The following is a 288,358-nucleotide window of genomic DNA, read 5'->3' as shown; positions in this document are numbered from 1 at the left end:
CTCCTTTCTTATCCCTCTTGCAAATCTCAAGCTATTCAACGTCTTGAGGCTCGCCGATTTGTATTATAAAACGCTGAAAATGTCTCCATATATGTCTCTATGGATGATGTTTGTATGAATTCGCCTTGTATAAATGCTTGTATTGATGTATTGTATAAATGCTTGTAATGCTACTTTGCAATGTTTCACCAAAGATGTCGTCTGTAATGTAATGTGTCTTGGAGTTCAGTTCTAGTTTAGGCCTTGAACTTAATTTAAACAAATGTGCAATTATGAGCTATGGACGTGCACATTCACTCTATTGTCACGGATATTCCATTAGATCCGTCTTGTTGAAGCGTGTGGAATCTATTGTCGATTTGGGTATCACTTTTGATCCTCAGCTCACCTTTCACAACCATATCAAAAAAGTCGCTGACGTTTCCTTTCGTCGACTTGGATTTGTTTTGAGATATGCAAGATTATTCTCCAATCCTTTGTCTTCTCGCTTGCTTTTCAATTCGCTTGTGAGAAGTAAGCTAGAGTATAATGCGATTGTGTGGAATCCGCATGAAGCAAATTACTCTCTGATGATTGAGAAAGTGCAAAAAGCATTTCTTCGTTTCCTATATAGGAAAGAATATGGGTATTACCCATATCTCTACCCCACTCCTTTCCTTTTGGGCATGCTTGGGTATAATTCCCTTGAACTTCGGAGAAACTTCTCATTAATTCGTTTCGTTCTCCTGCTCTTACGTGGTAATACGTCATGCCCGTTGTTGCTGGAGCAGTTGGGGCTTTATGTCCCTATTCACTATGTGCGTGGTAGACATCATCATTTGCTGGCTGTACCTCCTGCCCGCACAGTCCTTTTTCGAATGGCTCCTATTCCAAGAGCTATCCGACTTCTTAATGAAATCGTTGCTGCCGAGACTGAATGTGATATTTTCCACCTTAGTGAGCGTAAATTGTCGGAAATTACTCTAACCCATTTATCTGGTAGTCTGCGCTCATCATTGTTTTCATGATTGATTGTGATTTATGAGTGAAATTTTGATTAACTCTCTTCCATTTGGGCCTTACAGGGATGTTTTGTATTTGTAGTTGTTTCTTACATATTTATTGAAACTGGCTGTAGGTGCAAGGCATTCCTTATGCTATATTTTATTTGATATTTTTACTTTATCTGTTATTATAAATGCTATTTTTTATGTATGTATGGATGTATTTATGTTTATGTTTAATTGTTATTTTGTTTTTTTTCTTTTTTGTGTTATATTTTTTGACCATTGTGGCGCTTTAGGAATTCCTGTTATGCCACAATGGTCTGTTTAAAATAAATAAATAAATAAATAATATAAATAATATAATAATAATTATATATAATTGAGTTTTTTTATCTGTATTAGTACATTTGTCGCTTTGGAGTGATATTTAAAGACGAGTGTACCTATAATATTATATTTACATTTTCGATTGAATAAATAATAAAAAAATACATATAATGTATATAAATTTTATATTATAATTATTTTAAATTTTTCTCAAAAGTACATACAATTACTATTCATTATTTATATACGGGTTGTTAATTTATATTTAAAATTAAAATAATTCAAAACTATCACTTTCGGGTGTGCAGATTTATATCAAAATATGAAGAAAAAAAATGTATCGAAAGATGGGTGGATGAAATATAAAAACGTGTGGGATGAGATAGATGAGAGTTCTTCAAAACAGACATAAATGGAAGTGTTTTAGAGAGGCTGTCATCCAGAGGTGGAGGACGAATGGCTGTGTAATGATGATGATTATACAATGTACTCTATATGGGAGTTCACCGGTTTCCGACTCCAAGCCATAAACTCCAAACTTTGTATCCAAAAGTATCCAAAAATTGTATACAGAATTCGCCATGACTTAAACAACTACTCAAATGTGCGCTTAAAATTAGACACGCATACATATGTACATATGTATATCCATATTTTCCATAAACATCTTATGTTATATTAGTCCAAAAACATCTTATCCCATCATATATTAGTCCATAAACATCTTGTGACTTATCGGATTCAAGCATCATAGAATAATCCTGCGAATTTCATAAATTACAACCAAGAATATTATTCTTTAAGCTACTTACCATAAACCTATCATCATTACGTATGGAATTACACATATAATATAATACGCACATATAATATAATGCACATATACCTGGCGATTAATATTTAGAATATGAACATACATACATTGTATCTATGTATGTATGTACATACATATGTATATGCCAAAACTTGTTGAGTTTGATTCGTTACGAGATAATCCAAATTCCTCGAAAAAATCAAAACAAATTTAAATACACGTACAAAATAAATCATTTTTTTTCACCAAAATGAGGACCACACCAATGCAAAAATTCCATATAATGTATATAATCTTATCGTGGCAATTAATTAACATTAACGCGTGCTCGCATTTCAAATTAGCACACATCGATCAAGGCAAACAGCTCTACGACTTTTTTTTCTACAACTTTAGGCTTCGATAAGAACTTCGGTAAATGATTAATTTGCTAAAACAAATAGAAAATTACACCCACGCACGCACAAAAAATGAATGAATAATTCAATAACAAAAAAAAACCAGAATTCGTAAAATATTATACGACACAACTCCATATCGGAACAATCAATAATAAAAATACACAGGGACAATTTCATACCTATGTATGTATGTACATATATGGCTAGTTCTAATTTCGCATACGCAAATATGACCTCGGCAAGGTCGCGCCGGTCGAATCGATCGTTTTGCATTTCGCCGAGTTCCAATTTAAGATGTAAATGATTTTATAATATTATATTATATGTGCGGCCGCGAGCGCACGACGGCAAAAACTAGAATTTCTACTTTGCTGTGCAAACATTTGGAGAATCACGTCAAATATTTACCCTCGCACAGAATCCGAAGCACCAATTCCGGACGAAGACGAATATACCCATCTATCGTCGTGAAAAGTGGCGTAATTTTCGTGTTTGTTCGGCGACACTGCGTACGTGTGAAAAATAGACGAGAAAAAAATAATAATCGAAACACACCCAAAGCAGTGATCATTTTAAAACAATCCAAGCTTAAAAAAATATATGAATTCCAATACACGACAAAGCTGTTTATTTATAATATCGTTAGAAACTGGATGTGAATGTTCTTTCAACCGAATATTTTTACCTCTTAATGAATCGTACATGTTTTTCAATACAGCAAAACTATGACGTAATAAATTTACAAAGCGTGCATTGCACTTCTTCGTGCTACCGCTTTTAAATAATTAGCGTATACATGTAATAAAGGATACAAAGTTTCATTGAATTACCCACCTATCGCAAAATTGCCAAATACTGTCGATCCAAAAATCAATTGAAAGCTTAATTAATTGTTTTTTGCGGTCAATTTAAATATTAAAGCTTTTATTCGCCAATGAAATTGTACTTGAATTCTATTAAATAACAGTACATACACACCGCTAATATCGACAACTTTTGTATAGCGTCTAATTGATATGAACGAAAAACATTTTTTTTAATAATAAACTACCGAAAACGTGATCTACCGTCTTCTATACAAAATATTAGCATTCCAAATGAAAATAAACATACACATATCATACGTAATACAGTAAAACAGGTGAATTTAAATTGAATATTAGTGAAAATTATTGTATGCGAATTCGGGTTTCGACACTAACCGTGCGCTGAAGTCTCTGAAGTGATTTCAAAAATATGTATGTACATATTAGTGCTTCCAATCCCGGAAGGTTACTTCAGCACCGGGATTGCGGTGCTGGGAATTTCCGATCCCGGGATCCCGGTGCTAGCACCGGGATTTCAAATGTGTAAGAAAAAAAGTTCAATTGCATGTTTTCATATTTCAAAAACGTTCAATTGCATTTTGTAAACTCTCCCAATGTTTCACGCAAAAAATACTGGCATATTGGCGTACTAATTTTGAGAGTTTGGCTACATTCTTTAAATTTTCGGTTTGCATCCATAAATTTCTAAGATTAAATAAAACGCATCCGAAAATGTAATAAAATAAAGTAAAAAACATCGCTTTGATTCATTGATTTGTTTTTTACAAATAGTTAAAATAATCCACCCAATATAAAAAAAACTCCAATTACATTTACTTTATGTAAAAAATTCGGATGTGACCAACGTCCGACTTTATCTATGTATTTGAGTAATATAAGAAGTATAAAAAACAAAATTCGATAATCGAACATATGTGCATATGTACATACACACACGTTCACACATACCGGCTATGAGCATTTTAAATACAAATTAAGCACAAATGTAGGAAAACTTACACAGACTAAAGTTCTACTTCAGTCCGATTTGATGAGTGGTTTGGGAGATAATTTAAGTCAAAAACTATTTCAAAACTATACCATTTCGTGGAAACGACAAGCCAGCGTCGAAACGGGTGGCAAACAAATGGACTATGATTGTCATTGCTCATCCCACCATTGTTCATTATATAATATTGCTTTATGTTTTTTACATATAATTTTTGTAAAAATAATATTTTTAAAGAAATTTCTGCCAGCACCGTAATCCCGGAATTCAGACTAGTTTCAGCACCGGGATTCACGGTGCCGGAAAACACCGGGATCCCGGGATTCCGGTGCTCGGGATCCCGGGATTTGAAGCCTTAGTACATACATATGTACATATATTCAAATACATTTTAACTTGTAAGAATTTTTTAATAAGAAACATTAATTTAAATTGAAATTTTTAATTTAAAATAAATATTATGCATTATACTATTTAGCGTAACCTTCACGCAATGAAATTTTCAAATTTTACTCTTAATTAAACTGGCACGAAAAACTTTAAATTACAAAAGAACATCGATTAATAGATATCTCGAGTATTTTTTTTATTTCACGTGAAACGTTTCAAATTCTTTTCGATGATATCATCATAATTTATTTAGGTACATACATATGTATATACATTTGTACATACATATATATGTACATATGAACAATATACATACATATTATTATACCTATAGATAAAATTAGAACGCTAAAAATCCTAGTTTGATCATAAAATCTCACATTCCGCACAAAACTGTAAAAACAGATTAAAAGTTACACAAAATAACCCAATCAATGAATAAAATTAAAATAAAAAAACCCGATTTTTCAACCACGTTGATCCACATTCTAAATACCTAAAAGCCGACTAAACACTCACTCTGATTATAATTTATACACTCATAACAGGAGAACTAATTGTCCCACCACCTATTTGTATTGAGATATAAATTTCCGTATTTTTAAGCCGACAACCATTCAAATATCGACAGTGTATAAACCACAATCAACGATATTTCGCCTTTACACGATATTCGACGATTTACACGCATATAGAATTCGTAAACTGTAATTTTAACGTTTTCATTATCGTTTATCTTATTCAATAGCACACGAAGCTTGTTTATTGAATACATCCGCGTAAACAGATATGCATTGGAAACGATTTTTTTTCATTTTCATCTGGTGATTGCACAACACAAAGAAGTTTTCAATCAAACGAGACGTATCAGATGAGAAAATATCAAAAATATTCCAATCAAACACAAAATCTACGCAATCTATATGAACTATTCCTATATAAAAGAATTACTTGGAAGTAATAACAGAACAAGATTCACAATGAGAAAATTTATCATTCTGCATATCATACGTAGGTATCTATTTAATTAGAATGAGATGTTTTCACAAAAGATGGAGATTAAACCGAACGTATCAATTCATGCATCGTTTGGCGTGACTAATATTCGACTCCATATACATACATATGGTATTTTGGTGTATGTATTGTTATTTTTGAAAAATAGTCTATTTACACATTCATACCTCCTCATTCTTAAATATACGCTACAAATCAAACATGTGAATGTGAAACTGTTTACATTCGGTTCATCCATTTTAAAGATTCTATCTACATATGTATGTATAACTATTATAAATATATTTTGATGTGAATAGCACGCTTGATATTGCAATTATATCAATGTATGTTGAATATTTACTGTGCAAAACCAATTCATATTTGTACTTACATACATATGTATGTATGTCCATACTTTTAATAGGAATGAATTGTCACATTCAAATATCATTTTTTATCAAATAGGTACAAAAAACTATTATTATCGCGTACCTGAATTTAAATTTAAATGTTGAAAATAATCACAAAATATGAATAGATATGTATTGTATATTACAAATTAAATCGAGAAAGAACCATAACCGAAAAAATTTTTATCAATCATCAACTGCGACTTGTCAAATATCTAATTAAAATATAGAATAATTGATCTTGTTGCAGGATCATTGCTGTCTACGTTTATTTAATAAACATACATACATATGTACATATAACATACACATTAAAATTAAAATAAATTTAATCTGAACGTAGTTTTTATTAATGGAATCTAAAACATATGCGCAGTTTTTTTACGCACACAATTCATTATTCATATTTATTTTTTACTAGCTGTATTACCCGGCTTCGCTCAGTGTTTATAATATAAACCGCTTAAACATGACTAAGCTAATTTAATTAAAAAAAAAAAAAAAATTAAAAAATTAAAAAAAAAAATAAAAAAAAAAATAAAAAAAAAATCAAAAAAAAAATCAAAAAAAAAATAAAAAAAAAATCAAAAAAAAAATTTAAAAAAATCAAAAAAAAAAATCATTTTTTTTTTTTTGCCTTCTAGGGCTTCGCCCTCGGCACCCCCCTGAGCCTTTGCCTTCTAGGGCTTCGCCCCTCCACGCCCCATGAGCAATTGCCGTTTAGGGCTTCGCCCCCCATGATCAGTTGCCTTTTAGGGCTTCGCCCCTCCGCGCCCCCATGATTCAAAGCCGTCTAGGGCTTCGCCCCCCTTAGTTAATGCCTTTTAGGGCTTCGCCCCCCGCGCCCCCAAGATTAATTGCCGTTTAGGGCTTCGCCCCCCTTAGTTAATGCCTATTAGGGCTTGCGCCCCATGAGGCTGGGCCCCCCGGGCCCCCTTCGGGGCCCCACGGGGCTGCGCCCCTTGTGGCGCCCCCTTTTGAGCCCCATGGGGCTGCGCCCCATGAGGCTGGGCCCCCCGCGCCCCCTTCGGGGCTTCACGGGGCTGCGCCCCTTGTGGCGCCCCCTTTTGAGCCCCATGGGGCTGCGCCCCATGAGGCTAGGCCCCCCGGGCCCCCACGGGGCTGCGCCCCTTGTGGCGCCCCCTTTTGAGCCCCATGGGGCTGCGCCCCATGAGGCTGGGCCCCCCGGGCCCCCTTCGGGGCCCCACGGGGCTGCGCCCCTTGTGGCGCCCCCTTTTGAGCCCCATGGGGCTGCGCCCCATGAGGCTGGGCCCCCCGGGCCCCCTTCGGGGCCCCACGGGGCTGCGCCCCTTGTGGCGCCCCCTTTTGAGCCTCATGGGGCTGCGCCCCATGAGGCTGGGCCCCCCGGGCCCCCTTCGGGGCCCCACGGGGCTGCGCCCCTTGTGGCGCCCCCTTTTGAGCCCCATGGGGCTGCGCCCCATGAGGCTCGGCCCCCCGGGCCCCCTTCGGGGCTCCACGGGGCTGTGCCCCTGTTGGCGCCCCCTTTTGAGCCCCATGGGGCTGCGCCCCATGAGGCTGGGGCCCCACGGGGCTGTGCCCCTTGTGGCGCCCCCTTTTGAGCCCCATGGGGCTGCGCCCCATGAGGCTGGGCCTCCCGGGCCCCCTTCGGGGCCCCACGGGGCTGCGCCCCTTGTGGCGCCCCCTTTTGAGCCCCATGAAGCTACTCGCCTTGCGCCCCCGCGGGGGTGAATCCATTGAAACGAAAAAAAAAATCGGCGCCCATGGATCGAAAAAAAAAAAAAATCGAATCACGTGTTCGATGACGTCACCGATCTACGGACGACGAAGACGACGACGAAGACGACGACGACGACCAAGGATATTTACATACATACAAAGTCTCTTTCCAAATTATAGATTAGACTAGCTGTATTACCCGGCTTCGCTCAGTGTTTATAATATAAACCGCTTAAACATGACTAAGCTAATTTAATTAAAAAAAAAAAAAAAATTAAAAAATTAAAAAAAAAAATAAAAAAAAAAATTAAAAAAAATCAAAAAAAAAATCAAAAAAAAAATAAAAAAAAAATCAAAAAAAAAATTTAAAAAAATCAAAAAAAAAATCATTTTTTTTTTGCCTTCTAGGGCTTCGCCCTCGGCACCCCCCTGAGCCTTTGCCTTCTAGGGCTTCGCCCCTCCACGCCCCATGAGCAATTGCCGTTTAGGGCTTCGCCCCCATGATCAGTTGCCTTTTAGGGCTTCGCCCCTCCGCGCCCCCATGATTCAAAGCCGTCTAGGGCTTCGCCCCCCTTAGTTAATGCCTTTTAGGGCTTCGTCCCCCGCGCCCCCAAGATTAATTGCCGTTTCGGGCTTCGCCCCCCTTAGTTAATGCCTTTTAGGGCTTCGCCCCTCCGCACCCCCATGATTAAATGCCGTCTAGGGCTTCGCCCCCCCTAGTTAATGCCTTTTAGGGCTTCGCCCCCCGCGCCCCCAAGATTAATTGCCGTTTCGGGCTTCGCCCCCCTTAGTTAATGCCTTTTAGGGCTTCGCCCCTCCGCACCCCCATGATTAAATGCCGTCTAGGGCTTCGCCCCCCCTAGTTAATGCCTTTTAGGGCTTCGCCCATGGATCGAAAAAAAAAAAAAATCGAATCACGTGTTCGATTAGTGACCTATGTGCACATACTTTTGCACTCGGTAAAATATCGCAATTCGGACCAAAGGAAGCCACCATTTAATCGGCCGACATAAACAAAAGAATAAATTAAAAATAAGAATTTTTTTATACAAAATATTTATATGTATACGAATTTTTTTATACAACAATATGAAATTTTAGACGCTTTTAAGTAGTGGTCCACGTTCATATGTATTTCATTGAAAAATAAGCAATATACGGAATATCAATTTACAGCCAATTTTTCAGGATCGTATTTATACACTGTATGTATGTATATAATATTTTTCTAAAAATCAAAGTATCTGCCAATTAAGTTACATCCAACATATTCGAGAGAGTTACATCATACGGTACTATTACTCGAGACGAACTATAAAAAAACACACACAAACGACACGTTTCTAAGTACATATGTACGATCAAATTTATCTCCAAAATAATAATAAAAAAAATTCTGCGGTAAAAGATTTTAACAAAGGAACAGCAGCAGCAGTGGCTGCTCGAGACAGAGAGACGACAGATGTGGCCATCGAGAGAGGTCACGGTGGCCTGTTAGGAGGTAATTGCTGTTATCTTGGCCGACGCGTTTATGCAAAATTACCGGGCGGGGTACCGTTTCCACGGCCTAGGGCCCCGGAGACCCCAGGAGGACCTTGCAAGGACAAGAAATTCACATTCTTAGAAGAGACTCTCACATACATATGTATGTATATACATTAGGCCGGAGTGAAAAACGAAAATGTTAGCTTATTTAATTTGTTTTTCTCTTTTACGTACATTCATATATCATAAAACCATGATACGTCATCATGGTTTTATCAAATATTTTGATGCTTGGGCTATATAGGCCTGAAAAAAAATTTTGATCAATGTGTTTTGCCAGGGATGTAGTATGGATGTGAAACTTGTATGTGAATTTTACACAAAATAAAATACACTCAAATAATTATGTAACCCTGCTCGGCATAACTAGGAGATATAAGGAACAGAATTTATAGGTGAAAAGTATGATAAGAGTAGTTGATATAGTGGAGAGAGCAAAGAGGTGCTCGAATTGTACCCGAGAGAACGTATAAGGGTGCGAGAAAGATAGGTGGATGAAATTCGAAAAATTTGTGATGTGAGATGGATGAGAATTAAGCATAACAGATAAAATGGAAGCGTGTTTTAGAGTCTTTCATCCAGCAGTGGTTGGTGAATGGCTGTAAATTATGATGATGATGATGATACAATGTACATATGTATACAGATATTAATTACGAACCGCACGTACATATGTATATGTATGCTTGCAACAATCAACGAACTCTAACTAGCCAAATTTTCAAAATAAGGGATGGGGAGGGGGATACATATTTCATTGGAACCGTCACAATAATAATAAAGTTAGACAAATTGGCAAATTCTAACAAGAGACAATTCTAACATTCTGGATTTAATAACCATCCAGATCTCGCCAACAGTGTATTTCATCTATTTGTCATCGTTTGACAGCCAAAGTGTTAAGGTGACGAAATACGACGTAACTTTTCTACTATAGATCCATGGCGGGAAAATTTGTAATTTTTGCTCCGGTCTAACGCATTATAAATATATACTACGAACATACATATATACATATATGTACTTATGTGTGTATGTACTTGTATCACGCTGCATCTCAGACAGCATCGAACGACGCGACACGGATATACATACATTAAATGTTTAAATAAATAAATACATTGTAGGTACAGTCTCCAACGGAACAGGCGATAAAACAGCGGGCAGTCCTGTCTAAATCCTCGGAGACATCTGCGCAAAAGTGACACCTGAATTCTAACACATACATACATACATATAGTGTCCTTCTTGGCGATCCTCGGGTCGCCGACGCATTGTCGCATTTGCGAATAATAATATTTTGTCCGAGTGCAGTTTTGCGCATTTGCATTTTCGCATCGAGGTGACCGTTACGTTTCGCTGTCAAATGCATGCTTCGATGATCGCTGTGAATCTTTACAATCTTTACAAGATAAGGATTTGTGAAAAATTCGCACGGCGATCGAACCGTGTGAATCGAATATTGTATCGTAGAATCGACCACGATAATTGTCAAGTGTCTGTAAAAGTATACAGACGAGCTCTTCTTGATATTTCATTACCAAATTTTAAATACAAATTAAATAGATATTTCATTACCAAATTATAAACTATACAACGTTTATGAAAGTAGCGACAGGTCTAAAATACGACCGAATAACTATGTGACAAAAAGATTGGAACAACACGTCAACAGCTTTCATACATACATATATGTATATTTCATAAACTAATTTGAACTAAAATAGGTGTAAATTTCAACCTTTATATTAGCGGCTCGCTGGCAATAATGATGATGATGATGATTAGAGATATAAAAAAACGTATTATACCAATACAGATCTTCAAAAAGGATCGCTGCAACTTTACGAGTTCTTGATGATTTCAAGAAACACAATATGAATATTCATACATGAGAAGCAGGCCGTCATGATGACAGATAGACAGGCTAGATTGTAGATGCGATAAATTGAATTCATTATTCAAATCGGATGATAACCAAAAACGCCGTAAGCATGAAGAGAAAATTCGATTAGGGCCAATTTGAATGCCTTTTAATCACCATATGATTTGACAAATGGACTCAATTTACCATGCGATTGCCAACCTGACACCTCCAAGACCAGGCCTGTTTAACCATCGTCATATTCGATCAGGACCCCCAGCCTAGCGCAATTAATCTAATGTAATGAAAGTAGAAAGATCAAACATATTTACATATAATTTTCAATCATCATATCTCTATAGAATCAATTGGTAACAGTAAAATACACCTACAGGGTTAGACTTAACTTGGATCGGGCGTAACTACCTACAACAAAATCGACTAGTTAAAATCTACCTTGCGTTAATTTTAAACAAACACACCTGGCGATCGAATCGACATTATCGACAAATGAATACGTCGTACGATATCCCTCGAGTGGGTGTTCGAATGGGAATGTTGCGTTCACGAATTGTCGATAAATCTCAACCCTTGCACTGACTGGCTTCTGGCCGAGCTTTCGCAGATAAGCGAGCTCTCGAGAGCTTTTGTTCGATAATAGTTGCAAATTGAATGAATGTAACCTAACCGTCCACGCGATCGAGCAATTGGAAACGCAAACAAATAAAATTATAACTGTTAGAAAATTAGATAGGTAGGTGCAAATCTCACGAACTCTTTTGTAACGTCATACAATAAACATGTTAAGAGGTTTGAAGCATTACAGTACTTTAACAGAAAATCACCCTAACGGTTAATTGTCTTAGCTAAAGCACAAAAAACACACAAATAAGTATGGAACGCTGTATGCTCAGCATAACGAGAAGAGAAATAAAACGGAATACGTGGGTGAGAATTATGACAAAAGTGGTTGATGTAATGTTGAGAGTAAAGAAATTGAAATAGGTGGGTCACGCAAACTATGTAGAAGAATGGACGATATATGGACGAAATAAGTTCTCGAATGGTATCCGAGAGAATGTTAAAGGTTGCACCCTGAAATTGAAATAGGTGGGTCACGCAGTTATGTAGAAGAACGGACGATATATGGACGAAATAAGTTCTCGAATGGTATCCGAGAGAATGTTAAATGGTGCAAAGAAGATGCGTGGATGAATTTAGAACAAAATATGAGAGTTGCTCAAACAGAGACGAATGAAAACGGGTTGGAAAAGAACAAGAAAAAGCAAAAACGATTAAATAACAAATGAAAAATATATGTAGTGCTTAAATTGTGCTCATGGAGATGAACTCAATTAAATTTTATTCATGGGGATGACAAATATGTATATGTAGTGAATGACGTCGGGTGGATGAAATAAAAAAAATGCACGCATTATATTGAAAAACGTAAAGGAGGTTTGTAAAAAGAATAAGATTGCAATAAATAGTTCAAGAATGGTGATGATTGATATACATGTTTTATGAAGAGCATAATGAATTTCGGGAATTTAAATGTACATACATACATACACATTATACATACATTAAAGACCAATAAGCTTCCCAGGAGGCTGTGAGAGAAACAAATAAGCTCAAGCTGCGAAAGGATGTAACTCCAGTGGAAGCAGGTTCCAGTAGCTTAAGAAAGGTCTTCCTTAAGAATATATGTATTTAAGTTGTTGAACTTTCGACCCAATCTCGAATTGCACAAGAAATACCCATGTACATACTACACGAGTGAACGATCTGAATTTACTCGATTGGAAACACAGTGATTTGGTACGTGTCAGTCAGAATATACACAACATTTTAACAGACTACTTGTCCAAGTTAAAAAGTTTCATACTTCAAACCATTTCGTATTGGCAAAACCATCAGTTAGTCTACATAAATAGTCGAAGAAAACCCTAGAGCCTTTGGGTGCAACGGCCAGAATCCGTACAAGCCAAAGCAGTGCACAAACCACCCATTGAATCATTACTAACGACATCATCGGCCTTTCAGGTCGATAGTTTGTACAATTTACTCGATACAACACCACGACGATAGCTTGCGTTTGAATTGCGACAATTTAAAACCACCCACAGACAAACTAGGAAGAACCCCTTTGAATAATAGATATACACACATGCATATATATATAATTATCATAGAAAGAGGTTGTGACAGGGGATCGACGGGGTGTTGTTGGGCTCTATCTCAAACTAACCACAAGCGGTCCCATAACCCTGACATGATTATGGGCATTCGAGCCGACCGCAAAACCGCAACCTAAACACAAACCGAGTCCATTGCAATGGTGTGTTGGCATAGTTTATTAAAACGACTCTGTAAACATATACGTACAGTGCATATATATATATATATATATATATATATATATATATATATATATATATATATATATATATATATATATATATATATATATATATATATATATATATATATATATATATATATATATATATATATAAAATATAATAAATGAATTTCACCGCCCTCGGGAGCAATTCCAGAAATTTGCATTCCGGCAATTAAAATGTTGAATGCGCATTTGCATCCTAACGGCGCTGGACCGACAGACGCGAGCCGGTTCGATCGAAATGTTGTCAGATTCAAATTTTATTTATATCTACACATTATGTATGTATCTATGTGTGATACAAGTAGGTACACCATTCTATTTTTTGGCTATGCTATTGTTCAAATTGTGTTCTCGTGTGATTAATGGTCGCCATTTCGTGCAGGTTTTTTATATCCTTCTAAAACACATAATAGAATATAAACTGGGTGTCGTTAAATTTTAAGCCCAATTCGCGATAAAATTGATTCCTAATAAAAATTTACATAATCGTTTCTGACTGATTGAAAAACGAATTTATGATTATTTTGCGTTATATTATATAGCTGCGTACATCTTGTATGATCTGGTCATAAAACTCGCGTAAATATAACATAAGAGAATAGTCCAAAATGTCATGCATAATGCATAATTTGAAAATAGAATCTATCTATGTACATTTTCAATAGGTATTTATGTATGTATGTATTTAAACTTTTCTTAACCAATTAAACAATCAAATATAAAGATGATGGGGGTGAATTGACTGTTTCAAATTATTAGTAAGCCTTCTACTCATACATATTAGACATAAATGGCTTCTAGATATAGAAGCCATTTATGTCACAGCTAAGAGTCGAGAACCACATTAATCTGAGTGATGCGCTCAAAGTGCAATTGTCGGTACATTAATTGATCATTAGTGATGACAGATGGCGACATCAATGGGTGAGGAATAGCATTATTGGACAGTTTAGCTCACAGATATTCATTCATATGTACTGCAATCCGTATATTTTATCATTATCTATCAATTTTAGAAGACGTCAATGGGCTTCAAATTTTGAAATCTAGAGGAAAAATTTAAGTCCAATGTTCGGTTAAAATAAGCAGTCCAAATTAACTAGTACATGAATGATCATATAACAAAAAGAACGACCATCATTATGTATATATTGTTGCGTAGGGGTAGGTTAAGGATCCAAATGACAGGCCAAAGTCGCAGAGACGCTTCATGTATTGTAGAAAGCAGTAGTCAAGTGCATCTTGTGCATCAATCGGATGCACAAGTTTTCTTTGACAGGCGAGTTCAAGTCGAACTTCGAACCATTATTATACGGTTTTTGGAATGCAGGTTTGTTGGATAAACACATATTGCAAGGCTTAGTATTGCTTTTTATATTGATTAAGAATATACAATGTAAAGGAAAGACATCATGTTTAAATTTATAACGTCATTACAATCTGCTGTGGATTTCATTGGGTTGGTCCATTTATTATTTATACCACAATAAATATAGTAATATTTTATGTACATAAATCAGTTTATGGTTGCTATTTATTTTCAATTTACATGCATTATAAATATCTCTAAAGTTAGAATAGGATAATAGTCGTACGTACATACTTGTAGTTGGAATAGGATTTTGAAAATATCTGAGAGATAGGAAATGTTTTCAATTGGTTATATGATAGAGATAAGTGTGTGATTGTCCAAATAACAAGCAGTGTCTTAAGGGATTTTAAAAGTTCCAAAACAAAGTTCCAAGACTAAGAAAAATATTTGATGGGTGATGATCGGAACAGTGAAATGTTTTCATCCATCAGTGGATGGTGAATTATTGTTCTTATGATGGTGGTTTTATTTTTATTTTTAAAAACTATTCTATTCTAATTACTAGGTATTGATCCAGTGATCAATATCTATTTTACATTTTTTGTTTTTGTTAGTATTGTTGCATAGGGGTGGGTTCAGGATTGAAATGAAAGACCAAAGTCGCTTCACGGCATTTATTTAACGATTCCAAAGGTCCACACGAGATCACCGCTCACTCCAGAATACTTTATCTACGGTGTGTACCTCCTTATAAAGGACAAGCTGCCCAGCATAGCTTCCCCGACCCGATAGCGTGTCTATTGTGTAGGCACGTAGGTCTAACCGCACTCGCTCCATTCTGTATAGAACTAAATCACTTACTACCTTTATAAGGAGGTACCTTTAGCTTAATCCGGGGTTTCTATTGTTCACCCACGAATGCACTTAGACAATGGATACTCTCTCCCATGATCCCACGTTACAATATGTATGCATTATATATCCCAATATGCAAATTAGTCGGATTAGATTAAAAAAAATGTATCAATTTACATTAAAAACTACCCAAGTTACTTAAATTGAGTGGTTTATAAGAGTATAATTTCATACAAACATTCATCATAAGAGAATGAAGCGAGTGAGCTAAAAATAAATGACAGTTTTAAAAGTACAAACTTGCATACATATACATATGTATAATATTATATATACAAAGAAAATTAAACATTTTTTCATTTGACGAATTTAAATATTAGATGGCAGGTTCTTGGCAGAACAAAATTTAGCATTGTCCAACCAAAAAGCGCAAACATCTACAATATATCTTATAAAATCATTTCAACTGTTAAATTAATTGAAGTTTACATTTAAAAAGTACCGTTATTAAAAAAAACACACACACAAGTGATTGAATCAATGCGATAAACATTACACTAGAGGTGATAAATTCAATCGAAACAATTGTCACATGACTCGTTTCACCGCCGTACCACCTAAGTCTATTATTACTCCATTAAATATAATAATAAATCAATGTGCTGTTTTTTTTTCAATATTTTTACTATCGAAATTAAATCTCGTTGCCGAGAGGAAAGTCCGAACCAGACAATGTAAAATAGCATACGTCAGATGCGAGTACCTGGGGGGGGGGGAGGGAGGAAAAAAATAAGTATGAAACTGCACCACACATTATCATAATTTTATACTGGCTGGCAAAACGAAACCCGCTTATTTTGACCGCCGACATTGATTAATTCGAAATCGACGCAAAAAAAATACATATGTTATATCTAGGCGAAATAAAAAAATTGAAAATGCACTAGATATCGCGGTTTTATTTCTCCCTGTCATCGTGGCAGACACACTACTTAAAAGCTATAAAGCTTTCAAACTATGTATTACTTTGTGATACTAAATGCGGGTATTTTACGACCGCCGTAGAACAATGGTGGATCAAAGAGAGCACACGCGTTATTAGTTTAATTATAAAGCGAAAAAAATCTATTTACGATCAATGCAATAGTCGTTCCATTTTAACGGAACATTGACGCCATGTAGCCAAGTAGCCAACTCTGATATACATATAAATATGTACAAATCACTGCCCAATTGAATTTTTACGATAATTACTTTTAAAATATAATAAAAAATGGATCGACTTGTAAGCATGTACGTATTCCTATGAGCCGTTATGTTTGAAAGTCTAATTTTCATTTGCAGAAACACTTTTTCTGTTCGACTTATGTAATTCATAAATTGCTATCACCTCTTTTAATTTGATATGTCCAGGATCTCGGAAAAGCAGAATAAACGGATTACAGACCACCATTATTTTAAAATATTGTTAAACCCAAAACATCATAATTAATATTTTACGAGATATTTCTCGAAATAAGGAAAGTGGATTTATGCCGCTTTCAATTATAACGGCTCATATGTTGAATTCTCAAAAATCCTACTATGTTCAACTGGACGAAGTTTTTATAGTACAACCAACACAATATGGTACTTTTTGACACATACAAAACATAGTTGGTTCCATTAGACAAATTGAATTTCAATCATTACCAGGAAGAAAAAATTCTAGAACATACACAAGATTCTCGGATCCAATCCCTCCCCTCCTCCTCCCTTCAAACATTTAAATGAAAAACCTACAAGAAGTGTTACAAAAGGTTGCATCCCCCACGTCTCTGCACTGTGTGGAGTGCCGAGAAAGCAGAAGAATTACATCACGAATCTAACTTATTTTTTATACGAAAATTTTTATGTAAGCAATTCTCACTTTTATACTTAATTAATGTGACGGTTCCTATAATATCTGCAACCCCTCCCTCTCTCGCAAATTGGGCTAAACTGAATTTGTTGATTGTTGCTAATAAATATAATTTTTATTCCATATTTATTTATTTATTTAAGAATAATTGAGAAAAGCGGAAAATCTGCTAGACCCAAGAGGTTTGTTAATATATAAAGAAGTAAATAAATATTTATTACTAGTGGTTTTACCTATATTTACATATGTTCAAATATATAGGCATAAACTCACTTAAAGGTCAATGAAGTCCTCAACAAGAATTCTAAGAGAAACTCTTTCGTCAGAGAACGAGACGGTTTCCCATCTTACACTTTATAAATGTATAGAGATTATAAATTTGAAACTATATTCAAATATTGGTGACAAATAGGATTAGCTGCCAATTTGGTGAGAAACCGTTTCAACAATTAAATCAGGATAGGAAACGATCGACTTATAGTCACAAATATTCAAGTCTGACCAGTAGTCTTGAAGAAATACTCGGAATAAATTATTTTAAGCCCAGGTCAAACCAGGGCTCGAACTCGGGACCTCTCGGTGGTTAAAATTAACTCAACAACTACATACATATGTAGTACACACGATTATCCGTGGTGTCGTATAGGGTTTGGCGGATAAATATTTGATTGCTAATCAAAGATTTATCCGTCAAACTTGACGGCAACTCTCAGACACTACATATAAACAATCGCGACAAAACAACGCCATCTGGCACGTATGTCAAATAGCAACGGACGGAGGAAAACTCCATTTTATTAACAAAACGAAATGGTTGAACCAGTTCGCCACCGCCATCCACCATATCGCTGTCCATCTTAGGACCCGTGTAATGTCTCGCAATAAATTGTTGACAATTTCTGCTAAGCTCGCATACGGCGGTTAGTTAGTAAGTCAGTCGCCTGAAAACCGGATTACAGTTTACATTTGAGTTAACAACCCGCCGGTATAGGATTCCCGCGAACCACCTTTTTGGAACAACTGTACAACGCGTGTCCGCCTGTTCCGCTACTTGTCCCTGCGCGTACACTAATTACCCCCAACGTGCATATTATTACCGACCATGACCAATTAACTTTTCTATGCAACGTGTATTAGGAAGCATGTGCCCTTTTTTTAGAACCTTCCCCCCCCCTCCCCCCTCCCGTCCCTCCCTCAGACTCTCGTGCCCTTTATAATTGTAATTATTCGCATAAATTGCGAGAGTCGTGCAAAATTCCGAGATACCGATCTACGGTATGGTAGGAATAGAATGTATGAGAAATCTGATAGACTTGGAGTATTCAAAGTAAGCACCAATTACATTATTTGAATAGCGCAACAATTTGGCGTGTTGAACAGATTAGGGGTTGTACATAATATGCCTGATGCAATTTTTGGATTTACGACGATCGATATTTCAGTCGAGATAAATCGGTTGGTTGAAGGCAAATGACATTGCTTACAATCGATGATTTTTTTTTTATTTCACGTCTTCTGATAGATTTCCACTCGGTTCTATTTGTGGGAAATCCAAAATTTGCATTTCGTAAAAAAGAGTCGCTTGGTATTTGCGTGTGTTAAAAAATACAACGTTGTTTTCAATCGAAAGTGGTTTCTATAAAATAGGACTAAATTTAAAGAAATTAAAAATTCCGTTTCATTGAAATCAGGTGTAAGATTTGGATACGGTAAAAAAAGGCAAAAATGCACGATTAAAATAATTGAAATAGAAATTAAATCAAAAATATGTACATATGTATCTGTGACGTGCCGTGACTATTAAAATAGGGGATTAGGTATGGACAAAAATATATATTTAATTATTAAATTATAATAATCTGTCTAATAAGTGCTTATATGTATATGTGTGTAACAAATAATATATATACAAATATCCTAAGTAGCCTATCTTTTTTAATAACATCTTGTTGGTCTTTAAAACTTAATCTTCTGAACGATTTGTCGAAAAATTGATCGAGAATAGGCCTCGTTATTTGCATCCGCATTGATTTGTTCTGAGGGAATCGTTTCGTGAGCTGAGTCCCTTGCCACATTTGTACCCAAGATGTTTTGTGTAAATGTATTAGTAAACAAAAAAAACGGTCAGAATGTTGTTTGATAGACACAAATCAGAATATTCTTTGTGAAAATTCCATAAATGCTTGAAGAGACGAGTAAAATAAAAAGTTTTGTCTTCGATGGAACGCCTATACATATACATAAAATTTCTCTAGTACCGCGAAAGGAACAGAATTGAGACGGCGAGTCCGTGCAAGTGAACGACACGGCGGACCATACCATAACAATCCACTTGCACAACACAATTACCTCAGGTAGGGCCAATTCCGGTTTCTGAACTTCACAAATCCGAGTGAATCAATCAATGAATTATATGGACAAAGATTTAAATTTATTGTAATTGAATTTGTGATATTTTTCAATTTTAGGTAAGAGACTTTAGTCTAGTCTCTCTAGTCCAATGACGGCACGCCACTGGTATGTATTGGCAAGTGTAGTTGACGACAAAATAATATATTGCTATCAGTTAGTAGTGAACATTAGCACAGTTGCGGACACAAAAGTTTCTCAGTGATGTATTTAGATGTAATCAGATGGCATGGACTTGGGCAAACATCTAATATTTATCTTATTGTATGATTTAAAAAAAATGATCAATAGCTGTACTGTCTCTCCTACTAACTGAAGAAGAGTATTTATTTGGTTGCCTACAATTTTTAAACATTACGTATGTATTAAAATCAAGTATGCTTCATTTTTATAATAAAAATTGCTGCCAATTAACTTACATATAATATAAGAAACAAAAAATCGATAAAATGTACGGAAACATACCTGAGTCGATCGGCTCTTTCCAGTTTACGAATTTAAATGTCGAATCTTCTCAAAAATAATGTCAACTGTCTTCAATATAACATTTTATATGAATGTGAAAAATTCAATTGTTTTTTTATAATGTTTATTCTTTTTGTTTTTTTTTTATTTGAATATATCCATATATACGTACGATTTAAAAAAATATGATTACTATATTTATATTTATTTTCCTCTGAATTTGTAGCATTTACGTTGATATAAATATGTATATAATTCAAAATATTGATAACACTAAATAAAACAGTTCAAATTGAATAATAGAAAATAACCTACAAACGTACTAACATTTTGCCAGATTCATTTGAGAGAGCTAATTACAATGTTTTTTCTTTAATGATCATCTCGCAGAATACCGAATTGATACAAGAAAGAAATACATCCAGCTCGGTCTGGTACATACACATATGTACTATATATTCTGATATACATACATATATGTACCTATATATTTAAGGGTCATAGGGTGGGGGGGGGGAATGACCTGGATCGATGAGTCATCCCTTTATTAATCTCAAAGGATAATAATATTGCTCGTCGGACTATCATTTTGTTCATCTGGATCTTATCTAAGTTATAAAACACTGCTTGTGTTGCATAAATATAATTGGATTGGAAAGTGTATATGTATGTATATGTATGTATATAGACAACTTATCGGTAATATAGGCCCCATAAAGTCATAACTATTTCCATTTATTTTTCTTAGGGTAAACACACACGCATGCTTTTTTTAGATACCACATATGCCATCGTGATCCTTGAAAAAAATCCCCCCTGGAGTGTTTTCGATGTTATTTTATCCTTGTATTGACATAGGTTTGACAGTGATCGATAACGGTGGTTCCTATATTTGAAGAAATGTAGGAAAAATAACAAGATCATGCGAATTACACGAAGATACGCCTATCACAGCTGGAAACCACGAGCACGTCTCATGCCACACTTTTCTCAATAATATTTGAGATTTGTCTGCAGCCTTATTAATTGGTAAACTAGCATGTAGCAATCTATGTACATATGAATCTCGAATAATACGTATTAATTTCTCAGAGAAACAAATCTTATTTGCAAACAGATGTTTATTTTCTTTAACAGTACAATACAATCAATCAGGTGATCCTTGTTTTATGCATCAAATCTTTCAAGGACCTATAATATTATGACTGCAATACCTTTCAACAATGATTTCTACATTTCATTCGTATACATGTATGTACCTATTTATAATATATGAGCCGTTATATTTCAAAGTGGCATAAGTCCACCTTTCTTCATTTCGCGAAACATATAGCAAAATATTAAATATAATGTTTTGCGTTAAACAATATTAAAAAATCCTGGTGGCCTGTAATGCGTTTACTCTGCTTTTACGAGATTCTGGACATATCGAATTAAAATAAGTGATGACAATTCGTGAATTAAGTCATAGTCAGAAATATTGTTTTTGTGACTGAAAATTGAACTTCCGCCATTTTCAAATATAACGGCTCATATCTAGGTATAGTATTTTTCTATTGAATTGTCTTTCGTAGCATTTCAAATAACGACGAATTTATTCAGAGACTCTACATACATATGTATATATGAGAGATTTATCTGCACGATAAGGTTCCCACTTTAAGATTTCATTGACTCGGTTCCACAGTTTTCATTTTCCTTTCTAATTTCAGATACCACTATGCAAATTTTGCACATCCGCAAAATTCTCCATCTTAAAATACTTAAAATACTTCCTCGAAGACACCTTAACGGCGATAACAAGGCGGTCAGAATAAGCTGTCAAGTCATTAGGAGTCGGCTGAATCGTCATTTATGACGGCAATAAATTACGACGGTAAACAGCAGCAACGACTTTTTACCAAACAGGAAGATACGTACGTATGTACTATAATGCATAATGTAATAATAATATAATAGTTGTTGAGCCACAATCTTGCGGCAAATTACCCGCTCTAATGTTGCATACGAACTTCTTGCGCGGAATAAGCATGTCCGTTTGACACGTCTGACATGTAGGAATGTCATTGTATGCTTGATATATATGCTAAATTGAGCTATTCATTTTTTTATTTTTCAGCACAAATTCTAAAATTTTGACCCCACATATAATAGCTCCACAGTTCTGTTTCCATACCAGGTTGAATTAGTCTGGAATGCAATTGCTCGAAAATCAATTACTAGATTGTCGCATTGCTTGAAATACGACTTTATCGGAGGTCAATTTTTCAATTAACAATTAACGTGTACATGTAAAGGTCTATTCATATTATCTAGCATTGCACGGCAACAGTCCCGCACAGCTTCGAACGGACAGCATTACTTACATATATTCACACTGTTGCATAGGGGTTAGTTCAGGATTCAAATTAAAGGCCAAAGTCGCTTCATAGTATTTATTCAACGAACCTACAGGTCCAGACGGAACCACCACTCACTCCAGAATAATTTTATCTACCGTGTGAACCTACTTATAAAGGACAAGCTGCACATCACAGCTTCCCCGATCCAGTAATGTGTGTATTGTCTAGTCACTTAAGAGGGCTGTACACCCGAAACCTTAATTTTGTTACCGTTCCTTTCTTCGATATATATATTGAGTGTATGTATATATTGAGTGAATGCGACAATATATATCAATATACATATATATTGAGTGAATGCGACAGTTGCGCTTCGACCAGATAAAACGTATTTTAAATTGACAACATCGAGGTTTCGTATTCTCCTATTTTCTCCTCCAAAACTGGACCAATTTTTAAAAAAATGTCATCATCGTTATGAGAAAGATACTTTCTGTGCATCTATTGGCGTATTTTTTTTTAAATCGACCTTTAAATAAGCACGCTGGACTCGTTTCGTGGGTGTAAAAAAGAGGCGATTTTATAGATGTTTGGCGGCTCCTAGCTCCTATGAAAAATAATTAATCAAAAAAATAAAACGATAGATGCACCCCAATGGTGGATATCCATAGCATATTAAAAAATAATTTCTCTAGTGCCATAATTGAGGAAGGGAGAAGTATAGTACGTTTGTATGGACAAGGCGCTGCTGTCCAGCCCTCTTAATGGTCTACCATGGTGATTATATTATTTGCACTTACTCGCCCAGGTCTGTGAGAACTCCAGCATATCCTTTGTTCGGGCACTTACCGAGTCATGTTAGACTAATCCACAGTCTCTGTTTTTCACCCACAAATGCACATTCACTTGTATGGCAAATTTTTGGCACATTCATTTGTATGGGACAAGTGCAAGGCAAACTTTTGCTTGCGCCGTATCGTCAAGTTAATATTGTCATAATATAAAGTTTCTGAAAATATTTATATGCGCATGCGCACTTTAGTCAGTACGCATGCACTCCCCACTATGACTTCACGTCATGTGTGAATATTCTGCAGTTGTCAAAGAAAACCGGTTTCGCTTGATACGATACTGTGACATGTGCTGCTGTATAATATAAATAGATTTTATCGGCTGTTGCTGTTACGTTCATGCCACGTGAATATGAATGTGTCCATATAGAATATACCAAAGAATAAAGTATTTTAACGAAATTAAAAAAAAACACAATCAATAAAAAAAGCTTCCGACTATCAATTTCAATACTCACTTTTTATAAAGATTGAAATTTAATAAAGATTGATATTTGCGTTCCGATATTATATTTATATTATAGAAAAAGTGCAAAAAGCATTTCTTCGTTTTCTTTATAAGAAAGAGTACGGGTACTACCCATATCTCTATCCTACTCCTTTCCTTTTGGGCATGCTTGGGTATAATTCCCTTGAACTTCGGAGAAACTTCTCGTTAATTCGTTTCGTTCTCCAGCTATTGCGTGGTAATACGTCATGCCCGTTGTTGCTGGAACAGTTGGGACTTTATGTTCCTAATAATTATGTGCGTGGTAGACATCATCATTTGATGGTTGTACCTGCTGCTCGCACAGTTCTTTTTTGAATGGCTCCTATTCCAAGAGCTATTCGACTTCTCAATGAAATCGTTGCTGCTGTCCCTGAATGTGATATTTTCCACCTTGGGGAGCGTAGATTATCGGATATTATTTTAACATATTTATCTGGTAACCTGCGCTCATCATTACTTTCTTAATTTGAATGTGATGAATGAGTGGAATCTTAATCTACTCTCTTCCATTTGGGCCTCGCTGTGATTTTATTTTTATTTATATTTTGTTTTATTTTATTTTACTTTTTCTTCCTCTTTTGTATATTTTTATATACTATTTTAACTTTGTTCAGTGTAAACAAAGAATGGGATTTATGGATTTTATTTTTAATTTTTACACTTTTGTTATTTTTTTCTCTCTGAATGATGTATTATTTTCCTTTTGTTACCTTTTTTTTTATTATTTTATTTTACCATGTTTTCTGCTTTTGCTTTTTTCCTTTATTTACAGTTTACTTGTTTTTATATCATGTTTTTATATCTTTTTCAAATGTAGGCCATTGTGGCGCATTAGGTTCTTCCTGTAATGCCACAATGGTCCAAAACTATTAAATAGATAAATAAATAAATAAATATTTTTTGCTGCTCAACTTTGAAGGTTGACTTTGAAAGGCAGCACACAGTCTAGGGACATCACTGACTGCATGCAATGGTGAGAAAGAGGCGAGGAAAAAGATCGACTTCATTGGTAAAGGATCAGTTAATGATTTCACTTAACTGTAACTTTTAAATACGCTTAGCCAAACGGATCTCATATTATTTAACGTCTTTTAGGCGCTTCTTCTTTTGCAGCGCCCGTGTGCATCACACGCTTCGCACACACCGCGTGTCAGCCCTGCATGCATGCATACATATGTATGTAGATGCGTACGTGTATGTTATAACATTAACATGGTCTCAATTACACCGTGAGTGTTGTTTTGTGCGATTTCCGATTCCGTTTTATTCTTCGACTCCGGAAAATTGCAAATTACTGGCATGGTAATAATAACATCCGCTCTACAACGTGCTGATAAATCACACCCGATAATTTGCAATTGCTTGGTTTATCTTCGAATTCGAATCCACCCAGACGGTGGACAATGTTGATAAATGAGAGGGAGCCGTGCTTTATTTCACTGGTGGTTTGGTCCACTCGGTTTTTTTCATTTTAACGAAGTGTCGAGATTATTTATTGGGTAAGTTACATATGTTACGTTGTAATGTAACATTACTGTTAAGATTTCGTTGCGACCCCAAGGGAAATGTAATGAATTATTTTGAAATTTATGTTCTGTGTTATTTCACGAATTCTCAAGAGGTCGAGAAGTTCATTTGCAGTGACCGATATTTTATCATTTTATTCCCAGAGGATCAAAATAGCGGGTCTCATTCTAATTATAAGAAAATATCAGCACGCCGGCTGATATTTTTGCACATTTTGATCGTATTTATTTAACATGTTGCCGAACGATTTATCCCCAAATGCGTTTGAAAATTCCAAGTATTCCCTGTACTTATATAATCATAACGATCAATTTGCATGTTCATAAAATTGTCCGTCTTTTATGAGCAAGGGTAAAACAATCCAGTTTCGACAATTATCATCAATTACTTTAACAGTATACAATACTGATGAAAGTTTATTTTGCGTATGCATATTTTTACTTAGGTTTTTTTATTCGAGTGAGATTGGCATTGTTAGTGGATATTTCCTTAAAGAGGGTATTTATGAAGAGACTCGACAAATAAAATCGATAGTTTTTAGCGCGGTTTCTTAGAAATCAACAGCTTGTCGAGAAGTATACAGTGCGTGTTTTTTTTTTTAGATAGTGTAGCGCAGGGGTGGGTTCGGGGTCCAAATTAAAGGCCAAAGTCTTGTGCCAAAGGGCCTCCTTTTAAAGGATAAGTTGCACACCACAGCTTCCCCGATTCATTTATGTATCTATTTTCTAGGCACGTAAAGGTCTACCGTGGTGAGTCCATTGCTCTGTGAGAACTCCAGCGTATCATTTGTTCGGGCACTTACTAAGTCCCTTTAACCTAATCCGGGGTCTTTATTGTTCAGTCACGTACGCACTTAGACAGTAGATACTCTCTTTCATGTTCCCGCGTTACACTCTTATAAACATTTCTAACAATATGGCTTAGTGGTTGCGTTTATGTTTAGCACCAAGGGATTATTGGATTCGATCCCGGGCTAATCTTTAATACAGCTGGTTAGACTTGGATATTTGTGACTCCAAGTCGATCATTGTTGAAATGGTTCCTCAAAATTGGCAAAAAAAATCATCCTACTTGCTGTCACAAATCTTCTGTATTTAATGTACATATGTACAATTTTTGAAAATGTATGTATAAGTCTAAATCCATAGATGTTTCAATGGATTAATTAATTGTTAATTTCGTATTCTTCAGCTTTTCGAAATACAGTGATTTATTTAATAAAAATGGTGCATTGTTTGTAAGTAATTGTCTAGGAAGGCGCATTGGGGTCTTCCTCTCAAGCTTTCCTGGTATATATCTATGTAAAATAAATAATAATATTAAATAATTTAATCCCGATTGCTCGAAGAGATGAAATTGTATAATAAATAATTAATTATACATATATAAACACAAACTTTATCAATTAGTATAAATTTCAAGAGCTATCACAGACAAATTGCTATGAGCAAATCTTTCAAAGCCAGAGATTTATCAGTGGACTTGACTGCCGAAAAAAATCTTCGTATAAAGCATTAACAAATAGTATGAACGGCAAAGTTTTATTTATTTTTTTTAGCAATATAATTCCAATAATTACACGGACAAAAATTTCTGAAAATATCTTAGCTAGAGATCTTGATCGCCGACAAATCTCATTGTGAATCTATGTATACCTTAATACGGCTCGACTAGTTTTACAAACAAATATTTCCTTGACAAACCGTTCATGATATTTTGGACCGTCACAATGTTAATTCCGAATTTGGCCTGGTCATTGTGCACACTCGCCGACATTATTCTCACTGACAGGCCACGTTTAAAACCGCTATAACAAACTGTACGTGAAAAAAATTGGAACGGCGCAAAGGATTCATACCGTTCAAAAGAGTATGCATGCAAGCATACACGTGCATATGTATGCAATTCGTTTCGATCGGATGGGATTTAAATTCATCGGAATTCGCAAACGTCCAACATGGCAAGGTTGGGTTTATAAACGTGGAAAAAGTAGATCTATCAGGAATACCTAGGATGGTGCAAGTTGCGTGTAACAGGTTCCTCTCGGCAAGTGCATGTGCAATGCGTTCATCTATATGCGCAACGGCTACCGACTGCAATTCATCGTACACCAACAAAGCGACATCGAAAAATAATTGCATAATTTAAAATGCAATGTAAACTTTGTACATTTCAGGTAAAGTTTATTTTTTTAATAATAAATTCGAAGCTATTAGCTATAGCTTTAATGTCGATTCATTTATGTACATATATATCTACTAGTGGTGCTACCTGGCTTCGCTTGGTGAATGGAAATAAAATGAAAACCATGAAAAAAATAATATTATTTAATGCCCGACCAATCACAAACGACTTTGACGACTGCCAAACAGAAACTAATATTACATACGCCGTTTCGGTTTTCTCTATTTTTTATTTATTTTTAAATGCTTTTTATTATTACGAAATTGTGTTCACAATACATCTTATATCTATTTTAATAGCTACTGATCTACTGATCATTTTCTATTTTACAATTTAATTTAATTTGGTTAGTAATCATAGTAATATATTATTCTAATGTTAATCTACAGCATAATAGGAAAAAGAGCTCAAAAACCTATAGGTTTTATCTATAAGATTAGTATAATGGTTCAAGATATATGGATTCATATTCATCTCTAATTTTTTATTTTATTTTCATTTTATACCAAGAAGGCCTGACAGGTAAGCCCCAATGCACCTTCCTGGTCAATTACAAACAATACAGCATTTTTATTTATTATACAAGTCGCTGAATTACGATACACTGACTTAAACTCGCAATTTAACGAGACATCTATGAATTGTACATAAATTTTATTGTACATTAATCATACTCAAATAGTGGTGATATAGTAGGTAGGAAGGATTTTTAGCCAGTTTTTAATCGGGAACCGTTTCAACAATGAAATCAGAGAAAATTTGCAAACTCTGATAGGAAACGATCGACCAGGAGTCACAAATATCCAGGTCTGACCAGCAGCAGTTATACTCTTTCAATCGAGGTCAGCTCATGGGATCGAACCCGGCGCCTCTCGGTTTTAAGCAGAAGCTTAACGACCGAGCTATGCTGCTGGCTAATGATTGAGAAAGTGCAAAAATCATTTCTTCGTTGGAAAGAGAATGGGTATTACTCATATCTCTACCCTAATCCTTTCCTTTTGAGCATGCTTGGGTATAATTCTCTTGAACTTTGGAGAAACTTCTCATTAATTCGTTTTGTTCTCCATATTGAACGAGGTAATACGCCATGCCCGTCGTTGCTGGGACAGTTGGGACTTTATGTCCCTAATAATAATGTGCGTGGTAGACATCATCATTTGATGGTTGTACCTCCTGCCCGCCCAGTTCTTTGTCGAATGACTCTTATTCCAAGAGCTGTCCGACTTCTCAATAAAATCGTTGCTGCTGAGTCTGGATGTAATATTTTCAACCTTAGTGAGGGTAGATTATCGGAGAATATTTTAACTTATCTGTCTGGTAGCCTGCGCCCATCCTTATTTTCGTAATTTAATGTGAAGTATGAGTGGAATTTCGATCTTCTCTCTTCCATTTGGGCCTCTCAGGGATGTTTTATATTTGCAGCTGGTTCTTATTTATTGGAACTGGCTGTAGGTGCAATATATTCCCTACTTTGTATTTTATTACTTGAAATTTTTATTTTATCTGCTATCATTAAAATGCTTTAGTTTTTACTTACCTCTTCTTATTTATGATTGTTTATAAATGTATTTTTGTCTGTGTATATGTACCTATATATAATATATTATTATTTTTCTCATCTGTCTTTCTCTCATTTTTTTTTTCGACCATTGTGGTGCATTAGGGATTTCTGTAATGCCACAATGGTCCAAACTTTGAGAAAGAGACTTTGTAACTGTGTATGTATGTATGTAAGTCTGTAAGGTTTGTAGGTAACATTGAAAACAAATAAAAGTTTCTATGACGACGATTCGACATGGTTTCGATTCGATATATGTATATATTTTTTTCGATTCAAATAAATTTAATAAAAAAAAAATGAATATTTTAATTAAAAAATGAAAGCTTTTAAGAAATAATTTGTAAATAAATAGGTAATGGATCAGTAGCTATCGGAATACACCTAAGATTAATTGTGATGTGAACTTTTTCAGCCAGTACTGTCTTGCCTTACAGCGTTAAAATCATGCATTATAGCCTCCGAAAATCATCTGAACGTCTCTGTTTGTAAACATTGATAAACTGATGGCATGGTAATCAACAACAAATCTCTACGAATGTGTGTGTAGCTAAGTTTTGAAATTCATTTGTGCAACCGGGCGATTTACGGCTTCACCGGTCATCTTCTTTATCGCATTGTGTTGTGGTACTTGACTTAGCTTCGGATTGGAATACAATCACAAATACCAGGAACTGTCGAAGAGCTGGCCGATCTAAATCTGACGTTTGACCATACATGAGGTATATTATTGCGACAATATTCCATCGGCGTATCGTCCATCGAGTTTGAAGAATATGCACTTCGCGTTCCTCGAGCTCTTGTATCTGTAAGTGGATAATATGAAAGTGTATGGTGCGGCATAATAAGCTGATGGATGCGCGTCGACGATTTATCAATGTTGTATCGATAATGTGAGACATATTTTAGAATCAGTGTATCGTAAATATTGTTTAAAAGTATAATGGTATTAATTAAACGTATTTGCCATAAAATTTTGTAACAATTTTGGAGATTTATGATGCGTATACGCGACGACTGGAATTCGAATTGTACTAAGTTTGAAAGCGCTTGCGATTTTTATAATATTTCGTCGAAATGTTTTGTATTCAAATTAGACTATTTTTTTTATGTTTTGTTTTTATATATAACAATATAGTATTAATTGTTATATTATGTACAATTTATTTTATTTCGTTTTATTTAATTCAGTTCTATTTCAATATAAAGTTCGTCAGATTATTATGCCGCGTATTATTCATATGCCGCATAGTTTATTGAAGTTACATTATAAACAGATTTTCATACCTTTTAGATACTAAAAGAGCTCAATAAGTTTTCTTAAAAAAATATATTATTTATTGACACATTTAATAATACTTTAATTTAATTTTATGAATATTGGTTGGACACTTAACGATACCCTCGTTAAACATTTTATACGGACTCCTTGTTTTTTAATGAAATTTTTATATTATAAATCGTTACGACAACATAAATATAAAAACGCATAAACAAGCAAGCAATTCAGAGACCTCTTTAGTCCAGTATAAACAAAAAAAAAAAGAAAACTTTGCGGCATACTGATTTTAACGGTCACTCATTCCGTTAACCCGACGAATGCATAATTTTCACGTTGTAAATCGTCGAGGCATGATTTCGACCATTAATTTTTTAATCCGACCGTTTATTGAACAATGAAGTTCGCAATTTTGACCCCACGTAAGATGAACTCTGTAAAGTCAAATGTCACGATGAATATCATCAAAAAACCGGACAAGGGGCTGTTCAATCATAAACTTTCACCCATCCGAATTGAAAGGCAAACATTATTTATCTTCTTCATATTATAAAAACGATGCCACAAGCACTCGGAACATGTTCGTTGTAAATCAACTATTGTTTAATACGTCGTATATATGATACATAAAATATTCGGTCACCTTCTGATTTCAGCTTCGTAATCGATTTTTATTGATTTTCTTATCTGAAACGAGTTTCGGTGTTGACTTTGCTAACGTAGGGTTCCCATTGATATAATATTAAAAAAATATTGTATATAAAATTTACTTTGTATTATATTTATAAATATGCAATACAAATAAATTTCGATTTAGAATATAATTAATATATTATAATCACAGTATAATAAGCAATTTGGTATAAAAATACATACATAGCAATAGGACTAATCTTTTAGTACCGTCTATATAACTATTTTCTTCTATTTTCTTAACTTATGATTTACAAATGCATTGCATTTTCAGCCTATTTCCTATAAAACTGCATACGTTAATATAATAATAAAATAATATAATAAAATAATAATAAAATTTATACAGATATCATATCTCTAAAATGATATACATATTACAATATGAAATCAAAGATACATGAAGATATTGAATTATATAGGTAAAAATTTAAATGGTCAGTTTTTTTCAATAAATGGTCAGTAACTTATATGTAAATATAGTAATAATAGTGAACTATATAGATAAAAATGAACGGTCAGTAAACCATTTAATGTTTTAAGTATTTTTATATATACATACATATGGACAATAGTTAAGCAGTCAATGATCCGTTTACTGACCAAATCAAACGATGTTGCTGACCAAATAAATACAGACCATTGATATATAGGTTTATGAAGATTACCCCCGATATAAATTAAATATGTGCTCGCAAAAATAAGTGGTATAAAATAATATGATCATCTTTTTAAAGCATCTATTTTAAAAACAATGATTTGAGACCAAGAAAGAAGGTCGAAAATTACTTTGATTCTATGGCCAAAATGGTTTTATGTTTTACATATCATAAAATATGTTTTGATACTAGGAGTACTCCAGATGATCATTGCAAGAATCATTCTAGATACTTGTAAAAGCGATCATCACCAAGTTACTATTAAACATATACGTAGCATATTATTTACTATCATAATTTTGTTGAATAAATTAAAAAAAAAGATACAAATTCTCCGATTCTTAAATTATATGTACAGTGAACAAAAATTTGGGGATGTAGATACAAATATTTTTAAAAATTGCATACACGGGATGAAGCCATTGAAGAGTAATGACGGCCTCATCACAGCCTTTTATTTTGTAGATCCGATCGATTGTTCAACAATGGTGTTCATATTTTCGACCCTACAGATAACGAATACCGCGTGTTATACACATAATATCATGTTATAATAATCATCATCAAGGAACTAAGGAAGAGTTCGTCCAATCGTAAATTTTCATCCGTCCAAATATAATATATTAAAAAAGGTGAATATATAAATTCATATTCTTCGTAACGATGCCACACGTATCGAAAACGTGTTTGTTGTAAGTCAGAGATTGTTAAATATGATTCATAAAATATTTGGTCGCCTCCAGATTTCAGCGCGGTAATAATTTTTTATTGATACTCTGCTTGGAACGAGTTTCGGTGTTGATTTTTCAAAGGTAGAGCTTTCAGCAATAATACGATATATTTTTTTTAATTTACAATATTTATTTTCTATATAAAATGATATATTTTTGCATAGGACACAACAAAATTTCTATACACATCCAATTAAAACACCGTTTAAATGTTGAGAAAAATATTTTACATAAATATATGAACTAATAAAATCTGGCCTTTAAGGGTAAAAACAGATTCCGTACAAAAAAATACATCTATGGCAATAGAAAGGTTTCATTTTACAATTAGTTTACTTTATACATTACTTAGCAGACAACTATTGACTCCCTGTTATGGGAAAATAGATCTTACTTTATGATTTACAAATGGATTGCACTTCCGGCCTTATTGTTATAATTTTAAATATAATAAAATTAACAGACATATAATGTATACAACGATATTTAGCAATGGAAACAATAACTGTAACAAAATTCGCATTTTTTAATATTAAATTTAATCATTCTTACAATTATATGTACACAATGTTTAAATATTTTATATAAATTTATATAATATAATATTTACAAGTAAATCAAATTTAGTACACAATTAAATTAATAGATGTCTCTATAATATTTTAATACAACAGATATATAAAGTTTTTTTAAAATTTACATAGATGTCTCAAACTAAGTTTAATATGTATTTATAATACAATATTTTCACGATACATTTACAACTGAAAATTTATCCCTGTATGCAGTTAGACCTACTTTTGTTGAGCGATCTCTCGTCATCCGTCTTACAGAAATCTCCTTGAAATCCAGAATCGATACCTTTCTGGTCCAAATCTACACCCAAATTACCTTTGGCCATAGACAAACGTCTGAAACTGCCGAAAAATACAGAATTCGTTTCTACACTCTCACCCCCAGACTCACTCCTGGCATCTTCGACCGAGTCCAAATCGTCAGTATCGCTCACCATCTCCTTCAAAGTATCATCTTTGTCGCGGACCTGAAGTATAAATTTACCTTTGTGTCTAGATTCGTTCGAATCCGAACTGAGATATCCAGAATCTTCAGTTTTAGTCAGTTTATTCTGTTCTATGCGTTTGTACCTCTGTCGACTAGATCTCCTAACGGACCTTTTGAGATTCGGTTGACTTTTCACGACTATCTTTTCATACGATTCATCTTTGTGTCTGTCGTTTGACTTATTAAAATATTTCTGATCTGGTTCGACTTCGTCATAACTATTTTCGAAAGTTGCTTCTAAGGAATGAAATGTATTGCTGTTGTTATTAGAAGGGTCTACGTTCATAGTACCGAATGTGGTAAATCGCTTCTTCTCATTAACTTCTACTTTTGGGTACTGGATGCGATTGGAAATGGATTCATTATTTTTTATATACGGCTCTGATCGTGTAATTCTAAAATTAATCCCAGGATTTGGAAGTACGGATTCCCTCTCAGGACTCTTCTTAACTCTATCAGCTATCCTAAAAGTGCTTTGATTCTCCCAAGATGTATCGTGAGCTATTTTCCCATTGCGCTTCTTAGGTGGAAGAGGTGGTCTGTATTCTTCAGAAGAATTTTGTACTACAATATTGCTAACATCTGATCCTTTTGACATATTTTTCTCTAGACTATTCTTATTTTTATTCTTAGCTTCGAATATTTCAAGCAAACTTCCAATCTTTAATTTGGGCAAACTATCTTTACTCGAATCCTCAGATTCGCTACTTCTATTGAAGAGCTTGTCTATATTTTTGTTCGGGGATATCGGAGGACTTATACAAATATCCTTATGCAATTTAAGCCTGCCTGGTTTCCTATCTAACGTATCTGGATCAAAGTCTTCATAATCCGGTACTTTTACCTTTTTCGCTGGGCCTTCGACTTCTATAACCAACTGTCCTGGTCTCGTCAAAGGTTCTTTGTACTTGACTTTAAGCGTTGTGCTTGAGTTGGATAGTTCAGATTCACTGGCAGAGATCGTAGTATTAACATAATCATCTATATATACTTCGCTGACTAAACTAGTTGGATGATTCTTATACGCATCATCGTCCTGAAGACTAAAAAGCTCATCTTTCCAAGCTGAACTGGTAGCACTCAATTCCTGAAAGCTCCTACTCAATCTAGAATTCATTTCGTAGATTTTTTTCATAGGCTCCAACTCCTCCATGGCTATGATAGAAGATCGTCTCTTGCAAGACCTATCGTTCCCCAATGATTGTAACCAATTCGAATCAACATTAGAAATAGATGCACGCCTCTTAGCAGTACTTCTTTCAAGACTGTCCATTTCGAATTCCCTAATCGGCTTAGTATTAACATGATGCTGATCTTCTCTAGACGACATTACTTTAGGCTTCACTTTCTTTGCATATTTGGGAGGTGTTGGAATTACTAGTCTAGGTGTTACTGCTATTACTGAGTCTTGAATGAATGGCGTCACCACTTCAGTAACTGGAGATGGAGCTCTAGGTTGTATCGCTTCAACTTTTCTAAACTTGCTCAGTTCGTTTATTACAGCATTCATTTTTTGTTTCAACTCTGGAGGTATTGCACGAGCATCGTCTTCATTTTTCTTAGCTTCCAGAGTTGTTGATTCAAAAGATTCCGGCTTTTTGTGTGGAGGAGGAGGTGGTGGTGGCGGAGGCAACTTCTTCCTTCTGACAACAGGTTGGCTCGGCACTTTAATTAAAATTTTGTCTTGAGATTGCTTAGGACTTTTCACTACTTCCTTGATCGACTCCTCCTCTTTATTCACCATCATGTTAGGCTTGATAGAAGTAGGCGTTCCCTGTACCTTAGATATAGACTTCCTGTATTGTTTCAAAGTATCAGCATCTCCTTCAGAAGAAACTGGAACTTCTTCTAACCACTTGCGAACAATATCTTGCTTGAATTCGTTCGTAACGCAAGTTTTGCAAAATTCTTTTTCAGATAGAGTTTTCAAATATTTCTTTTTGAATTTCATGTCCGTGCAACCAGGACAACCACTACAGTCGTTTTTCCTTCTACTGTTTTCCCGTTTGAGACTGTGTGCCGTATGATATCTGCTCAAGGATTCGTAAGGGAATGACAGTTCGAAATCCAAAGACTGGAAAGATTCTTCTTCAGGAATAGATGAAAGCAAAGGTATGAAACGTTTAGCCAGCATTTTTTCTTTAGCTATTGAAATTACTTCTCGGATTTTAGTCAAAAATTCAATAGCAGCCGGTGGAGGGGACTAAAAATTTAAATAAAAAATATTACAATACATTTTAAGAAGTCAACCTTCATGAGATAAAAATAGTGTGTATTTCAACGAATAAAATGTCAAATATAAATCTCATATAATGTATAATAGAAAAATGATACTACCTTCAAGAATTGTATTTCAAAATACGACGGATTGAAATAGAGCTTTTTCCTTTGCGATCCAATAACAGCAGGGTTCATTTCATTTCCATAAAATTCCGATTTCGAAATACAGTTTCCCATTTCCTCAGGAGCTTCCACAATAGCAACATGTTGCTCAGGAATCTTTTCACCACACATCTGAGAGCAAGTCATAAACGATCTTTCATCGCGTATGTTGACATTATCACTTTTTTGCGCGTGAATCGTCGCATTGGTCACCATCACCGTATCCTGCAATTCAATATTCACATCTTAATACAAAATTTATTCAAATTATACACACAAATATTTCAATGAGTATAAACCGACCGTTCGTAATACTTTTACCGGCCGATACTTTCGAATGCACTTTATATCAGATTCTTTAGTATCCAATGAATTCTCTGAAGATTGCCTATCTGACGTGTTCGAAGACGTGCTTATAGAATCGCTTTTCGTGTTCAATCCGTCGAAAGATGCACCCTGAGTTTCCTTCAAAAACGATTCAATCGATACTAAAGGATTCGTTTTAGTATTAGGCTAAAATTACATACAATCATTAAACGCATTCTATAGATTATACGACAAAAAGTAATACGCTTATAAACAGTACCATTGAGTCATCTTTGAACGATGGATTTTCAACGTCAACAAGCAAAGGTCGTTTATTCCTGTTTCGGAAATGAAATACCAATAAAGATCCGTACAGAAGAAGTGCCAAAAATGAACAAAACACGATTGAAACTCCAGCTGCTCCACCCATGACACTTATCTCGCCACTTTCCTCGTGTTTTTCAGCAGAAAGTTCTCCGTGCGCAAACCACACTTCGCTCATGTCTAAATAGTTTAAAATCACATTAAATACGATCTTGATTACATTGATTGACTGCCATTTATTTGAAATTACCATGGTTTAAATCTGGCGGTGATCCGGGAACTCTAAAGCCAACACACGGAGTGAACATGCGCAAACCAACTCGGCACGAGAGCTTCGCCAGAAGCGCACGACCGGTGGCTCTACTACGTGTACCTTCGCTTCCGCGCCACTGAAAATTACAAAAAAAATTAGACAAAACACTCAAGGATGCGATACATCAAATGGTAAAAAAAATTAAAAAAATTCATAACGAAAACATCTCAAAAAAAAAAATCCAAATTGAGAATAAAAACGTGCTGGTTCTATTCGTCATATCTTGTAATAGAGATTTCGTTTAAAATTTGGGTTTATAATTTGAAAATACAGTAATAAAACCGTAATGATTTCACGCTTAAAGATTACATAATTCGACGCAATAAAATTTATGTACAAAAAATAAAAATAAAAAAAACAATACAGTCAAAAGTTTTATATTGCCTAATAATGATAGGAATTCTTCAATTTTTATTGCACCATATAACTGATGCCTCATTTTTATTTTGCAAATTACCATACCACACTCATTTTTTATATAATCTTATTATTCCATTACCTGCAAGAACGTTTTGCCCTCATCCCTGTACAGACCGAATGGTACATCGCTGTCAGCTTCGTTTTTGAGACTACTCCAACCAGTCCTGGTGAGGAATTGGGCACCGGAAACTGCACACACTGCATTTTCAGAATCTGCAACGTTTAATAAAATCATCTTAACGATAAGTGATCACGTTTTTACTGGTCATATATTTGTTGGTAAAAGGTGATATTCATCACCCGATTTCATTTATACCCGATTTAAACCCGTCAAACTAGTACTTGAATTATTACCCTCAATTTCTTTTAATTGTTCAACCAAGTATGGTGTTAAGCAATTCTTCAAAACAGAAATAAAATTGTATCACTTTCTTAACATTATAAAGAACTCACCTTCAAAGTTGATTTCTTTTGATGGATGTACGATTTGTCCACTGAGAGGAATGAAAACAAATGGAACTTTACTTGCAGCAGCACCAGTGCCAAATTCAACCAAAGGACATTCTATAAAAAAATATATATACACTTAATCACATTCTTCAAATAAATCACACACACACACACGTCAAAATTAGACATATGTATGCAACAATATATTATATCAGTTTCGTTCAATTAGAGTTAAATCACACTTCTCACAATTAAATCAATGACGATCCACACACATGGATCATGCGTATAATTGCAACGCCAGTATTATATTCTAGATATATATTATTTTGCCAAAATTCACATGACCCTCAAATAATTACACACTATGTAATTCCCATGGGATTGTTACGGCGAAATGTTCACATAATGAATGAACGAATGGATTTTTTGACGATGCACTGAAAGCGTTTGAATTTTTTTTACTCATTCATTTTATTTTGCGATTAATTTGTACTAAAGGAATGTCAATAGAATGCGAATAAAATATTCAGCATGTTTTAGTAATTAATCAAAGTTCTTTTATTTTTATTATAATGATAATAAATTTAATTTTGGTTTAACAGCTCGTGCGCGTTTAAATCACCGATGTTATGTTTTTTTTTTAAGTATTTCATTAATTTATTGAACGTCGTGGTGTTTTATACAATCTCTTCATTGACTTCAATGTAATTCAATACAATTATAATAAGCTGAAAATCTGGTTCGGAAACCCTACAAGGATGTCAATTACAAAGAAAATTCAAAATGAGCCGACATTTCAGTGTGTGCGTTAACGAACCGTGAATCCTGAGCTAAAATAATACGATGATAATCATGTGTTTTATCATAAAATTATAAATATGTGTTTTCGTAATATAAAAGGAAAAAACATCACGGAAACTTTTACTTTTTTTCCGCATTAAGAGAGTTTTTTAGACGATGAAAACTTTTTTGACAAATTAGCACGTCGCAGACGCAGACTGACCATTAACAATTCACAACGCTAATTTGTTATATACTGCGGCTCGTTTCTTATGAGTTTATTTATTGCGAAAGCAGTATTCTTTTGATGTATTAAATTTAATATGACATGGGTGAAAAATTCAACAAAATTTACGGCGAACATAATTGAATTTTCTATACATGTGTACATTATATTACGTGCTTCAGAAAATTGATTATATATAATATTATTAAATTAGAGCTTACATATAATTGAAAACCATTAGAAATATTTGCATACATTTAAGTAATGTTATCAACGTGTAATTGTAAGAAAAGGTCAAGAAACTTATAAAGTTCGAATGGAGCGTATTAGTACTAATGAATTCAGCTTAAGTCAAATGGAAGAAATCTTTTGATCAATGCCTTTTCTCAGTTATGAGTAGAATTCAAAAGTTAGGCATTAAATTCCGAAATGTTGCATAAAATTCAACGCACTGAAAATGGAACGTTGTTTACTTAACATAATGAGTAAAGACAACAAGCGAAACACGTGGCTGAGATGTATCACTGAATCAAAAGGAGAAATTGAAATGGAAATGTGGTTAGAAGATTGGACAAAAGTTGGATAAGATAAATGCTCGGTGGTACCCAAGAGAATTTAAATGAACTCAAGAAGGCCACAATTGAGATGAGAGGATGGAGTAAGGTAGACTTGTTAAGTTACTCAAAATAGATAAGAAGTTTATCAGAGAAGCTTTCATCTAGCAATGGTGAACCTCTCCAAATGATACTGACGATATATAAAAATTAAAAAGGTTTTTTAACTATTAATTTGATGAAATACAGTTTTTTCACTCCACATTCAATATTTTACAAATCAAATTCAATATTTTTCATTCCATATTAATAATATAATAAATAGTAATATACATACATATATTTAATGTTCTGTTTTTCCTGTTTTATCTATTTTCCAGTCACCAAATTTCATAATAATGATTACATGTAAACATGAAAATATATTCATTAAAAAACTATCCAATTGTTTGTTTCAATTTTTGAAATATTTAATTTGAAATTTTATAATATTATTTTTATTTTTATTTTACAAATATACCAGGAAGGCTTAACAGGTAAACCCCAAATGCGTCTTCCTGGTCCACATAATTATTACATAGATACATGTCAATCTTAATAATATCTGACATCTATGGTCAGTATACATATATTACAAACATCGTATTAATACGATAAATAACGATGAATAACTTTCATGTAACAATACGAATTTTATATTCGATAAACAACCACAGAGACATCTATGGTGAGCAATATGGCGAAACCTAAGATATAACAATAACTAAAGGTCCGCAACAGAAAATTGGGAAGGAAACGCCAATTTTACAGGAATCGTTTCAATGAAAATCAGAAAAATTGGCAAATTCTGATAAGAAACGATCGACCTAGACAAATCAAGGTCTGGCCAACAGCGAGACTTAGCGGGGAATCGAACTCGTAACATCAAGTACGAAATAATTCAACATTCACCACTAGACCACGCTGCTGGTTAATGAAAATGAAAATGAAAAATATTGAGTTTAATTTGAAATATATTGAATTTGGAGTGAAAAACCTGTAGCATATAAATACAAATGGAAATTTGTCACCATATTAGTAACCACTACACTATATATATATAGCTTCATCATAATACATATAATTAACATAATTATATTAAAACCAAAGCTTTCGATTACTAACTCGTAATAGTAAAAAAAAAACAGTAAGATTATATCATTTATCATTTTCTACCATCAAATTTTATGATTGTACTTTTATATTGTACAAAAAATATTAACAGAGTTGTAAATTTGAGAATACATTCATAAGAGTAAATTATCAAATACATGCTGAATATTTTGCAACCGATTTTCTCTGAAAACTGAATAGGAAATATCAATAATACTTTCCTTAAACGGTACCAAATTAAAACGATAAACTTTCTGTGTCTAAATTTAACACCGTTCATTATTTAATCAAATACCATTTGACGTAATACGGTTGAATGAAAATAGTACAAAATCACGCAGGAAGTCATTCCATACATACATATGTATGTATATTGAATTACACAACACTTTCGACTTTTTAACACTGAATAATTTTTGACGGACAAAACTTTCGCCGACGACCGTCAAAAACGTGTCTGCGGTCAAAATTTATCGGTGTAATTGAACTTGGTGCGGTTTTTAACAAGAGACTTTTATTTACAACCGGACTTTTTATCGCTGTCGTCCATCAATGTCTTTATGACTCCCACTGCAATATAATATGTAACTATTTTTTTGTCAAATAAACCTGAAGAAAGTCAAAAATTCACCCGCGGTGTTTGAACCTCCATAGATCTCTACCTAGCTTAGTAACTCATTTTTGTCACCAATGTCATATACATTAAATTTATTAACAGTATCGTAATCTGACTATATGTAAGTCACAAATCCAACTTATTATTACTGACACAAAGCGGCACTGTTACTCCATTAAACGATATAAATATTATTGCAATATCACAGCTATTATCAGATTTATAGCTACATTATATTAGAAGTGATATTTTTTCAATACGAAATTCCATACATTTTCAACATAACTTACAGACGCTATACTGCGGAATAACTGTAAGTCATCCACCCAATTATTATTTTTGCAAAGAATCATATCTAGATCTAATAAAAAATATATATAATATTTCACTGCATAAGATAATTTTGAATTTGTTACAATGTTAAAGGTGACACTTTTTAATACAAAATTCCATACAATTTACTTATGTACTTACTTACTGCATACTAACTGTAATCCACCAAGCCAAATGATAATTACTTTTGGAAAGCATAATTCTTGCTTTATTTCAAAATATAAGTATTATTGCAATACCAGATATAATATCAAATTTATAGTTACAAGTTAGTAGAGGTGGCATTTTTTCAATACAAAAATTTAAATCAATCTTTGACGCTATGCTGCAGAATAACTGTAAGTCACCAAACCAACTTGTTAATACATTTTAAAAAGAATCATACTCATTCTATTAAAAAATGAAAATATTTTTGCAATGTTAGAAATAATTTCGAATTTATGGCGATTTCTAAATATAACACTTTTTTATACAAAATTCCATACGTTTAAACCATACATTTGATGTAGTACTGCATACTAATTGTAAGCCCTAATAATTTCAAAATACAAGTACTATTGCAATATCAGACATAATATCAAATTCATAGTTACAATATATTAGAGGAGACATTTTTTCAATACAAAATTCCATACAATCTTTGACGCTATGCTGCAGAATGACTGTAAGTCACCAAACTAACTAATTACTATTTTTTACAAAAATCATACTCGTTCTATTCAAAAATGCAAATATTATTGCAATATTAGAAAAAAATTTGAATTTATGGCGATTTTTAAAGATGACACTTTTGTATAACAAATTCCTTACATTTTAACCATATATGTATGTACATATTTGACGTAGTACTGCATATTGACTGTAGGCCACCAAGCAAATAATTATTATTTTTAGAAAGGATAACGCTTGCTATATTTCAAAATACAAATATTATTGCAATACCAGATATAATATCAAATTTATAGTTACAAGATAGTAGAGGTGGCATTTTTTTCAATACAAAATTCCACACAATCTTTGACACTATACTGCATAATGACTATAAGTCACCAAACCAACTTATTATTATTTTTTTCAAAGAATCATACTGGTTCTATTCAAAAATGCAAATATTATTGCAATATAACAAATAATTTCGAATTTATGGCAAGTTTTAAAGATAACACTTTTGTATATTATTCCATACATTGTAAAATTCCATACATTTCAAGCACAAATTTGATGTAATACTGCAGACTAACTGTAGGCCACCAATCCAAATAATAGTAATTTTTAAAAAGCATCATTCTCACTTTATTTAAAAATATAAGTATTATTGCAATATCGGATTTACTATCAATTATACGTATATGTAGCTATTAAATATGACACTTATATGTCAATGCGAAATTCCATACATGTGTAGCACAAGTTTCACACAACACTACGAACTGACTGTTAATCACCAGGTCAGCTGATTATTAATTTTAAAAAGCCACAATCTCACTCTTTTCAAAAATATAAGTGCCATTACAATGCGAGATATAATCTCAAATAAATACAGCGAATTTTCCCTGTCACAAATGTATACAGTTCAACACCAAAAATCGAACTTAAAAAGTGCTCTGATATCACGTGCGCGAAAAAGAACCGTTAACCGTTTGTTTGCCGACGAAATTCATACGCTGAATATTAAATACGGCATTTAATACCACCGACGACAGATGATATAAAAAAAAACCGGACGGACCACCACCGGTCGAAAATGTTTTCAAACCGAGAGTAATAACCCTGAGGACTTGAAATTGTTTAATGCACATATCATATACATACATAATAGACGAGTGTTATTCACCTTTCATATACATATCTGTTTTGTTTCATTCGCGTGTAATGAAAATTGAGTGTAGATATGTACGTATTCATGACCGGAAGTAAAATTGTTTTAATCGGCTCTCATTGACTTGGTAAACGTCAGTGTGATTGATGATCATTAAATAGACAATTCCGAAAATTTCTTTCACTTTTTTATTATTTTTGTTACGAAACATGTCGAATTTGACGAACGTAATGCCGATGCACTTTATCACCATACGTACATCTACATATATCATGTTTTGTAATATAATAGAATATTTTTAATAAATACATACATACATACATAGGATCAGGATGCAAGGGGTTCCAAATAATGCACGTGGATTAGATAAACTGTGTTTTAAATTAGTAAAGAGTGTTGTATTGCACATATTTATTACATTGGGCAAGTGCTTCATCTATGCCCTACTACGGTTAAAAACAAGGTACATCGCTGGTCGCCACGCGAGCCTTTTAATGGGCGTAGTTCATTTTTCCAGTATTATCCTATTGGTCTATTTTTTATCTATAGATGCAGTAGACAGTGGTTTTCGATATAAAATATAATATGTATTTTAAAAAAATAAACAAACAAATACTATATATTGTAATAAAATAATAATAAAATAAATAAGATCCATCGTTTTCTTTTTATCTTTGTCGGGGAGGTTTATACCAAATTTTGTATTTAGGCTTGCGTTTACATTTAACGACATCGGTCCATTCGTACGGAATAAACATTATTTCCTTTTTTAAACTATTCGGCTCCTTTGAGAGTATTATTAGCTAAATAATGACTTGCTTACAGAAAAAAGTATTCACTAAAAATAGTAATTTCATACAAAAATAGTCTAAATGAACGAGTATAGTAGGTACTAATATATCATTATTCATTGCAGTTATTTCTTTTCAACAACAATAACAATATCAGTTTCTTGGTTGATATTCGTTCTTTATTAGTCGAAAAAAAAGGTTCCATAAACACTCCACCCATACACGCTCTGTACTATGCACCTTACACGTTCAAAATCAAATCCTACATAAAAATATATACTGATTGTGTTAACAGTTAACTAGAATTGTTTCAATTCTCTAGGGCCTTTATGTAACGTTTCCGGATAAGATTGGAAATTTCATAGCGTGAATAATTCATTGAACAATCACATTATCATTATGTTTGTTTTAATTATAACTTATGGTCTGTTTGTTTTTTCTGTAATGAGTATATACACACATATGTATATAAATACATGTATTATATTATATATTAAGTGATTGGATAAGTTCGTGCCTGTTTACCGCTAACAAACGTTTCTAGTGTATGAAAATCGGGCATGAACTTATGCAATAATCTAATATTTGACTACTTTTTAAAACATATAGTATATGTACCTAAAATCAAGCTCGTAAATTAGGAACAAGATTATATTGTGATTGATTTTGCATCTATTATAACAAAAATTTAAACTGCAAACTTGGCTTTTACGAGACTCAAAGTATCGATAATTGTTCAAAGTATAACAATATCAGTAATGTAGTAAATTTACTTGAAAAATTTACCTACATTAGAATTATACTAATCAAGAGTGTTTTTTTTTCTAATAAAAAAAATTATTTACAAATGGTTTCATACCAAAAACTACATACATATCTACTTGCATTTCATAATCCATGAACAAAACGATTAAACGTTATTTGCAAGAGAGCTAAAAAGCGCAAATGCTTTTTTTTTCAACGTAACTTCAACAGTATATTCTGACAAAGGCCTTCTTTTATAAACCCATTTTAAAATAAATAAAAAATAATATCTATCAACAACAGCTAGTGATTTTGTTGAAGATAATGATGTTTTTCACTTAAAATTATTTCTAGAATTTACTTAGAAGTTTCAATTAACTTTTTATTACATTTTTGCGTATTTTGGTATATCCAAATAACGACCTCGTTATATAGTTGAGCGATTGTATAAAAAACGCTTGAAATAAATTAATAGTGGCTATCTCTCGTAGCACCCAATATTTCGTTGCAGTCATGTTCGTAAAAATGTTCGTATTTTACTGCAATTAGCTTTTATATTGAACAAAAGACATCCATGAAGTTGTAAATACATACATACATACATACATACATATTCCATTAAATCATCATCTTAACCAGTACGTGTCATTTTATTGAACAATATAGTCGTTGATATATGTGTGAAAATTTCGTTTTCTTTTCTTCCTTAGATGTAACCGCGAATTCTCATGGTAGGATTTATGAGGTTCGATGTTAGGAGAGAGAGAATGCTTATGCAAATCGAAGTGTGAACAATAAAACAATATACCGCAGACAATAGTGTCATATCAGAGACAATGCGAACGTCATAAGAGTCATAAAAAGAGATCGCTTTCTATCCGCACAAAATTCACTTTCGTTCATAGTCGAAAACGCGGCACAAACCAATTAACTGCACCATTATAATACGTACATATCGAATTTCGCTCCGAGAACGATGACCCTCACGATAACAAGACCTTTCTATGATATTTATTATGAATCAGTAGTCATCCGTATAAAATAATATTCCAAAACCGGTATCCTAAATGGGGGGAAAATCGCTTAACAAATCAAGTAGAAAATATGCGAAAACTTGTATCAGATTAGTGTTCCGAAATAATATGAGCGATTATAAAATATTCATAATTATTTACATATATGTTAAAATTATGTAAATAATAACCCGAAACTAATAAATTAGCGTGTGCTTTATTATGTATATTTTATCTTGTTTAATTAAGGCTCAAAAATAAACACAAATTAGCTCTAACGCAATTTAGGAAGAAATGTCCTTGAACTTTGATCATCTTTACGGTTTAATTTGTTTTCATATAAATAAATATTTTAATTTTAATTTTACTAATGAATTAAACATGAATATTTATTATAGGAGTATATGTATGAATATTTGTTGTACAATTATTTAGAATTACCGTAATATTTTAATAGATTAAGTCACCCATATCTTTGCCGCAACTCCTTATATGTACATATTAATACATATATTATAGCTTATATTTTACTTATCAAATTACTCGGCGTTGCTTGGGTTGATGAAAGTTGAGAAAAAAAATTGAAAAACAGAAGTTTTTCACAATTTTTAGTCTACACTCTACACAGGAGTTAGAATACATTTGTAGTGTACTAAAATTGACGGTTTTAATTTGAAGACTGTAGATTTACATAGTGGACAAGCAAAAATTAACGTTTTCTAGTGTTGCCCGGCAATTCTCAGGTGGATTAAAATTGAAAAAAAAAACATCCATGATATATGTAAGTACCGTAAGATAGTATACCAAATATGTATACTATATATAAATTGAAAACTGTAGAATTATTTTTTACATACATACATACATACATATATTTATATACCAGGAAGGCCTAAAAGGTAAACCCCAATGCGCCTTCCTGGCCAATTAAAAACATCGATGTAAAATTTTTAGAATAATTTTAACAAAGCATCACAGAGACATATTTACATATATAGATAAATCTAGATATATTTTTGAAAAGCTTACATTTTCAGAGCATTTTTTATATAGAACGTCAAATTTCGAGCTGTTTATTTGCGAGACTTTTATGGACACATTTACAACATTTTTATACGAATCGGCGAAATTCGAGATGCTGAAAACACCAAAATTGCGAGAAATTGGTAAAAGTTGCCAATTTGTTGGAACCGTTTCAATGAAAATCAGAAAAATTGACAAACTCTGACGAGAAACAATCGGCCTGGAGCACAGACCAAGGTCTGCCCAGCAGTGGGACTCTAGTGAGACTCGAACCCGTGACCACCCTCCTCGAAAACATAATATACTAACCACTAGTCCACGCCGCTGGTTAATTTATGTAATATGTACATATGTATGTATGTATGTGCATATATAAATTAGAGTACTAAAAGATTGGTAGTAACTGTAGATTCATCTTCATATGATAAAAAAATATACATTAAACGATAGGTAGGTAGTTTTCATTAAACAAATTATAAATATTCAAATGCATATGTATGTATATAAAAAAAACTAAACACGAATGCATTAGAAATTTGACTGCTTAAATGCCGACATTTTTTTTAATTAATCAATTACCTGTTACGTCATTGACACAGTGCAACAGATCTTCTCTGAAAAGCGGCAAATTACGGGGGCACCGACAGCTGCAAGGGGGCGCAGCCCCCGGGGGCCGATCGCTCAAAGCAGTCCCTCCAGAAACTTCCGTACAACGAGTCACACCGCATTCTCCACCTGTAAAATATAATAAATTTAATTTAAAAAAAAAAAAAAAAAACAAATACATACATATTTCAATCGATGATCGAATCGAAACGAGAAACTTTCCAATAAAAAAAACTAATTATCCCTGTTTCAAAATCCGTTGTTCGTGAATTTGTAATATCTAGGATATTGTTGGCGTATAAATTGATTTTTTAACATAAACTTTCTTCGGGATTATCATAAGAAATCGCCGACCGTCTCTTTTTGCGCGAGAAATTCGCACGTCAAATACATACGTCTTTTTTCCTTACAAGTGTGAAGGGTATCGTAAAAACTTCATATTAAAATAATGGGACCTCGTAAAATGTGGTCAAATTACAATATGCCGTCGTTTTCGATCGATTTTTGCACGTTTCTCGGTATTGGCGATCGATTCAAAATGATGCCGTCGCACAGTCGAGTAAATCAGCAATAAATGATTATTTATTATTTTATTATTATACTGCAGCGTAATGGAATAAATTGAGCTTTTATCGCCTCGTCGCGTCTGAACGTTCAAACCTTGCGCGAAAACAACGAGATATATGTAGTTTTGAACGCAAAGTGAAATTTAAACTTCTGCGAAATAGAAAATGTGATTCTGTTTTGCTCTTATAAAACGCAATAGTCTACATAATAAGTCTAAAAAACTTACGATGCATTTTCTAGCATACTATGAAAGTGCGTCGAATTCCGTTTTAATTCACGTGGATTTTATAGCTTTAATATAATTTATTGATAATTTGGAATCGTATTGACAAGTTTCACCTTTCTTGGCAATTAAATTTCATAGCTGTAAACTACGTCTTCAATAAATCCATTCGCTAATTTATATACATACATTTAACCTATGTAAATACATAAAATCTTATACCAAGTATTATATGTTGGTTCTTTTTATATTCCCACATTATTTTAATCAATTAGGTTCACACCTTCGAATCTCAATAGTGTAATTTAATAAATTATTGAATTTGAATAAAATATCTTATTTAATTTACAGAAACTTCTCTTCTAGGTTTGGATATTTAACTTTGCACTAGCTTGACGACTACATATGTATATTAAAGTAGTAAGCTTTAGCTTTTTCCATCAATTATGTTGACCTGATCTTACATTTACATTTCATGAATATTATTTGTGCAATACTATTTATTAAAATTCTCTCGTGATTTGTCTATCGTAGTGGTTTCTCAAAGAACAACAACTCTTTTATCAAGAGATGTGAAATTTTCTTCACAACATTATACGAAAGGTTTGAGTGATCCTATTCGTGTTCATCGCCATATTTCAAGGACTCAAAATATTATTAAATAATTGACAGAACATTGTAATCACAAAACTTTTCTTAATAAAGAGCTTTACCACTTTTTATATAGGCTTTGTTCTCACACATCTTGCTAAAGTAACCATTTTAGATTTATTATCATTTAAGCTTATTGTTCGAATTGTATTTTTAATCGCCGAATGCAAATTTTAATTATTATGTATATATGTATACATATATGTATAATATTATGTAGTCCTCTAGGGTGGTGGCCATTGACCTCGTGCCACCACTATGGATCCGCCAGTGGTCGGAATTAATTATTTGGCAAAGTGATATGTTCCACTGGCGAAATATGATGTTTTTTCAAGGATGCTTCACCATGAGTACCCGAATGGGAGGGTACCAGATGAACCCAATTCGCTTTCTATTGACACAGTGAAAAGCATAATTCAATGTTTTAAATTATAAAATTATATGCATTGAATTGTCTAATTATATAGAAGTGGAAAAAGTGCTGCTCCAAAAAACGAAAACATCGGAAAAGTATAATAGGGCAAAGAAGAGCGATGATAATGAAGTCGCCGAAGTCAGGAAAGAGTGAAGGCGAGAGAAGAATAGATGAAATAAAATGTTTAGGTAAGGTTCTGTATGGTTTTATTCAGTGGCGTAGCTACCACGCCCGCAGACCCCGCAATGCGGGGGGGGCGCCGAGACTTGGAAGACGCCACAAAGCGGCGCGCCTTTTTCACTGATTTTTTTATTTGTTCTGTAATTTCTTTGTAATATTTTTTTTTAAAACCTCTTTTATATTTCAATCTATTTGCATCTCATTTTATTGTATGTACTTAATGTACATATGTCAAAATATAATAATGTAAATACATTGTTATATTTTGAATTCATCCTCATTGTGTTTAGTATTTGTTTATTTTTTTAATACACAAGTATACCACAGTGTCTTCACAGGTCACCCCAATATGACACTATGGCCAGAAAATGTAATTGATCTATGCCAATAGGGCTGGCAGACTGCCGTCTTTTTCCATCTTTTGAGCGTCAGTGCCATTTTTCAACTTATTTGCTGAGAATTCTCTCTTATTCTTGTATATATTTTTTCACGGTCTCCGTGACGAGACAGAATGTTAAACGACAGAAAACGCAAATATCGGAAGGCTTTTCCTCCCGTAATAATGTGCGCGCGCAGAATACGGGAGGAAAAGCATGTTCCTCTTGTTCCTGTTGTATCCTGCTCGTGCAAATTAAGTGAGTATGTACCGTTTACCATGCACCATTTTTTTTTTGATCTTTCGACTTAAGATCTTTCGATTTTCGATATTTGCCTTCCGATATTTGCGTTTTCTGTCGTTTAAGATTCTGTCTCGTCACGTAGACCCATTTTTTCAATGTGTTAAAACAGTAAAACAAAATTATATGAGACGAGAAAACCAATAAAATTTACAAATTTATAAATTTTTCGCGGGGGGGCGCCTGGAATTCACGCTACGCCACTGGTTTTATTTTAGATTTGGTACTGACGAATTGTATTAAAAGATTGCGCAATTTTTGGGTGTGTCCCCGTCGGTTGTCCAACAATTATGGCAGCCCTAATCTACTACCACTTTTACATCTATTGGGCAAGACACTGCTATAAACTGTCATTAAAATTTATAAGTCCGTTATAAGAAACAAAACATAGAGTTGAAGTGTGAATAAAACCACATCCATATAGCAAATTAAAATGCATCACGGGCATGATTGAAAAAATGTATAGACAGTCGGATTTGGTTTCCAAAGGAATGTCAGTATATGTACATACAGGTAATCTGAGCCTCACCTGTTATGTAGAATATATCTCCATTTTCCAATCTGGTGATGTTTAGAACGGACACTTCAGACGTCGGCAGACGATTTGCGATCGTCGAATGTAGAACTATCGTCAACAACAGTTCAACAATGCTGGTCCTCCTCAATGGCATTATGTACTTGTCTTGGACAGCCAAAGCTCGTTTTGTCGCTTCCTTTGTGCATGATCCAGTGGCGACGACGTGGAAAAAACTCGTAGCATTTTGATATTGTCATTTAAAACCTGCAACGACAAAAGAAAAAAGGTCACACATGCATACATATGTACATGCATATTACGTATCTCGAATAGGAATCAGACAGGGATCGCGATAAGACCACAAGAGAGTACCGTTAGTATCGAGAAATCAATTAAGATATTCAAATATAAAAACGTTCATCAAGCATCATCGCGAAATTTATACACGCGATTTTTTTATTTTTTTGCTAAACATCGTAAATTGACGAAGGCGTCCTATTTTAATAAAATAATATACCGGTGAGCATATGTCGTAAATCACGTAACCCCGGCCGTTCAAAGGGTTAAATGTGCTTTCCAAAAAATCGACATAAATATTTATAAACGCCAATTTTATTTGTTCCTGACGAGCGCTTAATGCTATCTTTAAAATCTCAAACTTAATTTTAAATTATTGAAATGAAGCAATTCCTATTCAAATTCTTATCCTTCTGACAAATCTGTGCCGTTCCCATTTTTTTGCTTTATTTTTTTTGTAATTATTTATTTTAAATAAGAATGCATTTTTATGTCATAAACTATCGTAATAGTCATTTTTGCTAAACTTTTAACCCACTGAACTCCAAAAATTAGCATTAATTTAAATTCAAACTAAACGACTGAATTTTTCCAGAAAGAAAATACACATTATTATAAACGACATATTTCATCATCAAAAATATCAAAAAAATACACCAAAAATTGTCTTTTAATGCCCTTAAAAATCGGCACATAAAACCTTTTTTAAAACATGTATTTAAAAATTCAAACATATTTTGATCGAAAATAATTACATTTTAGAATGATTCTGCACATCGCAACAATCATATATGTATATAATAGCGCTATTCTGTGTGTATCTGTGTGTGATAACGCTCGCCGTATTATAATAGTCGTTTCGATTCGACATATGTACGTCACAGCTAAAACACTGTCAGCAAAACATACGAACATAATAATATATCAACAAAAAACTTCTATATATACTGTTTACTACCAATGTTTCCTCTAGGGCAATAAGTCTCTGAGCATTCAGCGCCATCTATTGAAAATGTATTTAATCAATTAATTAATTAATTATTTTTTCTATTGGTATTTTATATTGTTTATATGTTTATATGTAATTTGTTTTTACCATTTTTTTCATATTAAACAATTAAATATAAAAATTAAATTAAATATATTTAAAAGGCATTTGAATACGGCGCGTGCGGATCAAACACAGGACAGACACATTTCTTTTATTTATTTATTTTTAATTAATATCTTCTAATGCCATAACCCATGCGATGATATTTCATCGGGCACAACACTAGTATTAGTATATTATTCAACCGCCTATATGTTAATTCATTTTTATAATAAAAAGTACGTGCTTTGAGTTGTATGGTGTTTATCTGAGATTGAAAAGTATCCAATCCTGATTTTTTTTAATAAAGTAATAAAATCATGAAATTTGTTATTCTTCACTAATACTATTTCGCACACCAATAATTACATATTAAACACGCACGAGTGCAATAGGTTAATGAGAATCGATAAAGGCGTTAAATTCAACCTAATCCGTTACTAAGCTTTTAAATAAAATTTTAAAAGTGTTACAAATCGCGTAACAATATAATATAATCAAACGACAAAATTTGGCATTGAAATTTATTCCTTCGTCACTATTGATGATATTGCACAGATCGGGTTTTGCCGAATTCAGTATTAACCACTAATTAACACACTGAGAATATACCAATAAATTAATAACAATAACAGTAAACGTTGCTTGGAAAATGTAACCTTTAAACTTGCATTTCTATTTTGATTTATTTACTAACGTCTTTTTTCAGATAATAAAAACAACATCTGCAGATGCGAAAAAAAATTGAATCGTAAATATTTTACTAGCTTTCAACCTCATAAATGACTCATCGTATCAATCACTTTGAAACGTTCAATTTCAATAAGTATTTAATATTAAGTACGAACACATACGGGGGTTAAAATTCAACACGCGTACTTTCTCCATTTGAAATACTTTCTTTCTGAAATTTCGCACACGCTATATTGAAAAAAGACCCATTAAAAAATCGTACATACATCTCCGAACGTTATCAATCATGCTTCGAATCATAGCTATCGAAAATTTATACCGGAGATGTGTATAAAAAATATTTGAATGATTGAGTCTACCGTTTTCTTGTTGCAATTTTGAAATATCGGACATTCATCAAGCGAATCTACATACGTACGCATGTACATATGTAAATAGTTTGTACACTTTAATTGATCCATTTGCGATTATCTATTTCGTGCTATCATTTATCATGAGATAGGTGACAGACTTGATTAAACATCGATTTGAATTGACTTCCGTGTGAGGTGCAAAAGTTGGCCAAAATTAAAGATATACATATATTACAACCAATAGCGCATCCGCTTATGGTTTTATAGGTACTATAAAATATACATGGATTAATTTTGAGTATAAGACGAATTTTACAAAAGCTTAAATAGCACAATAGATTCAATATATCGATAATTTATCTATGCTGTAAACCTACATAGTGTATATGTATTATTATTATTGTGAAGAGTCGTACCTGGTTCTCATAAGCGTGTTTTTGAAAACATGCATTTCTTCTAGCCATCTTCTCATTTATATATAATGACAGCTAGACGTTTTTCACATCGTTTAAATAATTTATGAAATAAAGGGGACACTCAGTTCTCAGACTTGTTTATAATTTCGCAAAATTAAAGGAAGATGCGTGCCAGTCGTGATTTCAAATAATATTTTTCGCAATCTTATGAAAATTTGTCGACACGTTTTCCTCGCGAATGCCAATTTTAGTCATATTTTCTTTATAATATCATTTACGTTGTATGAAATTTGTTTTTAAAAATTATACATGCTTTAATAAAATGAAATCATTAAATAATTTTTTTATTCATTTGTTAAACTACATCCTATTTCATTGTCCTTTCAGATATACATTTCCCTAACATTTCTTAACTCCACCGTAATTTTAATTTTACATAGATTTACCAGGCCTAACAGGTAAACCCCGACGAGCCTTCCTAGCCAGTTTAAAACATTGCAGAATTTTTATTACATAAATCTCTGAATTTCAAGATGCTGAAGAACACGAAATTAGTTATTAATTAATTTATGAATTAATCCATAGAGACATCTATGGATTTAGACTTGTACATAATTTTTTACATATTGTACATAAATCAAATTCAGATATTGGTGACATAGTGGGTAGGAAGGTTTTAGCCAATTTTGATAGAATAACCGTTTCAGCAATGAAATCAGATTAATTGGAAAACTCTGATCTAGGAATCGATCGACATGGAGTCACAAATATCGAAGTCTGACCAGCAGCATTAAAGATGAGCACGAGATCTCAACCGGTAACCTCTAAGAACTTAACATAAACCGAACCACCGAGCCATACTGCTGGCTAATATTTTTAAAGCTAACTATTTTTGTACCATTTTCCTGTACGGCATTTTGGCTAGGACTTTTGCTGCACATGGGGACCATACGATTGAATCGTCAAAGTGATTATTGGAAAAAAACATTATTTATTCAATCTCACCACATTCTCCCAATTTATGTCTCATGATAGATTTTTTTGATTCAGAGGGCTTTGCATTTTAATAATAATGAAGAAGATGATACTAGCGAAAATAATGAATAAATATAGGTACTGTATAGCGTGTTTTATGCAAGATGCAGGTAGACGCGCCCTCCAAGAACTGTCTAGACCTCCACACTGTCAAAACATTTGTGAGACAGAGCTATTTTATAAAATATCAGCATAGCACGGATTCTAGCTCAGCATTGAAAGTGTTAATGCATTCTAACCCAAGTTCCTCTTAGTTCCCTATTTTTTTTTTTTTTGAATTTTTAAATGCTTTTCATTATTACTAAATTATGTTCACAAAACATTTTATATCTATTTTAATAGCTACTGATCTACTGATCATTTTCTATTTTACAATTTTAATCTAATTTTGTTAGTAATATATATATATATATATATATATATATATATATATATATATATATATATATATATATATATATATATATATATATATATATATATATATATATATATATATATATATATATATATATATTATTATATATATAGTATTATATTATTCTAACGTTAATTTACAGAATAATAGAAAAAAGAGCTCAAAAACCTATTTCCAATTCTTATAAATGCTCATAATACATCTAATACATAATAATAATTAAAGACGATCTAAAGCAGATTGTGTTTAGGTAATCTGTGTTTACACCTGAAGGGTATAGACATTTTGTTGTAATCACCGACTCTTCACAAGTGTGTTAGTATGGTTATTAGTGATTTTGTCATATAATCTACTGGTTAGTTTGTTAGTAATGTCTGTAACAAACGGAATATTATTTATGGCATGCAGTTTTTTCAAGTTAGTAAATATATGGGTGTACTATAAATTATTTTTAACGATTTATTTTGTATTACTTGGAGCTTGGAAAGGTAGTATTCGAGGCGTTATTCCACACAGGTGAAGTTCCCCATTTAAAACATTGACATACGAGTATAAACTTATTTTTCCTCCCAACTCTTGAAACCCCGTTCATCTATTTCCGTGTTTTTAAAACTACTTTAAAAAAATAAAATTCCTACTATACATATATGTACATAATAGTTAGGTAAAATTTCAGCACATATATACGTATAACATCATCCAAAGTCAACATAAACTAAACTATGTATGTAGAAGCTTCTTAAGCGATTCATTGCCGTTTGACTCGAGCCAATATTGGTCGTACGCATGCTTTCTAAATATGTACTACAACGAGCTTTTTACACGCAAATGTGTACACACATTTTTTATCAATTTTATATTCCAAATAGCGCAAGCTTTACGGCGGACGATCATCATCAATTGATTAACAGCTGAAGACCTTCAGGGGCAACAGTCGAGAGCGTGACTGATGATAAACACTGATTCACATTTGCCATATTGACTTATTTCCTATGTGTGTCATGACCCCGGTACATCCTCCTCTTGACCCTTGATATCATTATGTTAGTATCTTCGTGAAACCCCATCACCGTACCATCGGTATTGTTGTACCTATGTATTTACGATTCACAAACTATTGATCAATTCGTGCGGCAATTTATTAAACGGTTGTATTCATCCTACTTATGTAAATATGTATACCTGATACTACGATTTATGAAACTGTATGAGATTTTCAAAACGATATCAATTAAGTTTCGTTTCTATCGATTAATGATACGACAACACCCCCAACTACACGCTAAATAAATTAAATAAGTCGTGCAGTTTTTTATTTAAGTATAATTTATATACATATGTAGGTGGAGTTCACGAAGGTTGATTTCGATTTTAAAATGTAATATATAGCTCAGAGCGTGACAGTGAAATTAGTTATTTTAATTACTAATTTAAAACTTAAATTCATCATACGTACACAGGTTGTAGTAGCAGGTTGCTTTTGAACTTGGATACGTTCTGAACATTCATAAATCTAAAATGTAAATATACATATATGGATGTATGTAGGTTAAGATGATTATATTTTTAGCTCCCACTAAAACGATTTCATACTAATATAAATATAAAAAATATAGTTAGATATACACATTGAAATTCAAAACATCTACTCTCTATAATATATATAAATATTCAAATATATAAAATAAAATTTCGAAAGAGACTTTGTATGTATGTAAGGTTTAATGGTTTGTTGGAAGCATCGAAAAGGAATCAAAGTTTCTATGACGACGACATCGATATCGTCGAATATTATTTTTTTTCGATTCTAATAAATTTAATCAAAAAACAAATTAATGTTTACTATTGGATTGTTTTGCCATGTTTAAGCTGTTTATATTACAAATACCGAGCGAAGCCGGGTAAAACCACTAGTTATCTGTATTTCACTCATAATATAATTTAATAAATTGCATTCAGTTCAAAAATGGTATTAAATATACAATACATGTAGTTTTTAAGATAACATCTTGTATATGAAAGTTGAATAAGTCATATCGATGAAAAAATCTTATGACTTAATTTAAAAAAATACTTCTATTATTATCTACCACCTTCGTGCAATAATAATTGTATTTAAAAATTTATTTTTTATTTAAGGAGGTTTTAAAAAATAATAGTAGTTACGTTTTTAAAATTATTTATTATAGTTGTATTATAACCAGTAAACAGATTTTATTTATTATTTTTTCAAAATTTTCTTCAATATTTCAATATTGGATGATTGCATAAGTTTGTGCTAGATTTTCATACACAGAGTAAGATTTTTTAAACCGAAAATTTTCAGGAAGTAATAATCCAACCTTTTACATCATTGTAAATAGGTTTTCGAATTTTTTTTCCTATTATGCTGTAAATTAACATTAGAATAATATAATACTATGATTACTAACCAAATTAAATTAAATTGTAAAATAGAAAATGATCAGTAGATCAGTAGCTATTAAAATATATATAAGATGTGAACATAATTTAGTAATAATAAAAAGCATTTAAAAATCAAAAAAAACTTGGGATAGAATGCATTAAGGAAAAGTAGGATCCGTAATAATAAAAAGCATTTAAAAATCAAAATCAACCTTTTACATCCTATCAAAACAAAATTTTCCTCTATACTAAATTACAAAAGTCCCAAAAGGCAAGACATAGTAATTCAAAATTATATATCGCGTAAGGATAAAGATAATTTTAAATTTTAAATGATTAGCTTTATCACGAAATGTTAATATCAACTTATACTCAAAATATATAAAAATATGGGTTTCAATACACGCTCGTTCAGCTTTCTGCGCATACATAAGGAAACCAGGCAATAGATATGTAAACTAGCACTGTTAATTAACTAAGCATTTATGACAATTTCTTAAAGTGAGCCATCCTAAGAATTGATGGGTGTAACATCTTAAGAATTGATGGGTGTAACATCTTAAGAATTGATGAGTGTAACTGTCTACATAAAACGAGCTTTTTTCACAAATTTCAATAATAATTTATAACGATAAAAATATTTACAATTACCAAATTAGAATTTTTAATACATTTCTTTGGCTAAATTTATCCATACAAACGATCATTAATGCCTACACATTTTTTTCTATGTACACTCCACGTGTATCAATCAAGCGCACGTTGAAAATCATAAGTGGCACTAACGAGTTGGCGCTCGTTATACCACGAGAGGGACATCCCATTTTATGTCAGCCTAAAAAATGTGGGCTAATAGTGCGATCAACCTCGTTTTATTCGTTTTTAATAACCATACACCACAAACGGAAATCGTATGAAACGCTCGCACACAAACGAATCAATTTTCAGTCTGCGATCACCCATTAGCATATATGAGTAGAACCGTGAAAATTTTACGATCATCGCATCAAATTAAAGTAAATGGCGATTATGTTTACAACGTAACGTATCGTTTTAATTGTTCATTGTTTTTACGTACTATGTATTTACAATATGGCATGTTTATTTTGGACACTTATGATGCATTGAAATGTGAATGCAAATCATCGCCAAACTAAAACGTGAGATCTCAACTGTATTTAGCATTACAAACTCGTAAATATCGACCGCGCATTTTCGTACCCGAATTTGAATACATATACATATCTTTTAAATTAGCAATACTACCGTAATGAAAAAAATAAAAAATAAATCTTACACATCGTTCTTTCTCATAATTTAATAAAATTTCCCAAATATATAATTATCAATGACACAAATAGCATTTGAAAAAAAAAACCTTGAACGTATACATATAAAACACATGTATGTATATGTATATATATTTCATTAAATAATATATTAAAAACAATAATATATTAAAAATACATTATCCAAAATTGCTCGGGTGGGTGAAAATATGAAATAAAACTTTTCCCAGAAAATTTCAATAGTATACGGTCTAAGTAAGGTTATCATTAGATAATTTGCAAAAAATTTTGGATTTACATTTAAAACTGTAGATTTGCATAGCAAACAAACAATATTTAAAATAACATACACATATAGAGGACCTTGAGATTGCTAAAATTCCTAAATCAAAAGTGTATTTACTATTCATTGAACCTTGACTAATTATATTACTATTAACAATTGCCGCACTGTGATGGATAGTGAGTGACCAGGACTTGTACTTTATTTAATTTCTCCAAATACGCTAAGTGCAGGGTCTTCATATTTTATGTATTCCTCATCAAAACCATTATGATTCAAATTATATCATTACAAAATATAAATAATGAATCAATATCAACAGAAATAATTATTTTCCTCGCAGTTGCGAATGAGGGAGGGGAAATTCAGTACATGCCGCACTCAACGGCCATGTTGTATTAATGATATCAACCTTGGAATGATGACATTGCTTCAGCTGTTATATTTATCATTTCTTACACTTATTTTATAATATTTGACTAATTTATTTGAATTTTATAGCTAATTACAATAATAAACCTCGCAAATTTTGAATCATTTTAACTTAAAACACACATTTTTAACTGGACACTTGGCGTCCAGTTAAGGCAAAAGTAAACTCTCGATCGATTCTAGAGATGGTCTGGATCTACTGAACCACTTCCTTGTTAAATATATACATTTCGGTTGGAGGAATCATGGATTTTGAGGCTCTAGGCCCTTGAACACTTTGATGCAATAAAGCTAAAAATTTACAAAACTTTTTCAAAATAGATCAAATGTATCAAAAAGCTCGTTATTTTGAGCATTTATAACATTTATTCTCAATGGGTTTACATTATTGTAGTATTTTTTTTTAGTACGGCAAGGCGTGTTAAAAACAATACAAAAGTAAAAACTATTTTAACTGTATTTAACTATGTATATGTAGATAAGATGAACTTGATTGTACATTTTATTTGATTGCCATACCATTCATTGCTTGAAGTACATATATATATAAGATCATTCCAAAACTGAATTATAATTTTATATTGCCCACAGGATATACATATAATACATACATAGGTACATATGTACTTACAAAAACAGGCCTTGAAAGGAACCATTATATTTAACGACTCTATAATAGCGGAGACATATCATTCATAAATACAAAATATTCTCACATATTCAGAGTACGCAATAATATGCGATCCAATTAATTAGGGTGACCATAAGACGACCGTTACGAGTTTTTACCACCGTGGCGGATGTTGAGTAAACGCGTTCGGAATTTCTCGCATCGAATTCGACCACCTCGTGAACATTGGATGCAATTAAAGCTTCCGAAAGGCACTTCTTAATATCAACTTGTTCGTACATTCGGAAAAGAATTTGCTCTTGTTAGTGACGAGGAGATATGTCGCGTATCATTATATGGTTTAATCGACGTAATTACGATATTGCTATTTCCAGACTGACGCATTTCAGGACACTCTCGAGTAAAAGGAAAACGCACTGACGATTTTGGTGGAACAGTTCAACAATGAAATCATAAATTGGCAAACTCTGGTAGGAAAAGATCTACCTGGAATTACATACATACATACATATATCCAAGGTCTGGCCAGGCCAGGAATTGAACCAAGACCTCTCATTATACCCTAACCACTATGCTATGTTGCTGGTTCTTTTAATTAGCCATTCTCAGTCAAAATGATAAATGAATAAAAGTGAAGTGTGATCTATCATAGATTAGTCAAACTCTGTTTTATTCCAATTCTTTTTGAAATATAAATTTCTTTCATTCTTTCATTTCAAACCTTATTTAAGGAGTCAAAAGATCTTATTTTCATTCTGTAAATATTCACGCCTTCTATGATGAATCTTGTACGTATTTTTTTTTAATGCACAAATAAACATCAACCAAATTAAAGTAATAACTTAAACTAAACATGAACCAATAATTAAACATGAACGCAAAATACTCTCAAAGTAAGTACAATTCTATAACGCACTTAATCTGTTTCTCATGAAAACAAAAAAAAAACTAAGAAAGGAAAAGTCTAAAAATTAAATTGTCAGAAAACATGATGCAGAATATAACGTCTTCTTACATTTTCACTTATTTTTAAAATTTTCTTTCCTTTTCTTACATTTCCTATGCTTTTTTGCTGAGCAGATCTATACGAGGCTTGACTCTATACAATTTCGTAAAGTAAAAAACAAAATATGTATGTATGTATATACATATATGTATATGTAGGTATGTATTTAAGATTCTAAAATTGATATTAATCTTTGCTTATAAGCCGAAAGACTTACACTATGACAAGAAGTTGATATATAAACATTCATTGTTGTTATTTGTTTTCAAATACACATATTTACTTAAGATTTGTATAATCATCATGAATAAAATTTCAATATGTGTCATCATAAAATAATCGTCATCATGTCTAATATTATATTCATCATGCTCATTTCCTCTTTCTTTCATTAATTTTAAGCCCTTCTAAATTTAACAAAATACCATCATAAAGAAACATCCATTCCTTTACACTTCAATGCTTAACAGTCTATAAACCCATATGGGTCATTAAACCGTGTGATTTGTTTACCAAATGATCATTGAATGAATACCCGCAATAAAGTAAGAATCATCTTTCCAATTATATGTACACGCATAGAATTATGCATAGAGTGCACTTTCAAGGGTACGACAAAAAATTTACAACTACTACCAGTAGGTATACATATAGTGAGTTGAATGGCAATAACCAGAGAAGGCTTAATGACATATCTTGCATTGTGATTCTTGGATATAGAAAGTCTCGTTTTGCGAAAGTAGAACCGTCGGTTCTGCCACAAAGTACACACGTACTTATTTACCCGCAAAACGAATCAATATTACTCAACGCACTTTAATGCGTCGTAATTGTGCATCTTGTGAGACGGACGCATCTGGAGATGCACTTTACGACACGCTCAAAAACGAAAGTGATCTCCCGAAGAGGCACTTTGCTTTCGTCGAAGAATCGGCCGTCGTATTGTAAATCGTCGACTCATTTGCAATTAATTAAACTAACGATGATTTCGATCGTAGATACATATACTACAAATATAGTTCCGTTTGGTTCGAAGTCTAATAAATTGGTTTTATTATGTCCATCCGATAGAAGCTTTTGAAATGCACTATTTCAATCGAACTTAATGCATTTTGAGATGGAAATTCATATTTTATCGGTAATAAATTTAAATACATAAAGATTTTCTACAATAATTTCAATATCGTATATTGGCAATAAAGAGCTAGAATGAAACTAAGTCGAAGCTCTGTTATTCATTACATTTTTAATGCAATGTTTTTATAATGTTTCAGTACATATGAATAAACATATAAAGTTAATTTAAATACTATTTAATGTATCGATATTATTATTAGTATAATCTTTTATTAATTAAGATTTTTTGCATATTTGAATACATAATACGATTACCTTTTTCTTTAATAAATATTTCACATTTATATTTTATTTAAATCAATGTTATTATGACCATTTGTACAAAATTTAGAACATGTAAAGAAATACAATTTGAATGCTTTTAATATTTAAAAAATGTCTCGTATTTTTCGGGTCAGAATTCTTATATGTTTTATATCAAACGGTCGGAATACATTGGTCAGATTATAGATGGCCAGAATAAATATTAGACAGACAAAAGCTATACTTATTGGTCAGAATTTATATTCAATGGTCAGAATTTAAACTGGATTATAATAATTGGCTAGAATGGCCTCTGACCATTTATTATTTTCATTATGACCATTCATTATTTTTACAAAACTCTTTTATGTTTCATTACTATGACCATTCATTTCTTTTATTCTGACCATATGCTATTTTTATTCTAGCGATTTGATTAGAATTCTGACCAAATGTGGATTCAAATTCGGACCATTGAATTTGTTGTCTAAAACAATCATTGTACATATATAGAAAATTCACTTCAAATACTACCAATTTATTTTATGCGAAATAAAATAACAATGAAAAATTCATAAGTAATTAAAATACTATTATTAAGAATAGCACTCGGTATTAAAAAACATATGCAAAAAATGCATAATAAAACAAAATATATTTTTTTCCGATAAACGGTAAAACATTATATTATATTATACTCACATTGTGCTTCGGATTAACACATTTCCATAAATATTATACATACATAACCCAACCCACGCCAGTTAATACAAATCATCCAAACGATCATGGCGCAAATTTATTACACACAATATTAAATTATAAATAAAAAAATCCTATTTTTTTAATCCAAACTTTTTTCCGTGCCATATTATCGATTCGGCGCTCAACCTGAATTCAAAATTGCGTCGAATATATAATATAACCCAAAACGAGCTGAAAATTTCAGGTTTTCGCAATTGAGAACGATATGCAAAGTTTCGAGTTAAGCCACTCATTATGTATACATACAAGTCCTGCAAAGCTATCGATAGTCATCGAAGATCTTTTCATTATATATATATATATATATATATATATATATATATATATATATATATATATATATATATATATATATATATATATATATATATATATATATATATATATATATATAAAGAAATAGCGGTAAAACACGCATGCATGTACATACATACACACATATGTATGTATGTATACAATATTCTTGTGATGCATTTACCATAAACAGTTACAGAGTCACACAAATGGTCATTCAGACTTCAAACTTGGCAAATCTATCACACGTTGTGACTCGTCTTCTTCCATATCCATACTTGGTGTCGGAATTTTCATTTTTTCTTCATCTTTCACATGTTTTGTCTCAAGAACAGAATAGGTACATGCGTACATGTATATTTTATAAGAAGATGTTAGCAACTACGAATTATTTACGAATTCGCTTTTAATTGAATTGAATAAGGCTGTGTAATTGCTTCCGCATTTCGTTCGAATTAAAATATTTTAATTCAAATGCAACGTTAAATTGAATTTTTACTTTCGATCGGTCTCGAAATTTTTACGCAATCGTAATTGATCATTGATATTACTCACTTGCTGCGTAATTATGATGGAATATTTCGATAATTTTATACGTTATTGTTTTTCTTATGCAACAGTGTGATTTGGAATTATTATAATTGCGCAGCTAACACCTTATTATTTCATCGTAATATTATAATTGCAAATAATAGATATTTACAGCGTAAAACTATATTTATCTTGGACCATACGCATTTATTCGATATTTCAAAACACAAATATTTAATTTCTTCATTAAATTCTAACGTTTCCTACTTTTTAAAAAACGCATATATTTTCATCATTACTCAATTCAAATGAATAAACAAACTACATACATACAACATAACTGGTTGTAAATTACATCATTCAAACATAAAGAACGTTTCCAAAAGCTCATATAAAAGGATCTTTAATCGCCTGATTTCTAACTTTTCCATATTTTACACCTTCAAAAGAATAAAATTATAAAATAACACGTACACATGTACATATGTATATAAAAATGTTTCTTAAAATATGTGGATTCTCATGAAACCAAAAATTTGATTCAAAATTAAGACTGTTTTAATCTTTCAACTTAAATAAATATAAGATATACTTTTTGAGCTTTTCTTAAAAGCTTTTATTCCTATTATATATGTACATCTGTAGCAAAAATAAGATACTGTAACGTGGGAACATGAGAGAGAGATAGTATTCACTGTCTAAGTGCATTCGTGGGTGAACAACAGAGACCCCGGAATAGGCTAACGGAACTCCTAAGTAAGTTCCCGAACAAAGAATACGCTGGAGTTCTTACAGACTCACCACTATAGACCTGTACGTGCCTAGATAATATGTACATAAATGTATCGGGGAAGCTATGGTGGGCAACTTTATAAGGAGCTATACACGGTGGATCAGATCATTCTGGAGTGAGTGGAGGATCCGTGTGGACCTCTTGAATCGTTGAATAAATGCTGTGAAGTGACTTTGGCCTTCAATCCTGAACTCACCCCTACGCAACAATACTAACAAAAACAAAAATTGTAAAATTGATTTAAATTAATTGAACCAGTGATCATTAGATCACCGGATCAGTACCTAATAATTATAATATAACTAGAATAGAATAGTTTTTAAAAATAAAAATAAAACCACCATCATAATTACATTAATTCACCATCCACTGATGGATGAAAACATTTCACTGTTCCGATCATCACCCATCAAACATTTTTCATAGTCTCGGAACTTGAGACACTGCTTTTTATTTGGACAATCACACAGCTATCTCTATTATTGAACCAATTGAAAACATTTCCTATCTCTCAGATATTTTCTAAATCCTATTCCAACTACAAGTATGTACGTACGACTATTATCCTATTCCAACTGTAGAGATATTTATAATGCATGTAAATTGAAAATAAATAGCAACCATAAACTAATCTATGTACTTAAAATATTACTATATTTATTGAGGTGTGAATAATAAATAGACCAACCCAATGAAATCCACAGAAGATTTTAATCACGTTGTAAATTTAAACATGATGTATTTCCTTTGCATTATATATTCTTAATCAACATAAAAAGCAGTACTAAACCTTGCAATATGTGTACATATATACAACAAACCTGCATTCCAAAAACCGTATAAAAATGGTTCGAAGTTCGACTTGAACTCACCTGTCAAAGACAACTTGTGCATCCGATTGATGCACAAGATGCACTCGCCCACTGCTTTCTACAATACATGAAGCGTGTCCGCAATTGCAAGACCACTCGGAAGGTCACAGACTCACTCTCCGACATTCAGAAGTCATTCGAATCATTCAGAAAATGCCGCTAGTGCGGGTCATCCGTTCAAAAAAATTTTATTTATCGCCCATCACCGGACGACACGTTAATTGCTCATTTTTCAAATGCTTTCTAATGGCGATCCGTCGAGAAAGTCAATCGGTATTTTTCGTTTTATTTTATTTTTTCACGATAGGGAATGGCACGGATCACCTGGCAGGAGCTGATACCGATTTGGTCCACTTTGATTGATGGACGTTACTGTTCGTCACTTCTACATACTACATACATACAAGTACCACTTGACGATGAAGAACGTCTTGTTAGCAAATGAGAAGAAAAAAAATGCAGTCGTTGAAAATGCAGCAAGTGTGTATGTATTTAATAATTGCTGTCTTCCGTCGTTTTAATTGATGGATGTAATAGATTCGCCATTATTTTATTATCATATGTTGAATTCAATCGCATCGGCTTAGACATGAACTTATGGTAAATAAATCACAGCGTGCATAGAATACTGACCGACTTTTCGCTTATAATAAATGATCGTTTTTAATTAACATTTTCTATGCACACGTACATATTGAAATCGATGAATTTCAGAAGTTCATAATAGCCTGTTAAAATATACATAGACTTTTTTGTTTTATTTGTTAATTGAGTACAACATAATGACTGTAAAAATCTTGTAATAAAATCGGGTTGATAGCCGTATTAAATTATATTAATTACTACTATGTATTGTAAACAATCTGAGTAAGATTTGAAGTACAAATGGAGCCAGTCTATTATTTCAAATTCATAAAACATTCATCAGTCTAATATTTGAATAATTGATAAAATATGTCCAAGCTTTTAAAACTCAGATCACTATCATATCAAGATACAAGATATTAATAAAAAAAATCTCTCCACGTCTGAGGCGAGTAGATATATTTTTGAAGAGAGGGGATTTATTCGAAGTGTACAATTTTTTTATCGTTATTTAAAAACCTTTTAACGTTAAATGAAAACGTACATCTAAGAGGTCATACTATTCAAATTCAAAATAAAAAAAAATACGACATGGTTAGAGAGTAGATTTAAAATGGAACAAATATCTAGATCACGCTTTGATTTTGTCAAAGCGATTCTTTCTATTTGACCCAAAATATACCTAACCTTAACAGTATATACATATGTACATATGTATGTATGTATAATAAAAATCTATACCTAATCTAAATAATTTAGAGTAGATATCATTAAAATGTATTTTACCTGATTCGAGTTAAGATACGTTCACAATTTTATTGGTTAATGAATTGGAAAAAATTATGTTTGGATTAAACATTATACCCGGATTAAATACAAAATGGAACAATTTCGATTTTACATCATGATACAAGATACAATTTGTATATGAAAAAACAATAAAATATTTTAAATATAATAAAGTCAGCATCATGGAATATCATGTATGGTATGAATATGTTTAAAAAACACCAGGAAATCATTCCATATTTTAAGAAATACAATTTAATAGGAGACTTCAAGGCGTACCATAATTAGGTCAGAACGACTTTACGCATGTATAGCAAAACTTATCTAAGGAGAAGAAAAACACCAGCTGATGGACCCAAAATTATTATTATATTATATCTATCCAATATTTCGAACATTAAAATCCTTATCCATTAAAAACGTAGATATACAAAGCTTTCATACAATAAAAAGCTCTTTTTTGAGCTTTTTTTCCTATTATGCTGTTCATTAACTCTAGAATAATATAATACTATAATTACTAACAAAAATAAAATAAAATTGTAAAATAGAAAATGATCGGTATATTAGTTGCTATTAATATATATATAAGATGCGTTGTGAACATAATTTAGTAATAATAAAAAGCATTTAAAACGATCGGATAAAAACCCAAACTTTGTCACACGACCAAATCGTTTCTGAACTAAAAAAAGAGGTTTGTAAAAATCAAATACGATAAAAACCACCACTGAAAAAATCGTCCTAATTTCTATTACAAAAATGTAGCCCCAACAAATACACACACGCATATTCGATCCAAATTTTACTTTCGTAACGGTTTCTACATTCGATACAATTAAAGCGACATGTCGCAGTCTACAAAGAAATATCTCTGTAGCCAATAATTGGCGCGTCATAGCCGCGATTTTAACTTCGCCCATAAATAAATCTCAATAGCCGATGAAACTCGATTATTATAATGGACGTTTATATTCTAACCGCTGAGGAGCGAATATTAATTAAATCGGCCATTAGAAATGGCAAAACTGTTCAAACGGACAACTTTTACAACATTCGACGCATATACACCCGTACGTAATACGAAAGTAACTATTTTTTTTGCAACATTGAAATATAATACGTACTAGGTGCCTATTAATTTAAGTATTTAAACGATCATTGTGCATTATTGAAGTCGTATCGTATTTATGAATCTTTGGAGAGAGTACACATGAACGAAGATGATCCAAAGACGATGATTATGATGGAGATGATTAAGATTAAGCACATCATTTTTTGTGTTAGAAACATTTCTTTCATATCGGCTTTCTTACGCTACAACAAGAGAGCAATTAGAATTGACCTTTCATATTACAAAGATACAATTTCTTTCAATCAAATTTTATTATATTATAACATATCGAGAAATATATGTAATTAAATTGGATATAAGATTTCAATTGAAAAATATTATTATATTATTCTGAAAATCAAAATTAAATCTAATTATATCCAAAGTCAAAAATTATACTAACATGGAGCCTTTAGAATACTTGCCTTATTAACTGACGGCTATCTTTAAAGTATTGTCCCAAATAAACGGACCTGATTAACCGGAATCTAATATAATATATGTATATATATATGCTACTTGTAAATAAACAACGAACGAAAACAGAAATAAATATAAACGGATATCGTATTTTAAACTGAAAAAAATCTCGTACAAATCTAAGATAAACCGAACAGAAGTTCAAAACTAAATTAAATAAGTATCAAACGTATAAAACATATAAAATGTATAGTATTATATTACATATATATATATATATATATATATATATATATATATATATATATATATATATATATATATATATATATATATATATATATATATATATATATATATATGTACATATGTATGTTACTTGCAAAAATGGAATAGTATCACACATTCGCACTAATCTCGACATTACGATTGACGTATGTACGCTCTATTACTCAGCCAAAATTCGCCAATTCATCCTTCAAACACACACTCGTAATTACTACAAAAAATAAACACTTTCACCGAAAAATCAAGAATAAAAAATCAAACAACAACAACAATCATAATAAATACGGCAAAGTAGGCTTTTAATGTAATGATCAACGTGCTAACAACGTATAATTACATTGTTACAACTTGCACATCCATCACGTAACGTCAACGTAAATAACACGCTCCGAGACCTTAAACACCGTAAATTGTGATTCGTATCATCAAAAGAGATAAGAAGATGTTTTTGTGAAAATTCGAATAAAATACCGAAGATGTTCTACGATTTTTTTACTAACGGAATGAACACATAATACGGAAATCTCTCGTAAGGTTTCTGGATAAGGCATTTGCTGTAGCTAGAAATTCTACGAGAGACCATATGAGAGACAAATATCCCGATATTGATTCTGAGAATCTTTCATCGGACAAAAAATCGTCTTAATGAATGCAATTTTGGTATCATATTGACAAAAAACTAAACTTTATGGTTATGTGTATAATAAATGAATGTAAAAATAATTGAGCCATTTTTTGCAATATTAAAAAGCTTAGAAATATATTGAATATCGATGCGGTGCAAATTATCGAAAAGCGCCAGACAGACTGAACCACAGATTAACGACACTTGTACCTTATGCGTGCGCACTGTTCGCACTTACACTAAGCGAAATCTACCCAAAGTACCGACATACCTACCCTGTATACGTTATGTGCTTCTGATACTTAAGTTCCGAATTTTTCCTTATTAAATTATTAAAAACTCGCCAGAAAGATCCAACTCAATTTTAATAATTACCATTTTAATAATTGCATCTGTGCACATCGAAAGGTTACTCGTCATCTGATGTGCAATTTTTCATTCGTGAAGTCGAGAATTGCGTTTAAAGCAGCCATCCAGTTAATCTGTGGTTCAATCTGTCTGGCGCTTTTCGATCGTTTGCACCAAACCCATTGAATATACATATATAACTACATAGGATCAGACTCGGTCCGATAGTATATGGCGAGAGTATAAAAACCATCAAGAAATATTTCAAATAAAAGTTTTTCTAGCTTCTGTTGATGCGAAATTTCTAATCGATTCTTCCATATCGAGTTGTTTTAAAAGACCTCGTTCAAAAGATATCATAACCAAACCGTCATATCGCTCCTGATTTAGTCCAGAAAAGCTCATTTCCCCGCTCGCCACAGAAACTTGTGAATACATTCGGCAATGAAGACATTAATTGATATTCAACAATGAATTAAAGAATTTGATGGACTGACATTTGAATACGATTGGTTAAAATATTTAATTTAATGAAGCAAATCCATCCCCGATATAATATTCATATCTATATTACGTTAAACGTCACGTTTCAGTGGTGTTTTATTAAAATAAGTAACCATTTGTACCGAAGACAGTTTATTGTTTGACAAGTTTCATTCGTGAGTCTTTGATATTTAACAGTCGACTTCCTGCGTTCCTCATAAATTACAATATTTTGCAGTCAGTATTGCTACTTCGAGTAGGAAAATTGAGTTGAATATAAAAGCCAGTTGTTTTTTACAATGTATAATCAAAACTGAAAAAATGAGGGCGCTCCTACATACATACTAGAAGCCTTCTAGATACGTACCTAGTCTGCTGCCTCGATGTGCCAGCCCTGACTAGGATCACCCGATTGTGTTGTGAAAAAAAATCTCATCTGTTGCAAACAAGTTGTTAGTCTCTAAAAAAATTGCTACGAGAGACTAGTATGCTGATTCGTCTATGCATGCAAATTTAAAGCAAACATATATACACTGACATGCATAGGACATTTGATTTATCACTCAAAAGGAACCAGAAAACAGTCACGACCGTAAGTCAGCTTGCATAGACTACCGACAGACAAATCGCTAGAGACTTATCTGCGGACAAATCTCTAGGTGGATGACCACCTTAACAAAAGTTATTCATACATCGCTTAAGAACCCTCAAGTAGCTACCAAAAAGCATCCGATCGAAAACCACCCATCATTAAAAGTCCTGTTCTCGAATAAAGACCAGTTCTCGTCGTACACGAGAGCGTCGCGCGTAAATCATGTCGCACTCGCATCCCGATAAATCATCGAACGAAATACCAACACATAATCATTATAATCGCAAACGAAACCTTTAACACTCGAATTATCATACATCATCGAAAACCCGAAAGATTCGCAGCACATCGCCCGTCAGTGATAACATTGCGCAACGCGTGAAAACTTATTCAGGTGCGAACGATTATTAATATCAAATTTGATGATTAAATCCGATGACGTTCAAAATCGGCAATATCAATTATCGAGACATTTACGGAGAGCTAATGTACTCATGCACGTAATTGTGTAACGAATGACATTTAAATCGGATCGATAGATCGAAAGGTGATATAATGAATTGCGATACACACATGGTGCACAATCGAGCGTAATTTTGATGTGTTTCAATTAAGACATATGTACATATGTATCTTTCAGAATGACCGAGGAACGTCAACGAGATGCTCCTGATTGGACCGAAACGCCGAAATGTCTCAATTACCGGTAATGAGATGAACTGTTCATATTTTTTCATCAGATTCTATCCGATCGGTTAATTGACAGCGGCGGAGATTTCTCCTTGGCGGTGTGTTGAAGTACTTAATATAATAATGACGGCCGGGAAAAGGAATCGAGATTACTCGAATGTAACGCGAAAGTGGTCCAGATGAAGGGTGCATCTGCATCGTCATCAATTATATTGGCCGGAACACTCGCTCGTTCGTTGCACTTTTTCGTTGCAAAATGTAGGCGTGGTGCATTGAATCTTCTTTGCGGTGTATTTAATAGGGTTCGGTACGTATAATAAAACGAAGTTGAAATTGTCGGTTTTGGTTTAAACTTCATGGAAATTTACAAAACACGAGAAATTGAGAAAATGCATTACTTTTTAAACTGTTACATGTATATACTAAGCATCTGAATTACGCGAACGACTTTCAAGGATACCTCTTTGAAATGATCCGATTTTTAATACATAATTTTAATTATAATGGATTCCATTTTTTAAACTTAAAATTGTCTTGTAATTTATGTGAAGTTCATAAAAATAATCATAGATATACAGATTGTTTTCAATTCATCATAATGCACAAATCAACTTATTTCCACTTAAAAATAAAATATATGTACGTCAAACATTCGAATCTTAAATATAGTCCAACATCTAAACTACATATTGAATCATGTAATTACATATATTGAAATATATAATTATTATTATTAAATGACAGCTTTTACACTTTCGCAAAGCTTTCGCCAGCCCTACGTATACAGTACGATCAACATTGCATTGAATAAAAAAAATAATTTTGTATTGTCGTATTTTTTTTCCTTTTCAATGATACGCATCTCTTTAATTCACGGCTTTATCTCAAGTTCAATCGCACTCGTAATTACTCTCAACGATTAAAATTAAACCCGATTCAAAATGAAATAACGTTTTGCGCAAAATGTGCATCTATAACAGTCTCCTTTGATGAAAATTTTGCACCTCACGAAATTTCCACTACGTGTAGTCGCACCATAAATAAATCGCTGCGTTTCATTCATTGTATGCATTTTCTTTCGCTAAATTTATTGGTTGATAAATTTATCGTTCGAATAAATTAGAAATCAAATCCGAACAGGTTCAAGAACAGATCAGATCGTTGACTATGAGCCACACAACCAGTAGATGGAATTTTTACCATTTTCATTTGGAAAAAGTGAAAATGTTGATTGTGAATGAGTCAATAATTAAAAGTGTTGTGTATCCTAGTGAGATTTCTCTCGACATTGCTCGACTGACATACGTGTATTTGCAAATGTAAACAAATAAAATTTACAGCCAGTTTACACCGTATGAATGTTTGCACGTTTGTCTATTTGCAAATCTACAATACTTCATACTATGTTTAAAAGTAACTGAATTATTTAAGAGATCAAAATCTTCACTAGATTCCATTAAAACTGAATACAATAATATTTCCATAGATATAGTATGTACATAAAGTTGAATGTTTGCTACGGTTTTCAATTAAAAACTACCAGATTTAGCATACAATTTTTTCACATTTTAACTTAGACTATAGATTACATACAAAATTTCTGAAAAAATTAACTTTCTCTTGCTTGAGCAATGCCGGGCAATTCCACCTAGTATATTCAATATAAAATAACAAATATTTATAATCTAAATGTATTGTAGAATCGCACCGAACATACATACATACATACATATATGCTATTTTAAAAATAAGTTTATCAATATAAATGAATCTTTATATACATATGTACGTAAATATATTCTTCAACATGCATAGCTTTATATTGTTATAAATAAACCAGTTCAAATTAAAGATAGAGATGAAAAAAATATATGCATAATTATGTCAATCGTATTCAGCGACACAGTATCTACTTAAAATTTAAATTAAATTAATATAAAATGTATCTTTAAGGATGCTATCGAATTAAAATTTATAGCTTACTGTTTTTTTGTTAATGTGACATACATTCATGATGTGAAATATGTATACTCAACCTAACGGCAAAAAATCAATAATTCAAACAAACAAACAAAATAATCAAGAAATGCTACTAAATTGCTAAGCGATATTTAATACTTTATTTAGACACTCTATAATTGTAATTTATTATTCCAAATGTCACTCGTTAGCTGCATGTGTACAATATATTGGTCATTACAAACTAAATTCATCACCATATAAACAATTCTCGACAGTTGCAGACATATAATCTTACATGTACTAAAATCAATTTATAATTAATTCCGAAACATAACCCATCATCATCGTAAAGGAACATTGCATATCTAATACAAATTTTCCGAGACTTCCAATTTCGATTGTTTCAATTTCAAGACACTACTTCCTGAACGCATCGCCATTTCATAAAATTCATAAACGTTCATAACATCTATACACACACACAGACAATTAAAAAAACGGTAATCGATTTCACATCGGTGTGTGAGAAAATATACAAAAAAACCGAACACAATCGTCAATTAACAATTACCGAATCCGCAGAATGTTACACAATTCTATCCGAGAATGCTCATCTCGGCCGGATCGTCTCCGAAATCATCGTCGTCATCATCATCAACAACAATAATTAAAAACTATGCATAATGCGATACAACACTACGAAAATAGGGTAACAACGGTCAGGTCAAAGCAACAATGGTCCCTTCGTAAACGTTTTGCACCAAAGTGTGTATTATATCGTAAAGCGTAACCGTAATGCGAATTATGTTTTTAATGTGAAATTCTACATAATGACATCAGTCTCTTTTAACTTCATATTGGATTTTTTTCCTTGACGTTTGCGAAATAACGTTTCTATAAAATTTGCTTCTAAATTCGATACAGCTATGACCAATTATGTACTACACAACGTTAATAACTACGAAATATTTTTAAAAAAACAACATTATACATACGTTCAAGATTATAAAATTGATTAGCACTTACAACTGAAAAGAATATCATAAAAATAATCAAGTGGAATTTGCAACTACATACATAACTGCGAAAATAAAAATAATTATTACTTGTTATAATTAATTATATTTTTTGTAATAATAGCAAAAACTATTGGATAATAAAATATTTTATCCTGAAAATCATCTGCAATATAAACGAGTTTTATATTAAAAAAAAAGCTTTTTAAAAACACAGACTTTTTTACCATATTTATTTGCATAAAGTTACGGTACGATTCATCACATTTTTTTTCATGCAAACTGTTTGTTTTCAACTTTTATTTAAAATGATATCAAATAATTATAAATCTTTTTTAAAATTTATTAATGTTTGTAAACCACCTACAGATATAATAGGAATAATCGGCATTTTAAATACAAATTATGAGGCATCATAGTTTTTGCAATGCAATAATTATCAAATCAAGAAAACGGATAGTAAATTAAGTGGTCAGTTTTGTTCGATAAATGGTCAGTACCTTTTACGAAAATTTTGTAATAATTTTCTATCATATAGATACAAATGAACGGTCACTAAACCGCTTATTGTTTCTGAGAAACAAATAGTAGTAAAGCAGTCATCGACCGATAATATATTTATTATTTACTAGTTGTTTTACCCGGCTTCGCTCAGTATTTGTAATATAAACAGTTTAAACATGGCGAATCTAATAGTAAATATTCATTTGTTTTTTTATTAAATTTATTTGAATCGAAAAAAAAATATTCAACCAATCGAATCGTCATAGAAACTGACTTGTTTTCGATTTCCAACCAACTATAGTTACAAACTTACAAAGTCTCTTTCGAAATTATGTATTAGATGTATTATATATTTTATCAGAATACCACATTCGCCCCCACCGCCCCGGGGGTCTTCGCCCCCGGCGTCACCCATCCCCCATCCCCATGTCGTCATGGAAATTTTGACTTGTTTTCGAAGTTCCCATCCATTTTCCAAACAACAGTATTTACTTACATACAAAGTCTTTTTCGAAATTATATGTGAGATTTAAGTTTGGACCATTATGGCATTACAGCATGGCATCACTGTGAATGATGATTGTATGAATCGGCATTGCTTGTATTGATTGTATTATTGTATTTTATCTGTATTAGTACACTTTTAGCTTTGGAGCGATCTGTATAGGCGACTGTACATATTCGATTAAAATAAAATATTAAATGTACCAAATAATACTTTTCGTACTTGCTGGTTACGCGCAGTTGTGCTATGCTAATATGAATAGACCTTTAAGCAACCAGCACTTTCACGAATTACGCACTTTTTGCCTATTTCACGCAATAGCCACATCTTGACAGACCTTCAACAGAAATTTTCCGAGGAAACCTCACTAACTAATAAGCTTACTTTCTCTGAAATTCTTCAAATAATAATAACAAGGAAGTCTCAGAAGCACTCACTGATCATACGACCCATACAAGTACTTGCAGATTTCGTTCGCAACACATTCGCAATTGCACCAAAAGCAAACCGACTATACCGATTTTAATTAAAAACCACACAATTTCTAATGCGAAAAAATGCCATTTCTTTTCAAATTCAACGCATTACTTTAATACGATCAGACACTTTCACTAGCGGCTAAATAGCCAGCAACGCATCGAGAGGAAAACTCTCATAAATCACTTTATATAGTACATACACACATACACACGTCAGAACGCACTCTCGAACGAACATGTGTTATTGTTTTATAATAGCATCGTTTTGAATTATAAACAGACCGCTAATTCAGATAATAACAAAACAGACGTATGTACTAAATGAGACGCAAAACGAAAATGTTACGTACATATAGTACAATTGCGACAACAGTGACGTAAATAAATATGCATTAGATTCAAATTCAAAGAACGCTAAATCACAAGACGAAAGACTCTCGTAAAGATCCATTATTAATTACATACATACGTATGCAGTCTCAAAATAAAACATCGGAGAAAGTGCAACGCGGAAAATTTCATACAGAAGCATTTCACAAGCTCTAATGTTACATATATGTATGTATGTATATTGTATAATTTTCCACGTACCCAATTAGGCAATCCGTTCGATGGTTTGTACACCAATGTGCATTTTTCAACCCGAATCTATCTAAACTTACATAAATTGGCATTATTTATGCACAATGAATCGAACCCGTACTTAGGCCGTACTAAATATTAAACCGGTGGATTGTATCATTACGTTTCAAAGTATACCTACGACCGAACACACCATTTTCCGAGAGGATGAAGATCTTATCCCAAGAATGAAGGTATGCACCGACGGAAATTGGCATAATCGCGGTCGGCTTACCATAATTTAGCAATGGACAATGGACGATGGCACGCAATAAGGTCATCTCTGGCAAAGTCAACGATAATCACGCAAATAACGATATTCAATCAACTGTGCTCTGTTTACTTTCCAGTTCGATAATTCAATTCGATATGTGATTTTTATTTTTTATTTATCATACATATTGTGATATAAGTTTTGAGCGCTAAGGTTTAAATTGTTCGTTAGCCTGTGACGCTCGTTAGCGTTTTAGGAAAATAATATTTAATTTACTTACACGGATGGAAAAATCGCTTTGCATAATAATGCGATTTAAATTCGAGCGCACGTTACACAATAATATATGAGTTTCAGCGCGTTTATTATTACGTTAAAATTTTTTACGAAATGTTCTATTTATAATACGTATGTTAATTCAATTAAAACAACGCCGACTCTCTTTCTCGGTAATGATTTAGATTCTATTGTTGTGTTGAGAATATGAATATTGAATCTGTAATATAGAGCATTTTCAACTCGCTATGATCAACTCAGAATATTGTTTCATCATTATATTATTAGATTTTACATATACATACATATGTATGCACATAAATACTGCATATAATCTGTTTTCAATACAATTCCAATCTTAATTAAATTTGCTTACTTTGAAGACAATTTAAGTATTACACACTTAGCACAAGCAATCATCCATGCATGTGTATCTTCTAACTGAAAAATGAAGAGTGAAAAAAGTTACGTTTTACCACTGTTGAATTGTGAAGGGGTGGTAGAAAGCCGCGTATTGAGGGCTAAGGATTTAAATATAATTTTAAATGAGTTCGTTAATGATTAAACTCCTCTAACTTCATGTCAGACACATTAACTTACTTCAAGGTTAACTAAACCCCGTATGTCAGTAAAATATCAAAGCAATCCAAAAAGTGGAAGTGGTTCAAAATCAGATCACAAATCAGATCAACGGGCAGGAATTTCATGGAACTAAGAGAGTGAAGCCAATAATAAAAAATAATTATAAAATAAAATAAAAAGGAAATTTAAACAATATTTCAATTACAAATGTACGACAATATAAACTATAAATATATAAAATGTGTAGGATTTCTTGATTAGGATTTCAATCAAAAAGATTTCAATGATTGGGATTTAAATCAAAATTGTGATCCCGGCTTATACTAATGTAATTAAATGTATTACTAAGAGGCTTGGGCCACGTAAGTACGTGTGTAACTATATAAAGGCGGCCCAAACCTCTTAGTAATATATTTAATCATGAAATCCCATACATTTTATATATTTATAGTTTATATTATCGTACATTTGCTATTGAAATATTGTTTAAATTGCCTATATATCTATTTTTTTATTTTAACCATAGTGATGTATTAAGGCTACCTGTTGAGTAACTGTGGTATTGATTGAAATAAACAAATATTTTTGACAGTGATCGATAACGCTGATTCCCATCTTTGAAGAAATGTCAAAATAATAATATCTTACGAATATAATAATGACATGACGGTACGCCCATCACATCTGTAAACTACGAGCACATCCCGTGCCACATTTTTTTTTACCATTACGTTTGATATGTTATTCGGTTTTGTTTGAATAGTATTTAAATTTATTCATATAATATATGTATATGTATGTAATATTAATTATTCATATTTCACTAAGAAAACTTATCAACAATTGAAATAATTTTGCTTAAAACGTATTTTTAAATAAAAAAAATATTATTTGATTGCAAAGCTTCGTGTTCGACGTTTACAGATTGCAGTCCCGTTGATCGATTCGATTTATTTATAATATTTAAATTCCAAAAAATTAAGCTGCAGCGCATTTTTAATTTTTTATACATACATGTATGTAAATACATAATGAGCCTTATGATTCATTAAAATCAAGCATCTATCTATATATGTATGTATATAATATTCCGAATTTTCTAAACTATTTTCATCTAATATACATATGTACATATTATGTATAAAAATAATATTTAAACAAATTTTATTACACAATAAAAAATTATGACTATGAAATATGTGTACATATGTTCATATTAGATAAATTTGAAGATATCTAGTATTTATTTGCTTACAGCTTTGTTCAATTCCGATTTGTTATTGCCATTTTTTGCAATTTGCACTGACTGTAGAGCTATTGAATCCTGATATTTTATATATATATATATATATATATATATATATATATATATATATATATATATATATATATATATATATATTAAGTGCAATCCCTTTCAAATAAAACCACCGTTGAAATACCAAATGGCAAAACATTGGTTACTAAGCAATATTATATGGAAGTGAAATAGGTTTCAATCAAACGCACATTCTTGTGTGGTTCGCCAATTTTTCGCCAACGATCTGTAAGATCACAGAATATTGCATTCGAAAGACATTACATTGGCAATTTGAACGGATCCTCTATCGCGTTATAATAAAATACAATGTACAAGACCGAATTCCAATGCAGCAATAGTAAGAGTAGGTGTAACGTTATCCGACAGCAATTGCCGTTCGGATTGTTTTCGTTACCTTCCGATGCACTTTTTTTCCTACTATTTTCGCAACGAAAACCGCAATCTAATCCGAATTCGAATCCGCAACTGCGCTTTCCGTGCCATCGGCGAAAATCGATGGGAAAAACCCATCATCCCACCGTGTCGCATCTTCGTAACTTGTCATTACGACGATTAGATGCACCGTCATCTTCAATTATTATGCACCGGCGGCCATTGTTGGGGGGCCGAGATGCAACAACAACCGCAAAACACAGCCTTCAAGTTTGAATTACAAGCTACTGAAGCCTTCGAGCTACGATGTGGGTATTGAAGGTAAGGCCTGAATGATTCGCGGTTTGATCTTGAGGGGTTATTGCATTTTTTTCTGAGATTTTTGAGTCTTTGCTACTAATCGATTTGTTCGATTTAAATTTCAATACTTATTGTAAGTTATTATGAAGTAAATTTATGTGAATATATACGGAAACATACCTGAGAATTCCGTTCTTGTTCGGCTTATAAATTGAGTAGAAAATTTTGTTTGAAAAATGAACTGTTGTTGAAGGAAAATATTGCATACATAAGAAAAAAAATGAATTTTGTTTTTAAAAATATATCATTTTATTTTGTTTCTTTTTGAATAAAAGTTTTTCATACATAAAAACATTAGCAGTTATATTTGAAGTCCAATTTAAAGTTTCAAAATCACTATTTCTGTTTGACTTCATTCACAAATTGTTATCGCTCATTTTAATTTGATATGTCCTGAATCTCGAAAAAGCAGAATAAACGTATTACAGGCCACTAGTATGTTTTAAATATTGTTAAAGGCAAATCATTATATTTAACTTTTTGCGAGGTATTTCTCGAAATGAAGAAAAGTGGACCTATTTCACTTTCAAATATATGTAACTGCTCATATTATATATTGAATTCAAAATTTCTTCAAACTGAAAATTATTGTATTATAAAAATCATAGATAAAGTAAAAATATTCATTGAAAAATACATATGTATTTATGTATTAACAACCAGAAGCATAGACTAGTGGTTATCATATAATGCTATCAATCAAAATGGTCACGGGTTCAATCCCACTGGATGCTGCTAGCCAGACCTTGGATATGTGACTCCAGGTCGATCGTTTCCTATAATTGTCAATTTATCTGATTTTCTTTTAAACGGTTCAAACAAACTGGCAACCTTTACCCATTTTCTGGCAAAATTTCGGGTTTTTCAGCATTTCGAATTTCACTGATTTGTATACATGCTACAAATTTGTTCCTAGATGTCTCTATGGATCGATGTTTGTATTTGCCTTCTATAATACTCGCAATGATTTTGTACAATATTTGACCATAGATGTCGTGTGTAATGTAAATACATATATGGGTGTATAGCTGTATATAAATGATAGCTCTTAATCTGTATACAACTTTCATCGCTTTGGAGTAATCTATTAAGACGAGTGTGCATGATTGATTGAAATAAAATAAAATGTAGCAATAAACTAAAAAGTCATCTTTGATCTTAAAAATATATATTGGTTAAAAATATAATTATATTTATGTTTTGTTGCAGTTTTCCTTTCTTTTCATTTCTTTATAATCCAATTATAAATCATGAAATAATATATTTATTTCATCAAATTCTCAATTATGTGGTAACAAACAAGGAAACAACAAATCACAATATGTCTCAGATGTCTATATAAAAATATACAGCCAGCAGTATAGCTCGGTGATTGTATTAATGCTAACTACTAAGAAGTCCCGGGTTTAAGCCCTGGTTTGACCTCGATTGAAAAGAGGTCATTGAAGTCTGTATTTATACGGTGCTGCTAGTCAGACTTGGATATTTATGACCCTAAGTCGATCGTTTTCTACCAGAGTTTGACAATTTATCTGATTTCATTATTGAAACGGTTCCTCATCAAATTGGCTAAAAACACCCTGCCTACTATATGTCACCACTGTTTGAATATGGTTTCAAATTTTCAATCTATAAATTTAAAATTTAATATCATAGGTGTCACTCAGGTGTAAAATCAGTAATGGCATCATAGTAAAATATAAATATGTACCCACATTAGCATTTTATATTTTAAATACTTCCCAGAAATATACATGATAAAACTCTTAAGCTTAAAAACCGTTAAGTCATTATATCATCCAACCTTTCCATCGTAATCAGAATTGAACGAAAACCCAACGCTTTCGTATCTCCAGGACACCAATTCTCAACAATTAATCAAAAAGACAAACGCGCATCATTTAAAAATAAAAATTTAAAACATTTTAAACCTCAAAACCCGTTATCTTCGAGTTCACGATCTGACCCACTGTTGCGACCAACACCTTGAACTCAGGATATAATTTACATACCACTGATTGTACGATATCCTTAACCTGTAACGGGACTGCAATTGCAATCTCGTTAATGTCTTTTTTATGACATTTTCCAAAAACGTCACTTTTGTCATGTACATTTATCCAATTTGTGGGTGAATCCAATGACCGCACTGTTATTATGGTCATTCCGCGTGCTGATTTTCCCTTGAGCACGTACTACGTAAGTACATATATTATAATGTTGCAGGTATGTATTGGAAAATTGAGAAAATTCATGGGCTAGTAATAAAATTAACGATTTCTCATTCTACTTACGATCTGATAGCGTACCTTTTTAGACGTCCTTAATATTTTTTATGCGTGTAAATTAATTTTTAAATTAAAAAGTGATTCTAAAACTGTGTATATTGAATTTTGAAATGTGTATCCAAAAATAATGGTACGTAAAAAATAAATAATTTTAAGACAAATGAGGTTCAAGAGTGACACAAAACAGTTTATGTAAATACTTTATAATATTTGGATATTTAAAATGATGAAATTTGTAAGTCTGTACATATGAAAGCAATAACATGAATGATTTTAATTAAAATAAAATGATATTGAATCTTAAAATAAATACTTTTCAATGTAAATCATAGCTATTTACACTATCATTTACATTTTTATAATTTGATTGAAAAAACTTTTTTTAATTATCCATTAATAATATAAAAAAAAATTTGTAGCTCTGCAAAGAACACTATATATGTATTTTAAAATAATAAATCAGTATAAGCAACAAGAAATGCTTTTGAATTAGATTTAAATCAACCGTAAATATTACATACAATATAATGTCCTAGTACATATGTATGTACATACATATGTACGCGTTTCCATACAAATTTTTAACTTTTAAATCAAATAACTAATAATAAATATCATAGTTTTACTATATAATATAAACGAATCATCATCATCTTCTACAACCACTCACTACCCACTGCAGGATGAAGGCCTCTCCAACACGCTCCCACTCGTCTCTGTTTTGCGCAACTCTCGTCCATCACACCCCACAAATTTTCCTAATTTCGTCTACCCATCTTCCCTGGGGTCTTCCCTATACCCTTTTACATTCTCTCGGGTGCTGTTCTAGCACTTCTTTTGACCACCTTTCATCCATTCTTCTAGCCACGTGGTCCGCTCATTGTAATTTCAATCTCTTTACTCTATCCACTATGTCCACTACCCTTGTCATACTTCTCACCCACTTATTCCGCTTCTTGGCGTTCCTCGTTATGCCAAGAATACAGCGTTCAATACTTCTTTGAGTACATTGAACTTTATGTAGCAACCTGGCATTCAATGACCAAGTTTCACATTCATACGTCATCACTGGAAAACGCATTGATCGAAGATCTTTTTCTTCAGGCAGAGTGGCATTTTTGATTTTAAAACAACATTCATTCATCCAATTGCACTCCATCCCAATTTCATACGTATCTTTATATATTCTTCTTTACTATCGGACACAAAGTAAATTTTCGTAGCATTGAATGAACGATTCTTAATAAATAGTATGATCGCATAAGTTCGTGCCCGATTTTGATACACACCATGAACATTTTTCAATGATTGACGGGCACTAATTTATGCAATCATTTAATATAATCAACTTAATGCGTATAAATTATAAGCCTACATGGAAACTTTTCTAGTTTTATCCGTTTTTAATAATACAGCATACAAATTAGCACCCATAATAATCACCAAGCGAAAAATATATCACGTTTAAGAATATGTAAGAAGCTCCCTAAGCACACTCGCACGAGTAAGCACACGAATTAGCCCATAAATCGAACAATAAACAAATACATGTGTAGTAAAAGAAAAGAAAATGGCGGAAATTGAACGTGACGATTGTCACTATAATTTCTATTATGCCTAGATGAGTTCGTACGTATTACACCACATCGTACGAGATAATATACATAATACAAATACAGTGCATCTCCCTCCAACACGCAGAAGCAGATTGGAGCCGAAGCGAGACGGAGAAAGACGCTTTGCGGATGAATTCTCCATAGTCGATAAATAAAAATCTGAAGCAAAAATGAAAGTGCACACACCAGAAGTACACATACGTATACTTCGATTGTTTAACATCGTTACGGTGTGTTACGACGTGTTGTTGTATCGATGAAACATTGTGGGAAGTGTCGGTGACCGTTCAAACGTTTTGCCTACCACTAGTATGTGTAATGAATAAAAGTATCTATGTACTTATAAATAATAGCCAGTGTGGGAAAACTTGTCCCTAAGAACGTGGGGGACCCTTTGAACGTGACCAGAAGATGCACATGACCAAGTTCATAGCCATCGGGTGTTCACAAACCGTGCGAAAAATGTATGTCTATGTCCAAAACTGCTCACAAACAGGTTCATATTTAACAATTAAGTCAACTGAATTTTTTTTATATAATAGTTAGCGTCTAGCTTCAATCGACCCTAAATTTAGTAGGCATTTTTATTTAGATTTTAATTTTAAATATCTCTTTTTTTATCTCAACAAATTTTCCAACATTGTATGATTGCCGCATCATTTTTTTTATCGAATTATTCATTATAATTTATTCGCAATAGCTTTGAATGCTTGGCGATAAAACGCACTATTTGAAATGTGCGTACATTTTATGTATAAAAATATGGTAATAAGGAAAAATCCTGACTAATGTTCTTAGATAAGAAGTATGGCGTTTTAAGTGATTTAATGGTAGAAAAACATCAAAAAACACAAATGAATTTCTTTACTTTTGATTTGGCCTAAAAAGATTTTTATAAATTTAAAAAAAACAATAGTATTTTCATTTAGATTTGATTAAATACCGTGACTGAAAGATATAGGCGTAATTCGTCAAAATAGTTTCCAGTATTTGAAACGTATTGATTGTTTTTTTCAATATATTATATTACTTATTTAATTATTTGAGTATTTTAAATATATTATATATTTACAGGGCCATACCTATGGGGTATTGGGGGGTAAAAACTCTATATTTTCAGGAATGAACTTGAACAGATTCAGTCTCTCTGATCGTCTGATCCTGTTCAGAACTAAACGTTTTGGTTTTCTGTCTGTTTTTCTGGTTAATTTTTATTGTGATTTTCAACACTAATCACAATAAAAATGGCGGCCGAACACCTAGGCACGGCCCTGTATTGATTGCTTCACCTATACAAAAATTTATTTTGTCTTAGCATCGAGTTTTGAATCATTTCGTTTATGTTTATAGTCCGTAGCTGTATCGAATCGTATGTAAAAAGTGGCGCAAATCAAAACGCAACCAATTAACTCGATGATAATTGTATCTCGACGTGTCTCTTTGAAATTCGAATTTAATTCTAAAAAATGAAAAAAATAGCCGACATGCAGTGTACGTCGGTTGAATCTCGGCAGTTGTACAAATTGGTCAAATTATCGTCCGAAGGTAGGTATAATTCGATGTCGCGAAAAACCGGTGTGAAAGGGTCAGTGCGATGATTCGAAATAAAAATGTCAAAGATGAGGACAAAATACGGTGAAATTTCACTTTGTTGACATTAAAATCGCGGCAATGTGACGTTAATTTGGCAACTCGGTGTCATCGGTGAAATCAATATCCAAAAAAATGGCTCATACTTGCTTGGGTTCGGATTTCTTCTCTTTGCATATTTGAAGGGAGATTTTATAGAACTGAAAGTTGTTCAAAACGCGCTTATGTAAGTACGAGTAATATGAATTCAAGTCGATAAATTTTATATACTATTCTTAATGTATTCAAAAGTGAGTAATACCGATAAGACTTTTTATATGAGATGAAAGATTACTTACAGCTCGTTTGAGATTTGATCAAACTTCGACGCTTTCATTTATTTTTTCAATTAAATTTTAGCTTAGATTCTTTGATAATATTATGTGTATTTAATTATGTAGAAATTAATTCAAATATAATTTTTAGCGGTCTCCGTGACGAGCCAGAATGTTAAATTACAGAAAACACAAATATCGGAAGGCAAAGATCGAAAATCGAAAGATCTTAAGTCGAAAGTTAAAAAAAAGGGTGCATGGTAAACGGTACATACTCACTTAATTTTCGCGAGCAGGGTACAACAGGAACAAGAGGAACAGGCTTTTCCTCCCGTATTCTGCGCGCGCACATTAATACGGGAGGAAAAGCCTGTTCCTCTTGTTCCTGTTGTATCCTGCTCGCGCAAATTAAGTGAGTATGTACGATTATATACTCTATATTACTATTCCGATATTTGTGTTTTCTGTAATTTAACATTCTGGCTCGTCACGTAGACCCAATTATTAGATATTTATATAAAGTGATACAATAAAGTAGCTTAAATATCACGTAAATAAGAATATTTGGACGTTCTTGTTATTCTACAATTGTTTATTCTGGAGTATTTGAATGTAAATAAATTATTTTAATTTGTGAATTTTATATTCAATTACAAATAACATAATCTGTACGTACATATAAAAGTAAGGCGAATAAAAATATAATGGTCTGTATGTTGAACAAATCATAAAATAGATCAAGAAAAATTCAAAACACCGAAAAACTGATATTAAATTGAACTATTTAGATTTTTTTTTTACATTTTTACTTTCTATTATTATAAAACATATTCCAATAAGCAATATTCATTCAATATGCTATAAAAATTAAGCAGAATATAATAAAAAAAACTTTATCAAATCCAGATACAAAATAGTTCGCACACATAATTTAATTCTTTCGCATATAAAAATTGACACTTTTTAATACAAAATCTTAATTATTTTTTTAATTAATTTTTCATACCTACTTCTATGCACCATGATCAAGATAAATTATTCATAGCCGCCAAAGAAAACAAGGGGAAACTGTTACATGGAATGTAAGTGGCGTCAAATCTACATTATTTTTTTCCCATACACTTGTCTGCCATAACGTTATGACTTGATAGAATATTATATGTACAGTTCGATTGTCTTCAAGCGAACACAAAACAAGTTCATATCCACATGTCATATAGATATGCAATATTTATATACAGGTACATTGAAAAAAGCAATCGATCGACACTTTCTATCAATAAAAGAAATGCGTATCCACACGTATTAGAGATTTTTGTTGAAATCGCTCAGTTCGGAGCGAAAGTGAAGTCGCTCGGATGTCAAGCGAAAATAATAATTATCGAATCTTCACTATTACGAGTGTCGCACAGGTGTTGATGACCGGTTAACTAAATAAAAAATGGACATTGCTAACGGATGGACTGGCGATTGGTGAAACGTAAAAGAACACTCGTTAGACGAGATTCGATATATGCGTTTTATTCATTATAATGTATTCAACGTCCGATTGAATATTAATTAAGAAAAAAAGTGGTGGGTAATGTGTTAAAGTGCCTTTTATTCGATTTATGTAAAATCAACGTGTGGTGAAAACGAACGCCATTCAATTAACGCAATGAATGATTTATATGTACATATATTGATTATACAAGAAAAATATTGGACAAAAAGTGACTCAATATTTTTTTAGACAAGCTTTTATGCCCTATAAAGTTTTATATAAGAAGCATGATAGCATGATAACCAACTTTTTTATGAAATAGAAATCGCGTGTTTTTTTAACATTTATAAGAAGAAAGCATTATTTTGTTTATACATAGTATAATAATATCACATTTTCATTGAGTTATCTTTGAACGTGATTTATTTATAAATAAGAAGAAAGTTAAAACATTATTATTTTAATGTAGTTTACAATTAATGATTTATATTGAATTTTATACATATATATACTGGTTATATTTTTTAGTTTCTAATTCCAAATATAAAATAATTACATATGAATATATCATTATCAAGTAATGAAAATCACAGCAATGAACAAGTTACGCATAAGTCATAAATTGGTTTGAAAAATTCATAACTTTTTTATTTTCAAATCTTTTCTTTTCTTCTTTTTGAAACTTCTAAAGGATACATATGTAGATAATTTATCATGGGAAAATTTAGAATCGAACAGCGCACCAAAAGCCCTGAATTTTAATTTGAAAATCATCAGTCAAATACCTTGACTGATCGAGCTTATCGTCGGCTATACAATGTTAGACAATCCTCTATTCAAACCACGATTTATCGTCTTGTAGCACTTTGACGGTAACAAGATATACAGTCAGTGATCTTTCATGAGCTATCATACCACATTTAGTTCAAACAACCGACAATATTTTATTTTATTTTATTTATTTGGAAAATTTACAGTTTACAGTTTATTAGATTGATAGTAAAAAAAATATAATTATGTTAAGTAAACCATTAATAATTTTCACATATAGGTAAAAAAAGAAAAGCTCAAACATTTAAAATAAGAAACAAAAATGATAATAGAGTAAGATAGTTAAAGAAAACAAAAAAAGAAAAAAAATAGAAATAACAGTATAATAAAAATATCAGAATAATAAGAATAATAATATGATAAAAATTATGAAATAATATAAAAAATATAATATATAACAAAAAACAAAAAGACAAAATAAATACATCAAAATAAAAATTCATAATCATAATCATAAACTTTCATTAAAATTAATCATCGAAAAACAAATTTGCAATAGTTACTCTAGCTTGTATAGCATTAATATTAAATAAGTCAAACATAGAAATTGTTAAGATTAGTGTGTTGACGATGGAGCTTGCACGCCAGATGAATGAGCTTCTTCCATAATTAGAAAAAGTATTAGGTATGTAAAGGAGCTCATTACATCTAGTCATTCTATTTGGTACACGCAATGATAGTCTGCTCAATAATTGAGGACAGTCAATCGAGCCGTTAAGGATGTTCAAAATTGTTGAGATGTCAGCTATCTCCCTTCTTTTGACAAGAGGAAGTAGATGCTGACACCTACAAGCATCTTCATAGGAAGTATAGGTTAATCCAAAACGGCTACTGACGTACCTCAGGAATCTCTTCTGAATGCGCTCCAATCTGTCTCTTGCACCAGAGTAATCTGGGTTCCAAACTTGGGATGCAAACTCAACAATACTTCTTACGTATGCACAATATAGTATTTTGTATGATTTTATAGAAGTAAAGTATTTGGAGGACCGGATGACGAACCCGAGGGCCTTCGACGCTCGAGCTACAACATTGTCAATATGTTTACTAAAGGATAGATCAGAGTTTAAAAAGACTCCCAAATCCCTAATTTCCGATACCCTTGTGAGTCTATGTCCGTTAATTGAATGAGGAAAGTCAACTGGACATAGTTTTCTGGTGAAGGTTATGCAGGAGCATTTTGCTACATTAATTTCCAACTTATTTATGCTGCAATAAGCCTCTAGTCTGAACAAATCATCTTGTAGGGCCAAAGCATCATTTCGGTTGTCTATTCTCTTGAAAATCTTCATATCATCAGCATTTTTCAATATCGAAGATGAAAATATTGAATAATAGAGGTCCCAAGAGGGAGCCTTGTGGCTATAATATTGTACTCATACAGGACCGCATTGATGAAAGCCCCAAAATCAAACTCAAAGACACTCATATTGGGATGTTCTAAACTTCAAACGATTCTAGTGAATGAATTGCACTTGTTTCCATTCTAAGTGCAATGAATACCGGCACTATAGCCCAGAGATTCGCTTTTGAGGAATATTTTTCACCGAATTTAATAGCTTTACTTCCTTACGGGGCTTTGCCTCAAAGAAAGGGTTTACGAAAACAAGCAAGCAACTATAATTTTTTATCAACGATCAGCGATATTTTTCAGAAAGGAAATATTAAATTTATTCGTAAATAAAAAAGTAATTAATTAATTAAACCAATAATGCACTTCATACATAGATCTATTTCACGCAAACATAAAATACAACGAAATCTTATATCAAATTAAAATCGCTCTTTTTTTGATGACATAAAACTCGACCGTATATTCGACGCATTATAATAGTCCAAATGTATATGTGAAATCATCGTTAGTTTGCAATATTCGAAAACGAAATGATTCAGAGCTTTCTCATTTCGTACGATTGGATACGCACAAAAGTTCGTTCGTATCACAAGTTCGTGAAAGTTTCACAGAACGTTTTTCGTAATTTCGAACGCTTGTGTAACAATTTTTCAAAACATTTATTTCGCATCGATCAATAAACATAAAGCATTACTTTCCATTCGTCCATTCAGAGTGCCGGCTCCTTTGTTCCGCAGTCAATAACTTCGACACGTCTTCGCACATGTCTCATCTCTAATTCGTAGAACGATTACATGTACGTATTCGGCTATCGTATGATACAATCGACGAAACGATAATGATAATGATAATAACACCAAGAACTATCGCATACGATTGTGCAATTATATTTTGATACAGATAGGTAGATGGATAACCGTTCGATGAATTATTCACGGGAAATTTTCGTTGTTGAATAATTGCGTGCTCGTAATACGCGACAGAGCGGTCGTTCGACCTGTCGAAAAGACGTAGAACAAGTTTGAAATACACCGATTGAACCAACCGAAATCATAATTAAAACGACGGCAAAGCAAGTCTGATCTATACATCATCTTTTCGTCATACATATTCAATGCCTATTATCAGGTGTTACCAAAATCTAACCTTAAAATACAAAAAACAATTTAGTAAAATTATTTTACCATTAAAATTTTTATAGAACAATACATAATATTAAATAATGTTTGATTAAAAATAAAATTAAAATGAATTAAATTAATTTTAATACAATAAATTGTCATTTAAAAGTCGTCCGTTATTTGTGCCGCACTTATGCTTATAATTTCCATGAACAAAAACGATATGGTGCAATAAGTTGATGTTGATCCAGTATCAAAAAACAATATAAGAAATGTTTTAATATGACAATTTGTTTCATTGTTGTATACAACATAAAATAAAGTTTTTTTTTAATAAGAAATTAAATTAAATATGATTTATTGTATTGTAAGAAATTATCATTCGAAAGTCGTCAGTTAGCTGTGCCGCACCTATGCATATAATTTTCACCTATACATATAATCGTTGAATAACCCTGACAACGTATTAAATGTAGATCGAAAAAAAGATACACATTACAAGAATAATAACAGAACGTCAACGCCTCTGTAAAAATGTAACCTATAATTACAACCAAGGAATTGATAAAGATTTGCACGACGGACGCTCTTCGTTGAAGTTTGCAGAAAAAAGTGCACTTTCTTTGTCGATATTTGACTTTCACTGAAATGCAAACCTGCCATTAAAAAAATAAGTATCCGACTGTTGAGAAATATATAAGTATTCGACTTAAATAAAAACCAGCTTTTTGAAGTAATTTTTTTTTATTTAATTAAAAAGCTATGTATATCCGCCCGTACGCTCTTTGATTTTGATTAAGATATGTAAATGCATTTAATTTTTTGATGTTACGTACAACTCTTAATTTTGCAAAATTATGAACTGAATCATGTTTATAATTATACATAGTTTAATGTTCAAAACTTAAAACGTAGACATTAATCAAACCTGATCTATGCATATTCAATGGTTTGAATCAGTGGGTTGAGTCATATTACATATGTATCATTATCTCTACTTAATAACATAAATTGAGTATAGTTTAATACTAGAATCGACTTGTATTTTTAAATATATTTAAGTATTATAGTTGAAATTCAATTCAAATTCCTGGAAAAGTTTTGGGTTTGAATCTTACTCGCGCGTTCAAATCTTTAACGTAAAACATACACTATTGCACACGTTGTCAAACTTTTGTACATCTTTCCATTGAAATATAATTGCTCAACAATATTTACAACACAAAAAATGAATTCAACACTGTCGACCAAAATTTTGTCGCAGTCACCGTCTTCGAAATGTACAGCGGCCCCTGAACAAACTTCATTGTTGCTAATTACTCGTCGCCGAGCTCCTGTGGTCGCACACGTCTCTGAAAAAACAGGGTCACACAGTTCACATCGGCTCTAATGTGCGAATTTTAATTGAATAACACGTCGACCATTAATGCCGGCAGAGGTGCACGCGCAAGCTTAATCGGACGCGCGTAACAGACGATGATTGATGACGCGGACCTTATCAAAGATAAGACCAGTACTTCCTACCAAGCAATCAGTCGACTAAGTAACTAATCACACACCGGGAAGCATCACTATACATCGCTGCATGGTTTCTAAATGACCTAAGTTTTCCAAGAGACCCTAATTTTTTCCACCATCATTATGGACGTATTGTTTGGTACATATTCGTTTAATATAATTTTATAATATTCTACCTAGAGTGTGCTCAATTTATAAAGACCCATCTCCACTACACAAAAGATGCCCATACAAGGATCATTGTATTTTTATTTCTATTATTTCTATTCCATAAGGTTATATTTAATAATAGGTTATATTTACTACAATTACAATTTGATTTTTCTTATGATGATTATATGTATGTATATATGTATGTACGTATATACATATTTACATATAATAATCATTTTATATGCACAAGATTTAAGTCTATTATAACGTATTGATAAACGAGTCATGATAATTTATTTCACTCTCATTTTACATGCATTTGAAAGCACGTTTATCGAGACATAAAATTACAACTTTCCAGCAAAATATGAATGTAAATTATCAAATGCGTATTTTTTCGTATCTAAAAACGCTACAACAGATCCAATGACAGACAAAATCTCTTAACTGTGCTTCTGAAAATGTTTTATTGGACAAAAAATTATTGTATGAAATATAATATCTGCATCATGTTGACAAAAAATACACATACAGGCAAGCGGCACGTGTTTTTTAAAATTGTTTTGCACGTGCAAAAAACCAGCTGGTCCAACAAATCTGTATCGTCGCATCCCTTTGTAAACCTCATCCCTGAAGTGCTTTAGGTGATATTTTATCTTTGTAGTGACATACATAGGTGTGAGAATGATCGATGAAACTTGTCGAAATAATAAGATTTTACGAATTAGCAATATCACATAATGAAGATACGCCTATCACAGCTAGAGTCTACGACCGCGTCCCGTACCGCACTTTAAAGTGTGTTTTTACCATAAGCCACATATTGTTAAATTCATAAATTCGCTAAATCTACTTATATGTAAACATTTAAAGCCATAATTGTATTAATAAGGCCAAAAAATACGATATAATTTTATTTTCTGATTCAGGCAATAAATTAAATGGTCGGCTTTTTCAAATAAATGGTCAGTAACTTTTACAAAAATTAAGTTATAATAGTGTACTATGCAGATAAAAATGAACGGTCATTGAAACTGCGTATTTTTTTTTTTTTGGTATTTTTTAACAAACAGACATAAGACGAGCAATCAGTGACCGACAATAAAACCAATCATTTAATTACTGACCAAATAAATACAATAATTATTAATTATATCTGTCATTTATTTTGAGTCCTTGAAAGACAACGACGGACAAAACTAGAATTACCCGATTGATTTCATTATGTTTTTGATAGAGGCCTTATCTTTCAGCAGACAAGTTGCTAGTCTCCAAGAAACTGCTACTCCAGACAAACTGCTAGAAACTCATCTGCCAAATTGTCTGCATACAAATTGCATCATCCAAACAAAGTTCGTACTGTGACTTTCAACTATAGGTACACGTATTGAACTCGACTTTATTTCAATTGTATCATAAAGAATCAATTCTAAACACTTACACCAACAGTTAAAGTACCTTAAAAGTGCAATTTTATTAGCAAAAAAGGTCTCACGATCAAACGGAGAATAAAAAAACGGGATATGGCATGCGGCGATCCAATAGGATCCTATACAAAAGCCATATTGTTTTCGTTCGCAATACGTACGCATTAATTAGATATTATAACGAGAAAAATGCGGCTCGCAACATCATCCACTTCACAGAAATTAAAGTGCTAGAAGAGACGAGTGTAATTAAAATCGAGATAATCGAGAACGGTGGATTGTCTTCAAATTGCACGTTTGCCATCGACGTGCCACACTTTTCGCGTATACAAACAAAAATTTTGTCGAAATAATTAGGTACATCCAAACACGGATCCCACATCTCGTTTCGTACCGTCTGCATAGTACTATCGAAATAAAAATGAACATAAAATAAATATCTGGGTTCAACTGCAATGGGAAAAATTCAAAAGTGATACTTTCGTTTTAACGAGGCTCTCTTTAATCGCGTCGTAAAAATGCGAATTTAATCCGAAATTGTTGTGTTCGCCTCGGGTTCAAAATATTTGTACGAAATGGCTATGTTGTTTCGGAAGAAGGTGCGATAATACGGTATTTGTTTAAACAGAGCATAACGATTGTATCATGCATTAATTAAATAATAACTATTGCGTAAGTTTCGAGCGAATTCTTTTTTTTTTTTGACTAATTGCTCGTTATAACGCTACGCTAGATTTATTTATTTTTTCGGTGTTGTTTTCGAGGAGATTGAGAGTTCAAAAACATGACAGATGCTACAATTGTGTTGTTTTAATTGTTGAAAAATAATTCGGCGAAAACCTTACGCTTTATATAAGGAGGAATATAACAATCCGTCATAACAATTGTTGTTAGTAAAAGAATATTTGTTTCAATAATTACCCACGTCATTTGAAATTGAATCAAATATTCTATTGTTTGTGATTCGTTTATTTTAATGTTTTAAAGTCTTTGTTTGAAATATTTCAACTATTTAATAGTAATATAATAAAATATTACTCAAATATGTTTTTTTATGCAACAACTTTTCATAACAATATTTTAAATGAAACATTTGAAAACAGCTTCATGCAATAATTTTTAACTTCTGCTCAACTTTGATTACTTTTTTAATGGAAAAGGTATTCAAAAAAAATATACAATATTGCCAAAAGCTATTTATATATATAAGAAATCATATTATTTGGAATAAAATTTTTATAGGGAAAGTCTTCATAAAAATTTATTTATGTAGGCAATAAATCCAGCATTTCTTAACTCTCGTCGCTGAAAATTTTAATTATGTAGTATTTCAAGTATAATATTATTATATTTAAGTAAGTAAAATTTGCATAGACATTTTAAGCCCAAAAAGAGCGCAAATTTATAATATTATATATATATATATATATATATATATATATATATATATATATATATATATATATATATATTTTATGTATTTTGAGAGAAATACATATTTTATGTTCAGTTTAAGTATCATATAATTTTAATGTATACAATGACTCGTTATTGTACACGCTAGCTAGAATTTTTCGTCAAAGTATACGTCGCTATATTCCATGTCGATGGCTTGGTGCACACATATTGTATGTCCATTTTTGAATTTTTATCGAATTTCTAGTTTGTATCGAATTTTAAGATTTTAGATGCTGGAATTATTCAGGTTTTTTCCTTTCAAGGTGATTTATATATACCACATAAATTACCTTGAAAGGAAAAACTTGAATTATTCCAGCATCTACATAGGTACAAACTTGAAATTCGATAAAAATTCAAAAATGGACATACAATATCTGTGCACCAAGCAATTGATGTGTACTTTTTCGAGATAGTGTATAGAATAATAATATATAATTTCTAAAGAATATGTTTTGATTATATTTTTAATTATTAATGAATACATGTACACCTATCTATGTATATATGTATAATTACTTATATATTTTCATTTAATTTAAAAGACAATTATATTTTTTGTAATTTTAGATGTTCTCTAGGATTGTCATGTCCTATTCAAGTATTTGGATTTTTGAAATATTGATTGCGGATAATTATCTAAGTTAACTAGTAATTTTTCTACATTATATGTATAGTATATACATATATATATATATATATATATATATATATATATATATATATATATATATATATATATATATATATATATATATAATATTCCCATCGACTTACTAAAATGTGGCGGCCCCCCCCTAATTAATATCTTAGCTAGGCTTTTCAGCAAATGCATCCAGAACCAAGCTATACCAGAAGGATGGAATAACGCAACTATCATTTTAATACACAAAAAAGGCGACAAAAGCGATATCAAGAACTACCGACCCATTAGTCTACTTTCAGCGGTCTACAAGCTCTTCACGAAGGTTATTACAGAAAGGCTGAAGAATATCCTCGACGAGAACCAACCTATAGAGCAGGCAGGGTTTAGGGCAAATTTCAGCACAATGGACCACCTCCAAGTAGTTGGCGAACTAATCGAGCGCGCCAACGAATATCAACGGCCACTGTGCCTAGGTTTCGTCGATTATGAGAAAGCCTTCGATACAGTTAGTCATAATGCAGTACTTAACGCTCTAAAAACACAGGGAGTGCCGGAACCCTATGTGGGACTGTTAGCTACAATATATAAGAATGCCACAGCTTCAGTTAAAATTTTTTCAGGTACAGATAGATTTAGCATAGGAAAAGGAGTAAGACAAGGAGATACAATCTCGCCCAAGTTATTCAATGCGGTGCTTGAGGGAGTTTTCAGGAAATTGGATTGGGATACAGCCGGAGTAAGCATCAATGGTCGCTTTTTGAGTCACCTTCGGTTCGCAGACGATATAGTTTTAGTAGCTCGTGATTCAGCTGACCTACTTATCAGACTAACACAGCTGGACAGGGAAAGTAGAAAAGTAGGATTAAAAATTAACGTAGATAAGACTAAACTAATGTTCAATAGTTATTGCATGCCTGATAGCATCCCCTTAGATGATAAACCAGTAGAAGTAGTAAATAATTATTTATATTTAGGTCAAATAATTGACATGTCTGGTAGTAAAAATGAAGAGATAAAGAGACGTATGAAATTGGGGTGGAGTGCATTTGGACGGATGAATGCTGTTTTTAAATCAAAAATGCCACTCTGCCTGAAGAAAAGGATCTTTGATCAATGCGTTTTGCCAGTGATGACGTATGGATGTGAAACTTGGACACTGAACGCCAAGATGCAAAATAAAATCCAATGCACTCAAAGAAGTATGGAACGCTGTATGCTTGGCATAACGAGGAAAGACAGGAAGCGGAACACGTGGGTGAGAAATATGACAAGGGTAGTGGACATAGTGGATAGAGTGAAGAGATTGAAATGGCAATGGGCGGGTCACGTAGCTAGGAGGATGGACGAAAGGTGGACAAAAGAAGTGCTTGAATGGTACCCGAGAGAAGGCAAAAGAGTAAAAGGAAGACCGCAAGGAAGATGGGTGAACGAAATTAGGAAAATGTGCGGAATGAGATGGATGAGTGTTGCGCAAAACAGAGACGAGTGGAAGCGTGTTGGAGAGGCCTTCATCCAGCAGTGGATGGCGAATGGCTGTAAATGATGATGATGATGATATATATTTCGATTAGATTTATAAATAGGTTTTTGAGCTCTTTTTCCTATTATGCTGTACATTAACATTAGAATAATATAATACTATGATTACTAACAAAATTAAATTGAAATTGTAAAATAGAAAATGATCAGTAGATCAGTAGCTATTAAAATATTTATAAGATGTATTGTGAACATAATTTAGTAATAATAAAAAGCATTTAAAAATCCAAATATATTTCGTTTATACGGTAACTGACCAGATTTGACATGGTATTTGACATTGACTAGTTAGTTTATGCACCATTCTAGTTCACACTGTGTGTGTAACATGTGTATACATATGTATATCTACAATAATTTAAAAAAACGAGACTTTTATTACAACCCTTATATGTATGTATATAGTACAATATAACAAATATCTACAAAAAACATATTTTTTTCTCCGATAAAGTAAGGATCGCTCAAATTATTTAATAAAAGCTCAAACAAGACTCACCGTATTCGATCCATCCGGATTGTTTTCATTGAACTTTTTAAAAAAAAAAATACAAATAAACTAGCACTGACAATTCAAAAAAATTAAGAAAATTCGGCACACCGAAACTACACTGACGCTTGGGCAGACGTACGTTTAAAAAATTCAGCGATAATAGCACACGTCAATTACTCGAAATTTACATCGAAACTGTCGTCGAAATATGTGTTAGTATATCATCGACATTCGAAGAGAATCCCCTTCGGCGAGAAAACGCGTGCTTCGAGCTTTGCGACCACAACGCGAATAAAAGCGTGTGTGGAGTCTTGACTCGTCGATAACGATGATGGTAGAGAGGGTAGTGGTGGTATTTCGCTGAGATAATGCCAAGTAGTAGTGCTTGTTTACAGCTGGGTGCTTATCATAATACTACTTTGGCTCTTAATGATATACATACATACCAGTGGCGGGCGGTGACTTTTCAAACAAGGGATGCTGTCCCTTGTTTGAAAAAAAAAACCGACCAATTTATTTTTTAAAATTTAATTTTATTCTTCGTTCCTTTTTACAAAATTCATCGATAACCGCATCATAGAATTTTTTATTGTTTTTTAAATTTGACATTATTTTCTTTTCGATTGCAATTAAAGCAAGACCAGAGAGTCTTTCTTCACTTTGACTACTTCTGGTGAACGTTTTAATTCTTTTCATAGTCGAAAATGATCGTTCAGCCGATGCGCTCGTGGAAGGTATCGTACAAATTAATTGTATTAAACTAAATACTTGTTCCAAAACGTCTATTAGATCATCTTTCACAATTAATTCCTTTACGTCATTTATAGATTTCAAATGAAAATCTTGCGTTGAGTACATGTAAATTAATTCGCTTTTTAATTTCATAAAATCAAAGTATTTTCCATAAGTTAGGTGGAGTGATTTAAATAGGAAATCTGGAAAATTATTTTCATATTCTTTAAATTTTTTGACGTTAAAAAATTCGAGAAATTTTAAATTTTTGATATCTCGAAATCGATTGGTTGTATTTACTGAAAGAGTTTCTAAAATTTCAGAATAGTGAAGTTTATACGTTGTTTTCACATCTTCTTCACATTCAGCATATTTTCTTTTTCTATTAAAATTTTTAGTTATTACTTTGTTCCACAATGAATCAAAATCGTCTTTTTTGTTATCTAAATATTTTACAAATTTTTTAATTTCACTTACGCAATACGATATGTCAAAGGTTTTTTTTTGTAAAATTTCAAATAAAAAATCTGCCGAATTAAATATTGCAGAAAATAAATGCAAATTGAAATTGAATTCAAACTCTTTTAAATAACGATGAAGGACTTCAGCATTTATGACAGCATCAGTATCCCATTCGTCTTCATCATTAATTATTTGATTAAATATTTCCATTAATTCTGTTTGATATTCTAATATCATATTTAAAATTTTGCTATTGTAGTTCCATCGTGTAGGGGCAGCAGTGGGAAATCGTTTTTTTATTTGACAATCGAGAAGGGAAATTCTTCTTGAAGACTTACAAAAAAAAGTTGAAAATGACAACATACGGCTGAAAAAACGTTTGCATCCGGATATATGTTTAACAGATTGCGACAAAACTAAATTCAATCTGTGAGCGTAACAATGGACAAATAAAGAATTAGGACAAATATCTCGAATTTTTCGTTGCACTCCATTATGCTCCCCGGACATTACAGCCGCTCCATCGTACGTTTGTGCAATTAATTTGTCCAAACAACCAAATTCTTCCAAGGTCTCACGTATGTGCTGAAAAAGAGCATTAGCTGTTCTATTGGGACTAACATCGACAAATCCAACAAATCTCTCCTGAATTTCATTGTTTTCATCTACATATCTAAAAATAGTAGATAGCTGAGCTTTGCGACTGATATCTGTAGATTCGTCCACAATTATGGAAACAAATTTTGATGCACGTATTTCAGTTTTAATCTCATCTAGCAAGACTTTTGATATTGCGGATACCAAGTCATTTTGTATATGGTTCGATAGTCCAGTAAACACCGTAGAGTTATCTAAATGAGTTTTCAATTTTATGTCTGATTCACTCAACAGATACAGCAACTCAATATAATTCCCTCTATTTTCCGATTCCTGGTGTTCAAAATGTCCTCGTAAAGGTTGTTCTTGTTTTGCTAAAAAACAGATCGCGCTTATTAATTTCGACAAAATGTATCTATTTGCTGTAACTTCTTTGTTGTGCATTTCAATATTTGCTTTAAATTGAGCACTTAAAAAATTTTCTATACGAGGTCCCTTTCCAAATTTTTTAAATTGAGCAGCAGAACATATGTGAGCTTGAGAACATTCATGTCTCTTGCGCGATTTACTTAAATTGTTTAGGTCAGAAAATCCAAATTTACTCCAGACATTCACTTCTTGAGAAAATAAAATACATGGCCAACAGAATAATTTCGTTAAGTGAGCACATCCACAAATCCATGAAATTTTTTCGTATGTTTCTGTGTTAAAATACCTTTTAAATGTTTTTGTTTTAGACTGAATATTTAATATTGGTGTGGGTTTGGGGCTCTTAACAATAATCTCCTTTTCATTAAATGGGAGAGAAGCAAATCTTCTTTTCAGCACATTTTCAATTAAACAATTGCAATTATTATTGATCTCGACGACAAGTCCACTCTCATTGTTATTTTCGATATCCATATTAAAGGCAATAATGAAAACTCGTAAGTAGTGGAACAGTAAACTAAAAATAAAGTTAGACGAAACTAATTTAAATGAAAACTTAATTCAAAAGTAAAAAATAACCAACTTACAGTATAAATGATTAACTTCGTCTAAAGAAATGAATCGGCTAGCTTTTTGATAAATAACTTGGGGCGTAGCGTGCGGAAATATCGATCAACAGCGGCTTCCAAGTGAAACTCAATAGATAAGCAAACAGAGAAACCGAATCCACCGTAGAGGTTAAACAAGTGTCAACGCGTCCGCGCGAATATGACAGCCTCATAGTGCGCATGCGCAAATGGGATCGGTCCGAACTCCGAATCCATGACGCGCGCGCACTTCAGTCGCGCGCGCGTCTACTCGCCAGCGTCACTCGCCTGTGGCCGGCCTATGCGAATGCGGCCTATGCGAATCCTTAATAAAAATTATCAAAAGATCCTATATAATGCATCATGTAACAAAAAACACGTGATATGTGAAATATATATATATACTCATATACTACATCATAATCACGTACATCACTAAGAATACATCGAAGCGAAATTCAAATATTTATTAAAAATACTCTTGGCTTTTTAAAGTTATAGGGGATGCGCCGCATCCACCGCATCCATGGACCGCACGCCACTGATACATACGTTGCTTTAAAATTTGTGATGAATTTTCAGATATTGTCGATGGGTTTCCCATATATAATACTTCAAGTTTTTTAAAAGCAATACGTTTACCTAAACACAATCTGCTTTAGGTCATTAATTATTATTAGTCTTTAATTAATATTATGTATTAGATGTACATATTATGAGCATTTATAAGAATTGTAAATAGGTTTTTGAGCTATTTTTCCTATTACGCTGTGCATATTAACATTATAATAACATAATACTATGATTACTAACAAAATTAATTTAAAATTGTAAAATAGAAAATGATCAGTAGATCAGTAGCTATTAAAATAGATATAAGATGTATTGTGAACATAATTTAGTAATAATAAAAAGCATTTAAAAATCAAAATCAAAAAGCAATACTGATCAGTAGACACCGGATAGTCACTAAAGCCCGGACCCTGAGAGGGCTGTCTATTGTTCAAATGTTGTAAATGCATTGTTAAAGGTTTGCCGAACTAAAAAAGATAAACAAACAAAGGATTTACAAAGTAATAAATAAACAATGGATTTACAACAATTGAACAATAAACGGCACGCTTCCGGTCCTACCTCTAATAGTCACAGTGCTATCCATAGTTCCATTGCTGTAAATCCTTTGTAAAAAAGGTTCGGCAAACCTTTACAACCTTTGAACAATACGCGGCACCTTCTGGGTCCGGTGATCAGAAATATCTTATTGTTCAAAGGAAGTGTTATAAATGGTCACCGGAGCCTGAGGGGGCCGTGTATTGTTCAAAGGTTGTAAATGCATTGTTAAAGGTTTGCCGAACAATGGATAGCACTGTGACTATCCTACCTCTAGTTATAAATATTGTACTAAATCAGGGGCGCTAAATTAGGATGTTGATAGCTGGTGACATTGTGGGTAGGATGGTTTTTGCCAATTTGGTGGAGTAACCAGTGGTGTCACCCCGATTTTGGAACTACGGGTTTCCAATTTATATTTTTTTATTTTATTTTATATACGAGGAAAGCTTAACAGGAAGACCCTAATACGCCTTCCTGGATAATTAATTACAAACAAAGCATGCAGCCTTTTATTATTACATAAATCACTGTATTTCCAGAAGCTGAAGAACACAAAATATCAATTGATTAATTAATTACAGAATTAATCCATTGAGACATCTATGGATTTCAATTTTTGTACATAATTTTTAAAAATTATACACACAATAAATACAGAAGATTTGTGACAATAGGAAAGATGATTTTTGCCAATTTTGAGGAACCGTTTTAACAATTATCAGATAAAATTGGCAAACTCTGATAAGAAACGATCGACTTGGAGTCACAAATATCCAAGTCTCACCAGCAATATTAAAGATTAGCGACTGCGTGGGACTGTGAGTGTCGTGGGAATACATATCCGGGTACATGCCTAAACAATAGGGAAGTAACCGGACGTCGAAGATGCCCTGACCGATCTGTCCTTTATAAGGAGGTACTTAGACCATATCAAGACATTCTGGACGGAGCACTGGCAGTGTGTGTATCTCCTTAATCACCAATAAAAGCTGTGAAACGACTTTGGCCTTTTACTTGGATCCTCCACCCACTTCAACGCAACAATACTATGATTACTGAAAAAATTTAATTAAAACTGTAAAATAGAAAATGATCAGTAGATCAGTAGCTATTAAAATAGATATAAAATATATTGTAAACATAATTTCGTAATAATAAAAAGCATTTAAAAATAACAAAAAACGTCTGTTTGCAGTAGGAAGTCCGCGATTCCTATTGGTAAACTAAAATGTTCCAACCAATAGGAATCGCGTATTATAAAGTTTATGTATGTTAGATGTTCATAACAAAGCTTTTCGACCAATCGAAATTGAAACTAGGTTTGCCTTCTGCAAATACTACTGAAATTTTAATTTTACAAACATTAAATTGTATTTATATTTTTAATAAAGGATTGTAAATAGGTTTTTGAGCTCTTTTTCCTATAATGCTGTAGATTAACATTAGAATAATATAATACTATGATTACTAACCAAATTAAATTAAATTGTAAAATAGAAAATGATCAGTAGATCAGTAGCTATTAAAATGGATATAAGATGTATTGTGAACATAATTTCGTTATAATAAAAAGCATTTAAAAATCAAAAAATATTTTTAGTTACATATGTATGCTAGGTCAGGTGCATGTCCGGGTTGGGTCAAGCAAATGTAAATTCCGCATGCACTTTGCGGCAGTTCAATATTTTTAAAAGCGATGACGCCACGAGATTTCGGTCACTTCTCAGAACTTCGCCTTTACGAGATTTAAACTGCCCAAATTATGATATCATAATTTCAGAATGAATTTACTTATTATGAGTCACCATTTCACTTAACCACTTTCGAACAATTAAAACCGATAGATCATCGATGTGCCAGTGCACCATTTCTGCGAACATCATCAAACGTATGTAATTTTGGGTCACGGGTCAATACCTCAATGAAAAAAATACATTTTTTCGTAGGAGAGTGAAATGAGCAGATTCGTGCAAGCCCACGAGATCAAATACAGTGTTATAAATAAAAATAAAAAATACATACGATGAGCATTTTCGATAGTCGACACGGAGATCCGCTCATCAATTTTGTTCTGTAGATAAAAAAAAATGGGTGAAGTGCTGTCACTTGCGATGATGAATGTGCAGTAGCCTCATTTCGGATTCAAAATTTGGGCTTACACTGTCGGTAAGAGTTTAAATCATTCTAACACGCAATTTACCCGTTTTGGTTATACAATTGTACGGCTATAAAGCTTGATTGTAAATCCTGATTTGCTACCTATAAATTTTGCGAAGGCCTAGCAGAAAATATAACACTATTTAGCTTATCGATAAATTAAATGTATAAATATACCTATTTGGATACTGTATTGAAGAGCGGTAAAGAAAATGGCACAGACCTATTAAAATGTTTTGCATATTTTTATATTACTATAAAAATCATCAGTTCAAACTTTTGAAGTTCGTTTGTGAATTATATTTTGTATAACAAATCAAATAAGCAATATCTTTGTGTATTTATATTAAAATTAAATAAATATGTATAGACAACTAACGTGCCTCTTAAACCAAAGAAATGTTATAATAATAAAAGTGGTTTTAGGCATCATATCGTTGTCAAGTGAGGAATGTCCACGGACAATTTCAAATAATTACAATATTTGATGCTTGGTGCTCGACGTATGTCCGATTAAAATTTCTCTGTTTGTTTATATTACTTGCAAGATGGGCAAGTGTATCGTTAAAAATTGCACAATACATTCAAAAACACACAATAAACAACATGGGATACATTTTTATAAGTAAATTGATCATTTAAGTAACATATTATTAAATTAACATCGTAGTTTGACTGTTTTTAAAAGTGTCATGGCGATCGCCCGCATTCTACATAAAATTTCAGGGGTGGCACCAGAGTAATGTAAAAATTATTTTAAAATAAATGTAAAAACTTTTCTCTTGGTGGCGCCGAATACTCAATAATATTGTAACGTAGAGATTAGGTGGGTGGCGCTCGTGGACCAATGGTTTACGATCGCTACTCACCTGATCTCTCGTTCGCGCCAAAATGTCCTCGCCGAATGAATCAGCCGTATTTAACGGCCAATAGGATCGCCTGACTCATTGACCAATAGTTTATTACATGTGTATGTATGTGTGTTGTGCCCAACGGGTATAAATTTGGGGCGCTCTCGGCCTGGAAACCATTCCGACCTGGAGCGCCGACGAGAGCAGACTAATAAACCGCTTCTACAACTCTCCTGCGTCTTTCTCTCCGATCCTGGAAGCCCCCTCTTCACGTCCACGCAACAATATTAATAACTAATTATTTAAGTTTAATTAATATAAACATCTTCATTTTATATGTATTATACATATTTTTGTTGAAACTATATATTACACGTTAATTTAAGAGTTCCCAAGGACAGACAAATACAAAAAAAGGGGATAAAAATAATCCGCCAAATGCGAAAACAAACGGATTGTCCACCAACACCCAATACCACCATATACTCAAATTGTAAATAAATCTATACAGAAAAAACTTTAATTTCTGTAGTGAATATGTGATGACTTTAATTATATTCCGTGCATTTTAGTGTAGTTATGGAGACGTACCGCGTATTATTGACACAATTTATTTATTCGTAAAGACACTTCTATTATTATAACATTTTTCTCTCTTAAACACTTATGTACAAAGAAAAGCAGACAATTTTTGATATTTTTTTTTATAAAAATGAATTTATTTTTATTCATATATATATATATATGTATGTATATTATCATATATTTTGTGATATTGGGTTAGGTTTAGATTTAAGAATTTGCCGTTCCGTCAAAAATAAGGAAAGTAAATTAGTACATTCTTTGACTACCTCTCTTGTACCAAAATATAATATGTGCCTATATAATAAACTGAAAACATTTCCACCGTTTAGGTATAATTAAGAGCATTCTGCTTAATTGTTCGAATTTTAAATAATTTTTGGGAAAAAAATCCAAAACCAAAGATTCTCCCATTTTTTATCAAAAGCAAAGTTCATAATAACGATTTGCGAACCTTAGTTTAGTAACCCTGCATACGTAAAAGTTTGGATAGCTAAAAAACTATTTGAAAAAAAATTGCTGCCCGGTTTAGAAACCCTGCTTAAAAATAAATTTTTGCGGCCTTAGTACAGAAACCCTGCTTGCGTAATATTTCAAGGCACAAAGAGTATCAAATAAATTTATTCGAATTTATGAAATTATCATGTAGTTATGGCTGACAATTTCAATACAGTTATTATTTTCGAAAACGCATTTAAAACTTATTGAAAAAATTGATTTTGCGCTGAATTGTCGTTGCCCTGAATAGTTGTCTGCGCCGAAAGGTCGGCGCCAAGTTGGTTTGCGCTGATTTGTCGTGCCACCGTCTATTACTAATTCGCGCTGTTTCTTTGAAATTGATCTTCATTTTTAAATAAAAGTTATAATAATGAAAAGTTTGAGAGTCGTTGATTAAAATTATTCATAAATTAACGGAAAAGTTGAGAATTCGATGGAAAGTATTATTTAATCGACGAAACGTGTTAAAAATATTTGACAGCCGCTGTTTGATTTTCATGTGATAAAATTTAAAGAAATATACAAAATTTATTTTCTATTTAAGTCAATTTCGAATTAATTTTAGGAATTTAAAGTTTTATTATTTAAACAAGAAAAATTATAAGATATGAAATATACCATTTCTGGATTGAATTGAATTGAATTCATTGTTATATACATATGTATATGTTTTTGACTTCGGCCACTCTTATTTTTCGGCTCGTTTAGATCATGTTATTTATTTATGTAAATAAACATTAAATATTCACAGAAAAATGAAATATATTGTTGCATATTATGTATTTATTCAAATAATTAGATACATTAAAAATTCAAATATTACAAAAAGTACATTTAATGATTATTTTATGTTACATTTTTTTCAAATAAACAAAAAAAACTGCAGTCGATCAAATAATCGAATTTGATGGACTGCGACGAATTTGGACGAAAGATTTATCATTCTTGTTTTTAATTGCTTGTCTAAGAGAGGTCATGCACTCTGCACACGAATGACAGAACGTTAATATTTCGTCGATGAAAAACTGAAAATATAACACATTATTCAAATGGATTTTTTTCAATAAACTGTACCATTCAATTAATCTCAACTACCTCCATCGAGACTAAGGATAACCTCACGGATCTCATCAGCTGTGCCAATTCTTTTCTACGGTTCGTATTATCATAAATTACCCACAATTTCACAGCATTAAATACGCTTTCTTCGGAAGGTACGTTCATATAATTCGATTTCAAGATTTCGATTACGTTGGAGGCAGGCAGATTGAGAAAATCTTGAGTTTTGTGCAGCTGAAACAGAAGTGGAATTGAAAAATATGTAAGTGATATATTTTTTTATATAATCAACACTCACCGTCTCAAAATTTTCCAAAGTCAAATCCATTGCCTTCGTCTTCAATTCGGAATCTTCCGTTGATTTCAAAACTTCCAGACAATTAGAAAGATCGACTGTTTCATATCGCGGTGGAATTTTAACTTCGAGTCGATTGGCTAGCTCCATTAATTTGTTGTAGTGACGGTCATGTATGCCTAAAATTATATTTCAATTATAAAATTTAATGACGATAACACCTATTTTGAATTGTTTATTTTAGATAATAATGAACTCGTACTTATTTCCCCAGTGTAACAATACTTCAGAATTGCTTCGATTACTTCGAAGTCAAAAGGGGAAAAAGTCTCACTCAATTTATTTATGTTTCTCTCAAAGAATTGGCTGCACGCCGATAACACGACCAAGTGCACGTAGAAGCTGCAATTATGAAAAATGATAATTAAACTGACAAAACAATTTGGATTTTAAATAATTTTGGATTCGAATTATGATACCTTCGGTCTCGAACAGTAAAATTAGCATCGCATTTCTTATCCTGTAGCATGGCATCATACAAATACTCCACCCGTTTTGCAGCAAAATCGGACTTTGACTTCACTACGAACATCTTGTTGCTGATTTTCTCTTAGATTGCTCCTGAAAAACAAGATTGAAAATTAGACAATATTACTATAAGTGCTGAGCATAATAAAGTTAGACTTACCAATTGGAAAGAACAGCAGCGAATGATTTGGAGCACTGTCGTTCTACGGTTTTATCACGATAGATAAGGATATCTCAACCCTGCTGTTGCATTGAAACGTACATACATGTGTACATACATATATTAACTATTTACTGAAATCAAGAAATCAATTGCTTATACGGATATGACATAATACCACAGAAAAACATGTTTTTACAATAATATGTTTACAATAATAATGAAAAACCGCATGGAAATATAACAACTCATCCGATATTAAAGTAATGGTCTTCTCACAGATGAAACACAATTTGGAATTAAAAATAAGATCATCGATAATAGAATTCGACAAACTACTCAAACCCGCCCTGCATCTTTTGCACTCAAAAGGAATAAAATTAAAAAAATCAATTAATAAGAATTGATTAATAACCGCAAAAATGTATTTTCTTCGAGATAATTTCAATGTCAGTGGAAAAACCACATAAAAAAACAACTGACATTGAAAACAAAAGCAGAATTGTTGATACTGGTTTTAACTTTTATCTATAATATTATATTATACTAAATGCATTGTTTTAATACTCGCTCATTTTATTTTCGTTTTTAAAAACACGAAAATTCGAACTCGAGATTTTGAATTGATCTATGGTTTTTAAATAATGTGTAGGTTTTGGATTAAATTGTCTCATAAGCCGCTCAACGGATTGGGATGAATGCTAGGGGTTCCAAAAAACCGCCCGAAATAAAAAGCCGGTTTTCGGTTTTTTTACAAATAAAAAGCCGGTTGGCCGGCTTTCACCGGTTTTAGAAAAATACGATATTTTTCAGTTTAAAATTTTTATATCGAAAAAAAAAATGTAAATTTATATATATATTTGCATAATATATATCTATATTATGCAAAAAAAATAGTTTTTTATAAATTAAATTAAGTTATAAACATTATGAGCTTTTATAAGATCATTACTTTATATTATTATTACAAATATTACAAATAATAAAATTTGTATTATATGTACATACATATATCACAGTAACCCTAATCATTGAAATCTTTTTGATTGAAACCCCATCATTGAAATCATTTTGATTGAAATTTTAATCCCACACATTTGCATTTGTTGTTGAAATATTGTTTAAATTGTCTTTTTATTTTAATAAATTAATTTTATTTAATTTATTATTTATTTATTTAATTATTTTATTTTATAATTATTTATTATATTTTAGTACATTATTTTTTTATATATGTACATTTGTTTTACTTGATATTTTTTAATATATTTTTTTGGTGCTTGAGTTTTTTTACTAAAGCTTTTTATATAAATTTATTTTTTTACTAGAGGTTTTTTTTGGTTAAGTTTTTTATTGTTTACTATACTTTTTTATTATATACGTATATATTTACCATTATATGACAAATTTTTGTTGAAATCAGAAATTTTAAATTTTATTATTTGTAGTTGTGGTTTAAGTTACATTTGAGTCTCTAAGTTACATCAGAATCTACAGAGTTCTTTCATACTTTGCCATATGGCCAGGAAGAATATGGAGTCTGGTAGTCACCGGAACGCTGGAGGAAAGGCGAGCGAGAGGACTGTCTCCCAAGAGATGATCTGACCAAATCAAGGAACTGGGGGGATCGTTCCTTAACGCTGCCTTTAACTTGGCACAGAACCGGGAGGAGTGGAGACTGATCGTCAATCATATCCAAGATGACACCAATGACCACGACGCTCAGCAATGAGCAAACCAGAGAAAAAAAGTTATGTTTCTATGAAGTCTGTACCTGGTTCTATGAATAGAACTGGCAAATAAATATTATTGGACTATCCAGCGAAGTCTAACAAAAATAACAAATGAAGTCAAATTTGGAAGTTTGTATCCAGTTGTAATGATTTAATTTAAATTTGTTCTGTAGATTTCGATTACTCGTAATTCAATAATTTGAATGAAATAAAAAAAACGCATTCTTTCTTACAAAATATATATTTATTTATAAAACAACTTCAGCAAACTAATCTATATGAAATGTATCTTCCGGCGGTTTCCGATGATCGAATAATCTTGACGACCTAAAATCATGGAAATGTTGTTAATATACATATGTATGTGTGATAGTTGAACTCATTCCAATTATAATAATCAATGTTATCAACCTGTCCTCTTTTAAGTCCAAAATATCTCGCTACTGGATCTCCAGCTTGAATTCTCATCAACATGTTTTCTTTTAATTTGCTGAAAATATGTTAAGAAAACTACTTTCGAAAGTAAATCTTATAAATACATATTTAGACTGACTTGTAAGCCTCGAAAATCCAAAATTATATTTTAATCGGGAAAGAATGAAATTTGATATATTTTTACTATACATATTACTGTATTTAAAATACATATTACTAAAAAATAATATTTAAGTATTGCTTTGATGAAAAATGGATATACAATGCCTTACAAGACCGGATATGTATTTTTTTGTTAAAAGGATACTATCTGCATAGCAATTCTTGCTTTTCGTCGGGAGTGAGTACTATATGTTCCGGTACGAGCTCATGCTCGGTAATATTAATTAATAATTCAGATTCTAAAAATTGTTCCAGTATATATTTAGGAGCCATGTCGACTAACGACTGTTTTGCAGATGGAGTCATACCTTAAAATAAAACAAACATTAAAATACTTGAAAAATACATTTAAAATCAAAATCAAAAACTATACTAACCTCCCTGTACAACGACACATGCTCTGTGAATATTTTCTTCTTGCATTCTAGTACAATATGTTTTAATAGTCTTGATTCCTATTTTGGGCTCATCGGGAAAGAATACGAACATTTGATCTGTAGGATCGTCATTGTGGGCAACTAATACTATAAGATCACTTCGCGCTGGTCGCTTTTCACTGAAAATGAAAATTTATAATACAGTGCATTTTTTTGTTCATCAAAGTTGGTAATTATTAGATAAACGCTTCGGCTCACCTAGGTTTATCTCCAAACTGTTCTTTGAACTGATCTAACGTTTGATCCAACTCATCTTGGGTTACTAGATATCCTCGGTCGTGGCAAAGCTGCAAAATAAACACAATTAAATAATAGTACCATAATATGATCAAACGGTGTGTACAAATTGAGGTTATGTGATTGTGGAATACCTGCATGACCGTTTTCCTGATGCGCCACATCTTGTAAGTCTCCGCATCATCATCCATATTGATATATATTTATTATAAGATTTTTAAACGAGTATTCACAACTTCTAGCACCCGCTAAACGACAAAACTAAACGTCGAAATCTGACACAAAATGACAAGACGCCGCGAGTATTTTCGATGTTGCCATGCCAAAATATTAGATGCATGCGTCGAAGCCAGCCTTTTCAATATTATTTATATAATTCGAATGAAACTAAAAAATGTATGTATTGCTGCATATATCCTTGATAGTTACTCGTTAAAATCATTTAATTAAATTATTTTAGATTAAATATATTTTTTCTCTTGCAACTGAATTGAATTGAAAATGAAAACTTTTTATTTTGTTTACGTGGCTAGATAAAAATAGTCATGATAATGTACATGAAATTATTTAAAATGCTGTTACTGTTTAAAACAAAAAAAGCCTGTTAATCAGCGTCTGAAAAATGATGGAATTGTTGCTTTGAGATGACAAGGATATAATGATATGAATTCACAAAGAAATCAATTTCAACTCGTAGTGGGCGAGATTTTACTGAAATATTCATATAGTGTGGAAGCTTTTGTTTCTAAGCGGGGGAATTTCTTTCATTCTACATGTTCTTTCTTGATTATGAATGTATGATTTCAGTGAAAATTTTCTTGAAACTTATATCGTAATTGCTCCTTGTTAAGCCAACCTCATGATATAAACTTTGTACACAAAAAAGTGGGTGTATGAAAACTTTTTTGGGTACAAACAAGTGGGTGTAGGAAATCAGTGCAAATGGAATAGTGAGAACAAGGTGCATAAAGCCTACACGTTTTGGATGGATAATGGCTGGACAAAAATTAAAAGGGAACGTAAGACAGTATATAAGGATCAAATAGGCACCCGAAAATTCCATCCATCATAATAACGAAAACTCAACGATTGTTGTGTGCGTGATCGTAATGTGAGAAATAATCCATTTAATATACGACATATGTATGTACATATGTACAAACGGGTGACCATAAATAAATAAAGACAAAGATACGAATTTAGAAAATATACATAAACCTACTAAAATATGCATAAAACTCTAGGCGGAGAAAACCTAACGATGTGAGATCATAAATACATACATATTCGTATGTACTGAATTTCCAGTGAATGCCTGGTTTTTGTATTAACTTCACTTCATATTATGATAAATGCTTCGCACAGAAAAAGACGCGTGTGTAGGAGCAGTGTGGTTGCGTGTGTAAGAGTAAAAATGCAATACAATAAACGTGAATAGCAGGCGTAATGCATAATGAAGTTAGACTGAACGAAAAAAGTCACTGGCTACGTCCACACTACCGATATCTACACCAGTGGCGGCTTGTGAGAATTCATAGAGGGGGGGGCTGCAGAGATTAATCGGGATGTAATAGCTCGTTGACCATACCGGTGATCAAATGCAGACAAAAATACAATGCATATGTACATACTATACTGGGAGGTCTTCAGCCCTGCAGCCCATATGGACGGCAAAAATAGCATGCATTTGTACTATACTGGGAGGTCTGTAGCCCCGCAGCCCATATAAACGAGCCGCCACTGATCTACACCCGATATTTTCGAATTTTCCATATCCAGAACTGGTTATGGAAAATTCGAAAATATCGGGTGTAGATATCGGTAGTATGGACGTAGCCACTAGATCACAACGGTCTTAATAATAATAATAATAATAATAGCTTTTATTCCAGACGATGAGGAGAATAGTGCAATCCCCAACGCCCATATAAATAATATATAGATAATAAAAAAAAAGTATTGAAAAATAGTAAACAAAAAATAAATAAATAAATACATAAGTAAATATATAAATATTACTGATAATAAATAATAATAATAATAAATAATAATAATAATAATAAATAATAATAATAATAATTATAATAAATAAATAATAATAAATAAGTCTAATAATAATAAATAATAATAATTTTATGTCTATTCAAGGCGGTCGGTGTAGCAGTTCCATCCATCGAACATACAATGAAGAATGCAAATGAGAAGATGCAGCAGCAAGAAGATAATTAGGCGATAAAAATATACGAAGACGTAGAGAGGCCGCTCTCATCCTGAGAATGGCTTCAAAATGAGGCACATGCCCTTCTACAAACATTTGCGACGCGCTACAGCTCCTAGGTAACCCGAAAAGAGCACGGTAACAGTTGTTGTATTGTACCTTTATCTTCCTCATCGTCTCCCGCTTGTATCTGGTCCATAATTCACCAGTATAGAGGCTAGTACAAAAGGACATAAATAATTGTCTCTTAACCTCTACACTGGAGTGGAAAAATGCCCATCTAAAATAATGTTGGGGACGAAATGAGGACCTCGACCTCGGTAAACAGATTATTTCACCAAAAGCGATCTCGCGCTGGTCAGTAAAATCTCGATCACGGAATATCTGGCACAATATGATTGATGATTCGCAAGATTGATGAAGATTTTGAGTGCCAGCTGTTCTGTGATCGAGATTTTAGTGACGTGCGCGAGATCGCTTTTTGCGGAATAATCACCGAACACATTGAAAATTAAAGCTTCAAACTAAATTAAAATCTAATAATACACATTCGTCGTCATCATTACACAAATAAACAAACAATTTTCAAAAACAAAACATAAAAACTGAATAGATTGCCACACGCAAAAACAAAACTATGCCAGTGTTGCTATATCGCGCGCGTACCTGCAAAGTTTGAAGCGCCTCTTTCGACAGTTGCGCTCGGCGTGTCGGAGCGTTGCGTCGTGGTGTGTGTCACTGACAGTTCGTCGACCGCGTAGCGAGTGATGTCCAACTAATCAGCGGAGCCCTAGGGTCTAGACCGCGGCTGCGCCCCCAACATGTTCCGCGGACAGCCCCAGTGACCCCAGCGACCCCAGCGACCAGCTCACTGGCCAGTGATCACCCGCGGCCGCTCATTCGCAACCGACAAACAACCGCCAACAGGTAAACTAATGGGCGTTAACCTGCCCGACAACACAACACTACTACCTTCACACCTCACACGCCTCGAAACACCTCAAAACACCTCAAAACTGCCTCAAACTCCATCCGATCGCCAAATATCGTGGATGAGAACAGACATGGACAAGTTGGTATTGTTTGTTGGTGCATAATTAAGTTTTGGGCGTAACTTTCGAAGAGGGGCGTAGCAGCCAGTGCCGGCAGGTGAGTCGTTTGCGTATTGTCGATAACGTCACTTTCGAACAATGCCGATCTCGATTTCACGTCTTTTCTACTCTTGATATCGTATTTTTATCAACTTGTAATATATGTATGTAGTATGTCCTTGTGGTATGACTCAAATCGGCAATTGATGATGCCCACGCGTTGACGTATACCCTGCGTCATGAAATTTTCAAATTGTTAATTGATTGTATGTTTCGGTTGTGCGTTTTGGTCCTGACGTTGCACTTTTTAGCCATGTTTTTTTTTAGCGCATGTGCAATATTTTTATCGTGTTTTTATTCTTTTGTGGAATTCTGTTGGAATCCAATTAGGGTATGGTTTGAGGAATTTTCCAATAGGTTGCATTTAAAAAGTTGCAAAAGTTTTATTTAAGTTCGTATTCAGAATGGAATGAAATTATATATGAAATAATTAATATGATAGTAGAAGGAAAAATATGCCATTCTAATTGGTAGAGACTTGTATTATTTCAATTTTTATGTTTCATTTTCCCAAATAGAATGTTAAGTTTTAGTAACTTTTTTTTAGACAAATTTTCAAAATAAATATCAATGTCAATACTAGATGACATTTATTTGACAGCGGCGTTGACTAGTGGCTTCGCTCGGTATTTGTAATATAAACCGCTTAAAAATGACTAATATTTAGAGGTAGGATAGCCAAGGTGCCGCTCATTGCTCCATTGTTGTAAATCCTTTGTAAAAAAGGTTCGGCAAACCTTTAACAATGCATTTACAACATTTGAACAATACGCGGCACCCTCTGGGTCCGGGCTTTACTAATCTTATAATAAACATTTTACATAAATTTATTTGAATATTCATTTGCTTTTTTTATTAAATTGACTGTCACGAACAAACAAACATATATACTAAGTCTCTTTCGAAATTATATGTATACCAGAATGGCGCCCCCCCGGGACCGGAGGCGAATTTATTTCTCGTCATGGAAACTTTGACTTGTTTTCGTTTCCCACCCAACTATAGTTACAAAGTCTCTTTTGAAATTATATATTAGATTATGCTTTCGAGCAGAGTGGTCACGGGCGCGAGTCCCACTAGAGTCCCGCTGCTGGCCAGATCTTGCTTTGTGACTCCAGTTTGTACCAATAATAAAAAGAATTGTTAACAAAGTAAAATCGTATCGCTCAAAAATGCAGCTTTATCTAATATAAGGCATCTGCTACAGTATGTATTAATTTTTAACATTCTTGTGCGGTATAGATAACTCCACAATTGAGTGACCAAAGCAGTTGTATATTTGTTTTTTATTATATTCTTTACATCAAAGCACATTTGTAACTATTCAAAATGATACAAAAGTTTAAAATTTTAACTTCAATTTTAATCTCAAATCAATTCCTTTCCACAACCAATCGTTAAAACGATAGAAACTGTAAATACATACATATATAGCCAGCGGCGTAGACTAGTGGTTAGAATACTATGGTCACGGGTTCGAGTCCCGCTGATGGCCAGACCTTGCTTTGTGACTCCAGATCGATCGTTTCTTATCAGATTTTGCCAATTTTTGTGATTTTCATTGAAACGGTTGCTGTAAACTTGGCATCTCCTTCCTATCGTTCTTGCTAATATCAAGTTATTCAACGTCTTGAGGTTCGCTAATCTGATTATAAAATGCTGCAAAGATTTTGCCATGTATGTATGTCACTGTGGATGTTTGTATAAATTCTTATGTTTATTGATTGTATTGTATCTGTTTAAGTGCACTCGTCGCTTTGGAGCGATCTGTAAAGGCGAGTGTTCTATGAAATAAAATAAAAATCGTATTGGCAATGGGCGGGTCCTGTAGCTAGAAGAATGGACGATAGATGGACGCAAGGAGTGCTCGAATGGTACCCGAGCGAATGTAAGTAAGGCCATAGAGGAGGTGGGCAGATGATGGATGAGACTTGCACAAAACAGAGACGAATAGAAGCATGTTGGAGCATGTTGGCGAATGTCTGTAAATTATTATATTGATGTTACGATTTAAAGCGATCGTAAGAATGTAGAATTTCAAACCCAAAATTTTGTCAGTCGAAAGAGCCAAGTGTAGAAGAGGCTTGGGAGATAGTAGTATAAAAAATACATTTAAAATACGTAAATAGATAAAGTAAAAATGCCTTAAATACTGGTTTCTAGACATTTTATAGAAGTTTTATCTATGAAATAACTCATTTCAGTTAATTTGGTATTTGAAAGAAAAATACGCGATTCTAATTTGGTCAACTTAGATGCTCTGACTGAAATTTATAAAGTAAAAAATTCTTGTGGTTTTACCTGACCGTGAATATTTGCGATAAGGTGTGAAGTATTTTCCAAAATTTTAGACTTTTCTAATTACAATTTTCTTATTCTTAATATTTTTCTTTCATTTTCCTTTATTTGTTGGTTGTAAATAATATGTTCAAATTTTGTTTACACAATTTTTCAATTTCAAATGCATCCATTAATTAGGCCAGGTAAAAGTCTCGAAAGCCTATACTATTTGTGTTTCTGAAAATTATCGCGTAACTTAAGTTGAGAATCACTGTATTTAGTTCATGGCGTTTGAATTTGAACAATACAATTTTTATACATGACTGTCAAATTAAAAACATATCCCCTTCCTCGTTTTGCTAGTAAATTATATGTATGTGCATACAGATAGACCTAGTTGTATATGTATATAGAAAAATATCAAATCATTTTCTTTTCCTGCACAAGATGTCGAAAGTTTACTCAATGAAATTTTTTTTTTAATTTGTACTTTGGGAAAAGCGGCATAGCCGATGGACCCAATTATGTATTTTCCCATGATGCCGTATTCGGGTTATTAATCTTGTATGTATAAAAATTTATAAGTTTGAAATCTTATTCAAATAGTGGTGATATAGTGGGAAGGATGGCTTTTACCAATCTGATGAGGAACCGTTTCAACAATGAAATCAGATAAATTGGCAGACTATAATAGGAATCGGTCGAATTGGAGTCATAAATATCCAAGTCTGACCAGTAGCACTACAGATAATACTCGGAATAAATTATTTTCAATCGAGATTAACTCACGGGATCGAACTCGGCAACCTCTCGGTGGTTAGCACTAACGCAACTAACAAGCTATGCTGTTGGCTATGTATGTTAAAATTAACACTATGCATGAAGTAAAAATATATATGAGAGATAATGAGAGCCTACGATGCAAATTTTATAAAATATAGTGTGAAAAAGTTAAAGACGTTTAAACAATTAATCTGACAAAACGAGAGGATGGCGGAAAGGCAAATATATACATATACTTACCACAAACGTCAAGATGGTCAAAATTGTTGTATTTTTAAACGTGTCCATTACGATTATTTTTCACCATCGTATTGGTTGATTTGTTTTGAATATCTATTGTTGACCAAACCGCGCAAAATGGCAAAGTTTCAAAATTATCGGAAGCATTTAGGATATAATATACATACGTATGTTGTCAGAACAATGAGCGAAGTGAAATATAATTATTTGATATTGAACTATGATTTTAATGAAATGATCATAAACAAATTTCAAAGCGAAAGTGTCTACTGAAAATGCACGGTCATTGTATATTATAACTGACCCAGAACTTGTACGAATCGATCAACAAAGATATGCATAGCATCTCATCTCGACGATGATGAAAATCATCACTGACTTTAGACACGCGTTACAGCTCGTTGCTCAATTGTACATAATCGACGCATTGTATACTATGCAGCTGTAAAACAGCATGCCACAGTAGATACATACAACATACTTCAATTCGTCCCGTGTAAACTTAGAATACCAAAGTTAGAGAACTCGTCAACCTTTTTTACATAAATCTTCTGCCGACGTGTTTACACTGTGTCACGTCAACCGACCCAAAATGAAAAACAACCCGTTGCATAATTACTTAAGAACGACTCTCGAAATAACCACCAAAACTTGTACCAATCTCGGCAACGGCAGACAGTACTGGCGAGGAAAGTTCAGCAATTTGGCACAAGTCTGCGCTAAGTTCACAGCCGGTCGAAACAGAGCGAAAAAAATGAAGCAAATGCTACTTGAAATAGATCAAAAGTGAAGACGTGCTCAAAGTTGAGTACTAATTGCCCTTGCCAGTTGCTTTCGTTAGGGACCTGTCTCATCAATCATCGACTCTTACGGAAGTCTAACTTTTTTGTCTTGGGACTTCCGTCTCTATATGAAGAACAGGAAGAAGAACCGCGTCTGTTAAACAAAGCTCGATTTCACATTGTGTGCGATCAATAAAAGTTCAGCTGTTCAAATATGCATCGCGGTAGTTGCATTGACGGTGTTGTACTGCTGGAGTGTGTCGATACTTTTCCTATTCGAAACTCTCCCCTTTGTGCGAGTGTGTGTAGCTTGGGTCGGTTCGTTTTATATAATCTGTAGTAAAGTGTGCAAAATCTCCCTCTGTGTTGAATTAGTATGCAAATAATGTTCGATCGAACGTGGTTCTGGGTCTGGGTGGTGGAATTGTCTGCCTGCGATAAGGGATCCTAATGAAGTGTCGATGGTAGTTGTGGATAGCATTGTGGGTATTGATTGGATCGGTTTGTTTGGGCTGTGGAGTATTAAGGATATTGTTAATGCTCGATTTAGAGCAAGGAATTGGTTATACATAGCAATGAGTGTCATTCAAGTTTATGTATATATAATTGAGATTTGGAAAATTTAAATTTACCACATTGTTAAGTTTGGTTTGTCGTCCAATTAGTCGATACAATTCGCGTGGGACCAACTACTAGATACTAGTTGAAATATATTTATGGACTATGAAAATATTATTGAATAGTGTATGAGTGCCTTTTACCTCTGTGTGAGTGCCTTTTATCTTATACTAGTGTTGTGCCCGTTGATTTCAGCGAATAACAGGCACAATAGATTTGAATGAATAACATTTCATTATTTTCTTTGATGAACCGTACGTTTGATAAATAGTCCGTATATTTATTTATTTATTTAAAGTTTGGACCATTATAGCATTATTACAGGAATTCCTAATGCGCCACAATGGTCAAAAATATAACAGAAAAGAAAAGAAACAAAATAATAACTAAATAAATTAGACATAACAAAAAAAAAACATATATAATAAACAAACAAACAACTAATAATAATAATAATTACAAATTATAAAAAACAACAAAGAAGGGAATGTCTTATAGAAGAAAAGAGAGAAAGAAAAATAAATAATACATTTATACATAATCATAAAAAACAATATTAATTATAATAGCAGATACGTAAAAATATCAAATATAAAATATAACATAACATAAGGAATGCCTTGCACCTACAGCCTGTTCCAATCAATAAGAACCAACTGCAAATACAAAACATCGCTGTGAGGCCCAAATGGAAGAGAGTAAATCAAAATTCCACTCATAAATCACAATCAATCATGAAAACAACAATGAGCGCAGACTACCAGATAAATGGGTTAGAGTAATATCCGACAATTTACACTCAATAATGTGGAAAATATCACATTCAGTCTCGGCAGCAACGATTTCATTAAGAAGTCGAATAGCTTTTGGAATAGGAGCCATTCGAAAAAGAGCTGTGCGGGCAGGAGGTACAGCTATCAAATGATGATGTCTACCACCCCATAATGAGCCGTACATATATGAGCCGTCCTTTCAAGAAAAGTCCCCAAACCAACGCAAGTATCGGAAATTCATCACAAGTCATCAATGATGACTTGCTGACAGTTAGGCGTGATGACTCATCATACCTAACACAACATACATATATAAATTAATCGGGTCTACGTGACGAGCCGGAATGTTAAATTACCGAAAACGCAAATATCGGAAGGCAAAGATCGAAAGTCGAAAGATCTTAAGTCGAAAGATCAAAAAAAAAGGGTGCATGGTAAACGGTACATCATATCACTTAATTTGCGCGAGCAGGATACATCAGGAACAAGAGGAACAGGCTTTTCCTCCCGTATTAATGTGCGCGCGCAGAATACGGGAGGAAAAGCCTGCTCCTCTTGTTCCTGTTGTATCCTGCTCGCGCTAAATAAGTGAGTATGTACCGTTTACGATGCACCCTTTTTTTATCTTTCGACTTAAGATCTTTCGATTTTCGATCTTTGCCTTCCGATATTTGCGTTTTCGGTAATTTAACATTCCGGCTCGTCACGGAGACCGAAATTAATCATGCTCAAAACTTTACTATATGTACTATACATGTATGTATATATGTGGAACCCTTTTTAAGAGACTTGTCATTTCAAAATATCCCACGTGTTCTTTCAATACTTTCCATCAGCAAATCACACTTCATCTCCTGACCTTGCGGTATAACACCACTTTACCGAAGCAAACACGAACCATTCCCAATTAAACCACTTTCAATGGGAGACCACATGTGTCCTCAGGCTCGAACGCCCATTTCGTACCCAGCGCTAAAATTAATTAACTTCATTTCGGAACCCTCAGTATTGTGAGAGCGAACAGATTGGCAAAGTTCACATCTGCCAAAATCCTCACCCCAATCAATCCGGCGATCATTGCTCCATAAATGGCATTTTTTTTCCTAAGGGGACTTTACTCTTTGGCTTGAGAAATTTCGATTGTAAATCACCCGGGGACTCTCGAGTCGGCTATTGTTTAACGAATTGAAAAAATGCCTACCTTTTCTCGTTCTCCTATTGAGAGCTCGTTAATTGAGTGAGCCTTCGAATTTCGAATAATTTAACGAGGACGTATCATCTCACCGAGATCTACATTTTTATTTTTTGTATCCTAATCTGATCGGGTACTTATACCATTTTTTTTTTAATCGTACGATTTGAATATTTATCGGCATTTAATGCACGCATAAGCAGACTTAATATGTACTTACATATATGTATGTATTCTTTCATTCGAATTTGTTCGGTTAATTTAACCGGTTTTTCACAAATTGAACTTCGTAATATTCGAACGCGATGGTAATTTTATCGCCGTTATGCAATATGATGATTTTTTCAAGCGATATTCCTAATATTTATTATTTTCGGAATGAGATTTAACCGAAGTGGGATTATAAATTTTTATTATTTTCGGTATGAAATTCCTCTTATTATTTGGTGTATTAAAAGTAACGCAACCCATGATGCAATAGTGACATTCAATGCCATAACGTTGAAATTGAGTCAATACCTGAAATGGACCGAAATGGCTTAGATCTAATGTGTCCCAATTCACTGGATAATAGTAATTTTTAAACAGGCGTCTATCACTATATTGCATTGCATTCTAAATATATGAGGCTATCGACCGCCCCTATTATTATTATTCCTCTCTGATTTGTTGTAATGTAATAGAAACATTTCCACCTAGCAGCGTGGGCGGTCCTACCAACTTCCTCACTGCTTTTTCTGTTCAAGTCAAAGCAATCCAAATGTTCGCATTGAGGCGCAAACACACAGAATCATACCGCACGGCATACGTAGGTGGACTCCAGCTGTGAATGGGCGTGTCTTCATGCCATTGTTAATTCGTACGATCTTATTATTTCGACAAGTTTTGCCTACATTTATTCAACTATGACCATCACCATTATCGATCACTGTCAAACCTATGTTAATACAAGGGTAAAATATCACCGAAAACAATCTATGGGGTGAGTTTTGGCATGGATTGCGATGGCATATATTGGGCGTGCTGAAGTTTTTTTAGGTGTGCAAAATTATTTTAAAAAAATACTCGTGCTGCATATCACCGTGTGTCTGCGCCTTTATGATTATAGATATATATGTATGCACATATGTACGTATTCTAATTTCCATATGAAGGTCATCGTGACAGCCTCAATTCATATTCGTATTTTTGCGTAGACGTGTAGAGGAGTTTCCGAGATCTGAGTGAAAGACGCAGCAGTGTGGTAGAGGTAGTGTATTGTTTTCGATCCGTCAGCCTGCCAGCTCTAAATGAAGCACGCACCAACACCGCCTAATATTTATACCCAATGTGTACTCTCAATACAGAGACGTCATTGGTCGATGGGTCGCGAGACCTTATTGGCTGTTGTATACAGCTTGTTCATACGGCGAGGTCTTTTTGGCGCGAACTCAATATCAGGCGATCGGCGCTAATAAACTAGTGGTCGACGAGCACCAATCCTCTAATCGCTACGTTACAGTATATTTCATATTCTATATCAATAGCTCATTTTTTGACATTAACCATACTTATCACTTTCCTGTATAATTTTTGCAATTTATTGTATACTAGCTGTATTACCCGGCTTCGCTCGGTATTTGTAATATAAACCGCTTAAACATGACTAATCTAATAGTAAACATTTTAATAAATTTATTTGAATAGTTTTATATAAATTTATTTGATATAAACTCATTTGTTTTTTTTTTTATTAAATTGACTGTCACGAACAAACAAACATATATAGTAAGTCTCTTATTAAAAAATATATGTATACGAAATTATATGTATACCAGAATCCGGCGCCTGCGCCCCCGGCGCGAGGGCGGCTTCGCCCTCGGCACCTTTGCCCCCGGGGACTTCGAATCCTTTGAATCGAAAAAAATCGAATTATTTGTTCGATGACGTTACGGATTTACGACCCAACGAACGAAAGTTACATACATACATACAAAGTCTCTTTCCAAATTATATATTAGATATATGTATATGGAGCGCGATTGGACGCAAACGGGCTGATTACCTAAAAGGTATTCACGTCCTTATAATGAAGCATCGATGTAAACGCGCCATTATTTTGTCAATAAATATACGTAATATGTATATTAACCGCAAACAGATAATACTCACCATCCCCAAACACACTCGATCCATATTAGAGTGGGCTTCGGCACGTTTCCGCAAGGTAAACAAAGCTTAGTTAGATATATATATATATATATATATATATATATATATATATATATATATATATATATATATATATCTAAATAATACCTGTATGATCTCTGCGTGTGGCGGTAACGGGTTAAATCCAACTCATTAATCAATTAATAAAACCCGCCCGATACAATGAGAACACGCCGGGCCCGTAAATTCCGTTTGTCAAATAAATACGCGTTTTGTTATATTGACGTGTGTATGTATGTACATACATACATATATAATATTCACAAATAGCGAGGGTAGCCATGATTCATCGCGATGAAAAGAAAACGTAAGGATTCATTTCACTTTTGTGCAACGAAATATTACAATACATAAAACGATTTTATGAAACGTAATACCGGGGGAAAATATGTCAACTTGGCTATTAGTGTATATGAATTCTTTGTTGTTTTATTTTATTTTTTTTATTATTTTAGAAGGGTGACTTTTCTATATTTGATACGTAATGTTTTTATGACGTATAAAAGGTATTTATAGCTTCAATTTGAAATACTATAATATTATCTACAGCCGTTCAAGATCCACTATTATATGAAAGCCTCTCAAACACGCTTCCATTCGTCTCTGGTTTGAACAACTTTTTTTTTATTTCATCCAACCATTTCCTTTGTAGCCTTCTTTGCACCTTTTACATTTTTATCTCAAGTACCATTCGAGTACTTCTTTCGTCCATTCTTCATACTATTGCCATTTAAATCTTTTCACTCTTCACTACATCAAATATGTACCTTTGTCATACTTCTCATCAACGTATTCCATCTCGTTATTCCGAGCATACAGCGTTGCATACTGCTTTGATACACTATTATATAGTTGTAAATAAATTGCAACTCGACCAATTGGCGCATGCGTATTTTACAACTTAAAAAGGAAAAGTGAAAGCTTGCACAGTCAATGTTTTTCAGTAGAGAAAATGATCAGTAATTTACATAAGTTGAGTATTCACGTTAAGGTTTGTCTGCAAATAAAATTCTAGCTATGACGTTTATCATAAAGATGCTAAGATAGACTACGAAGTGATTTTGAGATCATACCAACGGCGTGGATTAGTGGTTAGCATATTATGCTTTCGAGCAGAGTGGTCACGGGTTCGAGTTCCACTAGAGTTCCGCTGCTGGCCAGACTTTGGTTTATGACTCCAGTCCGATCGTCCCCTATCAGGTTTTGCCAATCTTTTTGATTTTCTTTGAAACTGTTCCTGTAAAATTGGCATCTCCTTTCATATCTGCTTATCTCAAGTTATTCAGCGTCTTGAGATTCGCTAATTTGATTATATAATACTGCAAAAAATTCTCCATATACTTATGTCACTGTGGATGTTTGTATAAATTCTCATTGCATAAAATGCTTATGTATGTATATTGACGTCGCTTTGGAGCGATCTGTAAAGGCGAGTGTGTGTGTTCTATGAAATTAAATACTTAAAAAAGTAAATAAAATACAATATTGACAATTCGACCAGCAGCACTACAGATAAATTATTTTCAATCAAGGTCAACTTTATCTGAAGGCATTAAAGTTTCTGATCTCTAAGAGAACAATAAGATCTACAGTTCATGATCATAAACTGAGTAGTTCAGTGACAAAAGATTAGCGATCTTTGTCGCTGCTTCACACGAAGGTGGAGTTCAAATCTTATACCCAAAATAACATGTAGTACATAGAGGTTTTGCATCATCTAATATTTAGCATAAATTTCATGTAACCCACCGCCTTTGGAAATCAACCCTCTCCAAGCCAAAGGGGAGAATATACGATTATTATTTTGTCGACTGGCATTTTTTTTTTATAATCGTTTTAGAACAACACGAAATTCCCTTTTAAAATATCCCATGCCTTTGTTTCGGGATATCGTATTACAATCGTCGATACGGCATATGTATGCATAAGCGATTACACCTTTTTAGGTGTTTAGCCCTAGGGCTTACCAGGGCGACACTACTTACCAAAGCAGAACCCATAATTGAGTATAGCAATATCCATAAACACTTCATCACAGATCGGAACGACGACCGTCTATTATATATAACGCGGCCTCATACCGCAAAGGTGATAACTCTACAGCATCCGATTGTTCAGGGAAACGTTTTTATTAAACAATAATATGTTTTAATAAATAAAAAGACTTACGAAAGCCAAACTTCCTTACGCAAAACTATTAAATATTAAACCAAATTGAAGACTATTAAACCAAATTGAAAACAGGCTAGGTTTGTGATGTAATTCTTAAAAGGACGAGTGCACTTATACAGATACAATACAATCAATCAATATACATAAGCATTTTATAAAATCCTAATTCGTACAAACATCCACAGTGACATATGTGGAGAATTTTTTGCAGCATTTTATAATCGAATTGGCGAACCTCAAGACGCTGAATAACTTGAGATTAGCAAGAACGATAGGAAGAGATGCCAATTTTATAGGAACCGTTTCATTGAAAATCACAAAAAATGGCAAACTCTGATAAGAAACGATTGACCTGGACTCACAAACTAAGGTCTGGCCAGCGGTGGAATTCTAGTGGGACTCGAACCCGTGACCACTCTGCTCGAATGCATAGTATGCTAACCACAAGTCTACGCCGCTGGCTATATATGTATCTACAGTTTCTACCATTTCATCGAGTGGTTTTGGAAAGGAATTGATTTAAGAGTGAAGTTAAAATTCAAAACTTTTTTATTATTTTGAATAGTTACTAATTTCTTTTGATGTAAAGAATATAAAAAACAAAAATAAAACTGCTTTAGTCACTCAACTGTGGAGTTATCACCTTTGCTTTCTAAAGGCGCCATATATACCACACAAGAATGTTAAAAATCAATACATTATGTAGCAGATGCCTTATATTAGATAAAGCTGCATTTTTGAGCGATACGATTTTACTTTGTAAACAATTCTTTTTATTATTGGTTCAAACTGCTGATTTTAAAAGCGCTCATTCTACTCAAAGAAACAGATGCCTTATGTGCTAGTTTTTCAGTTATGGAATTTTCTTCGTAAATATTGGTTTAGTATACTTACGAAGCGCTTAGTATATTGTGGGAAGTTATGTCGGAATTTTTCTGATTCTTCACTGATATTCCGTTCTGCTGTCAAATCGGATTAAGATAGGAACTTGCAGCTTCGAATTAATTTTATTTAATTAAGCGGATACGATCGCCTTTATGTATTATATTATTTAAATCCGGTTCTATCGATCGTGAACTTGAATTTTTTCTAATTCGGTCTGCAATTCGTATGACCTGTAATATTGTATGTATGTATGTAAAAAAATTTAATCGATTCGGTCGTTCAACCGAAAGCTATCATGGTTTATTATTTATTTTCGTAAAAATATGTACATAAAATTATGTACAGTCCGTTCCGTACTTAATTTAGGTAGTCTCTTGTGTAATGTAAAATAAAATGACACAAAACTTGCTTTGAATGAACTCATCGTACATGTTTATTTTTATTATATTCTATACATAATGCCCTATAAATTTTTAATCAAAAAGTGTATGAGCTTTCAGTTTGTAAACTGTTGAGGCGTGGGAAATGATATTTTTCATATGATTAATTAGACATGGAAATTTAATCTGGTGTACGAAAATAAAACCATGTATGTATGTGTGTAATGTACGATTTTTTTTTAAATCCAAGTTGCAAGCATATGTTCAGATTGTAATGGGACGAATGTAAAACGGGCTTTTTTGCTTCTAGTCCACGATTATATGATGTTTTTTCTATTAGTCGATTCATTTCTGGTTTTTTTCCTGTCTGTCTTCTTTTGAAGGGAACGGGAAACCATCGTAAATTATACGTTCCTATGCACTTAACTATGATTGTGAAAAATATTGTTTTTATTGATTGTAAAAAATGCTGTCAGAAGGTGAAGCTCAACTTTGAAGTACATTTGTATATATTTTTCTTCCTTTTCTTTCCTATTTAGAATATATGTATGTATGTAATTTCTGTATATACATAGAGTAGTTGCTATAGATGGAAATAGTGATTGATAAAGCAATAGGCAGAATAATGGACCAAAGATTGACAAAAGAAGTGCTGGAATGTTACCCGAGAGAATGTAAAAGGAAGGCCGCAAGATGGGTGAAATTTGTGCAAATTTGAAACGAGTGGAAGCGTGTTGGAGGGTCCTTCATCCAGTAGTGGATGGCGAATGGCTGTAAATGATGATTAACTGTGTCTGATGATAAAAACTAGCTTTAAAAATGAAAGTAAATAAAACAAATCTAAAAAAATATGAGAGAAACTTTAATAATAAGATCGTATGAACTAACAATGACATGAAGACACGCCCATTCACAGCTGGAATCTACTATAGGCATGCCGTACTGTACGATTCTGTGTGTCTGTGCCTTTATGTGCTTAAATCCAGTGTTTCTACTGTAGAAAGCAACTGGAAGTCTTCAGTGAGTATGTATATTTTCTTAGATATTTAAAACTGTAAGAGGTTTTCTAAATGTGAAGCAGCAACCTTTGATATTGAGTATCTATTAGTGTGTTACTTTAGAAGTGAACTAAAAGAACCCACTTGTTTTTTTTTTCTTCTTTTTTTATCTTTAACCAGCTGATCATGAACATAGTGATCACGGGTTCGAGTCCCATAGTGGTTACTGCTGGCCATACCTTGCTTTGTGACTCCAGGTCGATCGTTTCTTATCAGAGTTTATCTGATTTTTATTGAAACGGTTCCAACAAATTGGCAACCTTTACCCGTTACTGGCAATTTTCGAGTTTTCAACATCTCGAATTTCGCTGATTCGTATAACGATGCTGTATGTTCATAAATGTCGAAATTTGACGATTTATATTTAAGTTGATCAAGAATTTATCCATAGATGTCTCTATGATGGTTTGTTAAAATTATTCTAAAAATTGTATATCGATGTCTGTAATTGGCCAGGAAGGCGCATTGGGGTTTACCTGTCAGGCCTTCCTGGTATACATATATGCATATGTATGTATGTATTTAAAATTAAAAAAAAAGTAAAATCTCTTAAAGAAGACAGAGGGAAACCATTAAACTTCACCGTGACGCTTATTTTAGACTTAAAAGACAATTTTTTGATATCAAAACACCACTTGAAAAAAATAACCATTTTATATACACTTTTTCTATTCTGCTTTTGCTTTCTGCGTTCTTTAAAAGACAACAATTTTGGGTGTAAAAGAGAAAGATTTTGCATTTGGCACTACTTATTTATTTATTTATTTTTTGTATGAAACACAAATACATACGTATACATATACGCAGCCTCAATCATTAAGCTCAATTATTATATATGTAATAATTGGCAAAAGCAAACTTCAATAATAATTTCAATTCAGCTTCAAACTGGCCATATCGATTACATTTAAAATCCCAAATTCTGTGAAACTGAAGCCGAGAATGTAACATCTCTTTACATCGCGTCGCGTCACTTCACCGTGTACGCCACCTTATACACTCGCTCATAATTCCCAGAATACGACTCGATGATTATCAATTTATACGGTCGATTAGACAATTACAAAACATTATCATATCACGAGTCCGATCGAATTCGTACACACGAAGGGTCTATTCATAATTAATTAAGGACCCACGTCAAAAGAGAGAACTCATCAACCCAATAAACTCTCTCTCTCTCTCGATCGGTATCTCAACAAAGTGAATTTTTGAAATACCCAACATCCGCAGATTCGACAGCTGAGTCTGCTCTAATCACCGCACATTTATTACCATTCAATTTTGTTAATGCATTTTGGGGTGGATAATTCTAACTTCCGTCGCACACGCGCTTAGGATTCCCTATAAATATGTGTATATGTACGTAGTCCCTTTTTGGCACGAGTGCAGGGTGCACTATGTGTGCATAAATCTGCACCCCATACATTTATGTATATATACGTGAGTGCAGCACGTGCCCACCACCTAGCTGCATGCATCCCTCATCCCCCTCTTAAATTGTGTATTTTTTCTTTTACAATACGTTGTAGGGTTGTTGATGTGTTGCAACACCGTTCCACGTGCTCATAGCTTATGCAAACTGTAATAAATTTCATATTATACATATATGTATTCTGTATGTCATCGCCCGTACTTTTGTACCACCTGTACATATGTATATCATCACCTATACATAATTTATTTTTTTGATTTTTAAATGGTTTTTATTATTACGAAATTATGTTCACAATACATCTTATATCTATTTTAATAGCTACTGATCTACTGATCATTTTCTATTTTACAATTTAATTTAATTTGGTTAGTAATCATAGTATTATATTATTATAATGTTAATCTACAGCATAATAGGAAAAAGAGCTCAAAAACCTATTTACAATACATAATGTATAATCACCTATACATCCTATACATAATGTATAATCACCTATACATCCTATACATAATTTGTAAGGTAGACTATCAGCTATTTATATAATACTGCAGCGTGGGCGTGTAGAGAGGTTTCCGAAATCGGAGTGAAAGCTAGGGCAGTAGTGGTAGAGGTAGTTTATTGTTTTTGATCCGTCCGCCTTCCAGCTCCGAATGAAGCACGGCCAAAACTGTTTTATATTTATACCCAGCAGTGATCATTGATCGATGGGTCGCAAATCCTTATTGGATGTTATATGCAGCATTTTCACTTTTTGGAGCGAACGCAAGATCAGGTGATCTGCTCTGGTGAACCAGTGGTCGACGAGCACCAATCACCTAATTACTACGTAATAATACTACATGGTTAGCTCTGTATCAAAAACTTATGAAACGCTTGCCATCACAAGTGTTTATTTTTTTTAACATTAGCGAAATTGCTAGTTACTAGAATATTTAGAAAAATTCATACCAGAAGTATAAGGCCCCGTGTTGAGAAGGTATAGCCATATTTTCGCTCATGAGAGGCTTAAAATGTTGGGTTATACTATTGATATTCTGTCTATTTGTCCTTCGAAATCCTGACACTCTCGTCAGTCCCTTTTAATATATTATATTTCATATCCTATGTACTTCCTCATTCTCTTTCACTCTAACCTGTCATCCCTTTCCAACACACTTCAACTGAAACACAATAGATTGAAACACACCCTCATTTATTATTATACACCGTATTATTATTATCTAGTAGGCCTTTGGTTTCCACAGTTGATACTTCAATAGCTAATTTTCCTCACATTTATCCCGGTTTGTAAATCCCTCAGTGCGGATTTTATCGCGGAATGCAGCGACCCACTACCATCTCGGCGGGGGTGGTTTAACTCACCCCTAGTCTCCCCGATTCAAACAATGTTTGTACGGGTGTGTGTGTGTGTCCGACAAAAAGCGTCACATTCATATCGGAAAATCTCCGTTTTTCATGAAAAACTCGACGGTTTTCCCCCTCACTGCTTGTCGCTTATCCCACCATAACGAGTTATAAACGACGACACATCTGAGGTTTCACATAAAATTTGAATTGTAGGCAATAACGTCGCTTTTACGTGATCGAAATCGTGTCATAGGTCTTGCGGTGTAAACTAGGCATGAATTGTTGAGTTTGGAAATATAGTAGTCCTACTTTTGCTACTTTCAAATATAATAGCTATCTCAAATGCCTTATTTCTGTATGATAATTCAATTTGTGTGACTCGTATGACTCATATAACGATGTTAAGTAAAATCGTGCAAGTATTTTAATGAATCCCATTAATGATTGTCATCTATTTACAAAAATTACAAAATTACATCTATTACAAAACTACGACCAGCAGCATAGATCAATGGTTAGCATGTAATGCTTTCCATTTTTTGGTCACGGGTTCTATCCCTGTTGTGTGCTGCTGGCCAGACCGTGGATATGTGACCCCAAGATCGATCGTTTCGTCATCAGCATAGCTTGGTGGTTGCATTAATTCTAGCCACTGAAAGGTGGCCGGTTGAAATCCTGTGGGTTTACCTCGATTCGAAAGAGTTTATTCCGAGTGTTTATGTAGTGCTGCTGGTCAGACTTGGATATTTGTGACTCCAAGTCGATCGTTTCCTATCAGAGTTTGCCTAGCTTATCAGATTTCATTGAAACGGTTCCAACAAATTAGCAACATTTACTCATCTCTCGCAATTTTCGAGTTTTTATCATTTCGAATACGCTGATTCGTATAAAAACCAGCAGCAACCAGTGGGAGTCCAACTCATGACCACTATGTTTTTGAAAACATATACACTAACTATGTATGCTAACCACTAACTAGTCCACACTGTTGGTTGAAAGTCATACACATATTATAGGACGATTCGTGTCGAACGCACATAGTACTTACAGATTGGTTCATAAATTCACGATTGGCGGCTCACAAATCAACCTAAAAGTCTCAATTTACACCTTTCCCAAAATTTAATACATCGTTAAAATCGCGTGACCCGTCGTATCCAATTTTCTCATTCCACGATCAAAAATCTGCACCGTCAGGGGAGTCTGCGCGAACACTCCCACCCCATATCCGTCAAGGGGGACCAAAGTAAACCAGGGTCTATCCAAGACTAGGACAATGACCAAAATCCTAGTGAGGTAATAAATCAATTTCACCAGAAAAAAAACGTATTTTATTCAACATGAAAGGGTCAAGAGGGCATCGCATCGTTGACATAACAGGAAGTTGCATTTGCATCAGAGTGCACGCCATACTTTCGGCCGGCGCTGTATACCAGCCAGAACTTAATCATGGTATGTGCGTTATTTACGACACACTCTCCGCGTGGTATTAAATTTGTTCGATAGGCGGCAAGTTATTTATAATCAATTTTCAATTCTCGAACTTACTATGTGTATTTATGTAGACGCGTGCATTATTGATTTTAATAATAAAGATTATTTAATTGAACCGAGTTGATGACCCTGTTGTTTCGTTTGAATTCGTAACGAGGGGGATGCACCCGTCGGGTAATCTTCTCATTGTGTGCAGTTTCGAAATTGCATTCGCTGTGTAAAGAACGGTCAAAATTTAATGTCGCAAGTTGCCATAAACGATTTTAATACGGGGTTGTTTCAGCGGGTGAACGGATTATAAACCGAACATGAAAATTTCATTTTTATTTAAAAATCAAAACGGTATTCTAAAAAAAAATGCGGTTATTTAATTAAAAATGTTATTGTATGTATGATGATTTTCTATGCGAAAATTTGGTCATAATCACTCATAATAATACTCGCGAATGACACTACATGTAAGGTGTGTTTACAAGATAGTTATTGTTTTATAAAAAGCCGTTTAATCGGGTCAAAATATTTACGTTTATCTTTTAAAAGTTCTTCGCAAATGTCTCCTTATCTTGAACGAGTGTCGGCGTTGCTTAGCAATTTTTAATTTAATTTTTTGACTCAAGATTCTGTCCTTTTAGATTGTATCCACTTGAAACTTCACAAACTTTCTGCGTAACTCATTTGACGACAACGAGAAAGATGTTTCTTCAATTATTTTTTAACCATTTCACGAACTACATACATACGTAGGAACATGTGGCAAGTGTGGTTAATGATTAGCGCTTACATCTTATTTATTTGCAACTTAAATAATTATTTTTACCACGGTTTCACTACAGGATTGCCCCTAAGGCGTCAACCATGGCCAACTTTGTACATATACATATATGCATGAAGTTTATAATATATTTTTTTATTATATACATACATACATAGGTAGATCCGGTGGCCGTCACCGCATCGAAAGTCGAAAAATCGAAATCTTTATGACGATGTTCGTTTACCATGCATACATATGAAGAGCGGGTAGTATATACATATAATATATCAGTGACGTGCGGTAAAATTCTCCCTCTTTTTAGGATACAAGAGGAACAGGCTGTTCCTCTTGTATCCTATCCTACCCGTGCACATTAAGTAAGGCTGTACGGCAAAAAGAAAGAAAATTCAATCGCACGCCACTGATACATATTATATATAACCCTTCGATTTTATTTGCATAAAATTTTTCGGCGCCTGAATGCGGTAGAGCTTTGCGTCATTTACTTTTTCAACATATTCCTGTGAAAACGTCTGCTTTCAATAACTCGTCTCTTGTAAAGGCTATCCGGTTCCTTAATGTGATTGATGAGCATTTGGACCTGTTCAATTGTCATGTTGATGAGCTGGTTAGTTTCTTGAGATTCAATACGAGACTATTATTGTTATAGACTTTTTTTTGTTTTTATTTTGTTATTTTCTTTCTTTTGTTTTGTAAAATTGGTGTGACGCTTTGGGGCAACCTGTCAGGTCACATTGGTCATTTTATTGTTATTATTATTATAAATAATAAATTAAATAAATAAATATACATATGTATATACATCGTACCGTTTACCATGCATACATTCTTTTTGATCTTTAGACTTAAGATCTTTCGATTTTCGATATTTGCTTTTCGATCTTTCGACAAACGATGCAGTGAACCAGACCCTTATACATACACTCTTCTGGGTTTGAAAACTTAATCCTACATATGAATAATCGAACCTGCTTAATTAGTCATAATATCAACAATGTATTAAATGTATTTTTAATCAGCAGATATGTACACTTGTATAAATAACAATGAAGGCACTCAATACTAGGCATAATACATATATATTTTATACATACAACCAAACTTCGACTTTTTGAAGTGAAACTTTCTTCCAATTCACGGTATTGAATTGTATTTATGGTTTTGATGAATTTTATTTATGTTTAGATTCTGCGCGAGTAAATTTCACTTATGTAGTGTGTATTTGCAAATCGATATCATTTATTAAAAGGTTATTTTTTTATATTTTGTATGATTTAACTTTTAAAAAATCTTGTCTACAAGCTGAAATTCGCAAGTATGATTTTATCAACTATCATACTAAATGAGCTAAACGAGCTCGTTATATATGTAGCATGAATGACTATTCGTACTAAGTTCTTCTATATACATATGTTTGAGTCGCATCAGAATTTGAAAGCACCAAAAATCGTCACGTCTACAACAAGAGTTATTGCGACAGAGTATACGATTCGGTTCAAAGACTTCTGTCACTACAGACCGTTATCCGTCTGTTAATCGTCTGTTTGTGATCTAATTCACTCTAACAGCCTCCAGATGATGGAAATTCGATCATCGATGCACCGCCGACGTGTCCCCAATATTTATAAGGCATTTTCACACTATTTATGACTGCTTCAGAGCCGAGCGAACAAATCACAGAAATTGCCTCGCGAGACGGACGCGTCTCCTCTTTATCCCCCTCGGATGAAAAATAGGTCTCCTTTCAGAGTCTAAAAGGAATTTAATTGTTTTAGTGAGCCTGGGGGGGGACTAAACGCTTTTTTAATAGGACCCTTCGTTCTAAAACATTCAACACATAAGAAAACACGGGAAAAAATAAAATGGAAATGAACGTAAACGCATTCGTCTCACATATTCTCGGATGCGTGTCTCGAAAGAGTAGGATTACCCACGACTTGTCAACGTATCGCATCCGACTTGTCAATCTCGGATTTTATCTTGATGTGATGTGACGTTTTAGAGCTCCTGCTTTGAAATTATACAGTGCTTGTTTTTTTGGGCTGTGGAATTTGGAAATGTAAAATTTAGTTGGGTTAGTTTTGTGTCGCATATTGTATTAACTAATAAAATATGCGGATTTATCGTAACGGATTTGTCAAATATCAGACCCCTCTTCAATTTGAAATAAACATGAGAAAAGCCTACATAAATCTACATATGTACATTGGGTATTGATGAATCACTCTTAGTTCTTCTTTCTCGCTTCCTCAATGCTGAGCGTCGTAGTCTTTGTTGTCATCTTGGAATTTATTGACGATCCGCCTCCACTCCTCCCGATTATGTGCCAAGTTAAGGATGATCACGCCAGTTCCTTGATTTGATCAGACCATCTCTTGGGAGACCGTCCTCTCGCTCGCCTTTCCTCCAGCGTTCCAGTGACTACCAGTTTCTCTAGACTCTCTATGTAAATTATTTCTGGTCATATTGCCAAAGTATGAAAAAACATTTTTCCTAGATATTGTGAAGAGTTTCTGAGAGGGCCAGATCTTCGAGGATGCAGATGTTCGTGCGTCTTCCACTCTTAGTTAGTAATTCAATATTCATATATGTACATACATCTACTCGCTCATTTCTTTGCTGACTCCAAATGTGACTCTAATCAAAACATCACGACTCTGATTCTACATCCCTGGTTTTAATCGATACTTCTTTGAAATCTCCCAGTGAGTATGAAACTGTGAGTTGATTCTCAACGGGTTGTGTGTCAATACACTGTTCACGAGTTGTGTTCGCCAAAATGACTATACAACTCCTATATGATTTAAGGCAAGACTTGCGCGATGACTCATTCTGAATTTAATATAAAACTGTTCTCGGGGCTGTGTGGGGATGCTATGTGGAAGGCCGCAAGACTACCTGCATTTCTATGTGCCAATGTTACTTTACTTCAAAAAATGGGCGAGAAACATATGCCTATTAGATGAGTGGACGTTAAGGGGGTGTGAATTGGGCGGTCATGAGGCCTCCACATCAACATTTTGAGCTAAAATGAAAGAATTAGTCATCCCGTACTGCTATGCTAGGAATATATCAGTTGCCACATACACCAACTGTAATCAAAAGATGGACACCTTAAGAACGCCCAAGCTGTTGTGTGCTTATTCGAAAATATATGACTACGCTTCTTCATATGTAACAAAATTTTCATTCGCTCACTAGGATGGAAATATTTCTTCTGCCTCATAATAAGTAACGATATAGAAATATTTCTGGACCGCCCACGGCGCTAGGTAATTACGCCAATATGAAATAGGAGGTATTCAACCGTTTGAACTCTACTATTTAGAAGCATATCATTGCGACGGCGTCATTTAGTAATATTCTAAAGAATTTATACTAAAATTTTATGTAAACATCTTGAACGTCTATTAACAACACAGACAGACATAAAAATCTAATACAAATCTAAACATCGACTGAAGACATTCATTCGCACCTTCAAATATACCCACACTTCACACCTGCGAAATGAACTCGACGTAGAGAAAAATTGAAAGGACACGCAGTTTGAGAAGCGAGGCAATCTTTAAAATCGAAACAGTTGAATGAACCCTCCGACCAAACCCATTATGTACAATACAAAATACAGTAAGTATACTATACTAAACTGAACGATGCACGCGATAATTTCATTTGCATACCAAAAACGCATCAGATATTGCACCATAGGTGACCCCTGATCCCATTGCTCTTCGTTTCGAGAGTGAGCGATCTGTATCTGGCACTCGAACCTATTCACATATTCAAATATATACAGATTCGAGAGTGCAGATTAGCTCGGAATCCGTAGTAATAGATGTGTAGCCAGCTGGGTCTAAACGTCAGTGTGTTACTGGGTCTGTAATCGATTTTGTTCTTATATCGATTTTACAGCTGAAAGCCGCAGTGTAGTTATAATATTGTGGGTATGTGGAACCCATAGCGTGACTTTGGCTATGTCAGTCTATTATACGTACTTTCGTTTGTCGCTTGAGCTCTTTTAGTTTCGAACGGTGGTAGTTCCTAATCTTTTAAAAGCTCCTTTGTAGCGCGGTTAAGAGGATGAATGTATTTGGAGCACATATAATACTAGTTACTTTGTTTTGTGCTCGTTACGGTAGTAATGTATTTCGCCTATGGGTGTCTACTTGCATAATTCGAAGTGGAGGTTTGTTTTTGTGAAATCACGGTGTAGGAAAGATGGATAAGGTTAGTGCTCCTCAACATTGATGGCGCCAAAATCGATCCTAATTTTGGGGGCTCAGTACTCCATAAGATTTATTGTCCTCAATCGTACGTACGAATATAAAAGTAGTATGACATTGTAGAGCAATTGAAAATGCTGTTTGATGGAAGATGGCAAGTGGTACCCAAGAGAATCTATAATAGAAAGTTATCTAAAATTTTATCCTAGGATAGTGTGCATATTGGTAATACTTCAATGTTTAATGAATAAAGGTACACTTTGAATCGATCCGACTGATTGTATGGGCAGTTTCCAGAGCAGTTGTTTATTATTTTCCAGCCGCTCTGTCAATATTCCACGCCCGCAGTCGCTTTCATCCAAATTATATTTTAAATATGTTAGTCCGATAGCTTTCTGACAAGGATGAGAAAAAGAGATAAGCCATAAAATGTGTCACACTCCAGGAGCAAAACTTCTTTAATGACACAGACACACACACATAGTTTTGCACACATAAAAAAAACCGCTAGCAAGTATAATCTATGTCATGGCATCTAGGCCTAAAATCCTTATATAGACAGTGATCGATAACGGTGATTCCCATGTTTAAAGAAATTTAGGAGGAACTTGATGAAATTTGCGGATTTTTCACCACAGGAGGCCAAGAACACGCCCGTGTCGTTCGATTCAGTGTGTTTGCGACTTAGCGATGGGGCTCCTTTCGATACCATTAAAACAATTCACCGAAATGTCACCAGTTTCAAATGCTCTTAAAGAGATTTTACAAGTTGAGACCAATTCCATTATGATTTTTCGGTCAGAATTGGGGGATGTAAAAGGATGTAAATACAATTATACATAATTAGGGCTGCCAGATTTATTGATATCCAAACCGGGACATTTTAATTGTATTACCCCCCCCCCCCCAGGCACAGATATTACAAGAAAAAAACGTAAACTTAACAAATTAAATTTAAGATCATTTCTTTTATAAACTAGTATTTCCTTTATCTTTTCTAGTTTATTTAATTATTTTAATATTAAATGAAAATTATTACATATTGCCAAAGAAGATTGAAAAAAAAATAGATTTTCTCAATCTCGCTTTTCTTGCTTTATTAACCATGGATGTGAGATTGAGATACGTGCATATTTTTGCAGTCTCATAACTGCGGCGAGTCGGCATTTCTGAACAATGAAAGGTCAATAAGGGCCGGGCCGCACCGCTCAACTCGCGAACAACTTGGTTGAGGGCGACCAGACCAATGCATGCAGGTAGATGGGATATGCCACACCCGTCAACTTGTTTGTCGCAAATATTTCCATACATTTTTTCGTGTCGCGTGACTAGTCGGCCGACAAAGTTGCACGGTGCGGCCCGGCCCTAAGCATTTATCGAAAATCGGTACATTTGGCTGTCCCGAAAGGTCCTTTCGGGACAGCCAAATGATCAGAGGCGTGAAACCGGGACAGTCCCGGAATACCGGGACAGTCCCGGAATACCGGGACGCCTGACAGCCCTATACATAACATAACATTATAGGATGTAATCTCAGACTATTATCCAAACACATAATATTGAGTTATATCAATAGTTGCTTATCTACTCAAATTGCATACAATGCCACTGGAGCGATACGCAGAGCACAAAAACGGCATTGTCAGTAGCGGCTCGTGTCATAAATGACGTAAGAGACCTGCCATGAACAGTTGCTCGGTGAGGTGTGTGTATGTACCAATATTAGTAACCAACAACCGGTGAATCAACAGTGACGCGGTGCCCCACCCCTGTCACGTGGTCACGTACTGTCACTGACGAACGGACAATGATGCCCATTTTTGGCACACGAATTTTACTTTCCGTTTCGAATAGTCAATTTATACATAATAAATACCCAGTACTTCCTTGTGTAATTTGTGTCTGGGAGATTGCGTGCCGGAAGTTCGCCTAATTTACTGGGTCTAGGTCGGCCAATTTGACCCATTGATGGGCAGTGGGGTGCATTGAACTTCTTGTTATGTAAGAAATTTTGTGTAGTGGAGTAGATTTCGCTGTTTATAAACGTACATAGAACTACTTATTTTAGCTTAGGGTCTTTTGCGGTAATGGAAGTATCCAAGTTGTCGTTTCGTAATAATTAATTTATTTTACCATTGTCTTGTACGTTTGCTTTGTGACTCATTACTGTAGAGCCCGGATAACCAAGGTGCCGTTTATTGTTCAAATGTTGTAAATGCATTGTTAAAGGTTTGCCGAACCTTTTTTACAAAGCATTTACAACAATTGAACAATACGCAGCACCTTGGCTATCCGTACTCATTAGTAGCGATGGATGCATTTCAAATAACAATAGACCGCTCCATTAGTGTTCAAAGCAAAAGAGCAGAATAGCATGGTTTTTCTAATGGTTTTTAATAATTGACGATAGTGAACTATTTTTTGTGCGAAATGCATTCATCTAACGCCGATCTTTGATCATTACAATTCACAATAAATTAGTTTGTTACAGTATTTAACAGGACTTCATATAAAATGATTGCATTTTTTTTTGTATTTGAAAAGAGATCACAGACTTTGAAAGAGATCACATACAATGCGATTTTTCAAGCGATAAATTGTATGCTACGATAAATATCGTGGCAGACAAAGCTGCAAGCGACCCTAATAAAGGGGCAGAAACACACGAGTGGTAGGCGGCACGTGTTTTTTTGTTAAGATAGTTTTGCACATGCAAAAAACCGCTAGCAGGCCTGATCCATGCCACAACTCACCCCCTGGAGTGTTTCGGTGATGTTTCATCCTTGTATTGACAGTTTTGACAGTGATCGACAACGGTGATTCCCATATTTTAAGAAATGTAGGAGAAATTTGTCGAATTAGTAAGATCGTATGAATTAGCAATGACATGGGGATACTCCCATCACAGCTGGATTCAGTGTTTCAGACCACAGACTTGGTAATCTATCACCCAGCAGATTAGGCTGAATGATGGACTGCCGTAGAGTCTACGTAGGTTCCACGACGTAGACCATTTTTAACGGTCTACACAATATAATCGGTCAAATGATCCAAGCGCTAAATTTTCAGTAAGTGGTCGGTCGGTCCCTTTGGTAACAAAAAAATGTTATAAAGAGTTTTGCTCGGTAAAGAGGTAATTAGGGAGAGGGTGACTTTTTAACAACATGCAACATACGGGCGAGTTTTATTATCTTAAGGGCCAAAACGGTTTTTTTTAGATCACCGCAAAAATCACCCCCTGGAGTATTTTTGGTGATATTTTATCATTGTATTGACATACGTTTGACAGTGATCGATAACAGTGATTCCCATATTTGAAGGGATGTAGAAGAAACTTATCGAAATAATAAGATCGTACGAATTAACAATGAACTGGGAACACCCTTCCTTGGCTGGAAGCCACGAAGACGTTCCGTGCCGTTCCCTTCAGTGTGTTCGCCTTAAGACCAACAGGGCTCTTGTGCTAACATGAGTGTCGCTTCCATCTTGCATCCTTCTCGTACACACGCAATTAAGCTATTCAGCTAGTTGCGTGCTTGCGAGCAGGACACAATTTTACTGCCACGTGATATCGAAACATTACAAGTTTCAAAGGTAAAAGTTAACCCATTCCATCGTGATTTCTGGGCGAGAATTTGGGAATGTGAATCAGATAATTCGTATAAATATTATATACAATAGAAGCAAAAAATATATAAAAAAATAAATGAACCCCAGCTTGAACACGTTCTGGTTGTATCTTCTTTCAAAAAATAAATAAAAATAGAATAAATCTAGATTTTGATTAGATTTTTGACTAGATTTTTGATTAGATGATTGATAGAATAAATCTACATAGATCTTTGATTTAGAGGAATAAGAGAAATAAATTAAGGAATTTATTCAATAAATAATTAAAGAAAAAAAAATTAATAGAGATAATCAGTTGAAGGTATAATTTGTGGGATTTAAAGAATATTTATGAATAAAAAATTAATTAAATTTGTGCCAGCAATTGCGGTTAAACAATATGTATATTCAAACATTTTTTTTTAAGTAGAATTTCATATTATGCAGTAAATTCAGCATTTTCATGCATTTTGCATCATCATTGCACAACATCGTGCATTTTGGCTCAATTGTGCAAAGTTTTAATTGAATAACTTCGGAAATTGACTTGAAATGTTTAATGGCTTCCCCGATTAATGGATATTAATGACTCATTTGCATTTAGAAACGGAATTATTTGACGTTCTGCTGTCGCTTCCAATCTGGGTTTTTTTGGTAATATTGATGAATTTATTTTTGTCATTTATTTAAGATCATCCAATATTTTCAGAACGATTTAATTTTTCCCTTCCAACTTTCAGACATATTTTAATAAAATTGTATATAATATTTTTTTGATATTTGCCTTGTAGTCTATAGTAGAAGGTTATTGTAATAACTTAGACGTAAAATTTATTACCCAATAAAATTCAATCGATAGTAAAAATTATAGTCACATTTTCATGCTGGCTCATATTTAAATGGGCGCGCCATTATTATAAATCAAAAAAAAATTTAAAATAATATCAAACTTATCATTATTACCTATTTAGGTACAAGCTCTTCTTATCTAATCTTTATTTACACACAATTGTGTATTATTATTATAAAAACTAATAATTTTGAATTTATTTAACTGCCAATAAAAAGTCAAGTTGTTCCACAGCGGGCCATCATGAATTGAAAAAAAAATCTTAACTCAAAAAATAGAAGCATAGCACAATTATATCATACAATTGTAACAATTTGTACAGTCGGCATATTACTTTGACGCTATTCAATTGCCTCTTCAATTGCATAATTATGACCGTCATAAATAACCACAAAAAATGATGACAATCAACCTCATATGCATCGTGTGAACGATCTCACCAATTGCACCAAACGAATCATCCCCGTAGTTTATCTAACCGAAATCAAGCTGTGCTAATGTTTACGATCAACGTCCATTATAAAGTCATAAAATATGTAGGACTCCAACGAAGTAGTGGAATAATAATAGACCCATCATAAATCTCGACCGGCATAATCGTAAGCTCGTAATTAGTTTCCGGTCGTGTGCACTCACTTATGCATCAACGTTTATTTACAGATAGTCGGAAAAATAAAAGCTCATCTCTGCTTTATTGCCGAGGCGTGTTTCTACTCTTGGAATTGGTGAGCTCTAAACCAAGGGCTCGTTTAAAGCTTTGTAGACGGTTTGAAGAATGAAAGTGCTTGTGTGTGGTTTTGAGAGCAAGATTCCATAAAAGTTCTGGGTCATGCGATAATGCATCGTTCCTTTGGGTAGTTTTGGATTCACAGAAGATCCTTGTTTAAAGTTTTGTAAGTGGCTCGGGGAATATAAAATGCTGGTATGTAGCTATTAGAGCAAGATTCCATAAAAGTTCTGGGTCATGTGATAATGCATTGTTCTTTTGGGTCGTTTTTAATTCATAGAATATCCTCATTAAAAGTTTCGTAGGTTGTTTGGAGAACCGAAAGTGCTCGAGAAATAAATTGACAGACGTTGCTCGTTTGCTAGGTAATTCGGAAAATCAAAATTGTGGGCTTTCAAAAGTAGAATTCAGTAGGAGTTCTGAGTCAATCAATGAGACCTTCTATTGAGTAATGTTAGATTAATGGAAGAAGCTTGCTTGGTACATACATATAGTACTGAGCAAATGTTTGTTGGGCTTTAAGTTGTAAAGAAAACTACGCAGATGGAAGCTTCTCAACAATATGAAAAACGTAGCAACATATTGTCGTGGTTCAAAGGAAACTCTCATATTTCACCCAATAGGCAAAATACTTGCCGATTTTATGAATTCGGCTAAATTTTCATCTAAATTTACAAATTTTTGTACATATTTCATGGTATCTAAAAAATCACTGGTATTTGTCTGTCATGACTGCTGTTTGACTTGTGATGTTGTCATTTGAATTCATCAAAAATTTTCGTTGCATTGGATGTGAATTAAATTTGTCCTTATCTAGATCGTTATTACGCTTTAAAAAAAAGTTGTAAAGTCTCTTCGAAGTGGTACTATTGGGTATCTTGCAACATCCAAGAGATATATGCATACAAAAAAAGAAAGGAGAAATGTTGAGTTTGATCAATTTATACATAGCACCGTCTCAACATTTAACAGTAGGTGCATAAGTACAGGTCCAACTTGAGAATCAAAAGATTTTCACGATTTCTACAAGACTAAACTGAAGCCTTCAGTCTTTCCAACAACCAGGACCCGGAGTTTGACATTTCTAACCAAAATTATCATCATTATTGTTGACTAAACTTAAGATCACTCGCTAATTAGATTATTCACGGGCGACAGCCCCTAGCCCTCGTATCCACAATCTGAATGAAGACCGCCAACTTCAAAAGTGCACTCTCGAGTTAACAGCGATGATTTTATACATATTTTTAGTACCGCGTCTGGCAAAGGAGTTTATACGGCCATAAATAAAGCCTACAATGCAAAATAAGCACCACTTTGTACAAGTACGCTTAATCTGCTCGACTATATTGGGTATGCCTACTTAATTGATAGAGCTTTACGGCCCTGACTAAAAGCTCTGCGGTTTCGTAATCCGGCTTTTGACAAATTTAGTCAATTTCAGTTTTGAACTTGATGAATGCCTCCACTAGATTATCCTATCTCATTTTTCGTCGGTGTCGATTTCCAACGAGCAAAAGTTTCAGCTGTAGTATGAACTCCCTGTATATGACTACCACTAGTGCTGTGATTGTTTCGTTAATTATGATATGTGATGTCTCAACAATACCCTTACATTCTTGTCCGACAACTTAATGAGCATAGCTGCAGGCTGTACGTTGATTTAGCTTCTGTTACCCAAAATGGACCCACCGCAGCTTTGTCACAGAACATTGTTCAATTATAAAATGTATTTATGTATGTTTGTAGTACTAACTTGATGTTTATTCAATTTTCTCGCTTTGATTGATCAACACTTGTTGTTCTTATTAATTGTTTTAATATTTCCGCTTTGCTTTTCGTTCATGGAACCTTATTTTTGTTTTTGCCGAAAGTTTGATTGCGATGGGATGCTTTGCTATTTCGAATCGGGTATATAAATGTATTAGAAAGTTCGGAAATGGGTTGATAAATCTAATTTATAAACCGAACTTGTATATCCACAGTATTGGACTCGTGACTTGCGTATTTCCATTATTTTCCTTTTAGGTCCATGTACATTTATTTATTTATATATTTACTTACATATTAGCCACAGTGACATTACAGAATACTCTCACGCGTCACTGTGACCAGACATATTAAAATAATACAAATACTATATATAAGAAAATAAGCGAGACATGTATGTTATAGATAATTAGTTTTTGAAATCAAATTCAAATAGTGGTGACATAGTGGGTAGGATGGTTTTTACCAATTTGATGGAGGAACAGCTTCAACTATGAAATCAGATAAATTGGCAAACTCTGATAGGAAACGATGGACTTGGAGTCACAAATATCTAAGTATGACCAGTAGCATTGAAGATTACACTCAGAATAAGTTCTTTTCAATCGCGGTTAGCTCACGGGATCGAACCAGGTGACCTCTCGATGCTTAATGTCAATGCAACCACCGAGTCATGCTCCTTTTGAACCATTATATTATAGTATGTGGAATCACAGAAGAGCATCTTTAACTTTGTGTATTAATAAATAAACAAATGTTTTATAATACACGCTACAAAAGTAAAACTTTCGTATGCAAAATCTACACACACAGAAACTAGTTAGGTTTGTAAAGTAATTATCAAGAAAGGGTGAGAGGACATTCCGCTTTGAAAGACAGCAATACTGTCACAATATGGTATTTCCGAAAATATTAATATGCGCATGCGCACTTTTGTTAGTGCGGGTGCACTCGCCATTATGACGTCACGTCATGCGATAATATCCCCACAGTGGGCAAAGGAAGCCGAATTCTGCTTGTTTCTGCTGTATAATATGAATGATCATGTCGGTTACTGCTGTAACAGTTATGTCACATACACGTTACGGAACACATGAATGTGTCCATATATGTAGAATGTACTAAAGAATATTTTTCATACTACTGTTGCGTACGGGTGGGTGGAGGATCCAAGTAAAAGGCCAACAGTCGTTTCACAGCATTTATTGATGATTAAGGAGTTACACGCACTATTACCGCTCAGTCCAGAATGACATGATATCGCCTACGTACCGCCTTATAAAGGGTAGATCTCTCAGGACGCCTAATCTGTTTACCTTTTGTATAGTCACGTATTCGGATATGTATTTCCACGACATTGGGTCTCCCCGTACCGATTCTGAGAAAAGCCTAATAACGGTCATTGTTTAGCCTAAATGCACTTAGAGTCCAGATATAATCCTTGAAAGTAAGTGCATGCACTTAGTTAACCCGATAACAGATATCCGTTGGTCTAAGTACAATTCGCTCAATCCACGGCATACGTAACACTACTATGATTCCTAGATTCAAGGTATTATTTAGTTGAGTTTTAGTAGCAGAACTCGACTTAAGGGTAGTTCTTGGCAAGTCACACTTAAGTCGAATAGATTTTGGAATCTCGCTAATTATTTTACTAGAGGCGCCTTCCATTCCAGTAGTTTAGTCGAGTGGTTGGAGAAGTGCGCTCTAAAATTTAGTATCACTCGACTAATCGACTGCCAGACCGCATACCAGTCGTAATGAAAATCCCATTTTAACGTGAGCGGTTTGTTTTATTCGAAATTTATTCAAATTGAATCCGAACCCGTCAAAATACGGCCAGATCCGTGCGACTAATTCCGCTAATTCGAGATTAATTTCGACGTCAAGTTTGCGACCGGCAATTACGCACAATCCGACCCCTCCCTAGAGGCCCTTTCGGATTTAATTGCGAATTCACATCAAGGTCTCGGGCGTATGTCCTCGCGAGAACGGACAGGATGATGAGGCGCGCATGCGCATAAATTCGCATACTCAAGGTCAAACTTTACCCCCTTCACCCCCCTCCCGAGTTTATGAAGGGTGGTAGATAAAAGGATTAAAACAAATGCGTGCATGTGTGTAGGTGTATGAGGTAATCGTTATCCGACATTTGAAACTGGGACACCAGTGTAGGCCAACCTTCATTTCTTTTGCGTTAATTAGTTGTAATATGAGGGGGAGGGGGAGGGTTCTTGTACAGTGGAAAAATCTATATGATTTCCTGTTTCATTATTATTGATTTCTGAATGGTTCATTCGTATCGCGTCAATTTGTGAACTATGTATGTAGACTCGTGTAAACATGCTAATTTAGTCGAGTGGGCTAGTTAGCTATAAGCTCGTATGAATTAGTCTCGTTTTTTGTTTTCATGCTTTTGGTCTGGTGAGCTTTCTTATGCTATATTTGCACATTAACTGGAAATCTGATGTACATATAGTCAGTCGTTTAGTTGAGTAGAGTCAGTGAATTCAAGAATTAATTACGTTTTGAAAAAAATATACATATATAGAAGAAGAAAGATTTTCCTGGTATTTATATATAGGTAGAACTTTTATATATATATATAATATTATATATATATATATATATATATATATATATATATATATATATATATATATATATATATATATATATATATATATATATATATATATATATATATATATATATATATATATATATATAGTAAAAGTCGGGTTTCTAGACGAGTTGGATCCGCTAGGCTCGGTCGACCCGCTCCTTCCTGTGATTGGCTGCTTTTTGCGAGTACTCAAGTATTGAAGTGCCGTGAATAAACTCGACTTTTACCTGATGAAATACTCCAACATATACTGCCTGGTTCGCATACAATGTCAGAGGGATGGGCAGCGTACGGAAATATTCTGAATTCCGGTACACAGTGGTTCACCGGGATAATTTCGTGGGTCCAAATGATTGTGAAATACATACGCAAAATGTGGAAAAAATGTGGATGCGTGTGAAAAGAAAGATGAAGCGTCAATTTGGCACAAAGCGTGCCCGTTTTGATTCATATTTATATGAATTTGTATTGAACCACAAACGAATGCGTGTATATTCCATTCGCAATATGTGGAATATTTCCGTACGCTGCCCAACAGTCTGAAATTATATGCGAACCAGGCAGTATATGTCTGAGTAATCAGACATCAGGTAAAAGTCGAGTTTATTCACGGCACGGCAATACTCGAGTACTCACAAAAAGCAGCCAATCACAGGAAGGAACGGGTCGACCGAGCCTAACGTTGTAATGTGGTTTCCATGGAATTTCCCATTTCAACTACATCTGGTGAGACTATTTAAAGATAACTGTTGACAGTTAGCACTTAAACTGAAACCAATAGTTCATGTATGAACAAAATAATATGTTCATGAACTGACCAGAGTGAAAACTTGGACTGAAACTGTATGTACATATTTACATAAGTTCAAGTTCAGTACATTGCGTTCGTTCGTGAACATACTAGTCTGTTCATATACAAAACGATCTGGCCAGTTATTTTATACACAAAAGAACATATTAACTATTAGACATACATACATACATACATAAGTCAAGTATTAACAAACGCTTGCCACATCCTCCATTATTTTGTATGCGTACCCTGAGTTGCAATATTTTGAAAAACAGCGGCAACGAGAGTTATACCATCGTTGTAATGCGGTTCCATAGGATTACCTATTTTAAATATTTGGCATTTTGACATATCAAATGCTAATACGTCTACATATAAGTATATTCAGTTGCTTTTCTCAACTTTGATTTTATAATTGAGTGCTTCAAATATTGAGAAAGAGGAAGATGTGGATGAGGAGCCTAATTTTTTAAATCGTTTAAGTTAAATTTTATTTTGTCGGAGGTCATAGTTGTGTTAATTGTATCGCCTTTACTCCCGTGGGTAAATTGAATTAATTAGATTGTATAATATATAGGGGAGGGTTTTCCTTCCGGGTCGTTTCCTTTTATTGTTTCGCCTAATGTCCTTTCGGTCTGAATTTAAATGTGAAGTCGTTCATTTCACTTTTAATTGTTTTCGAGTGCTTATATTATAACTTTGTTTGTGCTTTTATAATAGTATTGTTTATTTATTGATTTTCGGTGAATGTGGGTATTTTAAAATGTACATACTATAAGCTTTATAAGAAACGATAATTAGTATTCACGTTTAGTATTAGATAAATGTTAAAAAAAATTATTATGCAAATGTAATTTTTACTGTAATGGTCGAAACGTGCTTTGACCAAATTTGCTATGCAATTCTATTTAGTTGTGGAATATCCAAGGGGGTATTTTATACGGATGATTTATTTTTCATTTAATCATTCGTACATGTTTTTATTTAATTGCTTCGCGAAATGTTTGCACTCATAAATGCCTTCGTTTCAGTGGTGCCCAAACTTTATTTTTATAATCAGATTAGTATCAAATAAGTGAAATTACTGAACGAGGAGTGTTTTTGAACACATGTGCAGAACGAAATCCGGTCACGAATGTACATATTTTAGGGACCCTATAACATGATCGACTTTGGGTCGCCATTCTGTGAGTCGATTTGATGTTGGTGGCTACTACTTTACTTCCTTCCTTCGTCATATTAGTCAGTCGTGTATTAAACCACACTTCATTGCTTTCGCCCCTTTATTATCTACATAGAATCCTTGTATTATTATTTTCAAGTCACGAAAGCAACTGCATATATCGTCGCCACAACCATGAGTACACTTAAATGTTTGCAGTATGAAATCGGGTCACGAAATTGACTAAAATGTATTTACGCCTTGTAGTATACTTGAAAGTAGACATACAGTACGAAATCGAGTCACAGAAGCAACTAATACGTATTTACATCGATATCTTCCATGATTAACCCACCAATTAGTACTACGAAGTATACATTTGCACTTCCCAACCAAATATGTACTATCTAAGTCCTAAGAGACAAATTCAAAACACAAAATCGAAACTTGCACGTCAGTAGAACAAAATCGGATCACGTCTTGTACGTATGGATGTAATATATATGTACGAAATTGGGTCACGAAAGTAATTAAAATGCATTTACTTATAAAATTATTGCACTAATTTGCGCCTCTTAGTTTAATTGAAAGTATGCATACAGTACGAAATCGAGTCACGGAAACATCTAATACATACATATTTAAAATCGATATCTTCCATGATTAACCCATCAATGTATTAAACATTTCCAGCCAAGTATGTACTCCCTAAGAGCTTAATTCGAAATACAAAATCGAAACTTGCACGTCAGTAGTACAAAATCGGATCACGCTTTTCACGTTTAAAAGTACGAAATTGAGTAATATACATTACTAAAATAATGTAAATCAAGTTACGAAAACACAATCATCATCTTTTAAAGATTTATTTTTAGATATTTTTGCACATTTAAAAAAAAACACTAGCACGTTTGATCCACGCCATGCCAAATTTCACCCATTGTAGTGTTTTCGTTATATTGACATGTTTTTGACAGTGATCGATAACGGTGATTCCCATATTTGAAGAAATATAGGAGAAACTCGTCGAAATTATAAGATCGTACGAATTAGCAATGACATGAGGATACGCCCATCACAGCTGGAGTCTACCTCGGCGTGCCGTACGATTCTGTGTGTCTGCGATCTAAAGCTCCAAAAGTAAGATAAATCAAAGTCTAAGGGTGCAGATACAAAGAGTTGCACGCTGCACGTGGTTATTTTTAGATAGTTTTGCACATGTAAAATAAACCGCTAGCACGCCTGATCTACGCCAGGCCAAAATTCACCCCCTGGAGTGTTTTCGTCATATATTTTTCTTGTATTGACATATTTTTGACAGTGATCGATAACGGTGATTCACACATTTGAAGAAATGTAGGAGAAACTCGTCGAAATTATAAGATCGTACGAATTAGCAATGACATGAGGATACGCCCATCACAGCTGGAGTCTACTTAGGCGTGTCGTACCGTACGATTCAGTATATCGGCGCCAAGTCTTAGCTTGATAATAAATATGTATTTATTTTATTTATTTAATAAACAGAGAGAAACTTACAGCTAAAACCAAGATAATAAAATAAATAGTTAAACATTTACTTTCGTATATAGTGATTTAGCAAACCAAAATCGTAATTCTACTGACATTTTGACACTAATAGTCTAATTGCATACATACGACGGAACAATTTGAGAACTTTCGCACTAACTCATTCCCCAGGAGTAATTTATCGTAGTGTACATTTATGTTGTTTTGGGGTCACGAGTTTAAAACTCACCCTATTGTTACCCCGGAGAATCTAGGGGACACATTTAAATTAAAACGCATACCCATACACACCACGACACCTCAAGCTTAACACCAAAAGTTATGTAAATCTGCCACTATATATATTATATTTCTACTTTCAGATACACAGCCCCGTCATGAAGCCTCGATGGAGTCAACAAATCTTCACAGTGCTGGTCTTCGCCGCCGTCTGCCACAGTCAGAGCTTCGAATATCCCCGCAGCGACAGGCCATACACATCGGACCAGAACTACCCTAACTATCCCCTTAACCCGGACCCGAACAACCCGAACTACAACCGAGACCCGAACAATCCCAACTACAACCGAGACTATGCCCGGAACAATCAGAATGATCCGAACATCACTCCCGATCCCAGCTTCCCGTACAACGATCTCAATTATCCGAATAGGAATCCGGACTTTTCGGACAATCCAAGGAATCCGAACTCCAACCGGGACGATATCTACAATAAGGATAATCCGTACAATAGGAATGATTATCCGGAGAGTAATGACGGGTTCAACAGAGACTTGCCGGGGAATAGGAACGAGTTTGATCCGAGGCCGACTTGGGTCGATAGTCGATCCGGTGTATTCGTACCACCTGTGGAGTCCAATAGTGTTATCATTAATGAAGCGTGAGTATTTCGTTTGTTGATTTGGATCATTTTTATGTGTATTAGAATCATTGTAAATCATTTTTATTCTATTTATGATGCCGCTAGTTACGGGTGAGTGTGATCTTTCGGGTATTGTTCAGCAACGATAAGCTTCATATATTTTCCATCACAATAGTATTTGCCATATTAGCTTCGATATTTCATAATAATGTATTGCATTCATTTGTTATTGAATGAAAAATGTATTTAAAATCATAAATACAAGGTCAAATTTTAACAAAAACGTATGGTATATTGGACTCAAATTACCAGTTGATAATGGCATTGTAATACATCACATTCATAACTCTCAAATTAAGTGTATTAATTTTCATTTAATCGAGAAATTAACTAGAGGTTTGAGTCTGATTTACCATACATTTCCTAAGTTGACACCTTTATGACGACCGAGGTGTAAGAATTGTATTCTATTTCATTTATGATAATTATTCATTGACGGCACTATGGAGCTTCAGATTATTGGTTAGTATTTCATTAACAATCCTTAACTACATATATAAATTTATAGGTTATAAATTTTAAAATCATATTCAAATAGTGATGACAAATAGTGGGTAGGTTGGTTTTTGGCAATTTGATGAGAGACCGTTTCAACAATTATATCAGATAAATTGACAAACTCTGATAGGAAACGATCTACTTGGAGTCACAAATATCCAAGTATAACCAATAGCACTATAGATAATACTCGGAATAAATTCTTTTCAATCGAGATCAACCCACGGAATCGAACCCAACAATCTCTCGGTGGTTAGTATTAACGCAACCACCAAGCTTTGCTGCTGGCTATTAAATACAAATCTATTGTAATTTTCTATAAAATGTATGTGTTGTAGTCCAATTCAGTATATTTTGTTCGTTCATGAACATACTAGTTTGTTCATACACGAACCAGTTATAATGTACGCAAAATAACAAATTGACAATCGAAGTAGTTTATTAATGCACAAGTATTCTCAATTGTTTGTCCCATCCTCTATGTAGGTATATATGCTCACTCTGGGTTGCAATGGTTTGAAAAATTAGCGTAAACAGGAATTATAGTAACGTTGTAATGCGGATTCCATGGGATTTCCCTTGTAAATAAAATTGCGTTTTGACAGCTAATAGTTTCTTCCCTGTTGAGTTTATTTGAAGATGGCTTGTGACTATTAGCACTTAAATTGAATCCAATAGTTCGTGTATGAACAAACTAGTATGTTCATGAACGAACTAGAATGAACACTTGGACTGTAATGTATGCATATATTTTATCCAAAGATTCTTCACATACCCTAATGGTAAGAACACACTCAAAAGTACGACACTAGATAGACTCCAGCTGTGGTAGACGTGTTTTCATGTCATTGTTGATTTATAGGATCTTATTATTTTGAAAAGCTTCTCCTACATTTCTTAAAATATGGGAATCACCATTATTGATCACTGTCAAACCTATGTCAATACAATGATAAAAATATCACTGAAAACACTCCAGGAAGTGAGTTTTGTCAAGGATCGTGATGGCATAGATAAGGCGTGCTAGCTTTTTTTTTTTGCTTGTGCAAAACTATATTGAAACACTATCATATGGTTCTCCATAGTGCTTTGGTAAATAAAATGAATTCTTCAACACAGTTATGCTTACATGCATCCTTTTCACTTTTAAATACCCGTATTTAATCACGCACTGTATTATTAATTAGAATGTAATGCTTTTGCTTCCAAAACTCCCTTCAAAAAACTGATTTTTAATATTGCTCCATCTTATAATTTCAGCACCTACTTCATTGTAGCCTCTCGAATGGTACGTCCTGGACAAATCTACAAAATGTCCGTCAACATACTGAAGGCTCGGCTCAAGATGACCGTCAGGGCTTCTATATCGAACAACGGAGTCGAGATGACTCACGTCAACGAAGACATTAAACAGGGCATTCCAGCTACACTCATAATGAGGGTAAGATTCTAACCGTAAACCGTTTGGTATAATTGCTTGATATCATTTTAATCTTTGAAATACAATAATAGGTCCCGGAAACGTCGGTGCCTGGAGATTATAAGCTCCGCGTTGAAGGTCTCTACGATGATCCGTTTGATGGTAAAGCGTTTTTGAATGAAACTCAACTCACATTCTCCAGAAGATTCATGACTATATTTATACAAATGGATAAGCCTGTATATATGCAAGGACAAACTGGTATGAAACTTTAATTTCATTATATTCCTTTTTTTCTATGTAAGATCTAATCAAAATTTAATATTCTTTTCAGTTCGCTTCCGTACAATTCCAATCAACACCGAATTGAAAGCTTTCAATAATGCAATTGACGTATATGTATTAGATCCTCGTCGGCATATTATGAAAAGATGGCTGTCAAGACAGGTACGCTACATTTTTCACTGCTTCAAAGTTATTGATTAATTACTAGATTTATTTTTACATAGATATATACCAGGAAGGCTTGACTGGAAGACCCCAATGCGCCTTCCTGGACAATTAATTACAAACAATACAGCATTTTATTATTATATAAATCATTTTTGTCAATTTTGAAGAACCATTTCAACAATGATCAGATAAAATTGGCAAACTCTGATAAGAAACGATCGATTTGGGGTCACAAATACCCCCAAATCTAACCAGCAATATGGGGGATCGAACCCACTGATCACTTGGTGCTAAACATACACACTACCATTGAGTCATACTGCTGGCTATATGAATTTATAAATAGCAGCATGTCAATCCTAACCACCGAGAGGTTAACGAGTTCGATCCCATGGATTGACCTCGATTGAAAATAATTTATTCCGAGTATTATCTGTAGTGCTGCTGCTCAGACTTGGATAATTGTGACTCCAGGTAGATCGTTTCCTATCAGAGTTTGCCAATTTATCTGATTTCATTGTCTGAACGGTCTCTCATCAAATTGGCAAAACCATCCTACCTACTATTTGATTACAAAATTTATATATGTATGTACAAGCTTAATACCATAGATGACACTCAGGGGCAACCCTAATCAGCATCTTGGGAAAATATTGACTATGCCGCCTTTCCCATATATTAATTTTTTATTTATTATAATTCCAGTCTAATTTGGGGACGGTGAGCTTGGACTACAGACTATCAGATCAACCGGTCTTCGGTGAGTGGATCATACAAGTGTGGGCTTTGGGACAAGTTGAAGAATCTGCTTTCTTAGTTGAAGAATACTATCAGACTAGATTTGAAGTAATGCAAATTTTTATCATTATGTATTATTTTACGAATTTACTTTATTTTATTTAATAAATCAATCATATGTTTAGGTTAACGTAACAATGCCTGCCTTCTTCTTCAATACGGATCCGTATATTTACGGTCGTATCATGGCCAATTACACGTCAGGGGCTCCCGTGCGGGGAAACCTCACTCTGAAGGCTACGATCAGGCCGATACCCCAGTTCCGGCCTCAATATTACGAGCAAGGACAGTTCAATAATCAAGGACAGTTCGGAATACCCGGACAGTACGAAAGAGAGCAGCAGTTTGAGAAAGGTCAGTCTAATTGTGTGTGTGTGTGTGTAGTATTAAAAGTATCGGTGAATTTGTTCTTATTTGACTTATCGTTTCAGATCAGAATATAAGGAATCAGTATTATCCGGGTGCTAATCTGTATCCGAATACAAATAATATGAATTACAATACGCAGCTTGACGAGAGAGGTAATCCGATCACGTTGCAGAGTGGAGCTGTTCCGAGCTCTACGAATATACTAAATCAACCCGGATACGTTTATGATTATTCAAAAGTCGTTGAAAGACATTTCAATTTTGTATGCCTCTTTTGTAATTTAAATATTTAAAATGCTTTTCTAATTTTTTTAGTATTTTAATATGTATTGTGTATTTTTAGGATGAAGAATATCCATTCTGGATGACAAAACCAGATCCTTACAATACTTATCAGTATGGTGGTGCTAACAATTTGCCGTATTTAAGATTTGTAAGTAATTGTTTGACCTTATTCTAAGTAATAAATACATATATAAACAATTTATAATTGGTTCAGAACCTTATTTGATTTAGTAGTATATATTTTGTTTGTACAACTTTGAGGTTATGTCTCATTTCTATACATATTACAGTTCAACGGCACTTACGAATTCCGCTATTCAATGAGAGAGCTAGAACAATTCGTACCGTCATTAGACGGAATGGAAGTAATCATCACGGCGACAGTCGGCGAGCGTTTCTTAGACGAGATCATTGAAGGGTATTCCGTCTCTCGCATATACAACTCTTCGATAAACGTCGCTTTCCTCGGAGGTACTCCTCAAGTCTTCAAACCGGCCATGCCGTTCGACATCCACGTAAGTGCGCCAACTCACACTCGTCTCAATCGTCATAACACCAATTTAACACCCGATGATTTTTTTTAGATTGCAGCCTCGTTCCACGACGGCTCACCACTAAGACCGCTACAACTCGGAGTCAGTGTCATGGAAGTTCATAGCTTTGTAGAGATGCGATCTGGAGGACGACGCGACATTGCATCGCAGCAATTACGAATGGATGATAACCATGCTGGAATATGGCATATGAAGATTGATTTGAAAACACTTTTAGGTACTATTATATATATGTACTTTTTGATATATTTTACTGTCTATTTATATTGTATATCAAATGTGTTAACTTTATATCATACTATAGGTCTTGATGATGTTCCGAATGCTAAGGAGACTCTGAACGATGTTAAACAAATGCGTTTGACGGCATATTTCCGAGACGCAACAGGACGTCAAGCTCAAGGAGAGCTTTTGCTTTTGAGTCAATTCTCACCGTTGAATCATCATATTAAAGTTGTTACCAGTACTCAAGATGCTAAAGTACGTATACATATAACGCAGATACGTTAAACTATTGTTCAATTTTATAATACTGTATTATTTGATTCAGGTCGGAGAATATATCATATTGCACGTCCATACAAACTTCTACATGCAGTTTTTCAATTATATTGTGATGTCGAAAGGAATCATCCTGACGACTGGACAAGAAAATATGCAGGTAAATACATATTAGATAATATAATAGTCCATTGATTTCATTTAAAACACTCGTTTAACATCGAGAAATGCTGCTTTCTAAGCTTAACCAGATCGAGAAACCAATTTTATTACTCTTACCATTTAAATGGAATTAGGCTAGATTCGGTTGTGAGTTTCAGTGATCTGGGAATCCTGTTCTGCGCGAATCTTGATTTCGGACCTCACATTGATATTATTTGTTTGAGAGCTATAAAAATGTTGGGTTTCATACTGCATGCAAGTAAACCTTTCCAGAGTGTCTTGGTACTCCGTATCCTATATAATTCACTAGTACGAAGCATTCTCGAGTTCTCATCTATCATATGGAACCCTAGTGAGAGGGTCCATTGTCTGAGAATCGAGAGAGTGCAGAGAAGGTTTGTCAGATATACCTACATGGTTGTTTACGGTCGCTATCCCTGGCTCTATCCAAGTGCGTATCTATTGGGAGCGGTGACCGGAAAGGTTGCTCGAAAGCGGTACCCACACGGGAAAATTTGGCTATTGTCGCAACCCACTATGGACAACTCGCCACTGCGATACGCACACAAACCGGGTTGACTTCTCGCCCGTTCCCACAAACTCTCGTACGCGCAGGTAGCAAATTTGACTGAAATACTATTGTCCCAATCGCCCATCCCCACCTATCGCCATATACACACCATTGAAAGTTCAACTGAAATACTTTTCGCACTCGCCGAAATTTTTCCCTAAGGCATACATAAAAAATATAAAAATGAGTTTGTGGGAACGGGCGAGAAGTCAACCCGGTTTGTGTGCGTATCGCAGTGGCGAGTTGTCCATAGTGGGTTGCGACAATAGCCAAATTTTCCCGTGTGGGTACCGCTTTCGAGCAACCTTTCCGGGAACCATTGGGAGCATTAGGTTATAATTCCCTCCAGTCACGGCATAGAGTATATCTGGGGAAGCATTTTTATAAACTACTGATTGGATTGGTATGCAATCCTCAAATTCTTGCCGAAATGAACTTCAATGTTCCCAGCAAACTCAGATATATTAGATACCGCTATTTATCCTCATCACCTAAGGCACGTACCAATTTGATGGTTTCGTCGCCTATCGCCAGGGGCGTCAAGCTCTTCAACCGGATTTCTATTGGTTTGGATTTGTTTAATCTAAAATATACTGATCTGGTTGAGGGATTGTTTAGTTTGGGATCGTAGCATGTTCTATTTTTATTACAAACCTCCTTTACGTTTCACTTACGATTACAATTCAGGAAAAAATTTGCCTCTTATCCGATCGTTTTCATACTTTGCTCATTTTGGTCATCAATATAAGTAAATGGATCCTCCGCCATTACGATAGAGATAAAATATCGTTTAAGACGCGTTTGAAGTTAGCAAATTTGAAATCTGGGTGACGTCTATGTAGTCTTAAGTTTTATACATAGATGGCGGTAGTAAAATAAAATTATTGGTATTTTTATTCAAAATAATAATTTATATATCTTATTGTATATTTATTTATTTTTGTGTAGCCATAGTGCGAATTGGAGCTAATCTGTAATGTCACTGGCGAAATTGTAAATAAATATATACTACATTTGTTTATAGGAAAGCATTCGTACATTCGCCGTAACGCTATCTGCCGAGATGGCACCAGCTGTTACGATCGTCGTGTGGAGCACCGGAAGACGAGGAGACGTAGTCGCCGATTCAATTACAGTTCCCGTCAATGGAATATCAAGAAACAATGTAAAAAGCTCATCATATTTATAATACTATATCACCACGGTGACGGGCTTAAATGATTAGGTTTTAATGTATCATTTTTCTTTTTAGTTCACCGTATTCATCAACGATCGGAAGTCACGTACAGGAGAAAAGGTCGAAGTTGCAATCTACGGCGAGCCGGGATCGTACGTTGGTTTGTCCGGAATAGACAACGCTTTCTATACTATGCAAGCTGGCAACGAACTCACCTATGCTCAGGTGTGTTTTACATGTTTTTTTCAGTGACAGTATACGTGTCTAATATATTTCCGTGCGATACTAACATTGTATTTTTTTTGTTTTGATTTTGTATTTGATTTTTTGGGTAAGGATTATGTATGCTCTATATAAGTATCTACGCACAAGCATGGTTTTGTTGTTGAGTATTGAAAGCTAAATCACACTCGTAGATAGCTTTCGGCGATTTCATACGTACATATATCAGTGGATCATTTTTTAACATCTTCATTTATAATTAGTGTATATAATATTAAGCTTGAATTTTTGAAGCATAGTAAGGTTGTTTTCATGTAGATTTTACTTTTCATTCATAACGTTTTTTATTTATAAATATCATATTTGTAATATTAGCATCATCTTTAATAACATCAACATTGCATCGCATTAAGCTTTGATCTGAATAAATTTGGTCGGTACAAAATTTCGATTCGTATATATATACGTCAGTCTTGTATAGTAATAAGAAAATCAAACTCCAAAAATTGTTTACAGTTCAGATCTATTAAGCACTAGTGTGATATTGAAATTTGTCCAATGGCAATTTTTAATGTTATATTCATACTCATTGTCCACTATTATATTTAGAAAACGGCAAACCCTTAAAAGTCTATTCATACTACAGCACAGCAGTGCACGGAAAAGACTACTTCTATTCATACTATACAGCAGCGCACGATCAGACAAGTTTTGGTCGATTGCAAGGCAAAATCGGCTCACATATACATTAGAGAGCACGACGATACGGCACAATATTGCTTGCGTCGTTACCGAAAATATTCATATGCGCATGCGCACTTTCATCAGCACGCGTTACGTCTATGTCATGTATACATTGCGGAACATATAAATGTGTCCATATAGAAAGTAAACATATGCTGTGCCAGTATGAATAGACCTTAAAATATAAATTTTTAAAAGTAATTAGCTATGTTAAAAAGGTGAATATCAAAATTTTACACACTTATGGAATGAAGATATCAAGAAAGCAACTAATAATTTATATAAATCAAACATCAGCCATAACAGGTAAGCGTATCACAGTTGATGAAAAAGTACAGTTGACACTACCGCTAACTCCTATCTAGATATAATAGTAGAACTATACTAGATATTATATAATGGCCATGCTTCTTATAAAGGTAGTGCATAAGTACAGGCTAAAATGTTCTAGGAATCAAAAAAGCCTAAGTTTAATATTGCTTCAACCATCAACTAACATATAAAGGCGCAGACACACATAATTGTACGGCACGGCATGCCTCCAGCTGTGAATGGGCGGGTCTTCGTGTCATTGTTAATTCGTATGATCTTATTTCTGATCCATTTTTTCGAATATGGAAATCACTGTCAATACAAAGATAAAATATCACCGAAAACATTCCAGGTGGTGAGTTTTGCCAAGGATCGCGATGGTATTGATCAGGCGTACTAGCATTTTTTTTTACACGTGCAAAACTATCTAACAAAAAAACACATGCCGTGTACCACTCTGTGTGTCTGTTCCCTAAGAGTCTAAAATGTATAGATCAATTGAATTGGAATCACATCATATACTTTTTATTATGCTTTTTTATATACATATGCTAAAGCTTACTTTTATTGAAATGTGAAAACTATAATTCACTCAACTTTCAGGTCATAACAAAGATGGCAACATTCGACGAACAGACTAACGGCACGTTCAAACACACTTGGGTATCGCATCAAGGAAATCCCGACGATCTGATTTACTTCCCATCCTCGACGTTCGGAATAGACGCAAACCGTACCTTCGAGTAAGTCCACCGAACCTTACACAATCCGATAATTGTATTTCAATCATCATCATTAATCTGTGCACTTCAGGTTTGCCGGCTTGGTCGTGTTCAGCGACGTGGAGGTGTCCCGAAGACCGATATATTGCAACCTGACAGCAGGATTAGGGGAATGTCTCAGCGGCGACTGCTACCCCATAGCTCGAAAGTGTGATGGGATATTTGACTGTTCTGACGGCACAGACGAGACGGCCTGTAAGTTTTGATGCGTTGAAATGTTTGATTTATAATAGAAACTAGTCTAAAAGTAATGTTTTTCAGGTGACCTGGATAAGTCTTCGAGAGTGTCTCACTTCCGTAAGTTCCGATTTAACCGCATCCAACGTCAGTACGATAACGTGTGGCTTTGGAAGGATATAAACATCGGCCCACACGGTAGATTCATCTTCAATGTGGACGTTCCGAAGCGGCCAGCTTTCTGGATGATCTCGGCCTTTTCAATGTCTCCCAGCTTAGGATTTGGAATGCTGTCTAAAGCAATCGAGGTATTATTAATTGTCAGTTTGATTAAATTTTAATAAAAACAACTGTCATTTATTAACGGCTGAAATTTTTCTAGTATGAAGGAGCGTTGCCGTTCTTCATGAACGTGGAAATGCCAGAAACTTGTCGTCAGGGTGAACAAATCGGCATCCGTGCTACCGTATTCAACTATATGTTGACGGCCATCGAAGCCACAGTCGTCTTGACCGGCTCTCCGGACTATAAATTCGTCCACGTTGAAGAGCTCGGAATCGTAAGCTCGTACAATCCACGCACGTCTTTCGGAGAGCATCAGTTCTTCGTCTACATCCCGGCCGGTGAAGCTATGGTCGTCCATCTGCCGATCGTTCCTCAGAGACTTGGCGACATCGAAGTCACCATACGTGCCACGACCCTCATCGGAAAGGATTCCACGACCAGGATGCTGCACGTCGAAGCTGACGGGGTTCCTCAACTTCGGCATCAGTCCATATTGTTGGATCTGTCGAATCGTGCCTTCGTGTTCCAATACTTGCACGTGAACGTGACGGAGACGCCGATTATCCCGTACGATGTTCATCGTTACTATGTGTTCGGGTCTAATAAGGCAACGGTTTCCGTCATAGGAGATGTTGTCGGACCGATCTTCCCCACTATGCCTGTCAATGCTACGAGCTTGTTGAATCTACCTATGGTTTGTTTTTTGTAAATGTTTATATGTCTTGTGTGTTGTAAATCATGGTTACATGATTTTGTTGGTGTTTTTTTAGGAATCTGCCGAGCAGAATATGTTCAGCTTTGCCGCCAACCTGTACACTACTATGTATATGAGATTGATCAATCAGCGGAATCGTACCATCGAGAAGGATTCTTTCCATCATTTGAATATTTTATACCAAAGGCAGTTGTCGTTCTTAATGCCTGATGGATCCTTCAGTCTGTTCCGAAGCGATTGGTATGCTATTTTTTTTATTGGAACAATTTTAATGCACATTTATCGTAAGAATTCCACAAAATTTGTGTAAATTAAAAAATATATCATATCATTTAAAAATATAAATGTACATTTAAAAAATAAATTCTAATATATTAAAAAAAACAGCAATAGAAAAAATATATACGTATAACTAGATTATAAAAGAAAAGAACACATAAATTCTTGTTTCTCTTATATAATATTTCGTACACTTAAAAAAATAAAATAAGCCTCAAGACTTAATAATAAATAACCTATGTATAATAAATAAATAAAAAAAATACTTCATCAATTGAAAATTTACAAATCCATTGTTTTAATTAGGTCAGTATTTTAATATCAAATATGGGCATTTGATATTTAAGCTACTTTCACAACAGAAAAAAATATAAAGCAACTTAAAATGAATGAAACGTGCATTAACGCTGAGCATTAAAGATCTCGCATATAGGATCGGCAATTTCTCAGCCAGCAACTGTCCAAATTGGTCCACTCTGTATAATAGGTGTACAATCTTAATAACTTGCGAGTAAAGAATTTATGAATTAAACTGCAAATTTGTCGGTTAAAATCAATCAAAAAGTTTTTCAATTCTACCTTTAATTGTACACTTTTTAATTGTTAAATGATCGAAACATTTTTTTATTTCATACTACATATGTATGAGATATTGCTCAATGTAACATTTCTTAGTTAACAGAAATATATTTATTTATTTTATTCTAATGCGCAAATCATTCGTTCTAAGGAGCAAAGTTGTTATTTTCTAAATGCACCGTTAAATCGTACCCTTTCTTATGTGTGCTATGTATATTTTATGACTGTGTTTTAACGTCACGAATTTAATCATCAGGAATCAATCGGCGTCGAGCGTTTGGCTGACTGCATTCTGTGCGAGGATTTTCCAAGATGCTTCTTTCTACGAGTGGGAAAATTACATTTACATCGATCCGGCTGTAAGTTCAACAAATTGCTCAGTTGCATATTTGTCTGCAAACCGTTTAATACAGAATATGCTTTCAAATTAGGTAATTTCAAAATCGGTATCGTGGATATTGGAGCATCAGTCTCACGAGGGTGCGTTCTACGAAGTCACGTGGTCTCCTGATCGGAAAGTGAACGCTTCATTGAATTGGCCTGGGGAAGATGCTATATCTCAACGTAATATTTCGCTGACCGCTCACGTACTCCTCACTCTGGAAGTAGTCAAAGATCTGAAAGACATCAAAGGCGTAAGAATTCACCACACACTTTTTGAATATTATAAAGTATTATTTTTATCTTACATTTTTTTTAATAGGGCATTAGTGCTAGAGTCGCACAAGCTCAACAACGTGCCGTATTTTGGCTGGAACGTAATCTGAATCTGCTGGCTAGTCACGGAGATCCGTACGATGTGGCTATAGTAGCGTACGCTCTACTGTCTACGAAGGCTTCTAGTGCTGAGACGGCTTTCGGAATCCTTGCAAGACTTGCTCGTAAAGAAGGTATGCTATGATCTTTCATCTAGATACATTTAATGTGCTATGATCATTCCAAATGTTATAATATAATTTTTTTCTTCAGGTGGTCTTATATATTGGGGTAAAGACGCCGTTCCGAACCCTCCTGTCAAGTATGAGAATCAAAAGCCTTTCCTTTTACCTCGCCTGCCGTACAAATACGACGCTAGCAACATCGAGACGACAGCTTACGCTCTGCTGACGTATACAGCGAGGCAAGAAGTCATCGTCGAACCCATAGTTATGTGGTTGAACGCTCAACGTCTCACTGACGGAGGATGGGCTTCCACTCAGGTAAATTTCCAACCCAAAAAATACATACAACTGTGGTTTTATAGATATTCTTCTTTCACGACGTCAATGGTAAGCAAGCAATTAAGATGAAATGGTTGAACTACTTCGTAGAATAAAGATAGAGAGTAGACACTTGGGTTTAGAGATAAACAAAAATCCTATTGTTGATAGATTTACTCTCATAAAGTCCAACGCCTTAAAATGCTATGAGGAAGTTGACGATTTTACTATATAGGTGTCTTGATCTCAAGGGAAGGAGGATTCCAATCGGAAATCTGCAGAAGAATAGGAATGACAAAAACGGCGATGGTCAGTCTAAACCGCTCTATTATGAGAAGAATGAAAATCCATTTGGTATTCCCCATTGTATTGTATGGAGTCGAGACATGAACCTTAAAAATAAAAAAGGATATGTTAGATGCATTCAAAATGTGGTGTTGGAGATGGATGCTGTGCAACCCATGGATCGCAAGACGCACGAACATCTCCATCCTCAAAGAGCTAGTAGTTTCAGAGAGACTCTCCACAACATGTAGAAAAAGGGTTCTTTCCTACTTTGACCATATTGCTAGGAAGAATGTGGAGAGTTTGGAGAGGGTGGTAGTTACCCAAACACTGGAGGCAAGGCGAGCGAGAGTACGGTCTCCTAAGAGATGGTCAGACCTAATTAAAGAACTGACTGTGTTCCGGTGACTACCAGCTTCTCTAGACTCTCCACATTCTTCCTGGCAATATGGCCAAAGCTGAAAATAACCCTTTTTCTACATGTTGTGGAGATTCTTTCTGAAACTGCAAGCTCTTTGAAGATGGAAATGTTCGTGCATCTTACTGTCCATGGAATGCGCAACATCTGCCTTCAGCACCTCATTTCAAAGGCATCGAACAAGTCCTTTTCTCTCTTATTGAGCGTCCATGTCTCAACTCTATAAAATGCAATTGAGATCACCAAAGATCGCACCAGACGGATTTTCTCTTTCTTCATTATAGAACGGTTTTTCAATATCTTTGTCAGATTGATCATCGTTACTTTTGACATTGCTACTCTTCTGCAGATTTCTGATTGGCATCCTTCTTCTGAGATTAAGGCACCTAGATATAAAAAAAAATCGTTAACTTCCTCATAGTATTTTAAAGCATTGGACTTTATGAGAGACTCGAAAAAAGGATTTTTGTTTATCTTAGAGCAAGGTGTTTACTCCTTATTTCTATTCTATGATGTAGTACAGCCATTTCGTCCTCATTGTTGCCCTTTATTGTGGTATCGTCTGCGAATCTTATATAAGAAATCTTTCTGCCGCCTATTCTTATGCCTACTTTTCATCCATCGAGTACTCTTCTCATTGTATATTCCCCTTATATGTATCAAGAGAGAGTATGCATCGGTGTTGGGCGCACTTTTGCACTTGAAATGTTTCCGAAAGAAACTCGTCTATTCTTACCGTTTCCGCATTCTGTATATATGAACTATGAATGAGTGTTATTAGTTTGTTTAGTTGTTAATTCTAACCAAATACCATTTTCAGGATACCTGCGTAGCTCTGAAGGCCTTGATCGAATACACGACCAGAAAGCGTATCCGAGATGTGAGCACGTTGTCGTTAACAGTCGAAGCCACTGCGCTACAGGGTCACGCCAAGACCCTATACATCGGAGAAGACAACATTGCCGCTTTGCAGAGCATTGACGTACGTTTGATCCGATTCTGTTCTTACATTTGTGATGGTTTATATGTGTGTAATGGGGTTTCGTTGATTTTTAGATACCGCAAGCGTGGGGTACGGTCAAGGTCCAGGCGAAGGGTGCCGGCTATGCCATTCTTCAGATGTCCGTGCAGTACAATGTTGATATTGAGAGGTTCCAGACCGATCCACCGGTGAAGTCGTTCCATTTGGTCACCCGTGCACTGTTCCACGGAAGGAATCAGTCTCACATCTCGTACCAGAGCTGTCAAAGGTGTGTATTTTTAGGCAATTTTGCATTTTTGGATGATTTATTATACAATTCCGTTGAATCTTGTATGTATATGAAGATCATTGACCTTCAAACATAGCCAGCAGTATGGCTCGGTTGTTGCGTTTATGTTTAGCACTGAGAGGTTACCGGGTTTGATCCCGTGCTAATCTTTAATACTGCTGGTCAGACTTGGATATTTGTGATTCCAAGTCGATCGTGATATTTAATTGACAAAAACCATCCTACCCGCTTTGAATTTGAAAAAAATCGATGCTATCGGTTTTTCCAAGAGCTTATTTTTGGTCAAATACCGATACTACCGGTATTGCAATCCCTAGTCACAAATATCTGAATTTGATTTATGTACAAATTTCAGTATTGCATGCCTGATAGCATCTCATAAGATGATAAACCAGTGGTAGTAAATAATTATTTATATTTAGTTCAAATAATTGACATGTCCGGTAGTAAAGATGAAGAGATAAAGAGACGTATGAAATTAAGATGGAGTGCATTTGGATGAATGAATGTTGTTTTTAAATAAAATATGCCACTCTGCCTGAAGAAAAAGATCTTCGATCAATACGTTTTGCTTGTGATGACGTATGGATATGAAACTTGGACACTGAATGGCAAGATACTACACAAAGTCCAATGCACTCAAAGAAGTATGAAACGCTGTATGCTTGGCGTAACGAGGAAAGGCAGGAAACGGAACACGTGGGTGAAAAGTATGACAAGGATAGTGGACATAGTGGATAGTGTAAAGAGATTGAAATGGCAATTGGCGGGCTACGTAGCTAGAAGAATGGACGAAAGGTGGACAAAAGAAGTGCTTGAATGATACCTGAGAGAATGCAAAAGGGTAAAAGGAAGACCGCAGGGAAGATGGGTAGACGAAATTAGGAAAATGTGTGGGGTGAAATGGACGAGAGGTGCGTAAAACAGAGACGAGTGGAAGCCTTCATCCAGCAGTGGATGGTGAATGACTGTAGATGATGATGATGATGGATTAATTAATTGTTAATTTTGTGTCCTTCGGCCTCTCGAAATACAGCGAATTATGTAATAAAAAATGCTGCAATGTTTGTAACTATTTGTCTGCGAAGGCGCATTGGGGTTTACCTGATAGATCTTCCTGGTATATATCTATGTAAAAAATAAAAATATATATATCCACAGCTGGACAAACGTGAACGAGTCGATACGATCCGGAATGGCCGTCCTGGACGTGGCAATACCGACAGGATACATCATCCAACAGCAGAAACTAGACGCTTACATTCTATCGCGGCAAGTCCGGAACCTGCAGAGGGCCAAATTCTTAGACAAGAAAGTCGTCTTCTACTTTGACTACGTAAGCATCACAATACTAACACATTTTTACGCCTTGTACGAATACAATTTCAATGAAAACAATTCATCCGACAGCTGGACGACGAGCCGACCTGCGTTAACTTCACAATTGAGCGATGGTATCCCGTCGCCAACATGTCAAGATATCTACCGATACGAGTATACGACTACTACGCACCTGGTATGGTATATATGTATTCAAATGCATGTTTTTGTTTTGAAGTATACGCTTATTAATTTATGTTATTTGTATATAGAACGATTCAACGAGACTATATTCGACGCTCTGCCGACTTACGTGCTGAGTATATGTGATGTTTGCGGATCTTCGCAGTGTCCGTACTGTGCTATTTACAATACGGCTTCGACGGCCAGGGCCGCGTTCAGCGTCGTGCTCGTCTCCGTGTTCGCCGTGTTAGCGACGAGGCTCTTCGGAAGAGGCTTTCTGCAGACGTTGACCGGACAAGATGTCATAATCTAGAGTCAAGTGTGTTGTTATAGTGACACGTGAATTTGTTGATATATTTTTATAGAACGTTGTTGATGTTGATGGAAGTGTTTCGTTTATTTTTGACAAAGGTCTTCCAAATACGCAGACGAAATATTGACGAATGGTGTATTTTTTTTTTTATTTCATGTCAACGATAGAATTTTTGTCAAATTAATAATGAATTTTGTTAGCGTTTGTTGTGTATGTATTTGAATTCGGTAAGGCGATGAATAATTGTTATTGTAAAACACAAGAAATAATTCTATGACATATTATTATTATATAAAGTGTGGAGATTTTTTTTATTGTAATCGACGACTGAATGTTTTCGATGATTATTTTGGGAAATGTTTTTCCGTGATTTTTAATGTGTAAAAAATTCTCTCTTATATTATATGTATGATTTTGAATATGTAAGTATTTACGTATGTTGAAGTGAATGTTTTTTTTTTTTTTATATATTATATATTAAAAGAAAAATATTTGGGTACCAGTTTTGAATGAAATCATCCATGATGGGATTTCGTTTCGGACCGGTGATGAAGTTTTAAACATTTTAGTATTTTGTAATTATTATACCGTCCAATTTTCTGGTCAATTTTTTTATTCATTTATATATTATACAAATTCTTCTATTATATTATTATGATTTAAGCAAAATTAAAACAATAAAAAACGAGCATAATACTTCATTAATGATGAAAACGTGTCATAATTCAGTTTTTTTTTTATTATTTTAAATAAATAATGATATTGTTCTTTGATATTAAACGAAATGATCTGTAAACCATAGCATATTATTAATTTGTATCAAGACCGCTGTTTGAACTTACATATATCAGGCCTAATCATACCGTATGATTAGGTCTTGTATATATTATTAGTTACCTTTTTAAGAATTTTTTAGATTCTCATTCTAAATTGTACATTATTAAGATTCCACGTGAAATTATTGCACTAACGTGTGCAAGTTGTTTTTAATCAATACGAGTTAGATTCTAAACCAATTTTCTGATAAGTACAAATTACGACATCCATCGAGTAAAAGCGACTGTTCCGAGTACTTATACCAAAAATGTTGTATATTTAAATAAATAAATACATTGTGAATGTTTATTCGCTTGCCGATGATGATATATATATTATATATTCTATTTGTAACCATCCGTCCGTTTTTAGATGTATTTTTTATTATATTATGTGAATCTTATTTTATTTTATATATATATTGTATGAAAAAATTATAAATCTCACACAGAGATATTATATTGCGTATGTGAAAAACGTACGCACGCATTCTAGATGTATTATACGAATAAATTTACGACTACAAATTTCCAACATTTTCCGTAGATCTAAGATTTTCCATTTTTTTTTATGTTGATTTCTTATAAATATATTTTTTTATAAGGTTCAAAACTGTAACCACTCGACTTTTCATTTGCATCCTGAAAATTCCGCATTATTATTACATTTATATGTATTTGAAGAAAAAAAAAAAACAATTGAAAACTGATTTTGTATTGTATTTTGGTCCAAAAATACGAATGGTGTAATCAATCACTTATAAATAGTTACATATATTTATTCAACAACTTTCATATACATACATACATATAAATTGTAAAAAGAAAAATATTTAAAATTACAAAAGTTACATAAATCTGCTTAAAACTACTAAAAAAAAAACCGCATCCGAGCTCAAGATTTAAGCACACGTCGAAAACAACGAACATACAAAAGTATTGAACGCGCGAATACATTTACGTACACACATGCGTACGCGTACGTAAAAATACAAAAAATAGAATTATCTCTCAATGCATATATTTATTTGGATTTGATTTTAATGCACTTTTTCAATTTATACAACTACAGTTCATTCGTATGTAGCGATTTTTTTATTTTACTTAACTTCTACCGTTAATAAAATATGAGAAGATATAACTAAAAATATATCTGTGTATGATAAATATTATAGATATATTAAATTGTAAAACAATAAAAAAAAATAATAGTCAAGGAACGCACAAATCACATTTAAAAAATCTTAAGTCGTTGTAATTCTTCAAATTCGATTTAAAAAAAAGTACATAGAATATAACTATTTGAATTTAAAAAAAAATATTATGACGATCCATCTTGGAAGACTTTTTCTTTTGTTTGAATCACTCCCTGTAATAAAAAAAAAGAAAAATACATTTAAAAAAATCTTTTATTCATAATTATATTCAATTATTTAAACTATTTATAATAAATACTACCTCATTACAAAGCGCGGTTTCTTTTCTGGGGGAGCATCTATTGCTACGAATAATCGTTTTATTGTCAAGGGGGTAGCAGACGTCTCTTGAGACATGAGCTGATTAATATCATGGAGATCCTGAAGACAATGAATAATTAGTACAACAATATACACACACACACAACAGACATGTCATTAGGAAACATATGTACCTTTGTGGAGTTGCGGTTGAATTGGAAGGTGTTCGGTGACTGCTCATTGCTCAGCGGCGTGTTGAGAGGATACACGTACAAGGGGCAGTGGTCGGAGACTCGGTGAGCTTCCGAAGCCAGAGCACCGCTGGCAGCACCACCTCGAGAAACGTCCGGCAACGGACTCAACGGAGGTATCTGTTTTGAAAACAATTAATCAATACTAGTTCCTCAGTAAAGAGTTGGGTCATAGTCATAGACCTGACCGAGCTTGTGTCAACGTGACTTTCTTGCATCCCACTTGAACATCAGACTACACAGGCTTAATTACGTGCAAGATGCAAAGCTGCAGTTGTGTGATATCGAAAGTTTAAAAAGTTCAAAAGTAATGTAATGAGTTTTTCCCATGATTAGGGCATATCATGTGATTTTTAGGCTAGAATTGAGGTGCAAACATAATGTAACGAAAAAAAAAACGCTAGCACGCCAAATCTATTCCATTGCAATCCTTGGCAAAATTCTCCCCCTAGAGTGTTTTCGGTGATATTTTATTCTTGTATTAACGTACATAGGTTTGAAAGTGATTCCCATATTTAAAAAAAAAAAAGTAAAAGAAACATTTTGAAAAAATAAGATCCAAACGATTTCACAATGTCGTAAAAGCAAGCCTATCACAGCTGCATAGTACAAAGGCGTGCCGTGCCGTACTTTAAAGTGTGTTCTTACCATTAAGTTATGAGAAAAATCGTCAGTCAAAACAGTGTCACAGTCCAAGTGTTCGTTCACGAACATACCAGTTTGTCCATACACGAACTGTTAGTTTTAGTTTAAGTACTAACTAAATAAACTCACCAGGCATTAAACTTTTGTTAAAACCTTTGATATGTCAAAACGCCAAGTATTTAAAAGGGAAATCTTACGGAAACCGCATTAAAACGTTGCTATTGGTGATCAATTTGATAAGGAACCGTTTCAGCAACGAAATCAGATAAATTGGCAAACTTTGATAGGAAATGAAGGACTTTGAGAGTCATTAATATCCAAGTCTGACCACCAGCACTGCAGAAATAATCCAAATAAATTATTTTCTATAGAGGTCAACCCAGGGCTTGAACCCGGGAACCTTTTGGTGATTAGCATTAACGCAACCACTGACCTATACTTCTGCCTAGTTTGATCATACACGAACTATTAGTTTTAATTGAATTGCTATCGTCAAAAGTTATCTTCAAATAGACACATCAGACATGAAACTTTTAGCTGTCAAAACCTTTGATATATCAAAACGCCAAGTAATCAAGAGGGAAATCCTATGGAAACCCCATGAAAACGTTGCTATAATTCTAATTTTTAAAATATTGCAACCCAGAGTGATGCATATAGAAGATGGGAATACTTTAACTTATGCCTAATAGTCTGTGCATGAACTACCTACATAGTTCTTTTGTGTACACTATACAACCCAGAGTGAGCATACATACATAAAAGATGGGAATACTTAAACTTATGCCTAATAGTCTGTGCATGAACTAACTACGTAATTCTTTTGTGTACACTACAACAGGCCAGATAGGTTAGTGTACGAACAAATTAGTACGTATGTCATATGAACGATCGAAACTTTGACTGTAACAAATACACACAATAATATAACGTTAGCTCATTTAATATGTAATAGACTTACTTCATTCCTCATTTTTCCACTCAGGAGGAATACATAGTCTCGCATGGAGACTATATAAACGCTATTGTAGAATTGGATCAGATCACCGCGCATCTGCTGACTGTTCACTCGGTTGGGGGTCGAATGTGGCGCTACATTTTCACTATCAGCATCACCTAAAAGACGACCAAAGAAATGCTTGAGGAACAACAAAGAAGGAAAACCAGCTTAGCTCACCGTTATCGACATACGTACCTAGTAAAACGTCTCGATATATATTATTCTTGGCCTGCGGTTGCAGTCTGTAACACCTCATGATATCTCGGAAGGTCCTCTCCACCCTATTCGTCGGCGAGTTGCACACCTATGTACAATCAATATGGAAAGGTTCAATGATATTCTTCGTTTGGTTTTTAAACGCTCGTAAATATGTATGGGTACGATATAACTGTACATTGAGAAAAATACTTTGCATCTTAAAAAAAATGTTTGTGCATTAAACAATCTCGTATTGTGCATCGAATAAAATATTTTGGCATTATACAGTGACCATTAAACAATATGAAACGATCATTCGAAAAAGTAGATTTTAGCATTAGAATAGATACAAAATGTGGCAACGTTGCAGTATTCCGCTATTGACAACTGTTAAAAGTGTCTACTTTTGTTTACGTATTACGTATGAATATTAATGATATCAGGTAGTAGAGTCAAAGCATAGGTAGTAGATGTCGAAGGTCGCAAGACGAAGAGTAAAAAACTTCGTCACATGACCAAATCGTTTCTGAAGTAAAAAGAGGTTTGTAAAAAAAGAAGGAATCCAGTAGAGAGAAGCGTTGGTCGTTGTCGGTTCGTATTTCGGTAATTGTAATACACATTTAAGTAGCAAACATCTGCTTTTTAAGTAGCAAATATTTTTTTCAATGATCAAAGCAAAGTTTATAATGCAATCTGTATCCCCGTCATTTAGAAATGCACACAATTTTTTTTTAAATGCACATTTATTGTATAAAATGGACGTTTAAATTGTTCCCAATATGTGTGTCGTTTACCTTGCACATGGCGTAAATGGTGCACATCAGAATTTGATCGAGATGCCTGTCCTTCAAAAGATTCGACTCCTGTACAATGTTGTATTCTAAGAGAGTCCAAATTTTGGTGATCAACTGCTCGTCGGTCAGTCCCAAATTGGTGCAAAGATTTTGCAACCTTATTGAACACAGATGATAAAACTAAAACAAAAATTCATTACATGCATATATTATACGATTCATATATACAATGTTGAGGGCTTTAAATAAATCACACACCTTTCTGAAAAATAGTCCCAACGAGCTGGCTCTGTTGGCTCTTTTTGGAGGTTGTGCACTGAAACTCTCACTGGCGTTAGCTGAACCTGAGACAGAATAGCAACTTTGTATTTCAAAACATTCGAAGGAATAGAAACAAGCCTGCTCTTACTGCAGTTCGAAAAATGCTTTTACTTTTTTATTTTATACTAGAAAGGCCCGACAGGTAAACCCCAATACACCTTACTGGCAAATTATAAACATTGATAAATAATTTATAGAGCATCATAGAATAGAAGGTTGTCAATTAGTTGGAAGCATTTGAAATAAAATCAGATAAATTGGCAAACTATAAAAGTGTTGCGTAGGGGTGGGTTCAGGATCCAAACGAAAGGCCAAAGTCACTTCACAGCATTTATTCAATGATTTGGCAGGTCCACATGACACCACCGCTCACTCCAGAATAATCTGATTTACCGTGTGTACCTCCTTATAAAGGACAAGTTGCACACCACAGCTTCCCCGATCCATTTATGTATCTATTGTCTAGACACGTAAAGGTCTACCGTGGTGAGTCCATTGTTTACGCACGCACCCGGCTCTATGTCAACTCTCCTTTGTTCAGGCACTTACTGCAGAATTTGCTGATATATAGATAAGCTAACGAAAAAGGAAAATATTTCTCGAAATATTAATACTATCGAATTTATCCATAGATTGGGGTTTACCTGTTAGGCCTTCTGGTATATACAGTCGTATGACAACGAATTACTAACACCCGCGTATTTACCCTATTTTGTGTACCTGCGCCATCTTAAGTAACATTTTGGGTTGGTTTTTTTTGTAGACCATTCATTGTATCCTATTCTATGTATTTAGAGAAGGATAGGATGAGTAGTGTTTATACAAATAGTTTAAAAACCGAACAAGTGCAAATACACAGTTTGGCTTTGAAATTCGTTTGGTGTAGACGTGTGCTTTCACTGGGAGAAAAGTTAGTTTTGAAGAGATTTTTGCTTTCCTGTATATTATCGATATCATTGAAGTAAGTTAAAGTGTTTAAATTTTTTAAATGTGACTTAATTATTTGTTTAAATTGCTTGTGAAAAAACCCCCTTTCCTTTTTAGATGGGAAGAAATAAAGATTTATCTATGGAGAAAATCGCCAATATTTCCACATTATTAAATACTGGGAAGTATTCTATACGATATATTGCTAAAGATTAGGGGGTTAGCGTTTTCAGTGTGCATAAAATTAGCACCCAACTAAAAAGAGGTGAAAATCCTACGGTCACCAAGCGTAAGAATTGTTGTGGCACTCGAAAATACGGTCCTCGAGTCGATCGATATATTATAAATACTGTTGAGAAGGATCGGTTTGCCACAAATAAAAAAATCCAGACGAATTTACGGGAGCGGAACCGAAATATCGACTCGGACAATACAACGCCGTCTCGCAGACGCGGGGGTGAAAGGCAGGCAGCTAGCTAAAAAAACGCTTTTGACGCCAAAAATGAAGAAAGCCAGGCTCAATTTGGCTAATGAGCATCGCCACTTCACCCTCGACGATTGGAAAGGGGTAATTTAATTGAAATTAAATTATTTGTTTAATTTTTTTTGAATGAATTGAATTAATCGATGTTTTTAACATTTTTAAGGTTCACTTCTCTGACGAGTCGTCAATTCAATTGATGACACCGACTCACTAATACGTACGTAGGCGAGTCGGCAAGCGGTATAATGAGTCCTGTGTCATAAAAAATGTGAAACATCCACTGTCACTCATGATTTGGGGCTCAATTAGTGCGGAAGGTCGGGGCCCATTGTATTTTGTAGAAGGGATGATGAATGCTTCGCAATATATAACGGTATTGCGATACACCCTATTGCACTCTATACAAAACAAAATTGACAAAAGGGATCGCCTGCACTTAATGCAATATTATTGCACCCTGCCACAAAGTCAAAATTGTGAAAAAAATCATGTCCGACCACAATTTACCGCTCCTTCACTGGCCCGGTAATTCTCCCGATCTAAATCCTATAGAAAATGTCTGGCATACCCTTAAAATGAAATTAAATAAGCTCCAATGTACCAATAAAAATATCCTAAAACAAAACATAATTTCTGTGTGGCAGGGAGATCCTGAGATAAAGTCAACCATTGCGTCTTGTATCGAGAGTATGCCCAAAAGAATAGCATCGTGTCTCCGAAATAAGGGTGGACATACAAAATATTAATAATATATATATATATGTTGTATTAATATTGTAAATAAACTATGTATAATCATTATAAACACATCTTTGTTTTAATTTTACGAACCTACTCTTCAATATATAGCTCTAAACATAGAATTTGCAAAATCCGCATGGTGTTAGTAATTCGCTGTCATGGGACTGTATGTACAAATAAAAATCTTCAGTTGATCTGAAAAATTTACATAACACATTCGAAGACGAATTTCAGTCAAATTGACCATATGTTTTCACTTAGATTTGGGCCCTATATGGAATATGAATTTTTATACAAACCATCAGAGTTATTTAGATTCATATTGAGCAGAGACTGTCCCGGTTTAATGTTCGTATCCTTAAACAGTTGCTTCCGAGCGGGACTTTCCGAACCAGACGGAATAAAGCATTCCACTATTGAACGACAATACAAGTTATTACAAACGAAAACAAAATATGTACAAAAAAAACCTTCATTTTACAATACCTGAAGTTGACGGCTGCCTCCGTTGAACTTCCCTGTCCGGTTGATTGGCAGCGTTGTTCTCGGGAATGCGCACTTGAGACCACCGTGGAATCGGATCGTTCAACTCGGAAATCTTAGTCCACACAGGACTGTTCCCCTTCCAAGCGAGGATCTCGAGAACGTTTTCTTCGATCTGAAATACAAAACATTACAATTCAATATTTGGAACTATTTCAATGTCTATATGTATGTATATGTAGACGATGCTTACAGTATTTAAGTGTTTGACGATGTCTCGGCTTAGCCTCTCCTTTGTGGTGACGACTATCGGTTCTATAACCTTGTAGAAATCAAAAGCGTACAGCTGATAGCATTCTAGCACCCATGGAAACCGAACGTTGTACGAATTGTAAGTGTATATTACAATATCGGTACAACAGGCGAACAGTACTTTGTGGAATATATCATTCTCAAATAGCCACTGAAATTATATACATATGACCGATTATTAATTTATACTTGGGAAAGGTGGGATAGCCCAATTTTATATTATTCCAAGATGCCATTATCGGATTGCCCTTAACACTATGGTGGCCGCTGACTCATATTTGTATCATGTGGGGTGCACAAAGCTTACTGGCCGCTGATACATATATGATTCATGACTGCGCGAATATATTTTTCAGTCCGCTGATATATATTTGTATCACGTTTTCGTCATAAACGAAAACGTAATACAAAATTGTATCATCGGCCACGAACGATTGACGCAAACGTGATACAAAAATATATCAACAGACTGAAACAGTTCGCGCAGTCATAAATCATATATGTACCAGCGACCACTAAGCGTTGTGCACCTAACATGATACAAATATGAGTCAGCGGCCACCATCGTGTTAAGCGACATCTACAGTATTAAACTTATATATAATAAATGAATATTGTAAATTTTGAAATTATATTCGAATAGTAGGTAGGATGGTTTTTGCCAATTTGATGAGGAACCGTTTCAACAACGAAATAAGATAAATTGGCAACCTCTGATTGGAGACGATCGACTTGGAGTCATAAATATTCAAGTCTGACCAGCAGCATTACAGATAATACTCGGTATAAATCCTTTTCAATTGAGGTTAACCCACGGGATCGAACCTGGCAACCTTTTGGTGGTTAGCATTAACAAAACCACCAAGCTATGCTGCTGGCTGATTACACTGAGCAACAAAAAATCATTTTTTTATTTACTTATCGGAGGAGAGAGACCAATCAAACTTTACTAAGTAATACCCACTGTATTCGAATATGAAAATGATTTTGTTGAGATATGAACCTTCAAAAATATAAATAATTTCTACAGTTTGACTTTTGCAAACTTTAACTCAAAATCAAATATCGCTGTGGCTTTTAATTACTGAGTATTGGAATCAATAGTCAGATGTTTCTTCTATTGATTGTGATTTTTCATTGCTTTAAAATACGAATAATTTATTATCTAGCTAATTTTAAGTCAAAAAATTTATGTTTTAAATATACATTTTTTTCTCGAACTATCATGCATTTATTAGGTCTGTTTTATATTTCACTATGAATATAAGAATTGGTTTTCATTCTCAATATTTTTTAAATTTTATTTGAACGTACTAATTCAAGCGGTAAATGATTTTAAATTACAATATGAAATGTTCTAGTAAGCATGAGCGAGTGAGATCAAATGATGCGCTACAGTAGGAATCTCCATTCTTCATCTCGCTCTTGCATCATGCGTATGGTCAGCATCATTTTTACTTACCTCCTTTACGTTTTTAACTCAATGTAAAATGATTTATCGCTCAAATTAGTATGTTTAGATAAAAATAATTGAAAAATTAGCGAAATAAACTCATAATATTACGGAAAAACTATATTTTTGACTTTTTAAATTCAATAGATAATTAAATATAAGTATTTTAAAGCAATAAAAAGTCACAATCAATTGAAAAAACATCCAACTATTCACTCCAATACTCACTTTTGGTACAGCAATCTTAGATTTTGAGTTAGACTGCAAAAGCAAAACATCGGTAAAAGTAGTGCATTTACGGTAATGTGTCATATAAAAGGGCAAACCAACAAAAATCGTTGTAATATACGAATTTAATGGGTCAAACTTAATAAAAATCAATAAGGTAATTCTTTTTTGTTGCTCAGTGTTAGTATCATAATACTTCAATACGAATCAGTGGAGATTTTCGTTTCGATAGTAACCTGCGCGTTGATATGCGGCTTTCGGCGTTGTTCTTCTTTGAGGATATCTTCGAGGAGACGATAGTAAAGCACTTCGATCAAGTTCAGCCTGTTTCCAGCCATGTCTTCGGAGCTCAACGATGAGTATGCGATTAGGAACTGCGCACCCATTGTTTTTTGACGAGTGACGATACTTTCAAAAGGATTTTCTTCACATTTCCTATATAAAAAAAAAAAAATCACATTACTTCATCTATTAGTATTAATTTTGAATTTATCAAATATATTTTATATACTTTATATTCTTTTACTAGCTGAACCCGGCAATGCCACAATAAAACAAACAATTCCCGTTCCCGTTTCTCGATGTGTTTCGATAAGTGAATGCTTTAGTTTCAAATTAATACTTAATAATCAAATGAAATTACAGTAATGATAATTTGTGGGAAAAACGCAGACAGCAAACACATTTTAAATTATTCTATTCTTTGTTTATTTTACCCTAACAACCCAGGTGGCGAACACATTTGAAATTATTGCGTTGCAAATTTAACCATTTCCGTTCCCATTTTTGGGCGATATTTTTACAGAAACCATCGCGGACATGCACACATTAACTCTTGTAAGTTTCATCGCAATCAGTTTTATGTTGAAATATTGATTTTTATATATATATATATATATATATATATATATATATATATATATATATATATATATATATATATATAGATTGACATTTATCCATGGCAACAATGCATTTAAAATATTCTCATACGGCGAAACAAACAATTCATAATAAATAGCACATCATTACTGGAATAGAGCGAGCAACGCAGGAGACGGCGAATTCGTGTGTCCCAATAGATAAACATTTAACTTATTCATCGACTGAATAGCCATAGTAACGGGAGTCAATTCATCATTTTTATGGACTAAATGTTGACGTCCACTCAACGGAGTATCGCGAACTGACGTAGCCTTCTTTTGCTGAAAACAAAAAAAAACTACATTAACAAACATCACATTACAAAACACACCATCATTAAAACGCAACAGCTTACAGTCTCATAGGCGGCAATCGCTCTTGATATTTCATCGTCGATTACTTTCGAACCAGTTTCAAGATCACCTAAAATGACACGTTCGTCGAATTCTCCAACGCTCAACATGTAAGTTCCGTACGTGTTGTTGAGTGACTTCAGATTTGGGTTGAAGTTCACTGGATCGATCAGGCCCATAAACGTTTGATCGTTGCCTTTCAAATACTGCAAAAAAACGACGTCAAAAAAATTCTACAACATTAAAATATTCATTAATAATAAATACCTTTTTTTTAAAGAACTGATCCAAGACCGATTTGAATTTATATTGCTTCATAGACTTGACTTCGATTTCCGATCCCAAATAATTCACACACAATTGTGAAATTATACAAGGCGGTTCCGTAATATTGGTCTTTGCCCAATTGGAAGGCAGGCCGCAAATACTGGCCGTGTCGGGATTTATGATGTCCTTACGTTGGGCGACACATGCATTGCCGACGATCAGATTGATGCAGCACAGCATCATGTGGTACATGTTGACCAAATCATTGGAAAGGTCTGGAAATTCGCACTTGACGCAGATGAAGAGACACCAAGCAAACTCAAACAGGGAGCTTGAGGTGCAATAAGTCGACCTGTCGAACGGTTAATGATCAATATCGGCATATATATCAAGTTTGAATATATAAAAACCAACACTTACTTGAGCTTCTTGTTGCTCTTTGACGGCTTGGGAGTGTCGCTGGGATCGGTCGGACGGAATATGTCATAAAAGATCATGCGTAGTTTTTTAAACAAGACCGACGAAACGAAAAAGTTTCGTTCGAGCCTGTCGATCTTCTTTCGGAAGTCGTCTTTTTTGTCAGTCATCTCTAGCCACTTTTTTATCTTGTGAAAGAAGTCGTATAAACTGAAATACGTACATACAATGGTGTGATTCAGTCGGAACGATTTCAATTTTATGTCTGATTTTGTATAACAAGTAAAAACCTTATATTGCACAGTCTGAGTAATTTAGTCAAGCTGACGCAGTTGCCTTCGATGATGCAAGATTCTCCTACGGTCGGTGTGAGTGATTGTCGGCATTCTACATACAAAGCCAGTCCGATCCAGTGCATGGGGTTTCCCTGTAATGAAATTCGTCATACAATTATTATGTTCAGGTCTAAAATGCAGCACCAGCAATAGACATTTTGATACTTATACAAGACATTATGAAATACTAATATTGTAAATACAGTGTGATACGGGCAAAATGTATTAGATAATATTTTTTATTTTATTTTATTTATACCAGGAAGGCCCAACAGGTAAACCCAATGCGCCTTCCTGGTCAATTGCAAATACATATGAATGTATATAAATAAAGATATACAAACATACATACATACACAGATGAATGTATCTATACAGAAAATAGACATTATACTAAACATAATTAATATTATAAAAAAGGGTAAATAAAAAGTCATCAAGCATATTAGTTCTGGCCTGAATTGACAGAAACAGAGTTCTGGAGCGTAATTCATTCAGCTTCCCAGGTACCCAAAGTTTGAGGCTAAACAGAAATTCTGGAAGGTAACATTCACCCCCTCATAATTCTTACCGAGTTGAGTGTTGAAAGTATCAGTAATCTACTATGAGTGATATTTTGTATTCGCTTAGAACCAGGTAACACTGGGTGACTTGTGAGCAACACTGTGGGTGACCTTCTTGCCCAAGCGGAGTTATTTGTGGTAGCTTTTGGTCATCCAACTCGGGCAACTAGAAGCGACCAAGAATCTGCTCAAAATGTGACGATGCAACCATACATGCTAATAGCATTTTCAATATGCGACGATAAAGTCATATGTCTTCATAGTTTTTTCACTGTGGAGTAGCTGGCAACCAATTACCGAGTGTGATACCTTTCGATACAATGCTACAAATGTTGCTTGAGTAATAAAATCACAATGACCAGATTCGACGCCGGCAACTGATCTCGATGGCCAGGGTACTTTACGACCTGGGCAACCGATGAGTTGTCTGGTATGGAATGCTCGATACAACTGCATACATTTGGTCTGCACAAGCAACAGTGGCTGGGCTCTTAGAAAGAAAGTCAAATTCAAGCAGTTTGAATGCTTTGGAGAGACAATGAGTAAATCATTAATGCCGAAATTTATTTTGCCGAAACTTATTTTTGATATTAAAATAGAGAAATTAAAAAAAAAAAGACCAACATTATATTCATTTAAGCTATATAGTCATGTAATTTCTCTGTCTAAAGCTAAATTTGGAAAAAATCATTGTATAGGGGAGGATTTGCTTACACTTGTTACATTAGTTTCTCTCAAAAAAGTTCTGGAAATATGTATGTAGATGATAAAGATTTCAAAGAAATGTCACTGAGTAATAATACTGTTAGTACATAATATATAAAATAGATGAGTTGAATAAAAATGTAGAAACACATCTAATTGAAAACATGAAATTATCAATGCAGGTGAACCAACGACATATAAGAGACCGAGAGGCTGTATTCAAGGCCGCCGAGAGGAATCCCAGGCCCCGGGGAAAAAGTAAATCCAGGACCTATGACAAACTTAAATAAAAAACATCTTAGATAATAGAAAAATACCTATGTTGGTTGTTACTTTTTTTAATAATTGAATAAAAAAGTATGATATAACAGGTACGATGTCAGTCGGACGCTCCGACATGGGGCCTCTTGAGTAGTTCAGGTCCTGGAACTTTACCCTGGCTCTCTCCCCTCTCATCAGCCTCGGCTGTATTAACGGCTTACGATATAAATTTATATTTAGAATTGTCAGCTATATAAGAATGATACATGGAGATTTTTGAAGCATTGAAATGGGGCGTGGTACAAACACTAGTAGCATACGTACATGATTAAAAATAAATTCATGAGATTTTTCATCGGAGCTAACGGTAAAAGAAACTCCATTGCTCCGACATATGCACTTAATTAGAATGAAAAGTTTCGAACAATATACTATGCATAAGTACAAACCGATACGGGCACATCTCCGGACCAACTTTTACAAAACTTTCTACAGCGGCACCGAGCCTTACCCGTGGGCTATGAACCATCCTGAAAGGGAAAACAAGTTGGAAAGTAATCAAAATCGCACAAACAAAAGTTCCATACAATCAGATGTTTTTCGCAGTGCAGCGCTAGAAAGAGACAGCGCTATGGGAGCGGGGGAAGTGGGAGTGAAACGGAGCGAGGTTTGTACAAAGCGGGTTTGGGCGGGAAAGCGAGCACGTGCAGTCGCGCCAAGTCGTGAAGGTCGAGTGGAGGAGTGAGAATGAAGGAGAGGTGAGAGGAGAGATCAGCTGATACGAACCTCCAGGGAGAAGTTGTTGTTGGTGGTTTCGTAGGCCGTCCAGGACAGGGCGGCCGTGCGCTCGTCGACGTTCAGTTCGTGGCAGACGTCGCGGTGGCGCTGGTGGAGCGACACTGGCGAGGCGGAGCCCCCGGCCGCGTCCTTCGCCGACTCGACCCCCGCCCCCGCACCCGCCCCCGCCACAGACATCTCCGTCGCGACAGCCGCCATCACGAGCACCCTAGCGAATGACACTTACTCGCGCCACAATTGCGACTACTGCCAACCTGATCATTCGCCACTTGCCTGACACGCCACTCCATCTTCACATTATTCGAATTTTCTCTTTCCACGCTACGTTTAGATGGCTTTCCGATGAATAAAACTATTTCTTGTCCTCGTTTCTATATTATGTATCTATTGAGTTTGTTTTATTTTGTATATAATTATATTTAGTTGTTTCATTGTGTACGCATAATTCGAACTCGGTCGAATAGCGATGAATATCGTCGTGATGAAACACGAAAGCAGGACTACCTTTGCTTCTGTGGTTCGGTGATTACTAGTCAAATGTCAACCGGTCGCTCTAGATCGGTCACACCCTAAAACTGGTCACATCCGAAAATCGATCACGAAAAAACTGGTCACACCCAAAAGTTAAAAATTTGTCGAATTTTCGGGTGTGACCAGTTTTCTCGTGACCAGTTTTAGGGTGTGACCAGTTTTATGGTGTTATGGGGGATGAACGAATGAGACGACTGACATGTTAATGCACGTGTTTATTATATGACAGCTGAAGACAGAGTGAGTAGTGGCTCTCCGAACCAACCGGGTTGGTCCCCACTCGCAGGAAGGCAACCAAACTCGACCATGTCGTATAAGCGAGCCGCCACAGTGTAACCAGTTTTAGTGTGACGGATGATCACGTGTGACCGATCTAGAGCGACCGGTTGTCCTGTGACTGGTTCACATTTGACTATTAATCACTAGTCACCGGAGCCTGAGGGGGCCGTGTATTGTTCAAAGGTTGTAAATGCATTGTTAAAGGTTTGCCGAACAATGAATAGCACTGTGACTATCCTGCCTCTAGTAATCACCGAACCCCAGAAACAAAATCAGTCCTGCTTCGCGTTTCATCACGACGATATTCATCGCTATTCGACCGAGTTCGAATTATGCGTACACAATTAAACAACTAAATAGAATTATATACAAAATATTTTAGGGTGTGACCAGTTTTCTCGTGACCAGTTTTAGTGTGACGGGTGATCACGTGTGCCGATCTAGAGCGACCGGTTGTCCTGTGACGGGTTCACATGTGACTAGTATTCCGTTTACCGCTTCTGGTTCAGTGATTACATCCGAAATGTGAATCGCTACCAGGATAACCGCTGTTACGAAAATCGCTCGAGCGGCTCTCCTGTTGCATGAAAATTCGTCGCACAGGAAAATTGCCGTGCAGAAAACTGCCCAAATATTACTCAACAAATGCTTTTTTTTACGAGATTTAGGCAGTTTTGAGCAATACTTGGGCAGTTTTCTGTACGGCAATTTTCGTCCGACAGAGTATCCACGCGAGCGATTTTCGTAGCAACGGTTATCCTGGTAGCGATTCACATTTGGGAGGTTACCAATGGCGGCTCGTGAGAATTCACTGTGGGGGACTGCAGAGATTAATCTATCTGTAGTAGCTCATTGACCATATCGGTCACAAAAATAGTGTAACGTAGAGATTAAGTGGGTGGCGCTCGTGGACCGATGGTTTACGAGCGCTAATCACCTGATCTCTCGTTCGCGCCAAAATGTCCTCACCGAATGAATAAGCCGTATGTAACGGCCAATAGGATCGGCTGACTCATCGACCAATAGTTTATTATATGTGTATGTATATGTGTTGCGTCCAACGGGTATAAATATGGGGCGCTCTCGGTCTGGAAACCATTTTGACCTGGAGCGCCGACGAGAGCAGACGAATAAACGACTTCTACAGACCTCCTGCGTCTTTCTCTCCGATCCTGGAAGCCTCCTCTTCACGTCAACGCAACAATAACATGCATATGTATTATGTACTATACTGAGAGAACTGCAGCCCATATGAACGACAAAAATTGCACGCATATGTACTGTATTGGAAGGGTTGCAGTCCCCAGTCCATATTAACGAGCTGCCACTGGATGTAACCTGTTTACCTTGCTTTTGTATGCGGTGAATATTTGCTACCTTCACATTTTTTGCTCAGGCAAAATATTTTAGAAATTCAATGTCATCATCTACAGCCGCTCACCATCCACCGTTGAATGAAGGCCTCTCCAACACGCTTCCACTCGTCTCTGTTTCGCGCAACTCTCATCCATTTCACTCTACACGTTTTCCTAATTTCTTCTACCCATCTTCCCTGTGGTCTTCCTTTTACCCTTTTGCATTATCTCAGATACCATTCTAGTACTTCTTTACTTCACCTTTCGTCCATTCTTCTAGCCACGTGGCCCGCCCATTGTCATTTCAATTCCTTCACTCTATCCAATACTCTCGTCAAACTTTTCACCCACGTATTTCGTTTCCTATCTTTTCGCGTTATGCTAAGCATACAGAGTTTCATATTTCTTTGAGTGCATTGGACTTTATGTAGCATCTTGTCATTCTATATCCAAGTTACGCATCCATACGTCATCACTGGAAAAACGCATTGAGTTCTGTTCATACCTAGTCAGCACGTACCGGCTTCAGCAGGTATCCGGCCGTACGAAAAGTATTCTTTGGTATATTTTGTATGGGTATATTCATACCAACCGTCACGCTTACGCCACGGCAGGCTTACAGCAGTACCCGACATTTCCTGTTAATACCTTACAGAAACATCCGTCAACGTATCGTATACGTTTTTTTGGCCATCGTGGAAATATACACGCGAATTACGTGCCATGAGTCTGCCGCTTTGCTGTTTTGGACCAATTATCGATAGTGACAGTTGACAGCTGTTCAATCTTTCGACGTGGTTTTGGCGCAAATATTTAAAAAAAATTTAAATTTTTTACGGAAATATTTAAAAAAAATTTTGTCCATCATCCACAAGCTCCTTATACAGTGTCCAAAAGTCTCCTTCGGTTTTTCTATTTTTTAACATGGGATGCACATCAAAACGCCTCCTTGCTTTTTTATTGACTTCTTGAGCTTCTTCTTCCAACAACAACGCGATTATACATAATTTTTTGTTCGATAAACGTCGAAACATTTTTGCTGACTTGTATTCTGACGCGTAGCTACGAATGCACGTGTATGCATTCATATTGTAAGTACACGACAATACGACGTAAGCAATATTGCGCCGTATCGTCATGGCCTGTAATGTATAAGTAAGCCAGTTTTGCCTTGCACTCGGCCAAAGTGCTGTGAACGTGACGTGACCGCGACGTGTAGGTAGATATGAATAGAAATGTAATAAAATTACATATTTGAAACGGAGTCGTGCAGTGCTGTTAAGTATGAACAGACCTTTGATGGAAAATCTTTTTCTTCAGGCAGAGTGACATTTTTGATTTGTGTAGGGCATTAAAAATCGAAAAAAATAGACCACAGGTGCATTCTAATCCAGAATTTTCTATTGCATGATTGAATCGTTTTTCACGCAAATTTCAGTGGATTGTTTTCTTTTTAATTCACTGGCTTTTAAATTAGCGTCACAGACGAATTTTTTTCAAGAATACACATTTTTCAAGCAAATTTTAATTCAAGTACTTGTAAATTGGATCAATTAATTAATAATTTCCGTTATCCATATATTAATATTTATTTAAGCTGCTTAATAGTTCGTGTTTACCTGTAAGCGTTTTGCATTTCTCCGAGTTTGTTATATTTATATCCAGTGTTGTAATGCTAAAAAATAGGTGTCAGAGCACTAAACTTATGTATCTTCCCCCTCCCTCTTACGAGTTACACACGTGAACTATCATATTAATGAGAAATCGAGTGCCGAATATTCCGTGACAACAATTGTCGTGTGCGCGATTTCAATGTGCAAAATAATCCGTTTACCATTTGAATTATGACATCTCTTTGACAAACGCCATCTTTAGAAAAATCATATTTATTATTGGTAACTCTGACTATCATCTGTCAAATCGCCAATACGGTTAAAAATGAGTTTTACCACTCGTCTTATACTTTCGACGCGTCTCTTCCATACCAGTTGTATTCCTGACTATAATGTGAATAGATTAGCCCGGAATATGAACAAATTAATTAGAGGAAGCAACACAATCAAGAAGTTATATTTTGAGGTTAATTACTGATAATACCCATCACAAAGGCTATCTGTAAGATTACTCTTTTGTATTTTCTAGAAAATGGTATGACAACAACATGGGATACAGAGAACCTTTCCCCACCATTAAAAACATAGCCAACCCATCTGGACAACACGGCAAGATGGCTAACCGTCGAACAACAGTTTTGTCCAAATTATTCATGAGACACATCACAGATCAAATGTCGACGGGTTACATCGCTTCCAAACTCTATGGTCGAAACATAGAAATATCTAGGGTCTGCAAATACACACCTAAAATTCACTACTTGAATTATTTTCTCAACTTTTATAACAATATAGTATTTTTTAGTTAAGGGTTACTAACGATTTCCAAACAGTAAACATATATTGGCTGGCTAAAGGTTCTCCAGATGATAAAGAAACGCATCAAGTTCTCAATGAAATATCTGGGCTATTGAGGCATGAGCTATCACAACTTAACTTAATGGGCAGAATTCCGAAACTTATATTTGTGAAAGGTTTGTAGACTAATTTTCTTGATAACGACCGTGTTTACTAAGTTATATCATATAAATTCAAGTCGATTGCAGATAGAACTCACTCTAAAAATGTGGAAGTCGAATTTGTACTTGCTCAAGCTGATTTCGGTGAAGATTTTGTACCTACTGATGCCAGTCATGCATTGAAATCGGAATTTATTCTCAACACAAAACTGGATCACCGACTTAAAGTATATATTATAAATAGATGTTTGTTGTATTGCATTTGGTCATGTGTTTGTAATTTGAATTTAACTTTTTTTATAGGAAAATATCGAGTCGATTGAAGATGAAGAATTCATTGATGAAAAATTGATTCCGCTTATAAGTGAAAATATATTTGGATTAGATAGAGGAAAGATTACGAGACGTATAGTTGCATCAATGAATAAGGCTAAAGATGCTTTCAGTAATATTCAAGAGAGTAAACAAGATTTAGAGCATCATTCAAATACCTCAAAAAATTCATTCAATAATGCTGAAGGTGTTATCCCCTTGAATGAAAAGACAGATTTTCAAGAATTTCTGCGAAACCGCAAAGTATGTATCCAATAATGTTGTTTTTAAAATTTATATTGTATTTGCATACATCGAACTTAATTTTTTTGTCCAAATTAGATTGAACAACGAAAAGCGCTCAAGTCTGTATACGATGGTATGAAAAATGTGGATGTCGACAATAATGATGATCAAGATTATTACAATTATGCTGATGCAGAGGATTTTGAAGCTGAATTGGATGTTGAAACCAATGAAGAACTAAATGAAGAAAACTTGAAACCTTGAAATGTTCATTGTTTATATCAATATATGTATCAGTGCTTCTTAGGCTGCAGTCTGTGGGTCAATTTTTTTAATGGTCATTTTACTCGATTCTCAATTTGTCTGTCTTTGAGAAACATTGAAACTCTAAGTCGTAATTTTGGGGTCCATAAAATTACTTTTAAGCTTTCTGATTTACTTATTTTACTACATTCTTGTGTGAACAGGCATTATTTATGCCTGTGAAACAAAAGTATCAAAACTGCCTAAATATGCAATAGAATTGGATTTGAATTTATTTATGTTTATATGGATTCATTGATTTTTATTATGAAATGTATTTAGGTATTCGTTTACTCTAGAGTAACAAAAAAAAAAAACACCGGAGCGGATATTAATCAATGTATACTAAGTTTGACCCACTGAATTCAAATATAAAAATGATTTTTGTTGGTTTGCTTTCCTTTATGGGATAAAAGCGTTTAAGAAAATGCGCAATTTTAAGTATTTTGCCCATAGCTCATATCTTATAAATAAGATCAAACCAACAATAAATCATTGTTATATTCGAATTAAGTGGGTCAAATTTAGTGACTGATAATAATTAATAGGGCGCAGATACATAGGCTACGTTTACACTACCGATATCTACACCCGATCCACCCGATATTTAAGAATTTTTCCATATCCAGTTCCCATATTGCAACCTGTGGTTGCTATTTAGGAACTGGTTATGGAAAAATTCCTAAATATAGGGTGGATCGGATGTAGATATCGGTAGTGTAAACGTAGCCATAGAGAGGCACGTGGCGCGGGTATTTTTTATGTTTTAGATAGTTTTGCACATAAAACGCTAGCATGTATAATCTGTTATGCGTGCGTAATGTTATGGCGGCCAGGAATAAAATCCTGGTATTGATATAGTTTTGACAGTGACCGATAATGGAGTTTCCCATATTTGAAGAAATGGCGAAGAAACTTGTGAGGTACTTTTTCACCACAGGAGGCCAAGAACGCGCCCGTGCCATTCGATTCAGTGTGTTTGCGCTTTAAGTCACTGCTCTGGTAACTTGAATGCGATTTTTTTCTCAGTTATAGCTTAAGAAGCACTGAATAGTATTTTTATAGAATTTTTTATATACATACATATTTTGTGTTTAGTTTATGTATAAATTTTAAGATTAAATCAAACTGTTTCGTTGTGAATTGTTTAATAGATGTTTTTTATTATAATTATTATCAAATCCTTACCATTTAGTTAAGAATCAATGATTTTTTTTCACTCACTAAACATTTTACTTTGTTATGTACATATATATATGTATTATGTAAATGAAGATCAGATTTCGCAGAAATATTTTCTTTTATAAATATCATTTAATTGATTTTTCATATATTGAATTGACTAGGCAGACCACATTTTCAAAAAATCAAAATGGGAAGCGCGACAAAAAAATTGTCCCCCCCCACACTATAAATAGAATACTAAAAATATATTCTCGGTTTCTTCTGATTGCAAAATTTATGTGCAACTGAATTTTCATTTCTTTAATATTCATTTCTTTTGTTTAGAAATACAATTTTTATCAGAATGTACATTTCATAAAAAAAAGGAAATGAAACAAGATAAAAAATTAAACATATTATAATATTGTATTTTACAGTCATTTAAAAATAATTATGGTGAAAATAAGTTTTTTCGCGATATTTCAGAAACATATGAAATTAATCATTTAACAAAATATTGAAATGTTACTTTAAAATGAGTATATTGTTTGTAAATGTATATTTATATACTAATATTTATTTTTGGGAAATTAATTCAGAAAAATATATGTATAACAAAATTCTCCTGTGCATCAGTGGGGGAACAAAATGGGACAAATCAAACAATTTTACGAAAACGACGGGACGAACGCAAAGCATGTAACGAACGCAAACGGGCGTATTTTTGATTTTTAAATGCTTTTTATTATTAATAAATTATGTTCACAATACATCTTATATCTATTTTAATAGCTACTGATCTACTGATCATTTTCCATTTTACAGTTTTAATTTAATTTGGTTAGTAATCATAGTATTATATTATTCTAATGTTCATATGTACAGCGTAATAGGAAAAAGAGCTCAAAAACCTATTTACCAAAAAAAAAAACACGGGCGTATGGACTATGGTCACCCTTTGTATTATATATATAAATATATGTATGTAGTTGGTTGGCTAATTCAGTTTTTAAAAAAATAACGACCCTCTGGAGTGCTTTCAAAAGCTATACAAATTAATTAATTACGAAATTAAGAAAAAAAAAATATCCGAAATTTTCAGCGCTTTTGCTCAACATCTACTCCAGATCTCCACTGTTTGAGGCTTTGACTCAAGGTTGACGAGATTCTAAGTACATAATTACAGTAAGTATGTATGGCATTGTTCATCTAACAACATTTCATTACTATAATTTTTCTATGGAATTAATGGAATATCGTAGTCAAGTTGAAAAATATAATATGTACTTATAATATTTCGTCATATATAATGTGGCATTTTATCTTTATCGGGTTTAAGATTGGACTTTTTTTACAATCGATATTTCATTTCAATTTGCCAATATCTATCCTTTTAAAGTAACTTCTAAACGTATTTACATACACATGATTATTCCAGGGTTTTTAAATTATATTTTTAAAAAATTGGTTACGTCATATTCTATTATTCACGTCGCGTTTTCCATTAGCATGCGCTATCCAACCCAATATTGATGGATTTGGAAGATTATGTAGATGTAAATATGTATGTATGATGTATAATGAATTTTCGTATTTTTATTTTTTATCTTATACTTAATTCGTGTTAAAGTATATTTATTTCTAATTTTTAACGATTCGAAATGGCTGACAATATGTTCCATTTTTAACGGGATGCGCACTTCCTTTTTATTACAAGCTTTGGCAGGTGTAAGTACATACATACATATATCGATCATCCAGATTATTTTTTGAGGAAATGCCCGTTCAAGAAAATCGACCAATGTTCAAAATGCGAAATTGTTTCCGCGAACCATTTGTTAATTTAAACTAATACGTTTTTGATACGATGTAGGTATGTACTATGTACATAGCATTACAAATTCAAAGTATAAAAGTCAAATTCGCAAGTGCAAATGTTGAGTGTAATTTTCTTGGATAATACAGTTATTGAAAAAATGTCTGAGCTTTTATTCCGTTCGTATTGATTTTTACGGAAATTAGATGTGTCATCTCGTCTCGCTTTGGCTATGAGGAATCATAGTCAGCCTATATACATACATATGTTACATATGATATGTATGTTAGCAGGGCCGCGCCTACCATATGTACAAATGTGTGCAACGCACACAGGCGGCCAAAAGAAATGAGAGTCGAAAAAATTACGTTCCTTAAAAAATACGGAACAAGACATCGTTGTATACTTATGGATTGCTACATATAATTCGGGGAAATAACGGAATAGCTGGTATAGCTTTGGTCCACATAGAGCTACATAGGTCTTTTATGTTCTATTATATTTGCGACTGCCAGATGTATTTCTTCAAGAATGTTGAGTATTTGTTGGTCATCGAAAGAACAATGTCCTAGAGGTGGCATTAGGGGTTAAAACACTATATGTTCATGAATGAACTTGAAAACGTTCAGCCTCTCTTGTCGTCTGGTCCTGTTCAGAACTAAACATTTTGGTTTTCTGTCCGTTTTTCTGGTTTATTTTTATTCAACATTGTATTTCTCGCATCATATTTATCACAAGGTAAGATTTTTGCATTACTCGCATGCCCTTCATTTTTTTTTTAAATTTAATATGATTTATACCGGTCTCCGTCACGGGCCCGAAAGTGAAACGCCCGAAAACGCAAATATCGGAAGGCAAAGATCGAAAATCGAAAGATCTTAAGTCGAAAGATAAAAAAAGAAGGGTCTCTACCCCCATCGTACATACTCACTTAATTTGCGCGATCAGGATATAACAGGAACAAGAGGAACAGGCTTTTCCTCCCGTATTCTGCGCGCGCACATTAAACAAGGCTGTATGACAAAAAGAGAGATAATTTCACCGCATTTCACTCATATATATTATATCGGTCTTCGTGACGAGCCAGAATGTTAAATTACAGAAAACGCAAATATCGGAAGGCAAAGATCGAAAATCGAAAGATCTTAAGTCGAAAGATCAAAAAATAGGGTGCATGGTAAACGGTACATACTGACTTAATTTGTGCGAGCAGGATACAACAGGAACAAGAGGAACAGGCTTTTCCTTCCGTATTAATGTGCGCGCGCAGATCTTTCGACTTAAGATCTTTCGATTTTCGATCTTTGCCTTCCGATATTTGTGTTTTCTGTAATTTAACATTCTGGCTCGTCACGTAGACTCATATTATATATACATAGTACTGTTTACCATGCATCCTATTTTTTTGATCTTTCGATTTTCGATCTGTGCCTTCCGATATTTGCGTTTTCGGGCGTTTCACTTTCGGGCCCGTGAGGTAGACCCGATTTATACGAATGCTGATAAAATTAAAGAGCGGCCTCCTAGGCGCGGCCCTGTATGTATGTAAGTAGTGTATAGAACATTTTCATTTCCTTTTTAATGTAGCAGTATGAAAATTTCTGACGGTACAAACAGGGTTTTTCCCCATGACGCTATATTGAATCGTTTGCCGTAATACAAAGATGTTCATTTGTTTATTTAATCTAAAAATTGAAACAATGAACAAACGAATGTATGTATGTAATTATAACGAGTGCCGTAGAAAACCGTTGACATGGAAACAGGGGCGAGGTCAGATTTTCGCAGACGAAAAATGGCCGGCGCACACTCGGTTCAATTCGATAAATTTAAACGCACGGGGGTTAATAGTCGTTTTATGCGCGCACAATTCGTCCGTTGAATTGTTTTAGCGCGGTGCGAGATTGAAAAATGCGCGCGCTGTGCACGAGTGGGAGTCGGGTTGCTTGTTGGGGGTGGAGAGTGTGGAGTACGGAGTGTGGAGTGTGGAGTTCGGAGCATGGAGTATGGAGTGGTGGAGTGGTGGAGTGGTGGTGGTGGTGGTGGTGGAGTGGTAGAGTGGTGGGGTAGTGGGTAGTTCGTTGCCGGCACCTGTTGTTGCTCGAACCGAGGGGAGCACTTGGCGCCGCGACTCCGTACAAGCCGGTCGTGTCCTCTGCCTCTTTGGTCTTTAAAGTCCTTTCGACTACTCTTTCATCATCATGACTGAGACTACCGATGCTCCTGCAGCCCCCGCCGCCGACAAGCCAGTCCAAGTGGAGGAGAATGGAACTGCCGACACCACCCCGGGACAGGAAGAACCCCAGGACAAGAGCCCCGACAAGGAAAAGGAGGAGCCACCCAAGGAGATGAGGGCGATAGTCCTCACAGGCTTCGGAGGTCTCAAGTCGGTCAAGGTGCTCAAGAAGCCCGAGCCCACCCTAGGCGAAGGAGAAGTCCTCATCAGGGTGAAAGCCTGGTAAGTCTATCCTCCCCTACCATATGGACCCATATGTTGGGACTTCGCAACAATTTTGGCGGGGCGTCCCTTTTTTTGGCACAAGGGCCGATGGCCGCCGCACGCTTCCTTTCCCCCCTCCGCCTCCTGTGGTAGTCGCGTCGGCCGGAATTTTGTTGTCAAACTCGTTTGCTGCCCTTCAACAATTATAATGTACCTTCGAATCCTCAAAACTGGTTGGACGCATCAATTTCGAGAACGTTCCTCCTCCCGTTTTTGATCCTCGGGACCTATTATTCAGGTATACGCACCCATATGCGTGATCAAACACCTGGTGGTGCGCACATTCTGTTTCTCTTTTTTTCTGTCTTTTTTTTTTTTGCCCGTTGGGTCTTCGTCGCTCCCGAATCTTTGTGCACATGGGGCTTTGCGCATGACTAGGCGAGCCGAGACGTTTTTGCTGCTTTCAAATTCCAAACATATTGTTGCAAAATTTTGAAGATTCGCAATGTTGTATATGCGTCAAACTGTCACTGCCGATTGCTATTTCACACTCGAGAAGAAAACAATTTGAATTTGTTCAAATTTCAAATTATATAATGAGGTAGGACTTTTTGAGACCTATCAATCAATCGATTATATGCTACATTTTTTTTTCTAATGTACAATATTGCAAATTCCATTTCGACATAGAAACAGAATTTTGTACAAAAAAGAAAACCGCTAGGATGCAAATTTGACTAGTTGAAAAGAGAGCGCAAAAAAGCTTTCGACTGTTTTATGAAAACTGTGACATTAAAAAAGTCGTTAAAATAACGGTATCGCTTTAATTGCATCGAGATATATGCGTTTTATGTAATTGTAGACAAAAAAAAAACGATTGTATATCTCAAAATGCGTCCATATTGTTTTATCAATATTTTTTAACGACACTATAATTTTTCACACTCGTCGCGTTCATGGTCGAAGTGCTCACGTGCTCAGACAAACGTCAAATTGCAGTTAATTAATTACACATTTGAATTCTTTTGTTTTTCGAATTTTCATTTGATTTTAACTGATTTGTCGAATTTTCACGCTTGCTGTATTATTAATTCGAGCGGCGATTCTCAAACTGTCGAAAATGCAAGTCGCGACCTTCGAACCGCGTTGTCTATGATAATTCCGGTCTACGGAAACCGGTCAAAGCTGAAGAAGGACGACCGAGGTGGACAACCTCGAAGAATCGCCATTTTTTTATTTTTATTATTAACTTTGCCCACCTATCGATCTGCACCACTATTAATTTTTTTTTCTAGCCCACAGCTTGCGAAACTTTTTTGCGCGACGATTCGATACCGTTCCGTTCGATCGGAACACTTTGTCGCTGCTAAAACGAATGAATGAAAAAATGATATATACATATATATATAGAATTAAAACCGTTCCTAAAATGACCACTTTATCCTATTTTATCACCGGATATTGTACGACAAACAATTCCATATCAATCTCTCGCACGTACTCTTTTGTTCCGATTCGTATTCATACAAGTGCACCGTCGACGGCTAATGCATTTTTCCATGTTTATTCATGACTTTATTATTGTATGTGTGTACGATGAAAATAAAATGCCAGTGGACAGATGCAAATCGAACATACGTATTTTCACTTTGAAATTAATTTATATTTTTATTTATAGAATTTTGTATGCATGTATTCAATGTGCGTTATTTCCTGTACGCACTACTATAGTTCGTGACTCAAATTTAATCGTACATATTGCACAATAACCCTCAGATGAGTGGCTGGGGTCGATGTGGTACTCAAATTCACGCTTTTAATTGTTTCTACGATGTTCTTTCAATGGAATCAATACTGAACGAATTGTGAATCAACCGGAAGCAGATGGTTTGCCTCCACTCACTGTATGATATCGATTTATTCAAACGTCCTGTTCTGGACGGTTCGCATTTCTTCTTATAATCATTTGTTTGTTTGATTAGATATGAAACAAAGACGATATGAAAAGATAAACCTTTCTTATGACTCATTAGTTATGAGCAATGCACAGCGAAAAGTTCAAGATGCATTTCCATGACACATTTTTTCATTATAGACATAAGATGTTTTTCATGTTAATTTTGCATAAAAATTTCTCATTGATTTGAATGTGTATAATGAAGAAAAAAGTGTACATCGGAAGATTTGTATGGAATTGTGATCCAGAAGATTCGATATGTATTGCGTATCGATTAACATGTAAAGCTACATATGATTAATTTTTTTTTTAATTTCTTCCCTCTACAATATGGTCCTTTATCATCGTCATCTACAGCCGCTCACCATCCACTGCTGGATGAAGGCTTCTCCAACACGCTTCTACTCGTCTCTGTTTTGCGCAATTCTCTGTTGCTTTTACGTTTAGCACCGAGAGATTATTCGGTTCGATCCCGGACTAATCTTTAATACTGCTGGTTAGACTTGGATATTCGTGATTCCCAAGTTGATCGTTTCTTATTAGAGTTTGCCAATTTTTGAAACGATTCCTCAAAATTGGCAAAAAAAAATCATCCTATCTGCTGTCACAAATCTTCTGCATTTAATGTATGTACAATTTGTAAAAAAATCCATAGATGTCTCAATGGAATAATTGATTAATTGTTAATTTCGTGTTATTCAGCTTCCCGAAATACAGTGATTTATGTAATAAAAATGCCGCATTGTTTGTAATTAATTGTCTAGGAAGGCATTGGGGTCTTCCTGTCAAGCCTTTCTGGTATATATCTATGTAAAAAATAAATTGTATGGAGGAAATCATAGGCGATCAATAAGTCTTATAAATTGGCGAAAAAGGCGTGGTTCAAAATGGCGATAAAATACGTCATGTCATGTGATGTTATTCTTAATTAGAACGATCATATTATTTCGACAAGTTTCTGCTACATTTCTTCAAATAATGAAACCACTGTCAAATAGTCAATCCAAGGAGATATAATATCACCGAAAACAATCCAGGGGTGAGTTTTGGGCTGTATGACCATAGTATAGATCAGGCGTGCTAGCGTTTTTTTAAACGTGCAAAACTATCTAACAGAAAAATACTCTATTCGTCTAATAAAGACTAATTTAGTTCCAAATACGTTCTCGGATTTTTCACTTACTCACGCAAACAGTCCAAATATGAATCATCGATGCATCACGTCTGTCTGCCAGACACGCTATTGATTACATGTGTAATCAATGTTGAGAGCACCTGTCCTTTTTAGCATCGTCTGCCGAATATATAATGTGTCCGAATGTATGCAAATTTAATGGTCTTTCTATAGTTGAACAACAATTGTGCGTACGATGTATGTACAAAGATACCTGGTCCATAAATCATACGCACTTTATTTATTCATGTAATTTGCAAACGCGCGTGTCAGTGTGTGTGTGTGTGGGTGCACGTGCACCCATATCCGTTTCCATGCAATCCCACACGTTGCACAAATGGTTGGTTTATTGCGTTCCGGTGAGTAAGTCATGAAAAATTACTTACAATGAAGTACATACATACATATGTACCTAAATCGAGTACTTACTTTGCCCCTTCCATAGTATGTACTTTCGAACATTTGTTTAAAGAATCTTTGGCTCTCGTTGTAGTTGTTTGTTTGTGTGTGTATTGTGCCGTTTTTGTGTCGTAAAATTTGCATTGGATGCGTTTTGAATGCATTTGCAAATATTATGTATATAATCTTTGTTTATTCTGTTTGATTGGGTTGCATTCTTCGAATGCTTCGGTTTGCGACCTTGTTTTAATTGCATGTACTTATGTATGTGTGTTTAGTAAAATATTTTAATGTTTAACTCTTTAGACAATTGTATGGCTTACTAGTGGTGCTACCCGGCTTCGCTCGGTTCCACTTTTTTTCCAGGATATAATAAAGGTAACTTGAAATGAAAATGCAGTCTAGTTAGTGGTGAGAATACTGTCGAATTATGAAAAAAATCTTCATACATTTGTTTTTTTATTAAATTTATTTGAATCGAAAAAAAATTATGTTACATAATAACATTGATGTTTTATATATAAGATTATTATTGTTGTCGAGTGGTATTGTTGAGTTGTTAGAAATATGGCCATATGGATTTAAAAAAAATATAATTGCCTGCAGCGCATTTGCGAGATTTTCAGCATTGCATTATATAATATTATATTAGTACTGTTATAAATGGACGAAAGAAGTTCTCGAATGGTACCCGAGAGAATGTGTAAGATGGATGAGAGTTGCTCAAAACAGAATCATTCATCCAGCGGTGGATGGCGAATGGCTGTATATTTTTCATACATACACTTAGCAATCAAGATCATATGTATATGTGTATATTTTAGTCAGTATTGAAACTGAAAAGTCATAGTTTGTGTTCTAGAGATGAAACATCTTCGTGTTGAGATATATGTATGTATTTTCTGCAATGAACGTGTTATTTATTCCCCACAATAGGATTACCCACACGAGTATTGTGTGTGGTTTTCCGTAGATTTTCTTCATTAGTTTACTGTGTGTGTGGGATCGTCTTGTGAGCAATACTCGCGCGAACAAAACTCTTGTGGGCAATATTTTTGTGTGTAATAATCATATGAGCCGTTATATTTGAAAAGTGGCACAAGCCCACTTTTCTTCATTTCGGAAAATATTATATCTCGCAAAATATTAAATATAATATTTGCGTTTAAAAATACTCGAGGCTTGCAATACGTCTATTCTGCTTTTCTAAGATTCTGGACATATCGAATTAAAATAAGTGATGACAATTAATGAACTAGCCTCTTCTTACTTTCACTTACGATGTCGAGTCAGAAGAAATTTGGGTTCATATCCGATCGTTTTCAAACTTTGTCATTTTGCTCGGTTTGGTCATCAATATATAATGCATAAGTGGAAATGACGTCCGCCATTACGATGGTGAAAAATAATCGTAATAGACACGTTTGAAAATATTCCGTCATATTTCTTCTTGACGTCTATCGTCCACATTGTTCGTTCGTTTTAGCCTCTTCTCACTGTATATCCCTTTTCGCCACCAACTCGCTATGTCAGATTTTAATTGTTTAAACGCTCATAACTCTTTCTTTTTTCAATCTATATATTTTATTAAATTTACTCTATAGGTTTTCATTATTTTGAACTGAAAATTGGATTTTCAAATATAACGGCTTATATAGCCATCTTCTGCGCATGCGCTTTGGGCATCCACTATATTTTTGATCCATAGAATTGAGATGGTTTATGATTTAGTTGTCTTTGGATAAAATCTGATAGTGCCCATTAGTAGGAAGTATCGAATAGGATACTACTGAGCTGAAAGTGATATTCAATAGTTTTAATAGGGGAAAGTGTGATTGACATCTGTGTATGTACCTATGTACATATCAAGTTATCTAACGGATTTGAAGTGTACGCTGTGGACACGTAATGGTACATTGTGTACTACGACGTCTGGAGAGGCGATGCTCCAGGAGTTGTTGCACTCGTCCGTCAAGGACCCGATTATTCAGGGTCCTCGTCTCGCAATTGTGGCCCACATCAGTTCCAATTTTGTCGACATCCTGTCGCATTCACCATGACGCCGACACCCCCGACAATGAAAATGTCCGACAATGACTCCGCCACTAATAATTATTGTTGTGGGTACATGTCGCCATGCCGGTCGGTCGCCTGGTCGGCTAGCCGTTTTTATGTCTCCATTATGGCTCAAATTAAAATATACATAACAAAAAAAAAGAAGAAAAAATACAGTCATCGTCGGTCATGGGGTCATCGCGATTGTAATGGGGGCGGGGGGGGGGATGCGTAGTGCTATAGTAGTTGATGGTACACTACATGTGTACATGCGTTGGGTCTTGCCGTTCTGCTTGCTCGATCACCACCCGCATTTATTAAAGCCGATAGAAAATACCCGGTGACGCTCGGTTGGTTCAGAATTGTACAAAACCAAAACGAAAAAAAACTACTGGGTCCTCCTATCTCGCTTTGGCGATCTGGTTCATACTATTATTATTATTGTTTGTTTGAAAATGGGCCACGCAACCGGTTCTTCTTTACGCTCCTCGTATTGTGTGTGCGTACGTACGTACGTATTGCAGACGCATCTTGAGTTTGAGTCATATGAACTGATTAGCGCGTCACGGAAGATCCTTCAGAATTGGCTGCTTTCTTTGACGATGCTAAATTCTTGTTTATATCGGTTCGTTGGTGTTTTGCTTCTTATTATTTGCTATTATTCTTCAGATTCTATTGTTATACTCTGCGTACTGTACTGTGGTGTGTCGATTTTCGCCACTTTTGAGTCGCGTCAATATTTCATGAATTATCTTTGGTAACGGTTTGGTAGGTATTGAAAAACAATGTCGCATTGGAGTATGCGGTCTCACTATTATATGTAGTAGTACGGCTAATTTGTTTTGGTGAAATTTTCGTTTTTTATGTTTAGAATTAATTTCACGTTCGAGTACCCACGAACGTATGTATATATGTATGTATGTATGTATGAGAAAGTGACAAATTTTATGATTCTTATCGTTGGCGGAACAAATTTATCAAGTTTTTTTTTTTTTTTGAATTACATACTTTATATATTCAGGTGGAAGTTTTTATTTTAAATTAATAATGTTTTATAACAGATTAGTCATTAGTAGACTTCGGATAGGGATCGAGGCATAAGGTTTAGCTATTGTTGATTTCGTGGAAAAACCATTTTTAGTAAAAAAAAAAGCTTTTTGTAGCTTCACTCTGTTAGTTCATTTCTGTCCGTCAAAATTTTGCAATCTGATTTTAAACCACTTCCACTCTTTAGGTCGCTTTAATATTTTACCGACATACGGGTGTTAGCTAACATTGAAGTTAGTTATTGTTTCCAACATGAAGCTAAAGTATTTTTATCATTAATGAACTCATTAAAATTTACATCGGAATCTTATGTCAGATCTAATTGACGACAGCTAGCCATCTATACGCGCCTTTCTACCACCCCTTTGCAACTCACTTAAACAGTGGTAAATGCTAATTTTTTCACTCATTTATTTTAAACTGGCAGCTCTACAAACTGTTTCTTTTCGAGTTGGTAGTTATTTTGAATTTGGTTGCTTTGAGCTTATGTTACACGGTTTGCTAGCGTTCCTGCTTTTAGGAGCTCTATTAACATATAGTGCTATTCTTTGGGATGATTTTGTCAACGATTGACAATATGCACTATCATCAATCTTGAGCGAATTGTATGTATTCGCACTTGCTCGTTTCAAGTTTTGCTTTTGAACACATGCACTCGCCCCCTTTTGCGTCACTTAAGAGCGATGCCAACTAGTTAAGACAAACGCGGCTTTCTAGCGCCCCATTCACAACTCACTTAAACAGTGGTCAAAGCTATTTTTTTTTCACTGTCGTTTTCTCTCATCTCATATATACTTAACATTGCAAGCTTTTATACTTATCACATACATTTTCCATTCAAATATATGTATGTGTTAATGAAATTCGTGGTCAAGTGTTTTGACCGAATCATAATTTACAAGCTGTTTTGCTTTCTTGCTTTGAATACTGATGGAAAGGTCTATTTTTATTTGCCATTGTTACGATGACCATCCGATGTCTAGTCGTTAGTGATATTTGTCAGTAATTTGGCTGGTTTGCTTATTGAACGCCGACAGTTGTGGATTTGCTCGTTTTGATAGATTAGTCGTCTTCGTTAGTCTTTTTATTTGAATTATTACAAAGTCGGCAAGCTAACCACGCATTCCTCAAGTACATTAGTTGGTTATTAACATTTTTGCTCCAATTTTGCTTCGCATTCTCATGGGACGACGGATAGGAAGCGCACGCAACACGTGTAGAAGGAATGTTTGTCCAAAATTCCGAAGATGTTTTTTTTTCTCTCCTTTCGGTTTTATTTTATCTCCCCCCACCCTTCCCCCAGTATAAATAAATCTGTTGCTCATCTCCCGTTTGTGTTGCCATGTGGCACAAGTGGGAAAGAATGTTGTTGTCTTATCACGATTCGTTCTTTTCGTTTGGTGGTTGTGCTGAAAGTTCGTCGCCGATTGTGTCCGATCGTTCCCAAAATTAATTTCAATTACCTCCGAGAACACGTATGTATATAATATATGACATTTTTTTGTCGTATTTGTCTTATGGTAGTTTCGCGTGTCATCTCGCTGTCGCCTTTCACCCGCCTCTTATTAACGTCGGACTAATTAAAGCTCTCGACATATCTTTCCCATGGCAATGGCACTCCATTTGCCATGGGATCTACACACACATACATACATATATGTATGTAGAAATGTAGAGCGAGCTCTCCCCTAATTTAATTTAATTTCGTACGCCCCCAGTGTAGTGTGCTTCGTACGGAAAATTCGTCATAGGAATTTTCGAGCGCTTTGTATTATATTATATTATAATATATGCTGTATTAAGACGGCGCTCGAAAGCCGATAATTTTGTTTTTAAAAGCTTTACGTCTTATTTTGACATCATTTTTGATGGTGCAACATATGAAGTTAAAATCAATACGAAAATATACGTACAAAAACTAGTGATGAATAGATAATGTGTAGTATTTTGCGTGATACACCCAGTTGAATAGTTTTTAATGTTTAATATTTAATATTTTCCACCTCATTGAGCGTAGATTATTTTAACCTGTGTATTTGTCTGGTAGTCTACGCTCATCAGTATTTTCATAATTGAATGCGATGTACATATTAGTGGAATTTCGATCTTCTCTCTTCCGTTTGGGCCTAGCAGGGATGGTTTGTATTTGCGGCTGGTTTTTTTATATTTGTGCTGGCTATAGGTGCAATACATTGTCTACTTTCTATTTTATTACTTGATAGTTTTATTTCATCTGCCATTATTATAATGCTATTGTTTTTTATGCCTGCATAGTCTTCTTAAAAAGTTTCATTTTTTACTTTTTTTTCCGATTTTCACCCGCTCGAACAAAAAATGTTTCAGTTCATAGTGTGATGACGGCCTCATGTGAGGGTTTCATTCATTAATTAATTGTACGAAAATTGAATTCCTTTGTATATTAGCGAAGTTGGGAATTACTCGCATTGGATGTCCGCCATGTTGCTTGTTAAAGCGCTGCAAAGCTATATATTGTATTAATAATAGCTAGTAATATTTATTTATTGAAATTAAATTTAATAATAAGTTTAATTTTCGATAGTCATTTTGCCATTTGGTTTACCTTGTCAGTTGGCAAGCTCGATTCCTGTTTGTTATTAACATCTCATATCATCAATAGTGTGGAATTTAGTTTTCTAACCTGGAACAATGCTATGTAAAGTATGATTGATTAGGTTGGCATGCATGAGTAGAATGAATGATGAGGTTGGTAACATGTAGTGCGACTGTCAGTTCGTTGTGGCTCTCCGAGTAATAAAAAAATGTTTTAAGCCGCCAACGAGTCCCATTTGACTGGTTCGGCTATGTCTCCTGACAACCAGATCCTACATATTTTCCTTCCCTTCCATATTTGCGCCTGTAGTTTATAGAAATGGGATTCTTTTACATTGGAAAAGGTTGAGAGGCGAATACGGTAGTAGTAGTCGTATCATTTTATTTTTAAACCAAATTAATCCAATATGAAGCCAAACAAAGTGAACATTGTTTACGTACGTACGTACGTATGTATGTATTTATTTATACTCGGAAATATCATTCGAAACGCCACTCTTTTTTATTATTATTTTATCTTTCACGTCTGTCATATTGTTTATGACTCGATATATTATTTTTTGCGACAAAGACTGGCGAGTTTTATTTTTAATTTCGGCATACATTCGACCGACCTTTATATACACATTATACTAACTTTCCACTGACGTGTGTATGTTTGTATGTACGTACATATATTATGGTTATGACTCATGTGAAATTTCACTGAGAGGGTTCGTAATGTCGCCGCGGTTTATTGAATTTGTCGCGTTCAATAATGATACCCCTACCGTATCAACTACGGCACGAATATATTTTATGTCAAAAATATATACGTACGTATGTATGTATGTATGTGTGTGTTTTTATTCGAATCTGACGGTTTAATTTGAACTGTCGTTAAACTGCGACCCGATGACTAACTCGCAAGTCTCTTGTGGGAATTAATTACCATTTTAGCATTCGCCGTTTAATAAACGACGCTCTTCACGGTTTGAATTTATTCGTAAAGTTTTAAACGTATTATGGAGCTTAGCCCGAAGCTCGACACTTCTCGTCAGATTCAACAGGTGTATTTTGAGGATTCAATTTGCATAAAAAAGTAGATGGTGGGTTTGTTCTCATCCGTGTGCTTTTTATTATTGTCGTGTTTCGTCGAGTATGACGACTTGTGTTGTTCACTTTGGATTTGAAAACATTTATATTTTTAATTTTATATTTACGCAAGATGCTGTATTCGGGTTGCCCCTGGGCGACACCTATGGTATGAAACTAGTACATGTATAAATTTTAAATCATATTCAAATAGTGGTGACATATGTAGTAGGTAGGACGATTTTGCTAATTTGATGAGGAAACGTTTTGACAATGAAATCAGATAAATTGGCAAACTCTGATTGGACTTACTTATTCGCTTACTACCTACTAATTTGTCACTAAGATATTATGCATCGTCGCGATAAATTGCCCAACTGATTATAATTATAAATTTGCTCCTAAATAATATACTCACTCGCTTTTCTTCTTATTTATTTAAAAGAAAAATATTTTTTAGCCATGATGCCATTACGGGTTGCCCTTGAGCGATATTAATGGTATTAAACTTGCACATACATACGTATATAAATTTATAGATTCTAAATTTGAAATCATATATTACGAGATATTGATCAGAGATATAACATATTGATGAGGAAATCAGATAAGTTGGCAAACTTTGGTAGGAAACGATCGACTTGGATTCACAAATATCCAAGTCCGAATAAATTCTCTTCAATCGAGGTCAACCCGGGGCTCGAATCCGGAAACCTCGCGGTGGTTAGCATTTACGCGACCACCGAGCTATACTGCTGGTATATGAGTAGGATTCAAAAGTAGTGCAGTTTGATTAATTTGATTTTGAAAAGGTGTTGAAAAATCGACGCGTCGATGGCATTTAGGAATTGTCACCGTTGGGGGTCGACCGGGTGTGCACATGGAGGCTATCCGAATCGGTCAGAGGGACGTGTACATACTTGCTTGCGAATATGGAATTAATGTCTCATCTCTATCATCTTCTTGTAAAATATCGTGTAGATACAAGAATTTCTCAATTCGGTTGAAAAACCTATTCCAATATCCGTTGCTGGTTACTTACCTAAGATGTAGTTCTTCTCAATGCAACTTTTAAATTATGTATGGTATATTTCGTCAACAGATCAGACTATTCTCTCCTCGTTTCTTGTATTTTGATGAGAAAAGTGCTTTCTTTTTGGGAGCTGCGATACTCCAGTAGTTCATCATCGTATTCTACATCGGCGTGAAACAGAAACGGATTTTATACGGAATTCTTTTATTATGATATATGCTATACGCGATGTATTATAACATGCCCTTTTGTTATATATGAGAGTCGTGAGACGTTACGGACTGAACGCTCCCAAGGGTTTTCATGTCTGCTCCAGACTCTCTCATCGTATTTATCTCGCGTCTGGTGCGCGGTAGGAAATTATATGTCAACGTTCACTGAAGTGTCTTTTCTTCAAAATGTTACCGAATAATATGTACATATGTACGTACGCATTATATATTGTAACATTTTTATGCTCGAATTCGGTGATTTTTGTAGCTGTGTCTAATTTAATTATTGTTTGTGTGTATGTTTATTTGCTCAGTATACCTGTTCCTTTTACCTTTTATCAAACGAGCAATATTATTCTCAATTATCCCGTCGCTCGTGTTTACATGCTCGGTTTAATCTTGGCGTATTTATTTTGGTAATTGAAAATGTTTTCTTTTTAATGGAATTATTGTACGGCGAACTAATTATTTTTTTGTTATTGTTTTTTTTATTTGAAAAAATATTTATTATTTACGCATACGATCCAATTATGCGAAATTTTATTAATACATTTTATTTTAATATTGTACATATGTACATACATATAATACTAGTGATAAGCCCGATGAAATATTATTCGGTGCCTTATTAGAATAAACAAACGACTTGAAATGTAATGTCTCTAATTAATAATATATCGACCTTTTATAATATGAAAAAATCAGCTATGTAATTAGTTTAAGTCCCCGCTAAATTGTTCAATCTGCAAAATCTACTAATTACACTTAGCAATAAAAAAAAATCACGTTTTTTACTTACCAGAGCGGAGACTAAACAATCTTTTCTTAGTTTGACCCATTGAATTCGAATATGATAATGATTTTTGTTGCATTGCTCTCGTGAATCCGATGTGAGCGTTTAAAAAAATGTGCAATTTTACAGTTTTTTGGCTTTTGCTGTGCTCAAAGTGAGTGTTGGAATCAATAGCCTTATGTTTTTTCTATTGATTGTGATTTTTTTATTGCCTTAAAATACTTGTAATTAATTATCTAGCGAATTTTGATGGTTATAAATATTTTTTCCGTGCTATTATGCATTTATTAGGCCAGTTATATATTTCTCTGCCTCCACAAGGATTGATTTTCAATTTTAATATTTTTATCTAAACGAACGAATTAGAGCGGTGAATGACTGAATATCACGGAAAAAATGTGTAAAAAAAGTATATTTTTGACTTTTAACATTCGTTAGAAAATTAATTACAAGTATTTTAAAGATACAAAATATCAAAATCAATAGAAAAAACACATCTGGCTATCTATACTCACTTTTTGCACAGCAATACTAGATTTTGAGCTAAAGACTGTAAAAGCCAAAAAAACTGTAAAAATTGCGCATTTTTTAACGTTAATACATAATTATGAGCGCAGGCTACCAGACAAAAACGTAGGTTAAAATAGTCTCCGATGATGATTTTGACAGTTCGACCAGATCTGTCATTTTAGAAAATATATAAGATGTATTCAAATATATGCCTGTGTGTGAGTGATGCGTATGTGTATTATATTACTACAGTGCCACTGCGGCGGTTGTCTATGTGTAATTGCATACGTCACAATCACCCGTTGGTTTGAGTACGATTTAATTTTTGGTATCTAACTAACTGGTAATGAAGAGGACTTATTATCGAAGGAGCTTCTCAATTTATTGTTCGCTTTACATATGGATCAAGTGTAGTATTCCATATGAATTCGTTTTGGATCAGGCCTGGTATTGAATATGAATTTGTTCGATTCAGACTGATTATCATAATAAGGATCACTGGTGTGTCTCGATAGTTCTTTGTCATTATTAATTATTTATGCGTTCCAAATTCCAATTCGAAAACCTAGACACGTAACTTGGTAGCTAAAAATCGATTTCATATTATTTTACATCGACACGTTCTATAGAATTATTATGATGGGTTTTGTCCTTGTCAATACATATCACGTGTTTTTCTCGTTCACCGTCGACGTTGCTCTAATTTGGTTTGACGTTTTTGCCTCGGTAGGTTATAATAAATATTCAGAAGCTTAGAATATACATACGTAAATATATTTTTTATTAGTGTTGTTTTTTTTTTTTTTTTGCCTTATCACATGTGCATCTTTCGCAATGCGCGCTCAACCTTTTGTCTGGGCGATTTTCATATGAGCGTCGACTAAACCGTTTCAATTGGTCATAATGCGAAGATGTCTCATCATCGTGATCATCATCATCATATCCCCATCTGTCCGTTGTTCTCTCTCACTCTGTCTCTCCCCGGTCTCTGGATAATTACACCCTCGACCCAGACTACAGGATGTTCTCGAAACACACTGTCCATATTGTTCCCTCTTTATATATGTATTCAGACATATGTAGTTCAATTTAAATGAAGGAACTAACCCACACGAGTAAGTTATTGATTTTTTTTTGTGTGCTACATACATATGTGGTTCCGTTAGTTGAAAACTACTAAATGTGTATTGTTAAGTATGTTGTTCAATTACGAAAATTTTTGATCGTGTAAATGTCCGACATTACACGCTCGTAATTGTAATGTGTAATTTTCACTTTCAGTGTATTTTAATATAGCAAATAATTAATTAATTATCTAAAAATCTTTTAATTTAATTTCTCACAATTTATACTTCTCCGGCGTAACTAATTGACTTATTTCTATATATAATATTATACGTGTAATTAATTTTCGCATTGTTTGATTTTTCTTTTATGAACAAAATTTGCATTTGGTAATCTTTATTATATTTATGGATCGTATATATTCAATTGAGTTTTTAATATAATTTTATCGCATTTATCTTTTGCTCTATCGAACTCTATGGATGCATATGATTATATGTGGTACGCGGCACGTGTATTTTTTTAGATAGTTTTGCATAAGTAAAAAAACGCTAGTACACTCAATATATACCATCGAAATCCAGGTCAAAATTCACCCCCTGAAGTGTTTTCGGTGATATTTTATCCTTGTTTGACATTGATCGATAGCGGTGATTCCCATATTGGAAGAAATGTAGTTTAAAACTTGTCGATATGATTAGATCGTAATAATTAACAATTACTTGAAGAAACGCCCTTCCCAGCTGGAAACCACGAGTGTGTCCATTCTGTGCGATTCATTGTGCTTGCGTTTTTATTCAAACATTTCACATGTAAAAATAACGCCAGCACGCCCAAATATGCCATTGCAATACTAGTCAAAATTCACCTTAAAAGTGTTTCCGGTGATATTTTATTCTTGTGTTGATAAAGGTTTGACATTGATTCCCATATTTGAAGAAATATAATAGAAACTTGTCGGAGAAATAAAGAAATCTAGGAGAAAATAATAAGATCGTTCGAATTAACGATTAATGACATGAAAACACGCCCATTTGGGGTGACAACACACTGAGTGGTATGGGACGTCAGGTTCCTGGCTTGTAAACAGTGGGTATCCACAAACCGAATTCGGGTGTAGTTGCACGTGCAGAGTGCATATGCTTGGGAGGTTACACGTGTATGCATATCCATATGCAACCGACAAGTTTCTCATACATTTCTTCAAATATGGGATTAATACCGAAAACATTCCAGGGGGTGATTTTTGAGACTGTGTACCATTTATATGGGCTAAGTTTGCTGTGTTTTTTTCGCGTGTTTAAAAGTATCTAATAATAAACACGTTCCACGTACCACTCTTACAGCTATAGTCTATCTAGGCAAGCCGTGCCGTACGATTCAGTGTGTTCTTACCATACAGGTCGTAATGGTACGTTCGACTTTTTAAAACGAAATATTATATATGTACTACTGTGTATAAAACAAAGCATTTTACCTTGTCGCCATATTGTGAGGTAAGATTAAATTACACATTGATAAATAAGGCGATTTTCAAACTTTTTTTTGCAAAAATGTAAAATAACGGACGATTAATGGATGTCTATTAATAAAATTAGCATTTATTGCCTTTTACCGAGCGTATGATACGCTCAAATGTTACGCTTTTAACGATTATCGTCTGAAGGAATTGCGTGCAATGTTTGCTTGTTACGCCCGAAAATTAATATAACAATAACGAAAATTTATTGCACACTTTTGGCCAACTGACGGCACGCGTGCGAAATTTAATACAAAGGGAATAATTAATCTTAATAATAGTACATGGTAGCAATGTGAAGTGAAGGTCGTTTTGAGGCTCCGCAATTTCATATACGAAATGGTTTTCCGATGAATGGTTCGAATGCGATAAGACTTGATTGATATTTATCGTCGAGTTGTGAAGTTGCACTTTTTGTACACCTTACTCTCGTGTATGTATGTATGTGGTCCGTTTTGTATGCACCCTCGTGCAAGTGCAACGACTTGATTAATGGTTCGTGTTGCACACACTTGGGTATCTATCCCAAGATTACACTTAATCTGTGGGCACACTCTCGGGATTGATGTGCCGGTTAATCTCTGCGATGAGGCTACTACTAAAGTACTAAGGTTTTGTATATATACATACATATGTATATATATATATATATATATATATATATATATATATATATATATATATATATATATATATATATATATATATATATACTACCTAAATAAATATGGTACGTATTATTTATTTTTATTCATTTAAAGCACTCTTAGTTCAGTTGAAGTGCAGTGATAGTTTTGCACATGCAAAAAAAAAAACCACGCCTAATATATTCCGTCTCGATCCTTGGCAAAACTCACCTCCTGAAGTGTTTTCGGTGATTTTTTATCTTAATATTGACAAAAGTTTGATAGTGATATATTTCTTCAAAAATTGAGGAGAAACTTTAAAATTATAAGATTTTATCTTATTTTATACAGGAATACAAAATAGCCAATTATACCAAACATCGATAAACAATTATATTTATATACAGTATCATAGAGACATGTATGGAAACATTCGATAATACTAATATTTCGAGATACAAAAATTTTACAGAGTGGGTAGAATTTATATTATAATCATCAAATCTGAGATGTTATACATATATGTACTCGGATTTGTGAGAGACATGATAGGTTTGCCGGTTTGGTGGAACCGTTTCAATGAAATCGTATAAATTGGTTATTTTTAATATAAAAGAAAGACGTCTATTATTCATTTTGCAAACTATGTATGTATAGTTCAGTTTCGTGAAGAAAGATATGTAAATTGTCATTAGATTGTTATTGTTGGAACTTTTGATCGAAATATAAATGGTTTATGGTTCAAATCATGGCTGAAGTTGGAGTTTATTCAATGTTTGTATTCAATTTCCGTAGGAACTGGTTTTTCAGTTGTACTATAGACTATGTGGTGTGCGGCTTCGGGATATAGTAGAGATAAATTGTAATAGTTTGTTAGAAGATTGTGGTTGTAATAGCGTTTGATTGAACTATAAAAATTTTATGGTTCAAATCATGTGTCTAGAAACGTATTCAATTCTTACTCGACATAAACACTCATATTTAGTAGTATTTAGCTTCATAAAGAAGAAGAGATGTTTTCTTGAAATATTGTAGAGTTTTGTCGAAGTATGAAAGATCTGGGCTTCCAATCTCGGTGAAAAGTTTTGGGTAGCATTATGCGCTTAGTTAGATTTTTATTTTATTTTATTTCATAGGACATGAACACTCGCCTTTACTGATCGCTATAAAACGACGAGTGCACTTAAACAGATACAATACAATAAATCAATATACATGAGCATTTTATACAATGCGAATTCATACAAAAATCCACAATGACATCTATTGAGAATTTTTTGTAGCATTTTATAATTAAATGGGTGAACTTAAAGACGCCGAATAACTTGAGATTAGCAAGAGAGATAGGAAAGAAGAAGCCAATCTTACAGGTATCGTTTCAATGAAATTTTTTTTCATTTTATTATTGAAATTTTCAAGAGAGATTGGAAAGGAGGTGCCAATTACAGGTACTGTTTCATTGAAAATCATAAAAATTGGCAAACGCTGACAAGAAACGATCGACCTGGAGTCACAAACCAAGGTCTGGCCAGCAGCAGGACTCGTAACACGTGACCACTCTGCTCGAGAGCATAATATGCTAACCACTAGTCCACGCCGCTGATTATACAAAAGCTAGAACCATATCTATTGAATTAATTATTCTTTTGTTCATTTCCTTCAATAGATGTTGAAAGTCACTGCATAGTCAAGTTATGAGTTATAACTTGAATATTTTCAGATGCATATCAAGTCCATATTATGACTATATTAGAGGATCATACGCTTTTAATATTGCACTCTAGGTACTTATTATGTTTGATCTATATTCGTAAAGCTGTTTACTCAGTTGGTCGTCAGAAATCTTGAGATCCCTCGTCGTTCCTTATTTATGTGTGTGTGTGTGTGTGTGTGTGTGTGTGCTTTTGTACGTTCAGAAATTTAATTTTCTTTAACTGGGTAGGTAGATCGGGATATCCTGGAATGGATGCAGCGGGGAACTAACTGTATGTAAATACGCTATTTTAATAACAACATCGGTGGAAAGGCGTCCGTTGTTCAAATAATGGAATATTTGCGAGACGTGAGAATATGCACGGAGCAATATGGACACGCATGCAAATATGCGATCGCGGTCCACACGTGTGCAACAAACACGCCACGCCACTGGTAAACTTTGGCGGATTATTTCATCCCGACGGACGCCGTGCACTTTCCTATTTTACTATTTGTTATTTATAGTCTCCGATGTGGAAAGTCTGGGGCACTTGAAAACTTTTCAGACGTGTACCCATTTTGTGTATTATTATACGAGTGGTTTTTTTTTTTTGCCGAGGATGGGTTGAAACTTTGCCTTGTGTTGCTCGTGTTTGGGGTTCATTTGGTTTTTCGTGACCTTTGGCGAACTTGGGTTGTTGTATTTGGTGCAAATTAGTATATATTGTGTATGTACTTCAAAGGTCACGATTGTAAGTAATATGTGTGTTTGTATACTGTCTGATACAACTAGTCTTGTTTTTGAATGGCTCGGTTTTAATATATTATACGTATGTAAATATGGAGAATTTGTTATTTAAATTATTTTTTATATGGGTGTAGTTTTGCTTTTTGATTTTTAAATGTTTTTATTATTGCTACATTATGTTCACAATACATCTTATATCTATTTTAATAGCTACTGATCTATTGATCATATTCTATTTTACAATTTTAATTTAATTTTGTTAGTAATCGACTTAGTCACCGGAGCCTGAGGGGGCCGTGTATTGTTCAAAGGTTGTAAATGCATTGATAAAGGTTTGCCGAACAATAGATAGCACTGTGACTATCCTACCTCCAGTAATCGTAGTATTATATTATTCTAATGTTAATGTACAGCATAATAGGAAAAAGAGCTCAAAAATGTAGTTTGCAAATAATATCCAACCCACGTATGTATATTATGTTTTGATGCTTTTTGCAAAAAATGAATGTTGAAGTTGTAATGTCAAAATGTTGTAGGTTTAAAGGTTCACGAAGCTTCTATACTTCTTGTTCTTTCAAATGAACTCTTATTGAAATGATCCTGCTTCTTCAAACCTTATTTTTTTCACTAACCGCTTAGCTGCCCAAAGCGCCTTAAGGCGCAAACAGCCGTATCTATTATACGCTCAGCGCGTCGGCTGGGCGTCTAAGCGGTTAATCGTTATTTTAGGTAATCAATTTGATTTTGAAATTTCAGCTTTATTAAAGGCGTAGGTCATTAGCCTGTAGTATAGCTCGGTGGTTGCGTTAATGCTAACTACCTAGAGGTTCCCGGGTTCAAGCTATGGGTTGACCTCGATTGAGAAGAGTTTATTCCGAGTATTATCTGCAGTGCTGCTCGTTAGACGTGAATATTTGTGACTCCAAGTACATCGTTTCCTATCAGAGTTTGTCAATTTATCTGATTTAATTGTTGAAACGGTTCCTCATCAAATTAGCAGAACAATCTTACATACTATGTCACCACTATTTGAATATGATTTTTAAATTTATATATATAAACAATGTTAATGAGCTGTTTTTTTGGTAGTTGTTTATTTGTAAGAAGGATCGTATTACTAAACTTACTATGAATTACTAAACAATATTCATAAATTGAATTGAATACAATTCTCGGTCGTCGTAAAGGTGTCAGCTTAGGAAATGTATGATAAATCAGACTCAAACCTCTAGCTAATTTCTTGATTAAATGAAATTTATGGCAAAACAATCCTACCTACTACATACGTATGTATGTCACCGCTATTCGAATATGGTTTAAAATTTAGAATCTACGTTTATATATGTGCAAGTTTAATACCATGTACGAAATGTCGCCAGGGGCAACCCGTAATAGCATCATGGGAAAAAATATATTTTTTAAATACATAATAAATAATCAATTATAAGAAAATCAAGTCAGTAAATTATTTAGGTGCAAATTTGTAGTAATAATCAGTTGGGTAATTTATCGCGTCGATATATCTTAGTGACAAACTAGTAGGTAGTAAGTACGTGCTTTTCAATGACTGAAAATATTATCGAATAGTGGACAAGTCTTATATACATATATTCGTTAGGTGGGACTCATGTTGAGGGTTTCTATGAATATGTGCAATTCAATGAAGAAAATAGTGAATTGATTTTAAATTGCTCGGCGCTTCCCGTTTTCCGGATAAATAAAACACACATAAAATCGAATGTGTACTAAACATTCGCCAAGTATTCAATTTTATGTTTGGTCTATGAATACAAAACTGGGACGGGTTAGTTTAGTTAAGGTTTGTTCTTATTTTATTGTATGTATGTAAATAAAAGTTACCAAAGACAGCGTCCTTGGCCTCAAGCCGCCGCTTCTCAATCTTTATTTTGCCCCAGCCGGCGACGGGAGAGATGTCGGATCGATAAGTCACTTCCTCGATATCCTCATCCGCATCCTGATCACACCCACCCACATGACAACGAAACGCACTTCCTATACCTATTATTTAACAGCACGCGACAACGGGCCATTGTTTCTACGGGGAAATGGCGCATACTTCTACATACATATGTATGTACATATGTACGTGTATTCGTGTATTCGGCTTGACTCTCAAGTCTCGTCCCGTTTCGTATTATGGATTCAATCGACATCCAATCGTTTTCATTTGCAGCGTATCGATTCGCAGTATTCGCCAGTTGACGATCAACAGCCCGAGCCAATTATGTTTCATACCTATGTACATACATATATATTATTAATTGGATGTTGGCCTGCCGTTGTAATTTGATCGTTGTTTTAAATACCAATGCAATCGAATCTCGTTTCTCGTTTGATTGGTATTTTTGTTTTGTTTTATTTTTGCAATTAAATGCTATTTGTAATTAATGTTTTCAAATTTTATGTCTGTTTTATATGTATGTAGCTGTATGAGAACGTATATACTGTGAAAAGCTGTAATTATACTTATCTATTTGGGATGTTTAATCTATCTATATTCGACACGTTTGCGTGTTACTATTTAATTTTTTTTATTGTTATTAAATTAACCCAAGTATTTGATTAGAATTTTGATAGTTCCATTATATGTACTGGCATTACTAGGAAATTGGAATGTATTTGAAGTTTTCAATGTCTACCGGCTATTTTTGATTTTAAAACATATACATATAACTGAAGAAAGTACATTTCAATGTTATCTTATCTTTATTATTATTCTCATTTACAGCCATTCGTCATCCATTGCTGATTGAAGGCCTTTGTAATACAATTTCAATCGTCTATGTTTTGGGCAACTCTCATCCTTTCATTCCATACATTTTTTTTCTAATTTCATTCAACCATCTCCCATATGGTCTTCCTTGCACAATTTTACCCTCTTTCGGGTACCATTCGAGCACTTATTTTATCTTTCTAGCTACGTAACCCGCCCATTGCTATTTCAATCTCTTATCTTTACTGTATAAAGATGACTGTTTGTCTGTTGGTCCACTATGCAAACATTTTTCAATTTAGAATCACAATTTGGTATACTATCTTATTTTTATTATACGTATATACCAGGAAGGCCTAACAGGTAACCCCAATGCGACTTTCTGGCCAATTATAAACATCGATAAACAATTCATAGATCAATTTTATTGTGCATCATAGAGACATCTTTATATAAATGTGACATTTGATAAACATTATTGCATATATTCGAGATTCTGAAACCTGGAATTTTGCTGAGAATTCGAGTTTCAACGAAAAATCAGATAAATTCTGACAAGAATCGATCGACCTGGAGTCACATCAAGGTTTGGCCAGCAGCACCGGGCTGGGGATTAAACCCGTGATTAATCAGTTGATAGCTAATTACTGATCTAAAACTGATTTTTTTTCAACATTTTCTCACCTGACGCAACGCCCGGCAATTCTGCTAGTATAAAATACAATATGGAACCTTTAGAATTGCTTCTTCACGAAAACATTTGCCATAGCTTTATTTGAAACTGCGATATATACAGAATATAAGCTATTTACATATGTATATGAGTAGTATTTTGACATTTTAATCTTTATGAATCATTTATTGTACCGTATAAAGCAATTTCATGAAATGTATTATTATAAAACTCATCATAAGTTCATAATTGAAGTCGAGGTTATCAGGAGATTATTTATTTGAGTCATTTCCGTTAAACAGAACATGCGTTCGTCTAAATGGGACCATTCCAAAGGAGAGGATCGCTGCTCGTTTTGATTTCGTAGACTTGTACCAAGTTTCGACTAACGTTAAACTTTTTATAGAGCACAATAATAGTATAACGAGCGATTTTCCGAGTTTGCGGATGGTAGGCAATACAATCAACAAGTGCCCAGTTCGCGAACCGGTGAAAACGCCCACTTTCAGCTCGCCTCATCCTCTCCATCTCCATCTCTCTTGTTCCGTTTTTAACGCTCCGGCGTGCTTTTCTTCAGCTATTTAATATTCCCGGGGCATGTATAATATTTACGTTTGTGTATGTTAAATGTAAATAAATAATTGAAGTGTATTTAGGGTAGTGGTAGTAGTCGAGAGAGAGAGAGAGAGAGAGAGAGAGAGAGAGAGAGACGTGGGGGTGTGGCGTTTTGCCGATCAATACGCCAGCCGTCACGCGCCCTAGACGTTTCTGGTCCTGCCATATGTTTGCAATGTCGTTTTGAGTTTTAGACTTTAATCTCGCATAGAACAATGCCTTTTCGAGTCTCGTTTCGTTTCGGATTGGGCTCGAGATTTCGGCGTTGACTGTGTAAAAGTTTGAGGGTACTGCTCCGTTCTTTGTGTGCCTCGTTTTGGGCTCTGATTAATTGGGCTCAAAGTTGGCAAAGTTGTTCGCTCTTTGAGCGTTTCATATTGAGATGTTTCTCTTTCGTTGTTCGGTGTATGTATGCATGTATGGCGAGTTTTGATTGTTTATTCTCGAATTTGTATTTGGCATATTTTATTTTTCTCGTGAATCATACGTCGTTACGCTTTGTTCAAGTTTGATTGTTTCTGATTGGCTGGATTGTTCAAAGACGTTTGTGATTGGACGGTCGTTAAATAATGCTATTTTTTTTCGATTCAAATAAATTTAATAAAAAAATCAAATGAAAATTTTTTTCACGGTTTTCATTTAATTTCCACTTACCGAGCGATGCCGGGTAGCACCACTGGTATTATATAAAATTTAAGTAATTTAATGTACACATAACAATAAAATATGCGAAAACTTTCAAAAATGATTTTAATTATTTCATATTGTGAGCCGTTGATATTTGACTTCCTGCGTTTCTTATTAATTCAAAGTCAACCTTCTTTTGTTAGATATTTTATGACCTTTTTGACATGGAGATAGGATTTATTCAAACCGGTGAGATATATTTGCATACTTTTTCACGTGCACTCCGAGCGATTGGGCCCGGTCGACCTGCTATTGCGACTTCACAGTGGAAATTAAGCAATAACTTGGACGCGTCTAGCTTCACCAGTTTGTGCTTTAAAAATATGTCATATTAAATCCATATATTTCAGATGCATTTCCGGGGAAAAATCATTATTTTTCTTTGATGCAAGATTCCATTACGTCGTAGAGAAAACATGAAAGGAATTTGCGGTTTTCTTTTATCCGTATGACTTTTGTATGCAAAAGAAATATTTTTACTTAGAAATGCAAATCAAATGGAATAACCGAAAATTTGACTATTCACAAATTAGCAAATGTCAGAAACGGCTGCTTCTTTTCGTGACATATTAATCATCAAATAAAAATACAGCCACTCATCATTTCTGAGTACACATTCCTTTGAATCTTTTTATTGAATTCAACGTTGACGTACATTTTTTACGTTGTCATTTAATACATCAAACCACTATTAGACTGCTCTATTATGGATTCAAATTTGGGTCAGTCACACTCCCCCTCGCATACATCTGTACATATGTTCGTACATGTATAATTAATTGATAATTTTTAATACCATATGTTACCATGCTGGGGATGCGGGTTTGTTTTTAATTATCATCATGCATTAATATCATATTTTTCATCAGCATTTAACTTATCGTTTGCGGATTCGATGACGCATCATACATAGATTAAAGGGCGAGTAAGGAAACAATGCGTGACCAATTGTTATCATCCATTGCGGTGAATCATCGCCGTCTTCCCTGCATAGAAAGTAGGATATTGTCTGAGCTTTTATCTTGAATGTATTTTATATATTAATATGTATGTGTGTAGACGTTCACAATAGACGTTTTAGCCCCCTGAACATGGGCGTCTGAAGTTCTTCGACTCAGACGGACGTGGGTGTGAGAGGAGCCGATGAACTCATCCCTCAGAAAGAGGGATGAGAGAGAGGGTGGTTTTGGTTGGCAAAAAAAAAACAACCGCTCGTATTTTATCTACTTGTAGAGTCTGCGAGACTGTGGGTGGTGATGGCGGGTTTTTATCGATGCACAATTCCTATACCATATAAGGCATTGTATTCATACATGTCTGGAAATTTTTTAAACGATTTTCTACAGTTCATCATCATTAATATTTTTGCATTGTTTGGTTAACATGTATTCGTATTTACATATGTACTTCCACCTTATGGTTTTTGTATTCTTCTAAAATTCCTTTGGGTACGAGGAGAGTGCTAAGTCCTGCCCAATATCTTCACTCACTCCATCATGTTGGATACTCATTCGATATGTCCTTCGTTACTTGTCTCTTCATGTCATGTCGAATATATCGTTGGCTTGGTGCACAGATATTCTATATCCATTTTTGAATTCGTATCGAATTTTAAATTTGTAGATGCTGGAATAATTCAGGTTTTGCCTTTATTATTTCCTTAATATCTGTGCACCAAGTCGTCGATATTTATTTATTTATTTATGTATATACATAGATATATATCAGGAAGGCCCAACAGATAAACCCCAATGCGCCTTCCTAGCCAATTACAAACGTTGCAGCATTTTTTATTACATAAATCGCTGAATTTCAAAATGCTGAAGAACACGAAATTAACTATTAATTAATTAAATAATTAATCCATAAAGACATCTTTGGATTTAGACTTGTACATATATTTTTAAATATTGTACGTGAATCAAATTCAGATATTGGTGACATAGTGGGTAGGATGGTATTTTCCAATTTGATGGAGGTACCGCTTCAGCAATGAAATCGGATAAATTGGCAAATTCTGATTTAAATATCCAAGTCTGACCAGCATCATTGAAGATTAAGCACGGGATCAAACGCGCTAACCTCTCGGTGTTTAACATAAACGCAACCACCGAGCCATACATACAACGAGCCACATATACAACGTTCTATACTTCTCTGGGTGCATTGGACTTTTTGGCACTCAATGTCCAAATGCTATATGACTTATGTTATTGCCGTTAAAAAGTTGGCAACCTAAGTTCATTGTCGTTTACTTCATTATAGTCTTCAGCAGTAGTTCATAATTTTTCTGTATATTTTAAGTGCTCCACGACTTAACGACTTAAATCAGCTCAAAATCGTTGTATTTTGAATATATCTTAAATTGAGGCATACTTTTATTCTTCTTCATATGTACTTAAGATTTTTACTGAAAATTCATTTAAAATTAGACTAAATAGCATAAAACCTACACAAGTGCATGTATATTCTAAAGAACACTTCTTTCAAAAGAGGAGGAATTCTAATTAGAGCTATGCAGAACTTCATTTGGACTCGACTAGTTTACCCATTAGATTTTAATTTGAAGCTATTCATACTTAAAATTCCGACTGTGTGAGACTTCTTCTCTATGAGGCAAACTATGTATTTGCACAATACGATCTATCCTTTCAGCAATAGAACTCCTTTTGTTATTCGCAAATGGAATCGCCAATGACAATTGAAAAAAAATCAACATTGAATTGAAAGAATATGTCTGTGCATTTAGTGCATTTTTTTGCATCGTACGTCAGCTTGAAAACCTCTAGATTTATTCTGAACGGATTTAATTACAGAGTTGCCAGCTAAAGGGTTAGTTATTCGTCCCCCTTTTCGTTTTTCTGTTTATTCCTATTAATTTCGCTCTCCTTTTGAATGGGAATTCGTGCGCTTTGACAATAAATTAAGGGAAATTTTTAATTGTATTTGCATTCAAACTGTGCCCGGGGCAAATTTGCTCAATCCCTCTCCTTCCTCGTGCTGAATCTCATTGAAAAGTTTTCTCATTCAAGCGGAGAGCTTCAATAACATAAGTTTCGAGCTCTTCCTTTCTAATAGTCCTACCGGCGTTATATAGGTATATTATCAGCCGACGTACATTGTATGTATCGATTATTCAGATTAGCGTGGGAAATTATCTATCCATTACATTTTTACTGCTGTCGATAACCTGAATTGACTGTGTCTGATAGTTCTGGAGCACTTTGTATAGGCGTAATAGATACTACATACATATATCGTGTGACGCATTTGTTTGTCATATGTTTATCACGAGCTTGTGACTCCTTTGCCGCTATTCACACGGTGGTTTTGAATGGTTTAAACTTCAAGCCGTATTTCACTAGTTCAATTAGAGATGAATCATAGTGTGGATAATGCGTCTGTTACACCGATCGTTTTGTTCTCGAGACGAATTGTGTGCTCGCTTTGAACTTGGGTTGTCTCCCGTTTAATTGAATACGTGCCCGGGGGGGATAGATAGACTTTTGGTGTCTAAACGAGATTATTTTTTTGTTTATACGTGTGTGTATCAAGGGTGAGACGATAATTATGTACACTGTAATTGGATTCGTGCTTTTGTTCATACTAATGTGTACATTGATCGGTTTGCTATTCATTTGGCGGTAGTAAACAGTTGCTGGGTGGGTTCTTTAAGTACTAGTTTTACTGATTGTCACTTAATGACGGTCGAACTGTGTCGGCCTCGTCTCGTTGAACTTGATTAGGATGTTGTTTTTGGTGTAATTTGGATTTGGGTTTGGTTGGCACCGGAGGCGAGTTTCCTCCACAGGTCATTGCTGATCACTCGTCTGAAATTCTATTGATTTCCATTAAGTTTTGTAGTTCTGTCAATTATTTTTTTTAGTTTAATGCTTATCGATCGTTTAATGGTATATAAACCAGCGGCGTGGACTAGTTGTTGGCATATTATACTTTCGAGAAGATTGGTCACGGGTTCGAGTCCCACTAGAGTCCCGCTGCTGGCTAGACCTTGGTTTGTGACTCCAGGTCGAACGTTTCTTATCAGAGTTTGCCATTTTTTCTGATTTTCATTTAAGCGGTTCCTGTAAAAGTGGCATCTCCTTTCCCCATATCTCTTGCTAATCTCAAGTTATTCAGCGTCTTGAAGTTTGCCAATTTGATTATAAAACGCTGCAAAAATTTCTCCATATATGTATGGCACTGTAGATGTTTGTATGAATTCGCTTTGTATAAAAATGCTTATGTATATTGATTGTATTGATTTGATCGTATAGTATATGTTTAAGTGCACTCGTCGCTTTGGAGTGATCTGTAAAGGCGAGTGTTCATGTTTTATGAATTGAAATAAAATAGGCAGTGGAATTGCGTTAATGCTATTCACCGAGAGGTTCCCGAGTTCGAGCTCTGGGTTGACCTCGATTGAAAATGATTTTTTGGAAGTATTTTCTGTAGTATTGCTAGACAGACTTGTATATTTGTGACTCTGAGTCGATCGTTAGTTGGGGCACTGTGAGATAGAACACATTCCAAATTTGGAAAACTGGGAATTTGCATAGCGAACGAGCAAACAAACATTCATTTTCTATACATATGCATGTCTTTCCCCTCGTTGGGTTGTATTAATTAGTTTAACTTAATTCAATTTGAAATATTTTTAAATAAATAAATTAATGCTACTTATCAATCAAGCTCAAACCTTCACCACAATGACAGTAGAGATATGTCGTTTGTTTTTATAAAATGTCAGAAATTATATTATACCTAGTAATTATCGTCTTATATCATGTCAGATCTAGTCTACAAGCTCCCGCTGTGATGAAAAACGCAAGTTTGGTTTTTTTTAAAGTTTGTGACTTTGTCGAATGCATCATCAGAGTGATTTGCTTCTTGTGCAACTTTTTATTACGGTCGAATGCACACGAGGTATTTAATTTTAAATGTAGGTTGTCCGAAATGAGCTGGGGCGACGCACGACTGAATTAATTCAAACTCGTCTGCGTTAAAAGCGAGCGAACCCTTTGTATTTTGCGCTAAACGCAATTCGCTTCCAGTACTCGACCGCAGCTTTTCAATCTCTTTAATACCACTTTCCTGGGAGTGCAATGCGTATTTTCCGTCGATTCCAGTTTATTCGATGCACAGTTTAAGCGCGGCTTGGCGCAGACAGTCTATAGTGCGCGTCAACGGACTGAAATCCCGTGTGAAATGAGATGTTCGTTGAAAATTTTCAACTATTTATTTAAAGTGGGGTCGATATTGTTGTAATTGGGTCCTATTACGACTGATTGAAAGAATTTTCGCAAAGTTTTGGGTCCCCCCAATTTTTTTCTCCTTGTTTTTAATTACCAATTCCGGCCCTTGTGTAGTGCACTCGCTGCTGATGCTGTGTAATTTACATCCATGTGCACAATATAAATATGAGCCTCTTCCGGAGAAGCAGCCGACCCGCCCATCTCTGTCTGCCCCTCAATTGCTCGATGCCGGTCGACCGCCCCCGTTCAACGAGCCACATTTCGATGCAATCTCGGCTATGAGCTGCCGTTATTGTTGTCTGGTCGGTGGATGTTCGAAACTCTGGACAAACCTCCGCACTTCGTAAAATTAATCTAAATATGGCCACTTGGGTATGTAGTATGTACTACTGGGTGCTACTGTACTCTCCCTTTGTGGAAGTTGTAACTACTTAAGTTGGAAGATATTTACATGCAAATCCAATACTGTTCTAACTTGCGGTTACATCGGCTATGGTTCATCTTATGACTTGACAGCTAGGCCTCTGTGTAGATATATACATACATATATTTATGTAGTTGTAAATTTCTCTAATATTTATCTCGTATCAATGAAAGCAAGACTTTGTCTCAACCTATGAATTCAAATATATGTATGTAGTCTTTAAGGTAAGCTTTGCTCAGATATGTATGTATGTACATTTATTGACCTATCAATCGATGAGCGTGTTCTTTGGTCTTATATTAGAATTCATGTGCAAACTATAGAAGGAGCTAACAGAGTAATCTGGTATATTTATTCATTGAAAATGTATTTCAGTTGGTCAATTTATCAACGACAAACTACATTGTAGGTAGTAAGTAGTAGGAATCTGCGTGTTTTTTTTAAACAATGGACAATATTTTTAGACGCGGCAACTTTAGCGGTAATATTTTAGCGAATTTGTAAATCCAGTCTTCAACCATGAATTGGTGTATATTGTAAGATTTATTCAAGTCATCAAATATGTCAATTGACACCTGAATATTATTTTAAATAGTGAATCATGCCTTAAGTAATTTGTTTACACCGTGAGTCGTGCCATTCTCGCTACTGAAATTTTTCGCATGACGTATATAGCGGTCATCCACGGGCAAAGGGTTCAAATTCCCCACTACAGACGAATCGCTTATTTTGTGGGCTCCATTATTTAGCCGTTATTTGATACAAAAAATATTTCAATTTCAAAATGGTTGACAATATCTATTGAGATTTTTTTTTCTTAAATTTTCTGTTTACTCAATCTTTTTAAAACATCTGTTTAAAGTAGCAGCTGAATAAAGTTCAAATTTATTTGATTGAAATAAATTGTTAGAACAAACATTATCTCAATTGACGTTGTGAAACTTTGACATGAGCTGTTTATAAGTCATGTCTTATGTATAAACTTGAATTAAACAATTTTGAAACTTTTTGACATTTACAAGAGATTTTCCATTTACTTTTCATTGCTTATCTTTCGTTTATTTAAATTCATTATTTGTATAAAATTTGGAAAAGCAGTTTTGATGGCGTCTAATAGGAGCACGGGTCTGTATATTGACCGTTTCATTTCCATTCTATATTGAACATACGCACAAATAATAGATTTAGAAACGGTCTACGTATTTTCGATATTCTTTAATGTTTTTTCGATCGATTCATAATGCGTTCGATTCCGATCGAATCAATATTATTATTCTTTTTACGACAACCTTTTGTGCTCGGACTTTTCCAATTCGGTTCGAAGCTTTTACCGGTTTTACGACGTCTGTTTATCGATTTTGCGGTTTGCACAATCTTCGACATGGCCTGATGGATTTTAATTTTATTGTTATTATTACAATTCTTATCTAAATCTCGAGTCGTCTGAAGGTTCGCGCGTTTCTTAATCCGACCCAGATTTTCCGGCTCGGCCGTCAATTTTCAGCTTTTCCTAGATTGAGAGGCGTTTAATACCCACATTGAATATGGTAATCTGCCTTTTCTCATTCTAATCAATCCCCTCGCGCATTTCTCACCCTTTCGACAGGATTATCACTTTTAATTTACTTAATGCACGTTTTATCTTTTTTTTTTTAAATCCGTACAACTATTGATATATGTATATTATACAAATACGCATGAGGGTTATATGATGAAATCAATTGAGTTATATTAATTTTTATTAAGATAATCATAACATTTATAACTTAATCGAATGTGAAATCGAATGAAAGTTGGACTGTCGACTTTTCGATTGTTTCGGCCTAGTACAGAGTAGTGAGTAAGATTATTATTGTCTTAGAACGGCAAATGGCTGCAAACTCGATTAATTATTATTAATCTGTATTGACGTATTCCAAAAAGTTTCGGACGTTCAATATAATTTCATTATATTGAACCTAGTGGCAAAATGAGTGTTTTTATTAGTCCAATTATAGCAAATGGTAGAAGCTTTATATAAAAAAGAAATCCTAATTAATAGCTTGATGTATAGTATAATTTCATCATCATCACCTATAGCCATTCATTATCCATTGCTGGATGAAAGCCTCACCAACACGCTTCCACTCGTCTCATTTTCTTCCATCTCACCCTACACATTTTCCTAATTTTGTCTACCCATCTTCCCAGCCGTCTTCCTTTTACCCTTTTGCATTCTCTCGGGTACCATTCAAGCACTTTTTTTGTCCACCTTTCGTCCCTTCTTCTAGCCACGTGTCCCGCCCATTGCCATTTCAATCTGTATGGTACATTTATGTTGAATTTGATTTATTTTATTGTGAAAAGTTGATGAAAAGGTTAAGAATTGTCGCCGTAGGGGGTCGACCGGTTGGGCACATGAAGGACATTATTCGAGTCGGTCAGAGGGACGTGTACTTATTTGCAAATATGAAATTAATGTCACATCTCTATCCTAATAAAATATCGCGATAGATACAAGAATTTAGTCGAGTTGGCATTTATTTAGAACGATTTAGTGCTACTTGACTAAATGGCTGTTTTTTTTTTATCTTTTCATAGTTGGCCTATATTTAAGAAATCGACATGTGTATACTTGACGATTTATGTAATCTAGTAGTATGTAATATACGGTCTTTTTTCAATCTAGTGCTACTATACTAAACGACTGGGTGCAAATCAGTAGTCACACATTATGGACTTTGATGCTCGAACTTCCTACATTTGTTCTTTTTTTGCCTTTTTCTTCAAATGAATCTACATTGGAAGTATCATTCAAAAACAAACCCATCATATATGTATAATTTTCAATACGTACCATGTATTCAAATTACTCTCTTTTCGTACAGTTTTTCGCTATCTGAAGCTTAATCGATTGTTCCAACAGTGTTTTTGTACTAAAACAAGATACATACTTCAGATCACGTTTCGTACGTATGATTGAATTTCAATAAAGTCAACCTTTGACATTAATTGATTCTCGTTTAATTTTACCAAAGTCGATCGGTTTCCACACCACAATTTTATGAATTCAATTAAAACCCTCATCCTGTCCAGTTTCATTCGATCACCCGCACCGAATTTCTGTTCCGTCTCCCCCCCAACAGTAATTTCGTTTTTTTTTGTGCTTCTTCTTTACTTTATTTTATTTTCAATGCGTTGGCAAACAACGGCTCTCGTTTCCATCAATTTACTGCGTGTAATTTTATTACTTCATCGAACGGCCATTTGTTACTTGTACCCCAGAAGTCGACTAATGATCCTTTATTGGACTGCTAAGGGCGTGTACGTTCTTTCGTTTATTTATTTATTTTTTAAACGATCCCCGCCGTTCCGGAGCCCGCATTTAATCATTAATATTCACACTCAACTAATCGTACGCCCCTCTTATTATAGTATTTTTGTGTGCTCAAGGTGTCGAGTTGAATTATAAATATGGACAAAAGCCGTATCGTACTTTTCAATAAGAGGCTTTGAATGACTTGGTAATTTATCATAGTAAAATAACATCAGTGGTTTTTTTTACTCTATCGCAATTTTCTCGAAGCTAATACGATCGTCCACCTGTCGTTTTATTTTTTAAGTAACTAATACGTACGTGAATTTACTGTGGCGCGCGATCCGCATGCGGCTTTGTCGTATTCGGTAACTTTATACATAAAAATTGTGTATATAATTTTTTAAATCTACAATTTGGGTTAGTGTGATCGTATTGTATGTATTTACATACATAGATGTTGACAGGGTGATTAGAAAATGATTAATTTCTGAATCCCGGAACAGTTTTTGCACTAAATTCGTTTTTTTCATTATAAGGATTCTAACAGATGACATATATTTTTTTTCCTAACTGGCGGCTATACGCATATGTATAATATGTGGAAAGGCCATATTTTTGGTTGTCCGGGACGGATCAAAAACTGACCTGTGTAATGATTTAAGGTGCAGACACACCTAATCGTACGTGGAATGTTTTTTTATGTATAGCTTTGGACAAGCAAAAAATGCTCTAGTATGCCTGATGTATACTATCGCGATCCTTGGCAGAACTCACCCTCCGAATTGTTTTCGGTGATATTTTATGTTTTTATTGACATAGACAGTGTTCGATATCCATGATTCCCATATTTTAGGAAATGTAGGAGAAACTTATCGAAATAATAAGATCGTATGAATTTAAAATAGTCTGAATAAACGCCCTTCACAGCTGGAAACCACGAGCACGTCCATCCCGTACGATTTAATGTGTTTGCGCCTTTATTCAATTGCTTCATTTGTACTCTTCCCCGAGGTTTACATACTTTTTGTTTTTGAATGTAAAAAAGCCAGGCCTAAAATATGATCGATAATCAACGTAATCGATATCGTTGATTTCCATATCTGAAGAAATGAAAGAGAAACTTTTTCACCACAGGAGGACAAGAACGTGCTGTGCTGGTCGGTTCAGTGTGTTTTTGCCTCAAGTCTGCTAATGCCAGTGAATGTATTTTGTACATCTACATATGTAATCCTCAGTACCGTTTTGAAAATCTACCAATTATCAAATATGTACAATTTCGTCAATTTTTTTTAAACATACCCAGAACTAATTGTGAACGAGCGTGGCAACCCCTGCATGTGAGACGTATCGGTTCTAATTTGAGGGATATGTATTTTTTTTACTTCTTCCCCGTATGTATGCATAATTTTTTCATACGCACGAATCGAATTCGATGTTTATAGAAGAACGTGTCCTTTGTGCCTCTCCTTACATTATGCACGCGTCCCGTGGCATGGTGTATTTATATATGGATTTTTCGGTTACAAAATGTAATAGTCTTTTTCTGGTGGCTCTCTGGGGGTATTTGCCGAACCCTCGGAATGGTTAAATCACGTCCTGAACACACGAACATACACACACACATACACATATGGTTGGGGCAGAAACCACCCCGTGTAGAACGTGCTCTATCGCGCGTCGATTTTGTGTTTTCGCAAAATAAACGCAACGACAAATGGAAATATTTTCCATGTCAACGAGGGTTAATTCTTTTTTTTCCTAGTCGGTCCTATATTACATTCCATGACGTGACAGAGGGAAAAAAATGGCGCGACGTGCGAGATGGAAAAAAATGGCGGTGAACGATCGTAACGCAATAATGGTCGACGATTTGTCACACCTGACATTGATCTTTGAATGAGGGATTTTTTTGGCGCTTTCGCTGTATGTAAATTTTAATCTTGATTATTAATTTCACTTTGTATAATTCGAGTGCGTTTCGTTTTACTTTGAAGAAGTTGAACGGAGTTTTTAAAGGAATTCTTGGAATGATTTCCTTTGAAGTCATTTTGACTGCTTTTTCTTTGTAATCACATTATATTTGAAATATTTCTCTCTTGTGCCCCTTTCCGGTTCTTTCCTATCTACATATTTTATAATACACATGTAAATATGCATTTACATATTTTTAAATCTTAAAGTCCAAACAAGGCAATAAAGCAAAGTCTAAGGCTGAAGATACACATAGTTGTACGCGGCACGTGATTATTTTTTACAATGCTTTTTCTATGTTTTACTTTGCAAACGATTGAGCTAGATTTCCAAGTCTTGCGATCGTTTTGAAACATTTTGCGCTGTTTGGTCAACGATGGAAATTTCAATCGATTTTTATAGTTCGATGGTGAAAAATAATCGTAATAAACACTTCTAAATTTGCGAAATGTTTGAAGACGGTAACGTTTAAAAGCTAATAGGCTTATATGTTTGACTTTTCAGATTTTAATTGTTTAAACGCCTATAACCTTTTTTTTTTCACTATAAATCTTATAAAATTTGCATTATACATAGGTTCTCATTATCTCTCATATATATTTTTACTTCACACATTAGATAGTTTTGTACATGTAAAAAAACGCTAGCACGCCTTATCTATGCCAGGCCAAAATTCAACCATGGAGTGTTTTCGTGGTATATTTTCCTTTTATTGACATAGTTTTGACAATGATCGATAACGGTGATGACCATATTTGAAGAAATGTAGGAGAAATTTTTCGAAATAATTAGATCGTACGAATTAACATGACATGAGGATACGCCTATGCACAACTGGAGTTTATCGAGGCATGGCGTGCCGTACAATTCTGTCTGCGCCTTAAAGCTCCAAAAGTTTGAAAGTCAGACAAACCCACTCCAATATATTATGTAATCTAAAATGGAATATTACCCATACGTTTATGTCAATACTATCTTTCGAAAAATACTGTTTGCAATAAATAAAAAAAGATTGCAGCGAATCTTGAACCATTCCTAATACATATTCATATAATAAATAAATCTCCCAACTTCTTATCCAATGCGTTTTTGAGAAACTAGATTGCAATCAACGTAGGTCTTAAAATTTACCAAAATATCTGGTATATTGTTTGATAATATTTCAAATGCTTGAAAGATCTGCTTCATACAATGGTATTATCATTTACTTATTAATATGGTATTATCATTTACGTATTAATGGTAATATCATTTACTTATTGCTCCAAGTTTGCTCATGCTCTATGTTGCAATTGGCTCGTTCTATAATTATCGCTTCTCGGAAAGGAAGGGTTGTTGCACCAACTGTCGATGCACTCTTTCTTCTCCTGTATGTGATTTATTTTTTTGAATAATGACCCCCCCCCTAAGATGAGCCATGCGTTTATTTTCCATCGCTTGTTCCCATAAACACTTTAACATATTAATAGCTATTCAAATGTTATCACGGGTCGAATGGAATGCGAAGGCCACACTGATGTTAATCAGCTCTCCTTCCATTTTTAGCTCTATTGCGTGTCCCGGTTTAAATTTATACCAAGTTCCGCTCATGATCCAGAGGGGGTCTCTCTTTCTTTTGGGTCGGCGCACTCTGGAAGCTGTCCTTCCTCTGCTCTGGCTACATTTACATGCGATGCTTGTGTATTATTTTTTGTTGTTTTTTTGCGCTCGTTCGTGAGCTTGTCGGTGGTCCACGCATCAATTCAGTCTTTTAGTGGTAATACAGTCCACATGTGGTGCTCCAGTTTTGCTCGTTAGTCTTCTTTTGAATTTTGTTGGAGATTGATTCAAGGGCGCGTTTGTGTGCTATTTTTTTTCCAACACTTATCACTCAGAAGATACTCACACTATCGATCATTTCAATCATTTGCTTGTTATTTTCGCTCAATGATTGAAACTGTATACCGAAGGTGTTTATTCCGCGCTTTATGTGCCATCTTTCATCGCCACAATTAAGCGTAATGTTACACTTTAGTTTCACATAAAACAGCATCTTGTTCAGCTTCCGTGAAAGTCGTAAATCAAAATCAACGACATCGAATGCAGAGGAAACCGTGTTGAATCAATTTTGCTCCGGATGTCTTCAATCAAATCTCGTGTTTCAATTTCGGTTTTCGATGTCAAATTTGGCGTAGTATTATTATACAGTCGTAAATTTCAATGATGTCTATTATTAGCATGCGATAAATCATTATCTAATACGTTTTATATAATTTGTCTGACCGGTACATACAAATGTATTATATCAGTGCGAACAGCAGCTCATAATACGAATGGTTTGATTATATTATTTCATCGTTATACCTAATGAGATAATTCAACCAATTAGTGCATGTTTTTGGATGCTAAACGTTTTTCGCCACAAAATATTATAAATAATAATGTTTGACTTATCAATGTACATATGTATATGTATTTTGATTGAAATTTAATTCCAATGAACATTGCGGTTATAAAAACACACCACTTCCTTTTCTCAAAGATAACATTCCGATGCCTCGTGTGAAGGAAATTCGATAGTTAAAATTTTGAACTAATAACAATCGATGTATCTGTTTTGCATTCGTACAGTAGAATGATTCAATTTCGGAACATATAAGTTTCAAATCGACTATGCATTTGATGGTGTTTGATAAATAATTTATTTATTATGTTTTAGTCTTAGCTTAAAGCTAATTTATATTAATTATTGTGATTATAATTTAATCAGTAGCGTGGACTAGTGGTTAGCATATTATGCTTTCGATCAGAGTGGTCACGGGTTCCTAGTTCCACTAGATTCCCGCTGCTGGCGGGTTTTCATTGAAACGGTTGCTGTAAATTGGCATCCTTTCATACCACTATTTATGATAGTGAAAAGTAGATTATAATATAGAGGCTTTTTTTATAATTAAGTCAGGGGGTTAGAAACTGTTTTGTTTTACTATGAAATGTATGTATGTACGTACGTTTATTGGTCTGCTAGAAATTCACAGTTTTTAACTTCGGACTACCAAATTTTGTATATGTATGAACATATACATACATATATTTCTTTTCCAATTTTTTTTGCAAATCTCAAGTTATTCAGCGTCTTGAGGTTCGCCAATTTCTATAATAAAAATGGTGCAAAATTTTCTCCATAGATGTCACTGTGGATGATGTTTTTATGAATTTGCATTGTATAAAATGCTTGTATTAATTGTATTATTGTATTGTATCTGTATTAGTACACTCGTCTATAAAGGCGAGTGTTTATGTTCTATGAAATATATTAGGTATATATTTTTCACTCAAATCTTTCATATGTGCTTAATCATTATTTTTTTTTGTTACAGGTAAGTCTACATTCAATCCAGTACATAGCTACAAATATAAAAAAAATCATCAAAAGGTATTTATATAAATGTATATTGGATGTGTTTGATCAGTTTTGGAACTCTTTATTATAGTCGCCAGTCGTTGTTCACACGAATCGTTTTCAGCTTGTGCACGTTTCGGTTATAAATTTTCCAGTCGTGGGTGGGACCGAATCAGGGTTGAGAGCGGTGAAAGTTCTAGTCAAGTTCACGGCCCCCGACACGTGGTCAAGTTCGCGTGCCACCCCTGTCTTTGGGGCGCAAACCCCTCAGAGGCCCTGTCACGTGACGTGGGAGTGCCAGCGAGACGGCACGTCTAGGACATGCATCTTTGCACACTGTGTTTTTCTCGTTTTTCCGCGGTTTCCCTCTCGAATCGTGTCTGAGGCTTCAGAGTTTCTCAAATCGGTGTAGTTAGCGTGTAATTCGTGGTTTTCAAACTATACATACATACATATACTTCAGTATGTTTCCGTTGATGATGAATTTCATTTTTGCATTTTTTATATAATACTAACAAATTGATAAAAATTGAGCACCGTTTAAAAAATGTGCGTTTGTACGATCAGTATTTCTAGATGTCTAGAGCGGTATCCTTTTGGGGCGGGGTAAGTTGCCAATGGGCCTGTATTGGGGAACATTATATAAATTAAATAATACCTAAAATCTAGCGGAAACATAATAAACAACGTTCTCTTCTACTATTAATCTAAACATGTCCTTGACACGTGCACTATTTTTTTTAACTTTACATACGTAGTAATTTTAATTAGTCAGAGTGAGAATTTTGGTCCTTGCGGTTCATAGAAAATATTCAACGCTAATATCAGATGTCCATTGATTTGATAATTTATATTTATTTAAAATTTTTGCACCATTGTGGCATTACAGGAAGAAGCTTATGCGCCACAATGGCCTAGAATCTAGATGATAAAACAAGAGGGGGAGAAAAACAAAAAATGACACTTAAATACAATCATAAAAAAAAACAGTAAAGTAATAAAATAGCGGATAAATGAAAATTTGAATGAGTAATAAAATACAAAGATAATTTAATAAGTAGTAAAAATACAAAGAAGGGAATGTCTTGCAACTGCAGCCTGTTCCGATAAATAAGAACAAGCTACAAATGCAAAACATCCCAGCGAGGCTCAAATGGAAGAGAGCAGATAAATATTCCACTTATTCATCACATTAAAATTAAGAAAATAATGATGAGCGCAGCTTACCAGATAAATATTTATAAATAATATCTGATAATCTACGCTCACCTAGTCGAATCGCTCTTGGAATAGGAGCCATTCGAAAAAGAACTGTGCGAGCAGGAGGTACAACCATCAAATGATGATGTCTACCACGTACATAGTTATTACTTATTAGGGACATAAAGTCCTCAAAAATTATTAGGGACATAAAGTCCTAAATAATAATAATCACAATTAATATCGTTCCTTTTTGTTTAAAAAATGATTTGTAATATATATTTTTAAATATAAAGAAATTGCCCAGTTCGGCCTCTGAAGTGGCCATTTTTTCATTAATGCTCTAATTAGTAATTACCTCTACTTAGTAATGACCAATAATGGTAATTAGTAATTACCATCCGAACTTTAGTGATGTCAGTCATAGCGTATGCGCATTGCATTATAGATGTTACGTCTGTAGGAACTATCAATGTGACGAAAAAGCGGAATAAAATGTACGCAGCGAATTTTTTTGTCATATTTTGTACATAAATAGGTTAGATAATGTAATAATTTTTGGTAAAATAGTGTATTTGGAAACGTATTCATTAAATTGATTCTGCTTCTTTGACTACATATATCTTGAGGTTTTGTGTTAAAATCTTTTCTTAAAATATACATATGTTTCAATCAGAACGGCTTAAATTTTTTTATCTCCGGTTTATTTATTTCAAGGTTTTTATTTGACGAAAAAACAATCAAAATTGGATTATATTCTGAGGTTCTAGAGATAAATTTGCGGCGCATTCGAGAAAAATAATTAAGTTTTGATTTTTCGGAGAATATTATGTTTTTTTTCGTTTTTGAACAGTGATATTATTTTATCTGTTATTGTACTTATATATGCATTGCTATTTGTTATTATATTAGGTTTCATTTAATTAAATTATTATCAGATTACATTTAACTAATGGACCAAACTTAAACTTATATAAATGAATTAAAGTATTTAAGGAAATAAAATATATTACACATCACAATAATACTTACATATGTATATGCAACAATGCAATAGATAGTATGTACGTAATTCAATATTTTTTTTTGCATTTCATAATATGTTCTATCATAATTTATTATAAGTAGACATTTTCTAGAATAAAACTCAATTCAATATATCAAAGGTAACTCAAAGCGATTTTTTCGTTTGAAAGTTTTTCTTCACGAAAATAACAAGATATACGAAGCGGTCGTTTAACCCTACGTTGTATATTTTGATATTTATTTACATTTAATTTACAACTGACGCTTTTAGCCGCCCATTGGTACGGCTAAGTTGTTTGTTTCTGGTCTGGAATTAAAAAATATTTTGATTTTTCTTGAACGTTCAATATATTATAAAAGCCCCCCATCCTTCCCAGCTTCTCCACGACGGGATAAATCACGAAAATTCCGTAAACAAAAAGGAACGCGACGCCATAATTAGAACCGAACACGCATATTTACATATTTACATTAATTCTCGGTTAGTTACGAGTCAAAATTAGACCGCAGAGATTCGATTAGCGCGTTTGAAGGTTCAACTGTCTAGGCGAATTTCCCTGTGGATACACTCTATAGTTAATTTCAATCTTATTCTAAAAGTGAATTCGTCCCAGCTTTATTTACCATAAGTTCTTTGGATTATATAATATGAAGTCAATATTTGGTAGAAAAGAGGGTTTGACTAAAATTTGTTCACTGGGTATGTCTGTTTAAGTTCTGGCATTTAGCATTTAGACATTTGGGTTTTTAATTGATCCACTCCACGAGTCCACATTTTTCGAAATTGAAAAGGTTAATAAGAGCTGTCGTTTTGAATTTCAGTCACGTTTGTCTGAAGCTGAAAAGCGTATAAAATTGTACCATTCACTCAGATTATCCTTTGGGTTTGTACGTGGGTGCTATTCATCGTCTTTTAAAACTGAAAAATTGTACTTGGTCTCTAAAGTTAAGGTGCTCTTTCAGTACTTTCAGGAAAATATATTTTCTTGAGTGCTTTTAACTGAATTTTTTTCTGTTTATTTACTATGCATATTGCAGCTTATTCGTAATATTAGGTACATATATCATCATCATCTACAGCCGCTCACCATTCACTCCCGCATGAAGACCTCCCCAACACGCTTTCACTCGTCTCTGTTTTGCGCAATTCTCACCCATCTCACCCCACACATTTTCCTAATTTCGTCTACCCATCTTCCATGCGATCTTCCTTTTACCCTTTTGTATTCTCTCGGGTACCAATCAAGTACTTCTTTTGTCCACCTTTCGTCTATTCTTCTAGCCACGTGGCCCGCCCATTGCCACTTCAATCTCTTCACTCTATCCACTATATCCATAACCCTTGTCATACTTGCCTAGCTGACAGCGTTCCATACTTATTTGAGTGCATTGGTTTTTGTGTTGCATCTTGGTCTTTTAAGTACAAGTTTCACATCCATTCGTCATCACTGGTAAAACGCATTGATCGAAGACCTTTTTCATCAGGCAGAGTGGCATTTTTGATTTAAAAACAACATTCATTCTTCCAAATGCACTCCATCCTAATTTCATGCGTCTTTTTATTTCTTCTTATTTACTGGCCGACATGACTGTTGTTTGACCAAAATATAAATAATTATTTACTACTTCTACTATTTTATCATCTAATAAAATGCTATCAATACTTTAATCTACTGCAAGGATCGCTATTTGTACACTCGACCTTACTTCCCACCAGAAGAAGAAACTCCTTTTTGGTAGTACATAATAAGACGGAGACAATGATGATTGTCAATAGTTTTATGGAACTATTTCTACAATAAAGTCAGATCAAATCATCAAATTCTTAATGTAATCTCATCAACTGCTACATTCAAATATAATATATAAATTTTGGACTTATTTCAATCGTGTTCTTCTTTTCGATCAATTAATTTTACTTTCGTACTAGTCAATCGATTATGTCTGTTTGATAAATTGTTATGAACCATGTTGTGAATTTTTTCGTCATAAAAATATCACCCCGTGTCGTAACAATGCGTAAATGCACCACGATAACCTTTTAAGTGCCTGGCTTTGTTATCGCCAAATTCAAACATCGCACAGCCCCTATGTGTGTGTATTTGGATCGAAATTAGAAATTTCGACATTAACGCTTTTATTATCGACATCGGATGCCGTTAATCCGCGAACGCTCACTAATACAGAGCTTCTCAATTCCTCGTAAAATTAAATTTACATGTAAAAACTGTATTCCGCTTTCGAAAATAAATATTGTGATATTAAACATATGACAGTCTGCAAAAACATAGGATTAGTCAAAATCGCTCTCTTAGCACTTTTCTATGTCAAAAATAGTCAAAAGTTTATACCAAACCCTTCATATATACTACAAAATTTCAAAACTATTCTTTTGCTTTGATCTCAAATATTGTCTTTTGATTTTAATTTTATTATATGATACGTACATGTATACTATAATATAATAGCAAATAATGAGACGTATGAAATTAGGACGGAGTGCATTTGGGCGAATGAACACCGTTTTTAATATCAAAAAGTCCACTCTGCCTGAAAAGAAAGATCTTCGATCATTATATTTTGCCAGTGATGACGTATGGATGTGAAATTTGGACATTGAACTCCAAAATGATCCACAAAGTCCAATGCACTCAAACAAATATGGACCGCTGTATGCTCTGCATAACGAAAAGAGATAGGAAACGGGATACATGTGTGAGATGTGGTTCGGTGACAATATCGCATATGGTTATCTTGCACACGTTACGAAAAACTCGCATATTGAATATCCGGCACTTGAAAATCCCACCTATCGGGAGACAACGATTGTCGTGTGCGAAATTGTCCGTTTACCATGAGAAATACGACAAGGGTAGTTGATATAGTGGAGGGAGTGTAGATATCGTAATGGCAATGAGCGGTTCACGTAGCTAGAAAAATGGACGATAGATAGACAAGAAGTGCTGGAATGGTACTCGAGAGAATAAAAGGTGAAAGGAATACTACATGGAAGACGGAAGGATGAAATTAGAAAAATTAGTAGGATGAAATGGATTAGAGTTGCGCAAAACATATACTTCTTTCTTATTTAGAATATATATATACATATGTATTTTCTGTATATATGTATAGTTGATATAGAAAAGAGATTGAAACGACAATGGGTGGTTCGCGTAGCTAGAAGAATGGTGGACAAAGGAAGTGCTGAAATGGTACCCGAAAGAATGTGAGAAGGGTGACAGTTGTGCAAAACAGACGAATGGAAGCGTGTTTGAGAGGCCTTCATCCAGCAGTGGATTGCGAATGGTTGCAAATGAAAATAAAAACTTAAAAAGTTAGAAAAACGGATGGATATGTATATGAAAAACAAGTAATGCAACTTTGTATGCAACCAAACATACCAATGACTAATTCAGCCAAATTTGATTTAATTCCATTTATTAAGTAATAATCTGTCTTTTTAGAATCTAATAGATACATTTCCGCGAAATGGATTTTAATAACATAGAATTGAACTACGAACGTTTCCAATCTGAAATCGAATATCGTATGTAAGTACATATGTACATGTATTATCGTTTTATAGGTACAAACATTCAGTAAAATCACAGAACTGTATATTTATTTCAATTCACAAATCACACGATATTGAATTTCTAGAAGCTGTGATCTAATCTGATCTTGGGCCTTAATTACTTTACTATCAGCTCGCCTACCATATCATAACGTTTTCATTCGTTTTATGACCGCAATCTCCGCTTTGTGACTTGCCATTAGATTCAGCTCTCGATTCCACACATACACACACTGTATTTAGCTACATATGTATATGTGTATACATATTATATAGGTTTTTAATACGTGCAATTTTTGCATATCGGTTATCTGTTCATCGGCTATTAACACTCGGATACTGGTCGATAAGGACTTTGCGGTTTAAGTTTGCGGTCTCCCGCGAACAGAACGTGACATTGCTAGTCCGCAATTATGATATTGATATCAAATTTGCTTTGTTTATACATACATACATATGTTATGTTTTGAGTGATTCACAGCTGTCGTTTTTAGATTCGTCTTCGTTGTTAATTCATTAGTCACATACTGATAAGGAGAAGAGTAAAGTCATAGGGTTTCTTGGAATATTTGTTTGTTAGTCATTTGGGTGTTGTTTATTTTGTTTTCTCTACAAATATGTACGTTCTGTTTGCCTTTGACTGGGCTTTGAATCGATTTTATTATATCCAATTTTCTCAAGTCTTCGAACGTTGGAGATAAAGAGCGGTTTTATTTCAATGTCGTTTTGTTTGTTTGGGTCTGTCTCTCGCTCTCGGGAGAGATATCGTACATTATGCAGGCTTTTGAAATGTTATGAGAGTCGTTTTCTGCTTATCTTAAATATGTATTATCATCCTGTTCAAATATCGATGTATGTATGTATGTATGTAAGTTAAATATTCGATAAAATGCTTTCGGTGAATGTGAATTCCGAGCTTGTCAATCGCTGTTTGATGGGAATTCTCTCGATAAGAACTTTCCTATCTGTTATTATGTACAAATGTGTGTACCTGTTACTTTTTTTGAATATTGTTTTGTTAAATATTGTTCTAAAATTTATGTCGGATTTTTTTTTGTGGCGTTCTTGTAGTATCTAATCGTTTTCTTATCTGGACCTAACCTAACCCAATTTGAAATACGGGTACATAATGAATATTTTAGGCAATGATAGATGGGTGTTGTCTATGTAAAACGTAAAGAGTAATTGACTTTGTGCGTAACAATTTATGCGTTTCGGCCACAGGTTTTCAACTCTTTAAATTATTTTTGTATAATTATATTTTTGTATTTAACAACAAAAGATCTAATTTAAACCGAAGCGTTGATTTCATGAAAGTTGGTCGTATCGTGTCGCGTCACCATTATTGTAACACAAAGGCACAGATTAGTGCGCGGTACGAATATTTTTTAAGATAGTTTTGCAAATGTAAAAAAATACGCTAGCACGCCCAATATATGCTCGCAATTCAGACCAAAACTCACCCCCTGGAGTGTATTCGGTGATATTTTATCCTTGTATTGACATACGTTTGAAAGTGATCTACATATATATGTAGGAGAATCTTGTCGAAATAATAAGATCGTACGAATTAAAAATGACAGGAAGACACGCCTATCTCAGCTGGAGTCTAGTTGCCGTACGATTCATTGTATCTGCGACTCAAGGTATATTCATACTACCCAGCAGTTCATGGTTACAGCACAGCCCAGCAGCTTACGTAAACAACAGTTTCTATTCATACTATCCAGCACTGCAAGGCAACAGCACGGCACATCAGTGCACGGAAACGACTATTTCTATTCATACTATACATCAGCGCACGTTCAGACTTGTTTTGGCTGATGGCAAGCCAAAATCGGCTTTCATTAAAGAGCGCGACGATACGGGGCAATATTGCTTGCGTCGAATCAATATTGACACAATATGACGTTTCCGAAAATGATCATATACGTATGCGCAATTTCGTTGCGAAGTAATATTTCCACAGTGGCCAAATAAAAATTGGTTTTGCTTGATACGTTATGGTGACGTGCACGGCTGTATAGTATGAATACATTTTATCGGCTACTGCTGTTATCAAAGGTCTTCACCATTACAACAACTACATGGTTTGTCACTATGATAAATTGCCCAACTTTGTCACCAAAAATTACATCAATTCTTATAAGGCACGACCTTATAAGAATTTTTCGCTTAGTATGTACTCGAACTCCAATTTACAGTCACTATTCATTTTTAATATGTAGGTGTAAATATTTTCCGGTTTATTTTATATTTTGATCAATTTCTAAACGAAAAAGTATATTTTCATAGATTGTGTATACAGTTTCGATATAAGCCGACTTATATATGTATGTCCATGAAAATTTTCATACAAATGTCGGATCACATATTAGATTTGTGCATGTGAAATATATTACACATATACGGGGTCGTCATTCTTGCATTTTCGAAATATATTACAATATAAATCGTTACAAATTGATATAAAAACCCGTAGCTAGGGTTGATTTTATTGAAATATGCGGGCGAGAAGGGTCTGAAAGGACTTTTTTTTAATATACACAGTGTAGAATTTCATACTTGCGGTATTATCGAGGATAGATATCGACAGTATTACATACATAAAATGTACTTTATAGAACCCTACAAATTCTTTGACGTCTAAAATGCTACATATATAAAGGGGGTTGTATTCATGCAATATGAAAATTATTTTAGTTTTGGACTATGAGAACATTAGATTTATATATGTATATGTATGTATGACCGAGCGACTAAATATAATCTTTTATGATTTGTGACGATAAATAATGGTGGTCTATCTCGGGCACGCAACTCGAAATGATGTAAGAGGATTTTCAGGGATGTTGCTGTTGTTATGGTTCATGTTGTGCTGACATATTTCTGACACATCATTTTTTATTATTATTTTTTATGTAAGGAAGCAATATTTTTATTATACATACTGTTCGTATTCGTAAATAATGGTTTCAAAGGGCCACTATTTTATCATGGTGCATGTATGTACATATGAGTGCGTAAGATAAATGTAGTTACAGTAGCGGTCAGTGAAATTCCATATACTGTTTTCTTTGTTAGGTGAGTCATTGTTTGATACAATGAAGTGTAAATTGTAATACCAAGTAAACTAATATGCAAAGTTTTACAGTTTTTTCAAGGTCAAATTATATGTACCGAAATTAAAGAACAACTACATATAATAATTTGGAATTTATTACTCACAAATAGTCGTACATCAGTGTCAGCCGTTTTCGGGCGTACTAATAAAGGACGAATGCCAGTCAAGAAACTGATATTGTTCTCGCATATTTTGAAAAGAAATGACTGCAATGAATACTTAAGGAATTTTCGTACCTGCTATGTCCATTCATTAAGTCTAATTTTGTATGTAATTACTAGAGGTAGGATAGTCACAGTGCTATCCATTGTTCCATTGTTGTAAATCCTTTGTAAAAAAGGTTGGGCAAACCTTTAACAATGCATTTACAACCTTTGAACAATATGCGGCACCTTCTGGGTCCGGTGACTAGTAATTACTGTTAAATAAATATTTTTTTCTAAACAAGACATTATTTAGCCGCCAGCAGGTATTTTCATTTTATTTAAAAATAATATTCTCAGAGGAACCGAATAGTTAAAAACAGGAAATAGTGTTTATTACGGACGAATGGACCAATGTCGATAAATATACATACATATGTAAGTGCAAGCCTAAATTCAAAAGTGGGTATAAACCTCCCCGACAAAGAGAAAAAAGAAACGATGAATCTTATATACGGAAAATATTTACATCGTTATTGATTTAGTTTATTACAATACATATAGTACTTGTTTATTTATTTTATTATGATTTATTTTACTAAAATATATATTATATTTTATATTGAAAACCTCTGTCTATGTACTTCAAAAATGAGAAAAAAAATCAATGATCCATACTATCCGTATCGAAAATGTTGATAATTTGTACTAATTTACTTTTGAATTGAAATATTATACCGATCGATAGATTTCAATGACCGACACTGTGCGTGCGTATTCCGTTCGCCATATGTAATAAAATGCCATAAAATATTTTCGTATCACTATGGCAATTTATTTTTGACGTTCCGCGGAATCGAGTGAGAGTTTGCCAAAAGATGTTAACCTCTTGTAGTCCGCACGAGATTATTATTTTATTTTTTTACGTCGGTCAATTTGGTTGGAGGGGTAATTTGAGTACGGACCCCGCCGGCTTGCGTTACACAATGCGGGGCCATAATTACTGTAATAAACGATGTACGGGTTTCGTTTTGAGTGATGTCCGTCTGTGGACTTGACATGTACTATACATACATATATACATATGTGAGTATACCTAACCCTACCCAACTATGTACATACTACACGTCTTTTCTTATTCCTATGTAGGATACAATAGGGCGTTTGTCAAGTCTTTGAATTGGTGTTGTAGTGAAAGTTTGAATTTTTATCGCTATCGAGGGGTTGCATTTTTTAAATTGGAATTGTAATGCTTGATAAGGGTTTTAATTTTTGTTTTCAGAAATGATACGATCTGAAATGACCTTTTCGTGAGTAGGTCGCATGAAATGGTTCACGTGAATTTGGTTCATTATTTTATATTATAAATATATGTATTTTTATACATAATTAAGTTATTTTTTGGGGTATTTGGATATTACTGAATATGTTGATTTAATTGTCTGTATTTTCTATTTTTTTCTTTAATCAAAAAAGCTTGACTATGAACCATTATGTATGTATGTATGTACATATGTAAATTTTGTATTATATGCCAGCAGAATTGTTCATTAATTGTGCTAATGCTAACAACCGAGAGATTCCTAATTCAAGCCCTTGTTTGAACTCGATTGAAAATAATTAATTCCGAGTTTATCTGCAGGGCTGCTTGTCAGTTTTGGACATTTGTGACTCCAAGTAAATTGTTTCCTATCAGAGTTTGCCAATTTATATTATTTCATCCTTGAAACGGTTGCTCATCAAATTAGCAAAACTATCCTACCCACTATATCACCAATAATTGAATATGGTTTCAATTTGATATACATATGTATGTATGTATAAGTTTAATACCATAGGTGTCCGTTATTGACCATTACTCAGGGGCAATCCGTAATGGCTTCATGGGAAAATATAAATTTATTTATTCTATTAGTTATACGTATGATTAATGATATGGGTAGCTGATATAGTGGAGAGAGTGCATAGATTAAAATGGCAATCGGCGGGTCACGTAACCAGAAAAACGGGTGAAACATGGACGAAATAAGTGCTCGAAAGGTACCCGAGGGAATGTAAGGAAGGCCACTAAAAATATAGTTGGATGAAATATGAAAAATGTGTGGGATGAGATGGATGAGAGTTGCTCAAAACAGAGACGAATGGATGCACGTTTTAGAGACCTTCATCCTTTCTTATCATTGAAATACGTGCTAGATTTAGATGAAGATCTTTAGTTCTATCATCTGGTTCTTAGTATTTGACACTTTTATATGAACTTTTTCGTGTAATGGAAAAATGCGTATGCTCTTTTTGGTCGAATGACAAATTATCATAATCGTCTTAAGCATAATGTTTATGATGATGATTAGATCAACACTTTTAGATTTAATTACGTCTCGTTTCTGTGAATTATAAGATAATTTCTTCAGTAGTTTCCTCGATAGAAAGAAATATAAAGACGGAATATTTTTGTATCAAAAAAACTTATTGAAAAGTTGAATGAAATCGTCAAATTCTGTCAAGAAATCAATCTTGGAAATCTTTGGAGCTTATTCATAGGTATATGTTTTTACTCAAGGCTACGAAAAATGTTTATTTTTCTAAATGTATCCAATCTATACTCAATTCACTGCTAATTAACAGCAATGCAAACACATATGTACATATGTATATGTCACAGTGAAATTATATATCAAGTGAAAATATATTTTCACTGACTTTTCAGTGAAATCATAACCAGTTACATTTTCAGCGTTGGTTTTATTCATTTAAGACTAGATAGTTAGGGTTGGTATTATTTAAGGGTAAGGATAGGTTGGGTTAAGTAAGGGTTGGCCCTATTTATTTAAGATTGGGTTGTTAGGGTTGAATTTATTGTTTAAAGTTAAAAAGTTGTAAATTTATTGTTTGATACATGTTCACTGCTTGAGTTGGTGAAAATATATTTTCACTTGATATATGCTTTCACTGTAACATATACACTAACTTTAACCCGCACCGTCTATTCTTAAACCCTTAATTACTTAATTATAGAGGCGTAACATACGCCTATTGCGACCTAGAAAAAAATAGTTTAGGGACCCCACTTTATATTATAGTACACATTTTTACCATTGTTCGGATCTCATTATTATGTTTATCTAGTATTGAGATAGCAAAAAAAATATCGAACAATCGAACCTTTTTGTGCGGAACGCAATTCAGTCATAGTTCAGTTTTCACGAAATGCCAATCGCTTTTGATAATCCACCGATGGCATTCGTCTGGCAGGAAGGCTTTCTAAAGATTCACACGATAAGATCCAGACATTCTCCACGAGGTGTCCATTGTGTTGCTTGGCTCTTCTTTTATCGGGTTTTTGGGTCAGGTTGCGTGTTCCAAATAATCTCGCCGACCAGTGCTCTCGACACGAACGCTCGAGATTCTTTTCGTTTCTTTTTTCCTACCGGTGAGAAACATTCCCAAATTAATTATCAACGAAAAGGTTGATCGCAACTGTACTGCCTTATATATTTGTATGTATGCATTTGTAGGATTTGCAAAGTTTAACCGTTGTCTCATGGACACTCAAAACCGTCTCATTGCCAAGTTCAATAATCTTAACGAACCTTAACTGTTGGCTCGTTGCATTGTTGTGGTTGCATCACTGGTTCGTAATTCAAAACCGGAGATTGTTAAACTTTTTTTTTCCTCGGTCGTTTTGGTTTTGATCCGATGAAATATAATATGATCCGTTTTAATGTGTCGCAGGTAGGATTTCTTTGTCCTTTCATACCACTATTTATGATAGTGTAAAGTAGATTATATTATAGAGGCTTTTTTATAATTATATCAGGGGGTTAGAAACCGTTTTATTTTAATATGAAATGTTGTATGTATGTAAATTTATTAGACTGCTAGAAATTCACAGTGTTTAACTTCGGACTACCAAATTTATGTATAGGTACATAAATATATTTCCTTTCCAATCTCTTTTGTTAATCTTGAGTTATTCAGCGTCTTGAGGTTCGCCAATTTCTATAATAATAAAAATGCAGAAAATTTTCAAAATTAGATATCATTATGAATGATGTTTGTATGAATTTGCATTGTATAAAAATGCTTGTATTAATTGTATTATTGTACTGTATCTGTATTAGTACACTCGTCGCTTTGGAGCGATCTGTAAAGGGCAGTCAGTGTACATGTTCGATTGAAATAAAAATAAAATAATAATGTATTATCATATGTTACTCATAATTTTGAATATATGTACGTATATGTAGGTACATACATATATAGGTTTTGGAAGGAGTCTGTTTTTTTTCTTTAATTTTCATTGCTGGAGCAATTATATTTGTACAATATTTGACTGACAACAAATATACAGTATTTGACATTTAACTGTCAAAATTCACATGGAAATATATACAGACGAGCAAAATATTCGGTACTGCTCTATAGAGAAAAGTGGAGGTTGCTATTTAATATGATAGTCATCCATAAGAAATTACTGACATGTCAAGACAATTGGTATTTGATTTTTAAAGATTTCTATTGTTCATGTAATATTTCACGATAAATTTCCAAAATGCAGTTGGAAATATATGAAGGAAATATATGAAGAAAAGTGAAGAAAAATCCATTTAATTTTTAAAAGATTTTTACGTAAAGCTACTGATCATAATATATTTTGCAAATTATTTTTCTTGGTAGTATTTTATAGTATTAATTTAAGTGTATAGACAAAAACGCTCAAAAATCTATTTACAATCTTATAAATGTATTTTTAACTAAATACTATTTTAAGTCGATGATCAAATGACAAATGACAGTATCTGATTACAAATCAAAAACATTTTCATTTCTTATTTTTTATTTGTTGTATCCTGAAAGGTTTGATCAATTTGAAATGACATATTCAAAATATTGATTTGTTCCGTTTTTGTTTATACGAAATATTTTTTATATTAAATACATACATATGTAATTACTTCACGATTGAAACTCTTTATCGATACAATTTTGTTAGGGTTATCTTTGTTGTACCGTTTTGTGTCATCTCGACGCGCGAATATTTGGATAGTTTTGCCTAATAGAACCAATCCATACCTGAATTATTAATTTTAACTTCATCAATCTTTTAAAAGTGTTTACACATATTATACCATATTATAATTTATATCAATAAATGTCGTCTATTGTGACCAGATTTTACTTTGGCACTTAAGATATTCGGAGCCTTACTTTCATTCATCGCTTATCGTGAGCGTATCTAAACTGATCCCGTTACTGATTTCTCAGTGGTACTCTCACGCACGTAGTCAATCGAAAGACCCTGTCAAGTTTTTCGGAAAAACGGTGACGAAGGTCGAGCTTTGGGTCGTAAATAATCCTGGTACCTGAGTTTTTATTTTTTTCTCAAATTCTCAGTTCACAGGTGAGGAAGCTCTGAGAGCGTGAAATCGCCACAACCGCTTATTTATGCGCGCGCTCTCCTTTTACTGTTTATTTATTGTATTATATGTCTTCAAGTATTCCTTTGGGGAATTTTTAATGCGATTAAATAAAATACGTGCGGTTTAAACGTTGCTCTATATCTCTCTCTTTCTTTGATAGTCGAGTTCCAATTAAATACTCATTTTGTGATCCTCGGAATGTATTTTATTACACAAAGGGAGTAACGATCCGTGACTGGCAAGTCTTAAGGGTCATACAATAAAATACAGAATCAGTCATTGAAATCGTATTGTTAATACTTTTTTTTATTCAAGTACAGTTGGTCTTATTTATATGATATTTCGAGTGGTTTTCGTTTTCAATAACCATAAAAAAGCATTAAAATGATTGTATCGTTCAGTAATTTTCTAATAATTTCCAAATGATATGCCATTTTGATATAATAATTTGGAATAGGTTTGTTGAAATTTTTGGGTTTTCTGAACCAATCTTAGAATACAGTCAAACTCAGTTGATAATAGACTCAAATAGTCAAATGATTGAAAAAAAAACCCTTAATAATATTAATTATTCGTTTCGTTACTAATAAATTCAACATATCTCAATTTTTTCAAATCAATATATTATTGTCAATATGCTTTTTAATAAACATAATATTTATTTTTAATGATTTTTACATATTTTGACATTTTTCGCATTACATTCTAACAGGTGAAACATTTTTAAGCTAATTGGTTAGTAGATATGTAGTTTCTAAGTCAATACAGACAGTAAATTCGTAGACATGTTATATATGTATAGTAACATGTTACGATGGCCAAACCTCTGTGAAGGACAGTGCATATAAATGTATACGTAAAATTAAGAATGTATTTTTAAATTAGCTAGATAGCTAAAATTATATAAATAAATAGTAGAGCTGGAATTATATTTTGAATTTTAGGAAGATCTAGAACTTCAACTTTGACTTTTCAAATATATTTTTTTGCATTTTTATCTTCGAAAATTTGTATCGGAAAACGCTTAAAACCAAATTAATCGTCCTTATTTAATAGACGCGGTTAAAATTTATTATTATTAAAAAAGCTATTTCACAAGCATTTCATTATAAAATTCACTTTATTGTCCGTAGTTTTACAATTAAAACTGTTAAATTCTTTATACACGAGCACAAACTCGTAAAATATAATAGTTTAATTTATATATCTCCAAATACAGTGAGAGAGATACAGAGAGCTGTAAAAACTTTAACTACGAATTGCACCAACACAGCGTTGTAAATTTTCAATGACCGACACTGTAATGCCATAGCGCGAATAATTTTCACCGGTGCGTTTTTCCACACATCGATCGATATTCCAGTGGCTCTCACGGTATGGCTTGCGTGCCCTATGACACTTTGCAGTGGCGTCGTCCCCATTTTACGAGTCCGCACGCCACTGGGATACTTTTTTTCGCGAATTTTTGCCCCCGATGACGCATGCGAAGACCTGCAATCGAGTGAACATTAAAGTGCAACCGACGAATGCACCTTGCGATGCGATACGGGCTTATCGCATCCGACCTGAGCTGTTATTATGCGTCGTTTACACGAGATATCGACTTGTTGTCACCCTAAAAAGGACAATAAAACATATATATGCGCACGAAAATGTGCGATACTGTATCAATTCGCGTGTGCGTGTTTGATGCGTTGTTCAACACTTTGAAAAGGGAGTGGGGTGATTTGAATATTTAATGGGGGACGATTGAGGGCTGATTTTAATGTGTATGTGGAATCGATTGGATAATTTTTCAGATTGATTTGAATTTATTTGCCTTTATAAACCTATAAAAAATATTTAGTCTATTCATTGTCTATTTTTCATATTATTTTCCTAGTTCTTTATATGAATACAAAACTCACTATTGAAGTTTTTAGATATGAGCATGCATAGCATACCCATTAGGGCAATCCCAAATAAAAATACACGTAAAAATACCAACCAAAAAAAGGCTTTTCGACGAAGATAACAATAAGAAAAGGATTTTGACCCAATCAATGAGTTTCCGTAGTCTAGTTATGAGATTTTTAATGTTAGATTTGGATCAATGCAAATTGGCGTTTATTGGCAGTGCGGCTGGGAAATAGTTGATGCATATTTTCGTTTTTTCATTGCAAATACTTCTTTCTTTTCCAACGAATAATGAAATGGTAGTCCTTGCTGTTGTCGTGCTTACATATATATTTATAAACACTTTAAGATCATTTATTTTATTAAAATGGCTTCTTCTCAGTATAAAGCATAGCATATTATTCGCGGTTAGTACAACTTCGTTCGGTATTGAGTGAATGGGTGATTATTTTGCAAAATGTCATTATTTAATTCTTAATTTATATTATATACGATTTTTAATCCGAGCGGAGTTCGATACATGTGTGTAATTAATAATTCATATACACAGAATGGTCAAGTAATTCATATTGATAATTCATACATACATATAATGGGTTTTAATCCAAAATACGAGTGGGATTTGAATACTTTTAAAACAATTGAATGATTAATTTCTGTAAGCAGAGTATGTAAAGTGCCATCTATGTATTAATTATTGCACTTTATTACTGAATAATTGGTTCGCATCTTTACTAAATTTGACTTAAAACCGGTACAAATAAAATAAGCACTTTAGTAGGTATACGTTTAATGTACACACAATACGTTGTTTGAAACTGACAGAGTGTGTAATTTGTTTCTCATCTGTCGGCCACACATCTGGAGTGTCCCGATATAAATTGTCTATCCAAAGTAAATATTTATTCAGATCTTCTGCTTGTCCACACAGTTAAGATAACATAAAAACCAAAAGGGAACAAAAAACCCATCGTTCACTAACGAGCATACTTTTGATATTCTTTCCGTCTAATTTTAACCTACCCAAATGGCGCCACAAAGTTTACGCATTCGATTAAAGCTGGGGTCACACCAAGTACCGAGATGATAATTTACGAACAACTGAGGTACATGATAAATCTGCTAGATCTCGATAGATAGGTAGAGATTTATTTGTAAGCAAATAAATATCTCGTAAGATTTATGACTAAAACCTATGACACTTTAGACTTCCTTGAGACAATATTGTTAAAAAAAAAACTAGAAAGTATCATGATTATATCTAATATTTGACTTATTGGTTAATTTTGACAGAAAGCGATGATCACAACTGATATCACCAGACTAACTGTATTGTAATTTGAATATATAAGCCTTATCAGTTAGATCCAGGTTCAGTCTGTTATTTAATAATATTTTAATCATTGAAAGACAGCTAGGATCACCATTGCCAACTACAAACTACAACTTCAGACTTTGCCAGTTTAAGATCTATTCATATTAATTAGCACAGCACGTATCGGCAGCTGCACGTAAGCAGCAATTAGAAAAGTATTCTTTGGTACATTCTACATATATGGACACATTCATATTTTACGTGGCGTAGACGTAACAGCAGAAGCCGATAAAATCTATTCGTATTATACAGCAGTACATGTCACCGTAACGAATCTAACAAAACGGGATTTCTTTAGACATTGGAAATATTCACGCATCACGTGACGTCATTTTAGCGAGTGCTCTTGCACTAATGAAAGTGCGCATGCGCATTTGAATATTTTTGGAAACGTCATATTATCTTGATCATACGATGCAAGCAATATTGTACCTTATCGTCGCGCTCTTTGATTTATATGTAAGCCGATTTTGCCTTGCCCTTGGCCAAAATAAGTCTGAACGTTGCGAAACGTGTGTTGTTTTATAGTATGAATAGAAACTGTCATGTATGTGAGCTGCTGTGCTGTGCTGTTGCCGTAATGTGTGATTATGAGAATAGACCTTTAAAGGTTCACTTATATCTGTTTAGATATACGTAAGTCTATCTGATAAAGAGCGATGACAAAATATCATTAGTGTATTTCCTATTGATGCATTCATGCAAGTTATATGTGAACACGCTTACACATATTATATTGATGATTTTTCTTCGTTTACAGACTACTTACTGTATGCATATTTAAACGGGCCTTAATTCGGAGAAAGTATTAAACGCTCGCATGTGCCAGACCTTAAAACAATCGACCAACTAAAGGGGTGTCGGAAAAGCGGAAACAATCAAACCCCCACCCCTTAGAAACTTTCCTCGCAAATTTTCCGGGTTACTGTATATATGTACGTGAAAGGGGGGAAATATCGTAACAACAACACTAAAAAAAATTTCCGTAATAATGCAGCTCGCATCGAATGAGTCAAGTCTAACCGTAGGGGTTGGAACAGGGGAGGAGGTGGTAGTTATTGGTTTTCCAGAAGGAAAGAGTCGACCTGAAGAACCGCTTTGCAAACAACCCCTTCGTTTTATGAGCGAAATGGGGGGTTGGTCTTTAATCATTTTCCGCGAATCTTTTTATGCCCCTTTCACTTTCCGCCTTTCAGGGCACGTTCACTTTTTGCCACGTCATTATGGCTCACCGGGTGTAAATCACGCTCAAGACTTTCTAGATCCAAGATTTGTTTGCTCTCCGGTAAGGAATCCAATTTCAAATCGCCCCGGAGCAGCTGCAACCCTTCCTCTTTTTCAGGTGTAAAAAAATGAGGTTCAACGGGAGGGAAGGCATTGTTCACTTTTCAGAATTAATTATGGTCTGTTCTCGTTCAGGTGTTGCTTAAATGCCTGGGGTTGAGTCGTATCTTTCAAAAAGTGCTTCTGCACAATTTGAATTTGAAAAAGTTATTGTTATATGTATAATCTGTCGACTTAATTTGTTCAAAACCGTGCTGGTCTATATATATATTTTTTTTTATCAAAAGGGTAACCCAAATGCCTCTTCTTGGCCAATCACAAACATCGATAAACAATTATAATTATATAGTATCATTGAGACATCTATAATTCGATAATACTGATATTTATAGAACATACATTTTACAGAGTGGCATATTTATACCTACATATATATGTATTAGCAAATTCCTGATGTTATAAACTGGAATTTTGCAAGAGATAGGAAAGGTTGCCAATTTAGTGGATCCATTTCTATGAAATCAGATAAATTGTCAAACTCTAATAGGAAACCACCGGGCCAGGGAATGAACTCATGATCATTTATTTGAAAGCATTACACGTTGAGTTCTAAGCTATAATGCTGAATACATATTCGTTGTCCGTTCTTAAAATAACATGTCAATTGTAATAAATATGTGTGTAGAGAACAAAATATATACTCGGGTAGTACCCAAAAGTACATACATATGTATGTGGATAGATAATATAACATGTCGCAGTATTTCAGTTATTATAATAAGAGAACATATTGATTTAGTACACCGTGGTTCAAGTTAACTATGTACTTTGTATCAGTATATTTTGATTGATTGGAACACATCTTGGACAAGTTAGCTGAAAGAAAATGGTGTTTTGGTTATTTGTGCTATCATCAAGACTCGTCACAAGTTAATTAGTGTGGTTGTTAGTGGTTTTTTCATACAATCTGTTAGTTTTTTTTAGTAATATCTACGACTAACTGAATTTTCAGTGAGTTATTTCGGATTACTTGGAGTTTTGAATGGTTAGTATTAGAGGTACTATTTCATACGGGTGCAGCATATATATTAGACCCGATTGTGAAAGAGAGTAAAAGGTTAAGAATCGCTGATTTATATTATCTCCGGAGCTTTTTTCCCTCAACGGAAAGCTCCTTTCCACAACAAGAAATGAAAATTCAACTCGATACGAAGCTTACTTCGGTGGTTTTTCCAACGATAAACCGTTGCCGGCAACCACCGCAGGGGTAGGTTTTAGGTTTTTCCTGTCGGTGAAAGGATTGCGGTTTAAAACAGTGGGTCGTCTAGTGGGGGGTCGAGGGGGTGACCCCCATAGACTACACCCTGTACTCCGATGGGGGTGTGAGGGTAGCGCCCAGACGTCTGGCGTCGACTGCACATAAAGCCAGTTTTAATTTTAACTTCAGGTCGACACACGAGGTTACCGCATACAATCGATCACGAAAAGTGTACCTATTATAATTTTTTTTCCACTGAAATAATAATAAATCGAGTCCCCTTAGCTCTGTGTGAATTCTCTCCGTACTCAATCACGTTTTAATGGGTTTTGTGTGTGGGTATATAATGCATGTTTTCCACTCCGGTGTCGCGTTCCCCGGAATTGGTCGATGCACTCACCGTAAACGATGGGGTGCATTTCAATGACGTTCTGCATTACAATATGCGTACGGGTCTTTGTAAATGTAATTATCGCGCTGTTTGTATGTACTTTCCGATACTGTTTGCGCAATCAAACTTTAAGATCTATCTCGTTATCTGTTTCGGATGGGTTTCCCCTCTACGGATGGGTCTTTCCATCGGCGCACTTCAATTTTGGGTTGGGTTAGTAAATAAATTTGTCATTCCATTACTTGGATATTGTTTTCATCATCGAATCAATGTCGGATTACGATCTACCATTCTTTTCTACAATCATCTACCTATTCTCATCCTATTCCCTTCCACTTCATTTGTAGTCAGTCTTCTTTGAATCTCTTGGGTACCATTCAAGCATACTGTCCAAGTTTTTTTTCATTTTTTCTAAATAACATATGGACTGCCTGAAAACCAGACTGGTACAAGTGACATATTTGAGAAAAGCTGGTTTAAGTTCTAAAACTTGTACCAATCTGGTTTTCCAGGACGATATATTCATATCTATCACAAACATATTTAATTTCCTAAGTCTTTTATCATTTGATTTATTTATTTTATACATATAAGGAAGGCCTAACAGGCAAACCCTAATTCGCCTATACCTGGGAAATTACAAACATGAGTAAATAATTTAAAGAGCATCATAGAGACATCTATGGACAAATTAGACAAAAATTTTACACCGTATATATATATATATATATATATATATATATATATATATATATATATATATATATATATATATATATATATATATATCAGCAAGTTCGAGATGCTATAAACTCGAATTTTGCCAGAGATGAGGAAGGTCGCCAATTTGGTGGAACCGTTTTAATGAAATCAAGTAAATTGGCAAACTGTGATAGGAAACAATCGACCTGTAGTCACATATTGAAGGTCTGCCCAGCAGCACCGGGCCTGGGAATGAACTCATGACCACTCAGTTGACAGCATTACACGCTGACCACTGAGCTATGTTGCTAGTTATAGCGAACGTGCAGCTTTCTTAGTTTAGAAAATTATATTTTCATAGAAAAATTGTTTCATAGTTAATTTTTGCTGCTTACATATTAAATTTTTAATTAAAAGATAAATTTTTGCTTATATACAAAGTATTATGGTTTGATATAATTTATTTTAATAAAACTGACGTGTAAGTGTGACATTTTCGTTTACGTATTTTTTAAAAATTTTAATTATAATTTGAGTTTATTTTAAATAATATTATTTTTACATGTCTTCATATTATAAAAGTCGTTACTTTCAACATATTAAAATTAAATTTGTACACGTCAGTTAATTGTAAGATCAGAAAATTCTTCAACATTATCTTGGAAGGAATTCCACTCTTGGCATTTAATGAAGTAATTAAGCCTATCTACATTAATTACAGACAATATTCAGAAGCTTACAAAGTGGGCTTAAATTCTGAAGAGTCGGCTCTTTTACATGTATTGTTTTATTAATTACAAATTTGTGCACACACACAGTCGGAGATAACCCCAAGACTGCGCAGGCCATCAGCCCACAGATAAGCATACAATGCAAATTTTTACATACGAGGTTATCGCATTAACCGATTCGGATGTTTATTGTATTTTTTCGAACAAAGAATGTTCACGTTTTTTCTTTGATAATGAATTCGTTGAATTTCCTGTCGAAAGTGGGCCAAGCGATTCGACACGTTTGCTTTTCCCTCCCCCGGACTGTTCGAAATGTGTCTATTAGCCGCTTTTTTCGTTAATAAGGGGGTTTCTGTTCCAAGTTGACTTCTTGATGTTTGTTTATCGTAGACTTGACATCGTTTCGTGGGGGCGTTAATGGTTTAAAAAGCCATACGTTGTAAGTCGCAGGAGCTGTTATAGTTGAGAGATGTATTTCTTAATTTGTACCGAATTTAAGTATAGTGTGTGTTCGTTTTTGGAATATCGAGGGTGAATGTGTGTGTATGATATGTATATTTAAAATATGTGTGAATTATCACAGGTGAACTCTTTCAAGACTGATACGTTTGCGTGTATCATCATGTATTTATGCGATGACACTTAATTAAGGCATTGTGATATTGATAGTGTTGTTGAATTTTTTATGTTGTTTTGGAAGTATTTTTCTCTTTATCAAACTGTAATTTTGATAGTTTTATATTTTTAGTTTATGATTCGTTACACGTGTAGGCTTCGTTACAAGTAGCTGTACATATATGTATGTTCAAACACTATGAGACAGAATTGCTGTCGAAAATTATGACTTTAATAACACTGTTCGACACGAAAAATGGTTCAGAGGCGAGATATGACTTTTCTTGTAGATCTATGCCCAGTAAACACGAATCTGGTAATAAAAAATGTTGATTGGCTCGAGATTCGGAGATATATGTGTTTTTTAAATCGCGCGATTTTTTTATATCTTGGTGTTGTTCGGTCGATGTCTCAAAATCTCTCAATTTCCTGTTCAAAATGAATATTGGAATCTATAGTTGATTATTTTATCATTCATTTGTAGTACTTTTCAGCTTTCAAATCTCTATAAGTAGTCGTCCAGTTCAAATCAAAATTCAAAATACGTATTTTCACTTGGGATTTTTTCCCACTGTTAATACTATTTTATATTGAGTATTTTCTACTGAAACATGTTTATTGGGATAGTGTTCTGGCCACACTAATTTGTTTTCTTTTAAAAGGATTAATTGGAAGTGTGCTGAATTTTAAATCGGTAAAAATAGTAGTAAATAATAGTAGCGAGTTTTTAGCTCGCTACTATTATTTACTAGTATTTACACGAATCTGAATTGAATTAATAGGGATAATATATTAAATTGTCTGTATATGAGAATTAAATAAAATTCTGCTTAGAAAAATCATATTTCGACTATTCTTGTGGATTAATAACAAAAATTCTATTGATAACTGGCTTACCTCGATAAAATAAACGAGTCAGTAGAAAAAATAAATGAGTCAATAAACGAGACATAAAAAAGTCATATCTCGTCTCTGAACCAAACAAAAGTCGTAATTTATCGAACAGTTTAATCTATCAGTGAATTAAAAATGTAAATCAGAAAGAGTGAAATCTTGTAATATAATATTTATTTTAGATAGTGTGAAAAAGTAACTGTTATGACTGTTCAACTATGTAACCTGTGAAGTTAACTAGGGGCGGCGAGCAGGCGCATCTGATAGCCAGCTGTCATCGCGTGGATCTGACAGCCGATTCTGATGAAACTTTGATGATTAAATTCCTCAAGCGTTATGTCGAAGAAATTTGCTTACTTAAATTCGAGCTAATATCCGTATGTCGGTAAAATATCAAAGCGATCGGAAGAGTGGAAGTGTTTCAAAATTAGCCCACAAAAATGTATCATGAACACGTTCAGTGAAAATAATAAAAAAACGGTGAAAAGAAACGGTTAACATCAATAATGAATTTTGAATCTTTATTTAAATCCTTTTTATTTATATTCCTTATGTGATGAAGTAAACTTAATAGGCTTACGAGATAGTTGATCACAGATCAATATCGTTTTTCACTAATATACAGACATCCAGTTGAGTGATTGAAAAATCAATATTTATCTGCAGTTAGATATTTCAAAAATCTGTGTGTAATTCTTACAGATTTGATCTTAGATCTCTGAATATATATTTATTTATTACATATACATTTTTATCAGAGGTGCCATTACAGGAATGACAAGTGGACACACATTTTTAGATTATTTTGTACATAAGTAAGTACTAACAATTTCAAACATTACAGTAGGTACAATTATCTACATATATGTATATGAAACACAATACATAGAGACATCTATGAACAATCAATAAAAATTTTGATACACGGCAAATATGCCAGAAATACATATGTTGTATTTTTTATAAGAATCAACGAATTCAAATTTGCGAGAAATGAAAATCGGATGATACCAATATATTAGATCTGTCACAAAAAATAAGGTAGATAAATTGGAAAATTGTAACAGGAAATGATCGATCTGTATTTTAATAAAACACCAAGATCTCGCCAGCATCGTATTTGCCCGGGACTTGAACCCACGACCTTTCTACAAGTAAGCAATAACTCTTCCAGTAGGCTATGCTGTGTCTACATATAGAGAAGTGCAAATAAAACAATATTTGTATTTATCAAGAAGAAAGGAAAAAACATGATATCCTTTCTAATATATGTAATATGATGATCAAATTTTACCTAAACGTATATTATCTGTTTAATGGGATGTTTATTTTGGCAGGACGACAATGTTCCATAAAGCCCTTAGTGACATGCCCTTAATGTAATTTAATGTATATTGTATTATATGAGATTTTATAGTGTTCTTAGTAAGTTAATGAGATTTTCTTTGTGCTGAACTTCAACATAACGAACTTTGGCCCTAGACTTACACGATAAACCCATTAAATCAGTTTATTATTAATTTAATATATTATACATTATTTTAAGTGATATATTAAAACTAGTACCTGTTGACATTCAACGTGTAATTTTGTTGAAATGAAATACTAAAATCAATTAAGTTATTAAAATATTTTAGACTTTCTTTGCTAGTAATATATGTATGTAGCTACCATATTTTTTTGGAGAAAATGAAGGACATATAAAGAATCAGTTAAAATTTTGAATTTCTAAACAATATTTATTACACATTATTAAAATTTAAAAGACATTTACCAATCGAATTAGTACGTTTATTTTTTCAATACTTCAGTATTCATTCATAAGTATTGAAAAATCGCAATCAATAGAAAAAACATCCGACTATTGATTACAATGCTCATTTTTGACACATGAATACTAGATTTTGAGCTAAAGACTTAAACAGTCAAAAAACTGTAAAAATTGCGCATTTTTGAACGTTTATATCTCATAAACAAAAAGAAACCTATAAAAATCATTGTCATATTCGAATTAAGGTGGATCAAACTCAGTTAAGATTGATGTCTCCTCTCCGGTAATTTTTTTTGTTGCTCAATGTAATCAATAGATTTGATAAAAATTATGAATTGCATCTTTGAATATAAAGAATTTGTAAATAGGTTTTTGAACTCTTTTTCCTATTATGTTATACATTAACATTAGAATAATATACTACTATGATTACTAACCAAATTAAATTAAATTGTAAAATATAAAATGATCAGTAGATTAGTAGCTATTAAAATAGATATAAGATATAGGTATTGTGAACACAATTTCGTAAAAATAAAAAGCATTTAAAAATCAAAATAAATTGCATCAAGGACAAAAGGGTAAATTTAGAATATAAATAAATCGTAAGGACAGGACAGTGAAATAAAGGACTGTCCTCTTAAATAAAGCACGTTTGGTCACCGTAAATATAGCAGAAAAATTATTACTGTGATTAACGTTGACGCAATTCTGCAGAATGACTGTAAATCACCAAATAAGCGATACATTTTCGATATATTTGTTTCATTATACATCGTAAAATAGATAGAATTTCATGGAATAACATCAACATTAATTGAGTCACAAACTAAAGATAATTGAAGCATACACAAGTATCTAAACGGGGTGCTAAGGAAACCACATTGTCGGATCTAGATTGCCCAATTTACAACTCGATTCGATCGGAGCAACACTTAACGAAATCAGAAACCTCCCTCGCACCCCCTAAAAGTTTCAGTTTAAACCCAAAATAACCCCAGAGTGTCGAATCTGGAGATTTCGATAGAAAGCGAAAGTTTCTCTGCGAAGAGGAGAGCAACGACTTCGCGGTGCATTTCCCCTGCAGTCTGGGTCTGCGACTATCGATTTTGGCCAGCCATGGGGGTGCATTTCACCCCCATACTCACTCCTACCCCAGAACGTGTCGTCGCGCCTGCACATTCAATTTAAAGCAGCTGAAAAATAATTCCGTCAGTGGCGTGTTTATTTCTATTTAGGCGCTCATTTGTCCGCGGGAGGGTGGCTTTTTTTCGTGTGGGTGGGGGTTGGGTTTGATCGAAACTGCCATTCTTGGTGTAATGAAAGTAAATTGCTTTTGAACGTCTCTCCGCTTTTGTATTAGGGTTGCCGGTTGCCGTGTAATTTATCTGTCGTTATGTGGAGTTTGTCGAGTAAATATGTATAATAGCTGTTGGAATGTTTGATCGAGTTTAAATCAGAGTCAGATTGAAATTTTTATTGGGTTATTTGTGTTTTATTGGTGTACGTCGTAAAAATGTGATCGTCGATGGTCGTGCTTGGGTTTAAGGAACTCGTTATTATAATTAAGACGTTTCAAGGTCGTTGTTTTCATTTTTATAATGGTTCATTATTGAAATACATTCCATGTTATTATCAAGTAGAAAAAATCAGATCAATCGCTTGAGATGGAGTTACAATTTTCAACTATGTCGATTCATTATTAATTTTTAACCAAATATTCGATCAACGAATAGTTAAAATGGGCAAATATTCGATTCAATTCCTGAAAGATTATATTACTTATTTTTCAAATCTTTAAAAATAATAATATCATGATCAATATTAACATCTATCTGCCTTGTAGCATTCACTTCTGAATCTTCAAAACATTTGCGTTTAACTCCTACATATGTATGTATGTATGTACGTATGTAAACTGTTCCACACATTTCACAACTTTGTTAGTTCAATACACTTATGGACAACCCTAGCTTCTTTCTGAATTCTCTTGGGTACTATTCGAGCATCTTCCCCTCATCTTTTCATCAATGATATTTCATCTGCTCTTAAACATTCATAATTTTTGCTGTATGACTTAAAATTCTTCAGAATTATTAGGGCTATTTCAGAATTATTAGTCAATCTCTTCGGAAGAATCCTGATTCCTTGGAGAGATGGGTATTTGATAATGCTAGAGAGTGTCACGTGGTCCGATATTTCAGTTCCTCATATTATTTTTATTAAATATTGGTCTCATATTTCAGTTCTCACTTTTCGAAGGACAAGCTTATGTTAGAAACCTTGAATAATCTGAAAATGGTAGTTAAATTTGACAGGTATATGTTTGTATGTATGTATATGTATACTTATGTATTATAGAACTAGTGATTCTTTCGAAAATTCTCAAAACAGTCACGAATGCGTTAATTAATTTAAACATCGATGTGTATAATGATGAAGTTGTTGAAACCGTTAAAATATTGATAGCAGTATTGAAACCCGTTAAAATTTGAATCTTTGAGCAAAGAAAATATTCCACACTGCTAAGGAGCATTGAAATTCATATTTAGGAATTTTAGAAAGGTCAATTGTCAAATAAGTTTGAAGCTTTTTTTACAAAATAAGAAATGAAGTAGAAACCTTCAAAATCCTGGTGTACTCAGTCAATAGTAAGAAGATACATATTTTAAATTTGTTTAAAAAAAAAAGGATTTAAGCAGAATAGCGAGCGAAATGTTAAACAGACTCTTTGGAAGCAGCGAAGTTATTCAGAATCAATCGATTGTGTTGAACAAAATGTATGATGTTGATGCTGATGCTGTCTTTTGAAGATCAGTTAAAAGACAAATCTTGTCTTAAATTTATCAATAAGAGAAACAATAAAAAGTGGATATAGTTGTGATAATGATGATCAATATCAGTCTATAACTAAGAGTTTGATGTATTAGAAATGTGTAAATGGATGTCCGGACATTTCATCGCTTGAATAGAATCGTGTAAAAGTATTAGCAACCTTATCCAGAGTTGAAAAACGACGAGAAATTAGAAACACTATGTACATATGTAGGCAGTCTGAATTTGTACACGATACAAGAGTATGAATTGAGGAGGACTGAAAATGCCTTCCGTCATGGTTTATTTACGAGATACTTAGGTATAATAAGCGAAACATCCGACCAATTAAGGTCAAACCTCCAAAACTTGCGACCTAACCCCCAGTCGGATTAGATCCGAGTACTTTCAAGACGCTCAGCATTAATCACCATTATGCCTCACAAACTTTTTCACAACTTTTCCTAACTTGATTTCTTTTAATTGTTCGCAGCGGCCTGAACTTCCAGGACTTGATGGTCCGTCAGGGTGCCATTGACTCCCCGCCGAAGACTCCCTTCATCTTGGGCTTCGAGTGCGCCGGAGAAATTGAACAAGTCGGCGAAGGGGTTGAAAACTTCAAGGTGAGCTACAATAACCCTTCATTACCGTTGCGACGAGACGGCAACTTTGTCCTCAATAATTAAACGACCACGGTATATTAATTACCCCTCCAATTCGAGCTGGAGGAGGGCTCGTGATACTTAACGTAATTCTGGCGAAGTTTTTCCACTCGTAGGCGTAACTAGCGCCCTCGAAGTTAGGGCCAAGTTCTCATTCCGCAGATGCTCGTGTGTACGTATTTTCGGATATAAAATATGTACGCTGCTAATATTGATTATCCATTTTCGATTGTGTTCAATGTGTTTTATGTGACCTCAATGTGTGTGTAATTTTGTTTAAAATCGTGTGGGTCGTCGTGAGGTCGAAAGTTTCGATTTTATTTTATAATGTGCTTTACATAGATGTTATTATGGTAATTTTGTCAAAGTGCTCTCTTCGAATTATCAAACTATGTAACTTTCAAGCCAGGGAGCAATTTTAGCTAAGCGTATGCTAATTTAATCATCAGTGTTAATTTTACGCTAGAGAATGGCAATTAAAATGTCTACAATCACTTTGAATTATATATCGCATATTTATTTATTTATCATATAATATTTCAATCGAAAATGTACACTTGCCTTTATAGATCGCTGCAAAGCGACGAGTGTACTAATACAAATACAATACATTAATATAATTGGCGAAACTCAAGATTTTGTATAACTTGAATTTGCAAGAGAGATTGGAAAGGAGATGCCAATTGAATACTCATTGAATGAATTGATGCTCATTGAAACAATGAGAATCAGAAAAATTGGCAAACTTTGAAAGAAAACGATCGATCTGGAGTCACAATCCAAGATCTAGCCAATAGCTACTAGTGGAAATCGAACCGTGACTATTCCGCTCGAAAGCATAATATGCTTAAACCACTAGTCCACGCTGCTGGTTTAAAATTTTCATTGTTTCATTGTTGAAATAACTAATCAGTAATAGAAATTGGCGAACCTCAAAATTCTGTATAACTTGAGGTTTTCAAGACAGATTGGCAAGGAGATGCCAATTTGTTGGAACCGTTTCAATGGAAATTAGATAAAACTCTGAAAGGAAACGATCAACCTGGAGTCACAATCCAAGGTTTGGCCAACAGCTACTAGTGGGAATCGAACCGTGACCTAATATGCTAACCATTAGTCCACGCTGTTGGTTGAATTATATGATATTATATGCCTATATTTGTATTATGCTTATATGTCTGGCCGCAGTGACGCGTTAGAGCATAGTAGATACAAAATGTATTCACATTTTCACCGCAAGCTAAAACCGCTGGCGACAATAGCCTTGGGTTTCAATTCCTTTCCAAACCCACCCGTTCAAATATCACTTCATAGTTGTCAAATAATATTCTTTTCTATTACATAGTAGTAGTTTATCGACAAATTGCAGAGTTGATTACGTTTTACAAAAAACAAAGTTTGATTATCAACGGGCATTACTACAAATCTGTACTTATTTTATATTGTTTCATAGAATTGAAGAAAAAAAAGTGAAAACAACTCTACACAAGTGTGGCAAAACATGCATAAACGTGTATTGATCAAACGTTTGTCTTCCTATCCTTGAACTTTATATCCTGTGGCTTTTAGAATTGAACTTGATCCACTATTTTGTTCGACTTTAACACTTATACACGTAGACAATGCCAATATTGATCGATACTCCCTTTTCCCCCAGTATTGAATTTCAGCAAACTGAGCTTTCGTTGTGTATTTTGGACCCTTCTTTTTTTTTGTTTTTGAAGTGGTTACAATTGGCCTTCTTCACCGCACAAAGGGAAGCCGTATACGTAAACTATGTAGTTTTAAAATACCACATCTATAATTTTAACGCTAAACAGCTTCTCGACGACGCTCCCACCATTATATATGCTTCCTAAAATGAACAAGGTTCCCTTTGATTCGTCGGAAAAACAAAATATATGTCTCGACATAAAAACCGAGCACTTTCCCCCGGGGCGGTGTAAATTCGTTTATGGCCGGAAATTTCAGTGGTAAATGAAAATGTTGGACGTAGCACATTACATGTTGGAATATCACGCGAATGTATACATACATACATACATATTTTATAGTAGCGGCGATGTAATAATTTATTATGAAATTCTTGGGAAACTTATACAAGTTTGGAATTTCAGCATGCAACTATCACAATTATTTGATTCAGCTTAGAAACACCTGTACTATATGCTTCTATTCGTATGCCTGTCCATTTGGGTTGAACTGATGTGAGCACTTTTGATCATTCTTTCCCAATTGTTTCAAAATTTGAAAAAAAAAGTTCATTCAATGTCTGATTTCCGTCTTTTTTGCATCTGTGTGGCTAAGATTTTAAAATTTCGACACATTCCCGATAATGTGTCGTGGCTATTTCGCATAAAGGTCTATTTATATTATCCAATCTCTTTTGCTATCTTTCCTATCTCAAGTTATTCAGGGTATTGGGGTTCGCCAATTTGATCATAAAATGCTACAAAATTACTCCATAGATGTCACGCCATCTGTCATTGCCAGCACTGCACGCACAAGACGACTTGTTTTCATACTGTACAGCACCGCCCGTTTTCGGCGCGTTACTATGACGTCATGTCATGCGTTACGTTTCGGTGACATGTCCTGCTGTATAATATGAATATACCGTGTCGGCTACTGCTGTTACGTATACGCCACGTACATGTGTATGTCCATATAAAATATTAAAGAATTATCTATTTTTTTTTTGTTTTAAATTTTATTTCATAAAACATGTACACTCACCATTACAGATCACTTCAAAGCGAATTGTGCACTTATTCAAATACAATACAATAAATATTTATATAAAAATCCTCAGTGACATATATGGAGTAATTTTGTAGCATTTTATGATCAAATTGGCGAACCGCAATACCCTGAATAACTTGAGATAGGAAAGATAGCAAAAGAGATTGGAAAAGAGATGCCAATTTTTACAGGAGCCGTTTCATTGAAAATCAGAAAAATTGGTAAACTCTGATGAGGAACGATCGACCTGGAGTCACAAATCAAGGTCTGGCCAGCGGCGGGACTCTAATGGGACTCGAACCCGTGACTACTCTGCTCGAAAGCATAATATGCCAACCAATAGTTTTTCGTACTGCTGTTTACGTGCAGTTGCCGGTCAGTTAATATAAATGAAGCTTAATTAGTGATTGATCTTGTATTTCCCACACTTTGTCGAGCGCTGGCGCGTTAATTAGATACATACATAAAAAGTCATACACGTAGTATGGAGTTCGAGTGTGCTTCAATTGAAAGCTCCAAACTTTTAATTAAATCATGGAACGTATGTGTGTGTGTATCGAATGTAACTTTTCCAGCGAAAGTACATTAGTCATAATTAAAAGTTGGGGAGCTTGTGTGCTTTCGATCAACCCCTTGCTACCCTCAAATTGTAAATCGATATCAATCGAATCCAATTGGCTAATGCACGCCATGTTTGTTTTGTCGCTTTTGCGACGTCACCTATACGAATCTGTTCAATCCAGACAGTATGGATTACCTACATATGCACATACATATGTACATAGGTATGGCGGGGCTGATCAAATTTGGGTTTGATCGATATTTTCTGTCTAGTGATGTGTCGGTAGTTGTCACATGTATTCAGCCAGTTGTTGAATAATGAAATATATAACTTATATATTATATAATATATGTATGTACATATGTATATTACACGTCCATATATTTCCTTTTGTTCTAAGAATCTTAAGTTAGGAAAGATACATTTGGTCTATAAAAAAGTGGGAGCTTTAGTGCTCGCGTTTGTTTTATTTCCAGTAGACTGACAGTTTTTCTTGTAATCAGCGCTTTGTTTGTCTGTTTAGACTCGTCTCGTTTCGATATATGTATATGTATGTATATATATATTATTCTCACGATCACCATATTGGTTCTTGCGATAACAGTTTATTTTATTGCTAGACATGTTTCCAAAACAAATTAAGCCACACTCTCAACTAGTAAAAAATCCAGTACCATACACTATTATAGCTCTTGTATCGCAAAATAACGAACGTGTCGTTGCATCTGTTCGATTTTCATCCCTTTAGTTGAATACACTTATATTTAAAAAAAATATACATAATGCTAAAGATGCAAGCACGCCTAATCTATGCCAACGCAATTCTTGGAAAAAATCACCCCCTGCAGTGTTTTCCGTGATATTTTGTCCCTGTATTGACAGGTTTGATGGTGATCAATAACAGTGATTCCCATATTTGATGACATGTAGGATAAACTTGTTGAAATAATAAGATCGTACGAATTGACAATGACATGAAGGTACGTACATTGACAGCTGGAGGCACCTAGGCGTACCTTGCCGTACTTTTGAGTCTTCTTTTTGACCCACAGCAGTTTAGTTAGCATGATTTAGTGCCAATCAATTTACAATTTTCAATAGAAAAATACTCCTCTAAAAAGTTACGCCCGATCTTCAAGCATTTAGCCGTTTAGTCGATTGGTACTTAAGTATACATAGCATTCGACACTCAACTAAACGACTAATATGATACAGATGTATGTAACTTTGGAAAGTTTCGAATCTACATATTAGGTACATATATAGACGAAAACGTTCAGTTCGATTTACATACACGAATTTAGTCATTTAGTAGAGTAGCTTGGTCTTTTAACTCCATATTTATCGTTCTTTAGCCAAGAGGCATTGTGTTTTAGAACTTGCTTCAAGTAAAGATACAGAGGGGTATGCGGCGCGTGTTTTTTTCAATAGCTTTCGTTTATTTTGTATAGTTTTGCACATTTAAATAAAAGCTCTAGTGCAAAACTCACCACCTGAAGTGTTTTCGGTGATATTTTATCATTTTATTGTTAGTTTTAACTTGTATTGTCAACCAATAACAGTGATTCCCATATGTGACGAAATGTAGGAGAAACTTGTTGAAATAATATAATCTTACCAATTAATAATGACATGAAGATACGTCTCTCACAGTTGGAGTCTACCTGCGCGTCCCATGCCGCATTTTTGAGTGTGTTCTTTCCATTAGTTGATCACATATGTATGTATGTACATCGCATAATTCAATTATGTAATTTATGTAATAGTAGAATTGAATTATGTAACTTAATGCGTACTCCACTAAAAGGCTGGATGTTTGTGAATTCAGGGCAGAATTAATTGAAATCAGTTTTTTTTTTTGGATTTGCCACTATTTTCGGAATTGCGATCTGTTCGTTTCTTTTTTATTGGCTCACTTTTATCGTTAAAAAAAGGAGAAGACGTTGAGAAAATCTCATTTTGTACGTTGCGTTGGCGTGTTTTCAGGTTTTTACGATTTTGCGGTCATTTCAGCAGCCAGGGATTATTTTTGCAGGGGTTGCAAACTACTTGTGATGCCAGGTCGATCTCGACCTTGGACCTGAATCGTGTTTAGCTTTATTTGCCTGTAATTTTTCGAATTTATGTATTGTTTTACGCCTTCGACCTTGAGACGAAGAAGGTGATACGTGATTTTCTGTCGGGCCTTTGTTTTTCTTTCTCTTTCCTATTTAATTGGGTTAGTTTCCCGTCGAGGAAAGAATTTTGCCTGTCATGCGATAGGAGTTTTCGTTGTCTTTGCACAATTTTTTTATGTTTATGTATATATATATATATATATATATATATATATATATATATATATATATATATATATATATATATATATATGTTTATATACACATTTATGTATGTTGAAGTTTCAGTGCTGAAAATATTCGCCGAATTCGGCCGCCTTTATGATCCAATCTACTTTTTCCTTGAAACTTATTTGATATCGCAATCCTCCGCTTCCCGTTGGAACTTGTCCAGTCCCACCAGCTGAATTTTTATTTTTATTTCCGCCATTACTCTTTATTTCACTTGATATTATAGTTTAGCCTTAACTATGCAGACGTATAAAAGTTTCTTTTGGAAAATATTTATACGTGGGTGCATTTCGTTTTGGTTTTTTTCTTTTTATGAACTGAAGGCTTTGACCTTATTAGCTTTGCGTGCACATAATTTGGTCTTCCAAACATACATTTGTATGCACATACTATACGTATAATTCTATGTTATTAAATTTCTTAAACTTGATTGGCATTCAATGGTATTTATTAAATACATAAACGGTGTTCAATAAATAAAATGTTTTATTCTGTCATATGTATAATATTTTACGATGTATGTATGTATTCTTATTTTTTTACTAAGCAGCGATCTGTCGAGCAACAGATGGGCAATTTATTGTATAAGCAAACAAGTAGGTTTTCAATGGCTCAAAATAATAGACCAGATGCTTAAGTTTTCTTTCGGTCAGTTGTCACTCTCTTGATAACTACAGTCTACATTTTTAATGCATTTTCAAGCAGCATGGCTCGGTGGTTGCCATTTATGAGGTCACCGGGTTCGATCCCGCGAGCTGACCTCGATCTTTGGACTCCAAGTCGATCGTTTCCTATCAGAGTTTGCCAATTTATCTGATTTCATTGTTGAAACGGTTCCTCCATCAAATTCGCAAAAACAATCCTCCCAACTGTCACCATTATTTGAATATGGTCTATCTACAAGTTTAAATTCATAGTTGTTTCGTTAAGTTTTATATTATCTCGAAATTCAGCGATTTATGCTATAAAAAAATGCTGCAATCTTTGTAATTGGCCTGGTATATTTGTTAGGCCTTATACATATGTATGTAAAAATAAAAAATAAAATAAAAATAAATACGACAAACCGCCAAAAAAAAAAATGATTAATTTGGTGTAGTAAAATTGCTAGCTATGGTACAAATGTACAAGGATGTCTAAATATCTACGACAGACCAATCAACCGATAAATTGCTTCTTCTGTATACCTCGTTAAGTTTGGATTTAGATTTCTGGATAATTCAAACGCCGATACTTTGATTTTGTTCTACAATTATAGACAATAAAAGTATAGTTAAGTTTTCTTCTAAAAACATTTTTTTATAAAAGCTATGGAGTCACTTTTCATTAAATGGTTCTTTCATATAATTGATATTAAATCAATCACAATCAATGTACCAAATTGTGACATCTGCTAATATTTCTTCGCTATTTTATTATAACTTAATACTCATCCTATCCTTTGTGGACAAGTATATTTTCATTATTTTGAAACGTTATAGTAGACATAGGACACTCACTTGAAAAGTAATCTTTCTAAAAGACTTGCCGAGTGGAATGGCAACTCAAGTTCTTGGTTCCATGATGTGACAGTGGGTGTTCCCCAAATCGAATTCGGGTGTAGTTGCACATGCAGACTGCATTTGTTTCTCCTATGTTTCTTCAAATATGGGATTCATCGTTATCGATCACTGTTCGCCGAAAACACTCCAGGGGGTGATTTTTGGGACTTTGTACCATGTATATGGGCTAGGGGTGCTGCGTATCTAAAAAAAAATACGTACCACGTACCACTTCGTGTATTTTCGCCCTTAGTCGCAACTTCCCATTTGACCTTTCAATCATTTGACTAATACAAAATTAGACTTGGGTTTTATGCCTATATATTTACACATGTATTTAAAAATTAAACGATATATAAAGGACTTGGTTTACAACAAAAGAAATTCAATTTAAAGTCGTCGAAATCAATTAGGGCGACGCCCTCCTTCTGACTGCACAAAAAAAACCTTGAACCTTAACTCGAACCATGGGGTCTCATACCCCTAGATCCATACGTAATGAGCATATTTTATTTTTACTTTTCAATTTGCGTGTAGGCACACCGGGGGGTGGGGGAGGCAACAGTATCGGTCATCGATTCAGGGAAGGGGTGAGATGGGGAGGGACTAAGGGGGAGAGGTTGTGGGGCCCCCGGCAACAGGAGAGCGTGTCGCGACTCCGAACGCACAATTACTCGGGGGGGCCGTAAAGCCACCGCGACACGGAGGCCCCCACCATGGGACTGCGCCCCCTTCGACGCCATCACCCCACCTCACAGACCCACCCCCTTGCGTCCCCCCCCAGTACTCAGTTCCGACTCTATTTCCTCGACGACGAAGACAGGAAGCTCGTTTGTTTCCCGGAGTTAAGCTCCTGCTACCTCCCACTGTGACCACTTTTTATATCTTTCATATTAAATTAATTTACTCCAAGAAGATGTACCTATTCAGGGTACGTTTTATCTCTATTAGCTGCCTACACACATACACATATCCATGAGGGAATATACTTCAGACTATGTATCATATAGAAATAATACTTTATTCGTATGGAATAGAAAGAATAGCTATGTATAATAATACTGAGCAACAAAAAAAATACCGGTGTGGAGACTAATCAATCCTTATTAGGTTTGATCCATTAAATTCGAATATGATAGTGATTTTTATTGGTTTTCTCTCGTTTATGAAGTACTAGCTGAACCCCGGCAGGCGTTGCAATGCCATAATAACGCATGCAATTCTCGTTCCCGTTCCCATTTGTCGGAAAAACGCAGGTAGCGAACACATTTGAAATTATTGCGTTGCAATGACACTCATTCCCGTTTCCGTTCCCGTTTTTCCCCGTTTTTTTTCACAGTTATCTTCCCGCACACAACAAATACTGAAAGTTTCATCGTAATCGGTTCAGTGGTTTAGCAGCCTATTCGAGACACACACAGACATTCATTTTTTATATACATACATATGTATGTATGTATATAGATGCGCGTTTAAAAAAACGCGCAATTTTTACAGTTTTTAACTGAAAATCTAATATTTCTGTGCTTAAAAGTGAGTATTGAAATCAATCGTCAAATGTATTTTCTATTGATTTGAATTTTTATTGCTTCAAAATACTTATACTTTATTATCTAGCGAATTTTAAAGGTCAAAAATATACTTTTTTTCGAGCTATTATATATTATATTATATTTTATCTATTGGGCCAGTTTTATATTCACTACGTATACAAGCATTGATTTTCAATCTCTATATTTTCAATCGAAACGTAAGACATAATTTGAGCTCGAATTTGCGAGAAATTGAGGGTGAGGATACCGATTTTCTGAATCTGTCATAATTATAAAACAATTATAAAACACAATTATAAAACATAATTACAAAACATAATTATAAAACATCATTATAAAACATAATTATAAAATAAGATCGGAAAATTCGAATAGGAGACGGGGTTGATCTGTGTTTTTTAATAACCACAAGACCTCGCCAGCAGCGTATTTGGCCGGGACTTGAACCCACGACCTATCTACTTTTAAGCAATAGCTCTATCAGTGCACTACACTGTGACAATATTGTATATTTTTTACATATTAGCCACCGTAACATTACAGAGAGCTCCAACGCGTCAATGTGGCCAGTCATACAATCATAATAATAATAACCTTAATCATAATAATATCAACCTTTTATATCTTTATATGTACATATGTAGTTGTAAATGAATGGTTAGTAAATCCAGATCAGCCGTCTCTTGTTAATTTCATCTAACGTAATTGCTGTGACCATAGGTGTCGCCTTGAGGCAACCTGTTATGGCACCTACATATGTGATTATGAAAATACATACTCGTTTCAATAATGGCGTGTCATGTAGCATACTCAATACTCTCTCATCTTAAAAGAGACGACTATAATGCTCTGTATAATATTACATTTCTTACAATCAGTATATATGTACTTATATGCGCACACATACTATCATATCGGATTAGGATTCCATTTTCCTATTTGCACGTATTATCGCATAATATTCAGCACAGCATGGTTTCGGATTACTCTGACCTCGGTGGTACATACTGAAAAAGTGGTGGGTCGGCTTATCCCTCGGCACACACGACACACCACAAGAAATTTAACGAGTTTGGTGACCTTCGTTACCACCCATTATCATCCCCATCTCGCCCGCCCTCCTTCCACCTCTCTCCAACGTGGACATCTTGCAAAGCGGAAGCTGGAAAGTGAGCACTTCAGGCGAGAATTCAACTCTGGCTCCTCGAAACGAGCTTTTGGCCCACGTGATGCCGAATATTTTCGAGGATGGGCTTTTAAAAATGGACTCGACGATAGTTGGGTGTCTCGCTTTTTAGAATTATTAAATTACTCGGCTTTCGGTCCTCGTGGAATATTCTAGATGCCTCAATGTTTTATTCGGCCACCTCGTAAAAAGTACCCTGTAAACCTTGACCTCACGTTTTGAGATCGTCTTGCGCATTTTTTTCTGGCTTATCAATATTTCTGACGTGTAATTTCTTCCGGGACGTGCTCTCTTTCTCTCTCTCTGGTAAATTTATCGTCGTGAGAAGTATAGAAGGTCATAGAGTTTCATACTTACGTACATTTGTAAAGGTATAAAGCACACAAAGCAAATGATAAAGCAGGTTGAAGGGTTGAAAGCTTTACTTATCAAATGCTCACTTGTCAATTTCACATATATGTATGTAAATATCAATCAAGTCAAGTTGATGGATTCGCGAGCCATCCACTTGCAACGATTTTATTACAGTTTCAGGAACGATAGAACTTGTGTGCAAGTTCAACTTACTTTCTTTGGCTACCTTCAGTCGCTTTGAATGATAAATTTCCAGCGGCGTGGACTAATGGTTAATATACTATGCTTTCGAGCAGATTGGTCAAGGGTTCGAGTCCCCTAGAAAGTCCCACTGCTGGCCAGATCTTTGCTTGCGACCAGGTTAATCGTTTCTTATCAGAGTGCCAACTTCTGATTTTCTTTGAAACGGTTCCTGTAAAAATTGGCATCTTCTTTCATATCTCTCTTGCTAATCTCAAGTTATTCAGCGTCTTGCGGTTCGCAAATTGCTGCAAAAATTTCTCCATAGATGTCACTGTGGGTGATGTTTGTATGAAATGCTTGTATTAATTGGATTATTGTATTGTATCTGTATTAGTACACTCGTCGCTTTGGAGCGATTTGTAAAGGCGAGTGTACATGTTCGATTGAAATAAAATCAGACAACTGGCCAAATTGATTTGATGACTAAAAACGCCGTCTAAATTATGACACATTATGACGCACGGTTTTGTTTTTTTCAATTTCTAGTTGTGTGGTCTTTAAATAATTTGGTATTTTGTATTACATTTCCACTGTATTGTATGGCAAGGGGAAACTTGCATTAGAATGTTGACAATTGTGTGACTGAAACTATGAGTTTCGTTCTTCTCTTTGACGCTCTCAAAGTTTGAAATTGTTTCGTAGTGGTTTTCGAATGTTTCAAGCTCCAACCCTCAGAAGTTTAGTCATATCTAGATGGAGAGGGTTTGAGCTTAATTTTAAGCGTTGACAGCCGCAGACGAAAGCACCCTCCTCTTCTCCTCTTCGTAAGCATGTGAAGATGGATTTGAAAATCGGTAAAGGGAAACCGATCGCATAAATTGCCAAACATTGACAAGGAGCGTGGGGGAGGGAGAACGGGCCAGGCCGACTTTAGAAGTCGGTAAATCACAGCTGCGATGTGAATTATCTTCATCGCTTTAAATGTTTCCACTCGACGACTTTTCCATAATAGAAATCGCTCGTGGAGGAAATTCTCCATTTTATTAGCAGAATGGAGGGGAACTTTCTATGTGGAGTGTGTAATGAGCGAACTCGTCTTACTTCCGAGACAGAATGCTACTCCAGTATATGGAATGTCTTGAAAGGAAGCCGAATTCCTGTCATCAGGCTAAAGTGTTCAAAGCTCAATGCCCATAATTTGCACCCTGTCTTTGAGGATTTGAACTGTTGAAAGCTTCAGCTTTCTAGATTCTGTTTACTTTTGCTTTCCTTCTATGTACGTTCATACTTGGTAGCTTTACACAATATATTATACTTACGTACATATGTATATACTACTCTTATTTTTCTTTTTTAAATCCTGTCTACTTTTGGATCAAAGCTGGGTATGAAAAGAATTATATATTAGTCTTCTTTTGATTGTATTGTTATCATCATGGATTTACTTCCTCCATGTGTTTCTTGGAACTCTCGCTTGAGCATCCGGTCGGCTGTCATCTTCTTCACAAGATCCAGCTTGAGAATTTAAGTTTGATATATTTAAATGGGGACAATTTAAATGCTCATTTTATAAAAGAAATGCGCATGCGCGTAAGCATTTCATAAAATTTGTGAGAATTGAAAAAAATATTATATCATTTGAAATATACACATATGTAAATTTAAAAAAATAATAAGAACATAACAACAAAATATATAATTATATTATAAAACAAATGAACTCATAAATACTCTTATGTTCCTTTTATGTTGTAATATTTGTACACTCAAAAAAATAAAATCTTACATATATATGAAACCGAAACGGTGTGTGTACATAATTCGTTTGTGATTGGCTGTCGTCAAAGTCGTTTCTGATTGGCTGGATTGGTAAAAAACGTTTTTATTGGTTGGCCGTTAAATAATATAATTTTTTTCGATTCAAATAAATTTAATAAAAAAAAACGAAGATATTTTTCATGGTTCGACGGTATTATCATTGATAATTTATCAATACTGCATTTCAATTTACCGAGCGAAGCCGTGTAGCACCACTAGTAAGCAATAAGACCAAAAACATTTAATAAATAAAACAAACTTGATCATTTAAAAAATTACAAATCCGATGTTTTAATTAGGGCAACATTTTAATATCAAATGTGGGCTTTTGATTAGTTACTTTCACAACAGAAAAAAATATGAATCAATCTAAAATGAATTAAATGCGCATTAACGCTGAGCATTAAATACCTTTAACTGTGCACCATTTAATTGTTCGAAAAAAAAAATTTAATACTACAAATAAAACATTGCTCAATGTAACATTTTTTATCTAACAGAAATATATTTATTAAATGCGCAATATCTTTTATACCGATGCACAAATGATTCATTCTAAGGAGCATTGTTATTTTATTTAAATTTAATTAGCATATTTTGGCTTGCCGTCATCTTTGGGTATACGTATGTATGTATGTATGTATCTTTCCGGTCGCTTTATTCGTGTCTGACTTTCTTGTTGTCTTCTAACTTCTATAATGCAGTCCGTCATGGTCCTTCAGCCCTCTCGACACTTTTCTCGACTCGAATACAGTTTTCCGAGTGGCAATCCTGACTTGATCACTCCATCTTGTTGAGGATCGTTCTCTTCTTCTATTTCCCTCAACGCTTCCCAGAACGACATTTTTTCCAGGCTATCCTGATCTCGCCTTGCGATATGCCCAAATAACTAGAGGATACAGATAAGAAAATTGGAGTCAATCTTGCAGCTGATTGCTAATTATATTGCAGCTCAAATTACACCAACCAACTAGTTGAATGAACTTTATACTTAAGAATCTGACTGTCATACAAGATTGGTAACGTTCGTATTGGTAACAAGTTTACGAAGTGCTTCTTTATGAAAAATTCCAATATGGTTAATTTTAAATGAGTATACTACTTCCATGCATATGTATAAGCAAGCGAATGAAATTCTTGGGTATGTTACTCATCATAGCTGTCAGTATACTTCCTCAACAAGTACCTCGTATATTAGCATTCTACTACAGCGTAGTACAATTCTTTTTTAAGCACCATCTCAGACCACACCCACAGCTCCAGAGCAAACAATCGTTTTAAAAATGTATTAGTTTCCAACGTCGGGATCGTTACGACAAATGTAACGCGCACACCATTTCGTACCTGAGTACCCGGAATAAATCCAAATGTTTTACCGCTCAAAGAGAAAAAAAAGGATGTGGTGCGAGGGTCAGATAATGCCCTCTTCTTTATTTAACGGCGCGTGCATCACTTCTGGACCACTCTCATCCCCCTCTGGATTATACGGCATTCGTGTTAACCACAGTCCCACTCGAGATTTTATGTACATATGTACATACGTTCGGCTCTTTCGTGACCCAGAAGTCTGGCGTGAATTTCTTTCCTGACCCAGAAGATTGCGTGTGGTCTTTCGACGTGGATGCAATTAAGAGTCCCCGGCTGGAATTCGCGATTTTGCTCTTCTGGCATTCGAGGCTTTATTGACCGTGGCCCTCCTGGCGTGAATGAATGTGTCCATTGTCGGTCGTTGCATTCTTTGTTAATTCAGTAATCGCGCCGCAGCGGTTTAAGGGTCAATTGGTGTGCACATGTGTGCGCCGGATTAATTGTGTTTTACGACTTGCAGAATTAACCTTCTCCTCCCTATCTTTTTTTATCGTGGTGTGCACTTTTTTTGCACCGGATGATGCAGTATTATGCGCCAACTTTGCCCTCGTATGATAAGCAATACATACCTATGTACTTGTATATACCCAATACCAGACAATGGTAAATGACTCGAACCTTCAGCTGATCGATGACGCATGAATTGACGCAATTACACACACGCTATGATAAATATATTGTAATTACAATTGCGTTGGGGCTTACCTTTTTATACAAGGCATTCCTAGGTTTTACTTCGCAAACGATTGATCAAAATGTCCTACAGTCTTTCGATCGTTTTGAAAATTTAGATTTAAATTTAAATCCAATCTAATGGATCGTAATAAACGTATAATCGTAAAAACGTAATAATTTTGAAGACGGTGACGTTTAATAGTTTGACTTTCCGCCACCCACTCGTCTTGTCAGATTTAATTTAAACAACTTCACTCTGTTAATTCAATGAAATTCCTGTCTGTCAAAAGTTTGTGATTTGATTTTGAACCACTTCCACTGTTTAGGCCGCTTTGATATGTTACCGACATGCGGGTGCTAGCTAACATTGAAGTTAGCTATTGTTTCCAACATGAAGCTAATTGATTTTTATCATTAACGAACTCATTCAAATTTACATTGGAATCTTATGACAGATCGAAGTGATGACAGCTAGCAATCCATACCCGGCTTTCTACCACCCCTTTGCAACTCAATTAAACAGTGGTAAAAGCTTATTTTTTCTCCCATTTATTTTAAACTGACAGCTTTACAAATGGGCTTGCCTCAACTGTTTTGTTTCGAGTTGGTAGTTATTTTGAATATGGTTGCTTTTAGTATATGTATATGGTTTGTTAGAGTTGCTGCATTGAGGAGTTCTACATACATACTAACATATAGTGCTATTCTTTGGGATGATTTTGTTAACAATTGACAATATGCACCATCATCAATCTTGAGTGAATTGTGTATGTACACACTTGCTCGTTTCAAATTTTTCTTTTGAGCAGATGCACCCACCCCCTTTTGCGTCACTTAAGGCGATATTTTTCACAATTTGCTTTTCGTGGGGTTGGTTCACCCCACGTGCCGAAAAAGGGACGCGGAAAAGGATGAGGAGATGAAGGGGTGGCTTGGCTTGATAAATGTTGCGTCAGAGGGTGTTTGAACCTCTCTCTCCCTCCCTGTACCTACACACCTCGGAAAACATTGCTTTCATCCTTGCACAAAGATGGTCGGGCATTGTAAGGGTCAAAATGTGCAAGAATTATGCTAACTTTAAAATTAACTTCATTTTGGCTCCCCTTCTGTGATGATTAGTCTCCGTCCTCTTGGATTGTTTGTCGAAAGCCAATGTTGCATACTAAATTTATCAACGTCATAAAATTGGCCGCTTTCAGGGCTTAATGGCATTCTGTTTGATCTGCTTGATGGGAGTTGTCGTGTGACCATATGAGGTCGTCTTCTATCTCACTTCATCTCATGAGTGGAAGAGCAACGGTTATATATTATACATATTTACAATGTAGGGTGCTGGAAGTGAAATATCATTCCACTTCCGAAATACGTTGAAGGACATATTTCCTTAAGTTTGATACTTTTATGTACATACATTCATCATTTTTCATTTTGTTTCAATCATCAGAGCTTGAACTTTGGATTTACAATACCTGAACGTTTTGATGTACAGCAATTTGGTTCAAATACTCTGATCATATAAAAATCAATGGGTAGTAAATTTTTACCAAATTCATAAAACTTTTAGTGGTGTAAGTTAGGTTAAGTGGTTAATGGTATTCCAAGTGCATACTTATCACATGTTTCATATCTATGTACTATTACACCTAGAAAAGTAGTAAACATTTCAGAAGGCATTAACTAGGTGTGGTGATACTATGTCAGCTTTTTCAAGATATAATATCAGATCTAAACATAAATGAAAATGGCAATTTTACTCTAATATTTTAACAATTTCACAATATACCTCGCTCGCCACTATGCGAGCTAAATCTTCTGGGTCACTGCACTGATCAATCAGACTTTTTTTTTATTTTGGGATCAAACCTTTATTAAAAGTCTGAGCGACCCATAATTTGGTTCGCCATGCTGAAAAATTTGAATTCGACTTTGATTTAACGACTTATTTCCTTTCATGTTTGCAGGTCGGCGACAAAGTGGTAGCGCTCCCAGAATACAAAGCATGGGCCGAGCTGGTGGCAGTTCCTGCCAAGTACGTCTACGCACTTCCGGACAACATGACGCCATTGGAAGCCGTGGCCATCACCATGAACTACCTGGTGGCTTACATCCTCGTCTTCGACATGGCCAACATCGCTCCCGGGAAGAGCCTGTTGCTGCACTCTGCCGGAGGCGGCGTGGTAAGGATCAAAACATTGTTACACACTTTCAACATTGACTTTGCTGTACCTCGAATTAATGAAGCGTATTCCGAGACGCAAATGACTAGAGCGTGACTTGACGTTTCTCCGGTTACCCCTTTCAACTCGTTTGACTGATTTATAGTCGCAGGACGATGGCGTGGATGAAAATTAGGGGTTGGGATGTTATATTTTTAAATTAATTTCGACGAAAATGTACCCACCCGATGGGTCGCTGACTTGTTGAATGGAAACACGTCAAGATAAATTGTAATATACATATATTTTATAATAATCATTCAATAGGCCTGCTTTGGAAACTCAAGTGTTAAAAGAAAAATCTTGAGCGTAGTACCTTTCTTTGTAGTATGAGTATTTAAAAGTGTGTCTTATTTTCCACATCTCTTCACTAGTGTAGGAATCATTACTGAAACTTAGAAGAGGGCATGTATGAATGATTAGGTTGGTATGCATGAGTAGAATGAATGATGAAGTTGGTAACGTGTAGTGTTGCTAGCACGTTGAGAGTTGTGAACAGTATGGTATGGCAAATAAAGAACGATTCAAGGTCTGTTCATACTTAACAGCACTGCACGGCTTCAGCACTGCACGACTCCGTTTAAAATATGTCATTTTATTACATTTATATTCATATCTACCTACACGTCGCGGTCACGTCACGCTTACATCACTTTGGCCGAATGCAAGGCACAATCGGCTTACTTATACATTACAGGCCATGACGATACGGCGCAATATTGCTTACGTCGTATTGTCGAGTACTTACAATATGAATGCATACACGTGCATTCGTAGCTACGCGTCAGAATACAAGTCAGCAAAAATGTTTCGGCGTTTATCGAACGAAAAATTATGTATAGCCGCGTTTTTGTTGGAAGAAGAAGCTCAAGAAGGCAATAAAAAAGCACGGAGGCGTTTTGATATGTATTCCATGTTAAAAAATAGAAAAACCGAAGGAGAGTTTTGGATACTGTATAAGAAGCTTGTGGATGATGGACAAAATTTTTTTAAATATTTCCGTAAAAAAATTAAAAAATTTTAAATATTTTTGCCAAAACCATATCGAAAGATTGAACAGCTGTCAACTGTCACTATCGATAATTGGTCCAAAACAGCAAAGCGGCAGACTCATGGCACGTAATTCGCGTGTATATTTCCACGATGGCCAAAAAAACGGATACGATACGTTGACGGATGTTGCTGTAAGGTATGAACAGGAAATGTCGGGTACTGCTGTAAGCCTGCCGTGGCGTAAACGTGACGGTTGGTATGAATATACCCATACAAAATGTACCAAAGAATACTTTTCGTACGGCCGGATACCTGCTGAAGTCGGTACGTGCTGACTAGGTATGAACAGACCTTAACAGTTGAAGGAGTATTATTTACTGTACCTATTTCTTCTGACCACCAGATCTTACACTACTTATGATTATGTGATTTTATATTTTGTCATAGTTAGGTTGGTAGAAAAAAAAGGTCCGCCTTCTAACACTTTCAAGAAAGAGTGGCGCTTATAGTTATAAATCAAGGCTGCCGTTCGACTTAGTGCGCTCTTGTGAGTTAGGTTTTGAGTAAAAAGCAAGGCTTCGAAGTAAAGTAGGATTTTAGGTTCGATTTTGAATTACTTTTTTTTTGGTCTAGGCGTGGCCGCGTATCGATGGCGACAAATGTTAAAATGGTAATTGGTTATGTCGGTGTCGTGTCGGGGCTTTGCTATGGGGTGAATGGTCGCGTGTCCAGACACGCCGGCTGCACGGAAAATCGATCCGTACCGGCCCTGTCTGGCCCAAAACCCAGGCTATATTTCAGGCTAAATATAACAACCCCATGCCTTCTGCCCTCGAAAAATTGCACCACATTAACGTTTCAATGGCCGAATTTCCTAGTGTAATCTATTATTGTGAGTAAAATCTGATTTTTCGTGTGGGGAGCTTTGTGTAATTTTCCGGTTGGTGGCGCTCGGTGCACCCTTTTTTAATGGATTCTAAGCGAGTGACGTTATTTGCAATTATGGCGTGCTAGTTGATTAGTGTTTAAATGTGAGCACCAGGCTTCGCCCAATTTACATACATATTTGTAATATTGTTGAGATAGTTAATATAACTATGTATAACGGATTATTGCGCAAATTGCGGTCGCGCGCACAACAATCTTTGCCACAAAAATCGCGAATACGAAATATCTTGCACTCGAGTTTTCGTTAATACAATATTTCGCGTGGGTTACTTTCGATCGATGGAGTTTTTGGGTGCCAGATGTTCCGTGATCGAGATTTTAGTGACGCACGCGAAATCGCTTATTGTGGAATAATCACCAAAATCGTAGTAACTCAGTCTTACACTTATTTTACTATAAATTTACAAAATATAATATAATGTGACCCCTCAGTATTTGTGAAATAGAATAGTATCATGGCAGAATAATGGAAACATTTGTAGTTTAATCCTCAATACGCTCAAAATGATGATGAATTATAACTAACGAAATCGAGAACTAATGAAACCGTTCAGTCAAAGTCATTCATACAACGCAATAAATTGAAACCTCGATAATTAGAAATTTTACCCTAAAAAGCTAAATTTCGAATTATTGAGGTTTTTATTATATTGGCTGCATTAATGTTATTCTATTAACGGTTTTTGTCGAATTTTATTGAACAAAAAATCATATTTATACAAAATTTTGATTCATAAACGGATTTTTTCCTATTTGAGACAGACATAAGACACTGGTAGATAAAATTTCTTCTTTATATATGTATCTTTGAGTTCCAAATTATTATACCTTTAATCAGTGTGAAAGGTATAAACTAATATTAACTCAATTTAACAGTATTTAACGTGCTAGTACTTTGCTCGGTAAAACACTACATTGTAGAATGTACATATTATGTGTATAGTTGGTAGAGTAATTTCACGCCGTCGTCCTCGAAAGCCTTTTCTATCCTCTTGCATAAACTTCACACGTAGCCGTCGTCATCTGCTCTGAATAACAAAACGCCTCTGCTGAAAATTTCATTAGAACTATTGCCGCAATTTGCAATGTAATTTAAGAACTTTCAAGCTTAGTTTTGCAATTTGGATGGCGGATTATTTCATACTAGATATTCAAAGCGGCATTGTACCAACATCGATTTCACTCTGACTGGAAGTTCGGTATGTAAAGTTATGTGGAAAATTTAGTTCCACTTCAGAATCGGATTGGTTTCCAAACTTACTATACTCGAAAAACATTATACATTTTATTCGAATAGTGATCAAATGCTTTATTCATAGACATTTCTACCTACTATGTAAGCAACATTAACCGTTTGCCCGCGGCCGTCTTCTATGGAAGCTTTGCGCGACCAGTCTGTAGCGCGCCTGTCTTCCATAGAATTTCTGAACTTTGCACGGGATTTTGAGCCTTATATGCGCCTATTTCAACTGTTTTAAGGTTCAAAATTGGTTGAATATATTACTGAGAGTTGAATGCCATCTATTCAATTTGCTTAAAATGAATATATACCAGTCAAAATTAGTTTTTTGTGGAACCATACTGAAACCTCGTTTATGTGACGTCACGTCTGTTGAAAAATGGCGGCGATACGACTCAATTGTATGAAGAATGATTATTTGACAATTAAGCCAAAACTTCGAGATATATTATGAATTTTATTATTTAAAATAATAATTTGTGTGTTAATTAACATATCTGGTTACTTGAGTAAATATTAATATCTGTATATTTGCGTACGGGGTTTGTTTGCTATATTTATTGCCGCGGGCAAAGGGTTAAGTTTTTTTTTTATTAACAAGAGTAGATGGTAGATAAATCGTTTCCTATCATTGTAATAAACATGTTTTAATTTACAGGGTCAAGCTGTAGCTCAGCTCTGCAAGTCGGTCAAAGACGTCACTGTCTTCGGCGTCTGCTCCAAGACCAAACACGAACAACTGAAGGAGAATGGCAACATCGACCATCTTTTGGAGAGGGGATGCGATTACACCAACGAAGTGCGAAAGTGAGTATCTCAAATCAATCATTTTTTTTTTTTGAATTTTGTAGAATGTTTTCATTGAAAATGATATTTGCAGGGTTTCATCGGACGGTGTCGACATTGTCTTGGACTGTCTGTGCGGCGAAGAGTGCAACCGTGGATATTCCCTACTGAAACCGATGGGAAAATACATCCTATACGGTGAGTCTTTTTGTTTAGATGTGCTTAAAATATTCCAGTGAGTGTTTGTTTTAATGATGGGTTTGTTGCATTCAGGTTCGTCCAACGTGGTAACGGGTGAAACCAAGAGTTTCTTCAGTGCTGCACGATCGGTATGTTTATCAGCTTGTCTTTTGTGCCTCTTGCAGTTTGTATTCTTTTTATTGATTGTATATGTTTGTGTTTCAGTGGTGGCAGGTGGACAAGGTGTCCCCCATTAAACTGTTCGACGAAAACAAAACCCTCTCCGGGCTCAATTTGCGTCATTTACTATTCCAACACGGAGGCGCTGAGTATGTACGAGGTGCTATGAATAAAGTATTGGATTTATGGCAGAATGGAGTTGTTAAACCCTTAGTCGACTCTACATGGGCTCTGGAAGATGTATGTATCGATTTTTATTAATAAACTAGCTTTAAGCTAGCTCCGTTCCGGGTACGGCTTATAGAAATAGATTGAAATTTTAAGATCGCTGTTGAGAAGCTTATGATTCTCGTGTGATCAATAATGAAAATTAGAAATATGTACGCAACCATGAAAAATTTATATTTTTATTATATACCTCCTTTACGTTTCACTTACGATTACAATTCAGGAAAATATCCGATCGTTTTCATACTTTGCCGCATTGCTCATTTTGGTCATCAATATAAGTAAATGGATCCTACGCCATTACGATGGTGCAAAAATATCGTGTAAGACGCGTTTGATATCTGCCCGGCGAGATAGTCGGTGACGTTTATCCATCGTTTGTTTATTAGTTTTAAACATAGATGGCGCTAGTAAAATAAAATTATTGTTTTTATTCAAAATAATAATTTTATATACAAATTATGGTTCGGTGATTACTGGTTACAAATTACTCGTCACAAAGTCACTAAAATCTCTATAACGGAACATCTGGCAGCCGAAAAGTCCATCATACTAACGATAACTATCATAGTAACGAGAACTTGAGTGCCAAATATTGTGTATTCGCGATTTTCATGACAAAAATTGTCTTTGTGACCACCCCAATGTGACGAATAGTCCAATTACCACAAATTATAGAAGAGGTATGTTTTTAAAAACCTTTTTTTTATGTATATATTTTTTTTAATAAATAGTTTTGAAATACAAAACCAATGAATTGTAATGTTTATAAATTAATTCAATATGGAGTAGTTCAATATGAACGATAGTTGTATGAAATAAAACTTTCTTTTTGCTTTCAATTATTTTATTGTATGATTAAATCATTATACGAATTAATTCTATAACATTTATACATAATAATTTAATTTAATACATAATAAATAAATTTAATTTAATACATAACAATTTAATACATAATAAATTAAAAATCATCAATTTACAGCTTCATATTTGTATGTAATAATGTTTGTAAAACAACAAATGAATTGTAATGGTCGTGTTTTGATTTGAAAATTTGTTTTGTAATTATTTAAAACTAGTGTTGCGCCCATTGATGTATAATACACTAGATGGGCCCTGACGTGTGATTTTGGTCGGAGATCTTGTCTTCAGTAACTGAGGGGTGCGGGGGGTTTAATTAGCGGGGAAGTTCTTTTTTTAAAGGTTTTTTCCCTACGACGCAGCGGTACCTAACAACCTACTGAGAGAAACTGTGCATGTGTCATGTATTTTGCATGCGCCAAAAGGGAGACCAGTTATATATAGCGTGAGGGTGGATCTATGTGTATTATATATCTATGGTTGCGCCTGATGGAATATCATCGCATGGGTTATCTTATGGCATATTAAGCTATTAATTTAAAAAAAATTAAAATAAATGTGTCGGTTCTGTGGTTGATCCGCATGCGGTCGTATTTTTTTCGAATACCTTTAAAATATATTTAATTTTATATTTTAATGTAATTGTTTAGTATATAAAAAAAAAATGGTATAAACTACCCGCCTATATACAAATAAACAATATAAAACACCAATAGAATAATTAACTAAAATAAATTTTCAATAGATGGTGGTAAATGCTCATAGATTTAGCGCCGTCTATTTGCCTGGAGGAAAAATTGGTAGCAAACAGTATATATAGAAGTTTTTTCTTTTGTTATTATATTCGTACGTTTAGTTAGCATACATATACATATATGACTTACATATGTATGTCTAATCGAAACGACTATTATAGTACGGCGAGCGTTATCTCAGATACACAGAATGGCGATATTATATATATGATAAATAAAATAAAAAATAAAATAAAATAAATGATGAAGAATAGTGTCTTGATATTGATTGAACTTGAATCTGATGAGTTGTTTTTGTATTTTAGGTTCCCGAAGCTATGCAAAAGATGCACGACCGTAAGAATATTGGCAAAATAGTTTTGGATCCGTCAATGGAGCCCAAACCAAAGCCAGCTACACCAGCGAAGGGAAAGGCCGGTAAGGATAAGAAGCAAAATTCAGAAGAGAAGAAAGAAACCAAGGAAGAGAAGGATAAGGAGGATAAGGAAAAGAGCGACAAGGAAAAGAGTGCAGAGAAGCCCCAGGAGAATGGCGAAAAGGAAGAGAAAGAAGAGCACGTCGCCAACGGCACGGACGAGGGCAGCCAGTAAATTATATTATTAATATACAAATTTTATTTTCTCATTAGATAAGATAACATTTTATGTAATAGAAGATCGTTTTTTTTAATTACTATTTTGTTTGTCGAGGAGGCTACAGCCATGATATCAAAAAAACTTGTTTCATTAAAATTATATACTCTCTTGTCTAAGCATATTTGTAAAAGAGTAATTTATTGATTTTGAAGAACTGAAATGTATTTTTAATATATATATATATATATATATATATATATATATATATATATATATATATATATATATATATATACATATACATATACATATATATATATATATATATATATATATATATATATATATATATATATATATATATATATATATACACATACATATATAAATGTGTAATATAATGATATCATTCAAATCCCCGTTTCTCAATCTGTTAGTGACGTTCTTTTTATATTGATTTGGCATTCGACATGTGGCATCTAATATGGGAGTTTCTTAATTGAATATACTTAAAAATAAATATCATGGTTCGAAATGTGCTATCAGAGATCTCTTTTATAATATTATTTTTATATATTCATAAATATTATTTTTTATTATGCATGAAATTTGACTATTTAATAAAAAAAAAATCTATATTATATTTTGTCATATATTTTATAGTAATTAGACGCAATTTCTAAAGTTTAATTTCTTTTAAAAGTGTCTGTTAAATTAGCATAATATTATAAATAAACACACATACAAATACAAATGTAGGAAACAGAGGAACAGTCGATAATATCGGTGGAAACAAACACAATCTAATCATATTTTTTTGCATATGTAAGAATGAAAATGTATTAAATGAGTTTATTTTCAGTAGAGGAACAATCGACCAGTATAAAAAATGAGGGTTTACAATGAAATCGCTCGATCCTTTAAATCTTAAGAATAGTTTTAAATCGCCATTGCCTCAAATCCGACTAGGGATTCTCATTTAGCAATGAATATGTGAACGAGAGCGTACACTGAACAAACTTTTGAGCCATTTTACTACAGTCTTATTATATAAATACACTGTACATGTGATAAAAACATTCGTTTCAATCTTTCGCATACACTTTCCCGAGTTATCCGGTTGAAACTTTTCGGTTATCCACCACACGACGTAGTTGTAACGTAATGGCTTATTGTAATATTGTAATGGTGTTTCCCAGACGTATAGCGTTCGGAACTTTATCGATGTACCTTCTACGTGTTAAGTCTCGCCAGTTATGTAGAATTAGACTAAGAAAATCTGTACCTGTACGATGCTATGTGCGGCTTTCATCTCGTCTTGGTTTCTGGTGCACACTCTTCGACACCGTCGTACACTTTGGGAAACATTGGTTTAAGTTTTCAGATTTATATACATACATACGTCAAGTTTTTGGAGATGGCCTAAGAGAGTGTAAATTAAATGTTTTTGTTTTTTTTAAGCGAATTTATAAGGAGGTGGTGAAAATCTCAAAAGCTCAATCGAAGACAATGAATTTTTTAAATTGAAAATATGCCTATATTTTAGTCGGACTATTGTTGGAAATAAAAGTTGATTTAATTGTTGAAAGGCCAGTATCTGTGCGAGAACTTACGGTAATGATTGGGAACAAATTTGTCACCGGAAGATTTATTCCAAGTAGAATGTCTTAAGTAACGTAGTATGCATTTTTTTTTTTTATTATTTTTGTATAGCTTTTGATTTTGAAAATAAGAATATTTTTATTTTGTACAGGTACAAATCGGAAGGTCATATAAATTATTAGAAAATATTTGCTTCTCTTATTTGTGCAATAGTTATTGTTTTATATTATACTATTTTAATTTTCTATATATATATACATATACATTTTTTTTGTATTTTTAATAGTAAGATTTTTTCGTCACAATACAAATAAAAAAAAATTGCACATTCAAATTGAAAATAAAATAAAATAAAATGAACATATAGGATAACGGAGATGTATTTTTGATAAATACAAATCATTAAATTATATATTTATGTAACATACAGTATTTTACGATGTAATAAATATATTATTATTAACACGTCACGTTCTACATATCCAAAATGATAAATTGATTTTTTTTTCCTTATATTATTATTATTATGATTATGATAGTTTTATTTGTAAAAACAAATTTTATACGATGCAACTTTTTTTAATAACTAACTCTTAAAATAAAAAATGGGTGATTTTATACATATACAATTTGATATATCGATACTTCTACATATGCATACATATATATGTGTATTATATCTATTTAATAATCTACTCTTGTGTCGCAATTTTTTACCCCCCCCCCCTCTTTCTACAATTTAGCGCTAAAGTTGTAAAACACTATTCTAGGATATTACGGCGAGGCCGCAACCGAATCAAATTGAATGTTAATTGAATTGTATTCAGTGCACCTCTTATGATTAAGTTTAAAGTATAATGTGTAGACGAAATGGAAATGAAAAAAGGTTGGATCGCTTTGCGTCTCGCGACAGTTATTTGTAAAAGATAAATACATATTATTGTAACATAATATAAGTAATGTTTTGCCAAATGAAAATTATTGCTATTATATTAAATGGTATATATATCAGAAATATGTTGCTTTCTATGTCTTGATATTTTATGAAGCTTGGAATGTTATCCAGTTTGTAGTTTGTAATTAATTACCAATTGATCAGTGTTGTATTATGTAATTGAATCATCATCAAGAAAAAAATATTCTAATGGATTGAAAAAATGACCAAATCACTCGTTGTCAGACTGTGGCCGGCTGTAGTGGCCATAGAGGTAGGCGATAAAAATAGGTAGCGGTACCTTTGTTTCTAATCATTTGGCATATTGTGTAGAAGAGAGTCGGGTGAGGCCGTGCCGCGTGTCAGACCAGCGGACGGGCTCTGCCCTCGTAATTGACAAAATATACATATTTTAGAATTAAGCTAGTTAATGCGGCTTTTACAGCTTGCTTGAAGACTGATATGTTGCATGATTAGGAAAAAATGTATTCTTGGGTATTTTGTCGAGCCATTTTATCATTCATTTGAATATTTATAATAATTATTACAATAAAATAAAATATTCTGAAAAAAATAATACCAATGTTTCATTTCAATCCTTTCATCATACCTTTCCATCGGTCCAAAAATGTCCGTAAGCGTACATAATATATATATATATATATATATATATATATATATATATATATATATATATATATATATATATATATATATATATATATATATATATATATATATATATATATATATATATATATATATATATATATATATATATATATATATATATATATATATATATATATATATATATATATATATATATATATATATATATATATATATATATATATATATATATATATATATATATATATATATATATATATATATATATATATAGTTGTAGGGTTGGAATTGAACGAAAGGCTGGTGTATGGGCTATGGCTGAGAAAGGGTATGTTACGACTGATTGTGAGAAGGGGATGTAACGGTTAGTCGCAGTTGGACCTGTGCTCTGCGCGGTTGGTCGTTAAGCCTCCGCACGTATCATCTTAATGAACAGCATGACTGAAAATGCACGTGTTTGGTCTTCACCTCCACCGCCACATCACAACGTGGTCCTGAACAGCGTCATCTGTCAGGATTCTCTACCACATATATATATAGAGTTAATTAACTTTTTGAGTCGTCTTTTCTGCTGAAAGCCCGCCACGCTGAAAATTTCGCCAACATTTCCAACTAGAACTATTTAGAAATCTAATAAAAAGCAGGTATATAAATTGTAGCTAATCCAAACAAACCCTAGATAACTACCGCCGAGGATTTAAAATTTTGTAAAGATGTGCTTAGACTGTCTAATATATCTTGCAACAATATAAAATAAACAAAATAAGTCTATTAATGAATGTATTTTTCCAAAACTAGTTCCATCTTCTTCATTGTTGTTAAAATGTAATGCTCACAATCTAAATGCCAAGCCACAATCTAAAATACTCGGCAGTTAGGGATTTCCATCGAGAAATTCTGCTATGGTTATAAATTCAGAAATTCCGGTTTAAACGAGTCTTTATAAACGTTGACAAATGAATGACACGGATTGCACAACCCATGTTCAATGTATTTATGTTCAATGCTACCTGGAAAGGCTTAGCGGTTAGTATTATTGTTTATTTTTTACACACTCAAAATACAACGCCTATCGTCGTATTTCAGGCTCATGGACTTGTTGGCAAAATGCCGATCGGCGTTGGTAAGCATTCAAAGGGCTAATGCCCATTATAAGTTGTTCCAAATGGACATCTATGATGTCAAACTTTTACAAATGCAAATTTATAGGTTCATCATCATCATTCCATTCGCCATCCACTGCTTGATGAAGGCCTCTCCAACACGCTTCCACTCGTCTCTGTTTTGCGCAACTCTCATCCATCTCACTCCGCACATTTTCCAAACTTCGTCTACCCATCTTCCCTGCGGTCTTCCTTTCACCCTTTTACATTCTCTCGAGTACTTCTTTTGTCCACCTTTCGTCCATTCTTCTAGCCATGTGGCCCGCCCATTGCTATTTCAATCTCTTCACTCTATCCACTATATCCATAACCCTTGTCATACTTGCCTCGGTATAGGAAGCCCCTGTGGTGTGAAGCTGCGCCTCTCACCACTGGAGTCCACGTACGCGTCCCGTGCCGCACTTTTGAGTGTGTTCTTACCATACCAACTAGCAGCGTAGACTAGCGGTCAGCATATTATGCTTTCGAGCAGAGTTGTTACAGGTCGATTCCTACTAGTAGCTATTGGCCAGATCTTGGTATGTGACTCCAGGTCGATGGTTTCCTATCAGAGTTTGCCAATTATCAATTGGCATCTCCTTTCCAATCTCTCTTGAAAATTTCAATAATAAAATGTCGCAAAAATTTCTCCATACATATGTAGATGTCACTGTGGACGATATTTGTATGAATTCGCATTGTATAAAAATGCTTGTATTGATTGTATTGTATCTGTATTAGTACACTCGTCACTTTTGGGGCGATTTGTAAAGGCAAGTTTAGTTGTTCGATTGAACAAATAAAAGGTTGTATAATATAACCAGCAGCATAGATCAATGGTTAGCGTGTAATGCTTTTAATTGTGTGGTCACGGGTTCAATCCCTGGCTATGCTGGGATGTGACTAAGATCGACCGTTTCCTATTGAAATTAAATAAATTTGCAAATAATAAATTAGATAAATTTTCAAATTTATTGAAAAGGTTCCAACAAATTGGCAACCTGTCCTATTTCTCACGAAATTCGAGTTTATAGCATCTCAAATTCGCTGATTTATTAAATGCTGAAGATTTCTCGCAAATTTTGAGTTTTTCAGCCGCTGCTTTCCAAAGTTTATATAAAAAAATGCAAATATATCAAATATTTGCTAAAATTTATCTGTAGATGTCTCTATAAATACGCATTGGGATTTATCTGAAAGGCCTTTTACATACATATGAATAAAAAAATGTACTTCAAATGTAGGATATTTCAAGTCTCTTAATTGCCATCTGAAATAAATCACTGCAAATACAAAAATTATAATATAAAATAAATAATACATGCACACATTAATAAGCCAAATTTGATTTTTTTTCATAATTTATTATTTGATCATGATGCATGCAAATATTTCCGTACACTTAATTTCACATTAAAATACATGTATGTAATTAGTAATAGTTAATACAAAATATACAAATACATTTAACATTGATCGCAAACCATCCAATAATCCTTTGGTTCAATAATTAATTTCCAAGAAACTAAAAAAAAAAAAAAAACAATAAACGACTTAGATGCAACCTCGCCCCGGAATCATCGAAGCTTCTACATACATTTCAACCGAAATCGAAAAAACGCACTAAAATTTTGAGCAATCATTGTAAA

At 34.2% G+C, this 288,358-nt stretch overlaps 6 protein-coding genes across 11 annotated transcripts; 3 read left to right on the top strand and 3 right to left on the bottom strand.

The window, feature by feature from the left end:
• Positions 1-106,800: 106,800 nt before the first annotated feature.
• Positions 106,801-108,184, bottom strand: LOC143920096 (kelch-like protein diablo). Of its 2 annotated transcripts, none has more exons than XM_077442806.1 (6): positions 108,073-108,184; positions 107,864-108,005; positions 107,647-107,786; positions 107,388-107,563; positions 107,126-107,323; positions 106,801-107,055 (listed from the first exon to the last, which is right to left on the bottom strand). In XM_077442806.1, exons 2-6 carry the CDS (start codon positions 107,974-107,976, stop codon positions 106,921-106,923), a joined length of 762 nt encoding a protein of 253 aa, XP_077298932.1. In that variant the 5' UTR covers positions 107,977-108,005; positions 108,073-108,184; the 3' UTR covers positions 106,801-106,920. The 2 variants fall into 2 exon arrangements, with proteins under 2 accessions (XP_077298932.1, XP_077298933.1); XM_077442807.1 differs by having other exon boundaries at positions 106,801-107,012; positions 108,073-108,148.
• A 1,849-nt stretch (positions 108,185-110,033) lies between these two features.
• Polr2E (DNA-directed RNA polymerases I, II, and III subunit Rpb5) lies at positions 110,034-111,412 on the bottom strand. The gene is made up of 6 exons (XM_077442296.1): positions 111,211-111,412; positions 111,038-111,126; positions 110,780-110,958; positions 110,548-110,710; positions 110,217-110,295; positions 110,034-110,132 (listed from the first exon to the last, which is right to left on the bottom strand). Exons 1-6 carry the CDS (start codon positions 111,265-111,267, stop codon positions 110,067-110,069), a joined length of 633 nt encoding a protein of 210 aa, XP_077298422.1. The 5' UTR covers positions 111,268-111,412; the 3' UTR covers positions 110,034-110,066.
• Positions 111,413-113,988: 2,576 nt separating this feature from the next.
• Mcr (macroglobulin complement-related) lies at positions 113,989-168,193 on the top strand. The gene is made up of 29 exons (XM_077443355.1): positions 113,989-114,221; positions 150,529-151,046; positions 152,847-153,027; positions 153,099-153,267; positions 153,341-153,453; positions 154,165-154,305; positions 154,383-154,611; positions 154,689-154,888; positions 154,969-155,058; positions 155,201-155,425; positions 155,495-155,681; positions 155,769-155,944; positions 156,015-156,125; positions 157,723-157,863; positions 157,951-158,100; positions 159,757-159,896; positions 159,967-160,130; positions 160,197-160,420; positions 160,495-161,091; positions 161,168-161,352; positions 162,227-162,329; positions 162,402-162,605; positions 162,674-162,860; positions 162,940-163,169; positions 164,693-164,854; positions 164,929-165,122; positions 166,305-166,479; positions 166,554-166,659; positions 166,736-168,193. Exons 2-29 carry the CDS (start codon positions 150,544-150,546, stop codon positions 166,957-166,959), a joined length of 5,511 nt encoding a protein of 1,836 aa, XP_077299481.1. The 5' UTR covers positions 113,989-114,221; positions 150,529-150,543; the 3' UTR covers positions 166,960-168,193.
• A 282-nt stretch (positions 168,194-168,475) lies between these two features.
• On the bottom strand, positions 168,476-181,939 carry LOC143919789 (retinoblastoma-like protein 1). The gene is made up of 17 exons (XM_077442320.1): positions 181,680-181,939; positions 179,320-179,456; positions 179,033-179,239; positions 178,613-178,964; positions 178,348-178,551; positions 178,101-178,273; positions 177,305-177,503; positions 175,329-175,538; positions 175,079-175,250; positions 174,892-175,005; positions 172,378-172,463; positions 172,120-172,299; positions 171,323-171,431; positions 171,089-171,243; positions 169,426-169,602; positions 169,233-169,351; positions 168,476-169,143 (listed from the first exon to the last, which is right to left on the bottom strand). The coding sequence occupies exons 1-17, from the start codon at positions 181,887-181,889 to the stop codon at positions 169,137-169,139; spliced, it is 2,811 nt and encodes a 936-aa protein (XP_077298446.1). The 5' UTR covers positions 181,890-181,939; the 3' UTR covers positions 168,476-169,136.
• Positions 181,940-185,614: 3,675 nt separating this feature from the next.
• Positions 185,615-188,578, top strand: LOC143919790 (uncharacterized). 5 transcript variants are annotated; one of them, XR_013261275.1, is made up of 7 exons: positions 185,615-185,922; positions 185,999-186,200; positions 186,275-186,443; positions 186,516-186,655; positions 186,732-187,004; positions 187,083-187,589; positions 188,008-188,578. XR_013261275.1 is itself a non-coding variant. In XM_077442323.1 (7 exons), exons 1-7 carry the CDS (start codon positions 185,795-185,797, stop codon positions 188,010-188,012), a joined length of 981 nt encoding a protein of 326 aa, XP_077298449.1. In that variant the 5' UTR covers positions 185,739-185,794; the 3' UTR covers positions 188,013-188,438. The 5 variants fall into 5 exon arrangements, 2 of the variants coding, with proteins under 2 accessions (XP_077298447.1, XP_077298449.1); XR_013261277.1 differs by having other exon boundaries at positions 187,083-187,613; positions 187,982-188,438; XR_013261276.1 differs by having other exon boundaries at positions 187,083-187,838; positions 188,008-188,438.
• Positions 188,579-192,270: 3,692 nt separating this feature from the next.
• On the top strand, positions 192,271-282,547 carry LOC143920093 (synaptic vesicle membrane protein VAT-1 homolog-like). The gene is made up of 8 exons (XM_077442801.1): positions 192,271-192,727; positions 258,935-259,064; positions 275,395-275,610; positions 279,489-279,637; positions 279,711-279,814; positions 279,890-279,945; positions 280,022-280,216; positions 282,129-282,547. The coding sequence occupies exons 1-8, from the start codon at positions 192,471-192,473 to the stop codon at positions 282,411-282,413; spliced, it is 1,392 nt and encodes a 463-aa protein (XP_077298927.1). The 5' UTR covers positions 192,271-192,470; the 3' UTR covers positions 282,414-282,547.
• Positions 282,548-288,358: the final 5,811 nt, after the last annotated feature.

Source organism: Arctopsyche grandis, chromosome 12 (genome assembly GCF_051622035.1).
Source record: "Arctopsyche grandis isolate Sample6627 chromosome 12, ASM5162203v2, whole genome shotgun sequence".
Classification (NCBI taxonomy): Eukaryota; Metazoa; Arthropoda; class Insecta; order Trichoptera; family Hydropsychidae; genus Arctopsyche; species Arctopsyche grandis.
Note: the sequence above shows the minus strand (reverse complement) of the source record. Positions and strands in the feature narration are given on the sequence as shown.

Coding starts and splice junctions, on each gene's coding strand:
- LOC143919789 (XM_077442320.1), bottom strand. CDS start 181,889: ATGGCGGCTGTCGCGACGGAGATGTCTGTGGCGGGGGCGGGTGCGGGG. Junction 179,457..181,679: donor ACAACAACTTCTCCCTGGAG/GTTCGTATCAGC, acceptor ATTTCATTACAG/GGAAACCCCATGCACTGGAT. Junction 171,432..172,119: donor CCATTTACGCCATGTGCAAG/GTAAACGACACA, acceptor GATTGTACATAG/GTGTGCAACTCGCCGACGAA.
- LOC143920096 (XM_077442806.1), bottom strand. CDS start 107,976: ATGTTCGTAGTGAAGTCAAAGTCCGATTTTGCTGCAAAACGGGTGGAG. Junction 107,787..107,863: donor TTTACTGTTCGAGACCGAAG/GTATCATAATTC, acceptor TCATAATTGCAG/CTTCTACGTGCACTTGGTCG. Junction 107,564..107,646: donor TTGTTACACTGGGGAAATAA/GTACGAGTTCAT, acceptor ATATAATTTTAG/GCATACATGACCGTCACTAC.
- Mcr (XM_077443355.1), top strand. CDS start 150,544: ATGAAGCCTCGATGGAGTCAACAAATCTTCACAGTGCTGGTCTTCGCC. Junction 155,945..156,014: donor CCAGTACTCAAGATGCTAAA/GTACGTATACAT, acceptor TATTTGATTCAG/GTCGGAGAATATATCATATT. Junction 159,897..159,966: donor GACGCAAACCGTACCTTCGA/GTAAGTCCACCG, acceptor TGTGCACTTCAG/GTTTGCCGGCTTGGTCGTGT.
- LOC143919790 (XM_077442321.1), top strand. CDS start 185,795: ATGAGTTTTACCACTCGTCTTATACTTTCGACGCGTCTCTTCCATACC. Junction 186,444..186,515: donor GAAACTTATATTTGTGAAAG/GTTTGTAGACTA, acceptor AGTCGATTGCAG/ATAGAACTCACTCTAAAAAT. Junction 187,005..187,082: donor AATTTCTGCGAAACCGCAAA/GTATGTATCCAA, acceptor TGTCCAAATTAG/ATTGAACAACGAAAAGCGCT.
- LOC143920093 (XM_077442801.1), top strand. CDS start 192,471: ATGACTGAGACTACCGATGCTCCTGCAGCCCCCGCCGCCGACAAGCCA. Junction 279,946..280,021: donor TCTTCAGTGCTGCACGATCG/GTATGTTTATCA, acceptor TTTGTGTTTCAG/TGGTGGCAGGTGGACAAGGT. Junction 280,217..282,128: donor CTACATGGGCTCTGGAAGAT/GTATGTATCGAT, acceptor TTTGTATTTTAG/GTTCCCGAAGCTATGCAAAA.
- Polr2E (XM_077442296.1), bottom strand. CDS start 111,267: ATGGATGATGATGCGGAGACTTACAAGATGTGGCGCATCAGGAAAACG. Junction 110,711..110,779: donor ATGTGTCGTTGTACAGGGAG/GTTAGTATAGTT, acceptor TTTTATTTTAAG/GTATGACTCCATCTGCAAAA. Junction 110,296..110,547: donor CAAGAATTGCTATGCAGATA/GTATCCTTTTAA, acceptor ACATATTTTCAG/CAAATTAAAAGAAAACATGT.